This window comes from Dromaius novaehollandiae, chromosome 6 (genome assembly GCF_036370855.1).
Source record: "Dromaius novaehollandiae isolate bDroNov1 chromosome 6, bDroNov1.hap1, whole genome shotgun sequence".
Lineage (NCBI taxonomy): Eukaryota > Metazoa > Chordata > Aves > Casuariiformes > Dromaiidae > Dromaius > Dromaius novaehollandiae.
In genome coordinates this window covers 31786000-32027562 of record NC_088103.1, presented here as the reverse complement: position 1 = coordinate 32027562, position 241563 = coordinate 31786000, and the positions used below count along the sequence as shown (strand labels likewise).

The 241563-nt window shown below is 49.3% G+C and overlaps 11 protein-coding genes and 2 long non-coding RNA genes across 26 annotated transcripts; 7 read left to right on the top strand and 6 right to left on the bottom strand.

The window, feature by feature from the left end:
* Positions 1–8878: 8878 nt before the first annotated feature.
* Positions 8879–10879, top strand: NKX2-3 (NK2 homeobox 3). The gene is made up of 2 exons (XM_064514479.1): positions 8879–9436; positions 10105–10879. Exons 1-2 carry the CDS (start codon positions 9094–9096, stop codon positions 10743–10745), a joined length of 984 nt encoding a protein of 327 aa, XP_064370549.1. The 5' UTR covers positions 8879–9093; the 3' UTR covers positions 10746–10879.
* Positions 10880–21691: 10812 nt separating this feature from the next.
* SLC25A28 (solute carrier family 25 member 28) lies at positions 21692–26653 on the bottom strand. The gene is made up of 4 exons (XM_064514082.1): positions 26250–26653; positions 25739–25967; positions 24532–24588; positions 21692–22795 (listed from the first exon to the last, which is right to left on the bottom strand). The coding sequence occupies exons 1-4, from the start codon at positions 26559–26561 to the stop codon at positions 22278–22280; spliced, it is 1116 nt and encodes a 371-aa protein (XP_064370152.1). The 5' UTR covers positions 26562–26653; the 3' UTR covers positions 21692–22277.
* Positions 26654–27340: 687 nt separating this feature from the next.
* ENTPD7 (ectonucleoside triphosphate diphosphohydrolase 7) lies at positions 27341–33390 on the top strand. 2 transcript variants are annotated; one of them, XM_064514077.1, is made up of 12 exons: positions 27343–27530; positions 27607–27783; positions 27869–28074; positions 28257–28407; positions 28882–28985; positions 29409–29465; positions 29963–30111; positions 30205–30371; positions 31103–31427; positions 31525–31610; positions 31787–31948; positions 32173–33390. In XM_064514077.1, exons 1-12 carry the CDS (start codon positions 27523–27525, stop codon positions 32402–32404), a joined length of 1824 nt encoding a protein of 607 aa, XP_064370147.1. In that variant the 5' UTR covers positions 27343–27522; the 3' UTR covers positions 32405–33390. The 2 variants fall into 2 exon arrangements, with proteins under 2 accessions (XP_064370148.1, XP_064370147.1); XM_064514078.1 differs by lacking the exon at positions 31787–31948 and having other exon boundaries at positions 27341–27530.
* A 499-nt stretch (positions 33391–33889) lies between these two features.
* Positions 33890–35620, bottom strand: ATP6V0E2 (ATPase H+ transporting V0 subunit e2). Its single transcript, XM_026111140.2, has 4 exons — positions 35452–35620; positions 35325–35372; positions 35044–35167; positions 33890–34795 (listed from the first exon to the last, which is right to left on the bottom strand). Exons 1-3 carry the CDS (start codon positions 35553–35555, stop codon positions 35074–35076), a joined length of 246 nt encoding a protein of 81 aa, XP_025966925.1. The 5' UTR covers positions 35556–35620; the 3' UTR covers positions 33890–34795; positions 35044–35073.
* Positions 35621–35840: 220 nt separating this feature from the next.
* Positions 35841–40106, bottom strand: LOC112989787 (heme A synthase COX15). Of its 2 annotated transcripts, none has more exons than XM_026111137.2 (9): positions 39978–40106; positions 39771–39898; positions 39097–39219; positions 38614–38800; positions 38105–38272; positions 37902–37983; positions 37418–37572; positions 36327–36440; positions 35841–36168 (listed from the first exon to the last, which is right to left on the bottom strand). In XM_026111137.2, the coding sequence occupies exons 1-9, from the start codon at positions 40038–40040 to the stop codon at positions 36037–36039; spliced, it is 1152 nt and encodes a 383-aa protein (XP_025966922.2). In that variant the 5' UTR covers positions 40041–40106; the 3' UTR covers positions 35841–36036. The 2 variants fall into 2 exon arrangements, with proteins under 2 accessions (XP_025966922.2, XP_025966923.2); XM_026111138.2 differs by having other exon boundaries at positions 36032–36168; positions 36327–36484.
* CUTC (cutC copper transporter) lies at positions 40100–44971 on the top strand. Of its 4 annotated transcripts, XM_026111139.2 has the most exons (9): positions 40100–40169; positions 40474–40545; positions 40635–40694; positions 41042–41251; positions 42142–42177; positions 42579–42712; positions 43408–43435; positions 43836–43941; positions 44532–44971. In XM_026111139.2, the coding sequence occupies exons 2-9, from the start codon at positions 40476–40478 to the stop codon at positions 44641–44643; spliced, it is 756 nt and encodes a 251-aa protein (XP_025966924.2). In that variant the 5' UTR covers positions 40100–40169; positions 40474–40475; the 3' UTR covers positions 44644–44971. The 4 variants fall into 4 exon arrangements, with proteins under 4 accessions (XP_025966924.2, XP_064370149.1, XP_064370150.1 ...); XM_064514079.1 differs by lacking the exon at positions 40635–40694; XM_064514080.1 differs by lacking the exon at positions 40100–40169 and having other exon boundaries at positions 40352–40545; positions 43816–43941.
* Positions 44972–49496: 4525 nt separating this feature from the next.
* On the top strand, positions 49497–70169 carry ABCC2 (ATP binding cassette subfamily C member 2). The gene is made up of 32 exons (XM_026111136.2): positions 49497–49641; positions 50087–50260; positions 50750–50875; positions 52291–52425; positions 52800–52922; positions 53316–53371; positions 53826–54057; positions 54677–54858; positions 55439–55616; positions 56113–56367; positions 56838–56903; positions 57416–57553; positions 57890–58036; positions 58355–58439; positions 58759–58825; positions 59023–59149; positions 59376–59552; positions 60130–60297; positions 60626–60812; positions 61715–61847; positions 62281–62386; positions 62689–62908; positions 63346–63500; positions 65262–65417; positions 65520–65719; positions 66698–66824; positions 67236–67337; positions 67432–67575; positions 68127–68285; positions 68453–68619; positions 69052–69246; positions 69659–70169. The coding sequence occupies exons 1-32, from the start codon at positions 49600–49602 to the stop codon at positions 69786–69788; spliced, it is 4659 nt and encodes a 1552-aa protein (XP_025966921.2). The 5' UTR covers positions 49497–49599; the 3' UTR covers positions 69789–70169.
* A 1061-nt stretch (positions 70170–71230) lies between these two features.
* On the bottom strand, positions 71231–110021 carry DNMBP (dynamin binding protein). 5 transcript variants are annotated; one of them, XM_064514074.1, is made up of 17 exons: positions 109920–110021; positions 100709–100887; positions 98175–98297; positions 95856–97817; positions 80408–80595; positions 79749–79848; positions 78819–78966; positions 78245–78262; positions 77386–77585; positions 75857–75987; positions 75498–75602; positions 75139–75267; positions 74314–74646; positions 73664–73846; positions 73389–73587; positions 72799–73253; positions 71231–72485 (listed from the first exon to the last, which is right to left on the bottom strand). In XM_064514074.1, exons 2-17 carry the CDS (start codon positions 100851–100853, stop codon positions 72300–72302), a joined length of 4605 nt encoding a protein of 1534 aa, XP_064370144.1. In that variant the 5' UTR covers positions 100854–100887; positions 109920–110021; the 3' UTR covers positions 71231–72299. The 5 variants fall into 5 exon arrangements, with proteins under 5 accessions (XP_064370144.1, XP_025966916.2, XP_025966918.2 ...); XM_026111131.2 differs by lacking the exon at positions 109920–110021 and adding an exon at positions 104198–104404; XM_026111133.2 differs by lacking the exon at positions 109920–110021 and adding an exon at positions 104161–104260.
* LOC135328727 (uncharacterized) lies at positions 82208–85255 on the top strand. The gene is made up of 2 exons (XR_010389735.1): positions 82208–82775; positions 83553–85255. It is a non-coding gene; the product is annotated as an uncharacterized LOC135328727 (long non-coding RNA).
* Positions 110022–110042: 21 nt separating the features above from the next.
* LOC112989795 (uncharacterized) lies at positions 110043–112386 on the top strand. Its single transcript, XR_003260915.2, has 3 exons — positions 110043–110511; positions 110882–111062; positions 111876–112386. It is a non-coding gene; the product is annotated as an uncharacterized LOC112989795 (long non-coding RNA).
* A 2390-nt stretch (positions 112387–114776) lies between these two features.
* Positions 114777–126861, bottom strand: CPN1 (carboxypeptidase N subunit 1). The gene is made up of 9 exons (XM_026111130.2): positions 126193–126861; positions 123242–123438; positions 122410–122565; positions 121902–122084; positions 120209–120320; positions 119320–119459; positions 118874–118973; positions 117096–117214; positions 114777–115044 (listed from the first exon to the last, which is right to left on the bottom strand). Exons 1-9 carry the CDS (start codon positions 126413–126415, stop codon positions 114913–114915), a joined length of 1362 nt encoding a protein of 453 aa, XP_025966915.1. The 5' UTR covers positions 126416–126861; the 3' UTR covers positions 114777–114912.
* Positions 126862–128437: 1576 nt separating this feature from the next.
* Positions 128438–172216, bottom strand: ENTPD1 (ectonucleoside triphosphate diphosphohydrolase 1). Of its 4 annotated transcripts, none has more exons than XM_064514073.1 (10): positions 172112–172216; positions 141893–142026; positions 141373–141490; positions 140347–140497; positions 139139–139298; positions 138233–138469; positions 137435–137695; positions 136231–136350; positions 135878–136015; positions 128438–135724 (listed from the first exon to the last, which is right to left on the bottom strand). In XM_064514073.1, the coding sequence occupies exons 1-10, from the start codon at positions 172185–172187 to the stop codon at positions 135518–135520; spliced, it is 1602 nt and encodes a 533-aa protein (XP_064370143.1). In that variant the 5' UTR covers positions 172188–172216; the 3' UTR covers positions 128438–135517. The 4 variants fall into 4 exon arrangements, with proteins under 4 accessions (XP_064370143.1, XP_025966927.1, XP_025966929.1 ...); XM_026111142.2 differs by lacking the exon at positions 172112–172216 and adding an exon at positions 165300–165607; XM_026111144.2 differs by lacking the exon at positions 172112–172216 and adding an exon at positions 158423–158496.
* Positions 172217–189052: 16836 nt separating this feature from the next.
* Positions 189053–235586, top strand: LOC112989791 (gamma-aminobutyric acid receptor subunit pi-like). 2 transcript variants are annotated; one of them, XM_026111141.2, is made up of 10 exons: positions 189053–189090; positions 195211–195299; positions 200838–200941; positions 210076–210143; positions 211633–211850; positions 212463–212545; positions 217057–217194; positions 226930–227082; positions 228079–228272; positions 234067–235586. In XM_026111141.2, the coding sequence occupies exons 2-10, from the start codon at positions 195244–195246 to the stop codon at positions 234376–234378; spliced, it is 1326 nt and encodes a 441-aa protein (XP_025966926.2). In that variant the 5' UTR covers positions 189053–189090; positions 195211–195243; the 3' UTR covers positions 234379–235586. The 2 variants fall into 2 exon arrangements, with proteins under 2 accessions (XP_025966926.2, XP_064370142.1); XM_064514072.1 differs by lacking the exon at positions 189053–189090 and adding an exon at positions 191728–191904.
* Positions 235587–241563: the final 5977 nt, after the last annotated feature.

The window sequence follows — 241563 nt, the reverse complement described above, 5'->3', positions numbered from 1 at the left end:
AAACAGGAAATTAAGGATTTTTATTAGTATTATAAAGCAGAATTATTATTATTAAAACGTCAAAAATGAGTTATAAAAATTACGGAAAATGTTCTTGCCCAAAATGAATTTGATTGAAAACTACTGTATGGAAAAGAGGAGTTTTTAATTGAACTTTTCAGTAGGACACTTTGAAACAAAATTTTTCATGAAGGTTTTGATTTTTATTTCAGTTTTCATAAACCAGAAAGCTGTTCAAAATTTTGGAAACAATGTGTTTTTGTGTTTTCGGTGTCTTCTTTTCCTCCCTTGCCCAGAAGCTGCTTGAAGAATGCCTGGTGTTTGCGTTAGATTTCCACCTCTATTTTCTCATCTCTTCTTCCCTACACTGTCACTTTCCAAAGCTTTGCAATGCTAGGGAAAGAAAACCCTAAATGCAGTATCACTTGCTCAGCTATTGCCGGGTAAAAGGAATAAAAAGAAAGGGAGAAAGAAAGAAAGTATTTTCAAAATTTTAGCAATTGTTTGGGTTTAATGAAACAGTTTGTGCCTATGCAGAAAATTGTGCCTATGCAGAAAATGGTGCGATTTATAGCAAAATGAGGTTGGAGTTTTCTTTCTTTTTCTTTTTCTTTTTTCTTTTGTGATGTTCTTGTCTCAAATGTTTAATTGGGATTTTGCTGTCGGGAAAAATCCGGGGCTGTTCTGCAGGCAGTGCTCCGTGATTAGCTCGGATCACCGAGGCCGGGAGGAGACGGAGGCCGAGTGAGCGAGCGAGAGGGCAGCAGCGGGGCGCGCGTACCTGCCGGGCTCGCTCCCGCGCCGCCGCCTGCCCGGAAGAGAAGCGGATCGGCCTCGGCCCTGGGGTGGCCGCGCTCTCCCACGCTGCGCACCCGCCTCCCGGCTCCCTTGGCAGCCGGGCGCCTGCGTCCGGATCCCGGCGCGGGACAGGGCGCGGGCCGCTCCGAGAGGGGGACTGTCACGCCGCGGCGGCCGAACAATAGTCAGCGGCGGTTATTTATTTTCTAAATGAATCAGCGGGTCCTGGGCCGGCAGGCTGGAAAGCGGCGGTGGAGATTAGACCCTCCCCGAACCCCGGCCGGGCCTTGAGCCGCTGTCAGGGCTGCAGAGAAACAGCAGCGAACTCTCACGCAAATGGCCTATAAAAAAGGCCCCTGTCAAAGGCACCTTGACCTGGAGGCTCGCCTCGGCGCTGGGCGCCCCGGCGGCCCTCCCCTCCCAGGGCTGCGCTCTCCCCGCATGATGTATTTCCCCTGCCTTTTTTAGCGCTGCATTATGTTCGCTCCAGGAAACAGCCTCTTCCTTCATATAAACACAGCCCTGGGTTGCTGACCAGCGGCCCTGCCACTCCGCAGCCACTCGCCGTCCATCCATCACACCTCGCTGTCACCCTGGCAACATATCTCTTGGACCGGTCCGGCTCCGGCGATGGGAGAGGTGGGGGCCGCGGGGGGGTCACATACGCAGAGCACAATTCCAGCCTGCTGACTAATTCCCTGGAAACCCTGGGGCTGCACAATGCGAAAGCCTTTCCGAGGGTTTCTCGAACGTTACTGGAAGGTCAGGCGAAGGTCAGCGCAAGGACACGGCTCCGGCTTTCCCGACCGGCAGCAGGGCGTGCGCCCAGGGCGGACGTGGGCCCGCCACAGCGGCCGAGCGTGCGGGGGCACCGCGGTGCGGGCGGGAGGATGAGGGTGAGGGTGAGGGTGAGGGTGAAGATGAGGATGAGGATGAGGATGAGGTGCCTGCGCCTGATGCTAGCACTGGGCCAGTTTCCTCCTGGCCGCGCACGCCGGCCCCGGGAGCGGGCAAACGGCCACCCCTGCTCCCGCGGGAAAGCTGCCTCCCCCTGCCAGCGCTGCCCTGCCGGCCTTCCCGCCCCTGGCACTGTGCGTCCCAGTCCCCCCGGTGCCTACCGGCTTTTCCTCGGAGCTGAGCCGTTGCCTGGCCAAGGGAACGCCAGCGCGGGGCAGGTATTCTTACCCACCCGGGAGATCGGCGCTCTCGGGAGGACACGACACCTCGCTCTCCCCATTCCCGGCGCAGAGCTGGGAGTCGGATTTAAAAGGAAGAAAGACAGACAAAGCCTCTGAGGACACATCTTTACAAACCCAAACCAAAGCCCCGCAAGGGCAAATCCTTTCTAATCCGCGCTCTTCCACAGAGGTGTAAGCGGAGTGGAAGGGTGGAGGGGAGGATTAAGATCTGGAAAACCGAGTTCCCCTTCCCTTAGGTCTGGCAGAGAGCCCGCTGATATGCTAAAAACAAGCCTGGAGAGAAGCCTGTGCGGGATAATCCAAAACCAGCCCCAGAAGGGACGAGAACAATTAGGACTCCTCTCTGGAGTCTCCACTCCAAGAGAGAAAAACAGTTTATAATTTTATCTGGAGTTGTTGTTAGAAAGTTCTGATTCATCAGGATACACTAACAACGGCTGCTCGGTAATTACAAGGAAAATTCATTAGGCAAACCCGGCAGATAAACTATTAGCAGAAACTTCCAAATCTCCCACCTGCCTGGTTGCGTGCGGGACGCAGCCTGCTCTATTTATACCACAGCCATCAGGGAGGAGGAGAAAGCAGCACGAGTCGCAGCGGCAAAACGTGAAGGAAAACTATTTTAAAGGAAAATGGAGGAATGGCTGTTTACTAAAAATGCACAGGCCGAGCGTGCGTTTCACAATTAACCTCACCAGCCCCAATAGCTGGCCGGGAGCCGTTTTCCTTCTCTTCCCCTGAGCACGCCACGATCCCCACCCACAGCAACCTTTCCCATTCCAGAGAAAAACACGCCACGGCACCGGGGCTCGCCGGCCGTGCCGCTCGGAAGCTGCCTGCAGAAGGCCTTTCGGCTGAGCCGGTCAGGCTGTGCCACCTCTTGCCGCTCACGAGGATAACATCACGCACATGGGAACAAACCCTGCTTGCAGCCAGAGGAATCCAGATGAAGCAGCGGCAGAAGTGGGGACTGGCTGCCAGGCAGATGCCCTAAACGAGGGGAACTTATCAGCTCTGTTTCCAAGATGAGACATGTCACCACCTCGCACAGATTCGGCCTGGCTGCTCGCTCTTCAGAAGCATGCATGTACTGCAGCATGAGGGCTTCCGCGTCTCTAAAGGACGCGTGTGGAAATAGCCACTGAGTAACTTGCAAAATCTGTCCTAGAAAAGGCTTCGCTGGGGCTAAGGAGAGCGCTGCACCCAGCGGGCTTCACGCTCATCAGAGGACCAGCCCCAACAGCAGGACCAGGAGGTGCTGAGCGAGGAGGAGCACCGGGCGCCGTGGACAGCAAGGAACCACTTCCTGCAGCTTATACGCTGCAGCCCCTGACACGGCTAATCCCCGATGTTTATTATGTAATAAAACGCTTTCCAGACCTGTTAAAATTTAATTGGTTTAATCTTAATTGTTCCATTCTCTACAGCACATGCAAACGCAGAGCCTGCCTCTGCCACTCTCGTGTGAACCGTCCCGCTGGCCGCGGTGGGAGCAGGATGAAACCCGCTGACTTCAGCAGGATTACGTACATGAATCAGAGCTGCAGGCCTGGGCTCCGAGCTGAAATCCAGCGCCGGGCAGGCCGCCAGCACAAGGCCCAGGGTCCACTTACGTTCCACTTAAGCCCTGTGGGATGCAAGTGGTAGGCAGGCCTGTGGATGCAAGCGGTGAAGGAGCCTCGTGCTGGGCCTCTGCTCCAGGATGAATTTCAGCCCTCCTTCTTAACCTCACAGACACAAACACGCAGCAACGGCTTCTGGAGCACGGAGCAAAGGCGCTCGGAGAAAGGCTGTGGGTTTTGCGCCGTGGGAGTGGGAAGGGGGTGGTGTACGTGTGTTTGTGGTGCTGTCTCCCAGCAGAAGCCCAGACACCGGACCATCTCATCGCACGAGCAGTAAACTGTGATTTATGACAGATTCTTCCCCAGAGGAAGAGGTGTTTTACTACCCTCCACACGTCCGCAGTCGCGGGGCTGTGCTGTGCAGCAGGGTGGCTTTGTGAAGCCTGGATATCCTTTGTGCACAAGAGATGCCAAATAAAAGCAGGCAGAAGGGGGTCCTTGGCACTGACATTTCCTATCCTGCCTTGCCTCAGACACAAGATGACCTTTACCTGCTCCTGCCGTTTGGCTCTCACTGAGCTCAACACGTCAGGTCAGCCTCAGCTTCACGGCTCCATCGGGCACTGCAGTAAAGGGCAGCCTCCCTTTTGGTGTCCAAAGCCAATAGGTTTTCCTTCCTGCAACGACCTGCACTCTTGCATGAGCCCAGCACCACTCCGAATCAGACAAATCGAGCTCCCACCTTTGAAACATACGCATTTCTCAGGACACCGAAGAGTCTGGGTCTGACCACCAGAAAAACACCTCTTCCGGTCAGTGCTTTTTTGGGGACATATTCCAAAACCATACAGCCCTGCAAGAACTGTGAAGCAAAAGTAAATCAGCCAGTGCCAGAGAGAGCAGGAAAATTCACTCCCAGCACAAACACAGTTCAATATTGGAAAAAAAAAATATTTGTAGCGATAGCCTTCTCAAAAAACTGGGCATTAAATGGGTCTTGGCAAAGCCAAGCCAGGATCCGGAGAGGCGGGAGGCTGCAGACCCGGGTGGGCAGGGTGATGGGCAGCACATCGCTGGGTGAGTGCGCAGCACCCCTCGCTCAGCCTGCAGGGGTGCTCGGCTTTCTTGGGGGATAAAGACAACATGTCGTTTCAAAAGGTGAGAAAAAAAGAGTAATCCCTGGGAAAACAACGCAATCGGGATAAAAGTCGTTTTCTGCAGCAGTGGGGAAATCTCCAGCGCCTGTCTCCCGCCCGCTGCCCCTCCGCTCGCCTGGCCGGCATCAGGGGAAGGGACGCCCGCAGCCCCGCCGCCGGGAAGCGCGGGCTCTGCCCGCCGGGATCCCGCCCCCAGCCGCCCCGCGACGGGGGGCCGGGGCCGCGCCGCGGCCGGGGGGCGCCGGGGCAGCCCGTCCCGGGCCGGGCCCGCTCCGCTCCGCTCCGGCCGCGCCGTCGCCGCGCACCTGGCCGCTGCCGGGCTCCGGGCGCGGGCGCGGGGCCCCGCGGAGCGCGGCGGGGAGGGCAGCGCCGGCCGGCAGCGGGCAGAGCCCGGGCGCGGTGTTCCGTCCCCCCGCGCCGAAGCGGGCCGGGCCGCGCTTCGCGGCGGGCACCGGCCGGCCCGGTGCCGGCAGGTGCCTCGGCGGCGGCGCCGCGTGCCCGCAGCGTGCGAGGCCGGGCCGCGCCGGCCGGGCACGTCGGGGGCGGCGGCGCGGCGCCGGCGCCGGTCCCAGCGCCGGTCCCGCGGGGCCCGGCGGCCTCTCCGCGCCGCGTCGCGGCCCCGCCGTGCGGGGGCGTCCCCGGCGCGCTGCGGTTCTCACATAAATCAGGGCCGAGCCCCTGGGAAAGGGCCATTCCTCACCGGGCGCTGCTGACAGAGAACGAGAAACAGACGGGCCCTGAGATAAACCACGGCGCGCAGCGTTTACACAAGGGCAGGCGCTGTGTAAATAGAGCCGGGCGCGGGGGGCAGCTCCCGGCGGCGCGGGGCGACGCGGGCCCGCCCCGGCCCCCGAGGCCGCCGAGGGCCCGGCCGGCGCGGCGGAGCTCGCCCCGGGGCACCGCTCCGCGCCGGGGCAGGTGGATGCGCGCAGGCGGCGCCGCGCGGGGGGCCCGGGCCGAGCCGTCCTCCGGGCAGAGCCGCCGCCCCCCGCGGCTGCCCGCGCACTGCCGGGGCCGGAGACAGCGGCGCATTAGCGTGTTTGTTTGTTTACGGCCATTAGCGGGGCCGGCTCCGGCGCTCGGCACCCGCGAGACTAATGGAGCAATTAGCAGCCCCGCGGCTGATAGCATCGCCCCGAGCGAGGCCTCCCGGCGCGGCCGCGTGCTACCGGGCCCGGGCCCCGCCGCGGAGGGGGGGTGCTGCGGGGCAGCCGCGCCTGCCAGCCGCGATGTGCGCGGTCGCTGCAGGGCAGCTCCCCCCTCCGCGGCCGGGGGGGCTCTTGGCCCCGCCGCAGCATCCGCAGGGCGAGCTCCATCCATTACAATAATCCCCTGTCTAAACAGAGCGCAGGAGCGGCCGGGACAACAAGGCCCCGCTGTAAACAGAGCTCAGGGGACGCCGCTAATGATATAAATAAAATAACCATTAATAGCCCGCTGACCCCGGCCCGGCCAGCTTGGGAAAGCCCCGGAGCCGCATCCCGGGGCTGACACCCGCCGGCAGGTACCGGGCCTGAGCCCTCTCCTGGGTCCCGCAAGCCGCCCCGCAGCTCGCCCCGTCCCGTCCCGTCCCGTCCCTACCCCGCCGCCCCGGCACCGGCGGGGGCCGAGCAGCGCCCCGCTCCCAGGGCAACCGCCCGATGCGCCGAGCGGCGCGCCGCGGCCCGGCCCGCTTCCCCCGACACCCTCGGCCGGGAAGTCGCCGCTCCCACGCAGCCGAGACGGCCCGGACCGCCGGCGCCGCGGCGCTGGCCCGATGCCCCCGGCTCCCGAGGGGCCCGGGCGGGCCGAGGCCGGCAGGAGGGGAGGGAGGGCTCGGGCACGGCCCCGGGAGCATGGGCAGGGCAGGAGACGCCCTCGGGCAAGGCCCGGGCGACGCGGGGATGTGCCCGCCGGTGCCGCGGCCCGGCTGGGCCTGCTCTCTCCGCCCGCGGTCCCTCGGGGAGCAGAGGCTGCTCCGGCGGGCGCGGGGAAGCGGGACAGCCAGCGCCGCCGAGCCGCTGCAGGGAGCCAGGGCCGCCACGCCGGGCTCCCCGGGCCTCCCGGCCGCGCCTGGCGCTGGGCCCCGGCCGGGATGCAGCTGCGGGCGGCAGCGAGCGGCGCCAGGCGAGCCCGAGGGGACGACGGGCGCGGGCAGCCCGGCCGGGCGCACGGCCCTGCAGCGCCCGGAGGCGGCGGGGCCAGGCGTGTGCCGGGGCCCCGATTCCCGCGATCACCGGAGCGGCGCGGCCCTGGGGTCGGCAAGGCCCGGGGCCGCCGCCTGCCGCCGCCCCGCTCCCGCGGGCCCGGCGCCCGGCAACGGCGGCTCCTGGCCCTGCCTGCCCCGCCGCGGGGCTCCCGGGGAGCCGGGCCCCGTGCAGCGGCCCCGCCGCCCGCAGCGCCGCCGGGCTCCCCTCCCCGCACGTCCCGGCAGCCGCCGGCCAGGCCGGGCCGGGAACGGGGCCTTGCAGCGGCTTGAGCGGGGCCCGGCCTGCGGGCGGGCGTCACACCGACAAGGCACTAATCGTTACCGCGGCCGCGGGCGGCGAGGCAGCGATCGGGCGAGGGCCGGGCCCCTTTCGCGGCCACCGGGGCCCGGCACCGAGCAGGCTCTGGGCGGCACCGGGCGGGCGGGGAGCGGCGAGCGACCCGCCGCGATTCGGCGCCACGGGGCTGCGGCGGCGGCGCGGCCGGGAGCGATCCGGCGCCCCGCTGCGGGCTGCGACCCGGTGCGGCGAGAGAAAGCGGCCCCGCCGCGGAGGACGGGACCCGGCGCCGCCGCGGGATCGTGGGCGCCCGAGCGGCGGCGAAGTGCGCGGGACCGAGACCCCGGCCCGGGGCCGCCGCCGGCCGGTAATTGATTTTCTCCGGGGCGGGTGGAGCGGCGGGTCCGGGGGAACGGGAACACCGACGGGGCCGGTAAATGGCGGAGCCGCCGCCCGGTAACGGCGCGGGAGAGGCGCCCGGGCGGGCCCCGCGCAGCCGCGGCCCCGGGACACTCACCTGCCCGCCGTGCGCGCCCGGTCCCCGTGGCCTCGCCTCGGCGCCGCTCCGAGCCCTGCGGGGCGGCAGGATTTTAATCACAACGAAATGTCCCGCTGGGCACCTCCCGCCCGGCGCTCGGCGCGCCCGGTCCCCGCGCCGCGGCCGCTCGGGGCCGCTCGGGGCGCCGGGGGCCGCGGGGCGCCGCCGCGGGGCAACGGCACCGCCCGCCCGGCCGCGCCGGTGCGCTCGGCGGCGCGGAGGCGCAGCCGCGGGCCCGGGGGGCTCGGCGGCGCGGCGGGGCGCGGCGGGCGATGCCGGGCTCGCTCGGCGCGTTACCGGCCGGCGCGGCGGCGCGGCGGCTCCGCGGAACCGTTCCCCGCCCGTTACCGGCGGGAGAAACGAAAGGAAACGAAAGGAAACGAAAGGAAACGAAAGGAGCCGCCGAACGGCGCGGGGCAGCGCTCCCGGCCCGGCCCCGCAGCGCCGCGGGCTCGGGCTGCCCGCCCGGCCCGGCCCGACCCGGCCCGGCGGCGGCCGCGGTGCGGGGCCCGATCCGGCCGCCGCCGCGCGCACGGGCGGCCGCGCTGCGCGGCGGCTCCGGCGAGGCCCGGGCGGGCGGGAGGCGTCCCGGGAGCGGGCGCAGCGGCGGGGCAGAGCGGCGCGGCCGGGGCCCAGCGAGCGGCCCGGGCCGGTGCACGTCGCCGGGCCGAAAGCCGCCCGGGGCAGGGGGCGCCTGGGGCACCCGGGGGCGCGGGCGGCAGAGGCCGGCGGGGCTCCGTTGGCGGCGGCGGGCAGGGCACTTGCGGGGCAGGGGCGGCGGCCGGGCCGCACGTGTTGGCCCCTCGCGGGGCCGGGCCGGGCCGGGGGCGGCGGGGCGCGCCCGGGCGGGGGTCCCTACCTACCTACGCGTGCTTAGCACTGGGAGGCGCGGTGGCGGCCGCGGCTCTCTCCAGGGTCCCCGACCCCGGCGCCCGCTGCCCGCGCCCGCAGGCTCTGCCCGGCCGGCCGGGTGCCGGGCCGCGCCGGCGGGGCGCTCCGCGGGGAAGCGGCCGCCCCGAGCGCGGCCTTAATACATTGCTATTTCTGGCCGGGCGGCCGGAGCCGGGCAGGGGGCCGGCTCAGCCTCCCCCTCCCTCCAATGGCGAGGCCGCCCCCGGCCCCCGGCCCCTCCTCGCCGTGACGTGCCGGCCCGGGGCAGAGGAGGCTCCCGAGCCCTTGGCTGTCCCTGCAGAAGCTGTAACAAAACGCAGACCCCCAGCGCCGGGCTAATGGAGGCAACTTAGACAGGAGCAGGCGCGGCCCCTCGTCTCTGCGCGCTGCCCGCTCCCCCGCCCCGGGCGCGGCGCTCCCCGCCGAGCCGCAGCCCGAGCGCCGCCGCGCCCGCGGCACTGCCTGGCCGCTCGCGCTGCCCCGATGATGTTACCGAGCCCCGTCACATCCACCCCCTTCTCTGTCAAAGACATCCTCAACCTGGAGCAGCAGCAGGACCCGCACTATGCGGCCCAGCTCCCGCACCACCTGGACCACCACTTCCACCCCGCCGCCTGCCTGCTGGCGGCCGCCGACGGCGCCCGCTTCTCCGACGGCGAGGAGGAAGAGGAGGAGGAGAAGCTCTCCTACCTGAGCCCCATGGCAGCGCCCGGCGGCCAGGCGGACGCGCGGATCGTCGCCGACACCTACGTGCACGCCGTGCTGCGCGGCTCCTGCGAGGCCGCCGGCCCGGGAGAGGAGCTGGACCCCGCGGCCCGCGACCCAAGTGAGTATCGGCCCCGCCGCGCGCCCTCGCCCGGGCCCGCCGCGCCGTCCCGGGCCCCACCGGCATCGCCGCCGTGACGGCCGGGCGCCCCGCGGAGCCCCGCGCCCGGCGCCGCTTTCGCTCCGCAGCGCGGTCCCCGGCGCCGGCCGGCACCGAGCGCGCTTCCCCGCCGCGGCCGCGGGGACCCGGCGCAGGGACTGGCACGTCGTGGGGCGGCAGCCGCCCTCCTCCGCGCTCCGCGGCCCCGGGAAGCGCCGCCGCACGGCCCCGATCAGGAGCCGCCGGATCAGGCCCCCGCTCCGCAGCCGCCGGGGCACAGCGGGAGGCGCGGGGCGGCGCAGGCCTCACCCGCGCCCGGTCCGGCGGGGCCCTGCGGGAGAGAGGCAGCGGCGGCGGCGGAGGAGCAGGTGCCCGGGGCTGGGCCCCGCGGCGCGGCGCGGCGCGGCGCGGCGTGGCGGGCCAGCTCCGCGCCTGGCCCCGCCGCCCGAAGCGGCACGTCGCAAACGCCGGCGGTGCCCGAGCCGGCCGGTGCCGGCGCCGCGGTTCCCCGACGGGCGCGTCTCGGCGCGGGGCGCGGCGCGGGGCTCTCGCCCGCCGGTGCGGCCCGTCGGGAGCAGCAGCGCCCGGCGTCGGCGGGGTGCAGCCGTGACCTGTGCTCCCCCGTGCAGAGAGCTGCGCCCTGAAGAAGCCGCTGGAGGCGGCGGAGAAGGCGGAGGAGGCGGAGAGGCCGAAGCAGCGGAGCCGCAGGAAGCCGCGCGTCCTCTTCTCGCAGGCGCAGGTCTTCGAGCTGGAGCGGCGGTTCAAGCAGCAGCGTTACCTGTCGGCGCCGGAGCGGGAGCACCTGGCCAGCAGCCTCAAGCTCACCTCCACGCAGGTGAAGATCTGGTTCCAGAACCGGCGCTACAAGTGCAAGCGGCAGCGGCAGGACAAGTCGCTGGAGCTGGGCAGCCCCGCGGCCCCGCCGCCGCCGCGCAGGGTGGCCGTGCCCGTGCTGGTCCGCGACGGCAAGCCGTGCCTCGGCGGCTCGCAGGGCTACAGCTCCGCGTACAACGGGCCCTACTCCTACAACGGCTTCCCCGCCTACGGCTACGGCAACGCCGCCTCCTACAACCCCGGCTACGGCTGCACCTACCCGGCGGGCACCGGCGGCGCCTCCATGCAGGCCGCCTGCAGCCCGGCCGCGGCCGCCGGCCCCTTCGTGAACGTGGGCGGCCTGGGGGGCTTCGGCGGCGGCGGGCAGCCCCTGCACCAGGCGGCGGCGGGGCCCTCCTGCAGCCAGGGCGCACTGCAGGGCATCCGGGCCTGGTAGCCCGCACGCACTGAGGGCCGGGAGCGGACAGGCGGGGCGGCCCGGCGGCTGCGGTCCGGCCGCCGAGCCCCGTTACAACGCGCACTGCAGCCCAGCTGCGCGCCGCGCAACCCGCGCCCTGGACTGGAGGCGCGGCGGCGGCGGCGGCGGCGGCGGGGCGGCTCGGCGGGACCCCGGCTCCCCGCGGGGCCGCGGCGGGAGGAGCGGCGCGGCGCGGCGCAGCGCGGAGCGGCGCGGCAGGACGGCGCAGCCCCAGCTCGCAGCGAAGCGCCGCCGCCGCCCGCAGCCCCCGAGGTGCCGCCGCGACGGGCGGCCCCGGGCCGGGCGCGGCCGCAGCCGATCGCGACGCGCCACCGGCGCAGCTTTGCTTGTAAAAAAAGCCGACGGCGGGGCCGGGGGTCCCGCGGCCCCTCTATCTACTCTGTATCGGTCACTGCCAGCGCCAGCTCGCGAAGTCAGTCAATAAACCAGGTGCAATATCCGCCGCCCGCTCCTCCTTCGCCCGCCGCCGCGGAGGCCGCCGCCGCGGCCCTGCCCCGCGGCCGGCGGCCGGTGCCGGTGGCCGGCGGCGGCGGCGGGGCCGCTCGCAGCGCCGTGCCCGCGGGCAGGGCGGATTGTGAGCGTGCCAAGGCGCTGAATGGGGCCGCGGCGCGCAGAGCGGCCCTTTGTGGCCGCCGGGCCGGCGCTGAAAGGAGCCGCCGCGGAAGGTAGCGGGAATAGGCGCTTATTGGATTCGGGAACAAAAGGTGTGGCAGGGAGGCGAGGGACAAAGGGGCCCCGGCGCCGAGATTGACGGGCCGCTTTGCCCCCCACTGAGGCCCAGGCCCGGCGCTTTATGCGCGGGGGCTGCAGAAACGTGCTGGGTTTTGTTCCCCTTTCTGTGAGCGCAGGGGGAGAGGAGGGGGGTCCGCGGGCCGCTGATTAGGGCCGGCCGGGCCGGGCAGCCTGAATGCCGGGGCATTATTGCTACATGTTCAGCCATTTCGCTCGGCTGCAGGGGGAGGGGGCGGCCGAGGCCCCCGAGCCGCGCGCCCCCGCCCGCGGGGCCGCCGCCCGCCCGCCCCGGGCCGCGCCGCGCCGTGGGACCGGCCCCGGGGGCAGCCGCGCCGGCCCCGGCGCACGGGCGCTGCCTCGGCCCGGCCCGCCGTGGGGGCCCTTTCTGTCCCTGCGGGCCCTGCCGCCGGGGCGAGGGAGGCTGGAGACCTGCCCGCCGCCCCCCGCGCTCTCCCCGGGCTGCGGCCACGCCGGGGGTCGCAGGCGCCGTCGCGGCACACACGGCTCCCGGCCGCGGTGCTGGAGCTCCTGAACATGTTTCCAGCCGAGTCTCCCGAAGGCCTCGGGGATAGAGGCGGCCCATGGGCTCCGTACACCCGCCCGTACCCCTTTGCCCCGCGGCGCCCGGCCCCACTGCAGCCTCCTGCTTCCCCTCCCCGCAGATGCTGTGTGACGGCTGCTCCGCCGCCAGCGGAGGTCTAGGGCTTGTAACATGCCATCGCAGAAGCAGCAGGTTACGACAGTTTGCTTTGCAAAATCAGTGCTCGAGGTTTTACACTGTGCAGTTCCTCTGTGCAAATTAAATGCTCATGGCTCAGGTTTGCTGTTGGAAAGGTACTGGAGAAAGCTTTTCAGCAGCAACACCTAGGACGCAGGACAGGCAACCAGCCGCTTACAGGTCCCGGCCCCTCAGCTCGGCGGCGCACCCGGCCGTCCCTGGAGCTACGCTGCGGCTGGGAGGCTCCGCAGGGCCAGCCTGGAAGAGGATGCGGCACGCCCAGCCGATTGTTTGCTGGATGGCAGCAAGGTGTCGCGGGAGAGGAAGCCCAGGCTCCATTCTTGGCTTTCGGAGATGAGTGGTTAAGGCCCTGCGGTCTCGTGGGTAGAAACAGGATAGCCAAGAACAAAGATAGGCGATGTTCTCTCTTCGCAGCTACAGTCAAATTCAGGAGATTTGTCTCTGCCATAGGAAAGAATTGCATTTTCCTCCATGTTCTGCCAGACTGTCATTTGCAAAAACAGGACCTGTGACTGCATGCCTTGGTGTGCACTTAAGGAGTCATAATCACAGTATAACCTTCTCCAAAATCGGGGTGTGTGAGAGGATCTCCCAGCTTAGCACATCCTCTCCAAGTATGTGGCTGCTGAGTAGAAACCCACTCCATCCCCAGCAGTGCCCAGAGGCCCTGGACAAGACCAGGGCCTTGATGTGGGACATACTGCACACGTCCGTAGTTGCAGACAGTCTCTGAAGCACAGCCAGTGAAGCAGCAATCCCATGGTTGTGTTGTGAGATGCAATGCCAGGCAGCACCAACATTATCAGGCACCAATAGCATCAAGCACTGCCGTACGCACAAGTTTAGTCTCGTGCTCAGCCCATTCCTGCTTGGTAGCACCCATGTGCACTCCTCACCCCTGCTCTCCCCATCCAAGGGCTGGAGCAGCACACAGCTGCTGCTCCTCCAGGGCCTGGGCGATGCTGAGAGGGCCTCGCTGAAGGCTGATGTGGCACGGCAGGGGAGTTTCTGGATGTCCACCATAGCGAGCTCCTCTCCTGGGACAGATCCCAGCTGTCCTAGCAAGACCAGACTCGGAGGAGGGCAGGGGATTAGTGGGAGGGACCCCTCTGCAGGCTGCCTAGCCCAAAGCCCCCAAGCCGATGGAGAGGACAGAGGAGCCGAGAAAGATCTCGCGATGCTGGGGAGCTTGTTGAGCCCTGTGGCGGAAATGAAGCTCTCCAAAGAGGAGGAACGGCCGGCGGAGGCTGGTGGGAGGGAGATGGTGGGAGATCGCAGATTGGACAAGCTGCCCAGGGAGGAGAGACACAATGGAGGGAAGTTACTGTGTGGCCGAGCGGGAGGCAGCACCCGCCGGTGACGCACCTCGTCCCCTGGCGCCCGGCGGTGACGTGTCGCACTCACAGCTGTAGGCGAGGGAGCGCTTTTGGCGAGGGGCAGGAAGGCATTTGGGGAACTCACTTCTGCATGATCCTGCCGCGGCGGGCGACGTGGCTGGAGGGACAGGGCGGCAGGCTGGTGAGCCAGGGATGGAGAGCGCCATGGTCAAGGGGCAGAGGTCGCGTGTTGTTTCTTCCTGATCAAACAGAGGGATTTACCGCTGTTTGGGAGCTAGAGAGGGAAGGCGACGATTGATTTTGGACAGGGCCCGGACTGGTCTAAAACAACATGCTGACTTAAAGCAAAGGAGGGACGGGGCAGGGGGGAGCGGCTTGTCTTAGGGGAGGAGAGGGCAGCTCCAGCCCCTGGGCCAGGCTTTAGCCTGAGTCACTTTGTGCACAGGCTCAAATTCTATTTTTCATTCAGGTTTCCTCGCCAAGGAAGCGCCCATAAGCCAAATTCATCTCTATCCAGCAGGCTCCAGTGATTCCCAGGGAGGGTTTATTCAAATCTCAGTACTACCTGTTTTTCCATGGACATTCTGTCCCATTCAGGATCAGCCAGGAACAGAACTGTTCCTTCCATAGCACCGTGAATATGCTCTGGTTTCCTCTGCTTCCCATCTTTTTCCATTTATCCTTTTCACCCACTTCAGTCGTCTCCCCTTATGCCCTTCATCCTTCTCTATCCCCCATGCACTTGCTGACGTCAAGGAAATTGGGCATGCCGATCAGCACCACCGTTGTGTCTGGAGCAAGACCCATGGGGGCCAGAGAGCTGGCTCCTTTCAGAGGTGCCGGTGCCAGCTGCCGCAGACTCAGGCAGCCCTCCCTGCATCCTGGCCCCATCTTCTACAACGCTGGCACAGCTACGGCTGCCCCAGGGCCCTGGGGCCCGGCTGCACGTTGTGATGGTGCTGGGCTGTTCCCACCTTGTCTTGGATCTGGGGAAGCTCCTCTCGCCTGCTGTAAAAGCAAAGGGTGAGTGCAGCGTTCCCACGGGGCATTAGCCACCCATGTAAGGGCAGAGAGAGGGTGCGAGGGAGGGCAGAGGCCACTGCCACGACATGGCAGGCTCAGCCAGTGGCAGGGACAAGGCTCCCCTGTGGTCCATGGAGTGGGAACACTTGCTCTGCAGCTCTTCTGCCAGGAGCACGTGCTGCAGCTGCCCGTGGCTGCGGGCAGGGAGCTGCTGAGGCTGCCTGGCCAACCAGGACTTTGCGGGGCGCCTCTGCCATGTGCTCTATGGGCAGCTGGTGCTGGAGGTGCTGGAAGCTCCTCCTGGCTGTGGCAGTGAGGGACTTCTCCATTGCACAAGCACTCCCCAGTGCCAAGAATGCTGTGGCCAGCCATAGAGCTGGTAAATAAATCAAAATACCAGTACTTGTGCTGTGCAGCCTCCAGCAAGGGTCCCTCCCACCACATGTGCAACAGCACACGGGCCAGGGACATGCCTTGCATTCGTGGATGAGTAACTTATGCCCCAAAACCTCTCCTCAGTCCTCAGGCCTGTCCCTCCGGCCATCACGGGATGATTACACCTGAGTAAGTGGGGGGATACTGCTTTTCAGCTGTTTCTTCTCTGATTCCTGCACCAGTGACACCAGACACAGTGCTGCTAAGGGGGGTATTCAGGCAAATAGTATGAGGGAGCCATCCAGAGAAAGGGGTTGTTTGTGGGTGACCGGTAACACCTCACCCGGTCACACCGGGGCCCCCATGTAGGCCGTGCTGGGATGCACCTCCTCACTGACCTTTTCCTGCGAAGATGGCAATGAGCACTGATGAAAGGCATGGAAGTGGGGGCCTTTCGCCCCATCTCGGGAAGCACAGGCTTTCCTGGTGCATGGGATGCTGGTTACACCTGCCTGGCCCTCACTCCCTTGCAATGACCAGGCTTGAAGACTTGTGCTGAGCATGATGAGCCCAGGTGTCCAGGAACCCCTGTTTTTCAGGAAAGGCTTTGCAAACCATTGGTGAAGGCATGGTTCTTTTGTGCAGGTGCCAGTGTCCCTGAAGATTTGAAGACTGAAGAGTTTCTGCTGTGTGCTGGCTGGCCCTGCGTGGCTCTGCCAGCCTTGGGGAAGCTGTCTGGGAGGCTGCGCAGATGCTGGGTTCCTGCAGGACAGGAAGGGCAATAGCAACGCATCTTCTTGCCGCTGCACCTCCTTGCTGCAGTTCTGCTGACACCCCCGGAGCAGAGCTTTGCTGAAGGCCAGAAAGACGCTCGGGCCCTGCCAGAGCCCCTGCCTGGCTGCACGGCGTGCCGCGTTTCACTGAGTGTGCAATAAAATCAACAAACATTTCCAAGGGGACACCACCTAGCCATGAGCACAACGAGCTGCTAGAGCCGGGCGGCGAGGGGCCCCTCCCGCGCTGGCGCTGGGGTGAGCGGAGGCCCCCCGGGCTCCCACCGGGGCAGCACGTGCTGGCTGGGACCCGCAGGCCACCCTGGGCTCCCACCCGGGACACCGGGTCCCCGGGCCTGTCCCCTAGTGAGATACGCCACCGCCACCTATCGGCAAGCGCTCGGGGACAGGCAGGGGACAAGCACCGCTCTGTCCCAGCCACCGCGCGCCGGGGGACTCGGGGGAGGCGGGCGAGGGACCCTGCCCGGCCCCCTGTGCCCGCACGGTGCCCCGGGCACCAGGCAGCACCGCAGCCTCTGAGCAGCTCGCCCAGCACCGCCCTCAGCCTCCGGCCACCGCCTTCGCCCCCCAAGTCCTTGTCCCAAGGACGTCTCGCAGGCTGCGGTGTCCAGCACCTCGCGACGATTGCTGCTGCGTCCTCACCAGAGGGAGCTGCGTCCCTGCCGGAGGCACTGCCCCGCTCTGGCCCAGTTCTCGTATCCCTCGTCTTTTTATAGCCCCTGGCAATGCACAGTGCCCAGAGCTAAGGGGCACCCAAAGGTGCCAGGAGACGGAGAAGCAGGCTGCTGGGTTTACATTTCTCCCAACACCTGCCTTGCTGCACCAGACAGGGCCTGCACGCTGCCAGGAGGCTCTTGTATCAGCCCTTGTGTCATACGTGCTCCGGGGGAACTGCAGGGTTTCTCCAGGCTTCGCATGGCAGTGAGAGCAGTAGCTGCAGACCAGGGGGGTTAGGGCTGGAGCCCCCCAGTCTCCAGGGCCTGCAACAGCCCTTGGCCCAGGCTCTTGTGAAAGCTGTCCCAGGGCAGGCTCTAGCGGCACGGCACGCCTACGCCGTCCCCACCGTCCTGGCCCTTGGGACAGTGACCCCAGCACGTGCTCACGCTGCGGTGCACCTGCACCCCGCTGCTGCCTCCCGGGCCATCGCACGCATCCAGCTCCTTCCAGGGGTGCAGTGCACAGCGGGGCTCGGGCGCCTGGTACCAGCACAGCCAGGGGTTGTCTCTGCTGTTTTACCCCAAGCAGCGCCACGGCCCAGAAGACGCTTTCCCAGAGCCCACCAGCGGCAGCATCTGGTCTGTGTCCAGGCAGCCGCGGCTCACAAGTTTACCACCGCTGCGAGGGCCGTGGGGTCATGAGAACTTGTATAAGTTTATTGGGGTCTGGCAGAGCCCTGAGCAATCCCAGAGCCGGAGTGGGCAGGAGCTGCAGGGAGGCTGGGAGCGCACCTCCGCGCTGCGCGGGCTTCGGCCACCCTCCTTGCGTTACAGAGCAGCCGGGCACTCGCTGGAGCTGTCTCACTCCTGGCACTGCAAACTCGGGCTGCCTGAAACAGCCTGGGTCTGCACCAGGGGGGCTGCTGTGGCCCGTCCACGGCCTCGGGTGCAGCATGGAGCAGGGGCTCCAAAAGGGACCCCCTGGGCCTGCCCCCTGGCACCAATGGTAGGACGTGGCCCGAGGGGGCAGTCAGACAGCAGAAGGAAAGGCAGCGAATCCCCGGCCCCTCTGGATACGGCCGGGGATGCCACAGGGAGCTGAGGAGAAAATGGGTTGTCTCCAAAATGCTGACGGGCTCAGGGTGGCTTCCTTACTGGAAGCCAAAAATAGCCTTTTTCTTCAGAAGAAGCTGTGGGAGGGATCTCGCACAAAGCACAGCCAAATACCTAGGATACCACAGGACAGGCCTGGAGCAGAGTGGCTCCTCGGAGGCAAGGGGAAACAGCAGAGGACCTAACGAAGCCCAAGCCAACGCAATCAAGAGACAAAGCTAAAAGCAGCGGTTGGAAGTGGTTTTTAGGGAAGCTCCCTGAGATCAGCCCTCACGGGGCTCTGAGCTGCCCTTTGCCTGCAGCGGGCGCCCGAGGCCGCAGCACGGAGCTTAGGGTGGAGGCAGTCTCACGGGGGCAGGAAAGCCCCGGGGGCCCCAACCCCGCTAGGCAATGCCAGCGGCAGGCACCTTCATTCCCACTGTGAGAGCCCGCATGCGGTCCCGGAGCCGGCTGTTGATCCATGGCAGAGATTCAGCTCAGAGGATGGAGGTGGCAGCGGGACAGGGGATTTTTCTAGTCTTCCATGACTTGGTCCAAGCCGCGGTGGATATCTGGAAACTCCCTGGCAGGGCATGGGGATGTTCCTGCCCTGGCGGTGCTCGTGCCCCCGGCAGCGTGCAGACCCTGGTGCATGGCGCTGTCACCACGTGGGTCCCCAGGGCCTCTGCTGCCTGCACCAGCCAATGCTCCAACCGCTGTTCAGTAAGCTGGCAAAGCCCCAGGAAACCCAAGAGGCCCCATCGGGACAACCACTTACAGGACCAGCTTCTCCATGCTGGGCAGACTTATAATATCCCAGGTCCTGCGAGTCTCGCTCCCTCCCCCAGCACTTCCCTGGGCAGTTATTCCTGGAAATATCTCTCTCCTCATCCTGCAGTCACCTTCAATCATGCGTTTGCCTGTTGACATTTATAGACTTCTCCCAGAGGCTCATGGATTTAATTGTGCGAATCTCTCCCCAGATCCTGCCCGTGTTTATGCCTTTCCCTCCAAGGTGCCTGTAATCGCCCTGATCCGTGGTGAGGGCCGGAGGCGACGCTGCAGCTCTGCTCGCTGGGAACAGATTTCCGCCTCTGCGCAGGGAGGCCCATCCTTGCAGAGCTCAGTCGTGCCGGTCTTCTGCTGCCTCGCTCCTGGCAAACTCCAGCCTAATGCACTGCCTGCTAATCCTCCCTTGGTCTCTCCCAGCCATTTCTGCTTCTCGGATTTCTCCCTCTTGGGTGGAGAAGCAGCACAGCTGCCAAATCTTGCAGTACTTGGGCTATTTCTTAAAGCCCCAGCTCCTGAAATGGTGGGAAAACTGGAGGTTCCTCGCTTCCGGTGCCTTTTGTTTCTTTAAGGAGTTCCTAATCCTCCTGGTTGAGCAGAGGCAGCAGGGAGCAGGAGCCTGCTGCCCATGGCAGGGAGGAGAGGGCAGGCGCGCAGCGGAGGCACGGCGAGGCAGCCCCGGGCCTGCTGCGCGGCTGTGGGCACACTCAGACTCCCACCTGAGCTCAATCTGCATTAGAAACCAGGAGAGAGATCCTTAGAAGAAACATAGAGCTAGGGGTGGGATGGGGCTTGGCACAGGGGTGTCGAGCACATGGATCTGCAGTGCGGAGGGCATCTCAGAAAGCCCAGTGCTGGGCGCTAGCAGAGCATCACCCACGGCAGGGCCTCCCGCGCTGGCTGCCCCCACCATGCTGGGCCTCCTGCACCTTTCCAGTGGCAGGAAAACCCCTCTTTGCCCTGGCCCCAGCAGGCAGACCGGGGCCTGGCCGGGTGCAGCCCTCCTCCGTGCAGGACAGAACAGGCCGGAGAATCCACTGGAACAGCCCCAAGCTGACACAGATGCGAGCGCACCACATACCACAGCTGTGAACGCATTTCCTCCAGGGAGTTATTTTGGGCATGGCATTGTGGGATAGATGTCCCTCCTCCAGGCACTATGGGATGCACACAGCCGTCTGGGGCTCTGCCCGGGTCCGAGGCGTGAGCCCCACCATAGCGCAGCATCCATCCAGCGCAAGCTGCGCAGTTCCAGCCTGGACGGCTCCGTTGTCCTGCCCCGTTTGCAGCCTCCTCAACAGGGTTACCTGGGTCTCCTGCCACGTGGCATCCGGCTAGAGCCAGGCATCCCGCGCTGGCGCCTGACTCAACAGAAACAGAGGTTCAGGTCTGGGAAGTTCAGAACAACTAAAACAATCCTTTGGTGCTCAGTGCACAACCTGGCAACGTTGGCTTGGAGGTTCGGAGCTTAGTGGGACTCTAAAAGTAGTCGGTATTAACACAGCTAACAAAACCAAAAAACGTATTAATTATTGTTAGATCAGAAAAAACATTAGCACTTGGAGCAACTGTTCTGGAAGAGTTTTGAACAGTTGCACTCATCAAGACACAAACTAGTCTAGTTATTTAAAACCAGAAGGCAAAAGCCTTGATGAGCTCCAAATCTATGTGAGTGAGGCGCACAACCCGCCTTGATGGCCCTCCAGCCTAACCCAGCACGATTCCTGTGTTGCCCGCAGCGCACACGACCCGGGACCTCCTGCCTTGGTGCTGCTCGGAGCAGTCTGAAGGCATCTTGAGGACCCACAGTCAGAGTGAAAGCGCAGGATTGGCCAGCCTGGGAGCCACGAGAGCCTTCCCGGGAGCCACAAGAGCCTTCCCTGATGCTCCAGGGGAGGCAGGTGATGCACCACGAGCCCTTGCTTTGCCTTCACGCTGTAGGCAAAAACGCCAAGACCTTCCTGGACCACAGCAGTGAAGGTGGCAGGAATCTGTTTACCACAGCTCCAGCACAAACCCAAGAGTCAAGTGTCCCCAGAATGCCCTGGCTGCACTTTCCTATACCCCTCTGCTGCCTCTCCTCACAGGCCCTCTCTGGTGGCAGCACCCCACAAGCACCCCACTCCGGGCAGCCAGGGCAGGTCCCAGCAGTCCCCTCCCTACCAGCCGCAGGTTTGAAGCCCAGGGCACGGAGGGCCCGCAGTGGAGCAGGTAATTTTCTGACATGCTGATCCCCCTGGTCACGAAAAGGGGCAGAGGCTCAGCCTTCCCTAAGGCCAGAAAGGCAAGCCCTGCTCAGGGCCCCAAAGTCCTGCTCAGCACCCCAACTCCCTGCTCATCTCAGGGCACTGGCTGGACATCTGGGCAGCCAGGCCAGGCCAGGCCAGCCCTTTCCTCCCACCACCCGCTCTGGCTCCCCTTTTCACTGTCACCCTCCAGACCCTGCTTCCCTTTCACCATGGCTCAGCTCCTCATCCTGTTTCCCCTCGGAGGCCCATCTCCCAGCCACTGCCTTCCCAACTGCCGCTATTTTCCCCCCTCAGCACCCGCCTTTTCCCCTTAACCCTTGCCAGACCCTCACAGTCTCAGCACCCTCAGGGCAGAGAGCAGGATGGCCTCACAGGCATTGGATTCAGGGTCATTTGAACCTCCCCCTGCAGTTTAATGCCCCCCCCCCCCCCCAACCCTGCACTCAACCATCAAGGGCAGCCCAGCAGCTGCCTTGCCAGGGTCACTGGTCTGTTCCCAGGCTGGCAGGTCTGCGTAGGGACCTCCCGTCACAGAGCTGGCATGCAGCATGAGAAAGGCCTGAGAAGGAAGGCAGACACCAACTGAGGAAAGCCAAGACGATTCCCAGCAGCACTGCATGGCCGATGATGTCCTCCTCCTCGGGAGACGAGGAAGGCAGGCTGCGCAGCCAGCACCTATGATAGCAGATCCCACATAGCACAGGACTCAGCATCACCCCTGCTAGAGACTAAGCTGCTCTGATCGGCTGTATCCAGCTTCATGGCACCAGTCAGTGCATCTCAGGCCTACACTAGTGCCTACTTTGTCATATGATGCAACTCTTAGCAGAGGGCTGCCCAAGGAAGGGTAAGAGAAGAGCATTGCCTTTCTCACTCTTTCCTCCACTATCTAACGCCTTTCTCCCTGCTGCAACAGACATTTCCCGTCCATCATGCATGAGCCTCCACCGAGCACATCACAAGTCTCTCTCTCTCCTGCTCCAAAGTCTCCAGTGGGTAGTTTCAAACACACCACCTTAAGAGGAAGCCCTACAAAAGAGCCCAACATGGGGCACAGAGAGAAAGGTCCCACACTGGCGCTGAAGCTGGGTCATCTGAGTAAAAAGGGGACATGACAATAGAGCAGAACTGTTTTTATTGGAGGTGTCAAGAGCAGGAACAATAACAAACCTACAGACTCCCCTCCTCAAGTGCCATCCTTCCCCACCCACCACCACCAGGGCAGTCAGCATCATGTGTGCGTGCTACAAGACAACGGCAAGGCTTACACTTTGCTTCAGCCAAAAGCTAGACAACAGCCCTCAGCATCCTAGGCAGTGCTGCTGCCCCTTCCACGGTGACTGCGAGCTCAGCTTTACCCTGCCAGTGGCAGTGCAGGACATTCACCTTTCCCTCCAAGAATGGGTGAACTTTGCATTAGAGGAGGTTTTCGTTAAGGGAAGGACAGGAGCACAGCTCCACTGAAGTGCAAGGGGAGGCAACCTGGGCTGTAGCTCCCAGCAGGATATCTCTGAGATGAGATGAGAGCACAAGCTGTGCAGCCTGAGCAGAGCTGCAGCAGCCACAGGCAAGAAATAGCGTTGCTAAACCCAGAAGGGCTTTGCTGCCCCCTCTCTTCAGCACAAACCAAACCAAAAGGCAGAGGGTCAGAAGACAAACCAGGAGGGGAGGTGAAGCAGGTCTGGAATAGGGTTCAGCTCTGGCTCACTTCCCAGCCCGACGCTCCTCCTGGCGCTTGGTGAGGATGTATTTGAAGAACTCGTACACAGACCAGGCAATTGCTGTTGAGGGCATCTGATAAATGACTCTAGCTTGGACCCCTCTGAAGTAGGCAGTCACACCACCTACTTGGTACACTGTCCTGAAGGCATTGGCCATGCCTGTGATGTGTCCGCTGATGTTGGAGCTCAAGGCCAGGGACTCCTGGGTGTTGAGCAGTGTTTTGCAAACGTCCAAAGGTGTAGTGGCAGCAGCAGCTACAGCCCCCGCGCAGGCCCCGGAGACCATGTGGGAGCTTGGGTTGTACTGTCTGTGGGGGTTGAGCTGCTCTTGCAAGAACTCGTAGGTCATGAAGTGAATGGCTTGGAAGGGGATGTTCATGGTGAGCTGGGTGGTGTAGCTGCGGTAGAAAGCTCCAGCCCCTTCGTTGCGCCACACAGTCCGTACACAGTCCGTCACACACTGGTAAGGCGAGTTGTACATCTGCATCCTCTGTTTGACCACTGGGGACAGACAGCAGCAGCCAGCAGCAGCAGCCAGGACCCAGGCACAGAGAGGAACAGGAGAGAGAAAGGGTAAGTGTGAAGCCAGGCTTCCTGTGAACACCCTGGATTTTAGTCACACTGGCTTAAGAGCTAATGACTGACAACTCTGACCAGCAGTGTCCTGTATGCCCCCAGGCAGGACTGTAGCAATTTAGATCTCTGAAGGCATCACCATCACACACAACATAACCATCATCTACAAACCCTGTTCTAGGAAAACTACTACTACAGCCTGTTCTAGGAAACATCCTCACACCGAGGTGAATATACTGAAGATCCAGTGTGCGTACCTCCCTTACTCCTGAGCGACCAACTTCCCCCCCCAACCACCCTTGCAGATCTACTACGCAGCCAAAAGAACCCCTCCTATATTTTTTCTGGCATTTTCCAGGTAGATCTCTAGATCTGTATTAACCTGTCGCCCCTTAACTGCCCCTCTCCCAGCCCAGAATGACTGGAGCACACTGCACAGCCAACCTGCAAGGAAATGTTACCAGTCACTGCTGAAACACAGTCACTGGGGCAAAACCAGACACCCAGCTTATGCACCAGAAACACCCAAGAGCAAACCAGAGGAGCCCAGAAGGCAGCCTACTGCTGTCCTGCCTCCCCCTATCCCGCAGAGTGCCCGTAAGGAGCTAAACCCAATGCAAGTACAACAAACACTATGGTTGTGATAAGAAGAGGCGCTCCGGGGAAGGAATGACAACAGCTCAGCCAAAGCAGCTGCTTGTTCCTTAGGGTGACAGCCACGCTGTGGGCAAGCAGGAGGCCTTGCTGGCTGCAGAGGTCCAAAGCCTTCCTATGGTCCTCCTGAACAGAGGAAGGGCATTCACCTATCTCCTTCTCGGCTTCAAAAGGAACAGCCCTGCACAAACAACGCAGTTGCTGAGCCCAGATCAGTTAAGCCTGCCCTGAAATAACTTACGTAGGGCTAAAAGGCCCTAGGCACTGCTCAGGTTATCAGAGTGTGTGATATTTGGCCCAAGAGCTGCTATCAATGGCTCCTACAGCTCTTTATTCTCCTGCTATCATAAACCTTCTAATGTTGAGGAAAAAAAAAAAAGTGATTGATCTTGACTCAGTATTCCCCCTTTCTCCTGCCATATTCATAGGCTGTAATTATAATCTCTTTCTGCCTTTTTCATACCAGGCTTAACAAAACCAGTCTCTTCCAGACACTTCATAAGACGAGATCTCCCTTCTCCTGACTTCTCTAACATGCCTTTTGCATCTCATCATTTCTTTTCCTCCCTGAACACAGAAGCCCAGATCTCACCACAGTAATTCCAGAGGAGATCTCACCACAGTAATTCCAGAGGAGATCTCACCACAGTAATGTCCGGTTTCCCTGCCATCCTCCTGGAATGACTTCTTCAACAGTCAGGTTTGAGTCTCTCTCTTGCTTCCCCTGCTGCTCCAGGAAACTGTCATCAGCACATAATGCTGGGCGAAAGGCTGGCGCCCTCCCTGCTCCTAGGCTGGGGTTTGCCGCACTTCCCAGAACCTACCTACCCTGCTTCATAACTGGCAGCCACTGGGCTCCCTAAACTGAGCTGCAGCCACTAGCCCCTGAAGGATCCTTGCGGTCAAGCGAACAGCGAGGAAAGTACCCTCTGGTGCCACAGACAGGACCAGAGCAGCCTGGGCAGCTCCCACTCCTAGACCCTCCGGGGGGACAGGATCATCGTTACCTTCTGCAGGGTTCATCGCCGCATCGTGGAGCAACGTTGCTACACACCCTGCTGCACCTGCAAAACAAGAACTGCCACATGTGAGGGGAGCAGGAGGCGAGAGACCCCGGGGCTCCACCACAGCCCCGAGTCCCCCGCCAAAGCAAAGTAGGAGTCCCCTGGAAAAGAGCGAGATGCAAACGCAGCCTTAATCTCCTGTCCAAGAGAAGGACCAGTCTTCAGCAATTCCCCCCCAAAAAGAGTTCAGCAAAGAGAGGGAGAAGAGCACAACAGTCTATCAGGTCCTGCAGGCCAGCTGGGACTCGGTCAGTCCCAGTGCTGGACAGGAGAATGCCACCGACTCACAGGGATCCTGCAGCACAGCAAGCGTCACTGCGCCCCATGCCCCACAACAAGGAGAAACTAGACAGGACTTCACCGCACACCTGCCAAGAGCAGGACATGCCCTACTCTCCCCTCGTCCCCACGCTTTCCCAACACAGCAGCTCATTGACACAAGAAGAGTCACAAGCACCACGGCAATAAGGCCTCCAAAACCACAGGGACTCCTGGCCCGAGCTCCACGCCACCAACCCACACGGCCGCGGTCGGTCCCAGCTCATCTGTAGGCAGCTCCCATCCACAGGCATCCTTCTGAGCCAGGGGCTGGCCACTAACCTGCTTCAAGCCAGATACCTGGGATCAGCTCAGACAGGCGCAGGACCCAGTGGAGGCACGACCAACACTTCACCCTGCCCGGCGCCAGGCCGGTGGGGAGGGGTGGCGTGGCACCGCAGCACTGCGCAGCGAGCTAGCGGCTGGAGAGAGGACAGGGCTTTAGGACATCTGCGGCACCTCGACCCGCCTGGCCCGGAGCAGCAGCGCTAACGCCCTAAGGCCAACGCGCCAAGCGCTTACCCCGTCCGCGCCAACACTTCCGCCTCGCCGCCCACCGGAGGTGCTTGCCGGGCTGGATGGGACCTCCCTACAGCACGCGGGGCTCTGCATCTCCCCTCCCCGGCCCCCCCAAGGCAGCCAGCTCCCGCCCCACATGCTGGCTGGGCCAGCCAGGGCGCCGGGCTGCCGCCCGCCCTGCACCCAGGCACGCGGAGGGCGGCCGGCGCCCGGCAGCGCCTGGGAGCAGGGTTGGCGGCGACCGCCAGGCAGCCTCGGCGGCACCCAGGGGCCCTCCCGGGGGCGCAGGGGAGCGTCGCGGAAGGACCAGTACCATTGGCCACATGGCTATTGCCCCCCGCATGGATAACATCGCTCAGTGTCTTTTTTAACTTTTCATAGCAGGCAAAATACAGGGCGTGGGCCGGGCCGGCGCCGGTGGCGGTGATGTTCATGCCCCGCATGGGCCTCCAGACGCCCTCGGTCTGCACGATGCGCCACAGGGCCTCCAGCACGTTGCGGTAGCGGGCGGCGGGCTCCGGCCGCAGGCTCTGCATCCGCGTCTGCAACGGAGAGAAACAGGGCCGCGCCGTCGGTCACCGCTGCCCTCGGTGGGGACCACCATGCCCCGGGGGGCCACGTCCTGCCCCGGGGCGGGGGGGGGGGCCGCCCTGCCCCAGGGGGCCCGTTCTCCCTCGGGCCCCCCCCCGGGCCCCGCCCCCCGATGCGGCCTAGCCCGCCCCGCTCCCGTGGGCCCCGGTGCCCCCGGCGGCCCCCCCCCCGTGGGCCCCGGTGCCCCCGGCGGCCCCCCCGCGGGGCCCGGCAGGCCCGGCCGCACCGCGCACCTTGACGCAGTCCACGGGGTACATCACGCAGTGCTCCATGACGCCCGCCACGGCGCCCGCCAGCATGTGAGTGGAGACGGCAGCGCCCTGCGGCAGCGCCTCGTAGTCGGGGGCGGGCGGGGAGCGCGGCTCGGGGCCCCGCGCCGCCTCGGGCCCCCCCGGGCCGGGCCCCGCCTCCGCCTCCGCGCCGCCCCGCCGCGCCCGGCCCGCGCCGCCGCCGCCGCCCATCAGCAGCAGCAGGACGCGGCCCGACTCCGCGCCGCCCCGCGCGCCGGGGCTCGCGCCCGCCCCCGCGCCCGCCCCCAGCTCCATGGCGCCGCCGCCGCCGCCCCGGCCCCGCGCCGCGCCGCGCCGCCGCCGCCTCCCCCGGCCCCGGGCGCCCGCGCCGCCCCGCCCCGCCGCGCCCATTGGCCCGGGCCGCCCCGGCCCCGCCCCCGCCGCGCTCCCACTGGCTCGCCGCGGCGCCCACCGCCCCCGCGCGCCGCTCTCATTGGCCCGTGCGGCCTCGCGTCGGCGGCCGCCACTGGCCAACCGCTCCCTCTGCCACACTCAGGCCCGTCGCCTATTGGCCCGCCGCCCTTTCCGCCCCGCCGCTCCGCGGAGCCCATTGGGCGGCTGAACTTTTCGCCCCGCCCCGCAGCGCCGCCGATTGGGCGACGAGCCTTCGACCTTTGGTCCGCTCGGAGGTCTCGTAACTGGCTTTTCTCAGAACAGGGCCGAGATTGCGGGGCCTGAGCAGCCATTGGCTGCCTCGCCTGCCACTCTTTGTCTTGGCGCGTGTTGTTTATTTGGGCGGCTCGGATTGGCTCCGGCGGCCCCTGGAGGGCGGGCTACGATTTGTGGCAGCGCGGTGATAAACCGGAGCTATCTAGAAGTCAGAGAGCGGCTTCGACGATTGGCCAGACCCCTAGTGACGTCTCGCGGCGAAGGGCGGATGTGGGAGGCTGGCGGCAAGCAAGGGCGAAGCGGAGCGCAGGCTCGGCCGGCGGAGCGGCAGAGCTCCGATTGGCCGCTGGAGCGCGCGGGCGGGGCCCCGCCTGAGCACGGAGGTGCTGATTGGGCGGGGGGAGGGGGGCGGAGCGCGGTGCTCCGGGGGGCCGCCCCGCCCCCGGCCGCGCTCCCGGCGCCCCCATTGGCGGTTCCCGGGGCGCCTGGTGACGTGGCCGCCGATGCGGGCGCGGGGAGCGGGCAGCGGGTGCCGGTAGCGGCGGCCCCGCGCGGCGCGTGCGCGTGCGGCAGGGGGCGATGCGCGGGCGGCCGCGGGCGGGCGCATATGGCCAGGTGAGCCGGGGCGGAGGGGACCGGGCGGCTCCGGTCGCGTCCGGTGCGCGGTCTGAGCTGTCGCCTGTGCCCGCAGGATCGGCTTCTCCTGCCCGTGCCCGGCGTTGTGGCGCCTGGCGGCGCCCTGGGGCTGCCCGCGGCCGCGCTCGGCGGCGCTGGGGCTGGCGCTGGCCGTGGGGCTGCTGCTGCTGCTGGTGGTCGCCGTCCCCCGCCGCTGGGCCGCGCCGCCCCGCGCCGACCGACAGTACGAGAGGTGAGCGGGGTTTGGTGGGGGGGAACCCCGGTAACCACCCCACCCCGGGCTCCTGGGCTGAGCGCCCGCGTCGCCCCCTTGCCAGGTACCTGGCGCGTGTTGAGGAGCTGGGCGCCACCGACACCGGGGATGCGGCGCTGAGCTACGGGGTTGTTGTCGATTGCGGCAGCAGCGGGTCCCGCGTGTTCGTCTACTTCTGGCCCCCGCACAACGGCAACCCCCACGACCTGCTGGACATCAAGCAGATGCGGGACCAGAGCAGCCGGCCTGTCGTCAAGAAAATTAAGCCAGGTCCGTGCTAGCCCTCTCCTGGCCCGGAGGTTGTTGCTTGCCCGTGCTTGACGCGCGGGCGGTTACAGCCCTACAGAAATCAGGGCTGTCTCCGAGCACCCCATTCTCCCCCATGCCGACGCTGGCGGGCTGCTGCTGCGCGACAGCGCTCGGTCGTGCAAGGTCTCCCTTTTCCCACGCAGGCATCTCTGTGGTGGCCGCCACCCCCGAGCGAGCTACCCCCTACCTGCGCCCCCTGCTTCAGTTTGCTGCTGCCCACGTGCCAGCCGAGAAGCACAAGGAGACTCCGCTTTACATCCTGTGCACGGCCGGCATGAGGCTGCTGCCTGAGCGGTGAGTTCCTGAGCCCCTGGCGGGGCTCCTTGCTGATGCCCGGGAGCTGGGGATCTGCTGGGATCCCCTGGCCGTGAGGAGAGAGGGACCCGGCCCATCCTGAGCCTGATGGGAGAGGATGTGGGACTCTGAGATGGCGGGGGTGCTTGAGAAAAGAGAGGGCATGTGGCTGGAGGAGAGAGGCGCAGGAGGGTTTCAGCGTGCTGGGAGGGACTTTTGGCAGGGGATGTCAGTACTAGGAGATGGTACTGACTGTGGCAGCCTTCCAGGTGGGAGGAGATGCTTTGAGGTGAAATCTCAAATAGATAAAATACTAACCTCTGATCTCTGAAACGTACTGGATGCAGTGAGGGAGCCCCGGGGGCTGGGCACAAGGCATATCGCAGCAGGATTCCTGTCGTCTCTCGTGCCCCCACAAAGGAGCGACTCTGGTGAAGATCACTCAGTATCTGTCTGTCTCCTGTGCCGTTGCAGGCAGCAAGCTGCAATCTTGGAAGACTTGGTGAGAAATGTGCCTCTGGAGTTTGACTTCCTCTTCTCCAAATCACATGCAGAAGTGATCTCAGGGAAGCAGGAAGGTAAGAGCTGCCCCTGCCTCTGAGTGCTGCTGTCCTCGTGTCCCGCAAGGAGCACCTGTAACTGCCAGCCGTGGCCAGGCCCCCTGGGTCAGATGCAGCATGGGCTCTGGGTGGGAGCAATTTCGTGCTTTTCTTTGGGGCAGCAGGCCTCTGTCTGGCCCTGCAGGGTGCTGTTGGTAAGGGGCTGTGTGGCAAATGGCTGCTGTCCCTGCCCTGCTCCTCACTGAGGTCTATCACCGAGGCAGAGCGCAGAGATGCGCAGGGTCAGGCAGGGCTCTGCTCTCTGGTCCTGCCAGGTGCTAAATGACACCCAGTGCTGGAGCGCAAGAAGCTTCTTCAGCACGGGAGTGCAGCCATGCACTGCTGTGGGTGCTCCAGCCCCACTTAGGACACTGCCCGAGTCCCTCTTTACTTTCTGTGCAGGTGTCTATGCTTGGATCGGCATCAACTTTGTCCTGGGGAGGTTTGACCACGAGGATGGTGAGTTTGGCTGTTGGCACGGCGGTTGGCAGGGGAGTCTGTGAGTGGAGCCCTGCTGGAGCTGACCCAGGCGCTGGAGCAGAGAGCAGGCTCTGGAGAGGGCAGCGCCTGCCCCTTTAGCTGGGCAGTGCCTGACTGCAGCTGCACGTGCAAAACGGAGAGGCAGCAGCCCGGGCTGCAGGGAAGAGTCCCAGCATGCTGTGAGCAGGCACCAGCAGCATTCTGGGGGAAGAACTAGGGAGAGAGGGTTTGTAGGGGGGTTCTTGTGGTGTCTTTCAGCCCTGGCTGCTTTGTGGGAATCTGTGAAGCTGGTGGGCAGCCAGTACCAAGAGCCTGGACTGAATGTGCTACAGGCAGCCCTTGGGGATGTTTGCAGTGCTGCATTGCTGTGGTGGAAGAGGGCCAGGTGGCTGTACCAGGGCAGTGGGGTAGCGGTGGAAGAGAGGACATGCTGCCCTGTGCCTCATCCCTCACTGACACACAGCTCTGCGTTGCAGAGGAGGATGCAGTGGTCACTGTGGCACTGGGGGACCAGGTGGAGTCCCTGGTGCGGAAACGAACGGTTGGGATCCTGGACATGGGGGGTGCCTCCCTGCAGATCGCCTACGAGGTGCCCAGCTCTGGAGTCTTCTCCTCCCCACAGCAGGTGTGTATCTGATCGGTCGTCTGGGACTGGCACCAAGAGCAGGCCCTGCCTTCCCCAGGCTGTGGCTGATTGCAGACCTCTCTGTTTTCCCAGGAAGAGGCTGCCAAGAGCCTGCTGGCAGAGTTCAATCTGGGCTGTGATGTGCAGCACACTGGCCACATGTACCGTGTCTACGTCAACACCTTTCTAGGCTTTGGGGGCAATTTTGCTCGGCAGCGCTATGAGGACCTTGTTGTGAACCAGACCTATGTGCACAACCGGTAAGGCCACCTCGCTTGGGGATGCCTCCGCTGGGTTGCAAGATGGAGTGCTGGCTCCTTCGTGCCCTCCTCTCCCAGCTGGATTTACCCCCAGGGCCTCCCGTGGCGATAGCAGTTCCCAGCAGCCGTGTGATGGTAGCAGATGCACGGCCTGGCACGCGGTGCACAGGCGCTGCCCTTCTCAGGTGCTATCACACAGCAGCTGGCTACCCTCCTCCTCCCCTCTCACCAGGCTGCAGGAGTCCCCTTCGGTGGCTTCTTCTGCTCTGACTTTCCCTCCTTTGCCAGCACTGATCCCACTCAGAACATCTTTCCATCACTTCCCCATCTCGGGCTCTCCATCTCTCGTTCCCTTCCCAGAGCGCTGCGTAAAGTTATCCCCAGGGTGAGACAGGCTTGGTCACTGCGTACCCTGTGCTGGGAGCAAGCCCTGCCTCCAGATCCTCCGGGCGGTCCGGAGGGGTGTTAATCCCTGTGGGCTGGGTGGGACAGGCTGCACCCATCAGGTGCGCAGGGCACGTCGCCACAGTTCAGTGTGACAGATCTGGAGAGCCCAACTTCAGGGAGGAGGTGGCAGGGTGGTTGCCAAGACCGTGAGGGTATAACGGGATACAGCCTTGTCTGGGGTGGGGGTATGTGGGATGGGGGGGAGCACTGGCCCAAGGCCTGTCTTTTGGAGGCAGTACGGGACCCTGTACACAGTTGCCTTTCCCTTCTGGCTTGTTCTCCAGCCTGCATGGCCAGCAGACAGGGCTGAGCCCTGAGACACCCTTCCTGGACCCCTGCCTGCCTGTGGGGCTGGAAGACACAGTGGCGAGGGGAGGCCAAACCCTGCACGTTCGTGGGCGAGGAGACTGGCAGACTTGTGCGGAGCTGCTGCACCCCCTCCTGATGGGGTCCAACAGCAGCCAGGCCTCCCTGGCGGAGGCCTACAAAGCACCCATCGACTTCAGCAACAGCGAGTTTTACGGCTTCTCCGAGTTTTTCTATTGCACCGAGGATGTGCTGCGCCTGGGGGGCCACTATGATGCCCCCTCCTTCACCTCTGCTGCCCAGGTGAGCGTTAGCCTGGTCTGGGGAAGAGGGAGCTGCTGCTCCCTGTCCCAGGAGCAACTAGAGCACGTTTCTGAGCACCGGCTTCCCCTTCCTGCAGGAGTACTGCAGCCAGACCTGGGCGGTACTGACACAGCGCTTCCACAACGGCCTCTACTCGTCGCATGCGGACCAGCACCGGGTCAAGTAAGGGGCTGTGCCGTGGAGGTACCTGCTGTGGGGCTTGCCCTGGGTGGTGGGGGACTTTGTCCAGGGGGAGGATAACTGAGAGCTGTGGCGCAGTAGGATGCGTGATAGGTTTTGGCTTGGACTCGGGCCCTGCAGTAGCACCTGGCTGATGCCATGGTGTGCTGTGTGTGCAGGTACCAGTGCTTCAAATCAGCCTGGATGTACCAGGTCCTTCACCAGGGCTTCCACTTCCCCCTGGACTACCCCAGCCTGCGCACAGCCCAGCTGGTGTACGACCGGGAGGTGCAGTGGACACTGGGAGCCATCCTCTACAAAACACGTTTTCTGCCACTCAGGTAAAGCTGGAGGGAGCATTAGCTTGAGCGGTGGATCCTGTGGTCTGGCTTGGGAGGGAAAGGGTGGCTGGGGAGCAGAGCAGGAGCTGCTGTGCAGGACAAGGGCTCCACCACCCAAGGAAAGCGGAGAGGCAGTGCAGGCAGCCCCTGGCAGCCCCCAGCAGTTCTCAGGCCTCGTTTTGACTCTTCCCCTCAGGCCTCGTTTTGACTCTTCCCCTCTGCAGGGATCTCCGGCCAGAGAGCGTCCGGCAAGCACATACCTCCTGGCTGCGCCTCTCTTTTGTCTACAACCACTATCTCTTCTTTGCCTGCATCCTGGTTGTAGTGCTGGCCATAGTCCTCTACCTGCTGCGGTTGCGCCGCATCCACCACCGGCAGGTGCGGTCTGCCCAGCTCGACATGCTCTGGCTGGACGAAGTGGTGCTGCTGCCACCAGGCCAGGGAGAGGGGCCGTGACACCAGCAGTACCCACTATCCAGTTGCACCAGCAGAACCAGTACCAGGACTGGATGACAATGCCCTGGTCCCTGAGGGCTTGGACTCTTTCTTGAAGACTGCCTCAATGCTGCACTGCATCATCTCCATGCCAGAACCAGAGCTCACGGGCCAAGGCAGCTACGGGCACCAGAGCCTCCCTCGCTGCCACTCCTCAGCCCTAATCATTGCATTCCCTGGCTTCTGGCCTTCTCCTTGCTACAAGGCATAGGGCAAAGTCCTTTGCTGCCAGCATGCTCAAGGCTGCAGCCCTTGCTGAGTCCCTCAGATAAGCAGGACTCAAAATCACTGAGGCAGCCCCTGTTTTGCTGGGTGGCCTGATACGGTGCTATAGTTTCTCATCACCCAGGTGTGGCCTTGTTGTAGCTCACTGTGAGTACAAGGGCTGAAAAATGCAGCAAGGTTACTGCAAGAACCACGTGAGCCCAGTGGCCACGTGTAGCCTAGAGCTCCATGGAGCTGCTTGGCCTGGCCTGGCCACTCTCCAAACATTCCTTACCAGAGGAAGAGGGGTCCAGCTCCTGTTTGTGTCCTCCCCCTCTCCTTGCTCCATCTTTCCCCATTCCTAGCTGATGCCCCAGGCTCAGCTCTGAGGTCTCAGGAGCTGTTTCCTAACCAAGGCCCAACCAAAGGTGGTTGCGTTTCCTTTCATTCCCTTCTAAGCCTGTGGTGTCCCACAGGCTAATCAGGCACTAGTGCAAAAAGGACCAGTGGGTCTTTCCCCCTTGCAAGTGCAGGCTGGGCCTGCCTCAGAGCAGGGGAACCACTGAACTGCCCCAGGGCAGTTTGGGGTGGTGGCAGCCAGCTGCTGCCTCCCTCTGTGCCCGGGCCCAGGGAGCATTCCTCCCCTAGGGCTGGAGCCCTGATGACCTAATGTAGTTCTTCAGTTTATACTTGAACTCAACTGTTCCTATTCCCATAGCAATAAAATAATTATGAGCCATCCAGCACTAGTCTAGTCTCCTTTTCTAGTAAACACCCACCCAGCCTGGCTGTGCCTAGACAGCCCTTGTGTAGCATTGCTTTGTGCTGCTGGGGCTTGTCCCCATCACGAGATGATTAAGTTGCTTTGTTAGCAGCTGCCCTCTGCACTTGCAGCATGCAGCAGAGCTTGCAGCAGCAAGGGAAACTCTGATCCAAACTAAGCTGTTGCTGTTATCCTTAGAGGCAGCACACCTTGATAGACCCCCCCACTTTCACCCGAGTAAGCTCAGGCAGGGCACAACTGTGTCGTTTCCCCCCCCGCCCAAAACTGGGCAGGTACCTGCACCTTCCTCTAGCACCTGCTGTTGTCTAGCTGTGGCCTTAGTCCCAAAGCAGTAATACACAGGTGGAAGCAAGGACAGAACAGGCTGTGCCTCTCTCTTGCTCCACTGAGGCTCCAGCAACAGTGGGGGGGGGGGGGGGAAGAATATATCAGGATACAACCACAACTGTTCCTCAGCCTCAGAGCAGTAAGTAAGTGACTACTGCCTCCAGCATCACTTACTAGAAAATGATTTATTTTCACAACACAAATTTATCAAACACAGACAAATAAATAAATAAATAAATAAATACAGATCAGTTATCTGATAAATAAAGGAAGAGATCTGATCTAGGACACTACTTGATACTCAGTTCTTCCCTGAACATTGACACAGGCAAGAGGGGCAGTACCTAGATGCTGCTGCTTAACCCTCACAGCATCCCTTCACCCCCAGCTAGAGCTGGCTGCCTGGCACCTCTACCACCTCCTCTTTCATGTTGAAGAGGGTCAGCATGCTCCTCCAGGGTCAGATCTCCCTTCTCCCACCCACAGCCAGAACCTGTCTTAGCACAGGGGACTCCACTACATGCCCAGGCTCCCCCAGGGGACTGAACATAGAGAGAATGCCACAGGCTCCTGTCTGCTCCTGCACAGGGGCAGCCAGGGCCTAAAGAGGAGATGAGGGATACTGTAACTAGGTTGGGATGGGAGCAGGATTTCACACAAGGAGAGCCCAGGGCTGAGTGCACTGCGAGGAGCATGGCAAGCACTGCAGGAGGGATGTACTGGCCAGCCACAGCGATCTCTCTCCAGGAAAAGACTCAGGTTGGACATCAACATCACTGACTGCAGCACTCGGCAAGCTGCTGGGCTCTCCCCCAGGTACCACGGGTATGCACAGGGCCTGGCTCATGGGGGCAGGTCCCGCAGGGCTTGTGCCCCCAGGCCCGGCAGGGCTCCTGCCTACCGACGCTGAGGGCCCAGCTGACGCTGTGTCCAGTTGCAGGGCTCAGGGGGTGCTGGGGCAGCAGGTCCAGCTGGAGGCCCAGCACCACTAGGGGCTGCCTGGTATGGGAGGGCAGAGGCTGGAGCAGCAGCAAGACCTGGGGGAGGGGAAAATAAGGAGGTGTTAGGACCGAGCTGTGCCCACACATCAGCCCCCCACACCTCGAGAACAGCAGGCTCTGGGGGAAGTACTTCCTTTGCTCAGGCCCAGTGCAGAGCTGGAGCAGCTCACCACAACAACATGCAGAAGCCGCAGCAGCTCCCTCCCCAGCCGGACACGCGCAGGCAAGGGAGACAAGGGAGGGGGGCACCACAGCCTCCCCGTGCCAGCCCTCTGCCTACTCACGGTGGCGGGGGTCTCCGTCCGGGCGCCGGCTCACTCCCAGAGAAAGCGCACATACCAGATGGTCTCGTTCTTCAGCTGCGGCCCGAACAGGGGGTTGGCCTGGGCCAGGATGGCGATGAGCCAGCTGCAAAGGGACCCGGCCGCGAGTGAGCCCCGGCAGCAGGGCAGGCCCGGGGGAACCGGAGGGGCCCCGCGTCGGGGACCGACCCCACCGGGGTAGTGGGAGGCGGTGGGGGGGGGGGTGTCGGGGACGGAGCCCCGGTGCCCGCCGCGGTACTCACAAGAGGTAGCAGCACACGGCGGTGGTGACCAGCATCGTGATGATCACCCTGCGGAGACACCGGCGTCAGCCCCGCGCCGCCGCCGCCACGGCCGTTCCCCCCCGCCGCCGCCGCCGCCCCCACTCACCCGCGGTTGGGCCCCTTGGGCACGAACCAGGGCGCGGCGACGCCCACGAGGCCCCAGAAGGCGGAGAAGAGGACGAGCGGGAGCGCGAAGCTGTGCGCCGTCATGGCCGCCGCACCGACCACCGCCGCCGCACCGACCCCCCGCCCGCCGCCGCACGCGACCCCGCCCTCTGCCGCACCGAGCGGCCAATCCGCGAGCGCCTCGCCGCGGCGCCGGCCCCTATTGGCTACCTCGCGAGAGACACCGCAGCGCGGCCGCCGCCAGGCAGCGCCACAGGGAGCCGCCTGGCGCCGCCCCGCGTCCACGCGGGCTCCCCCCTCCCCGGGCAGGGGCAGCACCGGCCGCCCTCACCTCGCTCCGCCCCGGAGGAAGGCAGGCGGACACCGGCGCCTCTGCAAAACTCGTTTATGTGACAGCGTTTGCCCTCAAAACCGTCCCCGCTGCCCCCTCTCCAGTGCGAGGGGAGCCAGGGGCTTCGCCTGCAGCCCGCTGCCCCCCGGCACCACGCAGCCCCCCCGGCGAGGGGAAGGCAGGGCTCTCCGTGGGGCGCTGGAGCCTCTCGCCGCCGCGCCCCAGCGCGGTTGGTTACTTGGGGACCCGCCGGAGCTCGCTCATGAGCCACAGCGCCACGCTGAGCAGCGCCAGGGAGCCCGACTGGTGGGTGGCAGCCAGCGGTGTCGGCACATACAGCAGCAGGGTGCTGATGCCCAGGCCCACCTGCCAAGAAGGAAGAAGGGCAGCTGTAAAAATTGACGTGTGCCCCTGCCACAGCACAGCACAGACACCAGCACAGTCCAACTTCCCACCCTCCAGCTCAAACTGCACACACAGTAGGGCTGGGCCCCAGGTCTCCAGACTCTGGGCAAAAACTGTACCTGCACGCATGCCACAGCTAGCAAGGAAGTCACTGCCATCCTGGTCCTGCGAGGGAGCGGGATCCTCCGTGAGAACAGATACAGTGCTGTGATAGCTGTGATTGAGGCAATTCCCTAAAGGAGGAAGTGAGTTTGGGATGGGCAGGAGAAACGACTACCTATCAAGAACAATTCACAGAAAATAGGTGCAGATGCCTTTGGCTGCATCTTCCATGCAGAGGAAAAAAAACAAACAAACAAACAAACAAAAAAACCCCCCTTGCTCTGTAAGCAATACTTAACTGTAGAAATACATTAATGGCCATAATCAAATCCTGGAGCTCCTCTGACCCACTAAGTTAACAACCCTGAAGTCTAACAAAGGTTATTAAGAGTTCCATTCTTCCCCAGATTAATGCCCAAATTGTTCTCCAGTAGTTTTTCCCAAGTTAAGTCATTACGGACTATTTCTGTCCTATCCCCATCCATCACCTTGTCAATTATAGGTAGAAACTGTCACCAGAAAATTGATCTCATTATCACCACTCAGCTATAAATTACCAAAATAACCTCATTCTGCAGGTCACCCCATAGGATTCCTCCTCTAAATCACTTAATCTTTCTTTTCAGTCTTAGAAATGGCTTAGTCCACAGCAGTGCCACTCTTATTTAATATCTGGATTGCTCTAACTAGCTGAGATATTTTCACAGGGCATAACAGATGTAAAGCCTCCTAAGTGTTCAGAAATGCTAGAAGAAGCAGGTACCACTCAGTACTAAGATTTCCAGGTTTTATTTCAACCAATATCTCCAGGCATTTCAATAGTGAGGGCTACCATGATCTGTAGCTCATATGTAATGGAAAAATGAGGCAGAAAAAATCAAGTGTGTAACTTGAAAAGGATGTAAACTTCCTTAAAAAAAGACCACTTTGAAAAATAGAGAAGTGCTAGCCTTCCTCTTTCCAGAGAAGAAATTTGGTAACAAGTTCTCAGGACCTCAGGGTGCCCTGAATATCACTCCTGATGAAAGAGCCACAGCACAGAGAGGACAATCTGGCTTTAGGAGGCAACTAAGAGGAAGCTGTGGCATAGCAGGGAGATGGCACTTACCAGGATTCTGTGATCAAACTGTACAGTTGTAGGATTCTCAAAGATATTTCTCAGCACAGGAGAAAAGGCAAGGAGATCATCAGGGATCCAGCATTCCCCCATCTTGGGAAAAGAATTGTACACAAGGCCAGCATCCAGCCCCGCCACAAAGGCACCTGCAGTTCCAGAGCAGAGAAATCAGACTAACAGACCACATACAGGTGGCACCTCAGGCTGCATGGCTCTTAAATCCAGCCTGACTCAAGAACTCAGCTTGATCTTGAATTTCTTTCAGAATCATAAGTCACACAGTAATACACAGGCTGTAAGCAGCATGCCCACCTGCGCAGGAAAGACCACCAGGAAAGGTTCTTGAATACAAGTTCTCTGGAAAGAGTAAGTTTTCTCCAGAGAACATGATGAGGTTCCTCAGAGTCCTTGCCAGATCAGAAGAAATACAAGGCAAAGAGCTTTGGGATGGGAAAGCACTAAGAAAGTGTCTTACCTGAAAGAGCAGTAAGGAAAATGAGAGCTGTAGTGCCATGAGCAAATCGTCTCAAGTGGAGCAGCTTACGGGTCTCAGGTAACTGAAATACAAAACATGAAAAGGATCAAAGTAAGGAACTTCCTGTGTTTTTAAGTCCTGTAAGCCCTGTGTTTGAGTTTTTTACTACTCTGTGCTTTTGACTCTGACACTTCACTACATACCTTGTGTTGTGGGAGCAGCAAAGACAGCCCTGTCCATAGACTAGCAGAATAAAGAACCAGCGCAGAGCCGAGATGTGCTGCGAGACGGTACTGACTGACCCGAGGAATGTCGTAAGAATCTGGCTTCTCTTCCAGTCCGCTCTTCACCATGTACCACCCCAGTAGTCCCTGCCAAAACAACCAGAGAGCAGGCACGAGGGCCACTGAGGGGCGAGAGCTGGCTCCCCTACTCACTATACAGCCCCTCACATCAGAAAGAAAGGTCAGGAAAGAGCCCTTTATGTCTGTATCAGCACAGAAAGAGCAGCAGTGACTGCTGTAATCAGATAAACATTAGTGGCAAAATAACTTATTTCTTCCATCTTTAACCACCCTTTCAACACTGAGCCCCCCCCTCCCCCCAAGAAAACCTTACACAGCTCCCCCCGTCTTAGCTATTCTCCACCAGAAAACATTCACAGCAGATACTGTCGCTGCCACAAGCCCCTTCAGCTGTAGGGCTCTCTTACCTGGAAGCAGACAAGCCCGCAGAGCACAAGAACACATCCCTTCATGGGGCGACTGAGCCAGCCCTTTCTCCAGAAGTACACAGCAGGCAGAATATAGGCCAGACCCACAACACGGCCCCACATACGATGCGAATACTCCATGTACCAGATGAACTTGAACTCTGTCAGTGTCATATCATGATTCAGGCTGTTACAGACAATAGAACAAGACTCCTTAATACAGCAGTCCCACTTCACACTTCCTAGGACAAGGACCACTTTCCTCAGAAAAAGGAAACAACAGCAGTGCCTGAGAGGAATCAGGGATTAATTTCCTCAAAAAGGTGATAATGGAGGTGGAGGGCAGGCCTCCTCCTTCATCAAACACACTATGTGCCTTGGTAGTGACAACAGGAAGTATTTTCATGCTTTTAGAGTTCCTTGTGGTGCTGAACCCCGGGAATGAGGGTCCCAGAGCACCATCCTTCCATCCTGAACACTCACATTTTGAATTCTGGAAACTGCTGGTACTTTTGGAACTCAGCTTCCCACTCCTGCTGCGTCCTGGGGGGCTTCATCTCCTTCACCAGGTGCCAGTCAACCATAGAGAGGCCTGACTCTGTCAGTCTAGGAGAAGACAGAGACACATGCAGTCACAATCCACTCATGGTTGGTGTGCAGCTCTACTGAGCTGGAATGAGAGCTGCTAGCTATGCTTCTCTAACCAAGGTTTAGACACAGAAATAGGATTGGGGAGCCTGCAGATGGTCAACTGATCTAAAACAACCAGAATTACATAAGAGAATGTAACTCTTAAAAAGTATTGATGCACTATGGACATTTTCTACCTTGCACTCACAGCCTGATGCCATGACACCTCCTCACTCTCAGATGCTCAGCACTACAGGCAGGAGAAGAGCCACAAGAGAGCATCTCTCATGGGCTCCCCCACCAGCAGGCAACTGCGGGACGGAGGGACAGGAGAGGGAGCAAGCGGCGATGGCGGGGCAGCGTCCCAGTGCCGCCACTGCCCCGGCAGGGCCCCCGGGAGGGCAGCGGCAACGGGGCTCCTGTGGCCTCGCCCCGATCCCCTCCACCGGCCCCGCAGAGGGCGGCGGCACTGGGGCGCACCGCGGCCCTGCGCAGGGCCGGGGAGGGGGCGGCCGGGCCGCTCTCACCTGGTGACGCCGCCCAGCACCACGGCGCCCGCCACGGTGCCGCTGCAGACGAGGAGCCACCGGCCTACGGCGGGCGGGGCGGCGGCTTGGGGCGCCGCCTGCTGCAGGAGCCGCCACCGGAGCCATCGCTGCGGAGACAGACAGGGGTCAGCGGGGGTCAGGGGGTACCCGCCGGGCCAGAGCGGCCCCCCCCCCCCCCGCCCATACCTCAGCACCGCCGCCGCGCGCGGGCAACAGGAGCCGCGCGGCACCCCGCACCGCCCGCAGCATCCCCCAGTGACCCCGGAAGCGCCGCGCCGGAAGTAGGGCGAGCACTTCCGGACACAGCTGGGCGTCACCATGACAATCCGCGGCACGTGACCGAGAGCCAGCAGCGACCCCCGCGCGCCGCGAGCGCAGGTGAGGGCGCGTGCGAGGCGGGGGCGGGGCCCGGGCGGGGGCGGGGCCGCGGCGGCGGGGGGCGGGGCTTGCGCCGCTGCGCGCGGGCCCGGCTCCCGCCCCCCCCGTCCCTCCCCCGCCCGCCCTGGCGCCCGCGGGCGGAGCGGGCCCGGGCCGCTGAGGCGCGAGACCGGAAGCGAGGGCGGGAGGCGGGGCGTGCGGCGGAAGTGGGGCGGGGCGGGACGGGACGCGCGCGCCGCGGCAGCCGCGCGGGCCCGGTGGCGGCCATGGGGTGCGGCGGCCTGACCGCGACGCTCTCCCCCAGGCATGGACGATGGCTTCCTCATGGAGGTGTGCGTGGACTCGGTGGAGTCCGCCGTGAACGCGGAGCGCGGAGGTAAGGCCCGGGGCGGCGGCGGCGGCGGGGGTTCCGGGGCGACGGCCCCAGGGCGGCGGCGGCCCCGGTGCTGACGTGCCTCTCCGCAGGTGCCGGCCGGATCGAGCTGTGCGCGGGCCTCGTGGAAGGAGGGACCACCCCCAGCATGGGTGAGCCTCGCCGCCCCGGCCCTGGTCCCGGCCCCAGGCGGCCTGATCTCCGCGGCGGCACCGGGACGCGCGCTGCTCGGTTCCTCGCCGCTCTGCCTCCGGGCCCCGACTGCTCTCGCCTCCGCTTGGCGTGTGTCAACCCCCCGACCCCGCTACCGGCCAGTCTGCCCCCCCGCCCCCCCCGCTACCGGCCAGAGGCTCCTGTTGCGGCGTGCCCCCCCCCCCCCCCCCCCCCCGCCGCCCCCAGGCTCTGCCCCCGCCGGTGCGGGTTAGCCCCGCGCCTGCCCTGGCAGCTCGCCCCCCACGCTCGCTGGGCACTGAGCTGCCTCTCGGCGCCGGTCCCGCAGGGCTGCTGCAGGTGGTGAAGCAGTGTGTGCGAGTCCCAGTGTTCGTGATGATCCGACCCCGCGGCGGCGATTTTCTCTACTCGGACCGCGAGGTGGAAGTGATGAAGGCTGATATCCGCCTGGCCAAGCTGCATGGGGCCGACGGGCTGGTGTTTGGGGCCCTCACAGAGGATGGGCGCATTGATACGGAGCTCTGCACGGCCCTGCTGGGTAAGAGTGTCCCCAGCCACGAGCACTGCGCTGAGCTCCATGGGATGTTATCTTTGTTATGCTTGACGGTGGTAGTTCAGTGCTGCTCTGTCTGGTGATGCTAAAAGACACCACGTAGGGTGCTTTGGTCCCCAGGTCTCCTCTCTGAGGCCTTCCTTCTTTCTCCAGCTTCTCACAGTTTCGTGTATTGTCATACTTCAAACATGTCAAATAGGTAAAGAGATTTGCAGGTCAAGCACTACTGTCCAAAGCAGCTCACACAGAGTTTGAAGCCACCTAGGACATGAGAGCAGGGTTTAAGGAGGAGTAAGGCTTAGATGAACTGTATTTGGAAGACCAGAGTATTTTGGTTTTGGATTTTCTCCCTTCTCCCTCTTCTTTTCACTCTGTTCTTCTCCTGATGTCCTTACTAGAGATGTCTAGACTATGTCTGTCTTGGCCTTTGGCCTTGTGGGTTGCTGGCAACTCATCTTAAATTTTTCTTTTCATGTACGCAATGAGAAAGCAGGAAAAATAAGCTCCTGCTTTCAAAGAGCACTGGTCCAGTCCCTTCCCCAGCTAGATGAGATGGCTTTAATGCCTTCTTCCTGTAGAGAAAGACATCTCTGGAGAGACTGAGGGTCCTGCATGGTCCAGGTAATGAGGGCGGTTTAGGTGTTGCTCATTAAGGAATCAAAATTTGATGCTTCCCCGAAGGCAGAATAATTTTTCCCCACCAAAGAGTGTGGACAGACAGGAGCAGCTGCAGCCTTGTTGTTCCCAACAGGTCCTGGGAGTCTTCTGAGCTCCCTAGGAGCCTTTGCCTTCTTTCATTTCCTGTCCATTTTCAGTTCTAGCATGAGAGACTCTCGGTACTGGGCCTCACTGACTGTGTGCTTTGTTAATTGCAGCTGTTTGCCGTCCTCTGCCCGTCACCTTTCATCGAGGTGAGTTGCCTGGTAGCGTGGCCCTGGCCGGGGAGAAGTGGGGTGTGAGGGAGCTGGTGTTTGATCCTTCTGTGGGAAGGGTTGAGCTGTCCGTGCTCTGCAAAAGCAGACCTATGCCTGAGCCATCCTCCCTGGAGGGGGAGGGTCCATGAGGGTGCAGGCTTGGTAGCCGTGTCACTGCCCTGGGGGGGGCGGCAGGGGGGAAGTGTCCCAGGAACTGAGCTCTGTGGCCCTGCTGCTGCCTTGAGGAGGCACATGATGGTGAGGAGCTGTGGCTCTGCAGTGACTGCCAGCTGTGAGAAAGAGCCTTTCTTTCTCAGCTTCCTGGGCTCCCAAGCTGGCTGGGGAACGGGTTGAACGATGAGCTGAGTGATTTCTGAGCCATTCTGTTGGTCTTTCAGCCTTCGACATGGTGCATGACCCCCTGGTAGCACTGGAGACCCTGATTTCTCTGGGGTTTGAGCGGGTGCTGACCAGTGGCTGTGACAGCTCTGCGCTGGAAGGCTTGTCCTTAATTAAGAGACTTGCTGAACAGGTAAGTATTCTCTGTGCTGCTCTGGGTTACCTTGGCTGCTTCCTGCACATAGCCTGGAGGCAGCTCCTTCACAGAAGGCCTCATTTCTGTAAGGAAACTTCTGTCAAGGAGCACTTGCCCTCCTTCCCTGGCTTTGGTTAATCTTTTCCCTCAACATCTACGCAGGGTGGATCCCTGAAGCCTCCTACAGCAAAGGCCAATTGACTGTTCTTGCTCTCAGGCTGGGAGGAGGGAGGCAGAGGCAGTTTGAGCTTAGGTTCCACTTTGACCTCTGCTCTGGGACAACAGCGCCCATGTGAGCTGCCCCTCAGAGCCATCGTGCTTAGAAACTTGCTTGGCTGGGAACCTGCTGCTGTGCGTAGCCAACACAAACAGCAAAGTCGCTGCTGTGGTCTCACAGCTCCTGTTAGGAAAATAGAACATACGCACCTGAGAAATAGCCAGATGGGAGAGAGAGGGAGGAGGAAATGGTAACAGGTTGTCTGAGCTGTAGCTTCAAAATTTTTTCTACTTTTCCTTGTAAAACATGAGTAGCACAGAAAAAACGAGTGAGAGTGCTTGAATCACAAGTACACTGACATTTGTGAGCTTGCTGAGGGTGCTGCGGGTTTTTTGCTACCTCACAACTCTGTGTGCGTGGTAAAATAGAGATGGAGCAATGTGCCGATATCACTAACGTTATTCTCCTCTTTCAGGCAAAGGGCAGGATCGTGGTAGTGCCAGGTATGTTTTTTGTCATGTGTAGCAGGTCCAATAGTCTATGGCTCCTGCTTCCCAGCCTCTCACCCTGAGGGCTACTGTCTGATCTGGCTTTCTGAGCCTGCTCCCCAGGAGGACGTGCTCCTGCCCTGGTGTGAGTAAAGGCCACACAGTTGGCTGGGGATTGCAGAGCCCTGCAGCTGCTCTTCCTTGGAGGTTTTAGAGACAGTCCTAGATTTATGGGAGAAGCCAGGGTTTCTCCCAGCATTTTTCAGTTGCCTGGGTCTCTGTTGTCCCAAGAGCTATCTTTCCCTCTCTGTCTAGGTGGTGTTCTCCTTAGGGGCTAGATTCAAGGGGTAATGCCAGGGATGTGACAGCTGCTTTTTGTGCTGTATGTGACATAGACAGGGATTCTTCCTGCCAGGGGGTGGCATCACAGAGCGCAACCTGCAGAGGATTCTGGAAGGCTCCAGTGCTTCTGAGTTTCACTGCTCTGCTCGCTCAGTCCGGGACTCAGGGATGAAGTTCAGGTAACGGAGTATTTTTACTAACAAAATTGTATGGTGGAAAAGCTGGATTAATGTGAAATGAATGTGCAGAGGAGTCACAAATTCCCAACTTCCTTCTGGGTGCTAATTGCTTTTCTCTTGCGGTTGGGATCACGATGCCTGGCTCTGTATTCTGTAGTGCACAAATCCAGCAGTGCTCATCATCTGGACATGCGAGCTCCGTGCAGAACGAGATCCTCAGGGCGTTTCTTCTGGTACTGCTGCCCTGGGGCTCATGAGTGCACTTGTGTGGCACTTGGTAAGACAGGTTCTGGTATCGCTGCCTCAGACCTCTAACACTGGTGTGTGGCATTTGGGAGACCTGTGGGATGTACCGCTGTGAACAGTGAGGAATGGCTCACGTTTGTCCACAGGTCTGCACTGGGTTTCCGTTGATGCTGGTGCCTCTTGTTGTTGGATTACCCTTCTTTCTGTTACTGCCTCATCTTTGGTCTGAGGTGGCACCAGCAGGTTCTCTGGCCTCTGCTGAGACTAGGGAGATGGTGGCTCTTCCTTAGTATATCTAACCATCTGTATCATCCTCAGATAGTAATGAGTCCTTTTTCCAACAGAAATCCAAACGTTGCCATGGGAGCGTCCTTCTCTGCCCCTGAATACTCCATAAAGGTGGCAGATGTGGCCAAAGTGAGGACCCTGAACGCGATTGCAAAGAACATTCTGTAGTGGAAGGCACCGTGCTGGGACAAGAGCTCTGAGACTCCGGAGTCTTCCCTGCTATGTGGACAGATGGGTACTGCTTCCGTCCTCAGGCTGCAGAGGACGTGAACTAGGTGACGAAGCCTGACATCTCTTCCCTTGGCTTCCCCTGAATGACCAGTTCCTGGCCTGGAGACTTAAGTTGGCCATTTTAATTCAAAGGACTCATTCCTGGATGTTGCGACAACAAGCTGTTCAGCAGCATTTGGGGAGGAAGGGAGCTGAGCAAGTAGGGGGACTGAATTGTGTAGCACTGCATGTGATTGTCAAATAAACACTGCAGCAGCTGCTCCTCTCTTGCTGTGTTTGTTTTGTTTTTTACAGGTAGGACTGCGTGGTCTGTGTCGCATAGCCTAGTACAGTGTGCTTTGGTGTCAGTTCTAGATACACACTGCGAATGGAGAAGTCCCGATGGGCTGATCTGTGTGACACGGGACAGTTTGCACAGGGAAGAGAAACACTTCCCAAGAACAAGGTAATAGCAAACAAGCATTGAACTAAATACGTGAATCAAACCCTGGTCTCAGGAGAGCCAGAGGTGCCTCAGTGCAGCTGAGCAGAGGCAAGAGGCAGACAAGGTGGCACTGAAGTAGTCAGACCCCCTACTGCCCCAAGGCAGAAAACAGTCATGTCCAGAATGCTGGAAAACAGTGGCTGCTGTCGTCAGCCAGTATGACAGCTGGAGGTTGGAAACCCAGTGGCAGCTAGGTGGAGAGAAGTGCATCCGAACTGTCTCTCTTCATATGTGGAGGCAATTAATACATCAGGTTCTGATAGAAAGGAGCTTCTAACTACCTGACTGATTAGGCGAGCTGGCTGTGAGGCATTGTGGGCTATGGGGTGTGAGTGCTTGAGGTGGGATGGGCATATATTGAGATTTCTGTGGGATGCAAGGTACTTTTTCTCAGGGAGTTTCCAGCTCTTTTTTGTATTGCAAAGCACAGATCATCTGCTCATGCTCCAGGCAGTGCTCAGGGGAGTATAGCTGTTGGGTTATTGCTTCCTAGTCAGAAGCGTAGCCTTAAGCTCATTTCAGTTATCCTGCAAAATAACTGATGAAAGATCTGAGCAGTGTCTGAGGAGTCCATTGAAAGAGTCAGGAACCATGGAGGCCCAGAGATAGAGCACCTTTAATCTTGCAGCCTGCTCTTCTCTTAAAGATCCACAAAGCTGAAGAGAATCCCCCTGACGGGAAAGAGTCGTAGGCCCTCTTGGGAAGAGAAAGACAGGACAGATTTGTCTGCCCACCTTGGCAATGCCATACAGTCTGTGAGAATGTACAGCAGGGTGTAGTGTTTGACAAGGTAGCAGCAGCATTTAGCACCTTAAATAGAGTCAGGTCATTGAAAACCTGCAACCAAAAGAACAGACTACAACTCTTCAGCTCAGAGAGTACTTCCACCTTTTCACATGGATCCATCAGAGAGATGTCAGTGTCTCCCAAAACACAAGCCTCGGGATCATCCTAGGTATTAACTGAAATGTAACAAGTGCTAAGGCTTGTTGGAGTCTAGCATCTCAGCTTCCAAAGCTGCCCAGAAAATGAAAGAGGAAATTACCTGGAACAGGTGTTAAAAGTGGGACTAAGCCTTCTGCCGTGGTGGGACTTGAGCTCTGTAGAAGTGGGTACAAAAGGGCTATGTAAATGAATTACTGTTGAACAATAATCAGATAAAATACATGATACTTCTCAACACAGGACTTGTGAAGGGAATGCCAGCTCAGTGTGGGTGTCAGTGCTTGTTTCAGTCCTGGCTGATGTGCAGGCAGTAGTAGTCAAACTCATGTTAAAGAATAGCGAACTGAAACTGTCTAGAGGTAGCCACTTAGCACAACTTATATAAAACTTGCTTAGCATGAGTAGCTAAATTTGCTGAAGCCTTAGGCCACATTTAGATAAAATAATGAACTTTTACTTAGTCCAGTAAGACAAGGGCCTCAGAGCTGGTTCAAGCTAGGAAGATAAGGAAGTTACAAGTAGTCTGCATTCCTGCATCTCACACTCCGAAAGGGAGGGTGTCTGCAGGAATGCATCTCACACTCCGAAAGGGAGGGTGTCAAGGCTTTGAAATAAGACCAGTGCAGGGCATTAGGACCTTGAGGGACAAAGCCTTAGCTCACTGCTGGGGCAGTGTTAATTGTTATGATTTAGAATCGCCTCCTTCTCAGGACCTTAAGACACAACAGTAAGACCCAACAAAAACAGAGGTACAACCATCATCAGAGACCGCAAAAAACAAAAATAAGGAGAAAAACAGCTTACCTCAGAATGACGATGAGACCCAATGAGGAGCAGGAGACCCCAGACCAAAAAATTACTATTGGTCTAACTACCATGTGAGGGGTGGGAAATGTAAGTTGAAAAAACTATAATTGCCCAGGATTTGTTTATGTTAGGGTCCCTCTTCGGAGGCACCCAGCTTGAGCTGTAATTACTGCACGTGAGTCATTAAAATTTAATTATTTAATTTGTTTTGATTTGGCTCTGAACTTTTCTGCGGGAACCTAGGGTCGGGCCCTGTTATGGTGGCTGACAAGCCTAATTTCCATAAAAACTCAGAAGAGGAAATGATTTGACTGGTGGTTAAGATCAGTCAAGTTCCCATGAGCTGATGTGAGAGTTATGTTGCGAGATTTCATGAGTCATGAAGTTGATCAAGATAGCTGTAACTCAATGAACATGAAAGTTCTGCTGACACAGCCTGCCAGACTCATAAACAAAGAAGAAACTTTTGAACTTAAATAGGACTGCAGTAGAGCAAAAGTAGAGAAATGAACTCCTCAGAAAGAGAGATGAATGGTCAAGGCTCAACTAACTTGTGATTTGCATTGTAGAAGCTTCCATCCTGGACCAGACCCTCAGAAAGACAGGCATGAAGCAGTGCCTGCTTTTGAAAATTTAAGTTTAAAAATGGGAAATGACAGATGGGTAAAGACAAGGGAGCACAGGGAAACTGTGTGCTACTGGCTAAAAGAGATCTCACCAGACTGATTAGCTTGGTCCCAGTGAATGTTTTATAAGTATTGTAAAAAAAGAAACTGCGGAAGGAGTTGAAGGATAGTGAGGTGGCTTTGTGGGTGTTTAGGAGGAGTATGTCTCAGGCATGAGGGCAGAGAGAAAGGAAGTGTGGATGTGCTTGTTTTCAACAGTAACGATGGCTGCATCCTGGGCTGAGGAGTCTACCTCAGCTCTGAGTGAGAGATCAGAGAATGGATGAGGGTAGTGACATGCATTAAAAGAAAGACAAGCAATGGGTCAGACCATTGCCATTAAATAGGGAGATATTAGTAGACCAAGTGACAGGCGAAGGGAGATCTTGGCAGCAGCGTTCCAGGTGGATATGACCAAGGCCAGAGGATGCCTGTGCCGGTGAGCAGAATGAAGCTTGTGAGAAACAAGGGCCTCTTTAAGGATCATGTTTGCGAAAGTGAATGGGGAAGACAAGATCTCTGTTATTGTACCAAAATAACAGGAAAAAATGCTAAGATTTAGGTGCAGCCTAGAGATTAGGTCTGAAGAACTATCCAATTCTAGAGGCCAGGTTGTGGCTTAGACTGACAGGACAGACCATGGTATGGACCATGAAGTAAGGGCAGGAGTGTGGTCATAGCTCTCAGGGATCATGTCAGCACTGAATGGAGAAAAGCCTGAGGGAGTGACTGCTCCCTTCAGTTGTTTCTTGTCTAATACATCAGATTGCTGCTGTCATCAACGGTGTGTTGGCTCTGGCCTGGAGGGCTCAGGACCTATGGCAGCGTTTTTTACAAAAATAAAAGTAGATTTAATCAGTCAGGCTGATAATAATTAACCAATGAGCCCTCTACATTATCATGTCTCTGGACTTTAGACCTTCCTCTGCTATTGATAGCAGGGGGATTGTTCCTGAGCAATTAATCATTTAGTCACCTTTGACTTCTGAGCTACATAATAACTGTCAGCAATGAGACAGCAGAATCCTACCACCACCACCTCCCATCTACCCTTTCACCTACTGCTTCCATAGAGTCTGCATGACAACGCAAGTCATTCCAGCCTTAGGATAGCACCAGCCCCTACCCCCTTCCCTCCACCGTTCTAAGCTGCAGGGTGACAATTTAGTGACAGTCATCCTCCCTGGCAATGATCCTCTGACTGTCTCAGTTGGGGGATTGGCCTTAGAATGAAGCTTCAAAGCCTCTTCTTGGCTTTGCAGTCAGCCAGCTGCTATGACATGCAGCTTCAAGCTCTGTGAACATAGAGACATGGGAAAGGGAGAAGCAACAGGGAGAGATGGGAAAATCTCCAGGCTCTGCGGACAAGAAAAAGTTGGTAAAAGGAACTACTTCTGGCTCACAAAGACCACTGCAGCACGAGGTCAACTCAACTGCCTGATTTAGCAGGTTGCCAGGTCCAGAGCTCTGCTGGTGGCCCAAGCGTCCTTGTTGGAGTGGCACATGAGAAAAGAGTTACTGTCCCCTCTGGCACCTAAGGGTCTAGGCTTTGCTTGACTTTTTGGCAGTATCGGGCAGGCTTGTTCTGGTAGGAACCAGCTGTTGCACAAAAGTAGGTTGTCTTTTGTGGATCAACACAAGCTTGTCTCATATGCTGTGCACTGATAAAGCCTGTGATTTCTGAGCCATGGATATGGTGTCCTGCAATGACTATGTGACAGCAGCTTTCTTGCATCTTCCTTGGCATCTCTCTTGGGATCTTCTTCTCCTCCCTTCTCTAGGTCCTCTGTAGTTTGCCAAGTTTGCTTTCAGTCACTGCTTTGGTCTGTGGTGTACAATAACACTAAGTTAACAATTAACTGCCTGTCATCAGGGACCTTATCACAACACCAGCAGTGGGTGTGTGGGGACTTTTATCCCAGACGTCCACCTAGGGATCTCACAACCAGGCAGAGTGAGGGAAAGGAACGTCTGTCTCTTCTCGCTGGAACCATGTCAGCGGCCTTGGAGAAGTACTGCGGCTCTGTCTTTTGGGTGAGTGGCTGCATCACCCCTGATCACCAATGCTTAGGGCAGGACAGTCAGTGAAAAGGGAGACCACTAAATCCCAAGGCTCAAAGCACAGGCTTGTTTAGCAGTGGATCCAAGTGCCAGTGTTAGGCAGAGGTCCTAGTATTTGTGCCCAGCTGCAAAGGCAGGGCACTCTCAACAGCCCCCTCAGGAAATGATTTGAGCCCAGCTACTGCAGCTCTCTTGGCTCCAGGAAGGGGTGGTTGTGGGAAGATGAATCAAGAGGGGGACCTTGGATGGGGGCTGAAATGCTCGGCCAAGGTCAGGAAGGCGGGTGTTGAGGAGGGGGATGCAATAGGGTCAGAAACAGGGAGAACAGGAGCTATAGGAGCGCTGGCTCTTGTGCTGTGAGTCAGGTGAGGGTTGGGCAGTCCCGAATGACTTGGCTGTTTGTCCTCATTGCCCCTAGAATGCCTCATTCCTTGCTCAAGAGGATGCTGACCTGCCAGTCTGCTTCCAGCAGACCGTGCTGGTCTGGATCCCCATCGGCTTCTTCTGGATTTTCGCTCCCTGGCAGCTTATGCCCATGTGCAAATCCAAAGCCAAGAAATCATCTCTGACCAAACTCTACATCACCAAACAGGTGGAGTGGGGTTGGGGGAGAGGGGAGGGCAGGCTAGGGCAGTCTGGGATGGAGGGATGGTGAGCAGAGATCCTCTGGACTGGAGATGGGTGCAGGATGGAGAAATGAGAGGTGTTGGAGAGAGGGAGCAATGAGCTGGGGCACTGTCTGGTACAGAAGACTAAAGGGAGGCCAGGAAGAGGCGTGTTGGACAGAGGGGATGACAACATGGGGGATACTCTTGGAGGGTGGGGTCAGATGTGTGTTGGGGCTTCTGACCTCGTGGCTTGTGATGGGCCATCGTGCTCCAAGCTTGAAATGATGGCAGTGCTCGTGTGGAAGTGCTGCAGGGGGGCCTAGAAAGCTTTCCCAGGCTGGTTTGGGTTGGAGAGAAGGTATAACAGTGTGTGGGGCCCAGTGCTTCTCCCCCCAGCTGTGTTCTCTCCTGGTGGTTCCTAGTGCCTGTGATGGTGTGGGTCTCTCCTCACGGATGCTTGCTTCTCCACACAGGTGCTGGCTGCACTGCTGATGCTGACAGCAGTGGCGGAGTTGGCACTGGCGTTTGTAGGAAACGTGAGGCAGGACCAGCCGCCGCCTGTCCAGTACACAAACCCCAGCCTGTACATTGCCACCTGGGTAAGGGATCACCTGGCAAATGTGCCTTATGTCTTGAAAGAGACGGAGTGTGAGACTATGGGGCCAAGCAGCTCTGTCCATGCCTGGCAGAGACTTCAGTAACCTTCCTACTTTGAGGAAGCCCCAGGCATGGCCAGACCAGGCAGGATGGGACAGTGGGAGTTCTGCACAAAGCACAGCTATAGGCAACACAGTGCACAAGCTGCTGAACATGGGGTTACATTGAAAAGGATTTGGCGGCTTTTCTAGGAAGTGATGGGGGCAACCCTAGAAACTGAAATTGTGGTTCAGCAGCCAGGCTAACGAGCAAAGCTGCTCTGGGGAGAAATGTAGGGCAGGAAGGAAATAGTGTGGGCTTCACAGGACTGACTGCACAGTGTGAGCACCAGTTCGTGGCAGGCTATGCTGCTCTGATATCTCACAGTTTCCCATGGGTTGCTGCTGAATTTTGTGTGGAGATCTGAAAAATGCCACAGACTATCCAGGCGGAGGAGACTGGAGAGGTGTTTTGGATAACCACGTGAGAGAGAGGTGCTGCAAGGGAAGCACACAGTGTCTGGATTTAGGCTCTAGGCCTTGGAGAAAGGGCAAGGACAGATCTGTGTGTCTGGGCTCTCTGCAGACTGCTACTGTGGCCCTAGAGAGCTGCAAGCTATCTAGGACGTGGCGAGTGAGTAGAGAGTGAACTGACTTTCATGGGCTTGTCTGGGCAAAGCACCTGGTTACTAGGTTTGGTGGCCTATGTTACTCACAAATCTTGAGAAGCTAAGGACAGAAGGAGGGAAGTAGAGCCTATTTGCTTGATCGAATGTACACACATAAGTACCAGATATCTTGAATAAGATATGGGATATTGCAAAACAGTCCTAACAATGTCATAAAACTCTGGAGCTGCACTGATGAGTAAAAGAAATACCTCAGATTGCTATTCTTGGTACTTTGGCATTTCGGTTGGTTTCACATGTGGAGTTCATGAGAGATTTTAAGCCAAGGGGACTGCCATGAGAGGCTGCTGTGCCCAGCCTGGAGGCAATATTGAGAAGACAGTGGAATGCCTTTTGCCTGCCACTTGCAGCTGGGCAGGGTAACAGTACCAGGTGAGAACAGCTAACGAGAAATAACGTGCTGCTTCATTGTTGAGGTGCCTTTCAGACCTTGCTTTTCATGTAAGGAGCCTGATCGTATGTCTTTCTGAAATGAACCTTTGCCCTGTGCAGTTGGCTCCGAAGCTTATGTAGAGTTGGCAGTGAGTTCAGGCATGAGGAGCTCAGTGTCCAAGGCAGCGAATCCCAGAGGATCACATGTGCTGGTGTCCCAGGGCACGTGACCCTGACAAACGCTTAGAGCTGAGGCCAGTCCTGTTGCCCCGCCTGGATGTGCTCCCAGTGCTGTTTTGACTGTTTTTCTCCCACCAGCTCCTGGTCCTGCTGATCCATGATGCACGGCGCTTCTACTTGCGCAGAGACTCGGGAGTACTTTTCTGCTTCTGGATCCTGTCCCTGCTCTGTGGGATATTCCCATTCCAGTCACTCATCCGGAAAGCACTGCAGGTTGGGCTTGGCAGGAAGCTGTGCATTTTCCCATGGTTTTGTTCTGTTCCCAAGGAAAATCCCTTCTGACTTCATCTTTTAAGAAGCTCCTGGTGGAGGACTGAGGTCCCAGCCACCTCAGGGACTTTGGGGAACCAGGAGAAAGTTGGGGAGGAGTTACTTTTTGAATTCTTCCTCTTCCTCTGGGAGGCGCAAAATCTTTGTGACAGATTTCTCCCCTTATGGACTTCTATGCAGAAGGCCAGGGGGAAGCAGAGAGGGATGGGAGCTGAGCCAGAACACAGAGGGGCTTTTGCACTGTCCTGGGGCCCTCTTAGGGCCAGGTGGCCTTGAAACAGGCTCCAGTAGTAATGCTGGGCTCTCCACTCCTGCAGGCCCCGATCTCCGATGTGCCACGGTTTGTCCTTTTCTTCATCTCCTATGGGCTTCAGCTGCTACTTTTCCTTGTATCGAGCTTCTCAGACATCGCCTCAGAAGCAAAGGAAACCACGAAAAAGGTGCGAGGTCCATGCAGGATTGGGTAAGGGGCTCAGGGTACCACATCCCAGCTGGCATTGCCTGGGATAGGGTGGGGGTGCATCAGTTTGGCTAGCCCGGGTGGGCTCCCAGCAGACACTCCTCTTCACACCTGCATGAGGGCAGGCCTGGGGGCCTCAGCAGGGTGCACGGTGAAAGCCAGAGCCTGCAGCCCGGGGCATCCTGCGTGTGTGTCCAAGTGGAGCCGTTTCTGACTCTGGGATGGGGCTCCCTGGGGCTGGGGCTGGCACAGTTTGAAACCTCTGCGGTTCCTTCATGGCTGGCGGTGCTGAGTCAACTTTTACCATCACAGCTAGTTATCCCTGAGCACTCATGATCCCTCGGTACCCACTTTCTTTTGCTTTGTGTCCTAGAACCCAGAGGTCACAGCCTCCTTCCTGAGCTCCCTCACCTTCGAGTGGTACACCAGGTGAGCAGGGTTCCCCGGAGGTCTGGGGCTGGCATAATGCAGGGGCACATGAGGACTGGTGCAGTGTCGTGTGGGTGAGCCTGCAGCCCAGGCCACTTCAGGGTAGCTGTGAGAACTGTGAGCGTTTGGTGCAGTCTGTGCAGCATGAGCTCAGATCCTTCCTCCCTTGCTGCGCACTGGTACCAGTTGCACTGGGCCAAGCTTGCAGGTAGCAGTGATCTGTCACTCCTGTTTCACATGGCAGAGAAGTGGTGGAGCTGCTTGGGAACAGGAGGTAAAGCTGCAGCCATACCATGATGTGTGAATACAAATTGGGACTTAGCTGCAGGGAGCTGGGTGGGACCTCTCCCTCCATCAGGGCCAGGCTGAGTGTGAAGGCTCAGTGTTTGCGGTAAGGCTACCCCTCGGGTGCCATGTGGGGACCTTGCTCAGGACAGGTTTCTGTGCCCCACAGCATGGTTCTCAAGGGCCATCGAAAGCCCTTGGAGATGGAAGATCTCTGGGACTTGAAAGATAAAGACAAGACAAAGACTATTTCTGTCAAAATGGAGAAGAATATGAAGACCCTGATAAAGAAGGCCAAAGCAGAAATGGAGAAACGGAAACGCAAGAAGAGACTCCGGGAAAGTGACCCAGACCATGGGAACAGGATGAGCAAGGCCCAGAGCCAAGACATCCTGGTGCTGGTAAATCCCTTCCTACTCCTGGCCTTGTGTGGGACTCAAAGATCCAGGCCCAGGCATTGGAATAGGGTCACCTCATCTCTCTGCAGCCCCCATTGCTGAGTTATCCCCACTTTGATTCTGCAGGGCCATAGGCAAGAATGGGGGAACCATGATGTGGTCTCCCTCATCCTGAGCAGATCTCTTTGTTTTGGGAGACCAAGAAAGTCTCCCTCCTTCTGTCCTACAGAAGGGCAGGAACCGCCCTCAAGTCTGCAGTGCAAGCAGCTCCCTAATCTCTGTCCCTTCCCCAAATATCTCCCAGCAATGAGGTCTGAGTGAGAATCGCCTTGTATCAGGCCTCAGCCTCAGATCTTTCTGAGGTGCCTGACTTTGGGTTACCCTCATCATGAGGTCAGGCTCATCTTGGGATTGCAACAGTTGTCTTTAGAGTGTCTGAATCAAGGAAGCAGGTATTAGTGTTAGGGGTGTATGACGTGTGACCAGTGAGAGGGAACGTTAGTGGAGGTAAAGGTAAGGCCTCATTCAGGATGCCTGACCTGGAATAGACCTGGAAGCATCCTTTCAGGTGGAAGAAGCCTGTGCAACCACCCCCTTTACTTACGTGTGGGTTTCCCTCTAGGAGGAGAAGCAGACGAAGGGAAAGAGGAAGGGGGCCAAAGGGGACTCTGGCCCTGGCAAGGATTTCCCTAAGGGCTGGTTGCTGAAAACTCTGTTTAAGACCTTCTGGCAGAACCTCCTGCTGTCGGTGGCTTTCAAGCTGGTGCATGATGGACTGGTGTTTGTCAGCCCCCAGCTGCTGAAGTGAGTCCTCCTTTTTCTCCCCTGTCCATGCACTCTCCAGGCCTTCCACCCAGCCCCATCACATCCATGTGTGTGCAGCACCCAACCCAATCACCTCCATACGTGCACATGTCCCAACCCCACACCCTAGAGACTTTTTTTGCTCCCACCAAAGCTATGAGAATCAATTTAATGAACAGCTGAACAGATCCAAGCTTGTTCCCAGCCATCAAGGACGAGGGCTTGCTCCCTGCTCCCTACATCCATCTTCATACAGTTGTGTTCCCTCCCTAGAGATGGCTCTGGCTCTCGTTGGGCCTATCCATGTGTCAGTTCAGTTCAGCCCAGCAGGACCTGCCTGATGTAATTCCCAGAGCTGCAAAGGCATCTGTGGATGATCCAACAGCAGTGACTCACTGCTGTACATGAAATGCAGTCTCCCTCGGGTGGGGGGGGCCCAGCTCCCTGAGCATAGAGTCAGCTGTTTGGGTAGGGTCTGTGTAGCTACTCCTGTGAGGATCCTCTCTCTGTGTTGGTCTGGAGCATCCTGTTTAGGTCTGTCTCAGTAGGGTGGGTGTCTCATGGGTCGCTCTGCCCCCAGGCTGCTGATCAGCTTTGTGTCAGATGCGGACGCATTTGCCTGGCAAGGATACCTCTACGCCATCCTGCTCTTCCTGGCAGCGCTGGTTCAGTCCATCTGCCTGCAGCAGCACTTCCACTTGTGCTTCCAACTTGGCGTATCTGTGCGTGCTAGTCTCACAGCTGCCATCTACAAGAAGGTTGGTATGGCCTTGTCAGCATCCTCTGTCTGCTCCCTCCCAGCTGGGCTGGGGATACCAGCACCCTTTGCCTGCCCCATCAAGCTGGGACAACTGGGATGTAAGCCCTTTACTGCCTAGAAAGGCATGTGGAGAGCTCGGCTTGTGGGATACCTGCCAAGGGCTGGGGACACCACAGGTGCTAGTTCTGCCCAGGACCTGGGTGCTGCAGCTGTGTGTTTGTCTGTTGGCTACCAGAGGCCGGGAAGGTTTCTCTTCACAGCAGTGCAAGATCTAGGATAACTGCTGCTGGGATTCCTGCACAGGGACATGTTTCTTTGCCCCCAGCAATGCAGTGGCTCCTGGTGTGCAGGCAGTGATGAGAGCACATGCGGTCAGCAGAGAGGAATCCAGAAGCAGTTTCAGCTCGGCCTGCTAATTCCCTCCTCTGCGCCAGGCTGCTGGCATCCAGGCTGCTCCCAGACAGGTTCGCAGTGACTATGCCCTCTCTCTCCAGGCACTCACCATATCCAGCACCACTCGCAAAGAGTCCACAGTGGGAGAGACTGTGAATTTGATGTCTGCCGATGCCCAGAGGTTCATGGACATGGCCAACTTCGTTCACCAGCTCTGGTCATCGCCCCTGCAAATTGTCCTCGCCACTATTTTCTTGTGGCTGGAGCTGGGCCCCTCTGTCCTTGCTGGTATTGGAGTCATGGTGCTGCTCATCCCTATAAATGGGTTCCTGGCCACCAAGGCCAAAAGCATCCAGGTCAGTGATGGGTGCAAGATCCTTCCTGCCTCCCCAACTCCTGAGGCCTATTGCTGTGCCTATTCCCTCAACTCATTTTCCACACTCCCTTCCCTGTTACACTGCAGGTCCTTTCCAGCTTGGGAAGTTCATCTTACTCGGGCTGGGTGGGCCCTAGCCTGAGCTGAGGGGCAATGGGTGGGTGAGGTGAGCAGGACACAGGCGAGACCTGTTCTACCAACTGAACTTGAACAGGGCTGAGTACAGCCTTGAGGATTGAAAGCAAGATATTACCAACAATAAAATATAGCTCTAGTTTCTACCTGACAAGAGAGCCTTAAGGAGCCAAGGTCCAGCTTTGTGAGACAGTTCCTTTGGGTTCTGGAGCCCACCCTTCCCTTCTCTCCTGCAGCCTGGATGTATTTCCATGGGTGAGCTGAGCTGTTGTCAGATTTAGGTATAGCCGGGACCTCTGGCTCTTCTGTTTGCAGGTGAGGAACATGAAGAACAAGGATGAACGCATGAAAATAATGAGTGAAATCCTCAGTGGAATCAAGGTGAGCAGTGGGGTGCCCCCAGACAGCTGAGGCACTGCTCTTCTTGTACACTATAGCTGGAGGCAGTGCACTTTCACAACCCTGCAGCACCTGAATTATAGTCTAGCTTGGGACCGCTGTCTCTGGGGTAGCCAAATCTCAATTCCTGCAGTTCCCTTGGCTTCCTCACCTTGCAAAAGGTTGGCTGGGGAGGAGCTGTGAGTAGCTGGACCAAGCCTTGGAAGCTACAGAGAGGGTTTCCTGGAAATTTCCTGGAGAGCCCTGGTGTGGAGCGGGCTGCTGTGATGGCAGAGGGGCTCTCAGTGACCTGGTGAAGCTGGGGATGAGGGAATGGGAATGCTGGGGGAAGTGCCCTGAACTGTGGGCCAGGACAGGGCAGGAGAAATGCAGTGGGCAAACAGGCTTCTGAGCAAGCCAGGAGTTGGTGCTAACGGTGCTGGGACCTAGCGAGCCGAATGTGGAGATGGGCATTGCTGTGAGGCAAGCATCTGCTCATCCTGGTTATTCCACAGATCCTGAAGCTTTTTGCCTGGGAGCCCTCATTTGAGAAGCGAATCAAGGAGATCCGAGCACGTGAACTCAGGGACTTGCGGAATTTTTCTTACCTGCAGTCAGTCTCCGTCTTCGTCTTCAACTCTGCCCCCTTCCTGGTGAGTGCCAGCAGGGGAGGACCTGGCCTGCACCTTCATCAGACCTGGGATAGGGCTGTTTCCAGACGGATGGGAAAGATTGAGGACCTCAGCTGGAGTGCAGCGAGGGGGAGTGGAGGTGCAGGCTGACAGATGCCCAGCATGCAGAGTGGGGTCCTGGCTGCTGGCAGGACAGCACTGGGGAAAAAGGGTCCCCATCAGAGTGGAGAGACAGGGCCCAGAGGAGGAGGGAAGCACCCCAACAGAAGAATGTTGCACAGGCCTTAGGAGAGCACCAGCGTCTGGGCTGCACATAGCCAGGGTGATGGCAGCTTTCTCTGATGGTTCTTGTCCCAGGTCTCCCTGGCCAGCTTTGCTGTCTACGTACTGGTGGATGAGAACAATATCTTGGATGCACAGAAGGCGTTTACTGCCATCTCCCTCTTCAATGTGCTACGCTTCCCTATGACAATGCTGCCTATGGTCATCTCTACCTTGGTGCAGGTCAGCCCCCATACAGGGCAGGGGGTGGTGGTGGGGTCTCATGATACCCCTGTCCCAATCAGCACATGGTGTTTGAGGCTCAGATGTATGATGGGCCTAGAGCTTGGACACCCAGACTCGATAGATAAGGCTCTATTGGCAAATGTGTGTGACAGGATTCACAAACGTAACATGGGCTTGGGGCTCAAATCTTGGAGCTGGTGCTTGGGCAGAAGCTATGTGCATGAGGCTTGAGTAGGGTGCTCTGATCATGGGGCTCCTGCCCGACCACCCCGGTGTGCTCCATGCTCATGTGCCCCCCTCTCTCTGCCATGGCAGACCAATGTGTCCACTGAGCGACTGGAGCGGTACCTGGCCGGAGAAGACCTGGACACCTCAGCTATTCACCATGATCCCATTGCAGGTAGGCGAAAGTCTAGGTCAGTCCCTGTCGGTCACAGGCTAGCCTCACCTTGTCCCACGGTGCAGGCCCTCTCTGCAACGGGCAGTGCAAGCTGAGCCGGGGGCAGTGTGGCAATAGGGAGTAACACTCTGCAAAAATGGGGCTGTGCAGGCAGGAACTAGACAGACCGGGTAAGGGGCTGTGTGGGAGGGTTTGGGGGCTGTGCAGGCTGGGGTTGGGGGTGTATGGGGAGGGACTGGGGACTAGGCAGGCAGGTGTGGAGCATGTTGGCTGGAATGGGGTGCTTTCCAAGCCCTGAGGTATGGCTCTCTTTTGACAGGCAATGCTGTGCGTTTCTCAGAGGCCACATTTGCCTGGGAGCAGGATGGCAATGCTGTGATAAGAGAGTAAGTGCTCTGTGCCGTGTGGGGGCCAGATGGGTGAGGAGAGGGAATCTTGTGTGTTGGGGAGGACGCTTGGCTCTTCCCAGTGCTGCCTGCAGGTCCTCCAGAGATGCTCTGCTCTGCTCTGTGTTGGTCCCGTGCAGGCAGTGCAGGAGCCCACGGCCAGTAGCGCTGCTTACTTTGCCCTCATGTCTTTGCAGTGTCACCCTGGACATCAAACCTGGGAGCCTGGTGGCTGTGGTGGGGGCTGTGGGCTCAGGCAAATCTTCGCTGGTGTCAGCCATGCTGGGAGAGATGGAGAATATCAAGGGACACGTCAATATCCAGGTGAGAGGAGCTGGCCGGCATGAGGGGCTGTGGGGCTGACTGGGAGCTCAGCAGGGAGATGGCAGGGCAGGGCCGCTCTGGGAGAGTGAGCACACCAGGCACCGGCTGTGCAGCCTCCCAGCTCGGGGACTGACCTGATCCCAGTGAGGTGGGCCAGGGCTGTGGGGGGTGGTAGTGTTCAGGCTGGTGCCCCAGCAATGCAGCTGTTCTTGAATCTCTCTGTCAGGGCTCCCTGGCCTACGTCCCCCAGCAGGCCTGGATCCAGAATGCCACGCTGAAAGACAACATCCTTTTTGGATCAGAACTGGACGAAGCCAGGTATCAACAGGTCATCAAGGCCTGTGCCCTCCTTCCTGACCTGGAACTGCTCCCTGCAGGTGACCAGACAGAGATTGGAGAGAAGGTATTGGCAGGATGAGGTGGGGATAAGCAAATGTGGGGCAAGCGGGGTGCAGAAAGGGAGAAATGGATGTGCAAGTCCTGGGAGAAGGGGCAGGTGTCTCTGATGGGCTGATAGGTCTGGGTGGCCCCTGGGTGCACAGGAAAGGGGAGAGAGGTGGTAAGGGTGGCGTGGGAAGGGGCAGAGGGATGTATAGTAGGCACATGAGGCTCAGTAGGAGAATGTTTGGTGGCAGGAGCAGCTGCCGCTGTGCGCAGGGGCGTAGTATGCAGAGCAGGAGACAGCATGATGCTTCAGTGGGTGCTCATATGAGGGTAGCTGTCTGCACCGCTACCAGAGTGTGCCGGGGTTTAATGGTGGGGAGGCGCACTGGTGCCTGGGGACCTCTGAGGGGCATATTGTGGGGTGCAGCATGGTGCTGGGGCCTACCCACACCAGTGTGTAGGGGGGGAGATGAGCAAGGTGTGTTTGGGGAGGGCTGCCAGATCCCCTGTTAACATGACCTTTCTGGGTATGAAGCAGAGGAAAAAGCTGTTGCCCAGTGCCAGGCAGGTGCTCACAGATGTCCCTTCCCTTTCAGGGCATTAACCTGAGTGGCGGTCAGAAGCAGCGAGTCAGCCTGGCCCGGGCAGTGTACAGCAACGCAGACATCTACCTGCTGGATGACCCCCTCTCTGCTGTGGATGCACATGTTGGCAAATATCTTTTTGACCATGTGCTGGGGCCAAAAGGGCTGCTGCAAAAGAAGGTGAGTGCTTCTGCCTTCCTTCCCAGGAACTGACCATGCAAGAATCGCCTGACGTTGTGTTGGCCATCCAGGGGAGGCTGAGACTGCTTGCTGGGGACAGAGTGGGGTCCTGCAGCCCCCCAGGCGGGGCTGCAGTTGGAAGGAGAGTCCTCATGGGTCTCCAGAGGGGTGCAAAAAAGTGAAGGGTGCCCTGTGGGTCCCCAAAGCTGGGCAGTGATAAGCAAAGAGGTCCTGAAGTAGGGGAAGAAGAGCCTGCAGGCCCAAGGCTGGGGGGAGAGGGATGCTCTGATGCTCACTGCCCTGCAACCACAGTGCCACTTTGTTGCAGACACGGATCTTGGTGACGCACAGTATCAGTTTCCTGCCGCAGGTCGATAACATTGTGGTGCTGGTGGCAGGAGCAGTGTCTGAGCACGGCTCCTACAGCAGCCTGCTTGCGAACAGGGGGGCCTTCGCCCAGTTCCTGAACTCCTATGGTGTCCAGGAGATGGATACTTCAGAAGAAAAGGCTGCAGGTACTGGGCACACCACTGCGCTGGGGCAAGTGAAGGGAATGTGTGCATCTCGGGGTTATAAAAACATAAAACTTGCTTCATTGGTCTGATCTGGCTCTATCCAGCCCAGACCCCAGCAGTAGCCACTGTGAATCCTTCTCAGCTTCTTATGATCAGCAGCTCAAGGAGTTTCTGCCTAAAATTTGCATCCAGGCATTGCACTGAATAGCCACTGAAGGACCTATCTAATTTTATGAGTCTCTTTTAAGTTCATTTATGTTTATGGCTCCTATAATCTTCCCTGGCAACAGGCTTTGCACCTTAATGATGCTGGAGTAAAAAAGATTCCTTTGTTTTTTTCTAAACATGATGTTGGATGATATTTCATCTTCCTCAGCTCCCCCAACACTGTAAAGAGGAGTGGTTTCAGGTCAGGCTTAAGCTCACCCTGCCGCAGCTCAGCCCTGGCTAGGTACCAATAATGCAGGTGCCCAACTGGAGCCTGGCTGTTCCCAGTCTGTCCCTGCAGGACCCGTCTCCCATCTGCTCAGAGGTGCTCAACCTCCACATGATCCTGAACTGGAGTGGCATGACCTTCCAAGTCTTGCACTTCCTAAACCAGCACAAATCTCTCTGCAAGGTTCCAGCGGTGACACTGGGATGAATCAGCAGCAGGGTCTGCCTCCGTTCAGGCCTTTAGCCCTGCATCCCCTGTCGGTTCTCCCTCTAGCACAGTATCCCAGTGGGTCTCTTCGTTTTCCTGCTGTACTGGGCTCGCAGCAGGGTTTGTGGTGGGAGGACACAGCCTGAGCCTGGGGTGCGTGGCTAGAGGAGAGGGGTATGAGTGTGGCAGAGGTGTAGTATGTGGAATTTGCTTTCCCCCGAGTGCCTGACTCTACTCTCCCTCTCCCCTGTGCCTATAGCTGTTGCTTTAGTTGAGGATGCAGAGCAGAGTGATGAAGACACTGAGCCCTGTGTGGAGGAGGGGCCTGATGATGTGGTGACCATGACAATGAAGCGAGAGGCCAGCATCCGGCAGAGAGAGTTCAGTCGCAGGTGAGGACCTGACCTGAGCTTGCAACCCTCTCCCCACTGCCTCTTGCATTGCTCCCTGGGAGGCAGGGGTCCTGGGGGGCTTCACTGGGGGGATTCCTGAAGAGAAGGGGCTGGGAGCCCCCATACCCATTCTTACCATGGGGTGGGCTGGTTCAGGAGCACCTGACCTTGCCTTCACCCACGCTGCTGTACCACAGCCTCACCCTGCAATCTTGCCTGAGACTCTTGCCTCTGGGCTGGTTCTGCAGGCTGGGCCTAGGGACTGTGATTTCATGTCTGGAAATGCCTACGACTTCCAGAGCTTGTTCAACATGCCTGAGTCAGGACATTCCCTGGAGGGCTCTGGCACGTGCCAGTGCAGCATGAGGACAGACTTCCAGGAGAGGGGGGAACCATCCAATCCCTGTGACTAACAATCATCTCCTCCCTGCAGCCTCAGCAGAAGGAGCACCAGGTCCTTCCAGGAGGCCCAGAAGGAGGCCCCCAAGAAGCTGAAGGGCCAGCAACTGATTGAGAAAGAGGCTGTGGAAACTGGCAAGGTGAGGAGACTCACTGCTACAAGACCCTGACTTTGGCCCAAAAATCTAGCACCAGCTGTCTGTGTTACCATTGCAGCCAACAGGCACAAAAGGAGACAGGGCTGCCCGGATGTGTGGGGTTGGTGTGTGAGGGGGGCCCTGACTGGGTGGGCATGTTGCTTGGCACTGTGCAAGGTGATGGAGGGAGGACGCGTGTGGAAGGGAGTGCTGTGGGCAGTGAGGCAGGAGTCCCAAGGCTTGCGTGGTGGGTGTTACCAGCTGTGGCTTGCTGCGCAGTGGTGATGGGCTGAACTGGTCCACAGGTGAAGCTCTCCATGTATGTGCGATACCTGCGTGCTGTCGGCTGGGGGTTTTCTTTCTTCGTTACCATGGGCTACCTCACAGAATACGTTGCCTATGTGGGGACCAACCTGTGGCTCAGCGCCTGGACTGATGATGCGCAGCTCTACTTGAACCAGACCTACCCTCCAGCGCAGCGAGACCTGCGAATTGGTGTCTTTGGGGCACTGGGGGTAGCACAAGGTGAGTGTGGGAACACAGGGGATGCTACTCTCCTCAGCTACATGGTCCAGCAGGGAAAGGGCTTGCAAGGCCTACAGCCAGCAGTACAGCAAGGAACAGAGGGTCTCTGTCTGCCCACTGCAGCTTTCCTTCCTGCTCCTGGCTGAACTGGGCATGGGCCCTGTGTAAACTGCCCCAAGAAGACTATTGCCCCCTTAGGTTGAAGGTCACGGTCCTTAACCAGCATGGAGATAACGCCAGGGCCCAAGCCTCTCCAGAGGGGTTAACATTCTTCCTGTGTGGTGGGATGTGATTAGTGGGGCCTCCCAAGGACTGGCACAGTGGCTCCCTGTGGAGCTGCCAGCTTGGAGCTGCTTGATGTGTCCTGTGAGCCAAAGGGTGCCTGGGGCCAGTGTGCCATGTGAGCCGGCACTGACTGCTCGGTGCTTTCATTGCAGCTGTCTTCCTATTCGCTGCAACTATCCTGTCTGCCCATGGTGCTGTGCAGGCCTCCCGGGTTATGCACCAGCAGCTGCTCAACAACATCCTGCACGCGCCCATGAGCTTCTTTGACACAACCCCAACTGGCCGCATTGTGAATAGGTTTGCCAAGGTAAGAGAACAGCCCGGGAATGAAGGAGATGTCTGTTCTGATAGGTCTGGAGAATGCTGGGTAGTAGCATAACCCTGTTGCTGTTCAGCACTGCACAGATGAGCGTAGGTCTGGTCCTGGAAGGGACCAGGAGGGTACAGTGGATGCAACGCTGATCGTGAGCTCACAGTTACTCTCACTGTGAATAAGGGAAAACACGTCCTGGGCTATGGTAGGAGGACAGTGTCCAGCAGATCGCACTCAGTGCTGGGGAGGCTGTATGCAGATACTGTGTCCAGCTTTGGGAGCCCTAGGTCAAGAGGGCTGTGGAGAAACTGGAGAGGATCCAGAGGAGACTACCAAGATAAGCAGGAACCTACAGCTTATGTCCCATGGCAAGAGCTGGAGGGAGCCAGGCTGAGAGGAGGCGAAGGGGAGATCTGCTCACAGCCTACAACCACTTTGGAAATGCAGCTACAAAGATGATGAAGCCAAACTCCTCTCAGCAGTGCCAGGCAATACAAGGGGCAGTGGCCATAGATGGTAGATTGTGAGGTTCAACATAGACTTAGGGAGCACATCTTCACTATGAGGTCGGTGCAGTCCTGGGACAAGTCAATAGAGAGACTGTGAAACCTCCATCCTTGGAGGTCAGCTAGACTTGTGTGGAGAGAGCGATGGCTGATCAGATTTAGTGCTGGGGATAGTGCTGCTACCAGCAGGAGGTCAGACTGGAGACCCCAGCGGGCCCTTCCAGCCAGCACATCTGCAATTCCATGGTTTACATACAGAGATATTGGCCTGCTTAGCACATCCTTATTAATCTTGTCATCTTTTTGTTCAAGTTCTTGAAACTTTACATATTTAAGGAAATTTTAACAGTATTCCTTGTTCCGCTCCCTTGGTCACACTTCTCTTTTTTGAGGAAAAAATCAGTTACCTGCAGCCATCTGCTGTTGCTGCTAGATCCCCTGTCCATCCTGCATCCCTCAAGGCAGGAGATGCCAACATCACAAATAGGACAGCAGAAGAAGGAAGGATGGACTGTGTAGCTCTTGCTCTTCTGTGCCTGATTTGCACTTTCAGTCTGGATACATGAGCCCTGTGCAAGGTTCAAGCACCTGCTTGAGGTCTGACTAACATGTCATGCTCTTGGGCTGTTTAGGGCATGTCGAGTTGTCCTTCTGGTTACAAATTTACAGCAAAATATACAGTCTTCGCTATGTAAATGAGACTCATAAAGGGGAAGAAGAGAGGGAGGAAAAGAGGCAGGTAATTTCACATATGCTGCAACACCACTTCTTTCTTTGGTGACATTTCTTGACTTTGTGAATAAAAATCCCTCTTGAAATCAAGACCATAGGCCTGCTAGGTATACTCTGAGATGAGGGAGGATGTGATGCCCAGCTGAAAGAGGGGTAATGGCAGACTGGAGACCTGGATGCATCTGCATGGACTTGAGGTCAGCCCTGTCCTCCTTTCTGCCTTAGTTCCCTATCCTGAATCCTGGGACTGGGCAAAGATGCGCTTCCCAAAGCAGACCCATACCAGAGGGTAATGATACTTAGAGTAATGTTACTGTCTATTAGTTCAGCTGTTCCCAAGCTAGGGTCTGTGGCCCTAAACAGGGTTGTGACCCCAACACCAATTCAGTGTTGTTCTATATTTTTGCAAGTGTCTGGCACTGTGTTACCATATGAGTGTGTAGGAACCTCATATGCGTGGGGCCTCTGGGCTCTTCCCTCTCTCTGAGGTCAGTGACTGCTTCTTTGTATGCTCCAGGACATCTTCACAGTAGACGAGACCATCCCCATGTCCTTCCGCAGCTGGCTGTCCTGTTTCATGGCCATCATCAGCACATTGCTCATGATCTCCCTCGCCACCCCATTTTTCACCCTTGTTATCATTCCCTTGGGCATCTTCTACTATTTTGTGCTGGTGAGTAACTTGGGCCTGCGAGAAGCTTCTGCCCTGCATAGACCTGGATCTTTGTCACTGCTGGGCTTTGTGTTGGTAACAGAGCTGTCTCCCATGTTTCAGCGCTTCTATGTCTCCACGTCACGCCAGCTACGGCGTCTGGACTCTGTTACCAGGTCTCCTATCTACTCCCATTTCGGTGAGACAGTATCAGGCCTGTCTGTGATCCGGGCATATGGACACCAGGAGCGGTTCCTGCAGCAGAATGAGAGCACTGTGGACATCAACCAGAAAAGTGTTTATTCCTGGATAGTCTCCAATAGGTAGGTTTGTTCCTTATGCCCTGGCATAGCCTGAAGCATCTCTGCCCAGGGGCTCCTGGGTGCTGAGGGAGGTCCATCAGATGCTGGAGTTCTCCCTGCTGATCTCAGGACATGCTGTGAGGGTCTGGATAGGAACAGGGGAGCTTGGGAGAGTGCCACAGTCTGTGGGAAGGAGATGTTTTAGGGTGATTTTGAATGCTAGAGTACAGGCCTCTCGGAAAAGTCCAGAGCCTGGGCAAGGCAAGCTGCACTGTCGAGGGCTGAGATGCTCTTGGTGGGTTCTGGGAAGAGGCCGATGCTCCAGGCCAGGTGGGAGCGCAATTGGGGCACTGTCTGGTGTTGGTGTTTTACTGAGTAGATGCTTTGTGTGCCTGAGGTTTGTAGCTTTTGGAGCTCCTCTGGTATGTGGTGTTACCAGCACAGGAGGTTACATGTGAGACACAGGGACTGACTAGAAGGCCAGTCAAGCGTGAACTGGAAGCACTGGACATATAGAACATATAGGGTGACATATAGAACAAACAACAGAAAAGGACATGGAGACGGAATAGACACAACAGCCATAGGGGGTGTGGCAAGGGGGTGAGTTAATGGGAACCACAAGAACGAGGGGAGTCGTTTGGGTGAGGTGCTGCAAGGTGACTGGAGGGGACTTGATCAGGAGAGATGGGGATGGATGAGTCTCCTGGAGCAGGGAGAATTGGGATGATTCAGGGAGAAAGATAGAACTGTTTTATGACCATCTTGACAGATACAATGGAACTGCTTGCAGAATTGGCTACAAATCATGTGCTATGTAAGTGCAGGTACCATGTGTACAGCACTGAGCTCTGGGCTAGGTACTCAGAGACGCTGGTATGATGCTGGTCTCACTGGTGGTTGCTCCTGATGCCCAGAAAGGGTGATGCTGGTTTCCTGTGTTGGGTGCAGGCAAATGCTTCTCCCACTGCCTCTCACAGCCATGTTTCCCCGGTGTAGGTGGCTGGCCATCCGTCTGGAGTTTGTTGGGAGCCTAGTGGTCTTCTTTTCTGCGCTTCTAGCCGTGATTTCAAAGGGCACTTTGGAGGGTGGCATTGTTGGTCTTTCCGTCTCCTCTGCCCTCAATGTAAGTCAGCAAAAGCTTTTCTTGCAGGGCAGGGCTGTCTGGGAGCAGCACTCTGATGGCTCTGGGCTGGCTGCAGGATGCTGCATCCAGCTCTGAGACACGGAGGGAGGATCAGCTGGGATGGTCCCTCATGGGGAAGGAAACCTGGAAACCTGGTATGGAGCCAGGGGAGAGCGCATCCCACTGCGAAGGGCTGCCTGCTGCTGTTGGGAGGAGCATGTTGTCTCTGTGCCTCAGATGCTGCAGCAAAGCTTTCGAAGGGCTGGGGAAAGGGGGTGCTGGCTGGTGAGTGGGGAGTTACAGGCCAGGCCAGGGATGCTGGTACCCAGACTGAGTCCCTGAGCTGAACAGGGAGAGCTGTTTTATCCTGGGTCTCACTGAGCTCTGCATCCTCTGGGGTCTGCCACGCAGGTGACCCAGACACTGAACTGGCTGGTGCGGATGTCATCAGAGCTGGAAACAAACATTGTGGCTGTAGAGCGGATACATGAGTACACGAAGGTGAAGAATGAGGTGAGGAGATCAGGGTCCCGGCAAACACCTGCTGCGCAGCTCAGTGCTAGCCAGCATTGCAAGGCACAGCCCCCTAACACTCTTGTGCCCCCAGGCTCCATGGGTGACAGAGAAGCGCCCACCCCATGGCTGGCCCAGCAAAGGTGAGATCCAGTTCGTTGACTATCAAGTTCGTTACCGACCTGAACTGGAGCTGGTTCTTCAGGGGATCACCTGCGATATTGGGAGCACTGAGAAGGTGAGGTGCCCTTGCTACACCCCTTTCCTAGCAACACTGCGTGAAAGGTGTTTCTGACTTCTTAGCTTCTGGCTGCAGGCAGGGGAGGGATGGTGATGTGGACGTTGCTCCTGGTGACTCCCAAGCCGCAGGGCACAGACCAAGGGAGACAACCTAGGAGATGGTGATTGCAGATGCTTACTCCCATCCCTGGTGTGCTGACAGTTTGTGGCTTGAACCTGCACAAGTCCTAGAGCTGGGGGGAGTGGGGTTCATGGCTGCAGCCAGCACAGGTCCTCTGGCAGCCCATGGTGGAGATGAGCCAGCAATGCTGCCAGGGGGACAGCACAGAGGAGCAGCATGTGGGGAGACAGGTCCATCGTGCAGCAGCGTGCAGGGCTGGTGGGCCGCAGGGTGGAGCTGGCTCTACATACTTTCCCACAAAGACGGAGGGAGCCAGCAGAAGGTGAGGGGAGCATGTGCGGGCCAGGAAGTCCCACCAGCCCAAGACAGAGAGCATCTGCCCTGTTTTCTTCAGCCCTGGCATCTGGTCTAAACAGCTCCTTCCACAGGTTGGGGTTGTGGGCCGGACTGGGGCTGGGAAATCCTCCCTCACCAACTGCCTCTTCCGGGTGCTGGAGGCTGCTGGAGGGACAATCTTCATCGATGGCTTGGATATTGCGACGATTGGCCTCCATGACCTGCGCCAGAACCTCACTATCATCCCCCAGGTGAGCTGACCCCAGCCTCCCAGCATCCCACTGCTGTACGGCCTCTCCAGACAGTTTGTTGCGGGCAAACGTGGGCATATGCAGCAGCCGTGGGGCAGCCTGGAGCTGCCACCCCTGCTGAGTGGCCATGGTCAGCATGGAGAGATGCACTGCTCTATCCCTGGCAGGACCCCGTGCTCTTCACCGGGACCCTGCGGATGAACCTGGACCCCTTTGACCAGTATCCAGACAAGGAGGTCTGGAAGGCCCTTGAGCTCGCCCACCTGAAGCCATTTGTGCAAGACCTGCCAGAGGGGCTGTTTCATCCTGTGAGTGAGGGAGGAGAGAACCTGAGGTGAGCAGAGTTGCTAGGGCATGCCCAGCTCCCACCCCTCCTTCCACTGGCCCCAAGAAAAAGGCTAAACTGACCATGGTGGTGAGTGGGGGGCCTCAGAGCAGCCTTGAAAGGCAGCTCTGGAGCAGAGCTGCTGTCCATGGACAAGCGCAGAAGCTTCTGGGACTGAATGTGAGTGAAAGAAATTGTCCAGAAGTCAAGGCTGGTCCTCACTGCATGGGGGCCAGCATGAAGCAACCTTTCACTGGTGGTCCAGCAAGCACGACACAGGGAGGTGGTGCTTGGAGTGGCAGATCATTAGCTGAGTTGAGGCCGGAGGGGCAGACATGGAGCTGCGGGACAGGGCAGTGTGCGGGAGCATGGCCTGCAGCCACCCTACTGGTGCTCAGCACCTCATTTGCTTAGTAACTCATGTTCCTCACCTCATTGCAGTGTCGGGCAGAGGCAGCTTGTGTGCCTGGCCCGGGCCCTTCTCCGCAAAGCCAAGATCCTCATCCTGGATGAGGCAACAGCAGCTGTGGATCTGGAAACTGATCAGTTAATCCAGACAACGATCCGGAGTGAGTTTGCTGACTGCACTGTCCTTACCATCGCCCACCGCCTCCACACCATCATGGACAGCAACAGGTAGTGCGTGGCAAGGGGTAAATGGGCCTCTGGACTCCTGGAATGGGGCAAGAGGTGGCTGACAGCAGAGGCAAGGATGCAGCCAGAGGGCAGGGGGTGGGTGCAATGCCAAGGAAAGCAATATGCAGAGCTGCTGAGGGAGCAGAATAGAGGAGGGGAAGGAAGGCCATGCATTACTTGTGCCTTTGTGGGGAGAAACATATTCTTGGGATTCTGCTTCTTATCAGTAAAAAGCCATAGAGTAGTTGTTGACAACCTTGGCCAGGAGCTAATGAGACTGGGCCCTCATTTCTCTGCTGGGGGTTGAAGCATGTAACGGGGCTGTAGGAGCGAGTGCGGTGGCAAGGGCTGGAGGGCTGGAGCTGGCGGCTCAGATCCTGGGAGCTCACAAGTTCTCATTCCCTGCCGTCAGGGTGATGGTGCTGCAGGCAGGGAGGATTGTGGAATACGACAGCCCCGAGGAGCTGCTTCAGAAACAGGGCATCTTCTCTGCAATGGCAAAGGATGCTGGCATTATAAGTGCGCAAACCACCGCCCTGTAGCTGGAGTGGAGTAACGTGTGGTGTGCAGTCACACGGCTCCCTCTTGCTGGGACTCACAGAGCAGGTGCCTGGATCTCCCTGCAAGTGGCCTGCCCAGGAATTTGTCTCTGCAGCTGGGAAGCGAAGGGGAGAAGATGGCTTTCCTGGCTGTCAGGGACAGAGGATACAGACCTGAGTGAACTGTTAACCTTGCTACTACACCCTGCCTGCCATGCATGAGGGCCTGCAGCTGTTTAATTTATTCCAGTACAGAGAGGAGAGTCATTCGTCAGATGGAGAGACTGTAGCCGCCTTGGGATCTTAGTTTTTGTACCAGGCTAGGGCAACCTAGCTGAGACATACTGTAGCACTATGGAATGAAATTTACAGTTTAATCAAGGAGTGAATGTTATAATTTATTTACTTTTTGTAAATGTTTCTAGTCTTCCAACTAAAAGCCTGACTTTAGGTATGCTAAATAAGCCTCAGTTTAGCTTAAAAACCTGTCCAGGGCTCAGGGGAATGCAGTACACCGAGGTTATGCAGACACATAAGGCTAGAGAGTCCAAATTGAGTGGCACAAGCATGCCTGAGCCTCTGCCCCCAGCATGAACATAAACGCACAGCCAACAGTCACAGCCAGAATCTCTCCCTGCAAGGGGTCCTTCAGAAAGGGGAAGGGGATCTTCTTGTCACTCCTGGACTTGAGGTGAGCCCCAGATCCACACTACTGTAGGCACAGAGAGGACCATGCCCCAGATGGCAGCTTTTTTAATGTGCAACACAGAATCCACCGCCCCATTACACTATCGTGCTAGCAAAAATATTCACAGGGCTGCAAGATGGGGGGTTAAGAAGTTTGCTGGCGGTGGAGGAGCCAGGAGTTGGGACATAACTGGTTTCTTTATGGCTGTATCTGCCTTTGTACTGAAATAACTGATGCAGTCCTTGGGGCCCAGCGCTGACCACTGTAACCACGACTTGGGCACAGACTAGACTACAAACATGACTGTGGTGCAGACAAGCTGCTGGAGTGGTGCAAACACATGTGCACACTACACCAACATGGATGCACATATGCGCGTGCACACACATTTACTGTTGCCAGACTCTCAGTCCCTCTCTGTTCCTGGGCCTCCAAGCAGGCAGGAAGGCTGCACTAACACATACACCACCCACCCACACAGGCATTTACAGCAGAACAAAACTCTTCACTTTAGCTGGTGGCAGGAGGGACAAAAACCACTCACAACCCCAGCTGTGCAGTATCTCTATGAAGATTAGTCTGATGAGGGTTTTCTAGCACCTGAGCTGCAGCTGGCACAAGCTGCCAGAGCAAAAGTGTACTGGACCCCACTGAACAGTAAGCACCCTCCCCAGCTCCTGTGGGGGGGCTGCATTAAATCCATAGGCTCTGCCAGGCACTCCTTCCAGTTTTCCTGACACTTGCACAGACACTCCCGTACACATGGGCCAATCTTTATTTACAGAGCAGCAGTACAGGGGACACAAACACTCCCGCTCTCAGGAGAAGGGAGCATCCCTCTAAGGCATGGCAGCAGTGGGTAAGCACCCCACCCCAGCACGGGGCAGCGCATCTCTCCCGGGGAGAGCCTTGCCCTCCCAGAACGAAGCACCATTGCCAGAGCCCTGCAGCAAGTGCAGGCATGACCGAGTCCTGGTCAAAGCCTGAACAAAATCACGCTGCAGGACAGAGCCTGCTCTTTGCCTTCTGCCCTCCCCCAGGCCAGAGTAGCCACATGGGCGTGCTGGTGCAGAAGCGTCTTGGGGACTGGAGACAATGCAGTGACAAGGGAAGATGGTGTTGGGACCTTCGGCTCACCAGGGAGACAGGAACGCAATGGCTGCTGCTAGCAGCAGAGCCTGGCGAGGCCCCAGCCCCAGGAAACCTAAGCAGGCAAAAATAACATGTTGCGGCATTCTGCTGTGGGCTTTCTTGGCTGCTGGGTCTACTGGTCCTGGAGCTGAACTACTCACAGCAATCCTCAGAGCAACTGCTCTGGGCAGAGCAGTGATATCCCACCTTGACATCCTGCACAGACAGGCTCAACCAGGTTCCTGCTGCTGCTAAGACAGCCACAGGGAGCCTGTTCACAGGGCCCAGGTTTCTTTTAATACTATTTGGATATCTGGAAACTCAGCAACAGACTTCCACACATTAAATCCACAGCAGCTCTTTGGCCTTAGTGAAGCTATTTCCTCCTGGGTCACGGCCCCACGCTATGCTCACCTGCTACCAGCTGGACACAGGAGGAGCAAGCAGCCCCCGGTGAAGACAACCTGCCCCTGCCCTTGCACAAGCTGCCTGTCCCCCACCTGCCCTTGCCAGCCTACCCTTCCCACTCCCTGGGGCAGCCAGTGCGGCAGGGCTTGGGAGCGCTGTGCAGCCTCGAGGGACACAGCGTTGGCCCCTCGGGGTGAGCAGGGCAGGCTGCAGGGCCGGCCAGTCTCCCTGAGCCCCAACGGTCCCAGCAGGAACAAGGCACGGGGTGCAAGCTCCTGCCCTTTGCCTCACGTGTACTCTGTCTTTCGGATGTAACTGGAGGGCACATAGCCCTGCTTCCCGTGCGCCTCGGCCAGCCACCACTCTCGATTGCCTGTGATGTCCTCAAACTGCAGGATCCTGAGTCTCTGGTTAGCTGACACACTCAGTTCGTTGGCGTTTCGGCCTTTGAAAGTGTAGAGAGCGTAATAGACCTGTTGGGCAGAGGGACAGCATGTGTCAGATGGCCTGTGCAGCTCAGGGCACTCAGCAGGTCCCTCATCCTGGCCTCTACCAGAGCCAGCCCAAACCGTCTCTCTCAGGAGAGATGATGCCCATTCACACCCTAGTTTTTTGCATCTGCACATCCATCCCTGGGAGAAATGGTGCCATCCTCTGCCTCAGCCCCTTGGGACACCTCACATCTCTCACTGATAGCTCTCAGGGAGGAGGATGGTTCAGCCCCCACTCAAGTGTGGGGTTCAGCCCTCAGCCACCCCATAACTCCCTGTTCAGCTGAGAGCTCACCTGGTTGCCCTCTGACTCGCTGCTCTCCAGCCCAGAGTCTCTGTCTTCCACTGAGAGCGCAGGCCTGAGATGTGCTTTGGGGGGGTGCCCATTGCGAGGGCTAGGGCCACAGCCTGGCTCAGGGCGGCTGTGACGGTGCTGAGACGACACTGTACCGGCCTCCAGGGGGGCCGTCCTGTCACTGGAGCCAAGCTGGGGCTGATAGGGGGAGTCCATCTCCAAGGGGGGCTGTGGGGACTGGTACAGGTCTCCCAGGGAGGCAGAGTCCTGCAGGGATTTCTGAGTGAACGTCACGGCTGCCCCGCTGGGGCTGAAGGTCAGAGTGGTGCTGCTGTGGGGAGAGGAGCTGCTGTGCTCAGACTCGTTGGAAGAGTGGCTGCCCACGGAGACGTCCGACTGGCTGCGGCGTGGGTTGTAGGGCTTCAGAAAGGAGCTGTACACAAAGCCTTTGGTCACTGCAGGGAGGGAGAAGGGAGCTCAGCTAAGGGTGCAGCAGAGACTGCAGGAGGGGAGGTGCAGCAGGGCCCCTAGCCCCCGGCTGAGGGCAGTGAGGGTCCTGCCCTGGGGGCTGGCAGGCCAGGGCCACTTACCCCCGTTGTCTATGAGCCAACGATTCTGGCTGCCCATAGGGTCTTTCTTCTTGATGACACCCACAATGTCTCCCTCCAGCAGTGAGACATCCAGGTCCTGGGCAGCATTGAAGTTGCGATCTGCCTGGAAAAGATTGTCCGGGGGATACCGGGCCAGGAGGGCAGCTCGGACGTCATTTGACTGCAGGAGGTAGCTGGGCTGGAGAGGAACAAGGCACACATGAGGGGCTGTCCCAGCGCTCCAGCAAGCCCCGAATGGGGCAGAGGGGACTCACCAAGCCAACGAGCGGCTGCCGCCGAGCAGACTGACGCTCCATGCTCTTCCTCTCAAAGGGTCTCTTGGGAGCTGCCTGGGACTCTGGGAAGAAGGTGAAGGCCTGGAGCTGCTGGAGGACTCGACCATGCTCTTCCTGGAAGATGGCAATAAGGTTCCCCTCCCTGCCGGCCACCTTCAGCAACTGGAACCAGAGCAGGGTGGGGGTCACAGTTAGGTGACAGCCACTGGCAAAAGCAGCTGAGAACTATGGCAGAGACCACATCAGCTCCCAGGCCAAGGAAGGCTCTGAGCCCTGCCTGTGACTTGCACCAGGGTCGGACTTGCAGCCCTGTCAGGGCCCAGCTCTGAGTGATCCCCAAACTCACACCCTGAGATTCTCCCAGGCAAACGCCACCTGCCACTGCTTCAGGAGCAGCCAGAGCATGAGTCTCATCTCCAATGTCTCTAAACACAACTGCATCTTGACCAGGCAATCCCTGCCTGCAAGCAGCCCACAAGAGCCCTCCCTGAGGCCTTCAGAGCCTGAAATTGCAGCAGCAGCAGCTTCTCCTGCAATGGGATGGATCCCAGAGAGGCTCAGGGACAAGCCCTACACGGAGAGCAGTGCTGCAGTGAGTGCCACACACTAGTTGTGCTCTGGGAACCCACCGACAACAGGGGTCTCAGTTCCTCCAGGGCCAGGCGCACAAAGTCACAGTGAGCCTCGGCATAGCCCCGCACGCAGCTGGCAAACAGCTCCTTGGCGAAGCGCTGAAACTTGGGCAGCTCGTCCAGCAGCTGGGCGTTGAGGGCCTCATAGTTGTTGCGGGCTGACTGCAGCTCCTCCAGCGTTCGTTTGTCCTTCAGCTTCTCCGCTCGCTCCGTGCAGTTGTGGAAGTCGAGGAGCTTGTCAAAGCGCTTCTGCACAAGCTTGTGTGGCCCCGCGAACATGCTCAGCAGCTGGTTCAGGGGCGAGCTCACCAGCCGCTCTGTCCGCTCTTTCTGGTGGACAGAGATGCAGGGAGCAGGTGAAATGAGCTGCTCCAGACCTCACCTCTCTCCTGCCCTGCCACAAACACCCACAGCTCATGGTCTGGCACACAAGACTCCCAGAACAGCATAGGGTCCTTTTTCCAGATACCACTCAACAGAACTCCAGAGGTCTCTTCCCACAACTATCACTCTAAAATCCCATGTAAATGGGCAACCCTCTGGGAGGGATGTAAACCACTCACACAGGGGGCTGTGCCCCTTCAGATAGGGCTGAAAAAATGTGTACCTAACAGGCACGCTCAATGCACCACACAAGCCCACAGGCATCAAAGCTCTCAGGAAGGGAAGAGTCAAATGGAGGTGCTCACACCTCTCCCAGGCTGTGCCGCCCTCCCTGCAGCATCCCACGGTCAGCAGGGCTCTTCTGCCTGTCCGCACCTAGGCCTGCAGAGAGGGCCCCTGAGAGGAGCCTCCAGTGTGCAAGGGTACAGGCTCACTCACAAAGTTGGAGAAGAGCTGGTCACTGATGAGCCGATTCACTTTCTGGAACTGGTCCAAGTCCCCACCGCCCTTCTCTGTGCACAGGTCCCACATGCTCACTGCTGCCAGCGCCTTCATGCAGGCCGACTCCTGCGCCAGGGACACACAGTCAGCACAGCCACGCTTGGTGCCAGGGAGAACAGGCCTCCAGGCACAGGCCCACACTCCCAGGGGCAGCGGGGAGACCTGCCCAGGGCAGCCCAGAGCAGAGAACACCCCCAGGCAGGGCTGTGGGCAGGAGCACTATCAGGTACACACCATGCAGGCTGGAGCGGCAGCACACAGCAAGCCCCATGAGCATCACACCCAAACAGACTCACCCGGACATGCTGCAGGTAGAGGGAAAGGTCCCGGATGAAGGACTTGATGAGCCGCTCCTGCATCCGGAAATTTTTCTCTGTCTCCTCAAAGGCCTCATCCTTCAGCTGTGAGAGAAAACAGCTCAAGGGAAGCAATGCAGAACGCTGGCACCTCCCAGCGTGAGAGATGTGAGGAGGTGACCCACATCCTCCTGCCCACAAGCTAAGGAACAGAGTTGGGTGGCTCAGACCCCAGGCTCACTCTGCCCTGCCCTGGATCTGAAATATTCATCAGGGAAGGGGTGGGGAGGGGCAGCAGGTATTGCCATCTCCTCAAGCATTACAGAGTGTAAGTGCCCCTGGCACTTGATGCAGCTTACCTGGGGGGCAAATCCTGTGAGATGCTTGAGATGGCTGCTCACACGGTTGGATTTCTTGATGATGGAATGGAAGTTGAGCTTGGAGATCTTCTCCATGAGGCTATCCTCATCCCCTTTCCGGTACTTTAGCACTAAAGAGATTGATGTAGAAATCAGAACCCTCACCAGCCCAATGTCTGTGCCTTATGGTGCTTCAGCCACACTTGCCTTGCTGGATCTCTCCTTCCCATCCTTCCTAAGCCTCTGTAGTCCCAAGTGCCCCATGCTTCATATCATCTCTGCAATCCAGCACTGTGCTTGCTACCTGTAATGCCCCTGCTTGGCTCTGGATCTGCCCTGCAGTTTGCAGATCCACTACTCAAACTCTTTCAGCAGGAATACGTGTAGCATTAGCATAAGATAACATAGGAGGTGGCATACAGTAACCTTTGGACATACACAAGGTATTTATATAATTTGTTTAGCAAATATGAGTAACCATTACGGACAGCCTATGTCATCTCAGCTTTTGTGGGGCTATATGGAAACAGTGATGCAAGAGACAGAGTCAGGGGCTTCCAAGGGAAAAGAGAGGATGGTAGCCAGCAGGTTGAGGGAAATCATTCTTTCCTACCATTCAGTCCTGGGGAGGCTGCACCTGGATCATTTGTCTTTGATCATCCAGGTCAAGAGGGTTGTGGAAGAACCAGAGCTACAAGGAGAGCTCATGTCCTGTAATGAGCTGGACAGAGCTGGGCTGGCTCAGCCTGACTGAGAGGAGGCGAAGGGGGGATCTGCTCACAGCCTATGGCTACTTTGGAAGGGCAGCTACAAAGACGATGGAGCCAAACTCCTCTCAGCAGTGCCAGGCAATACAAGGGGCAGTGGCTGCAGATGGCAGCTTGGGAGGTTGAGGGTGGACAAACAGAGCACCTCTTCATCAGGAGAGTGGTACAGCCCTGGGACAGGTCAACAGACTGAAATCTCCATCCTTGGAGGTAAGTGATACTTGTCTGGAGGAAGCAATGGCTGATCAGATCAAGTGCTGGGGATAATGCTGCTACGAGCGGGAGGTCGGACTGGAGACCCCAAAAGGCCCCTCTAGCCAGCATGTTTGTGATTCTGTCCAGTCTACAGATACTCCTTCAAGCTTAGACTCTAAATCTCAGTAAGACAGAGACTGCCCTAACAGATTAATTCCCTATTTGCGTTCTTCAAAATAGCATTTTTTAACTGTAAATATCTATTATTTTGTCTTAATGATTTTTGTTTTCATCTGGTAGGCACATGATCAGCAATTGCAAACATTTCATATCACTATATCGCAAGAAAATCATGTCATATCTGTACTGCATTGTTCTCTGTGTACTGTCTCTCATGCTTAGACTTTTAAATACACTTCTTTTAATATACTGCTGTGAAGGCACAGTCTGTTGAGGGCAGATTCCCTGCACTATTGTGGTTGCCAGCTAATGCTCTGGAGCTGACAGACTCCAACTTCAATATACCCACTCCTGTCTTTTCGTCCCCAGCTCTACCCAGATGCTCACCCAGGTCCTTCCGGCGCTTGTATTCGTTGATGTTGACATTGATTTCTTTGACTGCGAGGACAGCAGCTGTGAGCGGTGCCTTGTCAGGGTGAGACTCAGGGGTGGCACTCAGCAGCTCCATCAGCAGCAGTGGGTACCGCATGACCCTTTGCACTGGCTTGATGAGGAACGAGCCCAGGTTAATGTAGTTCGTGCAGCCCCTGGGAAGTTGGGACAAAGGAGATGCACCAGGTTTCAGCCCAGCTCTACAAAACAAATCCTGCCCCCTTAAATCAACCCCAACCAGACCCAGAGCACCAACACCTCTAACTTCTTAAGACACTGCACCCTCATCTCCAAACCTGTTGCATGAAGATCCCAAGTCAGACCCAAGCTTTCCAGACCTCTGACATACTAAGTGACCCTTCCTAACCTGCCATAGGCTGCCACTTGTCCTGCCATGAAATCCCACGAGGGCACAGCCTCAAACTTACCAGAGCTCCACTCGCCTCAGCCTCCGTCCCACCACCCTGGTCGTATGCTCACAGCCCCGATCTGACCCGCAGTGCAGAACAGGCTGACTGTGCTCAGGACTCCAGCCTGCACATGGCTCTCCTAAGGGCTGACGGCTCCCAAAACTTTTCTTCTGCCCGAGACTCCCTATCTTGCCTCATCATATGCCAGCACTCCCTGTCTATGTAGCCCATCTATTGCCTGTCACAATCCCATCCACAGACACCGCACTCCTGCTTGGCTCCACAAGGTATTGTTAGGGCCCTCAGACATGCACGCAGCTGGTGGTGAAAGAAGGTTAGTTATAAAGGGGCAGCCAGGCCAAGACAGATGGGCAAGCTGGGACCAACAGGAATGAGACACTTACCACTCACTGTACAGGCTCCTGCCGGCCCACAGAGTGCCAAAAAGCAAAGAAAAGCAACTGGTTAACAGGGTGATAGGCGTGCAATCCCGCAGCCAGTGCCTTCACCCCATCCTGTAGCAACACTGCCAGTGCAGCGGGCAGTGCTGTCCCAGAGCAGCAGCTGGTGCTGCCAGCTCCCAGGGCACTAACCTCCACAAGCTGGAGCCGCGGTGTTCATTGAGCCAGGCAAAGTGGCTCGTTTCCTCTCAGCCACCATGGTGCAGCAGGGCTTGGGGAGTATGAACCCTTGACCCAGGACACACTGCCTTTTCCATACCTTGGTGGCTTCTGCCCAGCATTTGATGGGGGCTACAGCTGTCCCTGCACCTATGCACCGGGGCAGAGGGCCATCGCTCAAACAAGGCCCCTTCTAGCTGAACCCAGAGCCTGGTCACCTATGCAGTGCCACACAGGGAACACAGCTTGCCCCTCTCCTACCACCACCTGAACTGAGTACTGCTGGCAGGAAGGCAGGGATGCTGGAGACTGAACCTCCCACCCCAGCCTGGTGGCCACCACAGCCAGAGGCTCCAACCTGAGGCTATCCAGCAGGTCCAGGAGTAATTTCTGAATCTTCTCATCCTTCTCATAGGTTTCCAAAAGTGCGATGGCCTCGTCATGGTTCTGGCAATACACCCTGTAGACGGCCTCCAGCTCTGCACGCCGTGCCAGGAATACTGGCCCTGCACAGAGCAGCAAAGAGAGACTTTAGCATCTCCTGGCCCCTCGACTGCCCTCAGTAACCCCGGTGCATCCACAGCAAGATGCCCCACACAGCTCAAGAGGACAGTGTTGTTAGAGCACCCAGGATCCCTCTTAATCTCCCTCAGCGCACCCACATGTCCTTCCTGCTTCCCTGTAGCCACAGGCTGGGGGCTGGGGGCAGTCAGGACAGAAAGCTGGAAGCTGTGCATCGAAAGTTTGCAAAGCAAGAAGACCCCGCAGGCTGAAGCCAAGGGCACATCATGGTAACTCACCAGGACGTGTTCACTCATGCTTTGAGGGGACTGTTTACCTAGTCAAGGTAACCTCCACAAGGACCCCTGAGAGCCGCTAGCACAGCAACCTCAATTAATCCAGCTCTCCAAGGGGTGAGAAGCAGGGAAACTGGTCATTGGCAGCATGAGCAGGGAGCCACACAGAAAGCAAAAGCACAGGCTGCCCATGGCCTGAATGGTGAAAACTGGCAGCTCAGGTGTGAGGGAATGAGCGTCCCCTTGGAGCAAGGAGCCAGGGAGGGCCACAGGCACCAAATTTCTCAGCAGAGAGACCCACGGGGCAACAGACATCTCCCCAGCTTCACTGCTGGACTGATGAGCTCTGACACAGACCAGCAGGGAGGAAACACTGTCCTGGCCTCAATCCCAGTGACCCTCTCCCACCATTTAAACCACTCTACTCCTCTCTACCCCACTTGCAAAACCCCTCGCAGCCTGCTGAGAAGAAACAACAGTAGAATTCATACCGATGGCATCTGAAGCCTCCAAGGTGGTCAGCAGCTCTTTGGAGAAGGTAATTACCACCTGGATGTTTCCAAAAAGACCTTCAAAGTCTATACTCGGCATCTGGAAAATGGGAGGAGATAGATCCTGGATAGGAGAACATGTCCCACCAGCTCCAACAGCCCTCCCCTTGCCTTTCTGCAACCCATCAGCCCTCTGCTCCCCAGCAGCTGCCCACTGTGACCTGCTTCCACCACAGTGGCTTTGTACTCACTTCCTCGCTCCCTCACGCACTGAAACTCTCACTCCTTATATGTCCCACCAAACACAGGGTCACTAACGTGTCCCCAGCAGCTCTGCCCTCATGCCAAGACTTCATATTTCTTTTTCTCATGACAATGAACTTCACCTCAAACAAATGAAGAGGAACAACACTTCCCACCCTAGAAAATCAATCTGCTACACTTGCTGCCAGGTATCAGCAACAGTGAGTGCTCAGCGGGTCCCCAAAAGAGATGGGATATTCCCTTGGGTGCAGGGAGCCATCCTGCTCCCCCCAATGTGGCTGAATTTCCTGTGTGGGTTTTCACACCATTTTTAGCCACCTTCAACAACAAAGTGGACTAAGTATCCTCATTCGACCCTGCCAGTGTTACACTGCAGCCTGTCCCCATGCTCCTACCTGTGCCTGCTGCAGAGGCACCATGATCCTCTCCACACACATCTCCAGGTCTCGGACATAGTCACGCTCTGTCTGGAGCAGTTCCTCAATAACCTTCGACCTCTTCTCCAGCATCCTTTGCTCTGGGCTCTCAGTGGCAGCCGAGGAAGTCTCCAGGGATGGTGTCTGGGAGGAAAGGAGGGTCATCTCTGCAAGACAGACAGGCAAGATCAGCATCCTCCAGTGACACCTGGCCTAACCCTTGCATGGCAAGAAGAGACACACAGCACTGGGACTGCGCCACTCTCAACCTATGGGACTGTCAAACACGATGGCTAGCAAGCAGGGCCAGCAGGACTGTCCTATCCAAGGACCTTTCTGGAAAGGCCACGCCTGGCTCTCCCTCTCCCTGCTGGGCTCTTGCAAGCCCCCGGGTGGCGGGACCCTGCTCTGCTCCCACAGGCTGCCCTCAGCCTCCAGCGCTCGCAGCACCACCACCGCAGTGGGCCCCCACAGCGGCGAGTGCCACCGGGACAGGGACAGCTTGCAGGGCTGCGCCTCCTGCCCTCAAAGCACCAGCTGCCGGGAGCCTGGCGCGCCTCCAGCTCCCTCGGCCTTGGGAAAGGGTAGGGGGTGGCTGTGGCGATCCAAATATTTCACCAGCCATTAACCACTTCTCTGCTGCTCCTGGCATTAGGGGCCGCAGACACTAAGCTGCAGAAACCCGCTCCAGGCCTGCAGTTCGTGGACCGGACGCGTCTGCGGCCGGCTGGAGGCCAGCCCAGGCCCCGGCAGGGCAGCGGCAAGGCCGGGGAGCTCAGACACACTGCAGGCAGCTCAGCGAGAAGGGAGCAGATTCAGCCTGTCCCCCGCTGAGGCCAGCTAGGCCCTCACATCCCAGCCCGGGGATGCACACCCTTCTCCTGCCCTGCACCCCAAACTCCGCTGCCCCAGGAAATCTCCACCTGTGCCCAGCCCCATGGAGAGGGGCCCTGCTCCCCTCTTCCCTGAGCAACCAGAGCTACCTACCTGCAGGCGCTGGCTATGGCGGAGCTGGATCTGGATCTGGAGCCGCCCCCTCCCCTCAGGCTGGGGACGGGGTCTCCGGTCTCCAGCTCCGGGCATTTCCATCTGAATAGCCAGAGGCCCCCGGCACCCACAGCGGCGCTGGCGGATGCAAAGCCTGGAGCTGGAGTGCCGGCGAGCAGCTCGGTGCTCGCAAAGGCCAGCTCGGCTCCCCAGCACGCAGCGCCCGCCAGGCTGGAGCAGCGCCGGCCTCCGCTGGCAGCCAGGGGCTGGTGCCCCCGCCCTGGTGACAGGGCCGAGTCCACCGTAAAGCCCCTGGCAGCGGGGAAGCACGCGAGGGGGCTGAGTGAGACGGGCACGAGCACCAACTGCACGCGCGGGGTGCACGGACACGGACACGCGGAGGCAGAGCAAGGCAGAGGTGCAGGGCTGGCCGGACGCACCCCACGCGGGCGGACACGCTGCCACGGCATCGGCCCTGGGGCGCGAAGGACCCCGGGCCCCAAGCACAGCGTGCATCGTGCCCCGGCAGCAGCCTCCCTGCGCAAACTGCCGGGTGCAAAAGGGGGAGCGCGACGCGGGGTGCGATGCTGCCCTGGACGCACGGCCTCGGGGCGTGCAGACAGCGCGCCGGCCGCCTCTTCCCCATCCCAGGCGCAGGCAGCTGATTTTCCTCCTGGTTTTCTGTCCCACCTGTGGCTCCCAGGCCAGCCCAGCCCCCTCCAGTTTTCATTCAGGTTCAGAGGCATTTTACCCCCGCGGATTCCTGGGCCTCAGCAACTTTCTACCCCACCTGCCTGTTTCTAAAAGGAGCGGCATGTGCCCTCTGGCCAAAAACACAGCAACAGCCCACCCCCAAATTCAGCCAGAGAGAGACAGCGCCCCTCTCCCTGCGCAGCCCCATCTCCCCGGCCCCCTCCGGGCTGCTCGGAGGCAGGGGCCGGCGCAGACGCTCAGGCTCCCGCATTTTACTGCTGCTCTGCAGAACTGGGGCTGCTGGGCCCCGGAGCCCTTCACGGCACCCTCACTGCCCCCGCATCCTGCCGCCAGTACCGAATTTAATGCAAACAGCTCATCTGACAAATGCCCATCAACGCCGGCTGTCTCCCACGGATCCCCAGCTGCTCTGTTTCACCGAGATCGTACTGCAGTTGTGGACACACCGCATTTGCAAAAGCGTCTCTGCAGGACAGGCGCTCCCTGCTCGCCTCCTCCCCGACCGCCCCGGCGTCAGCCCCGGGCAACGGCGGCTCGCTCAGGGCGAAGGGAGCCGGCCTCGCCTCCGGCTCCAGCCGCGAGGGCCGGCTCGGGGAACGCGCAGGCACGCCGCGGGACATGCACCAAGGCCAGGAGGTTACCCCAGGTGAGCAGCGCCCAGAGCAGGGACACGGGAGTAACCAGCCGCAGTGTGAAACGCGGGAAGGGTCATCGCTGCCTCGGCCTAAGTGTCCTGCCCACTGCTCTGCCAGGCTGGGTCTTCACAGCGAAACAACCCCCAGAAAAGGGAAGAAACCCCGCCACGACGGGACGCCAACTCGGCCCAAAATTCCTGTTGAAGTCGTGCTGTTGTTTCTAGCTGTTCCTGTTGCACAGCAACAGCAACAAACAAACTAAAAGCATCAGCATCAAACAGTGACTAGTCAGAGCTGCCTGGGCTGAGGAAAAAGCAGTGTCTCTTGCAGCAAGACTAATTTCAAAACCAGCCACACAGCTCCAACAGCAGCAAATAGGAAATCCTGCTCAAACCCAGCTGAAGATGCTGCAGAGACCGGAGGGAAAATACCTGTCTCCAACCAGGAGTCTCCGCTGCTCTTGGAGCCTGGGCAGAGGCAAAAGGGCCAGCTCAGTGGAGCAGGATTTAGCAGCACAACTAGCATTACATGTAGTGCAAGTACTGCATGTTGGGAAGAGCAGACTTCACAAATTCCTAGTGGCAAGTGCCCTTAAAAGCGCCACTAGCAGGGTCATCCTGTATAAGGGAAAAGGCTCCTGCTTTCAACTAACTTACTCAATCGCTGCCTTGACTTCCCACCAGGGAAGTCTCCACATCATGAATTTTATCAATGCAAACGCAGCAAGATTTGTGAGGAGGGCCTGGAGCAGACACTGGGTTTAATATTTACCATGTGTATTTCCACAGCATCTGCAAGGCCTCAGTCACGGACCAGGCCTGACGGCGCAAGGTCCTCTGCAAACACACGACAAGGATATCCTGCCGGAGGTATCGCGCTTGAAGTCTGGAGAGGTGGCAAGACAGATCCAGATGTACAGAGGGGACAAAGACAGGCTAAGCTAATATGGTCAGCAGGTCTCTGCAGCAGGTAGCTGATAAAAAGTTAAGAGATAGAAATAAGAAACAAGAATTATTTTAAAGAAGGACTTTTTTTTAAGGAATGGCATTTTTTGCAGGAAAGCAAACTCAAGCAGGAGGGCAACGTGAAAGAAGCACGAAGATGTTAATTTGAAATGTAAACAAGTACGTGAAAACCATGCAAGGGCGGGTGGGTGAGCTGATACTGCAGTATTGAATGAGATCAGGAAGAAAATGGAGTAGTCCATGAGGAATCTTGAAAATGAAGCCTATATTCAACAACAGCCAGAAATGAACTATGCAGCAGCATTAGTGAAGATCAACGGGAAGATGAAATTTGCCATGGCCAAAGAACAGAGTTTCGCACTAATCTGCATGCGCAGTGACAACCACCCAGAGGACAGTTCGTACAGGACACCTGTACTGGACATCTCAGAGGTTTCCTGCGTTGCCACATGATCCTGCCATGCTCCCAGATTTATCCCTAGCTGTCTATCTGGTGGCTGCAGGAATAAGTCTAACTGCACTGGAGCCCTTGTTCAGGCTACCCAGGCCCTTGGATCTTTGCTCCAGGTATCTGCAACCCCTCCGAGCTGGAGGGTAACCCCGAGCCTTTCAGAAACTGCGCTGTGTCCAGCGGGCCGGCTGGGAGCCCCGGCTCGGCATTTCCACATGACAAGCGGGGACGCGTCATCCACTCCCACAGCCTCCCGAAACGGAGCCAAGGATTCCCAATGCCGGCAGCCAACACATCAGCCCCCCACGCTCCACTGAGCAAACCTGATGCACAAAAATCTAGGTCAGACCCACGCAGACGGTGCCTTGTGGCAAGGCTCGGAGGGACATCGCAAGATCGAACCTCCCGTTCCCAGCTCCACTATGCCTTTGCTCCAAGTCCCAAATCCCTCTCTGTGGAAGGGAAAGCATAAACCTTCCCCACACAAATTTTAAGCCCGCAGGGGTCATCACATCAGCCTGTCTGACCTGACACAATGCTGCCCACCGCTTTTACTTACTTACACTCTCTCCATGCTTCCATTATTTTGCCTGGGACTTCTGACTACTCACACAAATTAATTCTCCTCCAGCCGTCTTGTTTTTTCTGAATATTGCAAGATTAATTCAAAAAGAGAGTAAGCTGTGGGCAGCTCTTTTATGACTCTTGCTATTTATCACTAGTCTCACATCCTTCTTCATTAATGAAGAATTAATGAAGTCACTCTGTTTCTTTCCAAATGCTCAGAGTTCAAAAAGTTCATATACAGAATATGTTTTTAATAGTTGGTATTTCTATTTGATAGATATGTTTAATATTTAGCATTTGTTTCTGATGTATATTAAAACTCTCATTTTTTCTTATTTCACATCATCTTTCTTGAATTTCTGTCAATTTCTTTTTTCCTGTTTGTTATATATTCTTGTATGTCTCATTGCAGCTTTACCCAAATGAGGCTTATTGAGCATTTAATTAAAATCACCCTCTTTCACAGCTGTGGTTTCTCAGTCATCTAATAAATGCTTTCTAAACAGAACCCCATTCTAATCCACGTACTTTCTATGTAAATGTTACCTTTCAATCTGAGTCATTGTGCCCATCAACTTTGGAGGCACTAAATACATACATCACTGTCTGGAACTGTCTCCGTTAGTCTACAGGAATGTAATTGGTATTTCTAATGAAGCCACCAAATTCCAATCCAGTGACAAATTCTTGTTTACTTGCAATACAGATGCCAAAGGTGCATTCACAAGTACTTTTACAAAAGTCAATATTCTAAATCACAATATTTAGATACTCAAATTTTGTTCTCCTTGCATGAGGTTGCACAAGCTCTGCAATCTGTCTTGCTAAATTAAAATTTCTAACAATGCTTTTTTCTCTATCTCCTTCAGAGTTTTTATGACAAGCCCTTAGTTTGCTGGTTTGGTTTGACAGTCTGAGAAAGCTTCCCAGTAGTGCTTGATTTGGGCTTTGCTAGTTTGCACACTGATGCACGGGAGATTCAGCAGCGACTGGTAGTCACCCCCTTGAACACAGGTAGCAAGGTGTCAATGTGGAGCACGCTCCCCACCTCTGCCCTTCCCGTGGTGGCTGCGATTTTAACATTGTAATCCCACAGCTCATCTCAAAAACACTACTTTCACCAATTTTCTTCCAATCAATCAAAATTTCTCATTTTTATTGCCTGATTTCCTAGCATGAGTGCACACACAGTCAGAGGTTTTCTCCCTGCCCCATTCTGGAATGGGCTAAGAGGAACCCGGCTTAACCCATGAAGACCAGATCCAACAGGATTCACGTCCATCAGGCCCAGGCCTGGCAGCTCCCTCCAGAGGGGCCGCATTTCCCCCCAGCTCTGCTCGTCACGGCTCACCTGCCAGCATCCCCCGTCACCGCCGTGCTCCCGCGGTGCGACACGGCGCGGCCCTTGCAGGGTGACCGGCGGGAGGGCAGCTAACACCATTTGAAGAGGGGACTGCTCTCCATCAGCAGCTATGGGTGAAGCTGGACACCCCACACCACAGCCGCAACCGGACAGTCCCCTCCGGCTCCATGTCTGCGACTCCTTTAGAGGGAAGGTGAGTCACAGAAAACAGCTTCAAGAGGAGCAGCGGCAGAAGCACCAGCTCCCAGCTTGAGCCCAAACAGCCTCAGGACTGAGGACAACCCCTTACGTAGGCTCGCACGCACAAATCTCCGATGGGAGCTGCACCCACCAGCGGGAAGAGCCCAGCCCTGGGCTCACAGCTCAGCACAGTCAAGCAGTGACTCAGGACAAAACAAACCAGCTGCAAATATTTGAAGAATGTGAACGCCAGGAGGGGAGGAGTTACTTCTTACCAAGAGAGGAGAGGGGATGAAACTAGGGCAGGGAATAATTAAACTGAGTGAAAGGCTAAACTCTCTGCCAAGAAGGAACTGGTGCGGCAAAAACTCTCACTCTGGACATAGTATCACTGCTAGGAAAGGGCACTGGATGAAAATCAGCCCATAACAGAACATACTATCTTGCTCCAAAAGCAACAAGCTGAATACATTCAGGGGCTCATAGTTCCTGAGGTGGAAACAGGAGGAGCAGCAGAGAAGTGCCATGGTAAAAGAGGACCTCAGTCCAAGGAAGTGAATGTAGCCACAGGCCTTGGCAGAGTCCTGTGACCAAGTCCTGTGAAGATAAATCCAGAAAACCATAAAAGTGAGCTCAGCTCTCATGTCTGGTAAGGAGATATAAAGCAGAGAGCAGGCAACATTTGCTCAAGGAGTTGTACCTACCCACTGAAGAAGAGGTGATGGCTACAGCCCAGAGAAGGAGCTAGTGTATGAACAAGACCAGCCAGCATAGGCCATCCAAACCTAGATGTCAGTCCTTGAGACAGATGAGAAATTCAGCAGCAGCTCATCACAAACAGATGCAGCTTGTGGAGAAGGACACTTTCAAGAATATGGATATTGCAACACAAGGAGATGTTGAACGAGAACAGAACGGGGTCTTTATCCAGGGTCAATGGAATAGGACAACTGCCTGAGAAGATCTCCAACACATTTCCGGCAGAGTCTGCTGGCTCCCCACTGTGACCTTTGAGGTCCTACTGAAGCATGTATGTGGATTTGACCACACTGAAAAGCTTAGCTGCTCTGCCAGGCTCCCCTTTGGCAGGGCTGGGCTCCAAAATGCAGCAAACCAAACATCCAAGCTTGGAAAATGGCAGGGACCCTCACCAGACACTCACCTGTGAACAAAGATGAAAAGCCCAGGGATGGACAGCAGTACACAGGGTCTTTCTGGGAGATCTCCCTGCCTTTTGTCTCCATCAGGTACCTGCCTGTCTTCGCCATAAAGGTAGATGGGACCGGTATGCCTTTCGGCCAAGCTCCCATACCTCACAGGGCAGTGGTAGCCCAGAAGCAGGTCGCAGCATGGGAACCAAGGCGGTGCTGCAAGACCCAGACAAACCGCAAGGATGATCCCTTGCCTGCCATGCTCTTACAACGGGGACAGAGCAACTGTGGCAGAGGGAGATCAGAAAAACCCCATTAAGTGCTCGTTGGGGACATCCCTGTGATAGGTAATAACCACCATTGCCCCAGCAGGCTGCAGTTGTCCAGGAACCAACACAACTCTACTACAATCAGTATGAACAGAGGACAGTCCCAACCAGCAACACAGAAGAAAGCAAAGTAATATGATGGACTACATAGAGCTAATTTTCCACAGTTGAGGAAAAGTATCAAAAAAAATTATTGTGATCAAAAATATTGATAAAAAAGTGGAATGAAAACTGGAAGGTCTTTAGAAGGATGTTTTAAATAGATAATTCAAAAAACATGATTATGCGATCAGGAAAGAGAACAATAAGGAAATACATAAATGAGTGAATGTAGAAAAACAGATAACAGACACCAGGAACTACGAAGTATATAAAAATAAGAAGAGAAGACAGATACCAAGGGAAAAAAAATGGATGGCAGAACTAAGAATTCAGTTTTTGTTTTTTAAATGAGAAAGTGAAATGCTACTTTATAATACAATTGTATTTCCACCCAGAATATAAGAAAAACCTTTCAGTAATGTAATCCCATGAGTAAGCAGTGGTAGTAAAATTCTTAATAAGTTTGGCAAAAAGGCAAGAGTGTACAATAAATATTCTGTTTCTCTCCATCTAAAGAGCAGAAACAAGACCTTGCTAACTTGCACCTCAAAAAACACTGTCAGCGGAGAATATCTAGAAAAGGGAGCATTTCTAATGAGATTCACCAGGGACTGTATTTAAAGTTGATCCTATATAACACTTTAAAAGTAAATGCAAAATCACTGCTGTTATGCAGAGAACTGAACATCGACTCAATAGAATTGCAAATAAGGATGGGGCACATTAGTCACTAACTGATCCAAGACATTCTGAATAACATGGAGTTACTCAAACAAAACAGGTTTAGTTCAGATGAACACATTAATGTGATCCTGGGAACAAGAAATGCGGCCATACACAGGACCGTATCCTGGAGAATAATGATTCTGCTCAGGTTGGCTAAAACTCAGCCTGAGTGCCCAGAGCATTGCTGAGGCAAAAAGTGCTTTTTTTTTTTTTTTTTTTTTGCTGAGGTGAAAATGCGGTCCTTGGACAGGGACTGGGAATGTACAAAGGTGCTGTATAAGTGAGTGCTGAAACCAGTACCAGAATGCCTCATGCAGCTCTAAAGCCTGCTATTTTAAAAGAATACGAACTGAAAAATGGGTGAGTATCAGGAAAAATAAACATTTAAAGGTCTTGCTGTGAGTCTTTGCCATGAGTATCTTAAGACTTTAACCATTACGAAGAACTGAAGATGGAAAAATTACTGAATTACAGTTCCTGTCTGAGAAGAAAATACCATGAACTAAAAAGCTCTGGTTTGGCAGAGAAAGGCTGGGGTTCAAAGCTGAAATGCAACCTAGTAGCCTATAAAACATTTAAGGTTGCTGTGACTAAACAGCAAAACTATGACAGGTGACTTCTCCTGCTGTTGATGCGTTAGGCAGACTGAGCATCCTCTCGGAAGAGATGCTCTGACCAAATGGCTGTCACTGGACTTCACTGCAGAGAGATCAGTACGAAGTGTGATAGTGTAATGACCCTGCTCACATCACCTCTAATTGGGCTTTCAAGCCTTAAATTCTGCTAGCCCACGGAAAGGAGGAGGAACCTGGGAGAGGAGCAGACAGCATTATAGAAGGACCCTGCAGCACATGGATGAAAAACAGAGAAGACTTTTTCCTACCAGCTGGACAGAAGAGTGTCTGCTGCCAAGTGCTGTGGGAGAACTTTTGGGAAGGCTCCCAGGTGTTTGTGGGTCTTACATCAGGGCAGCATAGCTTTCTGTAGTAGAAAAGCTGTATTTCCCGAAGCAGGGTGCTCCTGCTGCAGCACTGTGGCCTGGCAGGGCAGGAGAAGGAGGAACATAACGGGGAATTTCATCCAGAAACAGGCCACAAGACAGACAGACAGACAGACAAAACTATGCCTGCCTGGGGCCTCCCCCTGCCACCGGCTCCGAGCCCCGAACTTGCAGCCCCAGGCCCCTGCGTAAGAAGATTTGAGGTCTCCCTTCCAGCTGGTGGCAGTGCTCTCGCCCAGTGCACCCCTGCCCCAGCAGCTCGTGCAGCCGCCACTGCAGCCCTGAGCCTGCCGCAGCGGCGAGAAACCAAGCGCCTCGCTCCCCCGGCCACAAGCACTAGTGAACAGCGAGTCCCATTCAGCACCACGGGTGCTGCACCGCAGCCTGTCCTCCCTCCTCTTGCAAAAACTGGGCAGGTCAGCACTTCTCCATGTGAGCTGCAGGCAGCGGGACCAATAGTGGAGGTGGGCGTACGGTCTCCCCCGGCCCGGTGTGCAGCCCTTTGTGCAGCTTCTCCAGATGTGGTTCCCACAGCCCCAAGCTGAGCCAGTCCCTGCCCCGTTTCCAGTCTCTCGAGGCCTTGTGGGTTGTTTCTCTCCTCGCTCTGCTCCTGGCTCCTCCTAGCTTTCGCTGCTGCCCTTTGAACATCCTGGCACAACAAACCCTCTCCCTTCCCCTGCCCTGGGGACGCAGCGGAGCAAAGTCCCACCCCACCGGGGCAGCCTGAGCGTGCAGAAATGCAGCCAGCAGAGCTTGCTCGATCAAATACCTCCAGAGAACAGACTTCACGCTGTCTAAGCCGACAGGCAGCCACAGCCTGCAGCCCTGCTACCTCTTTGGCTGCGGTACATCACTGCTATTTCCCTCAGAGAGTTCGCAGGCAGGTGCATGACACTGACACTAGAAGAAAGGGCACAACAGCAAACAGCTCCTTGGGCATGCAGGCCTGTCCAACAGCAAGGCTAGTTCACCAAGAACAGCTCCTTCGCTCCCTCTCCCCGAGCCCCAGCCAGCTCGCTGCCTCTTCCCCAACTCCTACTAATATCCTTGCAACCACGAGCGACACCCCACAAAGTTGTTGCAGCCAACTCCATCACAGCCAGGGAATTAACAGGACAACTCAGCCCATGCTACAACTGCACAAACCCTCCAGCTTGGTATCTCTCCAGCTCCAGGGCCCATGTGATTGGACTGGGGACTGAGGAGAGGCTCAGGGATCCAGAATACAGGGTTTGCAGCTACTGTAGCAAGGGCAATTCAGATCACAAGGACCACCACAGTATTGAGGAGACTGGCGATGCAAGAGACACCATTCCCACCTGCGACAGTCCCTGTGCAGGTGCCAGAATGCCGGCCCTGATGTCCTGGTCTTGTGCAATTACACAAAACAGTACTTGATCTCCATATATTTCCAAGTGCTATAACAACCTCCCCAGTTTCCTGCTTCATGCTGCTTTAAACAGCTGCCATACTCACCCACCTCTGGAGGGTTAGATGGTAACAGCAAGGGAACTGGTTCTTATACACAGTTGATGGATGCAGCTCAGCACCCATTTACAACAGGTTATAAAAGCAAAACGAGCAAGCCAGACACCCCATATGAACCTCCTCTGGGCCCCGACATGGCAGACAAAGCAGGGCCACAGGTTTTGGTAAGGAACACACCTTGGAGGTGCTTGGGGCACAGCAGGGCTAGCAAGCAAAGGACGGCAGTGAGCCTGGGGACGGTGCCCCTCAGTGCGTCCTGCCCATCTGGACCTCTGCAAAACAGGGGCAAGAAGCCTTGCAGGGCAGTTAGGTGACTGTATAGAGAGGTAACTACGATGATGCTTACTTCAGTAAGCCCCAAGGTTCCTTGCAAGAGCTCTGCTGTGCCAGCTGCCCGTCTGAGCAAGAGGGCCAGACCCTGGGCTCTCCTGCTAGAGCAGGGCAAAGGAACACCCAAGACCACGTCGCTGGCAACTCGCAAGCATTTCTCTGCATACCTCGTTTCTCCTTCCTGGTCCGCACAAACTCGGAGTGCCTCAGGGCGCTGGGAGCCGTCCGCCTGTAGAAGCTGTTTCGCTGCAGCAAGCGGCTGCCGCCGCCTGCCTTCGCTGCCTCCTGCTCCCACACCTGGCTCCAGTCGGGACGGCCTGTGCGAACCCTCGCACCATCTGCTCCGCAGCCACCCCGTGCCCATGCTGCCTGCCCCGGGGCTGCTCCTTCCAGCTCCCCCCGGCCCTCATATTGCACATCCCACATCTCCAACTCTGCGTGACAGATGTCTGACTCTGGGCTCACACTACCATCTCCTGAGGACCAGGCTGCACATGCAGGAGCTTCAAAACTTGCAACCAGATTGCTGTGGTCCATGACATGGCTCTTGAGCTGCCCGTGCTGCCCAAAGTATTCGTCTACATCTCTGAGATCTATATACCACCTTCCCCCCTCCCTATATGCCCCAGGGTCTCCCTCCTCTCTATTCCACCTTTCCTCCTCCCTATGTACTCCACGGACTCCATCCTCCCTATACTGCCTTCCCCCCTCCCTGGACTCCCCAGAGCCTCTCTCCTCCCTATATCGCGTATCCCCCTCCCTGTAACGTCTTCTGTCCTCGCTATAGTCCCTAGGATCTCTGTCCTTGCTATACCACCTTCTCCCCTCCCTGTACTCCCTGGGGCCTCCATCCTCTCTATAGCGCCTTCCCCCTTCCCTATACCTCCTAGGGCTCCTGTCCTCTCCATGCCACCTTCCCCCCTCCCTGTACTCTCCAGGTGCGCTCTCCTCTCTGTACCACCCCTCTATCCCAGAATTGCACTCCCTATATTGAATACCCTCCCTCTCATACACCCCCCAGTTTCTGCCCTCTGTATCCTGGCTGTCACCACCCTCTGCTCTCCTGCAGTCCATGTACTGGATACCTCCCTTCCAGAAACCTTCCCTGCCCCCATCCGTGCTCCACCGGTCCACAGAGCTGCTCTCCCCTCTTCCGTCACCGGCCCAGTCTCTGTCCACTCCTCTGCAGGCCGTGTGCTGCCTCTCGGCTCTCGATCCGTCATTCCTGCGAGCCCGGCCGCGCAGCACGCTCACCCCACCAACGTCCTCTCTCCTCACAGCACCACAGTCCTCGTATTCCCAGCTGAGCAGCCGCGGCTCCTGCCTCGGATCTCCATGTTTTGCCCCGGGGTAACTGCACATAGTCCTTCCAGGGTGCAGCAGAGGTGCCGACCCCCTTCGCCGCCTGGTCGCAGAGACCCAGCCCAGCCTGACCCCACTTCTCCCCTCCGCTCCAGCGCTCGTCCTGCGGGAAATGCAGGCGCCACTTCCTGAAACTGGGGAGCGAGGGTACGACGCGCCTGCCCAGTCGCCGCGAGCCTTGACCTCCTCCACCTGCTGCCCAAAGTAATCAGTAACCAGCTCTGGGGAGGGAGGCTGTGGGCCGGGCAGGCTCTCACCGCCCAAACCGGCTCCACGGCTTTGCCGCACAGCCTCTCCGCAGCTTTGCTGCTCAAAGGCAGGGAAAAGGAGCGCACTGGAGCATGAGGAGGCTGTGCCCCAAGACCAACAACCCCAGGGAAGGGAAAGAGGCACCTGAGACCAGGGAAGCCGCAGACCAGGTACTGGATACCAGAACACCTTCCCCCGCCTTCGCACGCCTGCTGCCGCTGGCAGCGGTGAGCATGAAGCCTGAACTCGTCAGTCTAGCAGAGCTTGGGCTCTGCTCCACACCTTGCTGGGGAAAGCAAGGCCTTTGGGCAGCTGATGTTACTGGGGCACAGCCGTAACGCGCTCTCTCTGCACGGCAGAGCATCACTGAGCAGTGCCCATAGCGTGAGGGCTGCCCCCTTCCCTGCTCTAGGGCAAATGACCGAGGCATCTGCTGACAGGAATGCACTTGGTGGGACGACCTGGGTTACTGAGCCTGGTCACCAACAATCATGCACAATCACATATTAGAAGTTTCCAGGAGGTTTTAGAAACACACACTCCAGAAACTCCTCTCATTACAAGCCATAAAGTGTCCTCAGTTTTCCGTGATAGACTCAGGTGCTATAGTGAGAAACCAAGAGACGACCACAATGTGCTCCAGAGAGAAAGCAGGAGAGTCCATGGAGACCATTCACGTCTCCGGTTCTTGCAACATTTGTCAGTGCGCACCACCAACTCTCCCAGCTGGTAGAAGACAAGAACAAAGCCAACGGACCCTGCCACTCCAACCACAGGAGGGCAAGGACGAATTCCTGCCCCAGTGTGGTAATAAGCTAAACTCAAAATGGATGAGCAAGACAGGCCAAAGAAGCAACCCACAGATTTCAAACATACACAGCGATGAATGTGCACTTTCTGCTTGTCCTTTAGCTCCTCAATGGGCACGCAGAAGGGCTGGGCTCTGCCAGGACTTCTCCACAGCCCTACTTTGGCTGCTGGTCAAAGCTTCGTAAAAGCTTTTTTCCCTCCAGTATGCCTCCACGTCCCACTAACTGCAGCACGGCAGAGGGTCACATCTGCTGCTGGGTTTCTTAGGCATGATGCAGTAAATACGTCTCCAGCCGAGCCAATGCAACACCGCATTAGTGACCTCACCCACTGCACTAAAACTGGGCCAGCAAGTCTGAGACATGCCCTACAGCCACATTTGGATGTTGCAGGAAGGGTCCGCTCTCAGACCCAAAGGGACTTTCTTCTGCGATTCCTCTGGCAGGACAGAACTTGGGTAGGACAGATAGTTGTCATAGGACCAGGCAGGCTACTTCTAAATCCTCAGGTCCCCTGAAGTGATGAAAAATCCCCTAGGACTACTAATGGGATAACAAGATGGGTAGGATGCCTCAGGACAGTGCAATAGTTCCTGGATAAAACTGCCAGTTTCTGTGACCAACAGGGCATAGATTCAGCAGGATCTGTCCTCTGTCAGAATGCAGTGGGACAGTGGCAGATGTTTCCCAGCAAAAGACATCCCATCCTTTTGGAAAATTTTCCTTGAGATCCAGCCTAGATTTTCCTCTTCCTAATTTCAGGTTATTTCCTCTAGCCTCAAATCTTCAAAGCATCTCTCTCACACCCCACTGATGTGGAGGCTGTTTGTTACCCTGTTTCTCTAGTTTCCCCAGTGCACTGATATCATCATTCATTCCCATGTGCTCTGCATCAGACAAATCTAAATCCTGCAGCAAAGTGCCTGGGCTCTACAGTCCTGTTTAAGTAGTGGGAGGATGGAGGCAATGAAGTCAGAGTGAGTAATCCCAAGTCAGGAGTTGACATTTCACTCCACCTCCCGCATGCAGTGCCTACATTTCCTGCATATCGTGGGCTTTGATGACAGAACCGCACTGTAAGAGCTCCTTGGAGAAGCTGGGGAAGGGACTGTGGGAGACTTACGTGGTCCCATGTCTCCACTTTGCCTATTGTATTATCAGCTATAAAGTAGTTAACAGCACTGATCTTTATATCACACCTTTGGGTTTCTGAGCCCATATGTGCTGACAGAAACAAAGCAAATCTCTCCTCCCTGAGTAATTCTTCTGGGCTGCATGAACTAATGTCATAGCTTCGGCTACAGTCATGTTGCAATTTAAAGACCTTTGTTGCTGTTACAGGCAGCATGGAGTCATTTTTCCAACAGCGGCTGAAATTCTGGATTCCAAAGAGTGGAAAACACGCAGGGACATTTTTTACTTTTTACCCATTAACCCGTCCCACTTCCAGGCCTGGTTCAGTGCCCTTCTGTGCACACCCTCTGATTCGACTGGCAAGTTCCAAAAGCTCCATATCGCCCCTGGAGCAGGAACCACCAGCAAACCTAGCACCCTCCCAAGCTGGGAGCTGTCACTCCACAGACATCAGCTAAGATTTTTACTGCAGAAGTGACCACAAGCCAAGCCACTCTGAAGCTACCACTCATTTCCCTACAGCTAAGAGGGGATGAGGCAGGGAGGTTAAAACACAGCAGTTGCACTGCTATTGCTTGAGACAGATGAAACACTGTAAATGGAACAGATGAGGGCTCCAGATGCACAGCAGGGCTGGAAGGTGAGACTGGAGAGGCGGAATGAAAAGAGGGAGTGGGGGAGGCCAGGGCTGAGGGATGCCCAAAGAATGATGCTGTGATTCTCCAAGGCAAAACCATGAAGATTTGCACTGCAACGATGCCAACAAAAACAACCAAAAGCAAGAATCAAAGTACAAAAGAAAGGACTGGCTCCAGTTGTGCCTGTACATGGTAGGGACCAGTTGTCTACCTAAAGCACCCCTATCCCAGGCTGCTGCAGACTCACCTCTCAGCTCCTGCAGCTCCACGCGGAGGCTCTCAATGTTGGAGTCACAGAAATCAAGGTTTTCCAGGGTCTCTGCTCTCACCAGCTCGTCCTGCTGTTCTTCCAGCATCAAGCTCAGCTCAGCTCGGGTCTTGCCATAGGCCTCCAGGTCTCGCTCCACCTCTCCAATCCTTGTCAGCAGAATGGAGCGTGGGGAAGCTGACTCTGCCCAAGGTGCATCGTCACGGCCTTCCTCCGCACGCTGTTCCTGGCTGCTGGGCTGAAGCTGCGGAGGGGCCACGTTCCTCCGCTGACTGCTTGACGGAGGCCGCGGTGCAGGCCGGGAGGGCTTCACCGAGAATGACAGAGACCTGCCTTTGGGAACCTGGCCACCCGGCACATGCCCAGGGGTTGTTGCAAGGGTGCTGGGCCGAGGTGGGGGTGGCCTCAGTACCTTCCTTCTCTCTGTCTGCCTGGAGTGAGGGGCACACTCAGGAGACCCACGAACAATGTCCTTCTCAGAGCTGTAGTCCAAGATAGAGAAGTGGCGGGAGACTTTGTCCTGCTCGGCACCGGTACTCGACAGACTCTTCTCAAACTGTGCCAGCTGCTCTGTCAGTTTGGAGTCAAGGTCTGTGCAGCCGTCTCCCTGCACCGCAAGCGGGGAGCATTCCCCCCAGCTCCCAGAACACGTGTCTGGGCCCACGTGGGCACTGCCCAAGTTGGAGGAAAAGGATTTGGACTTCTCCTGTTGACCATCCACCCAACTGTCAAGGCCCTGGGCACTGCTCTGGTTCTCCTTGGGCTCTGCTGCCGCCCAGCTGTTAGGAGAAATCACCTTGCTCCTGCAGGTATCTGGGGGTGAACAGGGAGATCGTGGGGGCACAGTGGGACTGTCTCCATCATGTTCAGGCAGGGCATGAGTTCCTGAATTTCCTGGGGAGACTGATATGGTACCCCCAGGCTCCAAAACATCTGCTTGGCCAGGCGTGCTGCTCTGCTGGGGAGGCAGCTGAGCAGAGGGGAGAAGGCCATTGACTGTGTTTGTGCAGCCAAAAGGGAGGGAGTCCGCTGTGTCTTTGGGAAGCGGCTCTTGGAGTCCTGTGTCGGGAAAGGCCTGACTCTTTTCCAAATCACTGCCTAGAGGACCCTCTGTCCTCTCTGCTGTGTGAGACAGAACAGTGTCAGGCTCTGGGTGCAAAACTGAGCCATCGTCCATTTCCCTGCCATCTTTCCCTGGCAAAAGAAGAGCTTTGGAGCAGGTGCTTTCTGGGTCCTGATGGATGGTCACTCCACAGCTGCCTCCACCCTGGGGATCCCCAGCACCCCCCTTTTCCCTGCAGGGATCAGAGGCTTCCAGCCTCACAAATCTGTGTGGAAAGATGCCGCGTTTCCCTCTCAGCTCCCCCTCCAGCCAGCCATCCTCCAGAATCCCTATGATCCGAATCCTGTCACCCACATCAAAATCCAGTTCCTTGGACTCCAGGGCTTGGAACTGATAGAGGGCAACACCGTAGGTGCTCCCTGGCTCCTGCCCCTCATCTTCTCTGCTCTCCTCCTCCTTGGGGGGCACCTCCACTGTCCCATTGGTGGCACAAGGTCCCATGGGCTCTGGATCCTCTGAGGTTCCTGCCGTTCTCAAAGGACTAAGCAGCTCCACAAAGCCCTCTGGAAAAATGCCCCTGTGGCCTCTGAGCTCCCCCTCAAACCAGCCAGGCTCCGGGATGCCAACAATGTTGATCACATCCCCTTCCCTGAAGTCCAGCTCCTCTTCTAGCTGGGCAGAGAGGTCCATCAGGGCTCGGGCTTGGCCCAGTGAGTAGGCAGGCACCTCCAGGAGAGCACTCTGGGATAGCTGATGGCTCCGAATTGAAAGGCACAGCTCCCGCACACATGATGAGGGGAAAAAGCCCTTGGAACCCCAGCTGCTTCGGCCCTGGAGCCAGCTGGAGGCCAGGGAGCCCCCCAGGATCACCAGGTCTCCTGCAGGGAATGAGACACATCAGGTCAAAGACTTTCCTCCATGGTTGCTTCTCACATCTTATTCCTGCCTCTCCATGTCCTTGGCTGTGGATAAAGCCTGGCACTCTGCACAGAAAGCAGTGTGTGCTAGGGATGCACAAGAGCATGGATTGGAGGCAAGGAATGAAGCATCATCAGCCTCATACATACACAAGTCCCCTGGTGGATGTGACATGCCCCATGTCATGAAATATTAGGAAATACCCTTCTCTCTCCTTCCATGCTAGGGAGGGTGCTGTGACTAGGTCCACCATATGCTTCTGGAAGGACAAGTGGGGATTACAGGGTGCAAAGCAACAGAAAGGGAACAAAGATTACCTCTCTGCAATGACAAGCTCCCTGGCTCTTGAGATGTGAAGTCACTGGTACAAACAAACAGTTTTTCTCCCTGCTTCAAAGGGGGAATATCCACAGGCTCCACAAAGCTGCTAGGAAACTGCCCTAAAATGAGAAGCAGTTGTCAGCAATTAAGCTTTTCTGTAGCCCACCACCACTCCCTCCGCCCTCCTTCCAGATCTTGGGATCTGTTCTTCCTGCCAAAGGAGGAAGCTACTCAAGGTGCCTCAATAGCATGGTGGAAGAATAGGTTTGGGACTCAGGAACTCCTGACGTTTTTAAATGCTTAAGAGCTAGAAGAGAACAAAAAGCGTTGTGCCCTAGGCTCACACCAGGCAACCAATGGACTATGTTCATTACCAGGACTGTGCCGCCAGCACACAGTTTCTGGGAACAGACTTACTAGTTTTCTTCACTTTCACTGCTTGTTTCCCAATTTAGGGGGCAAGATCAGGACTGTGATATCCAGAAGTGCTGGACCACAGACCAGTGTCTTGTGACTGGGCAGATCCACCTTGGGTTCCCCACACTCTAAGGCACAGCCCACACAGAGCCTCAACACAGAATTTGGGCTGCCACACTTGGGAAGGCCACGTCTGTGAGTCACAGGCTCTGTTACAGCTGCGTCACTGCTGAGATTCCAGTGTCCTTCCCTGTTTTATCACCTCTGTGCAGCTATTTCACCCAGTGCTGCTGTTGGATGCACAGCTATTCTGAGCAGGTCACTGCCAGAAAGGACAGTGCACACTTGTCGGCATTTTATTCAGCTACCAATTTCAGTCCCCAGAGCACTGGAGCTGGCAGAGCCCACTGCAAAGGCCACTACAAATATCATTCCAGTCTTTTGTAAATTGTGGCAAGGAGGAATGATGGAGTATGGGATAGTAGCATTTCCAGCGTTCACTCATTATGTCCACTCCAGAAGATGTTCATGTTCTCCAAAGTCCTATACAACCTGGTGATTTTTTTTTCCTCCCTGGAAATACCATACCCCAGAAACCTAGCACTTTCCACTGGCATTAGGCAGTTTGACATCTGTTGTCATTAACTTGTAGGATGACCAACAGCCCACAGGCTTCTCATCTCAGTGGCTCCCTTCACAGGTTTAACCAATTCCACTTCTTTTTCCGTGACTTAAGTTTCGTGCTCTGTACATGGAGATAACCTAGTGCTGTTTGAAAGGAAGTCGCAGAGCTACACTAATTATTCCCCACACAGTGTTAAATACTATTATTGGTAGGCTGCAGCACCTCCATACCTTCTATACAAAAGTGCTACTTTAATCCCCTACAACTTTAGCTTAGAAAACTGTGAAGAAAATTTCAAGAGCTGTTCCAAGAAGAAGCAGGAATACAAGTCGGTATTGAATTAAATGTCATTAAAAATCCTGTTTGACTTCTGCATGTCTCTTTCTCTTCAAGCTGTGATACACATCTGCTTATTGCTCCTCCATAGCTTCATCTTCTTGAGAACAAGCACATCAACTATGTTGGGAGACAAAACTGAGGTGAAATAGCTACTGGCAATTTTTGCAGTAGTAATTTGTGCCCAATGACTTCAGCAGCAGCAGGATCAGGTGCTCATTCAATGCCACTTATCAGCTATGTGGAGAACAGGAGAAGAGTTCTCCTCTCCACCTTTGCTCCTGTCCATCTTTGCTTTACCCAGGAGACAGGCGCCTGACAGCCCACAGCTGCTAGCAAGCCCAGACCGCTGCTCCAATAGCAGCCGTATCTCCATGGCTAGGGATGAAACTGCAGTCCCGCTCTCATGCTGAGGAGAGAGTCAGGCGTATGCTTTGAAGTGGCCTGTTTTTCATCTCTCTGAGAGCTCACACATCCTCTCAACATTGTTATTACGATGAAGAAGAGCTGCTTAAAAAAGGACTACAAGACCCTTTAAGTGATTCATTAAGAGCATTTTTGCTGCTTCAGAAGTTTCTAATACCCCTCCAAAAGTTTAACAGTCTTGCACTCTACTCCAGCCATGCACATATTGGTGGCAGCTTGTGCAGGAATGTTTTAAAGCAGAAAGGCGGAAGCGGGCTGCGTTAGAGGGCTCTGGGAGGGACATTGGTTCTGTCGCTGCATCTCCCACTGACTTGACCTGACAGGGTCACTTGGCGCTTCCACTCTCTGTGCATCTGTTTCCTCTCTCCCCCTGCCACAGCAGGTCAGCATATAAACTAGCCAGGAAATGGGCTGTCCCACCGCAGAGGATGGAGCACCTAGTATCACAAAGCTCTAATCTCCTTGAGAACTGACATACTTCTCTCAAAACAACAACAAGCAAGAGCTATCTGCATGCTCGATGCAAAGCTGGCAGGAGATGGGCGACAGGGAATCTGCACCTTCAGTCCCAAGCAAAGTCCAGTGAAAGGTTTAGTAAAACCAATCTGCTCCTGCACTCCCCCCTAGAACAGCACTGGCCAAGGGAAGGTGCGCAGATGGGGTGATCAGCTGGGCACTAATCAGCGTGCGTCTGTGTACCCAGGTGCTAGCACTTCCAGCTCTTACCTGTGACGCCTTCCTTTTTTCCAAGGAGCCAGAACTCGTCCACCACGGCCAGCACCTCGATGACATCTCCCACAAACAGGGGCAGCTCCTCCGAGACGCTGGGACAGAAGTCAAAGACTGCTCGCACCACGGAGCCAGCCTCCATTGTGCGAGGTCCAAAGGCAGAGCAGTACCTAAGGCTGAGACACAACAGCAAGTCTGTTATCAACAGGACACACCTGAAATTATCACATACACACTCACAAAGAAAAATCCTCCTCAAGCAAGAGATGCAGGAGTACTTTGAGGTAGTTCCACCCTCAGCTCACTGAAGCCCCTCTCCAGGCTTCAAACTTCATTGTCACAGGGGCCAGGGAACGTCCCCAAGTCCAACCTGCCTTGTCCAACCTGTCCGGATCTCTCTTTTGGGACTTATGTTTGTGCCATCGTGGGGGGAGAAGCAGCAAGAAAATCTGGAAATGATTTCCCGTCAGGAAGGAAGCAAGAGGAGGGGAGGAAGCCCAGCATTTCCCTGACAGGCAGGCGCAGGGCACGGAGCCTGCCAGGGCCCGAGCAGGGCGGGCAGGCAGATCCCCGCACGCGCTGTCTCACCGCACGCACGCCTGCGGGAGAGGCGAAGGCGTCCCGCTCCCCAGCGCCACCGCTCAGGGCACTGCCGGCCGCTGGCTCGCTGTCAGAGCCAGAGGAAACACGCACAAAAGCGGTGTCACCCTTCTGCCCAGCGCAAAGGCACAGGAGAGGCATAAAGTCCTCCGAAGCGAGCTCAACCCGCAACCACCACCTGGGCTGACATTTCTTGATGCAGCTGGGCATGGCCCACCCGAGCCCCTTGCAAGTCCGGAAAAGGACACGCTGACACCAAAAGGAGAAAAATATCCCTGCTAACGAGGTGCAGCAAGCTTCCAGCGAGCAGCTGCCGCCAGGGAAACTTTCTGCTGACGGGACTGCTCTATTCATCGCGCCGGACTCACCTCGCGGGAACAAAGCGGGTCTGTGCGCGGCAGGACCGCTTCCCCAGCAGTCCCTCCCGCCCCCTGCCGTGCCCCACCGCAGCGGGTGGCCGCGGCCGCGCAGCTCCCCCCGGCCCGCAGCCCACGCGGTGCTGCTCGGGCTCACGCCAGCTCCCCGCCTCCCCAGCGCGGGGCTGGGGCACCCAGCGAAGGGCAACGCGCGCAGGAGACCGTGGAGGGGCCGGGATCGGCATGAGCAGGACACCAAGCAGGCAGGTGCGGGGAAGGCTGGCGGCAGGACGCTAACGGGGTCTGCCAACAAAATGGCAGCACTAACGGGAGGCGGCGTATCGCACCCCTCACTGCAGCGCTCCTCAGGGCTGAGACTGAAACCCTGCAGCCTTCAGCAAACCGGTGCCTTCACAGAGACGTCTGCACCGCTCCCCATCAGCCACCCCCAGCCTTGCCCTCCAGACCCCTAACACCAACCGTGGGGCTGCAGAGCCGCTCTGCCCCAGCCGGACTCCTGCCCCTGCCCCTCTGCTGTCCTCTCCGTCATGCCCACTGCTGCCCACCGCCTTACTGCCAGCACGTGAGCTCCTGGGGCACGGGCTCCCCCTTTGCCACTCACATTGTGCTGGCTGTGCAGACAAAGAGCCCGATATCCAGCAGCAGACAGCAATCTGCCACCAAAGAGAGAGGAATGGACTAGAGCAAATCAGGAACACAAAGAGCTGCAGTTCAGGATAGCAGCAACCTACTGAGGCAGAAAGAGCAACAGTGTTAAAAACATGACCATGCAGAGCAGGGAGAAAGATGCAAGAACCATCAGCTAGCCTGGAAATGCTGAAGACAAGGGAGTCGCCAGAGCTGCTCAAGGTGGGGTGGCTGGGGCAGGCTGGCTGCAGGCTCTGACGTGAGCAGGACAGCAGCACGAACAGGCGCGTTGGCAATGGCCCTGTGTAGGCATCTGGGGCTGCTACCACCCCGCAGACAGTCTGTGGGCTTCCTGGCACAAGACACCACTGAGCTCGCTTGTCATATTCTCATATGCAAACTTTGCAGCTCTGGTGGACAAGCAAAAAAAAAAAAAACAAAAAACCCAAAACAGGTGTAATTGCTGCCTCAAGGCATAAGGGGAAGTTTCCCCCGGGGCACACATAGAGTGAGATTTCTTGTGGTTTCCTCTGTCAATGGATGTACCACCAGCATGGGCTGAGGAGTACAAGGATTACAGCATGGGGGCTGCGCATGCAAATCCTGGCTTTGCAGCAGCCATTGTGAGGCTGAGGATACGGCTCTCCCACCGCCTGGGGCTCAGTTCCTTGCCTGTGAAAATAGCACTATCACTTCCTTAACTCACCCAGAGCTCTGGGGATTCATTCATTAAAATGCTCAAGATTTTCAGATGAGACAGAAGATTGAGACGGACAGGCAGGGTCGCAATTGTTCTGCTATGTACCTATTAACTGCATTTATAATAAAACACTGGATCTAATATGTTTGTATGAAAAGCATTCCTTCAGAGCCAGCCCAAGATGCAAGGAAGCTTGAAGTGATTTCTGAAATTGTCAAAAACAAAAAAACCCAAGCACCTCATGTTCTCTCAGTAGTATGGTGAAGAGGGGGACCCCTCCCTGACAAAAGGGTTTCACATGCAGATCAGTGGGAAGGGAAAAGGGAATCTGGAAGCATTACAGACTGACAACAGAAGGAACCTGAAAACATTCTCCATTAACTAAGTGCTTAGTGTCTCAATGAAAACCCTAATCTAACAACGTATTTTTATTTTGCAGGAGCTGCTCCTGACCATGGGAACAAAGAGAGGAAAGGAGTCATGACAGTCACACGGACACAGCAGGGGTGAGAGTCACCTTGCAGGGACGCGAGCGTCAGTGAGCACAGGAGATGCTAAGAGAGGGGGACAAGCGCCAGGCACATACAAACTCTGCTCCAAGATTTCCAGAAATGCCTGATGAGCCCACACTCCTGCCCCCACTCCAGAGATATCAGATACTTCACTTGCACATCCTTGTCTAGAAGTAGAATCGCCCCAAACCGTCTCCTGCCAGCTGGACCAGAAGCAGGGTCCAAGTCAGGCTACAGCTGAGCAGTCCCTTGCCAACCAGGAGGACGAAGCACAAGCCCCTACAGCTGGGGCTGCTGCGGCAACAGCTCCCAGGTCAGTCTGTCCTTTCAAAGTACAGTGCCAGCACTTGGAAAACTGTCCTATTTCAGCAAGGGAGCAGGAAATTCCCCCGAGTACAGGACTGTTTGCTATCCTTTTCTCTCCCTCTGAGTCTAGACAGTATGCCCCTGTATTTGAAGGCAGTGAATCAGTCCTGTGGGGTGTGCTTGTTCCATAACATGATCTGAACACAAAATACTATGTTTTCCAGGATCTGGCCCTTGTTCTACTCCACAGAGCGCTGACTGCAACATTTTTTCCAAACCCCACCTAGAGAAGGAAGCCCCCTAGCATCATCCAGATTGGAAACTTACTGACTCCAAATCTTCAGGCTTAATGGTGGACACAAACCTCATCCAGATCCATTCCAGATCTGCCTGGTGAAAATAAACATCCAGCGACAGCTCACGCACAGGCTCCGGCAGGAAGAGCAGACTGCAGGGAGAGCTGGGCTCCGCCTGCAACCCACGGTGAGTCATGGCTCCTGACTGCTGGCCAAGCACCATCCCCTCTCACCTCCAGGATGGGTAATCCCTCCCTGTCAGGGGGAGGGAGAGCTCGTCCACAACTCCGCAAACACTGGAACTTCACCCTGCCAGAGGTCAGGGCTGCAAATCGCAGCAAAGCTGGAGGAGGACAGAGTTCCTGCCTCCGCCTAGCAGCACAGATCCACATCCAAAGGCGGCCTCACTGTGCACGCATGAAACTGCAGCAAAGCAGTGAACTCGCCCTGCTAAGAACACGCTGTCTCTGTCTCGCTGCCTGATCCCCCACAAACTAGGTAGCATGCTCCAGTCGCCCAACTGCACCCTGTCTGCTTCCGAGCTCTGGGCCTGACACAACCATACTGTGCAGCAAGGCAGGGAGCGAATTCCCAGGGCATGAATCACCCCTCTCAGCCTCCCTGCACGCACGCTTAGCACAATTAGCATTACCTTCATGGAATATAGCCTATCCTATTTTGCCATTAGCTCTGGAGTACTTTGGCCCAGTGGGGGCTGATGAAAGGAGAGATCAGAATGATAGGACAGCTATTAACTCAGCTGCAGTACTATTTCGAGATCTTCAGCACAGACTGGACCACATCACAACAGCCAAGAGAAGGCATTTACACACTGATTTAGACAACTTCTCGTATCCCTCCTCTCACTTTGCAGCTGAAACTGGACAGGGTAAGATGCCTCCAAAAACAGACTCACCAGCACCAGGGTGGTGAATTATTGTCAGCCGCTTGCTCAAAAGGCCATCACTGACATGGAAGCAGACCTACCAAGGACAGTGATATAAGTCTGTGCAGTTTTTGCCTATTTTTGATGGTAAGGATAAGCAAATGGAGTTCCTGTACCTTAGAAACACAGGTCTTGTCATCCCTGTTTTTGCTGAAAGACCTCACAGCAGGGATTTCAAGCACTTAAGAGATATGGCAGTAAAGAGACCATTATAGGTTGATTACAAAAAGTATTAAGAAACCCAGGAACAGGAGAGACCCCGACAGTTCAGAGACAGCTAATCCAGTGGCATACCCAAGTTGTGGATTAGATAAAGAGATAAGGAGCAATAATGGACAGATGCCACTAATTTAGCAGAAAGAGAACCATACTTCACAGGCAGTACCACCACCTGTTTCCCCCAAATAATACTTTTCAGCTTCTACTCACAGGCAGTGTTATTAGAACAACCGATGGTCAGCGTTATAGCATAATTCATCAGCACAGTAACCAAGAAACTAACATATCACCAAACAGATAAAAAATGTAGTGCAGGCTTCCACATGCACACTTGGTTTGCACCAGAGAGACAAGTGTGTTCTTGCGCAGCAGATGGCTCAGCCTCCTTAAAGCCTCAGAGCCTGCCTGAGCAGTAGACCAGGGAGGAGCCAGATTCCCAGAAATGTGCAAATCCAAGTTTATCCCAGAACAAGTCAAGAAAACTAACAGACACTGACAGTGAAGTTATCTTTTTTTAAAACTGAAAAATGCCATGCATTTCACCTATGTCTCTTCACGCCTCCTTCCACTCATCGTAACTTAATGCCTGCTCCCTAAAAACAGAATCCACCTCCAGAAACGGAGATATCCCTCTACCCTCTTCAGTGCACTCTCCAGCTGCTGGGTCTGGCCTCAACAAGGGATTTGCTGCAGCTCTTGCTGTGCCCTGCGATGCAGGATCAATACCTGGTATTTAGTATGAGGAAACCACGAGTGTCACTTGGCTTGTCGCACGATTGTGTCACAAACAGAAGCTTACTACCTACATGCCAAAGCATCTTCCCTTCCTTTCTGCGCCCCTCCTCCTACCTCCTTGTGATCTCCAAATCTGGACGCCCCCCAACCCTCACTCCTTACCCCACCGCATCTGCAAGGCCTGCACAGTCCCCATCCATGCTCTGCAGACGGGACGCCACCCACACACAAACCCACCCTCCCACGAGCCTTCAGAGCGGCACCCCTGGCCGCAGTCACTCCCACTGCTCTGGGCAGAACACGTTGCTCCCGGGGGTCTTTGCTTGACTGCGCGTTCCTGGGTGGGATAAACAATATCCCACTGAGCAAGGGCATCTGGTCCCCACCTAGAGACAGAGCAAACGCAGGGATTCAGGCTCTGTGGCAAACTGTAGAGCCAACCCTACTTGTCCTGACAGAAGGGACGAGGCAGCAAGCAGGGCAGAAAGAGAAAGGCTTCTCCTCATATGTACTCCATCTCCTAACTCCACATGGCTCCCAGGAGGAAGAGAAGTAACTTCGTGTGACCTGACATACAAAAATCATTAAAATAAATATATTTAGGTGGCAATGTCAAGCCCTCTAGAACTAGGAAAGCCAAGAACAAGAGCTGCTTGAGCAACCTCTGGCCTCCCACAGCACACGTGCGATGGTCTGGGGTATTTGCCACAGGAGCTCTGCCACATGCCAGACAAGTCATTCAAACCACTTCTTTCTTCTTTTCTTTTTTTCTTTTTTCTTTCTCCAGCTGGACACTGGCTGTCACTTTGTTCTCACCTGCCCTTTAGCAGGACGCAGGCCTGGGCAGGCTGGCAGTATTTGTGCAGGGTAAGTGTAGGCTGGGGAGAACGGAAGGGAAACTTGTGTTGGGCCAGATGGCAAGCAAATGAAAGTCATCTGGAAACTAGAGCACAGCATCAATTTTTAATACAAGGCACAACACCTTGCCAAAACGTGTGAGCAAGAGCACTGTTACGGATATTTAATCTGTGGCATTCTGGAAACAACCATTCAAAGGCCAGATCACCAGTACAGGACACAACAGTTTCACAAATTTTAGCCAGAACTCTGTACCAAGGGGCTGCATGCATTTTACAGACACTGCTACGGAGTCCTGTCTTCGCCCCCCAGGAAGCGCACATTTGTCTCTTTTGCCATTTTTCCAGACAAGGCCACTTAGAATGGAGAACAGACAAAATCCTGATAATAGCACCACTTCTGCTGTGCGGTACCTGTGGCTGGGCTCCTGTGGGTAAGCAGCATATGATCACAAAATTAGTCATTACACCTTGAATATATAGGCAAAACAGGTTGGACTGGGGATACAAGGACATTCCTCAACTTGCTTGACTTTGCACCTCGAACCATATCTTTCAATACAGCTTTTGGAAAGAAGCCTATTACAATGCTTCGGTTCTCAGACTGGGAGTCCAGAAGTCTGGAAATTACTCCAGTTTGAATTGGAAGCTCTGCTTTTTGACTTCAGCTCTCTTCTGCGCTGCCCATTACCTCTACAAAGCCCAAATCCCCTGGATAGGGACTCTGTCAACATCTGGCATCACGGTTCCTTTCAGAGCCTCTAGATGCTCCTGAGAAGGAAGCAATAAATATATTTCCTAACAGAAAGGTTCTAAAAATAAAACAAAGTAAAAGCTGTGTCACTCTGAAGTGGGGTTGAGCAATCACTAGAAACATGATTAGAAAAATACCTTTGTTGAAGGTTGAGGGGAAATTATCAGTTCAGGTAGTGACGTCCTAAGGTGAGCATAAGTCAGGCTATCCCACCCAAGCACACATCATCGCCATTACAAAGTCCATCCAAACAGTCACCCACTGAACAGTCACCTCAGCTACACACCGAACCCTGAGGCACCGCACAGCCGCGCTTCCCACAACAGCTAACAGAGCTGATGCTCCGGCAGAGCTCTTAGTTTCATGTCCTCCCTCTCCTGTGTTGTCCAGTTCCTCCTGCCCCGCTGTGAAGCTGCTAACATTTTTCTAAAATTGCAATAGGCACGTACTAGCTTTTAATGTCACTGCTAAACCTAAGCAGAAAGGCAACAGAGTGGGTGCAGCAGCTACAGCCTGGCATTGGGGAAAGTGCAAGAGGGGCATTTGAGAGCAGCTGGAGAGAGCATTGAAACTGTTGTCCTTGGCAGAGCAAAGGATTAGAAGGAACAGCAAAACAAGTCAGCCCAGGGATGTGGGCATTAGCTGTGCTATAGAGGGCCCTGAAAACAAGGACGACACATTTAAACATGATGCCCAGCACAATTCGGAGCCAGAGGAGTGAGTCAAGATGAGGGGGATGGTGATGACGTCTCATAGCACAGTACAGAGGCTGTGTTTGGTAAAGCATCTACAAAATTACAAATGCTACATCCACAAACTGTTTCTGACTTTTTGCAGAGGTAAATTCAGAATTCTAAAGGAAGCTAAGGAGAGAATGGCAGAGGCAAGGGGAGAAAGGGCCTTTTCAGAAAAATGTGAAAGCCATGGAAACACGATGAACCTCAAAACAGCTGTTACTTGCAACGCTTATTACGCAACTTGGAGGCTTCCTAAGTCCTACAGCAAAGAGGTTGAGATGTGAAAGAAGTGGGGAGAGGGGCACTTCAAACACAAGAAATCGCACAGCAGAGATGTTTGAATTCAAAGGCCAAATGGCATGAAGGACACGATCAGCTGAGCATGCTGCAGCAGGACATTAGCGCAAAGGCAGCAGCCTCTCCGAAAATGCTGAGGCAGCAGGGCATCCCCTGGTGAGGCCATTTGAGGAGGCGCTTCCAGTTCATTTTTGTTAAAGCCCAAGGTGGCTCTTTCCTTCATGGTGTCAGGCACACACCAATGCAGAGCGATTTACATTTACTGCAGGGAGAACGGTAGTTCTCAGAAGTTTTTCTCCCCAAACTGGAGTAAACAAAGTGGATGCTCTCAGAAGAGCAGCTTGGGAAGGCACAGTGCTGCAGCTTGGACTTTCTGCTTTTTAGGTGCAGCCCTTCACACCGCTGATCTCCAGAGTATTGCTGCTGAAGGCTCTTGTTGTCGGCGCATTCAAGGCCCCAGATGCCTGCCCTGTTTCTGCGTGGTCAGGATCTCTCCTGAAAAAAGCTGCTTGGAGAACACCAGCTGCCACAAACTGCGGGTCTCCCAGGCAGGTTATCAGCCCGCAGGCCCAACAACTGCACAGACACAGCTTAAGAGATGGAAATCCCTAGGCCCCTTGGCGCCCCACTGAGAACGTGCCGTGGGACTTGCACCGGCGGCTCCCGCAGAGCTCAGGCTGTAGCTCCACGCAGCAGAGGTGCCCGAACGGAGCCCGAGACACAGGATAAACACCCAACCACGTGTCAGGGTCGGATGGGCAATGCTGCTGGCAACCCCGCCGCCCGCACAAGGCGCCGACCGCAGCGAGCGGGAAGCCCGCAGGCACGCCAGCCCCGGGGCCTCCGGTCCTGGCCTCTCGCTCGACGCCGGAGCCGCAGCGCTGGCTCGGGGGCCGGGGAGAGGGCGAACACCGGGGGCCCAGGGAAGCGGGGCAGGGAGCGAGGCCCGGGCCGGGGGCAGGACGCGAGCGGTGCCAGGGCGGGGGAGGCACGAGGGGGCCGGCGGGCAGGGCAGGGCAGGGCAGGGCAGGGCAGGGCAGGAGGAGCCGGAGCGGAGCGGGGCAGAGGGGCCCGAGCCCGCAGCACGGCCGGGGCGAGCGCGGGGCCCCGCGGCGGCGCAGGCCGGAGCCCCGGGGGCGGGCGGCGCCTGCCGGGGACGGCGCCGGCCCCTCGGCGGGCGGTGGCGGAGCTGCCGGGCCGGGCTGGGCCGCGGAGGCAGCGCCCGGCCGCCCCGGCGGGTCCTACCTGCTGCCGGCCGCTCCCGGCCGCCGCGGCCGCTCCGGTCCTGCGGGTCCCGCGCCCGCCTCCGCCCGCCCGGCCCCGCCCGGCCCCGGCCCGGCCCCCGGCGCCGGCCCGGCCCGCCCCGCCCGGCCGCGCAGGGCCCCAGCGGCTCCCCGGCAGAAAGCTGCGGCCTGGGAGAGCGGTTCGCTCATGTCACGCAGGGGCTGGACGCGCCACGCGCGGTTGGTCCCTCACTGGTTTTCCTGGCAGGCCAGAAAAAGCCTTCGTGCCCCACGGGATACCAACGCGCTGTGAAACCCCCCGTCCCTCGGCCGCCAGCGCCGGCGTCACGGCTTGGCACTGGTCTCTGCATTTAGCTACACTCCTCCATAGCAACCGGCGGGATCACGGCTTGGCGGGCCGCCGGCGAAGGCTGGGGTGTGCAGAACGAGCCACACTGCGAACGCGGTGTTTGTACGTGTTAGTACGTGCACAGGACAGGAGCTGCAGCCCCGTCTGCTCTCCTGGTGCTGGGACCCACCGCTGCTGGCACGGCTGCTTTGCTCGTGGCAGAGGGCCTGAGGCTGCGCAAGGAGCTGGATGCTCTTCCCTACAGGTATGCTTGCTTGAAATATGGTTTGCTGGAGCTGCAGGGTGGAAATCAGCTCCCAACAGAGAGCTTTACCTGTTGTCCTCCTGGCCCCAAAATCTGCTGTTCTTCCCAGCAGAGACACTGCCTAATGAGTGGAGCTAGGGCACCCCATTCACTGTGCAGCGGGTACAGTCTGTTTGCTCTAGGGACCTTGGCCTGAGCAAAGATGAGTAACATCATCTTCTGCCCCAGGGAAGTCCAACACTGCCCAGGGAAGCATAATGTTTATCCAGCAGTATGCCTCCACCAGATGAAAGGCTCCCACTTGGTGATTCATGAGCAGAAAGACCTGGGTGCTGTGCGTAGCGTCATTGGAAGCTCTCTGTGCTTATAGCATGCAGCCGTCGAGAGCCACGAGTGGGACCCAGACTGCTCGACCCAGGGATGAGCTTGGTGCAGCTCCACTGCCTTCTCCTGGGCACCATAAAATGGTCACACAGATGTCCATGTCCACAGGGCTGTGGCACTGCAATGACAACAGCACAGAAATGCAATCAGGGGGCCAAGGATGGGAGGTGAGTACAGTGGCACCTCTAGGTAAGAGTGCGCAGCCCCGTAGCAGGAAGCAATGCGACTGGTCTAAACTCATACACGCCAATACAGAAGTAACATCATCCAAGGAAAACTGTGAGGCTTTTTCTGAGAACTAGGTCCTCAAACAGACACTGAGGCCTGTGGATCAGTCACAGCTCTGAGACCCCACCGGCTTATCCTGCAAGACTCTGCTAACTCCTGCACTGGATTTACAGTATCCAGTTGTGCAGGCCTGTGTCCCTCTTCTTATGCACTTACCTTTGCTATAACTTACATGGCTGCTCTGAGCTTTTCATTGCCCTTTTCACTTCCAGCCAACCCTTTCCTTGGCTTTGAGTCCAACTTTTCCGGTGTTCCAAGAAAAGCTACACACTTACAAAAGCCTTTTATATTTTCTGCTGTAAAATGTGCCTCCCTGTACTTCTACACTAAGCACTTTGCTGACTGTTCTTCATTTAATCATCCGTTTCTAGTTCTGTCTTTTCTAACCTCAGTATTGCTAGAGAGTTCATCATCCTGATCCCCCCTGCAACCTTTCAGGTCACTGCCATGACCAACCCACCTCTCCTGGCCTCCCCACAAAACCTACCTCACTCTTCTCTGGGTTCAGCTGTCTGTATTTTCCCACTTTCTGCCTCTTTTCTGCCAGCTGCAGATACCAGCATGCACAGAGAAAGAAGTCCCTTTCCCCACTGGGGTTCCTGCTCATCCCAAGATCCACAGTCTTGCTTGTAAAAGTTTGGTTCATTCTTCTGGGCCCAGCTTCACATTGTTTATACCATCTCTCCATGCAGTTCTGGTCCTCTCATCTCAAAAAGGATAAATGAGACCTGAAAAAAGTTTGGATGCTCATACATATGCAACAGACTTTGTACAGTGAAGAACTGTGCAGGCTGGGACTCTTCAGCCTGGAAGAAGGACAAGGAGTGGGGGAGGAGGTCTACAAAATCATGAGTGACCCAGAAAGGATGGGGAAGGATTGACTGTTTACTGTTTCTTCTGACACAGACCTATCAACCGCTTTTGCCTTGACTGGAGCCTCAAATGAATGTGAAACCATTGTGCTGCAGATGTTACGTCCAAAAGTTTAGCACTGTCTTAGCCCACGCTTCTTGCAACACTTGGGGCTAAGTTCATGGCAAGCCTTTGAGAGGCGGGCTCAAGAGAGCGGTGCCTCGGAAACATTTTGTAACCATGTTTTCACGTGGAGAGCTTGACCATGGCCAAGTGGAGCTTTACCAAACTGCTCAACATGAAAATATTCAGAGCTGGGAGGAGAACAAATCCTGGATGAAGCTGGACAAATCCCAGCCCAGAGAAGGGGGGGGGGGGTGGGAGAGAGAGAGGGAGATTGAGACTCCTTCAGAAAGTTGCATCTTGCAGGAACTGTTAAATAAGGGAAAAAGCTCTCCACCAAGACTCTCAACTTTGCTCCTGCCCTGCTGACCCCACAGCAGCCTGCAAAGGTGAGTGCTTTGGCCTCCTGGATGGGCTGCCCTGCTCCAAACAGAGAAGAAATCCCAGTCCTCTGACACTGCCCTGGAAAGCAAGGGGAATTGCGGTGTTATTACATTTTTCAGGGCCACAAGAGGGCATCACGAGAGCACCCTGCAGCCATCAGCCTCATAAGGTGACCTGTGGCAGTTGTCCCATGCTGGTGACAGGGGCAGCCCTATGCAGTCAGAGGCATCACCTGCCCAGGGAGCCCCCAGCTGAATTAGCCAGCATTGTAACCAGAGCAGGATCCCACCTGTGGGCTCTGACCTTCTCCCTGGGAGCCCTTTCTTCAGTCTCAGCTTCATGCACATCCTTGGAGGCAAGTGGTTAGCTCAGCCAGCGGAGCCAGTGCCATGGTTGAGGGGCAGGAGTACCTTCCTGCATGTGGGTCAGATGCCTGGCAAAACCTGGACCCTTCTGCATACAGCATGGGACCAGGCTGTGGGGCAGACAGAGCAGGCCAGCCTTCCTCATGCTGCCTGCAGGTCCTCTGAAAAAACGTCTACGTGAATATGTAGCTACACTTGGCTTCAAACAGGGTGGACCCTGGAGGGAAGCAGCTGGGTTTGGCCCAGGGAGAAGATGTTAAACCACAAAGGAGTTTAAATGTCTCAGCCTTGCTGTCCTTTTTCACTTCCAAATGCCAAAAGAGAAAAATGCAGAGAATCTGAATTCAGCTTTGGTTATGAACATGAAACTGGCCAGCGTCCCCAGCCCACACTGGCTTGTACAGCCCAAAGTCACTGGCAGCCATGGTGGTGTGCTCTACCATTTCTGTGGCGCTTCTTTGCAGTAGCCTGAAGGGACAGTCTGAGGGCCAAGCCACCCCAGAAAAGGCATGGCAGAGAAACAGCTTCTGTTAGCAGGCAGCGGTACAAGAGTGTGTACACTGCTAGGGCAGAAAATGCCGCTAGCATCACATATCAGACACAATGGAGGATTTGTCGGTGAGGGATGAAGTGCAGAATATTGCCTATGGAGTGGGGTGGCAGAGATCGCTCACGAGAGATCAAGAGAAGTCTGCAAAAGAGGAAGAGCTCAGGAGATGGTCGGGGAATGCTTTCTGGACAGGACTGAGAGATGGAGAGAGCCAAGGGAAAATAAATTGTTGGGGCACGTGGGAGGGGCTCTTTATTCCCTTGGTGTTATTTATTTCTATATAGAATGCCAGAAGGGTTTTGCCTGCTTAGATATTTTTAGCATAAAAATATCCAGCATTGCTTTCACCACTCTTGCTTTAGCTCCAAACCTGCTCAGACATTGTAAACAGTATTTTAAGGCCCAGCCTGCAGTACCCCACCTTGCTGAACCATGGAACATGTCTTCTCTAACCCAGTTACAGCTCACATGGCTTGCTCTGCGCTGACATGGCACATTGATAGCATCAGTTATGCTTCCATATTTCCCTGTTACACATTGACAGAATGCTAGGTTCAGAGGCTTTTTCTCAAAAAAAACTCTCAGATCACCTGTTTTGCACTCCTATTTATCACTGGTTGTCAGAACTCACCCAGTATCGCCTGTGCTGAGACTGATAGCTTGTGCTGGCTAGCGCAGACCTTTCAGAAAGCCATCTGGTTTGGATCTGAAGACATAAGGAGACAGGATAATCCATTGCTTTTGCCGATGTGTATTAGTTCAGCCAGTCTGACTACAGATAATCAAAACCAGCTACCAGAAAGTCCCATCTGTGCAGCAAAATATATATGGCATCACCAGCCAGGAGATGACCTTGGACCACCATATCCCAGTGCTGCATTCTTACCTGTGGAGTTGCTAACCAGCGATAGCTGTGCTACGCATAGGGCATAAACTGTGTTCAGAGCTGTCACCTCACAAATTGTTTCAAAAGTGACCTACCAACTTGCCTTCCCATGTTTGAGGTCTACAGGTAGCTCCCATCCTTACCTGAGGGAGAAGCATGGGACTCACACCCAGCGTACTAGTGCCAGGATTTGTGTGCCCAGATTGAGTCCAGCTGTCAAAGACCAGCGCCAGGATTCATTCTCTGCTATGCACCAGCGTTTGAACACCTTATGTGGCCTGTAGCAACTGAATTGAGTCCAAGAGTAAAGGGAGCAGAGCTGACCTAGCTGGACTGAGTGCAGGAGAGCAGCTCAGCCACTACAGACACTCTGCCCTGGGAACTGCAGCCTAGGCACGTTCTGTTGTGAATGACTTCACTATTTGCTCAGGGATTAAATACTTCCTCGTTTAATAACCTAATAATTCGGGCTAGTTTCATGCTGGACTGCTGGAAAGTTCACTAGCTGGAGTCATCAGCCAGGCCACATAAAAACGACTTCCCCCAGCTCTCAGCCAAGGGAGCTGTCTTCATCTTTGGGTTCCCCGGTGGGTGGCTCTTGGCACTACCTTCTTCTGAAGGGCTTTGTTGTTTGTGCGTGTGCCTGAGGTTTTACGCTCTGGGGGCTTCCTCACCATGTCTTGTTTGAGCTGGAAATGCACCTGAAGAAAGAACAAAAATAACCATGTAACACAATGTGTGTCCCCCGCTGGCTCAGGCTCTGCAGGACTCTCCCCCTGCAGCTAGTCTTTTAAGCTCTTGGTCCAAGACAAGCATTGCCAATAAATGGCCTCAGCTAGTGTTATGATACAATGGGAACTCAGTGCTTAAATCAGCTGGAAACAATTTGCCCATGGAAAATCTCGTACCAACAAACAGCTATATTTCTTATGCAGAGTTGCTCCTGGGGCAATGGAACGGTTTGGAAGATGAGCTGTGAAAGGCAAATGACTGAGCTACACTCTTTCTTCATCTTTTCCCATCAGAGAGTGGAGAAATAGCATTGCTTTGCATCTCTGAACATTCAATACACACCGTAATGTAGGACAGACAGACCTTTTCAGTTGCACCTTGTTAGCTGAATCCTGTTTAAGCAGTCTTTCAGCAACAAGCGCTTCTAGTAGATCTAGGCAAAAAATTCCAGGGAGAAAACCACCACCCAGCCAAACAAAGATCAAAAAAAATGGCTGTGGGGTAGAGGTGGAATAAGACATGCAAAGCCCTTCATGGTGGGAATGGGATGGAGGCCAGGCAGGAAGCTGGACTGGTGGGGTGGAGCAGTGCCTGCAAGACTGCAGGAGGGTATAGGAGAGGGAGCGGACTACAGCAGTGCAAGCAATGATGGGAGAGAGAAGGGGACTAGCAAACATGCAGGATACAGCATCACGTAGATGGGGAATGGGGAGACCACACAGAAAGGTGGAAGTGGAACAGGGCAACACAGATTCCCTGTGGGAGGGACAGAGTGAAAGTGGGGTACAACATGCTCTAGGGATGGAGGGAAATGGAGACAGGTGGGCTGCTGTGAGGGGAGATCTGCAGATCAGATCGTCAGAGAACAAATCAAGTCTTCTACAGTAATGTGGTAAAAGCAAAATCAATTTTACAAAGGAATGCCAAAGAGCTGGATGCTTAACCTAGCAAAACAAAGGCTAGGAGTGGGCATGACAGATCTCTATAAATACATCAGGGAATAAATACCGGGGAAGAAAAGGAGCTATTTAAAGCACAATGTTGGCATAGGAACAAATAGGGATAAACTGACCATGAATAAATTTAGGCTGAAAATTAAAAGGTTTCTAACCCTAAGAAAAGGACAGCTCTGGAAGAACTTCAGAGGCTGGGTAGGGTGGGATGAAGAGAAGGAGGGTGGGAGAACCACTGCAGTGTATTTAAAGCAGAGCCTTGATCGGTATATGAAGTGAAACATATGATGTGTGTCAGGATGCCACAATCAGGGGGTTCTTGCCAGTCCCCCATGCCTCCAAAGAGACTGCCTCTGAGGTCCCACTTCATTCACAAGGCAAAGCGAGGGGCAGGAATCACCATCCACTGTTTTTTATAACCCACTTTCCAGCTGTCCAGCCTGCCCTAGGAAGGGCATTGCAGGAGCCACACTGCTGTCAAGAGCACTGGGTCCCGCTTTGTCTCCCAAAGGTGTTTGGCTGTTCTTCAGTACCACCAGCCCCTACCTGTCTCGGGAGCTGTCAGCAGGGAGAAGAGCAGACCTCAGCCTCCTGCTATGAGTCTGCTGATGTGTTTTGTCCCAGGGCAGGATGCAGAGAATGGCAGAGCACTGAAACTCATGGAGCAATGGGGCTAGGGGAGTCTGAGGGGACAGATGCTGCCTCCAAACTATCACACCCTGGAAAGAGTGGGGAGGAAGGAAGCAGAGCTAAGGAGCAGGTGCCCCAGCTGGCCTGCTGGTGACTGTCCCCACAGCCAAGAAGCAGAGCGACACAAGAGGCCACCACAACAGCCCAGTCCAGCTGAGGGCTCTTTGCAAGGAATCAAGGGGCACCTGGCACTGCCTTCGCCCGTCCCTCTTTGTGAGCTGCAAGGAGCTCTATATCTATCAAGGCAGACAGCCTGTAGCCACTGGCTATGCTTCACAACCTGTCTGCATCAGTCACTGGACATCCCCTGCTGTGTTTCCTTCTCTCCAGGGTGAAGACCTTTCGAGACACCCTCATGTCTACTCAGCTTGACTCACCAGTGAAGGTGCAGCTGGGCCCACTGTTGTTGTCACTGTTTGGGGCTGATAGCCCTCTGCAGAGGCCGTGACAGTGTAAGTGCCGGGCAGCAGCAGCCGGAAATAGTCCCCCATATTACCTAAAACGTAAGATGGGAAGAGAAAGCAGTCAGGATGCACAGGGAGCAGCGTAAAAGATATCCCGCTGGCTCTTGCTGAGGGTACTTCCTCTAGAATGCTTAGTCTCCAAAATCCAGGCAATTTTTGGCTTCTCTTTCAAATTTGCTGGCTAATGTATTTGCTGGATGCGCATTGGTGGCCTGGAAGTGAGAGCTCATTAGTGCTACCCAGTAGAAGTCTGCAAGTAAATGCCAAATGAAATGGGACGGTACAGCAATGTTAGCTGTGCCTGTCCTTAGGAACACTGAAGTCATAAATCTGAGCACTCGCCAGTCAGGAAGTAGCAGACTTAAGCATTCACAGCTCCATGACTCCTTATGCATCATACAATCTTTAATTCCTGTTGCTTAGACTTTTGCCATGTTTGGATTTTCAGCAGGGTTTTAGTCTCTCATCAGTTCAGATGATACGTATCAGAACTGTCAAAAATTAGCTCAGGTGCTCTCCTGCCCAGTTCTTCCATTCTTGGAGGTCTGCAAGACTTGGTTGGAGAGAGCGATGTCTGGTCAGATCCAGTGCTAGGGATAATCCCGCTACAAGTGGAGGTCAGACTGGAGACTGGAGGGCCCTTCCAGCCAGCACGTCTGTGATTCTGTGATCTCTTGCACACTCCCCTTATGCCTATGCAGGTTGGCATAGTAACTGCCAAATATCAGAGTGCCACTGAGTCACAGACCAGCAGCCAGAGGGAATTTTGATGATTTGATTGACCTCTGGAAAGCTGGGATACTGGCTATTTTGTGCAGTCAGTCTGTATTGTCTGGTCAAATTGAAGAAGGGTGTTTACGAAAAGGAAGTTAAGAATCTGCCAGCAAAGGAGAAACCACCACAACTTGGATAAACTGAAGTGGCCATTCATGGCTAGACTAAATTTGTCTGGCTTGGACTTTTAGCCTTTCTTCTGCTGCTGCTGTTGCATCCTTTGCTATCACATATTTGAGTTCCGTATAGATACTCCTGTGCCTGAGTAAGTTATTGCTGCAACCTTCTCTTTGTTAATACACAAATGCATTCTCCTCTCTCAGATAAAATAGGACCTGACTTTCTGAAGTCCCTCAGAATGAGGTTTGCTTTCCAACTCTCACCTCTTTCTTTCCTAAGCCCTCTCCATTTTCTATTTTGTCCACATAGCATCCAGCACAAGTGCATGCTGCACCCCCCCCCTTTTGTCTTGGCTCCTATGGACTATATCATTTCTTATACATTAGAGGATTGTTCCTACTCTCTTAGCTACAGCTTTACCCTCTCTGTTCAAACAGGTATCTGACATGAGCTGTGGCCACACAGTATGCCTGCACTTGAAAATAGATCATTTAGAGAAAAGGATGAAACTAGAAAATCCATTTCATTTTTCACCCTTCCCAAATGACAGTTGCATCCCCTCAGACCCCGGTCCAGATACGATGAACCCACCTTCTCCCTGGTCCAACACACTCACAAGCAGCAGCATTAGTAAAGTATTCTCTGTGCACTGCTGATTTCTCACAGCCAGTGCTTTTAAGATGCCAGATGTGCTGGCCACACATATTACGGTCTCCCCTGCTGACCCCTTCACACATAGCCTACATAGCCTCAGAGAGGCTGTATCCAAATGGGATATAAGGGGATCAACAACCTACCAGAGGTGACATCATGGCTGATCCCCTGGACAGAAATCACTGCTCCTGCAATGCCGTTGTTGTTCTCGTCTGACACCATCCCTTTGATGCCCTGGTGAATCTACAGGGAGAGAGACAGATTCATGCATTACGGCCCCTCTTTTGCTCAAGAGGGTATTGCTGGGCACTGGAGGAGAGCAGAGCTCTGGGGACACCTCCACCCTTCCCTGCACCCTTGGCTCCCCAGCAGAGCCAGTCCAGGGCGCAACAGCCTCTCCAAAGCCTGCCAAAACCCCTTCCAGTGCACCCAGCAAGCCCCATGACTGGCTGCCAACTCCCCTTCCAGTGCACCTAGCAATCCCTGTGACTCTCCTCCCTTCCACCCAGCACCTGCTGGTCTCCTACCATCGGGGCCAGGGCCCGCTGATCTACAGGGAAGGGTGAAGGTCCCAGGATTGCCTCCTTACCTCTTCAATGAAAGCAACCAGGGCCTCCCGATTGGCCATCCACTGCCGCTCCAGGTCCTCCTCAGGGGGGAATTTATTGCAGCTCAGCTCCAGGGTGATTTCAAAGCAGTTGGTGTAGAGGTAATTGAAGTCCTGCATGCCTGAAAGGAGAGAAGAAGTCTATGGCCAGGCCCACAGGGAACGCAAGACCCCTTTACCTCCCCATTTCCCTGTCCCAGGTGTGTTGGCCCATATCTGTCTTCTATCAGAACAGCCTTCCTCCCTCCAAGCAGCAGGACTAGCTCTTGCCCCCCGCCCCCGTGCAGTCTCATCCCGTTGTGGCTGTCTCACTCTTTCCTTCAGGCAGATCATTCATGTCTCTGCCTTCAGAAGCTCAAGGAGGTTTCACACCTCAGAGGCTATGCTTCCCTTTCCTTCTCCAATCTTTTTTTTTTTTTTTTTTTTTTTTTTAACCTAATTGCTGTTTTTCGGTTTCCTCATTTACAGGATCTTTCATGAGCCAGCAGCTATAAGAAATGTCTTTCCTGTATCCACGGTTTTGGGCCTTAATGGCGTTACCTCACAGCATTCCCAGATACGCCAACAGATTGATGCTTCCTTATTCAGTCAGCACATGGCAGGTGTCTTCAGACCTCAGATACGTTTTTTTCTCTCTCTCAAGTCACTTCCAGTTTCCCCTTTCCCTTCTGAGGTGTAGATACCAGAACGATATCTAGCAATGTACTGCCACAGCCCTTCCCTGCCCTCTCCCCAGCACTGTGCCTGAGCTCTTGTGCTGGGTCCCCCCCAGCTCTCTGCCCCTTCCCAGACTCCCCCACACGCCGTCCCCAGCTTTCTCCTCTGCCCTCCCTGCCTTTCTGCAGGCGCTGCTGTCCTGTCCAGCCCTCACCTTTGCTGAGCGAGTACCAGGAGGCCCCATTCGTGATGCCGTCGGCAAAGTAGTCCCCGCAGTTCCAGCCTCGGTGCATCCAGCCGTGGGCGTACGAGTAGGTTTTGGCCAGCTGCAGCGAGAGCACCCGGCGGGTCATGGCTCCGGCAGCAGGCAGCCGGTGGCCGTGCTGGCTGCTGCCCAGCCGCCACGCCAGCTCTGGGGGCAACATCCCCGCTCACGGACAGTCTAATCTGGGGCGTGTGGAAGGGAAGTCAGACAGCAGTCCAGCTCCTGCTTTTTACTGCCATGAAATCCAACCCAAGGTGGCCAGGACCTCTAAGAAATGTAGGCAGATGAAGGAGGAGGAGGAAGAGCAGAAATCGAGCAAGCTGGAGGCTTGCTGATACCACAAACGGCTTCTGCCTCGCTCCCGCTGAGATGGGGGGATGGAGGGTGCTAGGCTGGCGCAGAGGTGCTCAGCCCCGACCACGCAGGCCCCCAGGCAGCAAACCACACCAGTTGGGGAAACCGGTACCCAGACTGCTCTGTGCAAGGAAAACTAACCAGTGTCAATCCTGAGGCAAACATCATCTATATCGGAGGAACTGGTACTAGGAAAGGGTTTGGGCAGCTTCTGTTTCTGGCACCTGTTTGTTTATTGCCCTTATCAAAGATTACTGATTATTTTTAGACATGAAGGCAGGTTCAAAACTGGGACAGTGGGTCCAAAGCCTGTCCTCTGCATAAGACCAAGTTTAAGAGAGACCGGTGTTTGCATTTCCTAATGCAAAATCTACACCCTTGTATTGTAGTTCAGATGCTGGTGTAATCTCATCCTGTCAGCAGGAAAACAGTTACTTCACTACATTTCTGACCTCTGAGGCTATGTGGGTATCGTTAGGCGACGCCCCTGCCTGCAGCCTCTCTGCATCTGGGTCCGAGTGCAGCCCTCGTCACAGCAGGGCCTGGCAAGCCCCTCCATCGCCTGTGCTTCCAGAAATGGCTGAACTCCAGCTCAAACTTACTTTTCTCATTAACTGTTCTAATACAAACTTGCTTATTCTTGTGCAGGGTTCCTGTATTTCCTAATGGCAGCAGTGACTGAAGACAGTTTTCTGGGACATTTTAACAATGGAGAAAAACCACAGGCCTCAGCTAGTACTAGCAGGATCAGCACCACATACTGAGACTTTCCATGATTTCTGTGTATGTTCTTGGTGCTCTTTTCATTCTGTACCTTATTCCTCCCCATCCACAACTCCCTGCAGGACACTGACCTCCCTTATCCTGCTGTCACTGAACTTCCAGGCAGGTCCTGCTACCTCTGTAGGAAAAGCCTGCACACAGAGGTACATACTATGAAGCTTTAAAAAAGCAGGGGGCAAGCTCCAGCTCTGGCTGGTGGGGCTGATGGTGAGGCTGAAGACACTGCTGGTACCAGGATTATGGGAAACTCAGGCATGGCACAGAAGAGGAAGGGACTCCTGAGGGTTAAGATTAGCCTGCCTGGGTTGCAGGACCTGCCCGTGGCAGGACTGCCCTGTCTTGGCCCATAAGTCTGTGGCTGTCCAAAATGCCATGTGTGCTACCAGCTATTGCCTATACATTTCTTGGCTCAGCTCCTGCAACGAGTCAATGACCTAGAAAAATTCACATCTCCACCTTGCCGGGGCTGTGGGAACGGCCCTTGCCCGTGAGGGCCCTTGCTCACCTTCTGGAACAGCTTGTCATCAGGGGTAGGTGTGTTAACTGTGCGCCGGTGGCTCCTGAACCGCTGGTCCAGAGACTTGTCATAGGGGTAATTTGCCACCACAGCTCCACCATGCAGATTGGCTGAGAGCACAAAATTGTAGTTGCTGATCCACTGAATCACAGCCAGTGTCTCCGGCTCCACCTGCGAGGAGAAGAGGGCTCATGTGAGCAGAACCGCAGCGACAAAGCCGGGGACAGGGAGACAGGCTCAGCTGCCCCTGTGCTGAGCTGCTGCCCCACGGCAGGCTGTGGCGTGATTAGCCACGTCAGATCTCCCGGCAATTTGTCTGCTTCAGCCCTTGCACCTGACAGAGGTGCGAGCTGTGGCACAGAGCAGGAGCAGGTTATTTCTCTGCATGCAGGAGGCATGTACAAGTTGTGTGCAAGGCAAAGGAGAGTATATGTCTTTTGAGTGCTGGGCCACTACAGGAGGATGTTGTAGCACTCCCAGCATCCCAGACTGGTACCTGACTTTTCCAATTGTCTGGCAGAGGGATATGGTGGTTTGGCCCACTGATTTCCCCATTGTAGTACATGAAGGTGTTGAGGTCAGGGAAGTTGCGGTTCAAGTCCACTCCATTGGCGTTGTTCCTCCCAGTCAAGTAGCCAATGCTGTCCGGGCCCTGCAGGGCAAAGGTGTATCAGCCAGGTGAGTACAGTGTGGGCGCAGGCAGGCTGGCTGTCAGAGCTGCAGAGACCGGCATTGTAACGGCTCTCCGGTGGCTTTGAGTCACAACATGCGTGTTATTGCTGGCAGGAGAATAAAGAATATTGGTACTGACAGAGGACAGTCAATAACAATATCTCCATTTTCCAGGGTCACAGAGCAAGGCACATGCCAAATAAACAATATGGCTCAGATGAAAGAGCCTTGAACAAACTATTTCCCCCAGGGCTAGTGAGCTAGTGACACGAAGGCATGGGCTGCGTTTGGAGGGGTGGGGGCTGGAGGCTTTCTGCCCCACGCAGCCCTCTTGCCCCATCTGCTCATGACAGTGGCATTCAGCTGCCTCTTCCCTACCACCTCCCCAGCCTGGGGCAGGGTCTTGTCTGCCACCAGGGCGCTTTGGCCGGGTGCTGAGGACCCGGCATCCTAAGGCTTACAGCCTGCCAGGTCCACCCAGGGCAGGACATGGGAGGTGAGGAGCAGAGAGAAGCCAGCTGAGGAGGCCAAAATCAGCAGGGACAGGAGGGACACCCCCTCCCCTAGCAGTGGATGAAAGGGAACCCACAAGAGCCCATGTTTTGAAGGGTTTTCCACCCCTACCCAGCTGGATGAGGCAATCGCTTGCCTGGTACCTGCTTGGCAGCCACTTCGTAGCCGTCAGGGTTCATGGAGGGCATGATGTGGATGCGCGTGTCGTGGATGAGGCGTGTGACCCGCTCGTTGCCCCGGCGGTACTCCTCGCACAGGAACTCGGAGAGCTGCAGCAGCAGCTCGCGGCCCAGAACCTCGTTCCCGTGCATGTTCCCGACATATTTGAACTCTGGCTCCACTGGAGAAAGCAAGAGAGCAGCAATACCATCAGCAGGGGCCAGGATGAGGGAAGAGTCAGTTCCCACCGTAGAGAGCCCAAGGAACCCTGCAGCAAATGGTGTGAAATGTCCCTTTCCCTTGAAAAATGCAAACACTAGTGAGCGAGCATAGCACAGGCCTGTTACGGGCTGCCCTCCCTTTCATCACAGGATGCAGGAGCAGCCCAGGCTTGGCCCTGATTTGCTGCTTGCCTTTGGAGCAAGCAGGAGGATGTATAATTTCTGGTGTTTCTGGTGTCCCTGGGCTGGGGAGAGGTAGCTACCGTGCCGGGGAGCGTTGGTCAGCCAGGTGTGCTGCTGCTCTGAGCCCGGCGCCGAGGAGGCCTCTGGGGTACGAGGTAGGCAGGAGAGGAGAGGACAGGCCATTTACTCCCATCTCTGCCCTTGGTGTTTGCACCTCTCACCAGCATGCCACATTCCTGGCTCTGCAAGCTTTAAGGAGCTTTAGGTTACTCTGCAGGACATGATCCATCCCTGGCTTTGGGCTAGTCCAGTCTTTCACTGGAAAAGCACATTCTCCTCTGGCTGCTGCTTTTCAGCCCTCTGACTCTTGTACCTGGTGCTGGAGGGAGGCAGCAGTAGTTTCTCTCCTTCAGGACACGCGCAAGAGCCTAAAGAAGCCGTGGGCAGCTGAGGTGGTGAATACAGATCAGACTATCCCTTAGGAAGCTGCAGTACAACAAAAAAAGTCTCTTGCCACTGACTTTTCTAAAATTAGGCCTTGAAATACAGATTTAGAGACCGCAGGCAAACTACAAATGCACAGAGCAGCATTCACTGCTTTGCCGAAGGAGAGGCGGCATGTGAGGGGTGGGCGAAGCTTTCTTTCCCTGCCCCAAGCAGGCCAAGCTTTTAAGGCAGTCACTTGGGAGAGAAGAAAGGTGCCACTGCAGACAGGAATCAGCACTGGTAAGATGAGAGATACCGGGGGCATTTAGTTAAAAGGGAGCCCAAGTCTCAAATGAAAGGGTAAAGACAAAATAGGGTATCGGTACAAATGCTGGGTGGACACAGCTCGAGTCTCACATTGCACCATGAGTTTTTCAGCCACCAGTAGCGATGAGGACTGTGGTGGCAGCACCCAGCCCTGCTGCCATGTGGGTGCCTGCATGGTCCAAGGATGGGCGACCTGCGAGGGTCCCCAGGGCAAAAGTCACCAAAGCTCCACTAGCCAGATGCCTGCTGGATCCAAATCTCCTCATGCCTTCACTGTGCAGGGAGCAGGCAATCTTTCCAGACATGTTAAAGCCAGATTCTAAAAAAATCCTAATTCAGCCAAAAGATTTTGCTTTTCCATGTCTTTTGCTTGTGACCTTCTGAGTGCTGTAGCTCAGCAGACGACACTGCAGGCAGGCAACATGTGTTGACCTGGTTAGATTTCAGGAGAAATGAGAACTGATTTAATTAAGTAATCCAGTTATTAAATCTATAAAAATGCCCTGGCGATACGTGCAGCCTTTATTTAAAGAAAAAAAAAAAAAAGATCTCTGCAGGGACTCCCTCTTCTCTGCCCTGTTGGCAGGACTCACCAGCCTTTTTCAGCTGGCAGACCCATAAACATTACCCACATGGACACACAAACCCTAATTACTGCTTGCAAGTCCACTGACTCTAGGCTTGCTTTTCATAGTTTCTTTTCACAGCCTTCAAAAGGCATCCACAGATTCCCGTCATACTACAAGCTGAAAATGTCATGCTTTGAGATGGCCCAAGACACAAGAAGCCGGGCAAGAAGTCCAGGCTTCCACCACATCGTGCCCCTGCTGCTACTCAGCCACTCTCCCTTGCCTGTCCCGGCTGCCATGGGCGCGGGTGCAGCCGGCGCTGGCTGCGCGGCTCCGTTGCCGCGGGCACCATGGGTGCGGGTCCCGCTCACTCCCGCAGCGCCGCTGGCGTTTTTCCGCCCGGCTCCGCAGCAGGTTGTGCTCTGCGCTGCCCGGGCTTGTCAGACCCTGCCGTAACCGCGCCAGCAAGCGAGCCAGGCTTTGAAAGGGCAAAAAGCTCCTGTAAAAAGGAGGCAGAGGTGAGTCTGCATCTCTTCCAGCGGGCACAAGGAGGGGTGCAGGAGAGCCCCGTGCAGCGCCCTGCCAGCTGGCACCCTCGATCCCGGGGCCGGTCGCTGGCAGTGAGCCAGGCGCCACGGCTGCTCCCCGTGCCGCGATGCAGCTCAAGGGGCTGGTGCTGCCAAGGGCTCGGCGGGGCCACGTGGCATCGCTGACACCGGCCACCGCAGGTGCCGTGTGGCCCGGCCAGGCTGGTGGGGTGGCACGAGCCCAGCGCTGGCTCACGGCACCCTGTGCGGGCTGTCGCCTTACTGTGGGGCTGTGAGGGAGGGCCACACTTGTCCCTTGCATCGCTATGCATCCTCCCTCCTGCACCTCTCTCCCTCCCTGCGTGACCCTGTGTTTTGGGAGGGAGTGGGTGGTAGGGGAAGCGCCAAGCGAGTGACGTGGGGGCACCAGGATGGGCTAGCCTGCCTTTTCATGCCGCAACGTGCAGCAACCGCGTGGTCGGAGGCTGAGTCACCTGAGAGGATCCCTGGGTCAAAAGTCACCACAGCGCCAAGTTTAAAAATCGGAGCTTTTTGCAAAATATCTGCCCGGGCCAAGCTGCAGCTCATGCACGTGCAGTCTGTGCACGCAGGGTTGGGTGCATGTCCCCGAGCTGGCTGCAGGCTCCCTGCCGAGCCGCCAGCCCCGGCCCCCCGTACTCACAGGGCTCGTGGATCCCCGGGTAGTCGCTGAACTCCAGCACGTAGAGATGCCGCCCCTCGACGCTGCGGCCGATGCTGTAAATCCGGGTGACGTAGGGACACTCGTTCTGCACGCTGAACAGGGCCTGCACCATCTCCTCATAGCGGTGGTGGAGAAAGTTCACGGCAGCCGCCACCTCCAGCAGCAGCAGGACTCTCACCAGGGGCCAGAGCAACCGAGCCATCCTCCTGCCGCGCTCTGCGCTGGGATCCAGGCGGATCGCGGGGCTCCCCGGCTGCCAGGAGCTAAAGTGCAAACTCGAACCAGCTCTTTCCAGTTCCCCAGCCAAGTGCCAGCCCACTGCACCTGCGGGGCGGGGGGCTGCGGGTGGGAGCGAGGCGAGCGAGGGCTCTGCCGCGGGGCCCCGCGGCCCCAGCGCCGCGCAGGAATGCTCCGCAGCGGGAGCAACCCTCGCCCACCCTCGCGCGGCGATCGCCTCCAAAACCCGTCTCTGCGTTTGGAAAGTTTCACCGATTCCAGCTCACTTATTAACCGGATAGTAAATAGGACCCCGAAGCCACTGGCTGTCACTGGAGAAGAAGCACAGGGCTGGAAAACTGGCTGCCGTGGGCTCGGGGGCTGCCAAATGCAGAGGAGCAAGCGAGCGAGCGGCGCAGCCTGGAGCTGCCCTGTCGCCAGCGCGGCCGCCAAGAGGGAAAAGACTGGGAGACCTCAGGCAGGGGGGGAAGCGCCTCGCAGGAGTCGGGGCGCGGGGAAAAGCAGGGAGGGGAGCGCTTTGGGGGCCACTCCGCTGCGCCAGGACGTGGCAATCAGTCTCGGTCCCCGGGGAACGTGTGCCGTCACCGAGCCCCTTTCTTGGGGCGAGAGAGGGGCAAGGTGGGGCTGGCGCTGACGGGGGGCTGGCGGGCAGCCCTCAGCGCTGCTGCGCACCGGGGGGGGATCGCCCCCCTCGAGCGGGTCCGGGGAGCATCCGGCACCCTCGCAGCCCGGCCGTGCCCTGCCACCAGGCTCTCCACGGCTGTGGCTGGCCCCAGCCTTGTCCAGCTGCTGGTGGGGCTGGCAGCTCCCGCTTTACCCCCCAAGCCCAGCCGGGCTGCGCCAGCTCCGATCCCGAGGCTCTGATCCTCGCCTGCTCTCCTGCCCCATCTCCTGGGGAAGGGAAGGGAGACTTTGCTCCAGGAGGCGGCCCGCCTTCCAGCCTGTCTCTTGCTTCCTGAGCCCTTGCTCCCTGAGGAGCAGCGCTAGGAGAAGCATGGGGCAACGCGGGGTTTGGTTTTGGAGTTAACTGCTGAGCAGGTCCCAGCAGGGAGAGCAGGGCTCAGAGGGGCAAAGTCGCCCCCGCTGTGTGCAGGGAGTGGGTACGATCATTATCTTGGACTGCTATGGGGCGATTGGCAGCGGGAGAGAGTTCAACAGCCCGAAGGCAGCTGAAAATGCCCTGCTGTCTGTTGATAGCCACAGCTGCAGGGTGTTTCTAGACTTGGGGGACCTGGTGCTCCTCCACCTCCCTGCCACTTGCTCCCTTGCCCCAGAGGGCAGTGATCACCCAAGAGCCCCCGGCGCCCTGCCCGCAGGCGGGCGAGCTCTGCACGGCAGGCTGGCTGCCTTCGCAGCCTTCCCCCGCGGACCTAGAAATCCAGCCGCTCAGCTGCTCTGGCAGCGATCTTCACTGGGACACCCCGACGCTCACCCAAGAGCCCATCGCTGCTGCGGCAAGCGGCAGACAGCCAAGATTTGCCATTGCACCGGATACACCAGGAGAGAGGCTCCCTGGGCTGACGGGTGCTGCAGGTGCTGGCCAGTGAGCACCCGTCGAGGAGCTCCTCCTGCCACTGTCCCCCACCGCGAGCAACGGGCTCCTTGGGGTACCCAGGGCCATGCTCAAGAGCCACCTCCCTGCTGGCCTTCACATAGCTCCACGCTGCCTCCCCTAACCCCTGACAAGAGTTTCTTTAGCTGCCTCTTCCCCCGCACAGCATCCCCTATCTACACCTGAGTAGGGGGTGCAGGTACCTCCCTACCTGCCCTCCACACGCCTGGGTCGCAGTCTGCCGTCCTGCCCCCGTTTCCTGGAAAGAGCAGGGGTAAAACCAGGGGGTCCCTGTGTGTAGTCTCTAAAGCAAACAGTGCAAGCTGGTGGTCAGAGCAGGGCAGAGGGCCTCCTGCCCCAGCATGGCAAATGCCTGCGCTGGAGTGCCAGCTCCCATCCTCCTCATTTATGCCCTCTTTCAACAGAAAAAAAAAAAGAGGTCTGAAAAGTCCTATTTTTGAAGAACTATTTTTTGCAGAGACAACCAGAAAAAAAGAATATTACATGTATATAAAGATAGTAATAGCCACATATTCTATGTATATAAAGATAGTAATACCCATTTTAACACCTCCTCCCAGTTAAACTCCATCCCACGGCATCCCTGCCTGTCAGTCAGTCTTGGAGTAACAAGCGTTCAGGAGTAGGAACTGCATTGCACCCATCTTAGATCAGCTAACTAGAAACGGTGCTGGAGGTGCCAGTTTCTCCAAGCACTTGTAGGAAAGCAAGGAAAAATAGTTAAGGCTGCGGAAGGGCATAGCAAGCAGGAGTCTGACAGAGCAGCTGCCCTCTGGAAGCTGAAGGGAGTAAAAGGTAGAAGTCGGTGTGGGGACAGGGTGCAGGGACAGCACATTTTGGGATGAGGGGACCCAAGTTTGGTGGTTTGCTGGAGGAGATGGTGTTGCAGCTGTTTAACAGGAGGTTGTTCACTCAGTGGTGGGCAGCAGGAGGACCACACACCTATGTGAGAGATGGTGGCTCTCAGATGAACTGAAGGCCGGGTGGCCTTTTGCCTGCTGGAGCAAGGGTAACAGTGTAAAGGAGAGACTAAAGCGAGCGAAGCACTGCACTAGGTTTGCCTTCAAAGCATCCGTGTCCAGCAGTGGTGGATACCCTGGCAGCTTGCGCAGCGATAGAGGGGTCAGCGTGATAATGTTATCTGTATGAAAAGCCGTGCCTGGTGGCATTTTGGAGCGGTGACATCCCACGCGGTGGTGGGAAACCCTTGCGTCGCTCACGTCACCGCACCGGGGTTGCTAAGTTCCCGTGGAGCTGCTCTCCACACAGCTCTCAGCAACCAAGGCGACGCAAAAGCGGTGGGCGGATTTCCAGCGCTAGCTGGTGTTACTTGGCAGCTAGAGAGCACTAGATAGGACTACGGTAAAACAGCACAAGCCCTGTGCATGGTCTCTCCCCTCCCCGATCTCCTCCTATGCTCTGCCTTCAGTGGCCTGTGACAGCCACTGGCAGAATCGGAGCTACAGTGCTGCCAAGGGACACGAGAAAACACTCTTTTTCCCCATGGAGACAAGGCAACACTGATGGATGAAAGGAACAAGAAAAAGAAATGGAGGAATGCTATATCCTAATATGGAGCCACGAACACTTGGGGTGGGTAGAGAGAGCATCTAAAGCATTACTAGGTTTGGAGAATTAGTCAGCATTACCTGTAACACAAGGATAGAGGCATCTCATTATCAGGTTGCAGGTTTAAAGCAAACAAAAGGAACTACGGCTGCAAACAATGCACAATGAAATTACCTTGTAAAGGCTGAAAGTTAAATGGGTACAAAAGGGGATAAGATGAATTCATAGAGAATTAGGCCATCTACAGCTGTTAATTACACAGGTCCAGATGCAATCACTTGATCACAATTTTCCTAAGCTACTAATTGCTGTAAGAGAAGGATCACGCCCTTTCCCAGCGTACCCACATGAATAACCACCTGCAGCCAGAGACAACTGCCAAAGCATGGGATGTCTGATCTGACCTTGCATGGTTCTTTCTACATTCTAGGAAAGCAACATGCTAATGAAGTTTAAAGCTAATAGTAAACTAAGACATGTTAAAAAACACAGATGAAGACAGAAACAAACAATATAGGGCTTTAGCTCCTAGAAACAGTGCAGGAAGTAAACAAAGACTTAATTTGGAAAATGCAGCTAATACATCTGGGACAAATCATCCATCCCCCCAGATGTTCAAAGATGGAAAGACCTTGAGGCAGTAAGAGAAAAGAGAGCAAGAGCAGGAATGTGCAGTGCCACAGCAGCGGGAGTGAGAGGAATGTGAATGCAAGCCCAGGGCTCCCCCCATATCATGCTTGCTTGCTAAGGCGGCAGGTCACAGGCAGGAAGATGATTCCTTCAGAGCTGACATTGGAAAGACTCCACCTGGTGCTTTAGTTTTAATTCTGACCATATTGTTACAAGAGGAAGACTGGAAAATCTGAGGAACGTTCAAGTTCAGAGCCATAAAAATGAGCATAGTTGGGGAGTGTGCTTTAAAGACACACACACAAAATATGTTTGCCTTGGCTAAGCTACAGCTGTGCAAGCATGCAGAGCCACATGGACGTATGTCCCTGGGCCCAAGGGATGGAGGCCCCACGTCCTTCTGTTTTTGGTGGGGCTGTAGCCCTGGCATGAAGCAAGGGGTGCTGGTTGTGGGTGAGGGAGTAAGAGGGGGAAAGAGGACCTCAGTCTTTCAGTGGCATGGCTGTAGAGAACGGGGATGCACAAGATGCCTCAGCAGACGTTCCCAGGGAGGTCAGGATGAAACTCAAAGGAGATGCGATTTGGACATTAGCAGCCTTCCTAGGAGTGAGACTGCCCCCAGGAGGTGCCCAGACCAAGAAGGGGCACACAGTGCCTCTCCTTGCCAGGAGGGGATGCTGCCCATCCACCAGGAATTTAAAATCTGATGGAGAGGACAGCAGGAAACTGGCAAGAGAGGAAATCCTGCCTCAAGACTTTTTCATTCTATATGCCAAAAGCTCCACTCCACCGTTGGCAACTTCCCACCCTACGGAAAACAGTGAGAAAACTTTGCTGGCATCAGTTCAGAAGTCTTTATTGTGATAAGGATACAGAGATTTATGCGTGCATCAAAACAAACTAAGATCTGTTCCATCAGGGCTGAGCCGCCGAGAGGAAGCACGCAGCCCAAGTGACAGGAGGCACGGGGGGCTGTCCTCAGCGTGCTTCCCTTTGGCCCCTGGCGCTGGCACCACCGGCAGCCCCAGCATCCCAGAACAAGCTGTTCAGCCCTGGTACACAGCGAGCAGCCCTCAGAGCCAGTGTCCCCCCACCAGCGTGGAGTGCTGGGGCAGACGGGAGGGGCACAGGTCCGGAGAAAGGCTGGGGAGCCCCGTCCAGCACCCACCTTACCCAAAAGCATCTCACTGCTCCCAACAGCAAACTCCAGCAATCCAGGTGGTTTTACTGTGCTTTGCAATGGGGGCGTAGAGAAATCGGAAAGGCTGGCTAGGTGGGGAGGAGGGTGCATAGTTCCTCATGTGGGCACTGGCTGCTTTCTACAAAATGTGTGGGAGAGCTGGAGGCACCCAGGCTTTCTCTTCTTCCCCCTCAAAATCTCAGCCCCACTTATGGTTTTGCCTCAGCCCTCCCCCGGGTGAAAGGGAGAAGGCAGCAAGCTTGTGGAAGTCACCAGGCCCAGCCTCAGGCTGCTCCTGCAAAGCTGTCAAGTCCCACTTGGAGAACATTCCCAAAAAGACATCCAAGCCAGAAGCCAGAGACATTGGGGCTTCACCCCCATCAAGAAACTCATCCCAAGTCTCTGCAGGTTCTCACAGGGCCTCCTGCCACGAGACATGCAGATGGGAGAGACCAGGGAAGTCCAAGTGGTCTAGATTCTAGACAACCCAGAGGACTTGGTTGACATATAAATATCTGCAAGATGAGAACACATGGTGTTAAAGGACTTCTTGATCTAGAAGAACAAAACTGTACCAGAGCCAATGGCTGGAAATTAAAGCCAGAAGCTATTAAATCAGAAATAAGGCACAAATAGTTACCAGTGAGGCAGATCAACTGCATTAACAAGAAAAGTGATGCTATCTTACCGTTTTCTGACATATCTGGAAAAATCCACTCCCTATCTTTTATGGTCTTCACGTACAGAGCAGATGGCTCTGAGTCAACACCCACATCACATGCAGTAAAGAAGTGACTTTTTATTAAACTGGACACTTAGACTCTTTGGCCCAGGATCTGGGCCAACCTCCCTAGACACAGCAAGTCCTGCAATTGCAGAGAAGGTTTCAGGGAAGCAAAATCATACCCTTTGCCAGGAGGGTTCAAGTACAGCCAGTGATACAAAGGGGTCTAGCTATGGCAGGATGCCTTCAGTCAGCCAGTCCTGGAGCCTCAACCATTTCAAATGAGTTTTAAAACACACCTCTGGCATCTCCTTAGGAAAGATTGTCTCAAATTTGGCCTTTAACGATAAGATTTAAGAAACACAGTAATTTATATTTGCATTTATCTCAGTTTGGGGCCTTTGGGGTGCACTTAAGTCACATTTGCAAGGTGCAGGTTTCTGGGATTTTGTTTGTTTGTTTTGAAACTGGACAGAGAGGGAAGGTGGGAGGGGAAAAAATGAAGATAACAGCTGATCACCTGACTCTAGAATCTAGGGCTAACAATAGCATGGTACTTGCAGCAAAAATACAAAATGCTGGTAAAGCTGTTCTCTCAGATTATGTATTTGACCTTTTTTTCCTTTGGCATAAGCCCTTCCTGGGGACCAGGAGAGCAGACAGGCACAAGCTTTCTCTCCACACCAGTTTCCACAGGGAGTTTCTGCATTAGTCTCAGAAATTTCCCGATGGATCTGCCAGTTCCAGCATCACAGGCAAAACTAACTAGCACTGGCAGCTGCCGGCTCCGAGGTGAGGTCTCAGGAGCGGAATTACCACTCTGCAGCTTTCCCACATTGTTCGGGCAGCAAGAAGGACCTGTATGCTGGCAAGAGGAACTTTTCCAGGGGTACACGCTCTGCTTGTGGAGGTTCCTTAAATAAGGAAGGTGGCACAGGACAGGGGATGGGTTGCAAGGAGGGCTGGAGCTCTGTCTCAGAAGGGCAAAGCAGCTCTGAATCACACTTGCTTCCTACATTCCTTCCAGCCATAGCCAAAAAATACCATTAATCTCTCCTCTATATGTCTTTGCTGAAAACAACAGAAGACTCCAGTTCTAGATGAATCCCAAGGTCTCAGTATATTTGCAGATAAAACAAAAACTGGTAAATAGATAAACAGCATGGGAAAAGATCGTTTGCAGGTTGATCTGGATCACTTGCTTAGGGCAATATTCTTTGAATAGCATACATTTCAGTACAGCCACGTGGAAGGCAGAATATGTCAGGTTAAAAGATAATAATGCATACTGCAAGACAGTGACTGTTCTGGAATGCTATGGCAGGGGAAAAAGGTGTGGTTGCAGTAGTTAAATTGAACAAAACAGCCCCCTTGAAACATTCTCTTAAGAGAGCAGATCTGACCCTGAGCTACATGAAGAGAGGACAGACCCTTAACAAATGCTATTACCTTTATATACACTATTACAGAGTCTACTGCCACTCACTGCTGCAAACTTTGGTATCCAAACTTCAAAAAGATATCAAAAATTTCAAAAAAAGTTGAATCAAGAGCTACAAGTGAGGTCAGGACAAAGCATTTTACAGACTGAAGGTCAATCTATTTAATACGATACGATGACTTGAAATCACCAACAAGAAAATAAAAAGGGGATTCTGATAGCAAAGAGTCTTTTTGAAATGGGCAGAACAAGATCCAACAGCAGCTGAAGCCAACCAACTCAGAGCAGAAATAAGACACAGATTTTTGGAAGAACAGTGAACTGCCCATACATCTTACCATAAGACAGGATAGATTTTTCCCTTGCTTTTAAGTCCTTCAATAAGTTAAGCTCCTACTTCTAAACATGAAGCAGAAGTGGCTGGGGGACTTGCTCTGGTCTGCACTGCACAGAGGAACAACCCAGGTGAGCACGAAAGACCCAAGCTCTGACTGTGTTTGCTGAAAGGAGAAAGGTTTATCTTGACTGCATGTTCTCCCCCTGACCCTTCTGCAGCTTTGCTTGGGGAAACAGGTGAAGGTCTTTGTTTGCCATTCCTTTTCCCCCCCACAATAACTGCTTTCTTTGGGCCTCTAGCAGATACAGATTATTAGGAGGAGGAGAAGACATTTCTTGGGAGGTAAACAGGCACCAGCGGTTTCTGAGCACTATAAAAATGGATTTCCAACTTATCTATTCTCTTTTTGTTGGACCAGAGACCAGAAAAAATGGAAGTGGTGCATAAACCCAATCAGTGGCATCCCCCTACTTGAGTGCTAGAAGATGGGTCGCAGTATGTGGACTTACAGGCTGTAGGTCTTATGAGATGTTAAGTCTAAGCTAAGTAGTAAGGAAAGGGGAATTTTCACTCATTTTGCTGATGCAAAGAGTTAACTGATCTGCAAGTTTTTGTGCTGGTTAACTGCTGCCAGATGTCCTTCTTTAAAGGAATGTGACCTAACAAACATATTCCCTGAATCAGAGGCTGATGTATGATCAGCACAGTAAGACAGGATTGCTTTTGTGGGAATACAACTTTAGGCATGCCAATGGGACCAGAGTCCCTGTAGCATGTGCTAGCTACTGGTCCAGGATCCTTGGCCAGTATGAGCCAGTCCTACAAAAGTCAGAAATGCCTGGCTGGGAACTCATGTCTTGATGTGTACAATTGTCCTAGGGACATGGGAATGGCTCAGTATAACAGCAAGCCTGCTTTGGTCCAGCAACAGCATCAGGAAGACATGGGAAAGGCTTCTTGCCACATGCAAAAGGAGCAGACACCAGCCTGAGCCCAGCTGACTGGTGACCACCAGTACACTGTTTCCCCATCCTTCTTGTGCCAGAGCAGCACTGAGGAGCACAGCCAGCCTCCAGGGGGTCAGCTGGGTATCGTACCCAGCTGGTGGAGCTGCGAGGGCTAAGGGCACAGGGAGGCAAGCCGGAGGCATGCTCATGCCATTTCGGTCCTGGAAGGGCTCTAGGGAACTGCTTGAGTGGAGGAGCCGCTGGATCACCCGATGTGTGATTGCTTCCAAGAGCCCAGTGGCATGTGTGACCCTGAGATTACACTTGCAGGAGCACCAGCTCCCAAAGATTGCTGCTGCTCTTATCTTTATACTGCTGTGAGCAAGGCAAAAAAACAACAAGCAGCAAAGTTTCAGTCAATGAAAGTACAACCCATTCAAGAAGGGGATGCCAGCTTGTCTGTCCTTGGTAGGGCATGGTGGCAAGCCTGGTGTCCCAACATCTGTCAGTGCAAGTGAGAGTCAGAAGAAATCAATGCCCTTGTACACAGTCAGTAGCTTCAGTGAGAGGCAAGAGGGGCTCTGCAGCACAAGGCCAGCTCTGCAGGGGAGCTCCTAGCCCTGCTCAGTTGGATTACCACAGCCCCTCTTCCCCCCATGGCGCTTCCTACACAATCCCCTTCTGCAGGCACTTGGGCTTGTGGAAGAGCAGCCAGGCAAGCAGGAGCACAGACACCAGCACTAGGGAACAGAGCACCATCAGCCCCACGTAGCTGCCATGGGAAAGAGGGGGGGCGGCAGGCTCCTCTGCAGGGATCATGTTGGTCAGGTTCAGCATATAGCCCAGGGTCCAGCCTGCATCACTGCTGCCAATCTGAAACAGGAGAGGAGCAGGATCAGTACCAGAAAAGCAAGGGCCACCCACAGCATTGCCAGGGCAGTGGCACCTCCTGCAGAAGGGTCAGGACCCACAGCAGACGCTGCAGAGAGTTACAGGGGCAGAGCACTCCCACCCCAAGAAACACACCTTCCCAAGGAAGTGGATTCTTTGCCAGTTCTCTTCAGTGAATTCATAGCCATTTTGCAGGAGAGAGAGTATGTAGGTCCCAGAGAAGCAATATTCACTCAGATACTTTTCTTTTATTTGATGATATGCTAGCTTCACCTAGGTAGAGAGAAGTCAGTTAAGCCCCGTTTTCCCACAGTGTTGGCTTGCATCTGAGTATTCACTGGAGGTGCTAGGGGGATCTTCCTATTCACACCTGAGAAGTTACCACCAACCCTTTAGTCCTACAGGAAAGTATCAGCAGCACTTGCCACAGGGGCCCTCTACCCTGTCGCAGAGAAGTGGCTCCAGCTGCTGTTGCGAGCATTACTCACCTCCTGCCAAGGCCGGGCACAGAAGCTCTGAATAGCACTGGCCACTTTGTCCAGAGCAACAGGGCTTTTTTCATTTGTCAGGTTCAAAAAGTTCATCACAAAGTAGAAAGCAGAGAAAGCCTGAAGGAGAAAGAACATTTTAACCTGACTGGGCTGCAGCACCAGCAGCACAATGGAAATTCCACAGGGGAAAGCAGCTTTTTTTGAAGAGATGCAGAAATACAATACACACAGACACACAAAAAAAAGGTACATTTTCAAGAGCAATGTCATTTCCAGATACACTGCTCAGAGCTGATGACAGTTAAGGACCCCAAAAAGGGGGGGGGTGCGGGGAGGAACTTCACTAACCACAGCATCCTGAAGCACTTCGGTAAACCCCTCTCCTCTACGCGTTGGTGCCATTGTGGCATCCGGTGAATGCTACTGGCCATGGCAACTGCAATCCCATTTTGAGAGCTGCTGAGATGAACGTGCAGCCAATATCGCTACAAACTGCAGAAACAACAGTCTGAAAGGACTGTACACAATCCCAGCTGATAATTCAAAGTCCAAATAACCCTTCTCTGACCATGGCCAACAGCTGATGTGTAGGAATGAGTTTATGAAGAAAGCAAGTGAGCGTTAACACTTCACCCAGCTATTCTCACAGCCTCTGAAGGCCTGCAGCTCTAGGACAGGCCTTCAGTGTAATGGCGTCAAGCATGATGTGCGTTCAGAGTGTGCGCTGTCTCTTCACCATGTCTGGGAAGCAGACAGAGGAGCTGATGGATCCGTTTCAGTAAAGCTCACACACTTCTGGCTGAATTTCAGATCAGGTACCACTTTTGTCCTCATGAGACAAAGCTTGCAGGAGCAGCGTTATCAGTGCCCACAGCAAGCTCTCCTGCCTTTGGTGCTGGCCATTGGGAAGGACTCTCTGAAAAATAAGTCAGTGAACGGAGCAAACCAAGGAGATGCCTAGAGATGATTGCTTAAAATGAGAACACTGCAGTACTGCTAGGCTGATATTGCTAGTCAGGTAGCCCGTATAAGCTCTGTCCTCACAGTAAGTGCAGTGCTACTTTCGAAGTTACATGTCCAAAAAGCCATCTTGTAAATGACTCCCTGCCCCAGCCATGGAGAATACACTCTAGCATTACTCTGAATTTCTGCTCTTTGATATTCTAAGTTATAGAGAGAGTTGAAGAATTCACAGACTCACCCCAAAATCCCCCTGTAATGGAGGTAGGTATATACCGTTGAAGGAGCAACTGGAGTAAGGACAGTTGGTTTTGTTAAACAGATACTGGATGTTTCTTCGGCACTTTTGATAATCTCCCTCTCCCTGTATGTACAGCTGGCTGAAAGGAAGTTGCTTTTTCTCAGCTGATGTACAAGGGTTTCTGAAGAGGTCACTTATATTTACAGTCCTCTGATACCCCTGGTGAAAGCATGGATCGAGGAGCCTGCCATTCTCAGTGGTCTGAAAGAAAGACAAACTCAAGCAATCACCTTCCACCCTAGAGTAACATGCTGGGAAACAGCCCTTGGATGGGTGGCCACAAGGCCCTCATCACCACACATCACACCAAGATACACGTCAGATCAAAGCGGCAAGGATGGTTTTAAGGCATTAGCTGCAATTTGAGAAATGTGGGTACTGCTTCTTATTTTAACACAGCCTCCCTATAGGACCTTGGGCAAATTACTTTCAGCCATACTTTCTGAAGTTGCTGTGGATTTGGGATTCTCAGAGATGGTGGAAAAACCACCAGCCCTGCATACTTCAGTTAAGCACAGTTCTCTTGCCATCCCATGCCCAAGAACCATAGCACCTCAAATCGGTACTTTTGAAAGTCTTGGCTGTTATCTCCCTGAGCTTTTGCTCCACTCTTTATGGAGGTTTCCCAAATGCAGTCTAAAGGATGAGACATTTAGCTGGGATGCAGCAACTTGTGCAACAGCAGTATGTCACAGCTGGGGGGCCAGGATCTCCACCTGCAACCACAGGTATACTTGCCTGTAGGTCCCTGGCCAGTTTCTGCCGCAGAGCCTGGTCTTTCCCATAGCAGAGGAAGCTGTGTGTGTACACTTTGTAGTCTTTGCCATAGAGACGGAAATGCAGCCAGCTCTCTGGGGACTCATAAGGAATTTCATCTGGTACAAAGGTAATCTGAGTTGAAGCTCCTCCAAGGTCCAGTGCTCCCGATGTCTCACTTACAGATTTCAGGATATGCAGAAATTTTGTCCATCCAGACTTTAAAAAAAATTACAAATTAGATGCATCAGGCCTGGGAAGGATATATTTTAGAGAAAAAGAATCAGGGATAAGGCCAAAGATCTAGGAGGAGAGAAGCAGCAGCACAGAACACAGGAAAGAAATGCCATGGCAGGGGGGATTATGATGTGAGGTGGAGCAAGACAGAAGAACAAGATGCAGGCTCAGAAAAACAGATGGATTGTGTCCGAGTGTTCACAGGAGGATTAAGAACATGTAATCTAATACAAGTGTTATGTGAAAAAACAGTCAGCTTACTATTTTAGCTCCCCCAAATTTATAAGCTCTATAGCAGAGAGTCATTGTCAAATACCAAGAAGTTTTTAGTGGAACTTTGCAGATATTTACCCAGGCACAGAAATATTTTAGAACAGGAAGTGAGGAGGATGCTATAGCCATGGGAAAGATGTTGGTGTTTTATTTCAGTGCTTTAAGCCTGACTACACTTGTACATCCTGACACCAGTTAGTAAGGCTGAGTGGATAGATTATATTTCACAATAACTGCTGAGGCAAGATGTACAAACTCCTGATCTCTGCTAAATGGTTTAAAAAAGAAGCCAATGCTTACAACACCATCTTGCAAGGCATAGTTTACAAATTGTTGTAAGCCAATGATTCAAATATGGACTTGCTATTGATACAGTACCTGCTTGAAACTGCCCAGCAGGTAGTTAATGGTGATCCATCCATAGGCTCCTTCTTCCTGACCACTGATGATTCTGGCACCCTGGAAGTTGAAGGGAGCTGAGCGTAGTGTCTTCTCTACTGAGGACAAGACTTTGTCAGCTGCACTTTTATCCTCCAAGCTGGATGAACGGAAGAAAGGACTGAGTGACTCTGGCTGACAGCTCTCTGCAACCTAGGGGCTTTACTCTGAGCAGGCAGACTGCAAATCTCCACCAAAAGTTAATTATAACAGAACAGTAGTTCATAGGGGTACATCCAGCTATAACTGATTTCATTCCACTCTGGGTCACATCTCAGTAGCACAGCCACCACCAGCCCTGGTGCTTACAGACCCTGCAGCTGAGAGTAGGAACTGGAGCAGAGACCAGAGCTCCCCAGCTCTCCCAGAGCACATGCTGAAGAGGGGATCACACCATGGATACTACTCCCGATATTCACCATCGCCCTTACAGAGGAAAACCATGCCACTTGGTACCCCAGGGGAGTTTCCACTGGCAATATGCACATTAGATTAGCTCTCTACCCCAGTCAGGAAACAGGTCTGGGGCACTTCCACGAAAATCCCCTATCCTAGTTAAAGAAGGACATATGATTATAAAGTTACCTTGGTTCCCATCAGGGCTAAGTTATGTGGGGAGTTGCAAGATCTCTTACTGGACTAACTGATACAGTTGCAGAAAGCAGATACATTCTTGGGCACAAAAATCCCAGACCAGTCTAGTATTAGGCCTGTGGGTGACGTCTGAGCATCCCCTCAATACACCAGCTTGGAGATAACTACTGTCCTGGCATCTCTGCATAGCATGTGGGTGCCAGCAAAAGGGGAAAATGGGAGGAGATAGAAAGGGATCTGCTGGGCAAGCAGGGGAAGGCACAGGGAGACTCCGGTAAGATGAGACAGGCTGGGCCTGGAGAGGGCAGGGGAAGCAGAGGGTAAGGGGCAAAGTGTGAACTTGCAGCATTTCAAAGGTCTTCACCCAGAGCTTCACCCAGCAACAAGGCTCTGTTTCACAAGGTCTCAGACAGTGCTGTGCCTTTCTGAGGACTGAACGGGTCCCTGCCAGGGCCAGGGTGGCCCCAGCAGTCCACCAAGAGGCACCCTCAGAGCATCCACTGGGGCCCCATGCTCGGTGCTGCAGAGGGTCATGGCCACAAGTCCTGCAGTACCTGAGAAGCCGCATGCCAGCGGTTGCGCCGAGGTAGACAGGTGTCTCTGGGTGCTGGTTTGGGGGAATCACCTCCTCAGCTCTCCGTAAGCACTGCATCAGAGAGGGGCCTGCCTTCTCTGTGGCATGGGAATAGCCTGAGATCCCAGGGCCTGGGGAAGAAGAAAAACACAGGACATTTCATTTCGTGGTTTCCGAGCATAACCCGAGTCCTGTCATGAGCCCTGTATGTTATAACTCATCACTATCAGAGGCAGCAACATCAGGTTCAACCATCACATTTTTCTAGGCTTAGCCAAAGATTTATCTCACAAACCTCTCACACAATAAATTCACAAAACAGGAAAGCCTGCCCCCATCATTTCTCTCCCCTCCTAAGGGCTTCTACAAATGCTACAGCATCAACCCTTTCTCTAACCAAACGTGTGACTGGCAGCAATTCCCATTCTGCTGTGCCAGTCAGGGCCCTGCTGCCTGGGTGCCTGCAATGGCAGGCAAGAGCTGCAAGGAAGCCCCGCGCACCTGGGGTCTGTACTTGTCTGCGCAGAGCGGGCAGGAAACTAGTGATAAGGGCTTCAATGAGACACATTTTATACCTTCTTTTAGGCCTTCCTAAAGAATACAATATCCACATAGCAATTAAGTATAATAAAAAAATAAACCATTTCCTAAGCAAAAGCAAGTTGAGCAACCATGGCCACCAAGCACAATGCCTGGCTTGCACAGAGGCCTTAACAGAGGGCAAACCCAGCCTAGAGGAGGGGAAGTGCATTCTTTGGAATAATTCTTTCCAAAAAGCACTTCTATGCATCTCAAAAGAAGGGAAAAATGGAACCAACTTTCCTCTCAGGAAGGGCAGGCACATACAGCTCCCAGGGGGAAGCAATAGGAGATGCATTAGCTCACAGATGTAACGCTGTTTTCACTATTAGTCTCTTCCTCCAAGTTTCTACTCCCCCAGCCTTTTAGGCTGCCTTATCTGTTCTTCCTCCCATGCCCCTTCCACAGCTCCCTCTTCTCCTCTTACCTTCAACTTTACACACCTCCACCTGCTGCACCACTCCAGTATCATTCTCCTTCTCTGCTGGCCAGTCATACACATACAGGTTAGTGTGAGATGACCCCGCATCCAGCACAATCCCATACTGTGGACAAAACAGATCCACCACTGTATCTGAGCTGTTGAACTGGACACATGCACATGCTGGTCCCCACATACAGGGGTGGGACCAGAAAAAACTGCATATCTGATGGCTGTAGGAACATGCTGTCTCATTAGTTTTATCAGCAGCACTTCAGTTCAAAGTTTCCATCCAAAGGATGAGAGCACAAACAAGCAGCAAAACTGGGACTGAGAATTTAACAGACAAACCCCTGGGAAGATGCATCTTTTTGCTAGGGAGTTGTAAAAGGCGATGCTTGAGGTGCACAGAGTCAGAAAGAGAGATTAGCCAGATCCAGCAAGGGCAGAGAGGTGCCTTGAAGCATGTGGGCCCCTATCTCCTCTGCTTTGCTTCTTTTCCTATAAGCACCCCACCCCACAATACCTTAATATTCTTCGGAAGTGGCTTGTTTTGGGTCACTGCTACAGCAATTAAAGCAATTGCAGCCAAAGTAGACAGAAGTCCCAGGAAGAGCAGAATCTTTCTTGTCCAAGACATCTTTGGTTTGGTACCTGTGACTACAGCAAAAAAAAAAAAAAAAAAAAAAAAAAAAAAAAAAAAAAAAAAAAAAAAAAAAAAGGCTGTTAGTATCCATCTTACCTCACCCCAAAGGTCTTCGGGCATGCTCCCGCAGTCCCCTTCCGTTCTGCAGCATCTGTGCCCACGCTGAGCACCACTGCTCTGTATCTACGCTGAGTTGGCATAGTGGTAGCAGCACTAATTTGTAAGCTGGGTCCCATCCACCTTTGCCCACCCCTGCACTGGTCTCCTGCTCCACACTGTCATGTGGCGTTTCATGCTCTCCCACAGATCTACCCTCTTGGGCCATGCCGCACTTCCATGGGCTGCCTTGCGATCGGTGACGATGAAGGAGAACTTGAAGACGTAGCTTGTGGTTAACCAGTCCTTGAAATGACTGCATGTGACTGAGCAACAGTATAGCAAAAGCATCGGTATGGGGCAAGCACCAGCTTCTACTGTGGCTCTGCCCTTGGTTCAATAATCACTAAGATGCTGAAAGAACATTACACGCTGCTGACATATAAACAGCATAGTCTTTCGGAGCCAAATGCTTTCACTCCTATGACAGTTCATCATAGCATACTTTGTGCTTCAGAATTTTACAGCGTTTGTAAGAACTTGCATCATCCTCATTGCTGATAACGTGCTTAGGAGATCTAACATTTCAGTCACAGTTTAAGCAATGCTGGTTTGCAGCTTGGCAATGATGTATTGAAAATATGACTTGCACTCCATAACCCTTTTAAGAAACCTACAGAGATTTTTGATACCATATCCCACAAGACCAGATTTTGAGTAGTCTATATTAATCTTGATTAAATTCATCAATTATTAATTTGTATTTTAAGCATTACATGCTTTAAAATCACACTCATTGCAAAACATTTAAATTCATAACAATCTCATCCCTTAACTGTTACTAATTCATTTGGTATGACTTATGTAGCAAATCCATTTTTTAGGTCTGAGAACACATGGTTAGCAGTAGAATGCTCTAACAAAACCATTTATGGCTGGTGAAAATAATTCAGAACCAACCTATATATATAGTAGCTATATATATCACATTAGTTAGCAGCTGGCATAATACTCTTATATTTTTGTACCTTGGTATCATTCATATATTCCATGAAGGAATTCTCACTTCATAGCTTAGGCTCAGCCCATCTGGTATATTTAATGAAATACCATCTACAACACAAAGCTCCAAGGAGGGTATCAGCAAAAGTATTTTCCACATTTATAATCCAGCTGTAAATTCAACAACTACAACTGCACAAATAGCTTCAGCAATCTAGGGGACATGCCCGCTCCCACTATGGCATGAAATTCATTTCTTCCAGCACTGCTGTTCCGTATTCAAAAGCACTGATATTCCAACTGCTCACACAGGTACTAGTTGTTCTTTTTATACAGAAACACTCAGGTTCAGGAGACATTTAGAGTACACTATGGATCACCATACCTCTCTGAAAACAAACACCTTAACTTGGACAACTTATTCCATTTTCAAGCTGAAAGTAAGGTAACTGAACTTGACTTGCATCCACATGCTAGAACTTGAGCTCCAGAGCTCATTCTCCAGCCCTCAAGCCATATCACGTCAGTGCTCCAAACCCAACCTGACACTCCACAGCATGCCATGTAAACATGAAGAATTGTCAAGTCCTGAACAAACTTCTAACCGTTCTGTGTTCACATGAACGTTAATTCCAGACACCAGAACTATAGATACAAAATGTTACCCAACCTTAGAAACTATCCAAAAATCCGAGGGTTACTTTCAGAAGTTAGCCTGCATGAAAAAAAGCAACAGAGATCTGGAAATCTCTAATTTTACATTCGCAGACAAGTATTTTCTTTCCACCTACCTAAAGGAAATGGGACCTAAAAGTGCTAACTGAACTTGTTTTGAAAATCCCCCCTTGCCCCCATCCTGCAGGCAGGTCCATAAGAAACCTAACACTGACCTGGAGCTTTGGGCTTTCTCATCATGCTCATGTGTAAATCCGCTGAGGCTAACTGTGAAATTTGGAAGGATGTTACTCTCATGAGGGCCTGCTAGAGGCACAGCATGCTTGCCAATAGCTCCAAGAATGCAGCTTAAGAAAATAGCTCAGTGCACATCCCAGACAGTAGGAGGGAAGAATGCATTTTATACAGCTTTATTCAAAAAAGCCTCTGAACTCATGGCTTGAAGTGGTTAGAGATGCTGGAATGTAACTGCTGGGAGACCTTTCTTCTTGATGAACATGGTGGCTGGAGATTATGATAGCACTGAATACATCCATTGTAGACAAAATTATTTTAACAGCAGGAAATTGAATACAAACAGATCATTTAGTGCATAGTAAGCTACACAGTATGGATGTGAAAACTGAAACTACCACTGACTGTTGCACAGCAAATCTACATAAATATCACCACCCTTACTCTGAGATCTTGCATCAAGGCAGCCACTAATGGCTCTGTTGGGTGTTCAGTGCCATATGATTGAAGGATGGGTGCCTTTGCATCAGCTTAGAGATTTTTCAAGCTCGCTTGTTGTGATTGGTATTGTTTGTCTGCTGTTCTTTTTCAGCAACAACACTCTGAAAGTAGCAGCATTAGCACCAAACCAGAAATGATTCTCCTACTAAAAATGGACTATTCTAATAGAGGCATAGAAATCCCTTGTCTGTAGGCAGAGACATAATGGTAATTGTCCATATCCTGCCTTCAACCTGACATTAGTCTTTTTTTTTTTTCTCCTAAGGCACATTATTGCCTTAACCCTGAATATGAATTCTACCTGCTAAATTTTAACTCAATACATAAACCCCTTGTCAGGGCTCTTAGGGTTGCAATTACATGAGTTCATTGTTGTATCCCTTACCAGAACATTGATCGCCATAAACTCTAATGCTACCAAACAGTATTTTGTTGAAACATTTCACACACACAGAAAGGTTCAAGTGATATGCATAGCCCAAAAGGTAACTTAGCAAAATAACAACCTTCAAAAATAATTTTTTTAGTATACAGACATGATTTTTTTTAAAAAAAATCTAGGCATAATGTGGTTTAGGCATAATGGTGGGTGCTGCAATGATTAGAGAATTAATGTATTTCCTGGACTCCTCCAGCTCCCTGGCACCCTGTATTAATGCTGCAGAACACCCTGCAAACACTCCTCAGTCTCCCCTGAGTACCACCACTACCAACCTCTGCAAATCACCAGCCCTAGGACTTTTCCAGCAGCAGTTTTCCTCAGCTAAAGATTAAGGCACAAACTTCCACCTCTGTGCCCAGCCCAAACCCAAAGATAAATCTCTGAGCTTTCTCCCATAGTGCCCACTGTGAGTGAAGATAAAAATCATGTAAGGCTGTAAGTAGGCACAGCAAGTTGCCCTGCTTTTCTTCTTCCCCACCCCAGAGCTTAGAGCTGCCTGGTGCTGGAGTCCTGCCCAGCTGCACAGGCAGTGAGCACTCTCCAGATGTTGGAGCACAGCCCAGCTGCTCAGGCATCTCCTGCCTGTTTCTAATTTTGGTCTCTGTTTTTTTGCAGGGTTACCACTAGCTCCATCCAGTGATTGGTGCAGGGTCCAGAACATAAACAGATCTAATAAATTTTCTGGCTCTGAGTTAGCCATCAACTGAGCATGACATTGGCAACCACTTCAGCTGACAGCAGTTTTGCTACAGAAACCCTTTTGCTCTCAGTAAATAACCTAGGAAAGACGGTACTGGTGTGGGAGGCAGCTCTGTGTGAAGGCAAGTGAGCAGGATTGTCCCGTTGTCTCGTAGATCTTCAAGACAAATAGGAAACTGTTCCTCCAGCTGAAATCACTTTAAGTCACTGGCGTGTCTGTGAACCAGGAGATGTCAGTCACAGCCAAGGCTGCTCACCTCCTGACTCTGTTCTTACCCAAGACAACTTAACAAATCTGAAAAGAAATCAGGCAACTGTTTGCTTCCAGAGCTGCAATAGCAGAGGCTGATGCTAGGACTGTCAAGCAGAAGAGGAAAGATGCTGTGCACAGTCCAAGGCCATGGGCCAAAGGTCTGCAAGCTCAGTTCAGATAGCACCACTGCAACCCATCACCTCTAATAAACATAAATCCAGCTTTAAGCTCTGGCTTAGCATAACAGGTAAGGCTGATGTTTCCTCTTTTCTTCAGAAATTCACAGCCAGCCTGTTACAGAAGGGATCACAGGAGGCTCTACTGCAAAAGCATCCCCTTTCTATAAACTGCTCAGCTGCCACATCAAGACCCAGCTCCCCACTGTCGCCTTCATGCTCATTTGATTACATTTAATCAAGTTAGCCACACAGCAAGCTATGAAAAGAAGGCCCAAGACACCAGCTGTTGCCCATGAGTTTTGGGGTGACAATAGAGAATAAGACTGTTTTATTAATCCTGCCCATCAGCTGGCAATTAGCCCTGCTGCTGATCACCCATGGAGCTGCTGCAGTCTGTTGGGAGCCTCTCCAATGACTGGTTTCTTAAGCACACATCCCTCCTTTGTGGGAGAACTGCTGGCTGCTCATGCAATCACACAGCCCAGCAAATGCAAATATATTCTGTGGAGTTTCTCAACCTGAGAGCCCACCGAAACAGGCGTACTTGAAGACCAGGAAATTGGGAACAGTACAGAAATGAATCAGTTGCCACCATGTTTTTAAAGCAAGGAGCAACGATTTGCCTGCCTGACTGCCAGCTGCAGCCAGCAGCATCTGAACAAGCAGAGACACCCACAGCCAATGGGTGCCTGAATCCCTCAGCAGGGCAGCCTTGAACGAACCTCACCCAAGTCAGCAGAGCCCACTAAAGAGCAACTTCAACAACACAGTCTGTGCGTATTTACCATCTACAAGAGCTCGTGTGTGCGTGAAGTTCGGCCTGCAGTGACAGCAGGCAAAGAGGACACAAACAGCCAGTGCTGTCATTCTACCAAGGGTGGATATAGGGTACCTGCAATATCTTCCTGTGGAGGGAAAGTGAGCTTCTGTAATTACAAAATTTGTCTGGGAAATTGTATGCTCAGGAAGGATGCTGAACTTGCATCAGCTTCTGAGGTGCTGACTTGAAAGGCATTTCTTTCTTCAGGCTTACTAGGACCAAAATTTGAGTTTGTAAGCACTTAGAAAAGCCAAGCTACTTCATTTATCAATAGTTTCCTGAAATTTTCTCCATACAAGTTTTAATTCTGTAACCTACTGCTTGATTCTGTCACTATCTGACTTCCTGTCTTGTTCATTCTTCATCTGCGGACCTGGCTACATTACATGGGAAGATTTTGCTGCAAAATGTAAGCCACCTGTTCCAGGCCAAAACATATTGCAAAAGTTGAGCAGTTCAGACTCCTCAGAATGCTTAGGCTGGCTAAAGACTCGTGAAAACATTGTCATGTTTTTTGCTCAGAAACTGTCTCTCAGAGACACTTGACTGACATCTCACAGTCCTGCCTCCAAGTCTCAAGACTACAGACTCATGTGCATCTAGGCTAGACAGCTAGACAAGAGTGCTTTAACTAGTCCTTGCCCTGTACCACATGCTTTTGTGAGCGAGCTAGAAGATGGAATAAAGAATGTGCCCCTACATTTGTGATAACACCAAGTTGGGAGGAAAAGCACGCTTAGGATTAGAATTCCAAATAAATCTGACAAAGAGGGGAGAGAGCCTGGGGAAAACATCCAACGTAGTTTAGTACAGACATGAGCAAATATAACACTTGGAAATCATTAATCACACAAAGAAAGAGTGGTGAACAATTGGTTAAGTAGCAGCTGCAGAGAAAACATTCTCGTAGCTAGGGTAGTTTGTGAAGTAATCCTGCCTCCATTTAACAGTGGTAAAGCCTCATACGAACTTCTATGCCCAATTTTGGGCACCACATTTCGGAAAGATGTAGACCACTTGGAGAAACTCCAGAAGATGACAAGAAGATCAGAGGCCTAAAAACTTGACCTATGAGGAAAGATCAAAGGAATTGGATTGTTTAGTTTAGAAAGAGAAGAGCAAGGGAGACATGTGAACGGTCTTCAGACAAATGAAAAGCAGGGGGGGGGAAGAACCTACACTACTCTGTGTCTATTGGAGGTAAAATCTAAAGTATTGGGCCTGAACTTCAGTGAAGTTCAAGCTAGACTTCAGGAAAATAATTCTGGCAGTAAGGATGGGTAAGCCATAGAAAAAATGGCTGGGGTTGCTGGATCCCCTGTCAGCACTGTTCCAGCTGATCCTGCCTTGGGCTGGGGGTGACTGACTTTTCTCCCAGCTCTATTTCCCAGGGTTCAGAAGGCAGGGAATTAGGAAAAGGAGGGCGATGCACTCCTAAGTCATGCCATGAGCAAGGACCAATGCAAAACGTATGTGCTCCTCTCACAAGAAACAGTTGCTTGAACAAGTGTGTTCTCCCTCTCTCCCAGGAGAGCTCCAGGTTGCATCCAAACCTAATGCCATACTCCTTCCTCTCATACTTCTGCTGCCCTTGCAACCACCCTATTGTCCATACGTACAGCAGTGCTCAGGGCGGGAGCACCCCATCCGTTTGGTCCTTTTACAGTTGTGCCTGGGATAGGGCCCTGGGAAATTGTGCAGGACCTCTTGCAGGAGCCCTCACTGCTTTCCTGGCAAAGAGTGCAGGGTGATCCTTGCGAGCTGGAGGGTGGTAAAGGCTGCAAAAGCTGAGCAGCAGCAAGATCCTGAAAGAAAGGAGCCAGCAACACACAGGCCCCTTCTCTGCCTTCCCGCAGCCGACCGCATGGCCAGAAGGGGACATAGAGGGGCTTTGTGCTCAGCGCCGAGTCCCACGTCCCTTGCTTACGTTGGCGCTACAGCACGGGTTTGTTGCCGGAGGAGCGATGTCAGGGGGGCTACGGGCAGGAGCTGCTGCGACCCAGGCAGCACCAATAAGCCCCCATTCAGCGTGGCGCACAGAGCGCATTCCTCCCGGCTGGAGACCTTCCCGCAGCGCCCGGAACAGCGGCGCAGCCAGCAGCCTCAGATGCACCCCTCTGCCTCCTCAACCCGTTTACAAGCTAGAGAGAGGAGCTGAGATCGCACCCGTCTCACACAGCCTCCCATCCCCGCACTAGGGTCTCCCTCCCTGTTATCGCACAGCTGGCATCGCATCTGCCATCCCACCAGAACTTTCCTGATGCCCGTACCATTCATTATATAGTCTCTCTGGAGGAAAATGTTCTTCTGTTTTACATCCCAGCAGTCACACTGAGATACTCAAAGACAACCAACAAGTAGCAAGATATTTCTGACACAATGGCCATTAGACAGTTAATCATCACATTTAAATGATGTTTACTAGGTTAAGTCCATACCCTATTTAGGATTCACAGATAAGAGAGGTTTTCAGATCAGAAGAAACAACAGTTATCATTTACCTCGACCTCCTACCAGACAATTTCTGTTACTGTTTTCTGCTACTAGCCTACCAAAATTATGTTTTAACTGAAGTAGATTACTATTATCCACAAAGCCTGAAATTTCATCACAAAGTATCTAGCAAATTCAGTATGTTCCCCCCCCAACAAAGTCTGTCACCAAAGTTTTCTTGAATATATTTACCAGATGAAGACATCTGTCTTGCAAAAAAAGAAGCGTCAAGCACTGCCACCTATTCAGCTTTATTATTTTTGATAGCTCTAATATGTCAGCTTCCAACAGACCTACACTGCTGCCAGGTTTCCTCTTGTACTCAATATGCTTAAATTCTTCTTTATTGTTCACAACTCCGCTGGCTGTAAATTTCTCCTAATGCTTCCTTTGACCATATTCTACACTTTCTAACTTTAAATTTACATTAATTGCAATCAGCTTCCCTTGTTTTCTTAGATTTGCCTCTTTAAGAGATATTTTTATTTTTTAAATTAACATAACTTTCAACTGTTGAATTAAGGCTTTTGGGGAATAGAGGAATAGACTAAGTTAATAGACAGCTTCTGATTAGCATTTGTATTCAGCTGTTTTAAGTTTTCACTCCACTGACTCAGCTCAAGTATTTTTAAATTTGGGAAATCACTTCTTTAAAGAGCTACTAGACATTATTTGTTAATACAGAATAAATGTGCATTACTTAATGTTCACTTATAAGTAATAATTCTTAGTTCTATTAACATCTTTCTCTACCAAGATCAGTGCCTATATACAATTCCCTTGTTCTGGAAGTAACATATTGCAAGTTGCAAGATGGTCATCCTTGAAGAATTACACTGTCATTCACTGACATCTACTATCATATCATAGTTTTTCTCCTAACTATATAAGCAGTCCTGCTATTCACCAGCTCTGGCTTCATGACTGGTAACAGGCAGTGACTACTGCCTTCACCCACTGCAGCTTTGGTTGGTTGTTCCCAGGCTCATCCCTGCACACCTATCGCGTTTAACTATTTAATTGTAGCTCCCGCTGCTTCACCATGTCACCCTCCCAGAGCAGCCCCCTCGGCCTCCTGCACCAGGAGGAAGTCAAAGTTGCCAGGACAAAAAGGGAAATAGCCTCAAGGACAACTGTTTAATTTTTTATCCTTCACTACCCACAATGGGTCAGAAAGTTCAGAAACTTCCTGGAAAACACAAAATCTTGAGCGCTCTAAATATTATTGGCCTCCAACAGGAGGTTCTGGCAGGGGACCAACCGCAGAGAGAAGACACCCAAACCCATTGCCACCCACAGCACCTTTGGCGCCCACAGCATTCCCCAGTGTTGAAATACACCCTCCCAGCAGCCACCAGTTTCCCTGCACTCCCTCCCCACCAACAGCTGCCCTTTCCTGCTGCAAAGCCAGGAGCATATCTCAAGGACATCTTCCTGAGAATTGCCAGTTCCCGAGTTCGCCCTCTGCTCTTCACAATACTACCGCTTTTCAGGGCCTTACTTCCCCAGCAGTATTTTGCCTCCAAGAAATAACACGGCTACCCAAAGCGCCACATGCAACAAAACAGAGACCAGCCTGCCGGTGCTGCTGCAGCCTGCCAAGACCAAGAGCTTCCCAAATGTTTCTGCAGAGCACAGCAACCAGTTTACCTCCAAAGTTTCACTTCCCACTTGGGACTGGAAAGTGCTGGAGACCAACTGCACAACCACAGAGAGCATTTCAATCTGGTCCAGCACAAGCAGGGCCATCAGCAAAGCTGCTTTATGGCAAGGCCACAGTTGGACCCCATGCGAAGCGACAGGCAAAATGTGCAATACTAATACAAGATGAAGTGAAGGGCCACTTGCTATTGGGGTAGGGCAGCAACCTTGCTATTGCTCCCTTCCACAAGCCGAGGCAAAGGTTAAGAATACATGCATAAGAAATATTGCTTGTTAATTAAATATTTCCAGATTTGCCTACTTACCTCCAGCTGTCAGCACTGGCATCTACTTTCCTCACAGCAGTGTGCGATACAGGGAACAGCTGGGGATAGTTTGTCTCCTGCTGAGGAGTGCCTCTACTGTCTTGGCTTTATGGAAAAATATACTGATTTCTCAGAGGTCAGCTTTAATAACTGGGATTCCCACAAACCATGGGGAGAATTCAGCTCATGATATTTGGCATGAATATCATGCTCTGTTCCTCATGCTGCTACTATTTCCATTTCAAATAGCAGGAAACAAGTTATCCTGTGGTATTTTTAGGGACAACCAGTGGGAAGAACAGGGGACCAAAGTCTGTTGCAGGGCAAGGGCCTCAGAATAGTGTCTGAATGTGAGAAGAAATACTTGTTAGAGGTTGCAAAGGCAATAAAAAGCTGATTAGGAAAATAGTAAAAGTTAAATATGAACCTAAATGCTCATGGTTAGAAGAGAACATTGCAAAGGCTGGAGCCTCATCCAGACTTGGAACAAAACAGCAAAGGAGTTTTGCTGGATGAATCGTCTGACATAGGATCTCATTAATCTAGAAAATTCAGATTATTTATTACAGGGAGAGAAACAGCAAATCCCAGGGTTAATTAGGCTCAGGAAAGGAAATCCATTTATAATCACACCATAGTTTGGCCTTCAATTTCTATTTCTTCATTCTTTATTTTCACAAGGTCCTTGACTCACAAAATATAAGTGATGTGTTTTAGATAAAACGGTATCAGCACACAGCAGTAACAAGGACAAGGGACTGTCATAACAGCCCATCCTTCCAACAAGGCCCTGAGCCGCCCGGTCTGCATGCATTACAGAAGGGCCTGCTCTGGAGGCACAAAACCCTGCCCATCTCTGGGTGACCGAGCAGCCTCCTGGGGAAGCCTCCCAGACATCTGTGGAGACCGAGGCCAGGACTGGAACCAGCAAACAGACATTACAGCCTCCCACTGGGCACAAGCAGCTCTCCATTCCCTGCAAGAAATTGTAAGCGGAAAAGTCCCTGACCCATCCCTATGCTCTTCCATAGCATTTGCCTCCAGGTTTCTGCTCTGGGCCATGTGTCCACAGAACATGCTTAGCACAGTAGAGAAGTCAGTTGTCTCCTGTCAAAAGCCAACAAAATGGAGGTTACTTCAGCTGAAGAGCTGTTGACTTTGTGATGATCACTCCAACGAAAGGAGAGATTTCTAATACAGAAAAGAGCAACCAACATGATCACAGCAACCAACATGATCACAGCCTTTCGGCAACAGGAATGGCCAAACCTGGGCCCCCAAGGAAGGCAGCTATAAGGTCTGCTTCTTCCCTGCTGCAGCACTGCATTTCTCAGCCTCTCTGAGCCCATCTAGCCTAGCTGTTCTCCTTCTGAGTCTGGGAGGTCCCAAGCTCAAAGCAGAGCCCTCCCTTCAGCCCCAGGACCCCCAGGCTAACAGCAGCACTTACAGCAAGTTAGCATGACAAAAGTCTGAGCACAGACTTTTCCTCACGTCTCCTGCAGGACAAGGGGGATTTAAAAGGCTATTTATTAACAGCTCTGGGACAAAGGAGGAAGAGAGAGAACAAATTCATTTATAAATCAGCAAACTTGTGACTTTAATGGTCTCCTTTGTAATTCCTTAAATGAGGCCTGGAGCTGCCTTGGCATCACTTCTTGTGTTGCTAAATCAGCAGAACAGCCCTACTTGAGAAGTAAGTGCCCAGATAAGGAGAGAATAGTCCTGAAGGAAGCTCTAACTTATGTCCTGACCAGGATTTTCTTGGCTGCTGCTAGGATGTGGGAAGACTGATAGTGGTCAACTTTCTCACCACTAAACATCAAGCAGTGACTACAATCCAGGACATTTGCTTTCCTCTGGGGCAAGGTAGAAACAGGATGAAGAGAGAAAACTTATGAGTGTGCTGTCTCAATATTATTCAGTATTGGCTGAGCTTTCAGATAGGATCACACTGATCCTGAATACTTTGCCAGACTTATTTCTTCCATAAAATTTCTCCTGCCACAAGCAGGGAAGAACAATGAACTACAACACTGTTCTGTATCAAGTTACCCATACCAGAGAAGAGCTGAGCTGAAGTTTCCAGCAATTATTAGTACAAAATTCTAAAACAGATATGCAATGTCACCTTTTTTTTAAATTAGAAACTGGCTGGGATAGAAGTTTTATCATGTGGATTGAGAGCCATATAAAAGCACATGGCAACATATCAAGATAACGGGGACATTAGAAAAGCAGCAAAGCAATCAGTTTATCATTGATACGGATGGAGGACCAAAGACTTCAAATGAAAATGGTAAATTGCACTGTAATTCACTGGGAGGAACTGCACATCCAGAGAGGACATAAATAATCCAAGGTATCTATGGAAACCACCATCCTACACAGGAAACAATATGAGATATAACTTGGAAAAATAAGACAAACATGAAAAATTAACTCAAACTTCAGTTATTCACAATAACATGTGGAAAATGAGATTTGGTCCCAAAAAGAGATGCACTTACTCAAGGAGATGTGAAATGTGGAGCTAAAGAATAACAGGCTGAAGGAGAAAGAGAAGTTTTAAGGTAATTCTATCCTACAAAGAGCAATCTGTGTGGCTGCCTCCTCAGAGCAGGTGCAGGAGCCCTAGTTTTAAAAGCATTTATGAACTGGCTCACTGGAATCCCACGCCACTTGTATTCAGATGGTACTCAGCAATGGGTCTCCTCCTGGGCCACGACCTGCTCATCCTTTGTACAGACACACTGGAAGTCACCACGCTTTTTGTGGGAACTGGCCTTTGCAAAGGCAAAAGCCTGCCGAATAGTTGTGGCTTTGCACTTTCCATCATTGAACATCTGACACCCTTCCTTGCACTTCTGTCAAATATTTTTGCCCCACAAATTTTCAATCTTCAGAGTCTCACAGGCCTATTTGGGCACTTTTTTTTTTTTTTTTTTTTAAATCACTGATCATTTTGAAATAGAAAGTTCTTAAGCTCTGTTTAATTTATCTGAAGATTATAAACCAGTTATCAGCAAATAAAGGTTTCATCTTTTCCTCATTTAAGAACGGAGTACAGTTTTTAAACGCAGTTTTAAAGGAGATTAATGCAACAAATCTCAGTGCAGGATCTTATGAATAGGAACATGATACATATTTTGAAAAATGATTTCAGTCACACTCATTCCTCAGATTTCTCATACACACTCACTCACATCCCCGTACTCACAAGCTCCAAGCTGCACACATCCAGGCGGTCTGGCCAGGATCACTTGTGTGCAACATGGGACAAAGGGTGCCAGTTACCAAGTCCTCACTGCATCTCTGATTCCTCTTCAGTAACAACTACAGGATTTTGGATAGGTCTTTTGTCATCTTTAGGAGCTAGGAGTTATTACAGCAAGGTTCTTTTGCATCAGCATCTTGCTTGCTTCATCCTCAGAGAACCCTAGGCAAAGTCACTGTCCAGTGCCCTTGTTTCCTCATTTCGGCTACTTTTACATCTCCAGTCTGTCCTCCTGCTAGGATAGGAGGAGGAAAGGGACTTGGGATGTGCAGCAACCTTGCTGTCATCCTGCTTTTATCAGAGCACAGGCCTTCTGTTGACGAGCCATCTGCACAAGGGCCTTATCAGAGCACAGACAGTGTGAGCTTGTCACAAACACCACATTCGCCTGTTTACACAGTTTTACTGCTGTTAGTCACATCCTTGGTTATCATTGTAGACCATTCTTTTAACACTGTGTTGTTTCTTCCAGTTTGGGCACGCATGCACACGCATTTCCATTCATGCTTCATCCAGACCAATCTTAATATTTCTACTACAAGTCTACAATGATGGCACTTAGCTATTACTAGTGAAGCACTCTCTTCTGGACCTGTTTTGTTGCTGTAAGTCCTTATATACACCCCTCTCCCTTGCTATGGCTTGTTAAAAGCGCTGCAGAAGCCTGCAGCAGAGCAGCTTTGCTCAACACCCACATTTTAGGTTAGCACCACATAACCTCAAGCCAGATGCGAAACAGGCTGCTTTATGAGTGTTCAGTTTACAATTACTTGAGAAGCCTGCAGAAAGCAGATTACTAATGGCACTATACATATAGTGAGGGGGAACTGGTGGGGGGGATGGCAACTTCTACTTGCAGTTACAACTGCTCAGCTCCATTTTGTTTTTGCAGGCTGGCTGCACAAGAACCTTTCCCTCATCCAGAAGAGGGCTGCAGTGACCACTGAGATGTCATCAGCTTCACACCCACCTTCTGCCACTGCAGGCATTATGCAGCTGGAGCTTTGCTTTCTTTATGGCCTTTGTCATGGCTGTGAAAAGGCATTTCCTCAGCTTGGTTAGGTTATGGGGGACCCTAACAACAGTCCAACAGCAAAGGAAGCAGATTTTTAGGGTAACTGGCATGGGCTGCACTCCTGCAAGATGCTCTGCTACTTGGATGCAGCCAGGTCTTCTGCATGGAGCTCCCAGCAGACCACACACCAACCCAGTGAGACTGGAGTAGCTCAAGTAACTAGAGCACCAATCTGTTGAAATTAGACAACATTTAAATCTGACAGAAGAACAGTGCAGCCTGTCCCTGGGTGTCACTACCAGATTCAGCACAAGGGATTTTAAAACAATTTACGCCCAGGCTCTTACAGTGCCAATGGCGAGCTAGAGCTGCTTGCAGCCTGTCACATGGTGAGCAGCTCCCTGTGACAGTACAAAGCCGAAACCATCGTCACTATTGTAGTCCAGATCTGGTCACGTTCCCATAACCAAAATCATGCACCAGGGCTAGCATTAGTATCAGCTTCCCCATAAAACTTCTGGTGAGACAGGATAGCTGCAATTATTCCTCAGCAGAACCACAAGTCTCACAAAGAGGCTTTTTGTCCACAGAAAATTTTCTCACGCTCATGTCACAACCTTATGATTCCAGCCTTCTCTTAACAGATACACAGTGAGCAAGGCCAGGATTGTCTCACCTCATTCCCACTGTTCCCAGGGTCCCCTTGCCTTTGTGGCTTTCACAGCTGGCACCATCTTCCAGCAGTGCTGCCTGCCCAGAACATAAAGGGAACTAATACCAAATAGGTAATGCCAGTCATCATACTTGACCTTTGTGTGTTGAATCTCAGCCTTTCCCTGATAATATAGCACTTAAATTTGTCCCAGTGCTTTCCATTCATATATTGCCAAGTAGTTTACAGAGATCAGCATCATCACCATTGAACAGACTGCAAAAATGTGCAAGAGACATAGCATGGTAGGAAGACAGTAACCCAGCCCAACGCCCTGTCCACCAGGCCATCTCATCCACTTGCCTGTGAAGCTCTCACAAACCAAGTCTCACAGCACGTTCCCTCCCACACACACGCAGCTCCCAGGGTCTAGGGGAAGAAGCAGCATGCTTCAAGTACACCTACTCTTAAATTCATCTTCTGCCGTTTTGATTTATTCTCTCTAGTGCTATGCTAGACTAATAACAATTTAGAGACTACTGGTCTAATAAAGTACACACACATGACTCATGCTAGACTTATGAAGTTCTGTTACAACTTTAAAAACATGGAAAAAATGAAAAATGTCATTTAGGTTTGAGGAAATGTGCTGATAAAGAGAATCAGAGACAGCAGTCCCATAGTGGGAAAGAATGCATTCACTGCATTTCCCTTTCAAAGTCTAAATTCAAGGATGGGGGGGGGAAGAACAGGAGAGTAAAAGCAGTTACTACTTTATAAAAAGAGCTACCTAACAGCAGGCCTACTGTGTTATATGTAATCACTATGAAATGCTAGTAAACTTAAAGACCAACTGCAACACCACAACAAAAATTCCTGGGACATGGTTTGCAATATATTACCATGCAAGCTTATGGTTAAAGCCTCCTGAGAAGTAAACTGGTAGAAAAGGCTCTCCAAGATCCCTGTTTACACAAGTGTATCTATTCCCAGCAAGGCTTATGGGATCCACTTCACATTCTCATGGTTCCCAAGTGGCCACAACACAAAGAAATCCTCAAATTAGCAGAGAAACTACTAGTCTCTTAAGCCGAGACACGCTTTGTAACCTAAAAAGCAACTGTAAAGTTACTGCCTTTAATAAGGAGTTCACAGCATGTGCCAGGTTTTGATGCAAAACTTTATATTTAAGAGGAAGTGCAAAGGCTCAGTTTCACAACTGGCTTAAACTCATTTGTTTGCTCTGCCATGAAAACATGCTATCCTACCTCTCTCTTTAGCCATAGTTCTGCCTTGAACTTGTACAAATACAGATTCTTCCTTTTTTTAAAAAAATAAGTTTTTCTCCCTCCCACCCAAGCTACTCTTCAGGCAGGTCAGCTCTCTGCTGAGGCTGACATGAAGTCATATGAGTGCTAGCGAAGCCAGGCGAGCACACGGCATGGGAAAGGAGCAGTGGTGGGGTGTGTGGGGAGCTTGGGCTGCTCTGTTCAATAGGCTGGGTAGACAGCTTAACCCAATTGTGTATTAAACCACTCACTAAAATCATCCTTAAACTTATGACCAATTAATTTCAGAACACAGTCTTAATTCTCTCTGGCTAATAAAAGAGCAAGTCCTACAAAATATCACCGGATTTTTTATGGCTTCTATGCCTCTTTCATAACAGTGTTTCCAAGCTCTGTAAACAAGAACCTGACCGCTTGCTTTACTAGAATAAAGTTCTTTTCTGCTTAAGCTGGTTTAATGTTTACTGCAGTCTCAGGCAAAGCTGACAGACAGCTTGCTTCCTATATTATTTCAGCAAAACACCACTAAATAAATAGAAGCTGCAGGTCAGCCTACCAGGCACATGCACTCAAGGCAGAACTGCCCATTTCCAGCATTTCCCACAAAGCCGCTAGAGCCAGCGGCTGAGGGCTGATCTTGGCCAAAGCAGATATCCTCCCTGGCAAGGGCTGCCCAGCACCACTCTCACGAAGAGCAGGGCGATTTTCAGGTGAGGAACGAATCCCACTCGGTTGCCCATTCCCACTGCCCAGGCCGCACTCTGCATACAGCTCTGCCTTCCCCCCGCCTCATGCCAGCTCCCAGAGCACAGATACCACCATTGCATCAGCTGCGCTGCAGAGGCCTTGAATCCACTTCATTCCTCGCTTCGGGAGGCTCCATCCCCTCCTTGCTGAGGCCAGGGAGGATCGCACAGAGGCTGCTCCCTCCCCTTCCCCCTCTGCACTGTCACTATTAGTTAACATTTAGAAACCACAACAGCTGTAACAGCAGTTCCTGCCACTCAGTCATCTCGGGATCCCTCCGAGCAGAGCACGAAAGCGTTGCAAACCAACACAAAGGGGTAGAAACGGTTTCTACATCTTGAGCTGCTAAATCACCTTTTCCAGGCAGCACGCAAAGCTCAAAGGCCAGCTGCAGTTCTGAGCTTTTGCTGAGAGGCTGCAGATAGTTAATGAAAAAACACACTACTTCCCACTTCTCTGTAAAAATAGGTCAATTTTCTTTTCATTCTCTTTCCCAAGACCGACCCTACACAATCAGGACAAAGATTCTCAAGAGGAACAAAAACCAAAGGGAAGAAAATAAATTCAGCTAGGATCCTTTAACTTCTTCTGTGAAGCAAGAATGCTTGATCCAAGGTGCAAGTTACAGCCCATAAACCATCCAACCCTTGTGCAAAGGTTACATTTGGGCAGAAGAGACAGTCTGCAGCTAGGTGAAGGTCACAAGGGACCACTGGACAGCATGGAGCAGACCAACGGGCAAGAATCTTCACATACTGGAAGTTTAACTGCTGCCTACAAGACATGTTGGCATTATAAGGGGGATTTCGGAGGTAATTTGAAGGCAGACAGTGAGGCAGCTCTGCAGATTCTCATGGGACGTTCCTCCTGGGCTGGGAGAGCCCAGGCAGCAAGAGCCCCAAAGGGCTCATTTAAGAGCTATAACAGGCAGAGGACAGAGGCTGGTAGCACTGTGGACACTGGCTGAGTACTGATGGAGTACTGACAGCAGTGACCAGGCAGCTCCACGCTGCCTGTGCAGGCCTTGAGCACGAAAAGGAGAAGCAGCATGAAGCCAATGCAACAAAGCAGGAGACAGAGCGGTGCAGAGCAGAAAGGGAGATGGGGCCAGAAGAACAAGCTAGAAAGCTGATCTTTCCAGCAGTATTTGGGAGGAGTGAGTGTGCGAGAGGACCTGAGCAGATGAATTTGTTCAGTGCACACTTAGCCGACTCTTTTCCCTTCCATCTGGTCACTCGCACTTTTTCCTTTAACTCACTTCTGAATTTGTACTGCTAATGCAGCACTGTTACAGAGCACAGCGTTGTTTTTGTGTCACTCATCTTACAACGAAGTCCCAAGCGACTTTCCCCCTTGCCTCCTCCTGTTCTCTGGCTTTGACTGGTGCTGGAACTCAAGCAGCTGCGAGGAACCAGATAAGCAGAAAATCATTCCAGGAAAAAAAGAAAGAAGGCTGAGGACAAGCTTCCTCTCCTCTTTTAGCAGCATAGACTGCTGTCAAGTTAAATCAACCGGGGAAGAACCACCTTTGGCTCTTCTGCTCCCCACAAATGCACATTAGCAGCAGGTCTGTGGATAAGAAACACTACAATGCAGCACCTGCTGTAAACCTTCAGCTATAATCAGAGAAGTTTCCACAGAATAGAGAGAGGAAGCTAGTTCTCACATCTAGCTGGTAAAAAGGTAAGAAAATATAATGTAAGAAATGGTCCCACCTAACTTATCTTCCAGAGAACCAGCCTAGGTGTTTCTCTTGGGAATATACTGCAGAATTTTATAGTTCAGTTTCATTGGTCTCAAGCAATACTAATCCCTTACAGGCTGGCTCCTTCTCCAAGTCACCTCAGAATAATGATTCTAGTTTGATCTAAAGTTCAGCCTAAACATTTCTGTCCTTGAACGCATCCACTACTCTTCGTCATGCCAACAGCCTTAAACAAATCTGTTCCAAGCCGAAAACCTGACTCGTATCTCAACTCCCATCAAATCAGATGAGATTCCATGGTACAGTCAGCGTGCACAAGAGAATGGGGACTAGCAAGGTAAAAAATACCATGCACACATGTGGGCAGGTGTAACTCCAAAAATGGGTTTGTTCTTTGCTTTCAAGCCCACCGGTGCTCCAGGTGCAAAGGTGTCTTGGGAAAAGAAGGAACATGATCAAGCCTGATATTTTCACACAATGCTAAGCCAGCTATGCAATTGAGGAAAGGCCACAAGAGCTATCAATTATTACAGTGTTTGTAACCTTTCCCTTTTCAGGTGTCCAGCCTCTTAAATTTATTCCTTTTCTTCTAGGAATTCCTTGAAAGTTTTTTAAGTTTTTCTAGTAATTACAAGCCAGAAAGCAAACAGGTTGCAGTGGTCACAACACAGCTGACCAGAGAACAGCTTTCCTCCTCTGGCATGCAGTGCATTCATTGTATATACAATTTAAGATAGCAAAAAAGCTACAAGTTATGGTTATCAATACATATGCTTTTTTCCCCCCCTGACAATGTTGTCCAGAAACCTTTTTCCTCCTCTCTATTCTGTATTCGAATGTCCAGCTTTCTTCCCCAAAATTGCATTAGCTGTGCTTTCACAAGCTGGCTTGAAGCCCATTATTTGCTCTTTATGTTTCCAACCACTCTTGGCTTCCCTAGACTTTTTCCTCTGACTTAATTGGTATTTGCACTGGTTCTTGCAGTGCTGACAAACTCCATCTGTAAATCAGCAGTCATTTTATATTCTCTAGATCATCACTGAAGGTGGTTAATACCATCAGGCCTCTTGCAGAACACCTCTGAAAACAGCTGTTGAATGACAATTTCCTTTTGACAACTGTTTATGAGGTCTGTTATCCAGGTTTTAATTCATCTGGTTCACTCTTTACTGGAGAGTTGCAGGGAGACTTCTGTAGTCAGAATAAAACCAGAAATGCATTTATTGCTTTGGGGAGGCTTAAACATGGGAGATATTAATGTCTACTATTCTCAACCATATTCGCTATCTCTGAAAAATAAAACAAGCATAAATACGAAGTCAGAAGACAGGCCAGATAACGGACTGCTTGCATCAGCCTTCCCTGTCGTATGCTCATAATCCATCCCGGGTATCAAGTGCCAGCCAGAGAGATTTCCTGTTCCACTTCCCCTTTTGCAAGGGGGCTGCTAACCATTAGAGAAGTCAGGGTCTAGAAGCCTTTTATTTTACAGCCTAAGTCTATTCATGGGCAATTGCTATTACCTTAATTTTTTTTTTAAACAGATATTTTTTCTAAAACTGCAGTGAGCCTCCAGCCTTCTGCAGAAGAAGAAATAGATCAAGCAGATGTTAAAGGTGATAGCACACAAGACAAAACACAGCCTGGTTTTACCAAAGGAGAGTCATACTAGGCTTGCTTGATATCTATTTTTGTAAGTCAGCTGACTCTGTAAAGAGGAATATAGACTGCAAGAAAGCAAGGACAAATGAGAAGGTCCGAGTACTTGCAATGCTTTGCCCCTTAAATACGTACAATATTTGCTATTCCCCAGCCATTGAGTACCAAACCAAAGGGAATATATTCCTTAAAAGTACTTACTGCCAACAGACTCATGGACTCTCTCCACACCAGGATAACTTAACTCACTTGAGGGGATCACACTACATCACAGGTCTGCTTCCACACTGGATGAATAGTTTCCTTTCCTATACCTTCATTCCTATTATCCATTCTGCCAGGTCTACCCATTTCCACAACAGCATTATTCTGAAAGCTACTTTGACAAGTCTCATTTCCTATGTAAACAAAAGAAAACAAAAAAGGCCCAGCTGTTAAGACTTGATCACCAGGGAAACTTTCCTAATAATTTAGACAGAACTGACGTCAAACTAATTTGGCCATAGTTCTCTGGGCTATCCATAATCATACTGCTGGAGTATTGGATCAACATTAACATTCTTCCCACTATGATTTTCCTGGTGTTCTGCTCCAGTTTACTGAAAACTGTCATCACTGAGCATAGATATCATCAGTATTTGGTGCATTTAATCTCAAATAGTTATAAGACTTATTCCTAAGAGATGTTAATCAAAAAACTGGCTACTTAAGTCACAATACTACCATAAAACATTCCTTTGTATCTGAATTCATCTTATATTTTTTCCAGATTTGGAACAAATATTTAGCGTTTGTGTTTTTTCCAGTGATTAAAATCTTACCCTCTCAACCTCCATAATGATTATGCAATTGCTAGATATGTTTTGTTCCTAACACACACAGAACGCCTCCTTTGAATTGTGCTTGGTCCTGCTAACTTTAGATTTTCCCCTGACATCCCTACTTTCTCTAAATAATCTTCCACAATTCACAGCCTGTATTTTGTATCAGAGGTTCTCCATTTCTTCTTTTTCCACTTCCTTCGCATTTGCTTGTTTTAACTTGTATTTGCTGCCTTCACTGCTCCAATGAACTAGCCAAAGTCATTCTCATTCTTGTTTTTGGAGCACTAATCAGTATGTGCTCTTTAAATTCAGTCTTCATTCACATTTCTTCATCTGTATTTCCTCCCTCAGATTTTGCTTTGTTACTGGAACTAGCATTGCCTTTCCAGACTGGAATAACCACCGGTCCATAAAGAGCAGCTATCTGACAGAGCAGCTATTAATTCATCACCACCTATATAAAGCTCCAAAATGGGAGTTCTCTCATTCAGTTTTAGGTAAAATAACATTTTATGTTAAAAAAAAAATGTTTTTAAAAGGTATACTATTTACTGCTGTCTGCATAAAGCCAGTATCATGTTTCCCCCAGACTGAAATTCCGCACAGTTACATAGAGTTTTCAGACTATATCACACTTCCTACCCAAGAAACTCTTCATAGTGGTCACTGACATAAGCTGTTCCTCCATAACACAGCCAAGGAAGAAAATCTGCTTGGAGTGCTACCACACTAATCCAAATTATTATCAATTCTACCTAGAATCAGTATCAAAAACAGTGGTTTTCTAAAGCTGCAGAGCAGCATTTCAAAGCTGCCTGTTACAAACCCTGTGGACAGAACTCAGGGGACAACAGGCCTGTTTGTCCTTCACTGGATCCCTCCTGAAGAATTCCTTTTTGCTGAAAGGACATGCCCTCAGCATGCACTTCTGACTCATTTCAAGGTGAAAACTTTCCTACTGGCTGGTAGATACCTTCTGCGTCCTGGGCTCCCCTGTGTCATAAGTATTGACTGTTGTCCCTGAAAGACATACCATGCTTTTTTTTTTTTTTTTTTTTTTTTAAAAAAAAAACAAAGTGCCTCATGTTTTCTTCTCCCACACACTAAAAATGCATCTTTTTGCCATTTGTTCCACCAATTTATTATGTTCTTGCAAGACAACTTTCATTTTCTGCAATTCAGCCCATTCTGCCACCATCACCACTTCTTCCAGAATTAGCTTGGTATTAACTGGCAGTTCCCTTCCATTTTTTTGTTTAGAATTCCAGTTTCTAAATGAAGGCTTATTTGGTCCTCTTTGCTAAATCACAGTTCTCATCTAAGTTTTTTCCTGTGATTCCTCACCTCACTGGCAAAAGCTAGGCCTTCCATGCATTACATTTCCCTTTTGGAATGAAACTTTTAAAAGACTGCTTTCAAAGCCATTCTTATCTCCCTCCTCAGAAGAGGCAAATTATTCCTAAATACTTCCAGCTTTGCTCATGACCACACAAATTAATGAGCTAACCTCCCACTTCTGCCAGTCTCAGTTTTGATGCAGGTCAGACTGAGAAAACAATGCAATGTAACAAATGGTGCTTGAAGCTAAAAACTTCAGGGATGAACAGAAGTGTAGTTTGCCATTTTATTTTGCTTATCCTGAGAAAAAACTCAATCACCTTTTGATGCCATGTTGTCCTAACAATAAGTGAGAGTCACTTTCTCTTAATACTGATCAAGAAACTATCAAAATAGTGGAAACTCATCCTTAAGCTTCTCTCTCAATTTAATAGCTGGTTAAGTTTCTGCCCAGATCCTTTCCCAGTTTAATGCTACTTGCCTGAGTTCCTGCTTTGTGTTTAAGACCAACATAGAGTGCCTCACATTGCTGGCGGCGCAGGAGAGATGCACGTACCGCGGGAGCTGCTGTAAGCGGGGTGTAAGACATCCAGAAAGACAACAGCAGATTCTAAACTAGGAAACGCTTCTGCCAAGCACTCAGTGTGACAAGTGCTCTTACGTTTTGCGCTGGGTGCACCATGCCAGCCGATTATAAAAGGCAAGCTCTGGCAGCAGACGCGCATCTCGCAGGAAAGACGACCACGCAGCCAGCATCTCTAGCTGACGCGAGGTCCCCAGGATCCCCAGGGCTGCAGCTCGCAGGGTGCCCGGGGAGGATGCTCCTCATCCCTTAGGGCTCCCACCCCAAGCATCGAGAGCCCCTTGCATGCAAGCACAGCAAGCCTTCCAGGCTATCACCTTCCAGCTGGGTTTCCTGAGATCCCGCACTCCCACTCAGGAGTGGGTTTTTTTTTGTTTTTTTTTTTTGGGGGGGGGGGGGTTGTTTCTTCCTTCTTTTCTAAGGAGGTGCGTGCCTTTCTCCGTGCCCCGGGGCTCGGCGCAGCCCTCCCGGCCCCGCCGCCGCAGCCCCCGCTGGGCAGCCGCCCCCCGCGCCGGGGAATCCCGCGGACTGACGCGGCCAAACTTCCGCGGGACGCCCCGGCCCGCCGCCGCGCACGGCCAGAGCCCGCCCGCCCGGCTCCGCGCCCCGCCGCCCCCCAACCGCGCGGCTCCCGCGGCGCCTCCTCTAAGCGGGTCTTTGCGCGGGGCGGGACTGCGGCAGGCTGCAGCGGCGCGGAGCGCGGCGAGTCCCCCGCGCCGGGCGGCCGCGGAGCGCGGCCCGCAGAGATGCTGGCTCCGGGCAGCCCCCAAGCCCCCACCTCCGCCCGCCTCCCCCAGGTCAGGGCTGGCGTTTAAGGCAGTGATTCACTGCTGTCCTCACCCTTCGGCTCGTCCATCGGTGCCGGCGCTCGCTCTCTCCTCTCTCCCCCTCCTCCTCCCTCAGCTTCTGCCGGCTCCGAGCTGCCTCAGCGAGAGGTGCACATGAAACTGGGCGCTTTAATGGTCCACGGCTGTGGGAGGGGTTAGTTTAACTCTACATGACTTGGAACTGATCCAGCTTGCAAGCTGACCTACGGCTTTCCTTAAAGTAGCAATTAGCTCAGAGTAGCGTTATCGGTGCCTGGGGCTCCTCAGCGCCTGGCCACACGGTCCTGCGGCGCCGGGGTGAGCAGCTCGTGTGCCCTGGTTAACCTGGTAACACCGCGGCAGCCTCCGCTCGCTCCTCTGGGGCTGTAATCTGAAGCAGAATTGCATCGCTGCCTCAGAGGGAAACGGCATTTTGGCTGCGGAAAGCAATTTGTCAGTCTTCAAAGTCACATAACACTAAGCAGATTACCTTAGCTCCAGCGGGGTACAGGGAAAGAAGAACTGGCCTGAAAAGAGAGAACCCTCTTCATTTCCAGATAGCAGGTCTAGCTCACAGGAGGGGAAGAAAAAAGATAAATTTGCAGTAACTGCTGACAAGTCACCTCCTGTGTCTACCTGCCCCACAGAATGAGCTCTCCCCACTTGCTGCAGCTCATGAGAAGCACCACAGAAGACAGCTTCTTTCAGCCCTTTGCCAGAAAAGCCCAGAGGCAGCCACCCACACCTCGCAGTGACCCTCCCCACCTTGTCCCCAGTGCCTGTAATCTCCCCGCTCAGCTCTGCACCATCCCAGGCAGACCCCACATGAATGAGATGTACAAGATAGCCCTGGACAAGCAACTCTCTATAGCTTCTTGTGTCCAAACTTCTTCCCAGCACCATCTGTCCCCCTTTACCCCAGCCTTAGTCTGGTTAGCCTCCCACTACTGTGCTCCTTCACTTTTTTTAAGCAGTGGCCTTCAGCTTCCCAGCCCTTAGGGCTCTTCCACTGACCCCAAGGCTTCCCAAATGCTTGCCCAGGGGAGAAGACACTGGAGCACAGTCCACCAACCAGTAGTAGCCAGCTGCCAATGCCCCTGCCTGTGGCAGGGCCACCTGACCCATTACACAGACTTCTTTTTGCTTTTACTGACTCACCTTCCTGCTCCTGGAGACTCCTGTTTGCACCTTGCCCACTGGACATGCCACCTCAGCCTACCACCTGCCAGTCCCATGTCAATCAGCTGCTTCCCAAGAGATTGCCACAAGGAAAAGCCCCATGCGAAGAGTTTTCTTTCCCTTGGTGGGTAGAGGCAGGTAGATCACAGTCCCTGTAGGCCAAGACCAGGACATGAATAGCACATCCAGGATCAGGGCTGGTATCTGGATGAGGTCTTCATGAAGACAATTGACACTGTAGTTCCCTCTGATGGTGAAGTCTTTCACAACTGTTTTTCTGCTTGCTGCAATATCTCTAGACACTCCCTCAATTCTCTTCTTCAAATTCCTTTATTAAACTCCCATCTGCTGCCTTCATTACAAAATGATCTTCTCTCTTATTTACAAACATAAAATTGACCTAGTCTGCTTTACTGTAATCTGACAAGGTGATGCTCTGGGTTCTAACTTTCCTGGGAAAAGGGAAATAGGAATCTACATCAATAAGAGTCTACATAAAAATGAAGGCATTTGAGTAATTTTTTTTTTTTTTTTTTTTTGAAGTACTGTCAGACTCCTGGTCAAAAGCTTAAGTGGTATTTCAGCAGACAAAACTGAAGTTGGATTGTAGATGGTATTTGCCACCTTCTTATTCAGAAAGATTGGCCCTCAGCAGCCCAAGTAAGAGAATTGACATAGCTCCTGTGAAAACATGGCAACATTTTTAAAGGGTTTAATGTGGCAGGAGTAATATCAGTCACCCTGACATCAATCATTGTGAAAGTTAGGGTGCAACTGATACAAGGCTCAATACATACAGCTTAAACTCTCCAAGATAAATACCAATAGATTTGTAGAAAATCACAAATTTAGAGAAAAATATTGTTCATATCTTTTCAGACTGATAAAACATACTAATCACACACTTCTTCAAAGAATACTTGCTAGAAGAGTATCATCACAACAAATAAAGTATAATTATATAAAATCAATATACCGTATGTTAAATGGATTAAACCTAACTGAATGGTAATTTTAAAAATACAGTTAGACTCTGGGACAAATTCAGACAGCTGTGTTTAGACTTACTGGCTCTTTATGTGGACACTCATGAAGCTCAGTCAATCCAGCTTACAGAAGTGCTTACCAAATATCTGGGGAATGTAAATTTACCAAGTGAGAGTACTTCAGTAGAAGATGTCTACATGTTTCCTGCCCAGAGACCAACAGATAACTCCACACCACATGTAACATCATTGGTGGATATTCAGATTGACCCAGTCAGTTAAAGGTGTGTATGGAACAGACAAACATACAGTAAGCCTTCTTCACTATAAAAGCTTGAGTTTGCTGGTCAGTGCTAATTTTCTGAGAAGTTCAGCATCACACTCAGATGAAGCCTTTATGGAGAAGGAAGGTACATCATGAGTCAGGGATCATTAGACAAGACATTTTCACACAAGAGGAAGTTATCACCTGGAGCATAATGGCCCAATGAAGGAGGCTTGCAGTGAACTGTGACATGACAGTTATGGTCTACTACAGCTAAAAAAATCCTAGGCCCCTCAGAGATGCAATGAACATAGGTTTCTGAGCCAAAGATGATCTACTTTAAGTGACAGACTGATAAATACATAACATTTCCAAAACTATAGGAACAAAGAATTATATTTTGCTTTTCTGCAGTTGTTCTGTTTAGGTATGAGGCAGTGGTGAAACGAACTTTTCCCCATACTCTTTTTGCATTACAGAGGTGGGGGAGGGTGGACTTTGTAGCCTCATGTGACACAAAGTTCAGACTTCCTCTTCAACAGCAGGACAGATCCAAATTTCGCAGAGCATTTCTGTTCTGCCTTCTGATCCTCCTGCCTTCAGGCAAACTTCTGACTGCAATCCACAAGCCAGTAATAAGCAACAGCTGATTCCATGTCACAGTCATTTCCATTAAGAAAACAAGCAGAGGGGAAAACAACCCAAGAGACAGGCAAAAAATTGTACAAAGATAAGGGTCCAGACAGTGAGAGGAAGCTTGAAAACACAAAAATAAAGAAAAGAGGAAACCAGAGAGATCAGGATGCAATTTCCACACATCTTGAGCAGGGGGCAGGGGTAAGAATAGCAAAGCAACAAACAAGTGCCAGTCTTCTATCCCTAGGACATAAAAAGAGCATCCTGTGCTCTCAAAGCACAAAATACATCTTAAATATCCTGCTATCTAGCTGGATCACCTGTCCAGTAAGATAGTCTCAATCATCTTGATCCTCTAAGTTTCACAAGTTGCACACCTGTGTGTGTGTGTGTGTGTGTGTGTACATATATATTTTCAGCAAGCAAAAGACAAGAAGGAACAGAGGCAATAGCACTGGAACCCAGAGCCAAGCCATCCCCACTTTCTGATGGAGAAAAGAAACAGGAAGTCTGGGAACAAATCTACAGAAACTAGAAGTCTAAGTAGTTCATTTCTACAGAAAGAATTAGTGTAAAAACCTCCAAAGCAGTCTTTAAATGGAAAAAAAAGGATGTATTCCATCACCAACCTCAACAAAAATACTGGTCATCTGCAGCTATGTTTGGTTAGGGGTACGGCCAGGGGAATATGCATTTAGAAGCTGACATATCACTCAATGCTTGAGAGGAGTGGCAGCTTCGAGAAGTTCTTTACATGCAAACATTGGCTTAACAGAGATAGGAAGGTCTGAGGAATTTCCAGCTTATCTATCAAATCAGTGTGCTGGTTCACCTTAAACCACCAACCAAGCAGTCAGATCAGCAGCCACAGGAAGGAGGGTGGCAGGTCACAGACATCTACAACAGATGGATCCTAAGCAACAAAGGTCTCTAGAAGCATGAACACATTGAATTCCTGGATGAGTGTGGAGAACTCCACGCAGACTGATTGCGGGGACTGGGACAGCTTCCTTTTCAGAAGGAAGGCAGAGAAGACAAGACAGGCATTACAGAAAGAAAAAAGAAAAAACACACCACAAGCAACCAATGAACTAATGACGCTGAGTTTCTTGCAGCCTTAGCCCAAACATCCCACATTGCAGTCACCCCAGGTACCGTGTCCACAACACATTAGGCCAACTCCTGTTTGCATCTGCAGGTTCCTCTGCAATACCCAATATCCAAATGTGTAATCCCTAAGAATCTTCCTTTGTGCAAAGCAAACCTCTCAGACTACTTCTGAAGTAGGCAAACAAGCAACAAGCTACATGGTATTTGCCTTTGTGTGCTGAAAATCATGTTTATTTTTAAAGAATGAAGTTCTCTGAAAAAGGAAACATTACTGTTATTTAAATAAAAACATAAAATTACTTTCAGCTTCACTTGTTGCAAACAAGCATCATTGCTTCCTCTGCTCCTCAGCTTTAAACTTATGAAATGCATTATCTATGGAGAAGATGCAAGTTCCTTTCCTTCATCTTAGTTCCCTGTCTTAGCTTAATGTGTATAACCCTTTTCTCAGGGGACACCACTGTGCTGCTACCTTTGTACCCATACCGATCATGTCATCCAAAACCTATCGCCTCCAAAAGAACACCAGTTCTGCTGCATTTCTCCACTGATTTTATCACCATTAAATACAATAGCCCCCTTCTCTATCACTCAGCCCCAATACTTCAAAGTCCCTTTCATTTCCTTGCTTCTTCTTGCACCAAACCATATCTGTACTGCTGGTTCCTCTTCCACTCTACTGTAATTTCCTTAGAGATCCTGATGCTATTTTGTTTAAGGGCAAAATAAACGCTCTAATGTCTAGTGTTTAACCCTGTCACCATCTCTACTGGCTGTTTTCTTCTCCGTTCATATTAAAGTTTCATAGCTTTTACTCATCTGTTTCTTATTTTTATGACACAGGGATCAGTGCTCAGCGCAAGGAGCCTTCAGACAATTTGTTAGTCTGTGATTTATACGACTTTTTGTGCAATTTCTATAAGCTGGTAACACAGAGGTAATGAGGTTCATAAAAACTCAAAAAAATATATTGTCCCTGCAATTGTCTGTAAAAGTGAGTCAGTTTTCCAGTTAATTTCTTAGGTTTGTTCCTCTAAGCAAAGCTATTGAAGACAAATTGTATTTGTACAAAATAAAAGACAAGTCACCTTCATTGTTAAAAATCCACAAAACTTCAAAGCACATCAGCAATTTTTCATGCTCAGTTTCAGAATAACAGAAGCAATATGAATGATGGGCACCGAGATATTATTTTAAGGAACAGTTTGAAAGAACCATTCTCAAACCCCTTAAGCTACCATGCTAATTTATATATTAGTGAATTATATATCACCTGAAACTCTATAATAGGCATACAGTCCCATATTCAATAGGTTTCAATGCTATTATCTCACACCATTAAGTATTCTATTGCTACCTTTAACTCTACAAATATACATTAGCTGAAGAAAAACATTTGCCTTCATAAACTTCACTACTTAACATAAAAATACCTTAAACCTAATTAACATGTCATATCATTCACTGTCATTAAAAAACAGCTGCTTTTCATGTCCAGGTTATTTGAAGCACTTCATGTTTTACCAGTATCAGCCGTAAGTATTCTAAACCAAATTTCAGAGTACCTTTCAATTTGCTTGCTAACATTAATAAAACCATCAGTTTTGAATGCAGCCACTCTCCCTAAATACATTGCTTCTCAAATCACTAGACATCACTGTTATACAACACACCAGTGCTCTCCTGCTTGCAAAGCTCATCTTTCTTTCCAAGCAACTGAATAGATCTAGGCATAACTATTATCACTGATTTTGAACAAGTATTTGTTAATGCTGGTGGTACTTGAGTCCTTTGATCTTTTATCCTTACAGTTTTGCATCTTTTAGTATCTTGCTATTGTTTTTATCTGTCAGAAGTAGCAGACAGAAGTCCTAGTAATGCCTTACCAAAGCAAAAATTTCCAACTTCCTGCTGTTCCCACAGAGAGGGGAACCTTCCCTGGCTACACATGATGTAGTTCTCAAAAGTAACTAACAACAACCATAATCCCTCAAGTGTCACTTCTCATATAAGGGGCCCACAAATACTTCAAAAAATAAAGGAATTCTGCAAAGTGAGGCGAGGCTTATCAAAAAGGGCATGATTGAAGTAAGAAAAAAAGGAGAAAAAATAGCGAGAAAAGAGTATCTTTTAAACCCCAAGAGAATATAACAAGAAAAAAAAAATCGTGGAGAGGAAGTATCAGAAGAATTACCAGTAAATATATCATGAATTGATATGGGAAGAAAGTGAGTACCAGTTATCTAATACAAACAGAACTTTAAAATGCCTCCAAAACTTAAACTGCACAAAGAAGGAAAAGAGTGATCAACATGCATGTAGGCCTTGGATAGTTGCTATTTTAAGACTGAAAAAAAGGAGAGCTGTATTACCATATCCTCCTTATGGCCTTATGACCAAAATTAATTATCATCCTGTTAAACCTTAAATTATTACATAGCATATTGGCAACAAAGACAAAAGTAAATATATAAATAACCCCTCCAAAGCAGCCATTTTCAAAAAAAAATTTACATATTTACATCATATTAAGTCACTCAGTTAATTCTAATATTTCTTCAAACAGATCAAAGTAGACAGAACATAGACAATGTGCGTAAAACGGAAAAGAATAACTTTAAAATAAGTAATTTCTTCATGCCTGTGAATTTAGCCTGACTACCCACTCACCCTCTGTTAAGTGATTCTTTAATAAGTGAGCATCCTCAGGGGAAAACCCATGGCAACGCGCAGAAGCAGAGTCCATCAGATGTCACTCGGTCAACAGCAGTAGAGAAGCTGAGTGTATCCATCCAAAGGGACTATCTGAACTACGTGGCAAAAAGGGAAATATCTTTAAAACCCCAAACATCTTCCATTTGCATATGTTTTGTTAACCACAGCCATAAATAAACCCATGATAAATCAGCCCACCCACTTTGCTATGCTCTGGAAGTGTAAAATACTCCCCGTTCTCCACAGAGCTAGAGAATCTAGGCTTTGTCTTGGAAAATGATTAACAGAAGCTGGTGGTTGAATCAACCACCACCCTTTACTGAAAGGGTGGAAAACCTGCAGCCTTCTTTACACCTCAGTTTCAGGACATCTGTGCTGATTTTACACATGGCACCATGGAGAACCTTGTATTCTAAGGAGTGCCAAGTTGTTAGGTATTCACCATTGCTTTCAGATTCTCACTGTGAAATTTGTCTTTGTGTGAATTTATATATTCCTTACATGCCTTTATTTAGATATAAGCATTTCATCATTTTGTCTTGTATTAAATCTTTTTGTTTTCTTCCAGTTTTGTACTTCAGATTCTACAGACTGACAAAGCTAGGAAGAAAAAAAGACTTCAAAGAGAAGTCTTGAGGTTTAAAAAAAATGCTATAGCTCAGTTTACCAGTGATTGGCATTTATTACCTCCACAGGTACAGGTACATTTGCTTCCTGTCACATCTTAACCTTTTCACCCCACTTCAATTTTCTTTGAACTAGCAGAAAGAATTTAAAGTAACTGCTTATGTTTAAGGCAAACCAATTATTTTTTGGTGTGTGTTTAGGCTTTTTCCCAGATTTGTAAGTCAGTTTAAGCTTGATGTTTTCCTATTGTGCAGAACTCCACACACAATCCTACTTGGGAGGCTGATTCATAACTTAATAAAATACAGATTAGCACGTACACTGACAAAGAAGAATCAGTTTGAGGCCCAGAGATTCACATGCATCAGTAACATATATAAATCTGCCCTCCTACTAAACATGTCTCTATCTTTTCAAATCCCATTTAGCTTTTTTTGCTTATGATCTATTTTATACACTTAAACATATGCTTTAAGCATTCAGTAGCAAGGCTATCACTCACTCTTTCCAGGAACACACACCTCCAACTTGGCATCCAGTTTGAGTTGCCATTTGTATTATCAATATTTTCCTGTATAACCTTGACAGTCTCTTCACCTACCTTTAAGTAGAAGCATAGTGTTGAGATAGAAGTGTATTCTTATCTAACAGCCTTGCCTTCAGGAATTGCCTGTGTGCCTGCTTCATCAGATCCGAGTCCCTTCAGCTTGCAACTGAAAGTATTTCTTCCCCCCACAGTTAAACAACTCAGTTTTTCTCCCTCTGTCATTAAATTTAACTCTAAACCCTCAATTTGACTGTTTAAGACCACCAATAAAATAATTATTTTCTACAATAGTTATTTCAGGTTTTTTTCCCCCCTAAGTATCTTAGGATGGAAAAGAAAGTTACAATGGGGATGAAATTCTGTGATTAGATATTAATAAGGACAAGATTTAGTTCCAAGTAACATTCCCAACTGAAAACTCACAAAAGATTAGATAAATATGCTTGAGCATTTTATTCTTTTTTTTTTTTTTTTTTTTAAGCATTCCTGCAGAGTTCCCCCCCCCCCCCCCCAAGAGAACTATCACTTTTTAAAAAACTCTTGAGCAATCTATTTTTGGGTGCAGGGTTTTTAACCTCACAATTATAACTATATCAACTAGCTTTGTTACAGATTAGTCATCTCTGAAATCAGTTCTCCTCACTTGCAGGCAAGGGCCTATTTGTAAAGTGATACTTTTTGTCCCCAAATACACTTTCTATGCTAGGATGAATTGACAGCCTCCCTATTCAAACCCTGCTAAGGATATTTCCTGACCTAAGGAGGGTTGCAGGGCTGGGGCAGGATGCACAAGAAAGGACACAGCATGAAAGGCAAGGCATCAGCTGCCCTCTCCTGGCTCATTTCTCCATGATGCTGTGGGCTGCACAGCCGGAGGTGTCCACTGCACGCTGCGCCACCAACCCTGCATAACCCAACAAGGCTCCAGGAGCAGCAATTGCTATGAAAAGCAGTGTTTGCAAGCAGGTATAAATTAAAAATTCTTCAAAACAAATATCCCCCACACACTGCAATTTGTTGTATTTGTAGACAGTTTGTTATCTGTATCATAGGCTTTCATCAAGACATCATGTTATCTAGCTCTTATGGAATTAAGTGATTTTAAGCATTAATGTTTAAGCGTTAAAATGGGCAAAAAAATGTTTTTAGTATTCTGTGAAGCTACATCAGTTCCTGTTATTTCATGGGGTTTAGTCTGCTTTTGAGATATTGATTTGAACACTATTTTCTAGCTCTAAAGATCAGTGAATAATTTTAGCTTCAAACCCATTAGGGAATGTCAAATTTCCAGCTTTCAGACTCAAATTTCAGATTTCTTATTTAAAGTTTAGATAAAGCTTCTTCCTCTAAGTTGATGGTCAATCTTTAAAGATCTGTAGGTCATTAAGCAGTGGTGAACTAGTGTCCATAAAAGTCACTGTTTTCCACTTTTGTCAACTCTTAGCTGAATTCAGAGGAAGTTTGCTCCATGTATGTTGAAATAAAACCTCACTAAAAATCAGGCATGCTAAAAATATATACAGTAGGTATTATCTTAACCATGCCTAGGTGATAAAGCTCAGTAACTCTGAAAGTATAAAACATAGTATAGAAATGATTTTTTTTTTTTTTTTTTTTTTAAGCATCAATACCACGCAATAAAATATACCAGGTCAGAAATCTTTGGAGATTTCAGATGTTTCATCATTTTATTACCTAATTAAACTATATTACTATAAAAGTTAAACTGTATGACTCTGGAACAAGTTTTATGCAGATTTATATTCCATATGACCAAAACCAGAAATTATACAAACATGCAAAGATGTAAGGAAACATGTAACCAGACCACTTTTTTGAACTGAATATATTTAACTGAACAAAAATAGAGCTTTTCACTTGGCCTTTTAGAAGAATCATCTGTTACTTTTATACTGAATTTGCAGTATCAAGAGCAGAAGTTTCTAGTGACAGTCTGAGCCCAAATTAAAAAAGTTTAAGGAGTCCCATACTTCTGTTGGTGCATTGCTAATAATTTAAAGTCATCAGCTCTAGTCACAGGTATAAGGACACTCACAATGAGTGTTATTTGATCCAAAAACCACATTTGGTCCAGCAGACTCAGGTACTGACAGTCCTGCTGCACTCGTCTTAGCTTCTTCTTGCATTATGAATACGCTAAAGTGGTCTGTAGAGCAGGTCTGCTCTCATGTTTGCTCCTATCTCCTCACCTGGTCACAATAAGTATCTATAGGAAAAAATAACTATTCCCTCAGTACTTTATCCACTAGCAATAACAGGTTGATGTTATTAACAGCAGTTGAATTCGTACTAAGTAAAGTAGAAATTCTTCTAACAAATATCAGTCAAGATCCATCTCCCTCCCTGACTTGACCCCTGGTCAGGAACACACACTACACAGTGATACTTGCCTAACTTTTGTTCACTATTACAACCAGACCATGCACACACAGAGGTTTCCTCACCCGGGAGGAATGAAACCAAGAGCTCAAACACTTAGTGACACAGGCTGTATAAAGATAAATACACTGAAGATTCATTAACGTTAGGATATACCAGAAGGACATCTATGGATATCAATCATTAACGACCAACGTTTTTCCAAAATGCTGAGATTTCTCAATGGCTTGTTTCCCTCCTGTAACACTGGTGCTTACGTGCCAAATGCACAGCAGGATCTGGACACTGCCAAGGGCAGGCCGTACTCTCCTCCCATCAAGATCAATGGAAGTGGACTGAAAAAGCGAACAACCCTGGAAAATGCAGAGGTCAGCACCTCGCTGGAGCTGCGCCAGCATACACCACTGCAGGGGCTGGCACATGCTTTACCATGGTAAGAAAACAGTTTAAGATGGCTTGGTTTAGAGGCAGACAAAATTAAGCATTTAATATAGGAACAATAACGTTCTTTGTGAACGGAGAAGTGTTTTTCCCCCCCCCGAGCGCTGGCAGATTAGTCCCAGTCTATTCTGCTTCTCCAAGTGCCTTTTTAAAAATAGTTTCAAAGGGCTGGAATTTAGGGAAAAACATTATCCACCACTGTGATACAGGCCTGTCTGGCATTATGAAATAGAAAAATGCATTTTCTCAAAGCAACCTCTTTCATTTAAACTTAGAGCTCCAGAAATACCTGACAGGGAGCTACAATAGCATATAGCAATGCTGCCAACCTCAAATTGTTCTTTTCTTACATGCTCCCCTTTGCCATACTCCAGCTCCTGCTTCAGCATTCATTTTTCTTTTGTTTCACTACTTCCTTTCCCCATCTCTTGCTTGCTTTTTCCCTTATAATTATCCCTTTCTCTCACTTCCTAATATTCTTTCTTTTCTCAGTTTTTAAACATATTTGTACATTAGTCTTTTTCATCTAGTTCTCTTTGGAGAGTTTAGGGACTCCCACATTTGGGGCAGAGTGCTTTTACATCCAAGAAAGTCTGAATAAAATGCTAAAACAAGTTGAAAGCATGAAGATGTGTTTTACTTTAAAAACTGCAAAAACATTGTTTTAAACTGTTCCCAGATGTATCGTCTAGAAGACTGAAGGCAATAAAGATGACAGCAGTTGCAAGTATTGCATAATTTATATGGTAGTTTATCATCCCTGCTCTAAATGACTGTCAATAACTAATTGAGTCCTGGTAGTCATTCTGCATACATTTATCTTACAAAACATAATGATAGCAGCAACACACAGCTCTAATAAGCTGGAAACTCTACTGCAGAACATGCCCATACGAAGAGTGGTTTGTGTCCATTTCTGATGTAGCAAGATTTATATACAAGCCTATTTAAAAGTTACTTTGTTGATGATAGGATCAGTCACCTCTGGAAAGCTAGTATTTACAGTCTTGATTTATTTCTTGAATATTTGCTAGTGTTGATAACTACACATTTTCAAACCAGAGAAGTTACACTAGTGATATTAATTCTTTAGAGGAGACAATGGCAGCTGCAGATTTCTCCTCCTCACCCAGCAAGTTATGAATCCTGAAGTCCTGCAGATAAACTGTTTCCAGATAACTTTGTGCTGGGCACATGAAAGACCAAAGGCTGAGAAAACAGGATAAAAATGCAGTACTTAGGAAAAAACACTTTTTAAAAAAACATGACAAAACAAAAACCCTCACACATCTATAGAAGTCTCAAGACAAGAGAATTCAGTCTGAATTCTTCCTGGTAATTTTTATCACGTCTTCTTTTCCAGTGAAATCAGATATTTATGGTCTATCCATTAGCTATGACTTAATAAAGACAACCTGACCCCTACCATCAATTTCTAGCCGGAAAGGACAGGTTCCCCCAGACAGCAGTGGTGATGAGCATCACTTCTCCAGACTCACCCAGTGCTGTCCACAATCCTTTCTATCTTCCCACTCTCATTTCAGCATCTTTGGCCATGTAGTCCTCCATCTTCAGCATCCTCAGGAACCCTGACTGCCAAACTCTTGACAAGATAACTGAGTCCTTCCTTCAAACACCCTTCTAATAGCTGTATCTATAAGCCTACTTTACCCTTAGAGGAACTGTTAACATGACTATAAATAGAAAAAGGGAAAAGATAAGGAGCAACAAAAGAAATCCTGCAAAATGCTCTAATATTGGCCTACCAAACACCAGCCCTGAGGCATTTCTCACTGAATCCTGACCTTATTCTCTCAACTACAGTTCAAAAGATCTGAGCTCAAGAGTAATTTGGGACCTCTGCCAAAAACTAGCACAAGAGTAGAAGAATGCTCGGTCCCTCAGGCTAGAGAGTTGGAAGCCAACCAATTTGTGACCAAGTCGCCTCCTCGCATGCCACTGCTAGGATACTAACTGCATTTACTACTGCATGGCCATTCAGGACCAAGCAGACTATGACCAGCTGAATCCATTCAGAAGACTCTCTCCTTATAGATAAGCAGACAAGATAAGTATCGAATTTGGAAAAGTTCAGAGATAGTCTATATAAAAATGTTATTATTATATTACTGTAGAGATTATTAGCAACCCCCCCAAAACAAGGATTAAACCATGCTTTGATTGCATATTTCTTTAGTCTCCTGATTCAGGTGATCTATAAGCCTTCATTTTCCCTGCAGAAGAGGTGAAGAACACAAAGAGCATTTCTCAGATGGTGCAGAGGAATACTGTGATTTGTTGCTATGTGACTGCATGCCTGTATGAGGCCTACAGTTTTCTTCTGACTGAGAAAGGGGTGGCACTGTACATAACCATGGTGTTTTACAGGATTGCATGGACCTCCCTCAGTTGCCCGCAACCTAGCCTTGGCATCTGCATAACACCTTAGCATTTCTAAAGTGTTTTTAGATTTTTTTTTTAATTAAATCAGAGCAGCATTTAGGCAACTTCCTAGAAACAGAAGAACAAAATGTCATTCTTCCAAATTTAAATCAATATTCAGGAAAACAGAGATAGGAGCTTGCCCAAGGCTATGCAAGCATCCACACTAAACAGCTTCAAAAGCAACTAAGCAATGAGTCTGTATTAGCTATGCTGATAAGGGCATGCAACTGTTGAGCTTGACTGCCTTGATACATCCCTTAACTGCATGTATACCTGGCAGTCTGCACTGTTATGCTCAGGTGAGGACTAATATATGATAAATTTCCTTAAGCTTCTCTGATTTGCTTGGGTTCAGCATGCTATGTGAATTATATGGAATTTACTTAAACCCATAATAGGCAACTATGACAAAAAGATGTTATCATCACATTCCAGGGTAAATTTTGTCGTTCCTGAAAGGCTTATCACTGTTAATGTCACACACTGGGAATTAATATCATACTGTCCCCAAGCACCTTGAAAAATGTAGTTACTTAACTCTAAAGCTTCACTGTGATTTGAAAGGACACTAGGTGGAAGAATTAATTTTTCTGTAACAAGTGAATGGAAAAAAATTTAAGGAAAAAGGATGGCTACAGATGCCAAGATAACAAATGTTAAGATTTTTACTGCAAATATGATAATTTCTTTAAATTGATGATGGCAAAAAAATAGAGCTGTCAGATGAAACTGCTTTCTGATCTATCCAAGTTTAACCTGTTCTGGTATCTTAAAGCTGAGAAAGATGCTAACTGCCTGTTGCAGAACAGGTCTGTCTTCTTAATTGCACATAGTATATTATTAATTTCACAGGTGAAAACAACTTGGCCAGTTATTTATTTTAAACTCAATACTTAATTGACTGCATTTAAACAAATAGTTCCCCTGACTTTCATTAATAGCTATTTTCCCTGCAAAAATTTGATTTTTTAAAGAGTATTTCCAGACTGCAGTTCTGTTGGCTTAAGTTCTCAAGTAAATAAAATCACTGAAGCAAATGACATAACAATGCTCAGTGCATATCATATCATATTTTGTCTGTTAAAGTATATTATACTCACTTCCCAAATTCTAGTACTGAAGTTCCCTCCAAAATAAACAAGTTCCAAAAAATGTGATTGAGTATGAATTCATGCACAGATATTAAGAGGATTCAATTTTACACATCAGAGATGTGGAAATCATGGAAAGAAATTCCCCTCTAATAAAATGAGTTTTGTGATAGAGCCTCTGTAATAGTAGTTTTATTTCAAATAACATGCAGTAAATTCTAAACTGTGGAATTAATTTTCCCTACAGCTTAAGCAGACTTTTCATTACTCCAAGGGGAAAGGTTATTTTCAATTTCATTCTAAGCTAAAGAAACTTTTAATGACATTTGTTGAGTGCTTTTACTGTATAATAAAACCAGATGTTCCCATAGTGTTTACAAACAGAAATCCCATACTCTGAACCCAGAGCACCAATGAACATTCACAGACTTATTCATCTCTAATATAGAGGAAACTGATTAAATAGGAAGATAAGCAAATCCAGCTACAAGAGAACACACTTACAGATAGATATGTAAAGCTACTGACTGAAATAAGCTGTTGTATCTGTTGACTATGAACAGAACTCAGTATTGTAGACAAAGATTCAAACCTGCTCCACATTTTCAGAATCAGCACAGAGTTATTGAATAAATTTGTATCAGCATCCTGACTGTGCTCCTGCTGGAGGTATATAAATCACTTTAAAAAAAGGCATGACAGCATTTTATAGAAGGCATTTACATTACACAAGGTATTTGCACACTAGCAGGCTGTGCTCAGACATTTAAGAGTTTCTCCAAGTAGCTAGCTGCTAAGTCAAGCAGCTCCTTGCAAAGCATGCTTTCCTCAAAAGCTAAAAAATAATGCACACACCTTGTCTTGACCAATCTTCATGACTTCACTTTTTTATTTACAGATGCTGCTGTATGTACCTCACCTGAGGTTAGGCCTCACTGTGTTAGTCTAATCAGGGCAAGGCCGTGTCCTGGCCAGGATGACTGCAGACCAAGTGCAAGCATTTACCCTGCAAAACGAGGGAAGCTGCTCAAGGAGAACAGGGCTTCCCTCGTGCTGAGGATGGTACCGCACTGCCACCCTCAGCAGGAACAGCAGATCGCCAGCTCGAACATTTTCCTAGCTTCAAAAAAAAAAAAAAAAAACGCACAAAAGTCAAAATTGTTTGATTCTTTGTGAGTAATAAGGGCTGTCTCCCATCTACTCACCTTCTTACTGTCATAAGCAGGGTTTCTCTTTTAGGAAATAAAGATGAAGTACCTGCACCACCGAGATGTGCTGCATTCTGCTTCTGCTCCTCGTGAACAGAGCAAGGGAGAAGGGAAAGTCAGACTAATGTGTGACTGACAGTAAACATCCCATATGAGTTACTAAGGAACAGGTTGTGTCTTTCTCTCAGAAGTTTTGCATACAACTGTCATTCTTTTGCCAGCTGCACCTCTGCTTTTTGTGTACCCTTGTTTGCACTTTCAATAAAAGTGAGGTACAGTGATTGAAAACAGGTGATATCTACTCAGCAATTTGTGCTTTATCCCATGTAAATATACACAGTCGCATCTAGAAAAAGAATATTGTATTGTATATATTTCATTAAAAAGCCTGTGCTAGATAGTTTGCTGACATGTACTTGAGATACACTTTAGAAAATTACTATCTCCTGTACTTTAAAATATTATATTATCTTACTTGTTGGATAATTCTTGAATCAGTTCAGAGCACAGCATATGTTTTACTTTAAGTATTCATCTTGAAATGAATTGTGATTGCTCATTTGCTTAAATGTATGTGCTGAAATGCAAGTACTTGCTAAAATGGAACATCTGTAAAGAAATACAAACCCTGCAATTTCAGAAGCATTCAGGAGTAGCTTTTATTTATCTGAGGCCCAGATCTCTTTTCTATAGTCTGCATGTTCTGCATATTTTTCTGTATATTATAAACAAGTGTTCAATTTCAGGGCACAAAATAGTGTCTGTATGATTACTATTTCCTGTCCATGCTTATGTCTGCTTTTGCTCTTTAATGACTATTATAACTCTTCAGTAAGACTTTATGCAATCACAGCTATGCAACAGTGTCAAAGAGAGGACATGTGAATAATATAACAAAATCCTTGTTCAGACCTCACATTCAGTTTTTCATGCATCTGTCTCAAAAACTCAGATCACAGAAAAAAGTAGCCTGCCTATAAGAAAATGCCCCAAGCAATATTACATAGTCAGGCAGAACTGAGTAACCTAGAACTTTAGTCTGGGCCAAACCCCTCAAGTTTATTTGTATTAAACAGTAAAATCTAAAATATCTTTATATATTGCAAATTGTTTTCTTTAAAAATCATTTTTAACATGATGGCACTAGATGAACTCTTAAATCATTTTTATCCACAGAAATGAGAGAATCTCCCACATTCTATTTCACTTCCAAGAGGCAAAATTTCTAGTTTCTAGAGTCACAGCTACCCAAAAATATTTTCTAACAAACATTGAGATCATGAAAACATAGGAGTATCGAGCACAGAACTGATTAACAACCACTTTTTACAAAGCTATCCTTATTTTAAGTTATTACAGCTGTACAAAGTATAACAACTGTCTACCTTGTCTTCATGTTGAATAAAATTCCTGAAAGTTTTTTTACTTCAGAGATAAATCTGGTGCTTCTTCAAAAATGTCAACACATTAACTATTAAAAGTATCACACTTAATTCTACATTATCAAGAGACCAGGCATTGTGTAACCATAGTCATTACACAGCTGGCAAAACCTTAACTGTTTTATTTCACTGTAAAGTTAACTATCACTAATCCTGCAATTGAGTTTTTTTAGTCTAGTTTCCTAAAGAAATAACTTCTATTGTTATGGTCTATGCATATACGCTGATACGATAGCCTGCAAGTTCCCAACCAATAACTCATTGTTTCAGGTTTGAAAGAATCTCAAGCATATTGAATCAGCAGAAGTCCCATGCAAATAAACATGGAAGGAGGAAAGATCAGAGCTTTTAGTGTCCTCCCACCTTCCTCCAGAGAAAAAGGCTTGAAGCCCAAACTTTTCCAGCTGCATGGACACCACCTCCAACTCCAGAGCCCACACACAGGAATTGGGCTTCAATAATCTTGCTCCTCATAACCATTAACCACCACAGGCAGTTCCTGTTTTTTGGTGTTAATAGTCAGCCCAGGCACAAGGGTAGAGCATTTGGCACAAGTATGTTGGTTTTCTAGGCTCCCTTTCCAGGGCAGAGCTATTTATTCCTATGGCCTGGGACTTCACTTGTGAACTGTGTGCATCTTTGTTATGTGCTTCATAGTGGAGTAAAGTAAGTTAGACAAGGAGATTAATAACTACATAATTCATGAGGAAATAAAGGGTATCTTTTAATCTAAGCAGCAAGCCTTCATCACAATACACTCAAAGAGCAGAAGAGAGGGAAAGTGCAGAACAAACACTGCTACAGAACCACAGCACAAGCTAAAGAGAATTTTTGGGATAAGTATTCTCACAATAACAATACACATACTTTCAAAAAGCCAGTGTTATTTTGGGGCTCTGACAGCTATACTAGTTTTTTAGATAACATTTTCAGTCTTTTGCCAGTTTTAAAGGTATATATGCAGTTGAAAGTATGCAACTCAAAAGTACTAGCAATGCGCAATGCAAGCGCTTCACATCAAGCACTGTTCATTTAGCAGCCTTGAATTCTTTGAGTTCATTAAAACAGATGTTCACAATAATTCATTCTAATTCCATCAATTACTCCTTAATGAGCCAAGTTCATATAGGTTAAACTACAATAGGACTCCATCAGCCTCTGACAAACTTGTTAGATCATGGGTATTTAGGCTTAGGACAGAAAATCTAGTCCTCTAAAGGACTACTGAGGCAGCCGGTGAAAACGGCACATCCTGGGCAGTCTTCCTTCAAGTGTTGCCAGAACAATTTAGCTGGAGTGCCGCACTGAAGTGCGCTTTTGGCAGGGAAAATACTCTAGGAAGAAGGTGGTGCCAGATGTCCATAAAGCCAAGCTAAGTTACAGATTTATTCCTCCCCTCTTCCAGTTTTCCCTAACAGAACTCCTGGAAAAATGTCAATTAATTCCAAGAAATCAGTTACTCAAAATCCTCATTTCTGGGAATTTTGCTCCAAATTCAACAGCCTTCTAAAGTACTCCCAACCAACAAATAATACTGTCATCACCTGCTTAAATAAAGTGAACTAAGAAAATTTAACTTCACCAGCTATTGGCATATACACTCTTATGGGTTAATATTTCTACATAATGGGTGTGCACACACAGCATGCAAGGCAGACAAGTGAATACTAAAATTTTAAACTTATAAGTTTTATGAGATCATAATCCTAAGTGACATTTAAGAGGCTTCGTCTTGCAATTCCTCTCCTTGTATATTTGACAGTAAGTGAAAGCCTGACAGATGCCTGTTAGACGCACGTTCCTCATGTTCAGAAGTAAACAGAAAAAACACTGTTGAATGCTTTTCATGTTTATAAATAGCTAATAAGCCTGAATAACAAACAGTACATTAAAGTTTACATTTAACCACACAAACAGGAATTAGATTGTAGGATAGTGCACAGCCAAGTACTGTAACAATTTCCTCAGCATGTTTTTCAAATAAAGACAAACTAGTGAAAGTACATTAATGATAGGAACTCCACATGTGCTGAAAATACAGGAAGGAGCAAAATAAGTTTCCTTTTTCCAGCTATTTGGCTTTACCGCTCAGGCTATATACCAACTCTCCAAACCCATCCTGGTGGACAGGTACATGCCCAGCACCCAACAGCTCTTCCTGGTGCTGTCTGCAATCATCACTTTCCTTAACTATATTCACATCTATTTGTCTTGCCTCAGGTGATAACCAGGCCAGCAATCTCATGATGCACATCATTAATGACCTGATATGACAGCAAGAGCTGCTTCCTGACATCTTAATGCACTCAAGGCTTTTATTTTTCCATTGAAAGTTGAATAGGTACATTTTGGTCATGATAAAAGTGAGCATTTCAGGCTAGTAATAAAAAAAATTAAGTTAAAACTTTCAGAACAGCAGGAGATATCCCAGCCATAGGGGCTTGCACCACTTTGATTTGCCTACTGATAAACTGGAGAAGTCACACATGATGCAGGACTAGCACAAGCCTGCCAGTTCTTCGCAGAATCAATCACTCCACCTGGCCTTTTGAACATTGACAGCATCATACAAAGAAACTAAATTACCTGACATAATTGAACCCGCTGTCTTCATCTCAGTTTTGTCATGCATTTGATCTAATTCTCAGGTATTGACATTATTCAGGGCATAATGGAAACATAAGCACTACATTAAAAGCTAGCACCTGGACAGATTCAATTATGCAGCAACAGCTAATGAAGCTGTGACAAATGCATCTCCACTAACAGGAACCAACACAACAAGGGGTGCAACTGAAGACATGCACTTAAAACAATTTTTAAAGAAGCAGGGGCTTCAGAAAAAGCTTCCTTGCTCTTGGGAAAGCTTTGTCAGTACATGAAAAGAGCAAAAGATAATGTAAGTGCTCGAAAAGCATCATCTGAGCAGAAGATGCATCCCAACTGCATACAACAGCTCTCTAGGCAACAGAGCCTTAATGCTTATAGGTGGAAGTATATTCTTACTGAAATTGGGGCTCTTCCATTTCAGTATATGCATAAACCTACAACATTCAGATGATCATTAAAATGGGTCATTAAACCTCAGCGACTTCAGTGAAAACAAGCAAAGACATTTCCTCAACAAGTTAAAGGTTTATCAAGAGGAATGATAAAATTCAAGAAGGGTCTAAAACAAGATGCCGAAGATATCTAAAAGCAAAGGAAAAGAGTGCTTTGTTTGCACAAGTATGACTTCCTATAGGTAGCCCTGAAAAAGATTTTATATGTTTGGGCAAGATGGAAGAAAAAAAAAGACGACACAAGCTTAGATTTTTGAGACTGTTTTTTAAAGCTCATTTTAATCATTTTCTGCTCAAACAGTCTGAAACAGTTGCAGAGGATGTAGCCTCAGGTCACTGAGTATTAGAAGAATCATTTAAATGTAGCTATTCATGCACTCTGTAGCAGGCAAAAGGATGTTGAAAATCAACATTTGTATTTGAATGTAAACATTATTAGGTACTGGAACACTGACTCATCCTCTATTTCCCACTTAGTTTATAATAATCGTAAAACTTGTTTTCTAAAGAGTTCTAGAGATACAGCATGTTTTATGGTGTTATTTTCATCTGTTCCATTCATTTACTAGGACACTGTACTCTAATGAAATAAAACAACTTGTTTATAGTAACTTTTAATATAGATGGTATCAAATTAGATTTAGAAATCCTCAGCACTGATGCCATCTATTAGTTCATTAAAATGGAAAGACAAAACAAATCTGTCAGTAAAAAATTTTTCCTTTCTAGCTTTGCACTTAGTTTAGGAACAAATTTATATTATTTGGTCTCATTTTCAAGTCCTCAGTCATTATTGCATTTATTTAGGATGTGCAGTAATAATTCCAAGAAAGCATTTACATTTGCACTGATATCTCCCAAATAATGTCTGTTAAACAGGCTAACATTTATTCTTGTTAATGAAATTAAAAGTGGGGACATTTCAGTTTGATATATCACACATTTTAAATATTTTAATGATGTTGTCATCTTATTTATATGGGTTATGTGCTATTTGCCAAACAGCTGAAGAAAAAACCTCATAGCCGGCCTGCTGATATGTATAATCAGCAGCTTTAATATATCTCCAGGAATCCCAGGGATATAAGAGGTTCACCAATGTTTTCCATTATTCTCAGCATGAGTGCTATTGAAAGCCATTACAGATTACAATGCTTTTTAATCAGCACTGCAGATGTTATGACAAACCCCCAAGGTTGTCATTTGCAAGAAAGATCTACTCAAAAACAACCTACCCTGCATGACCTCCAATACAGATGCAAAGAGCTAAGTTCCGAAAAAGAGTTAAATGCTTTCTTACTTGGGCATCCAGATTTTGTGCATTCAAAGAGTCTTTTCTGCAAGATGTTCTCTGAAACAACTTCATTACTCTTTACCAGCCTGAGGATAGTGTCAGCTGAGTTTCCTGCTCATGAATGCCTCTATTCAGAGACTTAAGCTTTGAATTAATACTTGGGCCAGGCCATTCTGGGACTAGCTCATGGGCAGGTGATGCCAAGAGGTCCTGGTGCTCCAGCACATGGCAGGAGGGTGAGGTGCGGGCAGGTCTCAAGGCGATGGGCAGCAGCCTCAGCAGGCTGGTGTCTGTCTGCAGACAGACTTGAATTTGCCAGTAGCCCATAGGGCAGCACAGCCCTTGCTGATGGTGCAATTATTGCTATCAGAAAAACCTCAAACTGACCAAGACCTGCAGGCACTGAGGGATCTGCATAACCCAGGATTGGGCAAGCCACCATAAGCTTTAATTTTACATTAACAGGCTTTGACAGCCTTAACATTTCAGGGCATGGTAACTGAACTCATTTAATACTAACTTACCTGCTTGTCTCCAGTAAACAGTGCCAAGGGGCTGCTTCAGAGACCCTGGAGTCCCAGTGAGCGACTGCTGCTGTTCAGCACTCTCGTACAGAGAGAAGGATGCATACTGCCCAAGATTATCCAATACATCTCACCTGTTTTATGTCTTAAAGTTTTGAAATTCAGACAGGTGCTGAATTCTCACTTTCCAAAAAGCATGATCTTCAAAACCATCTCCATCTGAACACTATGAAATGAAACAGGCAACAGTACTGATGCTTTGAGACTTCAGACAGAATATTCTCATCCTATTTAAATTATGACCTGCAATTAGTGGGAACTTGAAATAGGTTTTATGCACTTCATAAAACAGGAAGTTTCATAAATTCTTAGCATTTTTAGAGATTCCCCCCCCCCCCGAAATACTACAGTCAATCCATCCTCAGAGTACTATTAGAAATAAACATCAGCATTGTTTCTATGCCAGCTGGTAATAGAATTGTCTTTAAAGCTGTTTTCTCAGTTCTAGTAATATGAACTACCACATGGGACCAAACTTGCTGAATCTCCCACTTGCAGCTGTTCTGTAGTAGAAAATCAGGGATTCCCCCCCCCCCCCCCCAACTGGGTTTAAAGCTTCTTTCTGCTTGACCAATAAATGAAAAATAAACACTGTACATGTTACATAGGAAGACAGCCTGCCAGAGCAGGAGGGGGTCTGGGGGAGGCACCCCGAGCAGGCACACTGGGCACATGTTCTTGGTTTATAATCGGATGAGAACGCAGCGCTCGCAGGGGATGTGGGATTTCACATTTCTCTAATTTCTCCTGCCCACAGATGCAGCAATAAATAAGGGCTCCAGGCCATAACAGTAACAGAAAGGCAGAGTACAGCAGGAAAATACACTCCGTTTTTGTCACCGAGATGTGTTTTTCCTTTCCTATGCCAGGCCTCAAACCTTCCCATGGTCTATAGCTTAAGAGGGCACAAGTGCAGCGATAGCAGACTCACATGGCATCAAAAGAGGCCTCCTATAACATGAAATATATCAGTAACTATTTTATAAGCTTGCTAACCTAAATATAAAGTTTAAGAAGGAGGGGGGAAGCAGCCCATTTCCTACCTGGACTAAGACTAGCATTTTCTAGAGGACAGAAGCAAAATCTCAAGATGGTGGTCTAGGGCCTCCCAGACTTTGCATCCCATGACAGTTGCCATCTCTTTAACCACCAGGTCCTGCTTTTTGGGATTGAAACTGAGCTCAATGTCTCCAGCATCTTGCACCAGCATCTGTGGGAGCTGGTGACCTTGTCAGGAACGACTGCTTTTGCTTCTCCCCCACATCCCGGCTGCAGGCGATGACCTCTGACAAGCGGCCTTTCAGCTCCACCACTGCCTCCTCCACCCAGCCCCAGCCTGGTTGGGAACCAGGCTCCAGGGATCACTTCCTTCCTTCCTGGTATTTCCCCAGTGAAAGCAATACTTTTCTGACCTTTTGTTTGAGGAGAAAGGAGAGTAATGTCTGCAAAAATAACCTTTTTTTAAAGTCATTCCTCAGTAGATTTAGCTGTGTTACCTGAAAACACCCAGGACATTTCCACATCCTCTCCAGCAGACGTTAACTTATTGAAAAACCACTAGAAATTGGAAAGGGCATTGACGAGGCCAACTCCAGCGAGAGTGACAGCGAGGGGCCGACGCTGCTCGCGGCCCCCACAGGCTCCACCGCCAGGGAGGGGGCCGGCTCCCCTCCCCCCGGCCGGGGGCGGGCTCGAACCCGCGGCCCCGCGCGCAGGGGCGGCCCCGCACTCGGCGGCCGGCTGCAGGGAGGGCGGCCGCGCTCCCGCCGCCGCGCCCGAGCCCCGCGCTGCAGGTAAGCCGCGGGGGTCCCTCCGGGCGGGAGGGGGTCCGTCGTGCTCCCCGCTCCCTTCCTCTCCTCCGTGCTCCCTCCACTTCCCCCCCCCCCCGTTCTTTTTTTTCTTTTTTTAAGTTAGTTTTTCCTCGAGACAGTTTTAGCTTTAAGGTATTTTCTCCCGAATTGAAATACAAACAGCCAGAATAGCTCAAATTGCCATTAGTGAAATAAAAGCCAAGTTAGAGGAGTGAGCCGTTAAAAAAAAATTGCTTAAAAAAGTGAATGTCACATGGAGAGACTTCTCCAGGAACAGTAGTTTAGCAGCCAGCTTCCATTTTTTCCACTCCCTGACAGGTCTATGCATCTCACCTCAAATCGATGCATCTATGCTTTTTTAAAAAAGTATGATATTTGAAGGAAAAGCATTGATTAAACCTGTTTTTGGGCATTGATTCACAGATGAATAAATATTTCAATTAAATGAAAGCATTATTTCCTTAGCAGGCTTTTTCTAGTTATAAAAAAATTGCCTGTATATATAGCTAAGTTAAATGTCTGTTCAACATTTAATGAGAATTTAAGGGCTGCTCTTCATCATGACTCTCTGTAATTCTAATAACCATCACAGAAGCAGAGTTAAAGCAGTATTTACTTAAAAAAAATAGAAAAACCTTGAAGCAGCCATGCATTTTTCCACATTGGAAGATTAGTTAAATCTGTATTGGTGAGAAAATGCTGAGGTGCGTTTTACTGGAAAATGCCATGTACTTTCAAAGCCCTTGCTGGCACTTCCCCTGCAACCGATCTCCCCAGCCTGGGAGCTCAGTTCCCCGCCGCAGGCCGAATAATGCCCCCCGCTTCAGCCTCACCAGGCACCAGGCTGAGCCCAGGACACTGCACTTCTCTTTAAGAACACCTGTATTACATGTGGGTGTAAAAATTAAGAGCCTTCCTCTGAATACAATTGCCTAATGTGTGTTTTACTACTGAGTAATTTTAATTAAATTGTGTAGGTTTGTTCCTAACATAACTTCTTAGATTAAAACTAAGCTTTGCTGCTGATCCAATTTAAGACTATTTTAACCCTTTGTCTTTCACCTTATTGTACTGTTTAAAAGGAGTAGGTCTTCTGGTTACAGGATACTTAGAAGTTCAGCAAGGAATTAAAAACTCCAGAGATTCAAGCTAAAACATTAAGAGCAGCAATACTTTTCTTTGCATGGTTTGGCTGTTCTTAAGCAAGTCTTAACAGGAGGAATCCATGCTGCAGATGCACAATCTGCATGGTCAACAAGGCATGGCTACGTTATATTTACACCCCCATCCTACCCCAAAATTTTCAATTTCGAGCAAAACAAATTGCAAAGCAAGGGGCTAATTCTCTGCTTTGAGGCACACTGCAAAATATTCCACCAGGAGGAGAGAAATGGAGGACTAAGCCTAACCTGCTATCACAGGGATATTAATTCTCCCCCCCAGCCTTGAGCATGTCTTCAGTGACACAGGGAGATGTCACCCCTCATTCAGCCATGCCAGAGGCCACAGGGGAGGACGCAAAGGGCAGATTAGTTTGATCCTAGATAGTTTCTAAAACATGAAAATGCTTTGAGTGGAGCTCACAGAAATCAGGGCATATGTGGGGAGAATTGCTCCTCCAGGTTGTGAGCCAGAAGATGATAGCTCTGTTAACTCTCATAAGGAGCAATAATTTAAGCTGGCATAAGAAAGACATTTAACTTGTCATTTCAACTCAAGTTATTACTTTCTTAATCTGAACCAGCATAAGTGCTCTGTCCAACTTCCCAGGTTTTCAACTATTAATGTATTTTGATAGTTTCCAATCAAAACTGTCTCCATTTTGCTACATGCTGTAGAAACAAGTGAGCCTGGGCTATGGAAGTAGTTAGATATGGCATCAAGGCTGCAGTAGCACTCTGCTTTCACCCTGCACTTGTGAACACCTTTTCAGAAGCCTGGTGTGGAAACTGCTCACCTCAGCAATCATCAGGTCTCAGCCAGCAGCTACCAGCCAAGAGGTAGAGGTAGATATTAGATATGTTATGCAGTATAACCACGTAGTGGGCTTCAACCAGCAACCTGTCAAATGCAGACATGAAACCTGGCATAGCAGCAGGTGCTTGCCGACTGCCTGCGGGATCAAGCACAAGCGCACCTCGCAGTGTTGACATGCCCCTTAAAGTCAGTACGGCTCCCAGAGGTTTCACAGACCTATGGTCTGGTGGGAAGAGGACCCTTACATATTCAGAGCTAGATGTAGAGGTTAAGCTGCATAGACAGCAGAACTGTGATATACCAAGTACAAGGAATTTAAGTCAAATATTTGCATCACCTCTATAGAGATACATTAATAACCCCAAACTCTTGATTAATCTGGAGAATTGCAAATGGCTTCAGTATGGCATTAAGTCAGCAAGTTCATGGCTCTTGAACATCACAAAACCAGGGCTATTTTACACAGCCAGCCAGATTAATACAGAGACTCAAATCACCATATTACACACTGACAGTTGTCAGTGGGTACAGTTAATACAGTTGTGTGCATTTGGCATTTTCTATGTGATGAAAAAATCCACTCATTTCCCCTTTATTATCTTTACCTCTGCACAGGTAGCAAGCAAATGGGATAGAGAACTGTTTCCCATACAAATTGGGAACAAAAAGAAAAAGGCTGCCCAAAAGAACCAGAGAAGCCAATGAAGATGGTAGTGTGTCTCATAGCGATTTGCTGAAAGCAAGGGCAGGAATGAAGAATGAATAAAGAGAGCTCAGAAGTGACAGTGCCAGTCTGGGGCAATAGTAGTTTCTTTATCTGTAAGTCACATCCTTCTGAATCTTATTTGTGACTGCCTTCCGTATATCAACTCCATTCTCCAGCTGCGTTTTTGTTACCTTTAGCTGATGCCAGTGTTCTCTCTCTCTCTCCCCATTTAATTCACACTGGTCTAACAAGAGGGTGGAATAAAAAGAATGAGACTCATTGGCTACAACACAGTTTTAGTGAGTAGTGCAAATGGGATAATGCAAAGCAGGGGAGGTAGTTGTGCATCCTTGGTACTCTGGTTGAATCCCAGCTGCTTTTCAGTCAAGCACTTACAGCCTGGATACAGAAGTGAAATATATGCAGTAGCAACTACTATCTAGAAAATAGTGATAGCAAGATCCTGCAGCTATTAAAAAAGTTTTAGATAATCCTGCATGCAGTTTGACATACCTACAGCAACAGTCATGGAAATTTGGGCATATTGCCACTACCATATGACAGTGTCTTTATCTCAGTCTTCTCCACACTTCCACTTGTAGATAAGATATTTCAGTAGAGTGGGCACTTCATCCTTCTGTTTACTTGCATAAAATTCACTTCCAATGAAATTAAGATATGCTATACCTCTGCCAGCTCTCTTGCATCATCTCATCTCATTTTCAGAAAACCCATAATTCACTGTTTGAGAAACTCACTTCACTCAGGCAGAGATAGTATTGAGTTCCCAGGAGGAATGCCAGAATATTAAATACTATTTCATGGTCATAATCTGACCTGAATCAAAGTAAAAAAGGTTGTTATCCATTGTATGCAATACTGGTGCAGATATTTACCTTTGCCTCAGTTAATATTTTTAGAACATGGAGACATGTCACTTATATGCACAATAATCCAGAGAGCATGTAATATTTCTGGTAAGATAGAATGACCTGATAGGCTGTGCAGAGGACAGATTATATGTTTTTTCCTCAAGGCTCTGAAAAAGTTCTTACCAGGAAAGTGTTATGCATCCCAATGAGTTAATTTTAAACCCCAATAGTTAATAAGGTCTACATATATTGAAGGGAATCCTCCTGTGAATTTATAGCATTTGATAAAGAAAATGCATGAGTGAGAAGAGTCCAGATGTGCACATTTGCCAAGAGGCAGGCTTTTCAGTGGAACAATACAGCTCAGTAAGCCCTTTAAAAAAGGCAACAGGGAAAGTGTGCACACACATGCCTGCATGCCCATGCAGCAATTTATACCTCAGTTTATGTATCACATATGAAGCTGCTTAAGAGTTCGACAGCTCCCCACTTCTATTCTCAGCTGGCAGACAATGCCCCTTTGTAGTGGTGGGGTGCCAGTTTATATGGTATTATCTCTTGGTTAATATTTCTTATATGAAAATAAGATCCTCTCCTTCCTGTTATTTCCACACTCTGCCTTCCCAGCAAAGGAAAGCTAGCCCATATACCTTAGAACAGGATTTGACCTTTCATGTGTTGTAAAAGACTAAACAAAATTCATAAAACTAAGTTAGAAAATGGATAAAATCTGAAGGTAGACCAGTTGCTTTAAAAAAAAGGTTAGCAATTAGTTCAAGCACTCATTCACATTTTGATTTGTATTGTAAAAGTATTGTAAAAGTTACTGACAAATACAGAAACATCTGCAGGTTTCTTTAATCTGTTTAAAGGAGCCTAAGACACAGTCAGAGCAGATAGCATTTCAAAAGCTAAATATAAAAGAAGCTTTTGAAGTGCTTTTAAAAATCAGTAGCAAATTTCCTGGAAATATAGAAAGAGAAAGGTAAGAATATTAACCTCACAGGAAAATCACCAAAAACAGTGCAGTGAGTAAAGCATCCATCCAAAATGAGATATGCAACAGAGATACTGTGACATGAACTAACCATGTTACAGAATTAACATTTAGAGGGCAACATTCTGACAACACCATCTGCTCATTCGTTCTGCATCTTCTTATTACAGGCTATCCTAATGTCTCATGCATGATTTTCTGTGGAAGTCAGTGTAGGAGTCGGATGATATCTTAAGCACACATCAGCCTGGTAAATACTAATGTCAAGATAAATCAAAGATGCTGAATTTTTACTTGTTTTAAGAGATATTGAAATAGCTTTCATTTCAAATTGATGACATTAACAACTTACATGTAACAAAGTGACAAAATAAGGTAAGTGGGATACCATTCAGGCTGCATCAATTCAGCAAATAGTATTACTGTTCTTATTAGGCTATGGACTAATACCAAAATTACTTTAGGATAAGGAAGTTTGCTAGCATTTTTTGCTGGTCAGCTGAAGAATATGACACCTATGTGAAACTTGAACAGGTTCTATTAGCAATTGACTTTGAAACTGAAGTGCAAAGGACTTCCAAAAAATTCATTCTGGAAAACAGTATCATGCAATTCTTCCTTCATAAAGATCTAAGACATTTTACTAGCACTAACAACAGTTATCTTACAGATTCTGGTTGGGTAACATTCTTATCACAGTTTTTCTTAAAGTTTTGAAGCATGTCTTAAAAAAATGTTTCAGTGATTTGATGAAACAGTAAAAATTTGCACAGCCTGTTAATTTCAGCTCTGTTGTATGACTGCAGTGAACTATTTTGATTGATACTCTTTTTATCTAGAAGTCAGGAAATTGATTATGGAGCTAACTGATGACTTTAAAACAATCAGTATGGTTGTGAATCTTACTGACAAAAGCCAAAAAGTTTCACATTCAGATGAAAACATCTTACATCAGCCAAACTTTTTGATCAGTGTGGATGGTTTTTGTGTAATTGCTTATATACAGCTAAAGATTATCTATAGCTCAAAGCAGAAATCTCATTTTAACTTTTCATCTGCCTTGACTACTTTTCCTAATTAAAAGGAGATACCTATCACAGGTATTGCTACTACATGCATACCAGAGATGATGCTCTTAAGTAGCATTATGTTCTAAAATCATGGTGTGATTACTATACATTCAAAGGAACATACTTGTGTGTGTTAGATACTCATGTACTTCAAGATTAGCAAAGGCAAAACTCAAGCTGTAGTTCCCTCAGAGTATGCAGTTTTTTCAAAACAGTTATTTCACCCCAAATTTTTAAAGGACAGATGCCAAAAACAAAGCAGTAATAAATTGGAATGCAGTTTCCATTGGCAAGCTGAAGAAAATGCTGTCATGTCTTTTGAGCTTTTTGTTGTTGTTGTAGATATTTGCTAGAATAACTGCAGCTACAAATACACAAAATATATCTTCCCAGTCAGTGTTGAAGATATATGCATTTTGAATACAAATATATATTTTAAAACATAACCATTACACTTTCAATGGATTTTTTTTCTTTTAGGAGCTACAGGAGCTTTTGAAGCCACACCTGACAATGTGCAGTCCTCATCACCACAGCTTCAAAGCCCTTTTTCTACTGATGCTGTGTAGGTAAGAAATACTTGCTGCAGTATTGTTCCCTCAGCATGCTTATTCCCCCATTGGCTTATAATCAGTTTGATTATAATTAGAACTGTATATTTGACCAGGTAACAAAGCCAAACCTATTTGCCAGTTGAATCTTGCCTCTCAAAGATTAACGAATTTGAACATTCATAACAAAGATACAGGGCTGAAATCTTCCATGAATTTTCTTAACAAGTTGGCCAAGTTGCCTGTTTTTTCCCCACTGAGAAGAACGGTGGGGGATGAAAACTGAAGGAGTATAACAAACAAATGATCCTTTGTTTATTGCTGTATAGAGTGCAAATACTGTATTAGGCACCCAGCAAATTTAGCAGGGTGTGTGGTCCTTGCCTGAAACAGTACTTCCTCCAAGGACAAAGGCACACAGTACACCTAGATGTACTAGAAACTTGAGGTAGTCATCTTTGTGCATTCATTACTAAAGGAAAAGTCTCAAAATAATTACCTGGTTGAAACATGTTCTTACTATTCTCTGTAGATTAAGCTATGAAATTTTTAAGAAAGCTGAATTTTACCTTCTAGCTAAGCTAGAAGGTAAAACTGTTCCCTTTTATGCACAGATAATCCTGTTAGCAGTGCATTTGCCATGACAAAAAGCTTAAGGTTTGGGGTAGGTGGTGAGAATAGTTACAGCTGTCTGAGCATTGATAAAGATGAAGACTCTTCCCCACTTAATCAATATATTTAAGTTCCTGCAAACATGACTGCCCAAGCTACAGCATAGCTAGAGGCTTTTTTGATAAATCCCCACTTGGCTGTGAGGATAGGTAGAACCAGAGTCTCCATTTCCAGGTGTTAAAACATCCCCCAGTGCTGCAGAGACATTTTTGTCCAGAACACATACTGCTCTCTAATTTCACCTTTCCTTGTCAGCTGTGAACTGCCACATACTGTACTCACTTGCTGATTCATGCACTTGGCAGTAATAAGATACCGCCAAGAGAGCAGACAAAATTTCAGAAGCATCTAAACAACAAGGAAACAAATTTCCTGAGAAGTTCGGCCTGTGGTATATAACTCCTTCCTTATTAGCAGATGGACCTTGATAAGGACCTCACATAGCCAAGAAGAGCCTGCAGGAATCCACTGTCTGCATTTGGATATGTGCATTCACAGCACCTGGTTAGCTGGGACACAGGTGTACAGCACTGGGCTGAACTGGTGGTTCATACCCCAAACCCAACAAGCTCAGACACAGCTGAGATGATGCTTAGCTGGGTGAAGGCATTCCCCCCCCTACTACAAAAATCAGGAAGGTTAGGCAAAAGCTCTGGTTCAAAAAAAACCCTCACTGTGCTAGAAGTTTTGTTTTTTTTTAATTTAAAGATAAGTCTTGCACTTGGTTGTGAGGGGAGGTGGAACCACAGTGCACTGGGCAGAGGTACAACACATACCCCACCAGGCAGCAGTGTCTGCAGTGAAATAGAAAATAGTTATGAACTACCAGTTTTACTGGCTTCTGGAAAGGGGCTAAGCAATATCAGAGGGTGCTGGCACAAGGGCCAGGATGCTTCCCAGGGTGGTCAGTCAGTCAGTCAGATCTCATACTTGTGTAAGCTTTGCCTAATGCCTGAACACACACTTGAGAAGCCACTCCCTAACCAAATCTTTCTACTGAATCAAATACTTAAAAAGCCATATTGATAATAAGTCTATAGACAGCCACAACCTCCTCTTTGCTATCATGATCCATGGTAGGGGTATCATATGTACCATGTATACAGTATCAGACTGAGTTACAGCTCACTGTTTGAGAGTAATACTTAACTTCACTTCTGGCACTTGACATTAGGTCACATTACAAACACACACTCATACAGAGAGCCAATGAGTTGCCTGGGTGGTCAGCTTCCCAGAAATATTTTTCTTAATAGAAATGCAAATTGAAGCAAGTTAATAAATTTTAAGCTTTGAACCATTATCAGGAATCAGCTTAAGTAAATATACACAACTGGATCCTGAGAAAGATACTCATTTCAGGAAAGGTATTTTCAAATTAAAGGATGCTAGCAGATTTGGAAAATTCTGTAGTCTGTTAATTTCTTTTCTAAGCAGTTTAAAAGCACTCATATTTTACAATTTGTTCCTGTGTCTGTTTAGTAATGTATTGATTGCTACCATTTCAACTTTGCAAGTTAACCAAAAGCCTGTAGCAGTATATGTTGTTTTAAGAAGGGGAGAAATTGGTAATTTAGGCAATTCTCTGTTGCAGTTTTTATTTACAAAGACTGTATAAAAGCCTGTATTCCTGAGCACATCAGATATGACACAAGGAGAGTTAACACTTTTTTTTTTTTTTGCATCTGTAAACCCTTTGCCTGGCAGTGGATTGCTTGAAAGAAGCCCACCCTCTCCCCACCCCCCCCCGCCCAGCTTTTCCTAAGGGCCATATTTCACATGCATTTTCAGCCTGCATTTGGCATTTCGCATCTCCTCTCAGTTCTGAGGTGTTGCTGCCTCTTTCACAATACAGAAGTCTTCACAAAAAATAGCCAGGAAAAATATTTCCCCACATCTGTCTAGAATGTACTTTTGTTTCAGGTGGTGCCTTCCCCACACCTCCAGTTACCCAATTCCAGTAAGACACTTTACTGTATCTTAGAAATACTGTAAGTAATGAGCAGTTGTTGTACCTGCCAGGGTTAACCTAGCCTGTAATATTACACTTGACCCATAACAATGGGTAAGATTAAATTACTATAATGGAGCTTTTATAGAAGCAAGTGTAGTTCACTAAATCTGAAAAGTTTAAAACCCATATTGTACATTGACATCCCAGAACAGATAGGTACACCAGGCTGTCAAATAAACATGAATTCAAAATTTTTTTTTTTTTTTTTTTTTTTTTTTTTTGGTAAAAGCATACCATCCTCAGCAGCTGGGATAGCTTTTTCCAAAACAATTATGTACTTAAACATGCATCATTTTATTTCAGATACAGGCACTAAAACATATGCATTTAGATACATTTAAAAAGACAAGTACTAGGTAAAAGAGAAGCTCAGATGTACTTTACTTTTAGCCTTATGCAGTGATCAGAGATGTGTCACAGATGTTTCCTGTAGGTAGCTAAAAGCTCACTCATCTTAACGATGAAGCAAACAGGATATCCTCCCTTAAAATGTAGATAAGGCAAAACACTCAAGGCGTGTAACACCTGCAAGTCCCTTACCTTTCAACACCAGCAATCTGCTACTGAGTGTGCCCAGAGCTGCCTGGAGGGACCTAACATCACCACACATTCACATTTAAGAGGCATCAGGTTCCTCCCTTATATTGGCTTCCTGCAATAGGACTTCTCAAAGACTGGGTAGCAAAACACAGAGCACAGTGCTAGGGCCAGTGAATTCACAGCCTTGGTTACTGCACAGCAAGTTTGCCACATCAACACATTCCTAACTATAAGATCAAAGACCAAGAAACAAGGCTGCAAATCACATGGAAATCCCAAATTATCTTAAAGGATACAAGTAATTTAAATAAAGCACCTAAGTATTTCAATAATGCTCACTATTTAAAGTGTATTTCACATAATAACTGTTAACAAGGATAACACCCAACCAATTTGTAATTGCATCCCAATCAGGAGAACAATTTATACCCTTGCAATGGAAAACCTTGAACACTTGACCTAAATTATATGTAAATTGCAAAAGCAGGAAATCTGTTACAGATACAGTATTCAAGAAAATAAATTCAGGTACATTTCTAACTCCTATACATTTTGCAACACAAAATTGGCACTTTCACTCACTTAACTGTGCCTGTTTCTTTAGGCAAGATCTAAATTTTTAGGAAAAAGACACTCCTTATTTCAGTCCCAGCATTAAGACCACACTTAGCTGAAGATGAAGTAAAGTAATGACATCTCACTAATAATAAATAAGTGATCAGGCACAGAAGAAGAAGAATAAATAAGATTGAAATATGCAATCTATATGCATAACAGCACTGTTAGTGAAAAACAACTACTTTTGGGAGAATAGAAACAGATAAAAAGAAGTCATATGCTAATGAGAGCAGTGTAAGGCAGCAGAAACCACCATATCTAAAAGCACAGTGCAGTGGGACTACTTGTATTCAGGGAGACTACTGTAGCATTCAGGTTTTGCCAATCTGAGATACTGGATTTTCCCTAGAGGATAAAATCTATGGCTTCTTAACAGAAGAGCTCAAGACTTTCCAGAAACATGGTAAAATCCAGTTTGAGGGAACAAGCCTCAGAAGGCTACAGGGGACCCAGAAACACAGCTCAAAATGGTAAGCAGAGCTTTCAGAGGCAGCTCTAGGAGGAACAAGCAGGTTTGGGGACATGCAGCAGAGACATAGGAAGACTGGAAGAAATCAAAAAACACTGATATTTCCTTAGCTATCTCTTTGTACTTACATATTTCTCTGTAAGGAGCAGCTCTATGCTGCTTTTCCTCCTCTCCTCAGCTGCACCACTGGTACCTGCTGCAGGACTGGGAAGGGAAGTGGGAGGCCCTAAGGCTTTTTATAGAGGCTAACTACACAGGTGGCTGCTCCCCATGAGCTGTACTTCCTTATGTGAATCAATTATTTGCTTCTCACCTTAATAGTTAAACCAAAGTCACACCTCTGCTTATCACCCTCAGAGGCGGAGTAGAATTTAAGAACAAGCTCATGATGCCTTTTGCTATAGGGCTGTTATTTACTGGACAACAGTCTCTAATGGCCTAACCTGCCCCTCCCATAACTGCTAACCATCAAGACAAATAAAAGGTGAAAAGGAACAAAAAAATGAAGTTTCAGGTGGTCTGAATGAAGAATCACAAATCAGGCATGCTCCTTTCCTAGCCCTTGGCCCTGATAACTAGTCCTCCAAATGAGGCTATTGTAGCAGTCTTAGTTTAAAAATGGAGTTTGTATTTGCTTATTTGTATTTGACTTTTATATGTTGTATTTGCAGTTGTTCCTAGACATAGTGGTTTGTACTTTTGCTATGCTTTACTGATTTTGCTCAGCAGGATTATTTCTGTAGTCTGTTCAAAGATGGTATTGTAAAAGCAGGAATTTAAAAGTGATTTTATGCGCTAATCTCTTAGACTGGTCCCTATCACCCTCTAGGAGCTAAACTGACTGTATTTCATTATATAAAAAGAAGCTTAATTTTAAATGCTGAAATAAGCAGTCAATAAGCAGTTCTGCTTTCCTAGATTATAACAATACTGCCCTATTTACAGAGAATGTATTAAGACTGAACTACTTTTTCAGGTGAAATGTTAAGAAATGCTAGACTTTAAGGCATAAAAGTGATATTTTTGCAAAAAAAGAGATTAACACAGTTTTGTTAAATCTGGTGTCTTCTAATTTTTTTATATGGTACTGTGAAATAGAAATACACAAGCCTCTGATATGTCATCTGATGGGCAGTAATCAGCAGCAGCCTTGACACTAATACAATATTGATCTGGAATGCTATCTCTGCTATAACTGATAACTGCTCTTTTAAAACATCCTCATTTTCTTCTTTTCTTCTAGATCAATGCAAACTGCTGAAGCTGAAGGAAAAGGTGAAATTTTTCCTCCAACTATACACAAAATAATAAAAGGGTACAACAAGTATCTACGTCCATTCTTTGACAGTAAGTAGAAAAACTGTGTCTCATAAGGCTATCCCATAACATGATATGCTATCTGAGAAACAGCAATGAGAAAAAATATTTTTTCATTGTACCTTTTTCTCCAATGTTTAATAATGTCTGATATGATGATATGTGTTGTCCTGTGATATAAGAAGGCAAAGCATTTTGTGGCCCAAGATGAAGTTTATAAATTCTGGGCAGTCACAAGCAAGGCTTCCAGACTATCTGTTACAAACTCGGATGCTGGCGTTCACATGTCCTCAGTGCAATACTGTACTTATCTAAAAACATAACTTACTCTAATTTCCCAAATAATAACTATACCAAATTTTAATTAACCACAAGAAAGCTTTACTTATCATTCTTGTGATTTTTCAAATTGTTCCAAAAAGCACAGGCTAGTCTTACTAATGTATGAAGTATTATATGACCTACTAGAAGATCACAAGGGAGTTATTAAATAAATGTTCCTTGCCTTGGGTCTTAAAGGTCACTGAACTGGTCCTTGCAGAACTGTAAGGGAAAATGAATCTAAAAGGTCAGTTCCCGATGTCAGAAGGCCACATACACCATGTTGGAAGACCCACTTTTGTCTACCTGTAGCAAGGCTGATATGTACTGCCCTGTGGCAGAGCTGGCCTTATGCACTTGAAATCTCAGTGACAAACGTCTTCCTTGCCTGAATCAGGCCATTGCAAATATTTGAAATATTCAGGAGTTACAGGGAGGGGGGATACAGATCTCTCTTCCTGGGATAACTGCAGAGCTCTGAAACAGAAAATATTCTACATGTTGAATAGGCGCTCAGCTCCATGTGTCTGACAGAAAATAAACTTACAGTGTCAGTGCCAGGCAATAGTTCTTAACTTCAGAAACATTAGGGGTTTTTAAATGGAGACTTTTCTAGCTCTTTATATAATCACTTAAAAATTATTGGCTGAAGAGTTTCTCAGACCATGTAGTTATCTCTTACCATGCAAACATGCGGTGAGACTACCAGCCTGCTTGGTAAGAGTTCACAGCATGTGCAGTTCATAAATCAATTTCATAAAACATTGATAGAAACCTTTATCTTAGGTTTAGTTTAAAGGGAAAATAATTATTTCATCTGTTTGTTTTTATTGTAATTGTCTCAACTGCTGACACAACTGCTTTAAAGTATTTACATGGTCATTGGGAAGGTTACCAGCGAAATAAAAGTAATGATAATAAATAAAGGTGCCCCTTCTCATTTAAGATGATGCATAATGAAAAGTAAATTAGTAACCACTGCAGATATAGATATTTCATGTGTCACTTCTTTCTGGTACTAGAGATGCATTGATGCTACCATTATAGATGTGCTTTGGTAGACTGCAAATAGAATTGCATTACAAAATTCTGTTACTGTAGAGACCAACAGTACAGCACTTTCAAGCTGTGAATCTCCTTTTTCTAATTTGAACAGAATTTCTTCTCAGCTGCAGTAATGCTAAGTCACAGTCAGGCTATTGCTCTTTTTTTGCCTGGGAATTTTGACCAGACAGATGTGAAGGACTTTCTGTGTTTATCTGGAAATCCCAGAGGAGCGCAAGCACAAATCAACTCTTATGTCATGTACAGAGCATGTCAAGCACTTTCAGATGGGTCAGAATCACTGCCTGTGCTCGCTGCAGCTCAGGCATGCAAACACTGCTGTCTCAGAAGTCTTGAAAATATATATATGTGTATATATATATATATATATATATATGTATATATATATGTGTATATATATATATGTGTATATATTCTATATGTATGTGTATATATATATGTATGCATATATATATTGCAAGATCAAAGTGCTGGTTAAAGTCGTGTAAGCTCCCAGTAAGAGTAAGATCCCAGCAGGGTCTAAGCGGGAGTTCGGCACTTCAGGATGCAGGTTAGGAGATTTGGGCAAGGACAGGGGCATAACCAGAGAAGTCTAGAAATCTCAAGTCAAACAATGAAATCAACCAAATCTGGGGAGTGACTGAGCAAATATTTTTTGTTATTTTATCACAGTTTTGGTCTCTTGCCTCGGTCTGCCTTGCTCCTCTTTTAGGCACTTAGGTCCCTTTTTGGGGGCTGAGATTCCTTTGTTTTCAAGCAGTGTGCATCCCTGTTTATATGTATGGTCAGTTTGATATGCATCCAAAAAATATGTATGAAGAAATTTGTCATAGGACTACATTATATTATTTATTGACATCTACTGTGCTTTGACCTTATTGTTAACTAGTTATAATGGAATACTGATACACGAGTTTATCAAGTGTGAGATGAGCAAGAGGTTAGCATGATTTTTTTTTTTTTTTTTTTTAACCATAAGTCAGAGTCATTTCAAAGTCATTTGTCCTTGATTTTTTTTCTTTAGGCAGAAAATGGGGGTTTTTGAAGTGATGCTTGCTACCAAGATAAAATCATGCTCTTAGAAAGTCAGTGACACTGAATTCCTTAATATTTAGCAAAAATGGATTTTTAGTTCTGAAAAAGAAAGCATTATGTATGAACAATCATAAAATGAGGATCGCCTTTTTTCTAAATACGGGGGAAACAAATATTTACTAGTCAAGGAAATATTGTGGCAACTAGTAAGTTCTTATTTTAACAAACCATCCATTTGCCAATTTGCTTGTATTTGTCACTTGTGCTGGGACTGGCAGATGATTGATGCAGCTCAGCTAGTGCCATTAATGAAGAGGTTATGAAGATTTTTGAACATCATGACTATGCATACCAACAGAAAAATGGTCTTTTCCTCTTTTTACATGATTTAGATTTCCCAGATTTCTTAGATTTTTCAACCCAGATTAAATTAATTTTATTTTAGAGTGGTCTCATCCCACACAGGTCCCCCCCCCCCCCCCGCACCCCCTCACTACTGGACCTCTGCCATTTATGCCCAATACAGACTGTCATTCCTGTCTCAGGCACCTAAATTAGGTCCCAGGAGTTAGGTGAAATGGAGCCAGGCTTAGTATTTCAAAGGGTTTAGACAAGTAAAATTGACTGAATGTTTTATGTTCATCTGTGCTAGCTGGCACATGCTGGTTACAGATTCCTAGGGTACTTATATGCAGTGTTTAATACACAGCAGTACCAGCTGGATTTGGTTACTAGGGTCTGCTGTGATCTGAATAGCACTATTGAGAACGTTCCCCTCTCTTAACTGTATCTTTTAACACCTCTGCTTGTGCCAGTGCAACCCAATGAGTCTTAGAATGGGAAGTTCATTAAGACTTGATTTATCTATCTGTTCACTGTTATTAGCAAATTTTAAAAAAATCACCTAATATAGAATGGTTTTAGCCATTCTTTGGAAAGGAATGTGAAATATTTTTGTATTAGTAGATAGTACCCCTTAATGTACTCGTGTCCATCCTGGTCAGTGAGATAGAAGTGAAAGCCTCCTGCAGAAAAGCTGACATAAAGGATTTAAAAATGCACGGTTATTTTCCTTGACTGTGCTACGTAACCCTGACACGTTATCTCAGCAAGACAAGGAACATCAGATTTTAACATCAGGGTTTTTTGCCAAAAGTGTGCAGAGCAAGAACGTGGGTGCTGTGCCAAACCTCTCTGCAGTTAATGAGCGATGCCTGCTGACTTCAGTGAGCCTCACATCAGGTTCAGAGGGTTGTTAAGAGATGCATAAAATCTTGTAAATAATTTTATACAAATAGATTTTGTTCTGTGATTGAATGTGATAATTTAAGTGTTTTAATTAATAAATGAGAGACTAGGAAAAGGTCACAGCTAAATACACTTGAATATGGAAGCTGCTTTCAAGTGGCATAGGAAAGTGTCATGTTTAAAATGGTTATCCTAAACCTTATTTAAAAGATCATTTTCCTTAGCTTTGTAGTGAGTAATACCTTTCACGGTCTCAAGATTTAAATTCAGGAAAGCCAATTAAATCTTCTAGTCCAACTGCCTGCATAGGACAGGCCATTACATTTTGTCCAAATGTTGTTTATATCAAGTTCAACGAGTTTAATTAGACCAAGGCGTTTTTGTCCTCTGAAAGCCTACTGTTTACACCCCCAAAGAGATGTGAGTATGTTACCCTGTCTAAGACCCTTTGGTTTAGCAAGACAAGCTCACAAGGTATGTGAGAAAGTTGTACCAGGCCATACCATAATTGTCATCTGTTGATTATTTTATGTACAAACTAGCTTTCCTTGTCTGGTGTATGTTTACAAATGTGGCCAATCCTTCAGAGAAAGGTCAAAAGCTCAGCATATGTATAACCAGTTGTATATTGGGGGGAAAAAAGTCCTTTGAATCCCTACTGAATCCTTGAGATTCAACAAATCAGTGACTGTGCAAAACTGTAAGCTTGAGCATACAGCTGCTAATTTAGATTTTCCTACTCTCTCATGGGAATAAGAGACACTAGGGAATTACCATTGCCATCAAACCCAGCCTCTTGCATGTAGGATGGAGATATATATATATGTTTATATTTTTTTTTCCCCCTTCAAGTGCTGAGTATTAGAGGAGTCAAATGATGAATAGTGCTTAAGTTCAGTTAGGAAAAATCAACTTCTTTCAAGTTGATTTCAAAGTTTCACTTTTTCTTCAACTTCCAAAACCTGGGATCTTGCTTTGCTTTGTCAGCAAGTGTGTATGACTCCACTGTTGGAGATCTTTTCTGTGTACTTATTGCCCCTGGGCAAGTAACCTCTCTGTCTTCCATTTGAGGAGCTGAGTAAATTCTGTTCTTTAATTTTCACATTGTAAACTTTGATATTAAACTTTAAGAGTTTTTCATCTCTTTAAATATTTTCTCTGTCTCCTTTGAACTCTGTCTGCTGTTTACACATTTTTTGAAATGTGGGAAACAGAACTTGTGACAGTAATCTAATAATAGTCTTGCCAGTACAGTCTAGATTGCAAGATAACTTAATTCTGTGCATTGCTCCCCACTGCAAAAGGGTTTTTGCTAAAGCACAATGCTGAAAGCTCATGTTGAAGTGATTATCTGTGACAGCCCCTAAATCCTTCTCAAAGGCATTGCTTGCCAAGCTAGTTTCCTATCCTTAGGTATTGCTTGCATTATTTGTTTCCACATTACTTGCATGCATTTGGCTGTATTAAAATAACAGCTTGTTAAATCATTTGTTGAAGAACTTTATTATTACTATCCCCACCAATTTTTGTCTCATCTGCAAATTGTGCTAACAAAGATACATCATCATCTAAATCTTTGATGTAACCAAATAGAATTGAACATGAACCTGCTAGAAATGGCTCCATGTTTTGATATCTTCATATTAACAATTAAGTTGGGGTCTGTCAGAAGCCCATCTTAATCTTGCAAGTCATTTTACATAATTTGTATTCTTCAAAAATGATGTGCTGTGGTGGGAAGCTAAACGCACTGAAAAAATCCAAGTGTAATGAGTCACTTTTATCAACAAGCCCCATAACATTGTAAAACAAAACAGAAAATCAGGAAAATGAAGCCAGTATTTCATGAAACTGTAATGACTTATTTTAGTTATACTTTTGCTTCTAATTCTCTGTTAGAGTCACACAGTACTTTATCCAGTATTGCTGCAAGAATAGTGCATTATTTTAAAATACCATCTCTTTTCAGAAAGAATATTTCAGATATTTCAGAATTGCCTAGTTTTCTTAAACTGAATGAAAAAAGAATATTACTAGCAGTTCAGCAAACTCCTTACTTTGTTCTTATAAGGCTTCTTACGTGAGTTATTGAGGCCTGCTTATTTTAAGATGCCCACTTTTGCATATGCCATTAGCATTCTCCCTTTCCCATTTGTTATCCATTCTTAAAGTTTCTTAAATAAAGTGTCTTTTTCTTTGGTATATCCTCCAATACTATCAATTAATTGATTTAAGTAGTAGAGCTCCAGTAGAGTACAGTAACTTCAGAGTTACAAACACGTATGTGACTTGGTGGTGGTTTACTTTGCACAAAGTTTAATGGGCTGCAGCACTGTGGTGGTCCAAACTGTTAATTTTTAAGTTATTGACTGTTTGTAGTACATCTGCCACTCTTCATGCCGCTTCCCCACATGGGATTGCAGTGAATGTCTGTTCAGTGCATGCAGTAATAGTGCAAGAAGAGCTAAAGGCTCCTTTGGAAAATAGGTACATAACTTGCTAGGGACTGAGTGAAATTTTATATTCTCCCAGCCTCCTCCTTTCCAAATAAGTCAGCCTCTGTAAATAAGGCTGGAGTTTTTTCTTGACAATTGAATTACGTTGAAGTTGTTGAGGAAGTGCGGAACTACTAAGTTAAAAGCCATCCCACTAAACAGCACGTTGTATGTACTAATTAAAAGATAGTATACGTTCTCATATCAGGAGAATCTTAGCCGCATTTAGATACTTTACAATATTGCCCTGGGAAAACTTTAATTTTTACTGAAGTTTATGTACAAAGACAAAAAAGTATGCTAATTTGTGCACAGATTGCTGTAACGAGATGCACCTTTAGCATCTCTTTACCAGTTTACCAGATTTTGACTTGGGGCTAAGAGTAGATTCCCATCACTAATGAACGACAGAGAGCAACTTTAGTAGCTCCTAGATAGTAGAAGAAAACTATCCTCTATGTTCCGTACTGTCTTAGTTGTCTTGCATGAAAAGCATCCAAGAACTCAGTTTGGAAGTTGCACTATTGTTGACTATATAGTTGCATTTTTGGTGTTTAAATGATTCGTGGCGTACACCTCTTTAAAAATACCTGATGGGATTTTTATTTTGTGCTGAATTTTCATGAAGGCTTGGTTCAAGTCAAGCTGGTTGCACAGCAAAAGTGCTCGGTTACAGAGACTGGCAGGGCTGGCAGAAGAGCATGTTTTTTGTCCTGATTATGCTGCCCCTCATCAGCACTCGAGGTGTGAGGCATGTCTCTGCCAGGACGGTCAGTCTGAGCTAGATGGGAGTCCCCCAACCTCAATTCTGTCATGTTGTTCGAAAGTATTTCAAACTAACACTGTAGGAAAGAAACAACGGAGAGACATAAAAAGTCCTGTTTCTGTAATTCCAGAAAAGACTGAACTTGATTTTAATTAAGTAATCTCTCTGGAAAGTCAGTTTCCTTCTTAAACATGTAACATTAGTGCTGATGCTACTGAAATATTGCTAACGAACATTTCCCCTAATCTTTATCATCTTAACTAGTGTTATAGGAGAAAGCCTGATGATTCCCAACCGCAACTCCCGTTTAGCCAGCTCAACACTATATTGTCATCTCCTTCGGATGGACCACTGCTTAGCATACACCTGGTGTTAGGAGGGCCCCAAACTCTTGTGTTACACTTGGCAATACTCTCTAACTGTCACAGTCCTACATGGGGATCTGTAGGAACATTTTAAAAAACAGAAAAGGGATTATAAATCACACTTGTTTTTAAATCTCATGATTTGTGAGGGTCTCTGACTTTTTTTTTAATAATTATTTTGCAGGCTGTCAATATTGTACCTGTGATAGCAATAGGGTACAATGGTGGGCATGAATATCAATTGACTCCATTGCTGTTGCACCCTGGAAAGATGGGATCAGTTTCCTGGAAGGCCAAGGTTTTTACACTAGGAGGGAGAACTCGTAAATGTATTTTTGGATTATCAAAAACTGAAGAGAATGGAAAGAGAAGAATAATCTGTCAATGGTCTGTGGTCTGAGAACTTTTCAGTCAAAAAATTTTGTTCCAGAATTAACCTCCAAAGTCTTTTTTTCAGTAGATGAACAATTTCTTCTCATCCCTATGTAAAATATGTAATATATAATAGACACACTGATTACCATCAGGGGATGCTTCAAGCCTACCATTCTCCTTTAAACTGGAGTTTTTTTTAACTTGCAACTACATCCAGAACAAAGCATTCACATATTCTTTCAGGAGCACCAGACTTCTGTGACCACACAGAGTTGTATCAGACATTGAGACTCTAACCCTTGCATTACTAATAGAAATTATTCTGGAAAAATACTAGCACAGTGGTGCCATTTAGAATGACACTTTTTTTGTGTGTGTTACTCAGTGGGCTGCAGGTGGACACAATCTTACTGATCTCTGTATGCCACTTGGGTGCATATAAGAGCTACATATGTAATGCATTGCAAAGGGCCAGCTGTATACATGCAATGCATGTACATGTTCAGCAGTGTACATGCAATATACAGTCACCATAAACTACATAGGTCTCATCTAAAGTACTCCTTCATTTCTCAGTACTGCGTTCTCTGCTTCTCACAGTTTGGAAAGATGCACATATTTAATATGAATTTCCTTGTAGATGTACTCTGTTAATTATTCTGCACATACTCAACCAGGAATAATGTCATGTTTCCATGAAAGCTCTGCACAAATTCTGCATTCTAAAATGCACAGCTGCTCATCCTCCTGACACTGAAATACATATGCACAAGGAAGTGAGAGTCTGAGCATACCAACATTACAATGGCATCATGACAACTACCTAGGTAAGGTGTTTAATCACACGGAATAAACCCTCAGTTAAGTTTATTATTAAGAGGAGAATGAAATGACTAGCTTTCCTTTATAAATGCAAGTATTCACACCATGAACTAGCTACTAAGGGACAAAAGCAAGAAGTTATGTTAGAATGCAATGGCACAAAATAGAAAATATACTCTTAAATAGGCAGTAAATGAAGTCTTTCAGGTATCCCATCTGGATATTAACCATGTGATGCTGCCCGGAGCAACTCCTTAGTTTGCTAACATCTGACGGACCAGATGTTGCAACTGGAAGCATTCTTTCCACAGCTCTGCACCTTGGAGCAGAGGGGTGTGACGCACCGTGGGTATTGTACCTTTGGCACCTTACTGTGCAATGTTTTCCCCAATGCTTTTTTTCTAGAAAAAAAAATCATGTAAGATGACCTTTGGAAATTAAGCATATTTATTAAAAGCAAATTACTGTTTAATTTAGAAGTATTATTTTTTGATATGAAATCCTCAAATTTCTTTCATAATCTAAATTTGAGAAATACTTCCTTTGGAAAAAAGCTACTAAACACTTAGAAAAAGTGGAAGATATCATGGAAGACTTTTGTAGCAGTCTCTGCTGATGAACACTGAGTATTAAAGAACTGTGAGCTGGATTCCGACTTTCTCTTTTTTGCAGATGGTCCTGTGTCGGTTGGAATGAGTCTGGATATTGCAAGCATTGACACAATATCAGAAATAAACATGGTATTGTAACTTTTGTTATATTTTTTTATTTTGCTTACTGATAAGTTAATGTCTTGTATTTACAGTTGCTAGCAATGTGACTTTGAGGCTTTTCTCCTTGTGCAGTCAATGCTATTCCCTGTGTATTAGGAGATGGAGTTTTGTTTTCAACTACAGGTAGCAGCTATAGTGCTTACACTATAATAAAAACTACGTTGCTAATAATGACTAGTTTCTAGACTAGTACTTTATAGAAGTTCTAGTCTAGCAGATACAAGTCATACACCTCGTAAATAAAAACAGAAATTTATTTTGCTACCCAGTATTAACTGCCTTAATGAAAGGCACACAGAGCAGTAGTTATTTTCCAAATGAAATGTCTCAGTTCCTATGCATTTCAGAAAATTAGAGATAATACATTCACATGTGCCTTTGAAGCAATTCTTTTTCCTTGTATTTAGCCACAGCTGAAATCATAATATTTTTCTCTTACTGTGATTCATATCTTTATTCCAGCTGTATTTCATTACATTTCTATTATTTATTTTTGAATGAAGGAACGTAGTATACTTTTCCAATTTAAGATCCAACTTGCGTGCATAGAAACACAAAACTCATTAATCAGATATTTGATATTAGTGAAAAAATATTTATATACTTACTGTCCTTTTATCCGTAGGCACTGTTACCTCACCTTTCCATTACTCGGTCCTTCTAGGAAAGTTGAATATTCAAATCTGTTGTGTACTTTGGAGGTATTTACAGCTACTGGTATTTAAAAAGGAGGAAGTAAGGTCAGAACTTAAGGTGAATTTAAAATACTGACAAAAACACCTCGCAGAATCAAAAGTTGATTAAAAAGTGGCTAAGAAACACCTTGATTTTGATGTAAAGCTACAAGGCATATTTAAGTTGAACGTGAATTCAGCTGATAGCTGTGTTAAAGGCCTTGATAAATTTGGCACCGCTGTTTCCCCGGTCATGTTGAAAGGATGAAATGTGCTAAAAGATGATGTATTCATTATATTTCCCTGGCTTCCTATTACACTAACTTTTTTTTTTTTTATCTTTATGCATCTGAATTTATAAAACTTCTTCCATATATAAAATTGCCTATTAGTTTATGTAAACAAAATGATGTTTACAGCCACTTTATATAAATCACTCTAAAGTTTAAAGATTTATAGAGCCAGATTATCTGCCGACAAAACTCTGACTTCAGTTGAATTATATCCCCAGATTGAGGCCCCCACCATTTACTCTAAAATTGCCCTGGGCCATAAGGACAAAATCTACTCAAGATAATATTTCTTAATGATGTCAACCCCACATCAAGTGCTGGAGCATTTGGCAGTAAAAGAGCTGGTAAAGCTGCTATCTGAGCGCTAGTGTTTGAGTGGGACATGGAGAGCCACAGGCTGTTATGTGCCTAAAAACTGTTTCCATGCACTTTTGAAAAACTGAATAATGGTGGCTTGCTCTGTATGATTGTTTGTTTTTTCTCTTTCAGGATTACACAGCTACCATATTTCTAAGGCAGCGGTGGACTGATGAGAGACTTTGTTTTGATGGTAATAAGAGTTTAAGTCTCGACGGTCGGCTTGTGGAAATGCTTTGGGTACCAGATACCTTCATAGTTGATTCAAAAAAGTCTTTTCTTCATGATATCACTGTTGAAAATCGTCTTATAAGAATATATCCTAATGGAACGGTCTTGTATGCCCTACGGTATGTATACACCACATACCAGCCTTCATTTTTTGGCTTTTACTTACATTTTAAGCTTTCCATGTTAGCGTGATTTTATGCTTAATGTGCTCTGGCTTTAGAAGGTGGTCTGTCTGTAAAATTAGAGTAGATCTGGTCTTGTAGCTTTATAAATATGTGATATGATTGACCAATATGATTACATTATTAAATAGGTTTCATTTTCCTCCTTCGATAAACCTTTTGTTTTATGTAGACCAAATGTGTTTCCCAGTGAATTCATCACTGAAGAAAGGAAACTATAAGGACTGATTGACATACTTTATTGAAATTACCTTTTGTAATAGGTTTTGATAAATATGACAAAATTCTGAAACATATTAAAAATATATACAAATGTACACTACAAGTAAGAAGGGGGCATGGTCTTTTGAGGCTGATACTAAATTGAAATATTCTGGAACGGTTTCCAGTTTGGATCCTGTTAGTTGATGCTAGTAAATACTAGATTTTTTCCTATTAGTAGATATTTTTCTACAAATATTAGTTCAGGAAACTTACATGGCTTAATTCTATTTGTAGCGCTGAACGATTTTTTTCCCATTAATAATCAGCAATACTCTGTTTTTGAAGGATAACCACAACTGTTGCATGCAGCATGGATCTGACCAAATATCCAATGGATAAGCAGACATGTACTTTGCAACTGGAGAGCTGTAAGAGACTTTACTGCTATTATTTTTATAAAATTAGAAAAATACTTGTGGTCTGTTGCAAGGGCTGCTGGATAGCCGATACTACCGAAGAGGCTGGGATTTTTAGAGAAGCTAGGGGGTAGCATGTGACCGGTTCCTGTTGAGCTGCAACAGTATTTGTATACGAAGATAAGTGTATGAGGCTTCACTGAAAATAGCATGGCAGTACCCTGAAATACTAACATTAAATACAATTTTGGAAGATTATGGGTCCACTTTTGCACTGCATCCTGCACAGGTATTTTATAGGTCTTCAGGGGCAGTTCTGCAAGCAGACATTTTCTAGCAGAGCCAAGAAGATTAATTGTTTTATTTGACTTTTGCCTCTTTTTTTTTCTTTTTCCTCTTCCAGATATCATGTAATTTTTTTCCTGAGGCATAACTCCCTTAAGAAAGAAAGAAATTAGGATAAGGCTTATTGGTTGGCATAGAGTTAATATTTAATTAATTTACTGTCTTCATATTGAAAAAAGGTAATTGCATAGACAGTTCTGTTCTGAGAAGGGTATATACAGGTCCTTCTATGACTTAATTAATTGTCTCTGTGCCAGTGCCCTGGGAGAAAATGTCATCGGTTGAAACATTGAGACTGAATATCCTGTTCTAGGTTCTCATTTTATCAAGCAATGTGCTCCATTTTTTTTCATTAAAATATTCTCCTGTAATACTTTGTAAAGATGCACTGCCAGCAAATACCTGAAAGTGCATGTTTAAAATTTATTTTTTCTCTTATTTGTATGAATAAGACTCTCTAAAACATATTTTTGCATGGGATGACATCAAAGGATATCTAATCCTGTTAGAAGAAAATAGATGTTCAAATCTGAAGAAATATGTTTGGAAGGTTTTCTAGGACTTGTGCAGGTTTATTCTTTAGCATTTCAGAAGTGTGGTGTGTTTTTTATTTCCTGCTGTTAATGACCAGTTACCAGATTGCTACAAAGTTTAGACTGAAGCACAAAGGGAATCATCGCCCAAACCTTCCTTGTACAGAAATCCCTCTAGAATCAGCAGTTTTGCGAGGATAAGATCTGTATAACAAAAAGCAATTTGGATTCATCTCTAAGATATTTTTGTTTGAAAGAGCATATTGGTGAGTTGAACAGTGTATATAGATTTATATCAACCACATTGCTTAATGAGTCATTTAGTATTTTTTCTAGTTCCAGAATGAAATATATGTCCCTTGGAAATTCAATTTATTTGACAGGATTAAAAAAAAAAAACAGTGGAATTCCCTCTGTAATTAAAAATAAATATTTTTTCAGAATGATTCCATCTGTTATTTCAAACAACACACAAGTGTCTCCTGTCTAAAAGTAAAACACAGTAAGGTAATCTCAGGTACTCTCCTGTCATTGGTATTTAGTTTTGAGGAAAAGCAGCCAGAAACAAAGAATGCAAGAAGAGATGAGCATGCCTTTAGCAGTGGCCCTTCTCCTTCAGTGCACTGTAATACTTTCTTTTGAGTACACTGTAAACGGTGTTTGCTCCCCCGTGGGATAAACCATGTCCATTTATAGATGACTAATGACAGCAGCCTAGAATATTGCTTGTAAACACCATTACCTGGAATTATGAATTGTGAATGCGAGCATGTGTGCACATCCACAAAAACACAGATGTGTGTAAATGAAAAAGCAAATATTTGAGCTGAAACAAAGTGTTAGGCTTCTTATTAAACGATTACAAGAGTAAAGACAAACATGACAGGATATTATGAAGCAATGGCTTTTGGAAGACATCAGTATTACAGATTACACAACAACATTCCTAGTGGCCCTTACAACATGCAGTTCAATTAGTAGTAGTTATTAGCACTAATTGACTTATACCTTCTACAAGATGAGTACCTTTCAGTCAAAATTTCTCTTGGTTATGATATTAATTTTTTCCCTGTTATTGCATGGCTTTAGAAGAGTGTACCGGTATATGGTATGAACAAGGAGTTGCCACTCTGACTCTGCGCTGATGCAGGAGAGGTGACATTCAGGGACGTGGAGGGCTCATGTCCCAGGTGGTACTGCCGGGGGGTTCATGCTCTCCAACTTGTGGCAGAAAACACCACTCTTCATTCACACTTGGCTGAAGGCTTATCTCCTCAGTCTTTACCCCCACAGGCCTCCAGTCCAGATACCTATTCATTTTTTGGATCCATCTGTGAAATTTTATTCCCTTTTTGAACTTGTCCTTTAGCTTTTATTCAGTGAAGGGCCATGCAAAGGCTCTTAACTTGCGCTTGGCAATCAGGGGAAATTAAAATTAGCAACAGAAACGTAAAGAAACTCGTTTGTATCAGACATTATGAATGTTTAATCCCAAACTTGCTTTTCATGTAGTTAACCCTATTGACATTCTTTGCTTGTACTGTGTCAATAAAGTACAGAAGTGAGACATTTTGAGCTTGATGAATTAGAATGAAAGTACAGTGTCATGTAAAAAGAAGAGAAATTACTTATAAAAGCATTAAGAATCTTTTAAAATGTTTAAAAGGTTTATATTGACAATTAGTAAGATAATAATAATAACCTGAATACAAAAAAAAACTGTATACAGAGGGAGCACGGTGATGTTTAACTTTCCTGAAGACTATCTCCATCCCACTTCCATTCCAATTCCCACTTGGGAAGACTATCTCCATCCAATTTCTTCACAGATAAAGTTATGGAATTAGTATTTGAAAGTATTTTCATATGAAAGATTACCAAAATCTGTTAGTTGTACAGCTGATTGGAATACTTTGGCACAGAAATTGTTTGATTAAATCAAAAGAATCTCCTCTTGAAGGTATGTTTGTTATCACCTATCTGAGCATCAAGAATTTCTCCCCACCCCCAACCACTTGGGACAGTCAGTATCTTATAAAGATAGATAAGCACCTGCAGTAGTACTCTCCAGTTCTTTGGACATTATGTAAATTATCTGTCGTGCAGTTTTACTGAATAGAAGTAAAATGAATTTGTGCCTGGAGTCATGCATAAAAGTCTGCTTCTACAAACATTTTATTTTGGTTGATGACGGTGCAGTCATTTGTTAATGGGACATATTATTTTATTTTCCATCTCCCAAATCTGGGAAATTTCGCAACTTATAGTTTTATTGGATCAGGATCTTGGCTTGGATACCTGTGCTTTTGGCTTAGTCTTTCACTGCAGCAGTGTTTTGGCCTTAATTACTATAAATGTGATAATGAGAGCAGAGAGCCCTAGTCATACATACTTTTCCAGAAAACTGCCAATGACAGTGAAAACAAGATTTACATTTAGAGAATCATCAGGGAAAAGAATTTGCAGGTGAAATTGTCATTTTAAGTGCTAATCAGGACAGTGTTTCCTTGAAATTAAATTTCTGAGCTCCTGTTTTTCCTGCCTAATGTAAAAAGAATCAAAGCCATTAACATAAAAATATGAAAATGCTCCTTTATTTCTGTGATTCTAGAGCTTTGCTCTTTTTGCGGAATATACACCCTTGTGCAGTGTATTGCATTATTGTCTCTCAATGTAATTTAGTTACAATTGACTGGAGTCTAAAAATAATCATCTGCTCATGTTTCTGTCCCTAAGCTTAGCTATTAGCTTGTACAATATAAGTCTGTCAAATACAAGAATGATCAATCTAAGTATGCTAAAGGAAAAGATGTTCAAATGCTCCCTGTTAACATGTAAATTACATTAACATAATCTTGAATTAATCATATACGCTAGTCTGAAAATTGCCTGCCTTTTAATATAATGGGAATACAGAGGTATTTTAGCTGTGATTGTGTTGTATATTGACAAGTGTGTGCATAACACAGATGCCTTCTGGTAGATGATTCATGTCCCACCTAAGCTCCTCATTACTGCCCAAAGGAGACGAGGGCTTCTCCAAGGGTCCCTGAAGCCTGCTGAGATGCTGAGCTGGGGCTGTTCGGGGAGCGCCCAAGCTTCCAGGCCAAACCGCGGTCCCATGTCACGACCCAGCCGGTCTCGGAGCGAAGCCCAGGCACGCAGCAGGCTGGCCGTGCTCCCGTATCCCCTCTGATGCACACGACAGAGGACCAAGTGCCCTGTGGCTGGGTCTCAGGTCTTACCAGCTGGGAAACAGGCTCCAGGCATGCTCAATGTTCAGTCCAAACGCTAGCAATGCTGTAGGTCCTGAAAACTGGGGTTCTTTAAAGCTTAATAGCTTTTGCCTCTAAAATACCATGTGGTACTAATCTCTTTTGTTTATGTCATGTATACTGTAATAAAAAATTTAAAAAGGAGCACCCTTTCCTCCAAAAAGGGCAGCTTTAAATGATAAGGCTTTGCTGTTCAGTTCTGGGGAGTTTTGTTGCGAACAAGCATTATGTTCTGCCAAAAAAATTCATTGTTTATACTTAATTATACTTTTGGGCTGACAAATAAGAAACAGCTGAAACATAATTGTGCTCAGCACAAATTAATTACTGTGTAAAATAAACACTTTCGTTGGCTTATGTATCTCTGCAGGGGGTTATAACATCAATGATGTCATGTTTTACTGGACTAGAGGAAATGATTCAGTTCGAGGTTTAGACACACTCCGACTAGCCCAATATACAGTAGAGGACTACTTTACCTCAGTATCTGAAGCTGTATATGAGACAGGTAAGAATATCCTTATAACAGTTTCTGCTATCATCTTAGCATGATATTTCTCACTTTGTCAATGAGATTACATTCTTGAAACCATATGTGACTCTTCCGCACGTTACCAGCAGAGACTCAGTTAATGTAAATGTTGACAATTCATGAGCGTTTTCTTGTAGGCTGTGCATTTTCTAAAGAATAATTAAAAAAAAAAGAAATGTACTACTTCCAAGTGCAGGCAGAAGTCTTATGAAGGAAAAAGAGCCTGCGAGTTGTGCTTTTAAGCGTACAGACTGCACCGCACATGTTGCCTGGCCTGCCTGGTCCCCTGTGGTCAGAAGGGTCAGCGGAGTGGCCCCAAACCTGCTTTTCTGGCCAATGTTAGAAAACAGCTGTAGAAAGTTTCCTGTAACTACAGAATTTGACCTTATGAAAGGGTTTACTCCTGGTTATTCCAGAGTTTTTGAAAGGTAGTACGATACCTGCCAGATCTGCTTTCTGCTCCTTGAATTACTTTTAGGTCCTTCATTGCTGATCTTGACTGCATAGTCAGTTTGTCTTCTGCCCAAACTAACATGCCAACCATAAGACTGATTTTTCAAGGAAGGCACACACATCCTTTAAAGCTGTAGTTTCACTGGAGTATATGTTACTAATTCTGAATCACAGAGATAGTTTCTGTACTCTATTCTGTTGCTGGGAATTTCTACTTTAACAATGCAACACAGAGAAGCTTTATGATCTAATTTCAGGTATTAATTCAGGCTAAAAGTCAAAGTTCTCTAAGCGAATATAAATGTAGAAATGAAATACAAAATAGCAGACTCCAGGATCATGAATTATCTTGCTACTTACATAACTGACATCTGCTGACCTTTTTCCAGCTTCTGGCTAAACAACATCAGGTTCAATCAAAGGAGAATAATCCTTTGCTGCTATTCTGCCCAGAAGGCAGAAGGGTATTAGGACCTGTTCACCATACAGGAAAAGAAGTAGTAGTAAACCTGCTTAATTCTAAGTCACCTTCTTCTATCATGGAATCCGGACTCTGTCCGAAAGCAAAAAACTATATATTTTTTTTCCCCGAATGGAGTAAGAACAATTCCTAGTTAGAACTGAAGTGTTGTCAGAGGCATAGTCAGATGGACTGTGCTTCTCTTTTCAGTAGTTGATACTGTCTTCCTCCCTTTATATTGGTAGCAATCATATCTATAAAGTCAAAAGCCACTTTTTGTTTTAAAAATGTTTTAATATATACATCTTAGATTGATTCAAATTTCCCATATCTGCTTGTTTCAGTTGTCCTGTTCAAGAAAGCCACATTATCACTTGCTATGTAGTACGTTTTTAATGAAATCTCATAATACTCTTTCTATTGAGTCTTTAGGAGTTAGATGCTATTTCCTACAGATTTTCTAGGAAAGCAGTGCATACTGTAGCCCATATTAAAAGAAAAAGACCCAAATTACCCAAGTTACAAAGTGAAAAATAATGATTTGCATTTATTTAACACATGCTAAATATCTGAAAGTATTTTATAAATAACAGTTATGATTCACAAGGCTTTAATGATACTAGGAAAAAACAGTGTGTAATATTTCCTAAAATAGCAAAAAACACAATCAGGATTTGATAGTCTGTGCACTCAAACAGATAGTGCAGCTGTTGTACAAGAGAAAACTGTACGATGCAAAGCCCAGGTTCACATATAACCACTGACAGAACCAAAATTAAAATGTGGTAGTTAGCAGAATTCCTGCATAAGTAACTTATTAAGTGAAGTTAAGAAAAGGACATCATGGAATAAATGTTGTTTACAGAACACTGTGTATCACATAATAGTAATCACATTATCGTAATAGCATAATAGTTGCTTTGAATAATGTTAACTGGATTTCTGGCTAGGGTTTGGTGTTGCTTTTTTTGATACAGGATAATTTCATTTTGAACACAGGTAAATTCATTGTAATGACCACCTCCTACATGTCTTTAACTATAATCTTCATTCTGCAAATACTGATACACTCTGGGACCCGTGGAAAACCAAACACATGCATCAGTGACTGCTGGGTTATTATCTTAGCTGTCTAGCCAACGCCTCCTGCATTCTCAGACAATAAGTATAGTTACAAAGAGCTTGCCTTTCTTATTGGAAAAATAAAAGCAACTAAGGGCTGTTACAGTCTATCTTTTTGTGTTAATAATCATAGAAATAAGGCTGGAATAGACTTTAAGAACTCATTTAATCTGTTCTCATGTTCCAAGGCAAGGTCATCTGTATCTACAGCCTAGCAGATGTTTTTAGGAGTAAGTTAGACAAACTTGCAATGTGTCTACTCCACAACCTCCCTAGACAATTTTTTTTGATGATTACTACCATATTTTCCTCGTGTCTAGTCTAGATCTCCCTTGTTGCTTTTCAAACCTATTCTGCTCTGCATTGTCTACAGTAGATACAGAAGACAAATTTCCTGCTATTTTTCAGCAGCCTTTTCACTACTTCAGGACAGATGTGCCTTTCCCCAGACTAACCCTTTCCCTCCTTTTCTTCAGATAGTTTTCTAGATCTCTGCTCTTTGCTATTGTTCTCCTGTATACTTTCTCATATCCATGTTCTTGTGCAGTGCCCAAACTAGGTAGCCTGTTGCAGCTGAGACCCCAAGTAGAGAGAAGGGATTATTTTGTGTGTTTCATGAACTCTATTTCTCTTTATACATTCCAGATTGATAGTTGCTTTTCCTACAGAAAGTTACTGTGCATTGTTGACCTTGTTCTGCTTGTGATTCCTTCTGGTACTCCACCTCCTTTACTGTGGCATAGCCAAGTATTCACTGTGCTGTGTTTGGGGAGCTAATAAATCCTGTTGAAGTGTAGGACTCTGTACTTGCTTTTGTCCAGTTGCGTCTTTTTTAACTCGGGCCTTTTTTGATAGTTGTTGAGGTAGTTTTGAACTGTGCTGACAATCCTCTCTCCGCTTGGAGTCTTTTACAACTTTGGTGGGTATGTTCTGGTACATCATCCATTTTGTTAATGAGCAGTACTGGGCACAGGACCCCTATGCATCCACAGTTGATAAATGCTTCTATTTTCACAGTAAGTGATGGCTAATTAATCTCCATTAACCTTTTTTAATTAAGGAAAGAAGCAAAAAAGTCATTTAAAATTTAAGGATAATTGGCTGTTGATAGCTTTTCTTCTCCACTGACCATCAGCTTTCTCTAGTATTGCTTGCCCTACTGCAATCCTCCTGCCAAGTCAGCAGCAGCAGCAAGAAAGAAGATGGTCAATTAGCTCAAGTCTACTCTAACACATAGTCCTTGAACCTACGTCCAGAAACCTTGTGTTCTGCGTGCAGTCACGGCCAGCATTTTGATGTCTATCACAAATCCTCCTTTACCCCCTTGGTGGAGAGGCCTCCTCAGGGCTGCATTTGACTATCAATGGCTAAATCCCTGGTGACCCATGGCTGCTCCACTTTATAAAAATCCCTGTCCTCAGGAATTTCAGCACCTTGACAGGGTGCACTTGCTCACCAGGCAGCCCGCCACCATTACATGGCGAAGGCCTTTCTTCCCCAGGTGATGGTCCCTGGGGGAATTCACATTTAAATCAACGATGAGCTCATTTATAATCAGCAATTTGAAAATCATAAAGTATGTAAATATGAAGGGTATATGAGTATAGATAGAGTTTTCTCCCACATGGAGTATACACTCACCAGTTGCAGTCTCTTGCTCTCAAAATAAAAGTATTACCTTGCTCAGCCCTACAGACCCATCTGCCCTTTTGCAAGGCTCAGGAGCCTTCCTGGGTAGCAATCAAACTATTCTATGATTCTCAGTTCTTTTTTTTTAAGGTACACTACATCGAGTAACTTACCTCATTGCCAGTTTTTTCATAATCTGTAATTTCTCTCCAGTTGCTATTTCTGTTAACATCATCTTTGCCATACGGGGTTTAAACAATCTCCGAAGCATGTTCAGTATAAACTTATCTGGTGACTCTTTGATCAGCCTCACCTAAGATTCAAGCAATTACTTATGTCTGTCACCATGTTCTGTGCAACTCGCCTATCTGAGCAATTAGCTTTATTACTCTAATCACTCTTTCTAAGCAACGTTTTCCGCTTGCGTTGAAGTTTAAGAACTTTTCATCAGTAATTCTTCTGTAGTTCTTCACAATATTTATTGAAGCAATAGAACAGTTTAGAATGAGAAGAGTTTTGGAAAATGCATGGAAAATATTACATAAAAACATATGGAAATGCAGTGAATAGAATGAATATCAAGACATAAAGTGGCTTTTGTTTGTTAACTTCTGGCAAGTTATTTGTAGTATAGACAGAAGTACACGCAAACACATGTAAAACTTTCTTCAGCATAATTGTTTTTGAAAGGTTCTTTTACAGGTAAGCTCGATGGACAAATGGATCTCCACAGATACACTGTATGAAACGATTTATTTCATTCTTAGGAAATCTGGATTTCAGTCTCTCTTTTTTGTGAAGCATTTTCATGAAGATGAATCACATCTCTCACAGAGAGAAGTATGTCATGATCTTTCATTGTCCTTAGTTCCCCTATGAAGAAAAATAGCTAGAACAGGAGATGAGGTAGTTTATAAGATCTTGACTGTGAAGAACAGAAGAAGACAATGATTGTTTTCTGAGGGAAAGACAAAGAAGGAGCTGTAATAACTTATTACCTATATATTTGCACCCTATACATCCTACATCAGTAAGAGAAGTTGCGTTACAGTTCCACAACTTGTTTGTGGGATGAAAGTGGGAGACACTAGTCATTCCCAATACTTACGTACATCTTAAATGAGCTATAAAAAATGTGCATACTGAAAATAACATTTTCAGCACATAGTTAGGACAGTAAAATTCTATTTACTGTGCCCTTAAAAGGTACAAGCAGAGAAGAAAATGTTGCATTGGTAGAGTTACACTGATGCCCTTGTGTGAGATGTACATCACACGTTTTAGCTGGCACCCAAGGGGTTAGCATGCATATTTCATGATAGAGGAGAAGGTGCTCTTTGTGCCTGACTGCACACCTCTGTGCAGGATACCAAAGTGCTGCTTACATCAACAGTGATGTGTGGCATTTTCTTATTACAGTGGAGTTCATCAAAAAGTCCGCAGGAAATAAGTGTGAGAGAGATGCTCCTGTCCCGTAACAGGAGTGGAAATTAGAAAGGAAATGCAGATGGCTGACGCTACTTATAGACTATCACTCCTCCTCCAGGCTCCTCTGCTGTGACCGTCAGCTGGGCAGAGGGGAGCAGGGAAGGGCAGAGGAGAGCAGGGAAGAGCAGAGGTGCAGCGTTCCCCGATCAGCCAGGAGTAGACACTATAAAAAAGTGATTTTGGCGTAATCAAAAGATGGATTACACCTGTGTGTTTAGTTTTGTATCTGTTCTCTTGGGGTGCTGGGATAGTAATTTTGATAAAACCATCATTATCGTGGTACTAGCTATACAATCTGTGAGATGGGCAGTGCTGTAAATTAGAATGTCATTTTAGAAGCCAAAGCCAAATTTCAAAGGCAAGCTGTAAAGAGGTGTAAACTAGCTTTTCTTGCACTGTCTCAGACCCTAGACCTACTCAGCCACTGTGAAAGGAAGTCTATGCTGGTGTAACTTTTATGCTACTAAAATGAAAGTAGTTAGATGGACCAGCTGAAATTTGATTTTCCTCAACCTCCTTCCACTTTCTCAGGTATTTGGTTTTAAAGCGGTAGAGAGAGCTGGAGTAGGTGTAGAGACTATAATCTTCTATTCAAATTTGTGCTTCATCTACAAGATAAAGCCACTGTCTAGTTTTGTACTTCTGCACTCTAGTAAACTCTGTAAAGGCAAAGTGACTTGGCTTAACGTTCTTTCACTATGGAGTAACTCGAGCAGAATTACCTCACATTGGACAGGTTAAGAGTGCATATTGGTTTGGGTTCAACTCCTACTTGACAACCTGTTAAAATGCAGTAATTTGATTGTTTTATAAGCCCTAAAACTGTGCCTTTGCTGCATTAGCTATCTGCACAGAGATTATCTGCATCACATTATTAAATTTAGATTAGAGCAGTCACAGACTGAGGTGGCATACACATGGGCCAGAAACTTTGATGTCACTATGACACTTCAAAAGTGTCTTTTCACTTTAGTGCAAAGATTTTGTTGTGAGTGAGAATAAAGTGAGGGGCAAACCTGACGGTTTTCCAGAGTTAACATGAACCATGCTTGAGTTAACTCGAGTAAAGGCAGGCCTAGGATTACATGATGCTACGTTTCACTTTTGATCTGACCATCTCGACTGATGGCATCACAGTCTTGGATCTGCAAGTCAAAGGCAATGAGGTGAGGCGACTGTACGTCCTCTACATCTCATATGCATCTACCATAATAGTGGTAGGGAATCTGTCATTTTTTTAAATATAAGAGCTTTTGGTCCATGCTAAGCATAGATGAGAAAAGGACTGTAATAGTTCCCTGACTTTATTTTGTGCCATTGCTCATTTCTTTAATATACTAAGTATCCATTGCATACTTTTTCTTGCCTCCCTCTTCCTTCATTTTATTATAGGAGCTCAAATGAATTCTCTATATAGGTTGCCTCAAAATTTCCATTATAAAAGCTCTTCTGAGCTCTTTAGAGAAATGTTGACACTATTATTATCATGTCCACGATGCATCTTTGGAACTTGGCAAGCAGAAAGCCTTAAGGTTAAAGAAATGCCTTCTCTTTGTTCACTGAAAAACTACTCAGTTATAGGCTGTTACATCTCTGTTTCTCTTTGTTGTTTGCATTGCTTCAGAAATTTATGGCATCAGGAAAAATAACACCAATGAACACAGGAGCATTCAAAAGGCTTGTCTACACTGAGATATTACAATAGAATGGCAAAGTGTGTCTTTCAAGTTTAATATTTTGAACTAACTTCCCATGTACACATTGACTTTTATACTAAGGTGAACTGAAATACAGTTGCAGGAAGTTTATGAAAAGAGGATATTGCTGTACAACTATTCTGTATTAGCTATTTCAGGATTTTCCTTCTTGTAGACAAGCTCTAAGGATGAACCAAAGGAACCTCTGGGTGCCTGTAGTCTGATCTTTTCACCCCCTTTCCTGGGTACATGGCACTACATTCTCTAGGGTCAGCATGAAAGACAAATGACTTGGGGAGAATATAGAGTGCCCTAGACCCTCTACAGTCTTCTGCTGAGGGTTTGCATCCTCTGCACTCTCACATGAGCTCTGGATTGACGTCCATCCCTCATGCAGGGAGGCTGCGCCGTTGGCCTTGGTGTTCCAGCTGCAACTGTGCTGCTGTGCTGACAGTTCAGAGAACAAACACTTTATGGGGAATCTTGTAGTTCTGCTTAAAATGATCTCTGTTTGGATTTTTAATTAAATAGCAGGCCGGAAGATTGCAAGCAAAATTAAAATCCTTAACTGTTTTTATTTAAGTTTCAAATGCTTGCTCTTGTACATTAGGAAGCAGCAAATTTACAATTGCTTGTCCAGCCTTAATTCTCTTTCCACGAACATGCTTCATGCTATAGTATTTTTATTGTACAATCTCACAGTATTTTTCCCTAGTACAGCTGCTTCATTTAGTGCAAGGATGGATGCAGAAAGAGGCAGAATTAATGTTGCACAGTCAACTGTAAGTTTTGCACTTCCTAACTTTTGAGTGCTTTAGTTTGGTCTGCTCTACACTAGAAATCAATTTTGGTGGGCAAAATGACTTTTAATGATATAACTGTCAGGTAAAAATCACAGTTCTGATAGTTACACCAATTTAGTGTTTCTCTTCTCATGTAAAATTGATGGTAGCAATATAAAGCATCTTTGAACCACCTGCCTGATAGGGAGAGTTAAAGTCCACTGTCCATCTTTGGATCCTTTTTTCTAGCAGTTAGAAACTTGAAGAACTCATTATGTTGAGCTTATGAAGAAGAACCCTGAATACAATATATTCATACCTTCAGAAGGAGAAAGAACTGTCTAACAGAGGATTATTTAATCTAGTAGCGAAAAGGCAGAGTCAACATGGCAGAAAACTAAAGTCAGGTTAAGATGAGAAATTAGGCAAACATTTTAACAGGCAGAATGATTTTAATCATTGTGACAGATTCCTGAGAGAAATGGTGGATGCTACATTTCTTGATATCTTCAGATTAAATGTAGATGTCTGTGAAAGATGAACTTTAATCCAAACAAAGTGATCGAGTTCAAAGGATTGGGTAATTGGAGAAATGTAATGGCCTGCGATTAGGGTCAGACTAAGTAATCCAGTGATCCCTTCTGGCTTTAAAAATTCTATGGAATTTTATTGTTTTCTGGATGCAATTCAAACAATATTTTTAAAACCTGAGATTTAACTATCTGTTTTCTAGGCTGGGAGCATTAAGGCATTTCTCGATATCCATTAGTTGCACTTTAAGCTTTTAAGAGTACTCTTGTTTGACTTCATGTCTCAAAGCGCACCTGAGGGATGTGCAAATAGCCTGCTCATGCACATACTCTTGTTGCTAAAGTGCATTCACAGTTCTATAGTTCAGTCCTGACTCACAACATGCAGCGTTAGCAACAAACATATGTCCTGAAGATCATCATTTGTTGCATAAAAATAGATGAAGCCAAAGCCATCTGACCACAGTATATGCAAGCATTACTCCTTCACTGGTATTCTGGCACAAGTACTAATCAAAGAATTTTGTTAAAAGCATTAACACTTAATTTTGTACGTCCGAATAAAAAGTCTGCTCTGCAAATTAGGTTAATAAAAAAGAAAACTTTTGCTTTACTTTGATCCATTGGACAGGTAACAGTTTCATATCCAACACTGCAGTTGCCTAAACATAGCCAAATTTTGCTCGGTTGGTGAGCTGAAAGGCAAAGTCAGGCTTTGCTTATCCATGTGTTAATCCCTGAGGAAACCCAGATCTGTTTTTGATGATGTGGGCCCAAACTTTCAGCTTCTGGAAAGAATCCATTTGGGCCACAACAGTGACACTGCTCAGAATAACATCAACACTGCAGTGCACTAATGTAAAGAAAAAACGGACAGGGAAGATGCAAAGGCAGGGCTTGTTTTTAAGTGGAATATGAGGGTTAGCTCAATAGTATTGGAGAAAGTATCTTTCATTTGTATCTTGAGCAATAGTAATTCAAAAGAAAAGCAAAATAAACCAGATATGTGTGGCAGTTAAAGATATGGATCCATGTTAACTTCATGAAATTATAATAGTTTATGTTAGTTTATATAGTAGTTCATTGTAGCAGTTGTTACGAATAGATATGGCTAAATACATAAGTAAATTCAAATTCTTCTCTTTACCTAATGTTACGTGATGAAATGTCCTTTCTGTGCACTGGTGGATTTATTTCTTCCTTTGCTAATCCCCGCTGAATTTCCAGGTCAAGACATCTTTAATGAAGCTCTGTATATGAATGGCTGGGTGTTACATATTTGATTTTTTTCATTTAATTCAATATAGAGTCTTCATGTTAGAATTTTTCAGCACTGTGTTTAATTTTTTTTCCAAGCTTGTTTGTTAAGCTTTTACTGCATAGTAACGTACAATGGAAAATGAACATGTTTCTGATAGCGTTCAAGAATATATAAAGAGAATCAAAAATAATGCGGGTTGATAATTTAAAGATTAATTTTTTCTACAATGCACTGTCAAATGTGACTTTACTAATCAGTCTTAATACTTTGTTTCCTGCTTTTTCCACAGGACGTTATCCAAAACTAGTGTTTCATTTTGAACTCAAGAGAAACATCTTATATTTCATACTAGAGACATATGTACCATCAATCCTACTGGTTGTGCTCTCTTGGGTATCATTTTGGATAAGCCAGTCGTCAGTTCCAGCCAGAATCTGCATAGGTGAGAAGCCAATAAAACAAAACAAAACCAGCATTAAAACATTAGGATGTGTTTATTGCACATATATGGCATCCATTTCCGAAAGAGGCAGACACTTCTGTGTTTTATGGAATGACTTTTCTGGTTTGCTCTCTGCGGTACGTCATGCAGATTCCCCTTGGCGCCTCGCTCTTCGTAAACAAAGCAAACGTCCTCAGGAGCAATAGGAGACTTGGAGGCAGGGGAGGCTGCGGGAAGTCATTCCAGAAATCATTTCAAAATATTCAAGCACATGTCATGGACAGACAGAATTATGAGGCATTTGTGAGGGTGGATAATACCTGCTAATTAACATATGAATAATGAGAGAATTATAAGAGATTAAATGTAATTAATTTTAAATAAAGGAAATTCTTAAGGGGAAAGAATGCAAATCAGTTCTGATCAGACAGCAAGTGGAATAGGAAAAACACTTCTATAGAATAGGTAAGAAAGAAAAATTTCGCATCAGATGAGGCCACTGGGCAGCTATAATGAGCAAACTGATAGCAGCATTCCCGACTTTCCCCGTCAGTCTCAGCTGTAATTTCTTCCTTCTGTAGTTGTAAGCAATGCTATAAGTTCTTACAAAGAACATGCTTTTATATTGGGATAGGTAGTTTCTGGCTGATTACAAAAACGTGTTACCTTTTTAGTCTAGTCTGAAACTTTTAAAGGGAGAGTTTACATAATATTATAATAACAATGCAGTAATAATAAATACACATCATGTGGCATCTGAATCTCTCTCATGTTAATTTCTAGTATTCTCAGTTCTTTTTTTGGAGCATTTTCAAACTTGTATCTTCAGAATTACAAATGCATTTAAAAGTCTTATTTCCAAAACATAACACATTAAATGCTGTGGCATATTGGTAGTTCACAAAGCTCAGGAAAAACTGTCTTGCAGCTTTTGAGATGTAGTTGAGGGCCTCATTACATTCCTCATTTTATCAGAACTTATTTTATGTTCCACAGGTGTCACCACGGTCCTTACTATGACAACACTTATGATGGGAGCCAGAACGTCACTCCCTAATGCTAACTGCTTTATTAAGGCAATTGATGTGTACCTCGGCATCTGTTTTAGTTTCATCTTTGGAGCTTTGTTAGAATATGCTGTGGCTCATTTCTGCACTCTGCATCGACCCATTTCGAAGGAACTTAAAAAGGTATTTTAATTCTTTTGTCATTGTCCTGCAAAACAGACTTCAACATCTCCTGCTAAAGAGAATGAATCCTCTTACTTAGTACTAATGGTAAATATATTTAAGGATTTTTGTATTTTAGAATCAGGAGAGTGAAAACACTATAACCTTCAGGGAAAGAAAAAATCATATACCTAGAACTTTTTGGAAAAGATCAGACAGGCTAAACTGAAACACCGTTCCATAATGATTCTGTTTTCTGGCATGGACTTTATGGCCATTTATCAAACAACATGTTAGCTGTGTCCCCAAAGTCATGAGCACTTGTCTTTTCCCCAACAGTGGCATACACTTAAAATTCAAAAATCTGACTGAATGCTGTGGTATGATTTGAGCCTTATTGCAAGACAGCAAAAAAGAAAGAAGAAAAGATTGTATCTTATTGCGTTTATGAAACCCTCTGCACGTGCAGGGTACATCAGTCAGTGTACCAGTAGACAGCTTAATGTGTTAGGTCTGTCAGGTAGGTGCTTGTAGCCTTCCACCTTCTCTCTCAAAAGCTGCAGCTGAGACTCGGACTGACTCACTCTTCTGCAGCGTTGTTATAGCAGCGCTGCTGCTGCTGTCGTGAGCTTGCCAGAACTGTGGGCTGAGAACTTGCATGATGTGAACCACCTTTTTATCTTGCAGATATTGTGAAATATACTTAAAATAAAAAAGGTTCAAATCAGCGTAGGCACTTCAGGACAGTTTCATGACAAAGTTTTGTCGCATCCTCCATCTGCAGTTTTTAGCACTGCTTTCACAAGCAGTGAGAAGGAAAGCACAAGAATTGGAAGCTGATTGTCTTACAGATTTTGATTACAGATCTGTGTCTAATATGCATGTTAGAAAAGAAAATTTTAATCCAATTTATGAAATTTCTGAATAATTAGAAAAAAGTTACAATTTTTTCCAAAAAGCCTGGAACATGAGAACAGCATGAAAAATACAGGAAGAAAGTTGATTGCTGTGGGGATAAATGGACAGAAAAAGAAAGATTGTCAACAATTTGAGCTAAGCTAGAACAGAGCATCACAAATGCCTAATGAAAGCTCCTCAGTTGGTTCAAGAAACAAGATACTGAGTTTGAGTAGAAAAGCTTAAAACAACAAGGATCGGCCAAAATTTGTTTATGCCTACATAGCTTAGCAACTATTATGGGATTTTGGTGATTTGAAAGTGAGATAAGCTCTGTAAGTGCACAGGATTATGGGACATTTCTTCAAACAGAGCTGTCGCCAGATCCAGGCATACTAAGAATGGTTAAAAAAGGGACACAAAGCTGAGCCACCCAATGGGTTTCAAAATACGACGTCTAACTGGGGAATGTCTAAAAATGGGCAAAAACTGGATCTGAATGTGGGTTTGATTGGGAAATCTGAATGTCATCTTTCTTGGCAAAGAAGTATCAGTGACTGCTCCCTCTGAGCATGCCATCGTGAAGAAAAAGGTTGTCATTTTTCTCATAGAGTGAAAAAAAAAACAATTTAGTGGAGGTGTTGAGTAAGAAAGTGAAATGTTTCAGTGTTTGGATGATTAAGCATCTTCAGATATGTGAAGGGCCCTTATGACCGCGCTTGCCTTAGCCTATCTGTGTTTTGTCGTTATCGAGCACAGACACTCATGCTTGCAGAGCGGGGCAAGGGATAGAGAGACAGACATGAAAACTCATGGACGATGTGCATGGAAGTGGGTGGAGGTACCGCCCTAAATACAGGAAGGAGAAAAGACTTACTGTGCAATTTTATGGGGTCCTTGCGACTGAAGGGGTGGTCTGTCACTTCAGGCATGTTTCCAGCCTCCTCCTCTGCATCAGTACTAGAAATCAGGCAGTGAGTCAGTTCTGTTGGACTGAAAACTGCCCTAGGGGAAAAAAAATTAGTCTTCTTTTAAATCATCAAGCTAATCCAACTTGCTTCTTGGCAACACAAACACAAGCATCAATATAACGGAGGGGGCAGTTGGCTGGTCCCAGCTCAGCTAAAGATTCCTTAGAGTAAGGAAAATGCCTGTCATGTCCTTTTTCTACTGTATCAAATGAGATAAGCACTGCTTTAAATGAGCAGGGCTCCGGGTAGAGCACACCTGACTTGTATTTCTTATTTCTCACAGTAAAAAACAAAACATCACAAGGCCAGAAACACTAGCTAAAATCATGCCACTGTTCAGCAGGTACTTAGCTAATTTTTATGTGAGTATCTTCTCCATAAATTTGTTCCCCTCATTATCATATTCTCTCAAGGACATAGGGTAATTAGAAATCTCACTTCTCAGTTTGTCATTTTCATATGCAAAGTTGATAGAAAATTTGCACTCAGAATTATGTAAATAAATGTAGAAGGCAAATTGAAACCATTTTGAAAATGTAACCTTCTACCTTGTATAAGAATTAGTTGTACTCTGGTCTGGTTTGCTCTTTAAAGCAGTTGGCCACTGGCACACCAAGTTTTTCTGAGGCCTTTGAGATTTCCAGTTAATAATATAAACTGGTGAAACAGCTCATCATATCCATGTGCCTGCAATGTCTTGCGTTCTGTGAACCAGGACCCACAGAGACAACTTCAAAGCTAATGACAAAAGCAGAGGAACCACCTGCTGCAAAGGAATTTGAACAAAAAGTAGCGTTCATGTCAACTGCCCAACAGATTGCCTAAACAGAGAGGTTGCCTCTCCAAAATCCTGAGTTTCTTCTCTTTATATAAAGGCATGAATTGTGTTCTTCTATAAAATAGAGAATTCCTCCTTGGACTTCATCTGTGAAACCTAAGCTTCCTCCCTTTGGCCAGAAAGAAGATAAGTTTGCAAACTGAAAATAAAGTTGCATAGAAAGGCCAGGGCAGTGTTCTGCACACTTGTCATTTCTGCGCAGGCATCGTGCAGTCTTTACAAACATCGAAGAAGCCCCAGGTGTGCCAGATGCTACAACACTCTTGCTCGAGATGTTTTTAATCTTGAATGTCTATGATATTCAGCAGAAGTGACATCTTTCCCAAATTTTGTGGGCTGTTGGATGTCAACAAACACTTCAGTTGGTATAAACAAGAGCCACAGCAGTGCATGCCATATATAGTGCTTTTCAGCTGATCTACAGTGCCTTTACTGGATGCTACTAATTCTGTGTCCAAACAGATCCCTTCTTAGTGCCAGCTGCCATTTTCACATTGAGAGCTGGCACCCGGAGAAAACTAAACAGCGTGACATTTAAAATTAGAGCCACTGTTGAACTTTCTTGCAGCCCAAATTTTAAAATGTAAAGCAGCTTAATCATTCAGCACATTCAATCCTCCACAGCCAGTGTGGAAAATCCCTTGATATTCCCAATTTATGAGACTGTAGTTTTTATAAACTAGCAGGTAGAGTTCTGCTCTGGTTCTACTCTTTCTTCTTTTCAAGCAATGCGATGCAGAACTTTTGCTGTAAACACGTCCCCGTTCTGCTGGAGAGCAATCCCCTGCACCACGGTAAACAATCAAGTACATACGCTCCGTGTGCGATATTCTCTGCTGAAGTTATAACTGCCTGTTGGGGGCTAGAAGGGAGCTAAGAACAACCTAATAAGGCATCAGCCTCCTGTGAGCTGTTCGCATGCAGCTGCGTGAAAAGAAGAATGGCACGTAGGCAATGTCCTTTCATGCTCTGCGGTAAAACTAATTCTGCACAACTTTTAGCCAGCCCTACCCGAGAGACGAATAGACTCTTACAGTGACTAATGTCCTAAATCCTGCCATTTTTGAAGTATAGAGGTTGTTTTGCGCTTTTTCCAAGAAATGAGAACACTGGAAAAAAATCAGGATTCTTCTGACAGGTTTCTTCATTACCTTTTGAAGTGCCAAGCGCATTCATGAGGCTGCGGCTTTGGGGCTTTGTTTAAAGTGCCGGGGGGGCGCGTTGCTGCGAAGACCGCCCCTGCCGTCCCGCGTGCTTGGCTGAGCCGAGCGAGCCTTTTGAAGTAGGAGAGGTGGGTATTTATAATGCAGTTAGGCCCCAAGTAAAACTCCAGAGTTGAGTTTTGTGCTACCCTGGGGATTGTTTAAGGTTCCAACTGGAATTTTATGGATTGATCCTCTGTGCTTTATAGGCTGATTTTTATCTTGGCCTCTGGTTTTAAAATTCTCACATACCTGCAGGAGGCTAGATGGAGAATGAACAAGTTTTTGTAGTCAGTGTATTCTTGGGATGACACATTGTGTTCAGCAACATTTATCTCTCTCATATAAAATATACAAGATTTTTTTTTTGCAAATCAAAATGAAAAGCAATAAAAACCATTTTTTTTTTTTCTAGCTCCATCTGTTCTGCTTCACTGATGCACAGCAGCCTGAGGACATTGTCCAGGCTCCACTTTAATTTTCAAGGGCATTACTAATATTAGATGAAGAAAGGGCCAAGAGCTGTGCCATTTACAAGTACCCTGGGCAGAAGAGCAATTCTGCACTGGCACGGAGATCAGTCAGGTGGCGTAGTAGGCTTTCCTTGTCTTTAATAGGTGTGAGAGCTATTTCTAAATGAGCTTTTTTATGGATGCACATGTTGACTTTTCTAAAATGCAAGGTTTCTTCTTGTTTATGCTCTATCTTCCCATGATGCAAATGGAAAAAGCTAATTGGTCAGAGAAAAGGGATTCTGAGTTCTACATTTTGCAAATAAATTTGTACCCTTTTCTTGCTTGTATGCCAGAGACTGATTTGGAAAGTGAAAAAAGCTTCACAAGAAGCTTAAAGAAAACAGTATGTAGAACTGCCTGCACTAGAACAACCCCTCCTCCTACTAGTCAAAGTTAGACTTAGTTTAGATACAAAGTTGGAGCCAGACTTTGTGGCTTGATCTGCTCGTATCTCTGCAATATCCCAAACTGAAGTAAATACCCCAGAACTTTTCAAGAAAGTTTGTATTTAGAAATGAAACTGCAGCTGATGTCTAATCCTGTGTCCTCTGAGCCAGTAACAGACGGGCTTCACTGACTTCAAAGGGTGCAGATTTCATACATGAACTTCATGGCTCTGAGCCATTTCTAATCAAAGAAACAAACCCCACCAGGAGGCTTATATAGCATTCTCCAAAGAACTGTCTTGATGCAGTGAAGCACATAAACATGCGCTTAACCTTAGCGTAACTTTGAACATAAAGCATGGGTTTCCGGACTTGAAACAAAGTACAATGAGCTATTTAGCATTGAATTAGCTGTGGGGCTTGTTTCTCTCTCTGATTCTCTTTTTTCATCATTTTGTTTTGGGTTTTTTTGAGTAAATCAAATTTCACCATGAAGCACAGGGAAGAGAGCAGGCAATTCTGCAAGACGAAGGTGTCCTGAATTCTGGGGTGCTCGATGCGGCGCGCAGCCAGCTTGACCAGCTGCCCTGGCGTCTTCCCCACCTTCTCCATCTCCAGGCTGGGGCTATGCTTTTCCCAGTTTCTAGATGTGGTCCTTTACCAGTGTTTCTCCTGAGCAGCAGGTAGCTTACTGTTGCACATTTCATGGATTTACTGCTGTCTTAAGTAAAGCTCAGTGGGCCATATGCGAACAAATCCAGCTTTGCTTTACAGTCATAGGAAAGCTTTCGCAGTAAGCTGTTGTACAAGTCAGTGTGTTTTTCCTGTATATGGAGGCTTTGAAGGCTGAAAGGAGCTGTCTGGCACGTATATGTTCACCCTTAGAAGCAAGGAGTGAGCTACAAAAAGACTCATAGGAAAATCCTGTTATTTGCCTCAGTTCTAAAGTAAGTAGGCGATGAAACATGCACTTAAGTGCCCACTGTGCTGTTTTGTTTCCTATCAGGCTGAGGATGAAGAGGCTGAGGAGGAGAGGAATGGAGTACTGGCAGCAGTTGCAAAGAGTTGCGATGTCACTGACAACATGAACAAGATTGATTCAAACAAAAACAGCAAAGCCAGTATCAACGGAAAAAAGGAGAGAAGTAAACACAGAGGGTGGAGTTCACCAATGTCAGTAATGAAAAGACTTTTCTGTATCTTTGATTGCTTCCATGTTAAAAATCCCTACCACATAGACAACTATGCCAGATTTTCTTTCCCATTGTCGTTCATCATAATAAATGTATTTTATTGGATATATTATTTGTATTTCTAAATATTTTAATCTTTAAAAAAGTTTAGAAAGTGGATACAGTAAGGGAAGTTGCACTAGGATGGGGAAGTTGCATTAGGATGAAAGGATATGAAAGGACGTCATCTTTTCAAGCATTTCTACCAAGTTTCTTGTTAGCTCACTTTCCCTCTGTTAAGTGACTGTCATCCAAAACTGACTTTCCTTTTGGCATGCTTGTCCCTTGTTGTACTATCTGTCAAAGGCCATTAAGTCCTTTCTTAATAATTTAATGATCAGCTTTGTAAAATAAGAATTTTATTACGCTTGCTTCTGAGCTGTGTTGAATACATTTAAGAATAAGGCCAGTGTTATTTTCCTGCCATGCTTTTAGTATTGCATTCCTTCTAGCTTTGTCAATAATGCATAAGTTTTCCAGATTATTATGTAAGAAAATGTGTAATTGCAGATCAAAATGGTTTAGCTTAATAGCAAAAAACAATTTTGCAATCATGGGCTACCAGCACAAACCACACCTCATGGTTGTCTTTGAAAGATCACAAATACATATCAAGTCTCTTTTCTAAATCTTTATACAGACTTCTGATAGGTATCAAGAGCATCTCTGTGGGTAAGTGCATGGCAGAACACAGAAATGGACTGGAGCCAAAAAGCCTGGATCCAGAGAGCTGCTTTCCCCAAGTGAGAACGTGCTTAGGTGTTGGCCAGTCCGTAACAGAATATGGCCATTTATCCTGATGTCTACACTCTGTACTCTGCTCAGGCACAGTTGCCTGGGTAACAATTAGCCAGAGGATAAATTTGATATGCCTACTTTTCAGCTTAGCAAATTCCTCTTGAGTTGCTTGCAGTTAAAAATTGCCCCCCAAAATGAGAAGGCTTACTTTTTGAATTCAGAAGAAAACCCCTGGATATGCAATAATTCTTGATGAGAGAACGGGAAGTTTTACACAGATGAAATCATGACCCACCTTGGAGAATAGTTACACTTGAGTATAACAGTATTTCTGAGTGCTTACTTCAGTGACAGATATTACAATACAAAAGCTATTGATGTTGCAACCTATTTTTTATACTGTGGTCTGGAAGTTTAGAAGCACCATGATTTATGTGTAGGTTGCATACATATGTATAAATGTGTACATGTGCATTTATAGACTGTTTACCTTGACATTTATGATGATCTGACACACTGCACAAATAGACGTGCATATAAAAATATAGAATATTAACACTCTTAGTCATCTTTCTACCAGTCTGGTGTTTGCAAAGAGCATCATTACATGAGAAGAAGGAAAGCGCAAAATATCAGTGTAATTTGATTTGTCCCCCCCACCCAAGAAATTCCATAAGAGTGGTATAATCATTGCACCCTGGTAGACAAGTATTGTGTTGATAAAATCCCCTCAGTATTTTTATTTTCTAAACTGGTTGAATACTGAACTAGCTCATTTGTCTGCATTTCTTATCAGTAATTCCACTTGCAGAGCTTGCTGAGGCAATAGGACTTCAAGAACAGTCTAGTGGCTTTTGCTTCCTTGTGGCTCTTCTGACATTCATATAAAAGCAGATGCATTTGAGAAATCAAGACTGCCTGTGTAAAGAGCAAGTCAAGAAAAAATGCACCTTTTTTTTTTTAACGTTCTGCTGCTACAGATTGAACATTAAAGCCTCTGTTCAGGAACACATTCTGTGAGAGCTGTTCTTGCAAATGAGTTGTGGAAGTGGACTTTGAGGTCTTGTTCCAGTTCTTTCTGCCATAAATTTAGCAGGAGACATACAGTAAAGCTCTCTAGTTTCTCAAATCCGAAGCTTACTTTAATCCTGAATCATTTTAGCTAGCCAACACGCATGTTGCAAATCACCTGTAGTGTTAACACTAAATTTGGGGTTTATGTTTACTGGAATTGTAAAGTAAACATTTACTTTTGTATCTTCCAATTAATTTAGAGATAATTCACCTTAAATATTCTTTTATAAAGCTGTCTGGACAGCTTTATTTATAGTGCAATAGCTGATGACAGGATCTGTTCTCCTAGTGGTGTGCTGGTTGTAATGAGAGTTAAAAACTGGAGTCCCCTGTGCTTTCAGAAATGAATAGGCTGCACAGCCAGATTATTTATTATTCTGGTTTGCATAATTCTGCACTAATTACAAATTTAAAAAACAAAACTTGGTTTGACATGAATATTTCCATGAGGAGAAGATGTTCCCTCCAGGGAACAAGGGAACAGATTTTTCAGTACAGTGTATGAAGAATGAAGAACATTTAAATTATCCCTCTTGAACATACAAAACTATCCCCAGAAACTATCCAATTCCACAGAGATAGCTGGAAAAGCTATTTTAAGTAAGCAGCATTAATGAAATCTTTGGAGACTAAAACTCAGAGGTAAATTAGAGACAGAGAAGTCTCTTGTAGAGCTAAGAACAGGGGCCAAAGTTCAGGCTGAGGCATTTAAGACTAGCCTCAGAAATTAAAATAGTTTTATTTTCATACATGGGGGAAAGTAAAGGCTAAATTTTGACTTCCTGGGATAATCTTCTCTCCGGTAGTTGTCTTCTCTTTCTTTTGCTTACATCAATTTTCATCTTCTCTAGTTAGGGACCTTCTCTGATCTGTGTTTAGAAATGTCCTGTCATATTTTGAGGATACTTGAGATAAATGTACAACCAGGGACACCGGTTTGGTGCAAGGAGAAGCGCTGCCAGCTGACGATGCACCTTCATGTAATTTACTTTGCTGTTGGCAGGAGGCGCACTGCTTTTGATGCAGCTGAAGGCAGCACCCAGCACAGTGAATGAATTTCCTCCCTCTGAAATATCTGCAGCTCTGGTCTTCTGGTTTAGCAGCCCTCTTGCAAGTGTCTAACCATTATGCAGCTCTGACCTTAATAAGCTTTTTGGTATTATTTTCTTAACAGACAAATCTATTAAGAAAATAAAAGCCTTTGTCAGGCTATTTCTTTAAATATATATATATATTTTAGATTTAGACATATGAAGGTATTAACCCTTGCAAACTCTCCACTTTGGCAATTTATTTGCTATGGATCAGCTATGTAATAGGTAAGTACATCATGCAACCTGTTTACTGGGATGCTGTTTAGGATCCACTGAGAGTAGCTCAAATATTCCACCTAAACTGAAAGGAAAATACTAAGAAAGATAACATTTTAAAACAGGCATTCCCTAGCTCTCTCATAAATGAAGCAGGCATTTTTAGTGGATATCGGAGCATTTATTTTAAAACATCATAAATAATTAAATAGCCCATCTGAATGCTCTAGTCAACACATATGGCAAGTATGTAAGGGCATCCATCTGTTGATCTGAGCACCCACTTCCAGCACAGTGGCCTGCTTTGTATCAGTGCCGCAGTAACTGCGACTGCTCCCTCCCCGTTCGTGCAAGGCTCTTTGCCGTTGGTGCTGTTTCAAGAGAGCCGTTATGTCTTCTGGCATGGGAAAATGTATTGAAGAAAATGATGCCCCACGTTTTCACCCTACAGTTCCAAAATAAAGTACAAAAATGACTGGGGTTTTAAACAAAAATACATCTATAGTAGAGCAGATGGAAGAGGAAGAAACAGAAAGCTGTAAACCCACCCATTTCCGCCAAGAGCTGCAGCCAGCGGAGTGGCGAAGCGGAGCGCCCCGGGTAACGCTAAGCGTGCAACGCAAGGAGGCTGCCGCACAGCTGACTTTGCTGGTACAATTCACTTCGTGCAGCAGTAGATGGAGCTAATTAACTGCTCTTCGTGACTGAATGAGCAAATATAAATGGCAAATGCTAGTTAAGGAGTACTCTAGGGAAAGGCTGTTACAAGCTGACATTTGTACTGTGATAACTAGGTCATGTTTGCAGTGACAGATTAATTAAAATCAGACAAAACAGCATTGTCGGATGAACCGTTGAGGCCTTCTGCTTTTGGTGCTGAAGTTCAGGCTTCTCAAACCCAGACTGTCCATGGCAGTCAACAACCATGTCAGCCACCTACATCATTAACATTTTCTGCACATCTGCAAAGTAGCATCGCAACCCTAATGCCTGGGGCTTGATGCCTGAATTTGCTGCCCTTATGTCTAGTTATAACATCCTGTAGGTTATAACATCTCAAATGAAAGTCTTACAGTATCTCAGGTATTTCAAAGCAGGCAGATCCTACTCAGACTGGTGGCAGTGCCTTCTGTTTTCCTAGAAAGATTTAGGAATCCTAAATAAACTTTCCCAGGTAATTTGCTGGTTCACTGCTCACCGTTGGCACCACAAGGATCAAATGAATGCTAAAACCAGTTCAATCCTTTGGGAAATTCTCCTTGAAGATGGGGGATTTTAAATGTTGGGAAGCTGAACAGTGGGACTCTTTTGGGCTGATGAAACAGGTCATTGCAAAAACAAACCATCACAACCTGAGTAATGAAGACTAGATTGAATTCTGCTTACTGTACAGAAGTAGGTGCTTGACAGTGCTTACAGTAGATAGGCTTGGCATGAGTTTCAAGTCTGTAAAGGATTTGCCATTACTCGTTATATAACTTTATAATTGAAAACAGGGGCCCACTTTAATAATATTGCCAAATTCAACTTTTCATCAGTTTCCATCTGGAGACATCTTTCTTCCCCAATCCCGTCTCACAGTCAAACTTTCCATCCTCAAAGAGAGAAGGATAAAGGGGCATTTGGGGGTGTTTCAAACTCTTGATGTGAATTTACCCATATAATTTGGGTTCCGGGTTAGGTTCCAAACTGGAAGGGACCCTATTTTCCCATTCCAGATCAAACACCGCCAAAATTTCAGAAGAAGAAAGAAATCATAAGATATTAGCACCATCACATGTGCACACAAACCGAAGCCCTGATTCATCTTCAAACTCTACACTGAATTTAAATTTAATCCAGATTTAACAACTGGATAACTTAATCTGTATTAATGCACAAACAGCCACAACTGTTGCTTCCCTTGCTATTGCAGGTAACTGATTTTGTATTCTAGACCATAGAAAGATTTGATCCTGGGGTTATTTGATTTCTCAGAAAGGAGAGGAATGTCCCTTCTCTGGTTTAAAGGCAAGTCAGGAATGGATACAGAGCAACGGCTCCCACAGCACGAACTCTTGGTGCTTGGCAGCTTTGGAAGCAGAACAAGCTGGCAAAGTTAGAGAAAAAATAACATGAAAGGATAAAATGGATTTCAAACCTGAATTACATATTGAGTTTCTCAGCTCATATGCTCCTGACCCTCCTGCTGGCATCAATGATGTTTCTATAAACAACATTCATTGCATTTCAGAAACAGTAACAAGCTTGTGAGAAGATTTGCCACTGTGGGGAAAGCTAGCATTGCACCCACTGACATATCCTGGAGCCTGTCCATGGCTGTGTCATCTGCTCCCAACAAAATATACAACAGCCATTCTGGTTTTGTCATAGATACCACATGAAGACAGATGAGACCCTGGAATGAGTTTTACTTGGACCATAACTTTTTAAAGTTAAGACCTCTAACAATATCTCATGCAGGGCAGAACACCTTTGCTGTTTGCAGGACCTGGGATCATCATCTTCATTTTAAAGACTTACAGAGATGAAAAAGAAGGGATTCTCTCCTCATTTCTTATATCCCAGTTTCTTTAGGAGTCAATTCATTCCAGCCCAGCTCCAGTTTCAGTTTATCAAGCACATGCTTTGGATGTCTGCTACTGGTACCACAAGGTACCAGAGTCTACTTGCACGTCTTCTCTTACCTCCTGCAGGGGCCCAAAGAACCTTTGGAATCCTATTTTTAGCCCCAAAATCAGCATTGAATGGATGCTGCTAATACTGGATATGCAAATTCATGCTACTCCACAGTGAAGACCTGATTCCATCCCCATCTCTTTTTCGCTTAATCCTTAATTCTGCCCCATCACTTAATTCCCAGGTCATCACCCTTTGAGCCTCATGTGATCTCCCCCAGGAAGTATAAAAGCAACATCCTGTAATTCTAGCTATGCCCCACTGTTAAACCAGTGATCTCCCTGCTGATGACCACGTATAAGTTTCCAGCAAGAGTGGTCACATAACCACAGGCCGAACGTCCAGCCTTGTGTCTTGCCCATCCAGTCACCATCTCTCATTATCTGTTTTTTGGTTTCGAAAGAAGGAATGAAGGAATGAACATCATCTTCCACCATCATTCTTTATCTTATTTTTATAAATATTGTGCTCAGGTTATATCCCTGATAATTTTTGAGGTTCTTTCATAATAAAAGATTCATTTTAAAACAGAAAAAAAACCCCAAGAAACTAAAATATGATGTGCTAATACTCCAAAGATTTTGAAGTCTGAGGCTTCCTATGCTCCAGAATCAGTTTAATTCTACTGAACAATCTTAGCACACACTGCTGGTCCACATTTTGCTAAGCCCAAAGAACATAATTCTGGAGCGATTCATGCATTTCTGTACAGGATCCCAAATGGATGCCACCTACATGGCTGCCATTGCACCCTTCCAAACCACCTATGCTTATAGATGCTCGGGTGTTAGTTCTGGTGGAGTAAACAGCCAGACTCAAAAATATGAATTTGCTGTTGTTCCGTGACTGTGCTTTCCAGCACGTTGCAGGTACTGCTTAAAGCCTGATGAAGTTTTTGGGAAGTGAGGTGATACAGCAGCCATTACGGCAGAGCTTTCTGCAGTCAGTTGCCCTATGCACCCCCAACTAAAAATGCTGTAAGAGCCCAAAAGGAAGGAGAGGAAGGTCATTTGTATTAGACCAATTTCTAATCTTTGGACCAATAATCTCCAAGCTGCATTTGCTTTGCATTGCCATGCATTAGCTTAGAGTCTTTGGACTATTTGCACCGTTGTTTGTATGATCTAGCTGTAGTCTCCTTTTCTATAAGCAAGTGCCCGTAATGGGCTGATCTGGATTTCTGTTATCTCAGATTACTTGGATTACCACATTGTTCTTTACCAGCAGAGCCAAAAACTGTTTTTGTATCCTTTGCATCTCTGCATATGCATATATTTTAGTTCTGGCATTTCCCTTCACTGAAGACCCTGCGTTGTTCTTTGGTGATGTCGGGTCTCCAGCTGCACTGCCATGCTGCATGAAAGAAGACAGAGGGACAAGACAAAATCATCAATTTTAATGATATTTCAGCATCATCCTGGTCCTGTGTCATTCCGGCGTACACTGCAGCCATCAATCTATGTTTGTCTA

Bases quoted from the DNA above. Each gene is read 5' to 3' on its own strand.
- NKX2-3 (XM_064514479.1), top strand. From the start codon at position 9,094: ATGATGTTACCGAGCCCCGTCACATCCACCCCCTTCTCTGTCAAAGAC. The intron at 9,437-10,104 runs GTGAGTATCGGC...TCCCCCGTGCAG, and splicing joins CCCCGCGGCCCGCGACCCAA to AGAGCTGCGCCCTGAAGAAG.
- SLC25A28 (XM_064514082.1), bottom strand. From the start codon at position 26,561: ATGGAGCTGGGGGCGGGCGCGGGGGCGGGCGCGAGCCCCGGCGCGCGG. The intron at 24,589-25,738 runs GTACTGGTCCTT...CTTGTTTTGCAG, and splicing joins CAATAGCCATGTGGCCAATG to GTGCAGCAGGGTGTGTAGCA. The intron at 22,796-24,531 runs GTAACGATGATC...GTCTGTCCCCAG, and splicing joins GGCGATGAACCCTGCAGAAG to TGGTCAAACAGAGGATGCAG.
- ENTPD7 (XM_064514077.1), top strand. The intron at 29,466-29,962 runs GTGAGTTTGGCT...TCTGCGTTGCAG, and splicing joins GAGGTTTGACCACGAGGATG to AGGAGGATGCAGTGGTCACT. The intron at 31,428-31,524 runs GTGAGCGTTAGC...CCCTTCCTGCAG, and splicing joins CCTTCACCTCTGCTGCCCAG to GAGTACTGCAGCCAGACCTG.
- ATP6V0E2 (XM_026111140.2), bottom strand. From the start codon at position 35,555: ATGACGGCGCACAGCTTCGCGCTCCCGCTCGTCCTCTTCTCCGCCTTC. The intron at 35,373-35,451 runs GTGAGTGGGGGC...GTGTCTCCGCAG, and splicing joins CCCAAGGGGCCCAACCGCGG to GGTGATCATCACGATGCTGG. The intron at 35,168-35,324 runs GTGAGTACCGCG...GTCCCTTTGCAG, and splicing joins GCCGTGTGCTGCTACCTCTT to CTGGCTCATCGCCATCCTGG.
- LOC112989787 (XM_026111137.2), bottom strand. From the start codon at position 40,040: ATGCTGCGGGCGGTGCGGGGTGCCGCGCGGCTCCTGTTGCCCGCGCGC. The intron at 37,573-37,901 runs GTAAGACACTTT...CTGGAACTGCAG, and splicing joins TTTCCTTACTGCTCTTTCAG to GTGCCTTTGTGGCGGGGCTG. The intron at 36,169-36,326 runs GTACAGTTTTTG...CCTTCTTGGCAG, and splicing joins TAGCTGTGGCATGCGTGCAG to GTGGGCCTGGGCATCAGCAC.
- CUTC (XM_026111139.2), top strand. From the start codon at position 40,476: ATGGACGATGGCTTCCTCATGGAGGTGTGCGTGGACTCGGTGGAGTCC. The intron at 41,252-42,141 runs GTAAGAGTGTCC...TGTTAATTGCAG, and splicing joins GCTCTGCACGGCCCTGCTGG to CTGTTTGCCGTCCTCTGCCC. The intron at 43,436-43,835 runs GTATGTTTTTTG...TCTTCCTGCCAG, and splicing joins CAGGATCGTGGTAGTGCCAG to GGGGTGGCATCACAGAGCGC.
- ABCC2 (XM_026111136.2), top strand. From the start codon at position 49,600: ATGTCAGCGGCCTTGGAGAAGTACTGCGGCTCTGTCTTTTGG. The intron at 54,859-55,438 runs GTGAGTCCTCCT...CTCTGCCCCCAG, and splicing joins GTCAGCCCCCAGCTGCTGAA to GCTGCTGATCAGCTTTGTGT. The intron at 55,617-56,112 runs GTTGGTATGGCC...CTCTCTCTCCAG, and splicing joins CAGCTGCCATCTACAAGAAG to GCACTCACCATATCCAGCAC.
- DNMBP (XM_026111131.2), bottom strand. From the start codon at position 104,352: ATGGTGCTTGGCCAGCAGTCAGGAGCCATGACTCACCGTGGGTTGCAG. The intron at 97,818-98,174 runs GTAATCTTTGTT...CATTCCCTGCAG, and splicing joins GAGCTTGTCATTGCAGAGAG to GAGACCTGGTGATCCTGGGG. The intron at 80,596-95,855 runs GTGAGTCTGCAG...TCTGTCTTGCAG, and splicing joins GGAGCTGCAGGAGCTGAGAG to AGATGACCCTCCTTTCCTCC.
- CPN1 (XM_026111130.2), bottom strand. From the start codon at position 126,415: ATGGCTCGGTTGCTCTGGCCCCTGGTGAGAGTCCTGCTGCTGCTGGAG. The intron at 123,439-126,192 runs GTGAGTACGGGG...TGCTTTCTCCAG, and splicing joins CCCGGGGATCCACGAGCCCT to TGGAGCCAGAGTTCAAATAT. The intron at 119,460-120,208 runs GTGAGGGCTGGA...CTCTCCTTTCAG, and splicing joins CTGGTACTCGCTCAGCAAAG to GCATGCAGGACTTCAATTAC.
- ENTPD1 (XM_064514073.1), bottom strand. From the start codon at position 172,187: ATGGACTCTGCTTCTGCGCGTTGCCATGGGTTTTCCCCTGAGGATGCT. The intron at 139,299-140,346 runs GTACTGCAGGAC...CCGTTCATCCAG, and splicing joins GCTGGCATGCGGCTTCTCAG to CTTGGAGGATAAAAGTGCAG. The intron at 136,016-136,230 runs GTGAGTAATGCT...CTCTCTACCTAG, and splicing joins GTGCCCGGCCTTGGCAGGAG to GTGAAGCTAGCATATCATCA.
- LOC112989791 (XM_026111141.2), top strand. From the start codon at position 195,244: ATGTGCAGTCCTCATCACCACAGCTTCAAAGCCCTTTTTCTACTGATG. The intron at 195,300-200,837 runs GTAAGAAATACT...CTTTTCTTCTAG, and splicing joins TTTCTACTGATGCTGTGTAG to ATCAATGCAAACTGCTGAAG. The intron at 217,195-226,929 runs GTAAGAATATCC...CTTTTTCCACAG, and splicing joins TGAAGCTGTATATGAGACAG to GACGTTATCCAAAACTAGTG.